Here is a 279672-nt window from a genome sequence, read left to right on the forward strand (position 1 = left end):
CTGCTGCTCATTCATTCATCTTCTCAATAGTGCCTGGCTTCTTAAGAGTACCAGACAGGAATAAGAAAGTTCCTGCTACTTATTTCTCTTTCCTGCTCCTATTGGAAGCCAAACACTGCCAAAAGGAAAGTAAGGAAGTGAGCACGCAGCAGTGCTGTGCGAGAGCTGGAAGGAGGCTCTCCATGGGTCGCTTAGTAGCTGTCAGAATTTATAGCTGCTACAGTCACCTTTCCTAGAGGCTTCTGATGGCGTGGAGACATGTTTGCAGGCTCCTGTATGAGCCAGCCCATGTAAAGGAACCCCCATTTGGAGGAAACTAGCAACAGAGTCAGCCCTAAAAGCAGATTAAGGAGAGTGAAGCACCCAAGTTTCTTGGTTGCTTTGTTCACAGTATTTCTTGTTGTGTTTGTCCTCGGTTCACATGAGCTGTTGCTTCTGAAATGGGGATCAGTGGTGGAGCACATACATACATGCTGCATCCCTGTCTCGGTCCCTGCCATCTCCCTTTATAGAAGGATCATGTAGCAGCAGGAGGTGGGTTTGGCCTTCTGCCCGAGTTGCTGGTATAAGGCCACTTCTATTCCTGTGATCTAAAATAGGATAGTTTTTTGGGGGGTAGGGTAGCGTGTGCCCCACTGTCTTTCTCCAGCGTAGTGCAAAAATGAATGTTCCCTGCGTTTGCAGGTACGAGCTCCACCACAGTCTTGAGGGGGCTGCTTTTGGATGTGTCTTAATCATCCATATGAGGGCCTGGCTAAGCCACAGGACAAGAAGATATTTTAGAAAATGAGCTATGTTCTATATCCCCTTGAAGACTGGATCTCATTGAGTTTAGCAGAGCATAGGGGTGCCAAGAATCAGTGGTGTGACATCTGCCTAGAAGAGCCCAAATCCAAGTGTCTGAGAGGGATGGTGGTTGTCAAGGGACATCTGTGGCTCCTGGGTCAGCTTGTTTTTTTAGATGTGTCTTTGTGATGATGGGGCAAAGCATGGTAGTAGAGAGCCAGATTCTGTTTCAAGGAGGTAGCCTTCCAAGGGGACGAGGTTCATTCCCAGTTGGGGTTGGGGAAAAGCACTGAGGCTCTGATTTCATCATAATTCTCCATAGTTCATTTTCTTCTCTCTTGGTTGTGCAATATTCTCTCATTTTTAAATTATACTGCAACTCCCTGGACTGTTTTCTAGCTGGGGTGAAGAAGTGACTCTAACAGCTGTTTAGTTTTGTAATGATGACTTTCTCCTGAACCTTTTACAGACTTGCCGTTAACAGCAATTAAAAGAGTTCTACAGAAATGGCCTGGTGATATTGGTTTCTTGACTCCCCCCTCCCCCAGCCAACCCTGTTGTGCAAGTAGGTGTGGCAGCCATAGTTTGGGAAATGTGTGTTTTTTCAAATTCAGTTCAGATTCAAAGTCTTAGGAAGAACTTTCTGACGCTGATAACTGTTTGACAGTGGAATCGACAACTTCGGAAGGTAGTGGTTTTTCAACCGAGGTTGGCTGCCCACCTGCCAGAGATTCGTTAGCTTTGATTCCTGCATTGTAGGGGGTTGGACTAGATGACCCTTGGGGTCTCTTCCAACTCTGCCATTCTATGATTCTCTTCCTTTCAGAGATGCCAAATAACACACTGCTGTCTTAGAGGGGATGAGCAACAAGACAGGCTGCATTGCCAGAATAGGGGTTACAACTAGCCACTATCCTCTTGGAAGATATGGTGGAATAGGAGGGTGAAGGAGCTGTACCCTCTAGTCTGAAGGGCAAGGTGTTTAGGGGTGGCTGAAGAGGAGAGAGAATGTGGGAGTGGCAGTGGGATTCCCCCCCCCCCAGCTCTAGGTCCACCATGACAAAAATAAAAGCAGCTACTTCCTTCAGCTTCTGTTTGGAAAGTTCCTTCTTTGTGGCCTTCATGAGAAGGGAGAAAGAGCGCTCTTGGGAGCAAGTCATCCACAGCCCCTGCTTGGCTTCTGGCTGCAAGGGCTCTAGGGTGTCTTTCCTGCCCTATTAGTGGCCTCAATTTGCTCTTTCCCCACTCGTAGCCAAAGAGATTACAGAAGCTTGTTAGATATATCTATCAGCTATGGAAGGACGGGCTGTCACTCAGCAGACCCTGTGCTCTACATGCCTGAGGCCTCCAGTTAAAATGCTCTTGAGGTACCAGCCTGGGAAAAACCTCCCTATCAGAGCAGACCAGTCTCTGCCAACCTGCTGCCCTGCATTTGTTTAGTCTAAAACATCTTCACAGCACCAGGTTGGTGTAGGCTGGAGCTTTTTACCTCTTCTTTTAGGCTGGAGCTAAAAATGCTGAGCTAGATGGATTTATGGGTCAGTACAAGACAGCTTCTTAGGGTTTTATATTTGACATGGGGGAATATTTTTTGCAAAGTAGCAACTACTCCTGTGGGATGCCCACTGAAAACAGTGCCTTTAAGAGGCAGCTGGGGAGGAGCCAATCACCCTCCTTAAGAGTCATCACACATGCCCTTAGTCTGTATTGGAATGCTTCTTAGAGGCAGCTTTGGATGGCAGAGAGAGAGACTGGCAAGGGAAGACACACCTCTCTGCTCTTGTTCATATATCTCTGGAGGCCGGGGCCACTTCAAATTTGCCCAGTGAGAGGGGGAAGTGTGCAAAGAATTGGGCAAGGATAGACCAGAAACTGAGCATAACGTTAAAATATATGTGAGCATTTTGGAAACAGCCTGTCCCCTTTTATTTGGGGAGAGTTTTTGACATGGTCCTTTTCTCAGGAGCTTGCTAACCACGGGTGCCAACTCACTTCTTCGATGGAAGGTCTCAGGATCATGTCCGGTTCCAACAGGCTTTTGAGGAGGTCCTGGCATTCCTCAGAAATCCCCAAGTGGCCAGGAATGGAGACCCCCTTCTGCTGATGGCACAGCATCTTGGGGATATCCGTGTCGTCAAAGGGCAGGTTTGCACAGAGCATGACGTAGAGAACCACGCCCATGCTCCAAATGTCACCTTTCCGGCTGTCGTGGGGCACGCCCTGCAGCACCTCGGGGGCTGCGTAGGCTGTGCTGCCACAGAATGTCTGGCTCAGCTCCTTCCGGTTTTTGGGGAGCAGCTTGGCAAATCCGAAATCGGTCAGTTTCAGGTTGAAACCCTGCAGGAGCGCATTCTCGCACTTGAGGTCACGGTGTGCCACCCCACAGCTGTGGCAGTAGCGGATTGCTTCCACCAGCTGGCGGAAGAGCGATTTGGCCCGGCTCTCAGGCAGGGGCCCCCCTTGCAGGACACAGTCAAACACGTCTCCATCCTCTGCTAGTTCCATCACCAGGTAGATCTTCCCGTCCGTTGACTCCAGCATCTCGTACACTCGGATGATGTTCTTGTGGTCCAAGCGCTTGACGATCTGGAGCTCTCTGGGCAGGAATCTCTCGATAAACTCTGCAGAGGGAAATGGCAGACCAAGCAAAGATGCTTCAGGGGCTAACTAGCAACTAAGCTGGCTGGAGAAGAGCTTATTTACATATTCCTGGTAAAATTAAAGCAGGAGTCCCTCCAGGGAAATTATGTGTTTCTGTTAATGACCATGATGGTACCAGGGAAGTTCTCAAACAAGACATGATGACAATATACATAGTCCACCACCAATTACAGCTCACTGTCAAACAAAGACATAAAATAAAGCCATAATAAATGAACCACAGGTATGTGAATGTGTGGGAGGTAGTGACTGGAACTATTTACAGCATAGATGTAATGGTTAAAAAAAAGAGAGTTACAAAACATATGCCCTTTTATACAAGGGAAAGTTACTACATTTGATTCAGGACATTTGAATACTTTATAAGTCATATTAGTTCATAGGCCGAGGGGGATTCCTTGGCCATGTTCCTCTTTGCTTACAAATGAAATAAAGTCACACCAAACAGGCATGAAATCCATTTTTCTTTGGCCCCTAAGGACTCATAGCTTATTAGTATTTCCAGCAGGCAATAAGAAACTTCAGTGTACCAAGTAGTAAGATTGGCCCTGTCCCAATTTTTTGAAAACGGTGCCATGGTCATTCTAGCTACTATAAGCAGGTGTACTAGCAAGTCTTTATTATGCAAATTTTTATCACCCCCGACAAATATAAATAAAAGGGCTAATTGAGAAGTTGGGATAAAGTGGTAGTTTAAAATCTTATCAATTTCTCTGAATACCATTGCCCAAAATTCTTGCACTCTAGTACAATCCCACCATGGGTGGAGGTATGATTCCATTAAAAGCATTTATATGCTGACTTTCAGTATGCTAAAACAGTACACTAGAAACGAATGTGAAAAACTATCTAGTTTTAAAAAGGTTGAGAAAATAAATAGGGGTTTGCCTGGTGCCTAAAAGACCTCTAAGCAGGTCCTGGGCAAGCTTCCCTGGGAAAATGTCCTCTTCCTAATTGCCACTCAGCACCCCTCCAACAAGGGAGTGAGGAAGACCTTCAAAGATTTTGGGGCTTGGACTGGTCAATGTTGGAATGTTCCACCAGGTGCCCAGATCATAAGCCATGGATTGAAAACTTAGCACCTAGAATTGCACTTGAAAACACGCCAGGAGCAAGTGGAGACCATTATTGGTGAAATGTGTTTCCAATACCTGATCCTAGTGAGGAAGCTTGCATCTGTGTCTGGAACTAGCTATCCTTCCCAAGCAATCTTCAAAGCTGGTCCCCACACAACCCATTGTACTAACTAGGAGAATGCCAGACCATGGATAACTATGGCCAGGCTCTATGTGTCAATAAAAAGCCACAGCTAGTGTACCAGTTTTAGCTGGTTGGAAGCTGCTCTGTGCCACTTGGCCCTCCAGCAAAAAGCTGGAGCTGTGACACACACACCCTTCCCAACTGTCCACAACAGGCTGAATAGCAATGCCACTTCCATGGGCAAGGACTAACCTCAGACGTCTTCCCATGGGGAGCTTCCTTTGTTGGTTGCTGCATAATCAGCCCTGCTGTTTTGTTGGTTCCTTTTACCACTTGCATTAAAGCAATTTGGACAAAACTAGAGTAATGTTTAAAGGGGCCCCGTATTTCCAGACAAGATAGAGGAGTAGGCTGTTGCTGCTTGCTCTTAGGGATCTTTAGTTCACTGTCCTTACCTCCTCTTCTCCCCACCCCACCCCAAATAGTCTGGTGAAGCACCTGCAGAAAGGACAAATCCTGCAAAGTAGTATGCAGTTTGCTACATGTTGTAGTAGAACAATCTAGTCAGCCACATCGGCAAAGACAGCCCAGTCTCCATTCAGAGGAATGGCAATGCTTTTGCAGAGTGTTTCAATGACAATTGCAGGCAATTGTGCCAGAGGATCCCAACTCCCTGGAGGAAAATACAACCTACTGGGCCTATTCGTTCCTCGATTTAGGTGTGTGAACTGGCAGAACCTTATCTGTCTTGTGCTTAATGCTTTTTCCTGGCTCTTACCTTCTGGTCCTCCCATTTTGTCTATAATTTTCACGGCCACTTTTCGTTGGTGTTTTTTTGAAAAAGCTTCCTTGACCTTTGAATATGTCCCTTCTCCAATGGTTTTACCCATCTGGTAACCATGGGAGAGAAGAAACTCCTCCATTGTGTCTTGAACGTGCTCATCTGTCATTCTCAGGACATCATGTCATCACAAAGTATATACATCGCCGTCCTTCGCCTCCCAGACCAGGGTCTGCATTGGTTGCAGCCCAGGATGCTAGATCATTTTTCCTGCCCAGACAAGGTCCTTTGATGAGGGGTGAAACTGAGGTTGGACATCCTGAAACTTTGAGCCCCCATTGTGATGCAACCTTGTGTTACCTGAGGACCCCGGGCTGGAGGTAGTAGTTTTGCACCAATGGGAGGAAAGCAGTCATGCTTCCTTGGAGAGCCTGCATTGCCCAAACCCTCAGCTTCCTCCAGTGCCCTCCAGGGGGGTGATGGGTTAACCTGCCAAGAGGCCTACAGCTTTGAGGCCTTGGGTAAGAGATGAATATAGTCCATACTGTAGTGTAGTGAACCTCTTTATTTGTCCAGGGTGAACATGGACAATTAAGTTAGTCTCCTTTTCCCCATCATGGAAGTCTGCTGGCTTGAGGCTACTTGGCAGGATTTGGGTCTAACTACGTCAGGCAACTCTTAAGAGTAAGTATTCTAATTCCCTCAACCATTTTCTTATTCAGTGAGATGATTTCCTTAAGATAAGAGTTTGTCATTGGACACATCTGCAAACCAGATAATCTGTTGTGGGTGCCACACACAACGCAACATGTTCATTCAAACCAAATTTCAAGTACAGAGAAGGGAACCTGTGGGCACTGCGGGAGGGGGGCTTTGTATGTGCTTCTATATCTGTGAACACCACAGTTGCACCTGTGGCTGCTGGAATTGCTGGGGATCAGTCCGTGGTCTACTTCAAATCACTCATCTATGATATATAATGGGACTTATCAGCACAGAGAGAGCCAGTGTGGTACAGTAGCCTCGTGGGTTGCGTCTGGGCACAGGGAGAGATGCCCTAGAGGCATTTGCAGCCAGAAGCCAAGCAGGGGCTTTGCTCCAAATAACTTGCTCTCTCACTCATCAAGACCCCCAAGGAAGAACTATCCAAACAGAAACTGAAGGATGCAGCTGCTTTTATTCCTGTCCTTGAAGACCTACAGCAGGCTGGTGGGCCTCCAATGCCATTCCCACTGCCTCTCCTCTATTCCCTCACTCCTCAGTATCCTACCCTTCTGGCCAGATAGCATGCCCTCCAACATTTCTTAGAAAATAGGGACATTCTATTCTACACCAATAGAATGTCCCTATTTGCTGAGGAATGTTGGAGCGTATGGCATCTCCTTCACCCTCCCACTCACTGTATTCTCCAAGAGGATAGTGGCTAGTGCTAGCCCCTATTTTGGCAATGTATCCAGTCTCATTGCCCATCCCCTCTAAGACAGCAGTGTTTCATCTGGAACCTCTGAAAGGAAGAGAACACACACACTTCCCAAACTTATGACTGCACACCTATTTGTGTGCACAACAGAGAGCTTCTAGAATTTGCAAAAATATTCTGTCAAAATGAACCCCAAAACTAATTTTAACCCCAGTAGGGCACCTAACTGAGCATTATGCCTTCTGAAGGGCCATTCAGGTTTATCAGAGAAATTTAACAGCAGGGTCTGATGGGGTTTTTTCCTTCTTGTTTTTCTCCATCATCTGTTAACTAGAGAACCTCTCACAATTACCATTTTTTTATAAGCTAAAAGGTCCCAGCAGTTCAAGCAGATCTTTATAAAGAAGATGATCAGATTCTGAAAGAAAATGCAACAGTAATTTTGTTCTTTGGACTTCTGTAATAATGGCTGCCTGATAGCACTTTGGGCTTTGATGTTGGTGCTTTTGGGGAAACTGAAGACCACCATCTTGTATGTTGGTAGCAAGACCTGGAACTATGCAGCTATGATGTTAAATGTATGAATAACTCAAGAGCTGAGGGGTTGAGATGACATAACTTGGAGTTTGGAAACAAATATATCCATTGTAAGTGGTTTTTCAAAAGAAATCTTCAAGGCCCATGTTGTACACTAGAAAGTTAGAAACCAAAATTAAGCTGATCCCTCCCTTACCCATTAGGTAAAGACTGGTGTTTCTCTTTCTAAACCAGAGATGGGGAACTTGTGGTCCAACAGACGTTGGTAGACTCCAGCTCCCCTTAGCTCCAGTTAGCATGGACAAAGGGAACTGTAGCCCAAGGACATCTAGAGAGCCACAGGTTCCTCATCCCTGCTCTAAACAGACCCATGGTGGTGGAGTCCCAACTTCTGCTTGGCATCTTTAAGGCACTGTGGGCATTTTCATTCTGTGCCACACATTAAGGAAGACAAGAGAGACAGGTTTTCTAGCATCACCTTTGTGCCTCAGGAGGACCTGAACGCCACATCACTAGAGAGGCTGGAGGAGGAGGAGGGTTTGTTAAAGGGAAAATTCCTAGGAGCTGAGCAACACTGAATCCTTGGAGGTATCATATAAACCTGTCAGCTGATATGAATAAAGAAGCTCTTACCTGGGGTAATAGAAGACACTGGTGCTACAATAGGGGCAAAGCATATAGGGTTGGCTGGTTTGCGAATGTAAATGAGATTGTCCTCTCACAAACGTCCCAAATTTGGATGCCATTATGGATGGATATTGTCAGAGAGCAAGAAGTGACTCTTGAGTTCCTTGTCTGCAAGGCTAGGAAGGGAATGGGCCAGGCTGGCTTGGGCTGAGCTTTCAGCCTAGGATTCCCTGCCCTGGAGACCATCAGCAGAGAGAAGGCCAGGATGCATTGTGATGCAAGCGTAGCCCTTCTGAGTCACAATGCCACTGAGCCGCTGCCTCCCTCTGGGCTCCGTCCCAGCCTGCCCTTTGCAATAGGCGCTTCAACCTGCCCAGTGGACTCTTAGGGAGCACTCCTCCGCCTTTGATAGGTAAGGCTGGGATGGAGGAGCCAAGGGCAAGGCAGAAGAATGGGCCGGCCCAGGATGCCAGACTCCAGGCATCCCATGGTGGGGCCACCCAAACAATACTCAACCAAAGCAGGAGTGGAACCAGTCGGCCCTGTCATGAGGCAGAGTGGAGCGACCACCTCAGGTGGTAGATTCTGGGGGGCAGTGGCAATAGCAGTGGTCCCTCAGCTGCTGCTCCTTAACACCCCAAGCTGTTCCCCTTGGTTGGAGTTGTTCATGCTATGTGGTCTGCCCTGCCCCCCAAAAAACTAACCTGGAGCCTTGAGTGCAGCAGAGGACACCACCCTGTTGCTTGTGATTCACTTGCAAGCCCAGCAACTTTCCTCTGCAGGATGGGTAGCGGCTGTCCTCTTGCCCTTTGCCTTGGGAACAGTGAAATGTATTGGGCTGGGCTGGCCTGGAGTCCGTTTAGAGGGCCTGGGCCGAACTTTTCTCCACACCAAGAAAAGGCCTCCCCTGCGCAATTTCTGTGTCAGGTTTCGGTTGAAGGTACAAGGTGAAGTTGTTTTAAATAATGTTGCAGCCATACTGTAGTGTGGGGGGGGGGCGGGGGGACAGGAACAGGAAGACAGATACTTACCTTCCTAGCAGCTGAAGTATGGGGTTGGCTGGGGCTTCCAGGCAGCTTCTGGCACCCCTCTGAGTTCTTTCATACATGGTCAGAAATGTAGAACTATGGGATGTTTAGCGATGCACAAATACATGGGATCCACTCCCCCTTGTGAACACACTATTGCTGCATTTCCAATCCCATAAACCAGATTCTCTCTTGCTCCCCTCTCTTTCTGTGACTTGCATATCAATGTATTATCTAAGCAGGCAGCATATACAAAAACACTGTAGACATTAAGAATATTTTTCAAAAGATCACAACCCTAAAACGAACCATTGGAGTAAATAATTCATTGGTATTGGCAGATATGTCTTCTGAACAGCCACTTGTGAGGCCTGAGAGTGGGGCAGGGGACCCTCAGAAGAACCAGGAGCATCCGAGGCTGGTGTGTGATGCTCCTTGAGTTGCTTACCCAGCTGGCATTTTGGAGTAGGTGGATGGGCCTGGGGCAGGGGCAGGGGCAGAGGCAGAGGGATGTCCCACTGAACCCTTCTCTTCCATAGACAGGTCTGGGGCTCGGACATGAGCTCCCAAGAGACCCCACAAGCTCGGAGATTTCCAATAGAGGCAGGAGATTCTCCCAGCCTGGCGACTGCCCCCGAAACACAGGAGCCAGTTGCCCCTGAGCGCACTGCAACAAGGTAAGGAAACGTTTCACAGCGGGACAGGCAGGATTCAGCCCTGGCACCACAGCTGAAGGAGAAGGGCCATGGTGGCTCAGTTGGCAGAGCATTTCCTTTGCACACAGAAGGTCCGAGGTTTAGTCTCTGCTATAGCCAAGCAGGCCTGGAAACTGCTCTTGCCTCAGTCCCCGGAGAGCCACTGCCAGTCAGCATAGATGATAATGGGCTAGATGGACTTCAAAAAAGGCAGGTTCCTGTTTCCCTAAACTGCCACGACTCTTCTTTCTGTGGAGAGCAGGTGCTAACCCGTCTTCTATTGCATTGAGCAGCCAAGTGTATGAGGGAATCTGCCTCTGAAAATATGGGTGGACAGAACTAGTTACAGTGGTACCTCAGGTTACATACGCTTCAGGTTATAGATGCTTCAGGTTACAGACTCCGCTAACCCAGAAACAGTACCTCAGGTTAAGAACTTTGCTTCAGGATATGAATAGAAATTGTGCTCCAGCGGTGCGGCGGCAGCGGGAGACCCCATTAGCTAAAGTGGTGCTTCAGGTTAAGAACAGTTTCAGGTTAAGAACAGACTTCCAGAACGAATTAAGTACTTAACCTGAGGTACCACTGTACACCCAAACCATCAGGCAGCGCGGAAGAAATGACACCAAACTTGCTCTGGATCATCTTTTGGTAATTTAGCAGCAAATTACTTCTAGTCATAGGCAAACCTCACAGGGCTCAGTCAACAGTTGTCAGTTGCTAGTCTGACTGCAGCTTATGCAGAGACCAGATGAAAGGCTGTTAGACTAAATTAGCTGATGAGGGATAGAAATGGTCAAGAAAATATGTGTGGAGTGGATAAAATATATTATTTTCCTGGTGGTAGGGAGACTAACAGGCAATAGATGTCTACAGAAAGTATAAGACTATGACCAGGGAGACCAGGGGTCAAATCCCCTCTCGGCCATAAAGCTCACTAGGTGACCTTGGGCCAGTCACTCACTTTCAGCCTAACCTAACTCACAGGGTTGTTGTGAGGATAAAATGGGAGTGGAGAACCATGTAAGCCACCTTGATCTCTTGGGAGGAAACGTGGGATACAAATATAAATAGTAATGATTAAGAACAACAACTGTACTGTGCTTTGTCACGCTCTCTGTGCAGCATTTTGAAGGTAGATGGGAAAATCTGGAATTGACGTTCCCCTGGCCCACAATGTTTTGATGCCTGAAGTGGCAAATCCAGATCTCCCCCCACCCTGCCATGTGCTAATTAATATAATTAATATATTTCATTTAGTCCAGTGGGGCTTGTGCAGGCAAATATCCAGCTGTCCTCAACTTGGTTCCCTCCTGATGTTTTGGACTACAACTCAAATCAGAGGTTGATGGGAGCTGTAGTCCAAAACATCAAGGGGGGGTGTCCCCAAAGGTAAGACTTGGTACAACAATGTTAACTAGAGGAATCTGTCCTTGTCTTGAGCACCTCCCATCATGGGTCCTGGTGAGTTGCACCCACTTACTAGCTCCACACATGGAAATGATTGCCTGTGTTAGTAAAGTGGAGCACCTAAGGTCTGTTTGAAATTGGAACTTGGATTTTATTTTATTTTAAATAGAATGACATTCTGAGACACATTCCATTTTGCACAGTGCATATGAATATGCAGCTCCTAACAAATGCAGGGATCAACTCTCTCTGTCTTTTGGGCAGGCAGCTGCGAAGATGTCCAGGGTGCCACTGCCTGACCCTGCCCAACGTCCCCATTGACGTCTACATTGCCATGGGTGGGAGCCACAGGCCACGAACCACCTGAAGGCTCCCCTAGGTCGGGCTCGAGTGCTGAGGCCACAGCGGCTGTCCCAGGAAACACACTGACAGCCGGACAACAGCAAAGCAAGCCACACAGAACAGTGACGCACATTTTAATAAAAGGACACCTTAAAATGTTTCTGTGGGTGTCCTTCCTGGAGTTCTGCTTCGTTTCTCTCTGTTGCTGCTCCCCTCCCCTCCCCGTATCCACCCTGCAGTGGGGAGTGGAATCAGCCCCGGGACATGCAGGTAATAAAAGGGTGCAACTGGACCTTTCCCTCCCTGATGCGTAAGCCCAGCCAGCTGCCATGACCACCCTGTCCCCAAACCCTTACTGGAATTTGGAGGGATAGCTTCTCTGTCAGAGAGCTTTATTTGCATGGAAGCTCAAACACTTATTCTCTCTTAAAAATTAATTCTGCCCATGCTGCTAACACTCAGTTCTGCTATGCCTCAGAGGCTGTGAAAGCAATAGAGCAGTGTCCGGGGTCAGTAATGGATGACGGCTAATAAACAGGCTCCACGCTAAGAGGATGGCAGTGTTGTTGGTGGATGGCTCATTTGAGTGGAAAAGTTTGCGTTGGATGAGATTGTGCATACAAACACACCTGAGGCAGGTTCACAGCCTGAGTGGCCCAATGGGTCAATGGGTGTGGTTGTTAACCAGAAGGTTGGTGGTTTGAGCCCTCCCAGGGATAGCTGCAAGCAGGATTTTTGCATTGTGGGGCAGAAGGGGGGGGATTGAACTGGATGACCCTCAGGGGGTCCCTTCTAAACCTACAATTCTTTAGTTCCTTTAAAAGCTCTTTGTGCATCCAATATTGCTACTGGATTTTTAATTTACTGGATAAAGTTCTACTTCATTAAAGACAATCCAGGTAGCACATCTGACATAAAATGATCCCCATCTAACCTGCCCCACTCTGCAACAGAAATAATCTGAGCCATGTTTGTCTACACTATTAACCTCCAGGCTAGACTACTGCAGTGTGTTACATAACGGGCTGTCTTTGCAGACTTCTGAGAAACTTCCGCCAGTTCAAAATACAGTAGTGAGGTTAATAACTTGGCCCAGCTGAAATGAACTTTAAAAACTTGTTCTCAAGCAGCTCTACTGGGTGCCAGTTTGTTGTGAGCACTATTTAATTGGTACCTAAAAGGCCACACAGGAGACTGCCTAAATGCTACAACCATTGCTGAGACCCCCCTGGTGGGTGGCAGGTGGCTTTGCATTCATAGCCTTTCACATGTGCAACACCCCCCACCCCATTTTTAAATAGATGCTCTGTTTTGTATTGTTTTTGGGTACCAAAGGTGGGCACAAAATATTCTAATAAAGGAAGGAGCTAGGGCCCAACTGAATACTGCACTCTTTAGCTGTTTTTTACTTCATTTCGAAAGAGGCACTTCAAAAAAGTTGTGGGTTTTTTATTTTTAGATTCTATGTGTGCAGTCTTCACCTTAGAAGAGATGGTCCCTCCTACACAGGAGGAGGAGGAGGAATGTCTCTTCTTAGGTGACAAAGAGTGGTAACTTGAAAGGGTAAATGATTTGTTGTGGGACAAGATTTCATGACCTACGGTCAACTTCATCTGATGCATAATGTTCTGACCTATAATTCAGAGTAACACAAAAGGTTATACCATAATAAATGTGTTAGCCTTTAGGTGCCACAAGACTCTTTGTGCTGCAAGAGGATAACATATTGCTGGAAATAATTTTGTGATGGTGCTTAAAGTTCTTGTATTTTTAAAGCACTGATTAACTAGTGGGGGGAGGAGGCCCCTTTCCGAAACCGTCAAAATATCTGAAATCGACTAATTTAACGGACTGACTCTCATCAAATACAAACACACACACCCCGCCTTATCACTTTACGCAGCGGAGGAAGCGGGCTCTCCTCGCCTAAGGAAATTCAGGCCACAACAAAAACTGCCTCCTTCGGAGCGGCCACCAGATGCCCGTCTCCTTTCGCTGCCACAGCCTGCCCGGCCGGGATTTCACCCGCTCCTGCATCCCGCCCGAAGCGCTCTGTCTCTGTCCGGGTCTCAAGCCGGCCTCTTCCTCCTCGCCCCGCCCTCAGCTCCGCCCAACTGTCTCTTTAAAAAAGGGGCGTGCTCAGGAAAGGGGCCGGTCTCGGGCGCTCGGTGCCACCGAGGCTTTCTGTCCCGCTTCGGCCGCCGTCGGCTTCCCTTTCGGCCCCGTCCTCCGCCTCCCGGCGCGTCCGCTTGGCCCACCGCTCCGGCCCCGCCCGCCATATAGCCGCCGCCGCTGCCGCCGCCTTTGGAGGGAAGAGAGAGCGACGGACGCACGCAGGCATGGGTGAGGCTAAGCGCTCGGCGGGGAGGGCCTGCGCCGGGCATGGGGCGCCTCCTCGGGCGCCTCTTTCTCCCCCTCTCTGGGCTCCCGGGGTGGGCGGCGAGGGGGTCTCCTCCCTTCCTTGAGGGCCTCTTCGGCCCTTCTCTCCCGGGTCTCCTCCGCACCCCAGTCCGGCCTCTGGCGTCGCTGCTCCAGCGAGGCCTTCGCGCTCAGTCCCTTGAACGTGGGGCGGGGGCTCCGCTGAGGCTGTATTCTGCTGCCCTTCTGGGCCGCCTCTAAGCAGGAGGAGAAGGAAGAGGAGGGAGTCTCCCTCCGCGGCTGAGTTTGAGGCCGGAGAGAAGTGCCAGCCCTTCACAATACGTCTGCAAGTGAGGGGAGATATATAAATAACCCAACGGGAGGGCGGGTCGTCGGGCGATTCTCCCTCCTCGGCTTCTTCCTCCCTTTCCGGCAGCCCTCACTGTTTCTCTCCGGCGCCCACGCCCCTGGCTCCAGGTATTCCGACCGTGCCGGCGTGGCTTCGGCCCCAGTTCTAGCCCTTCCTTCCCTTGGGGCGGGTGGGTGAGGTGTCCCCAGTTCTCCTCCCTACGGGCGAGGTGCTCGCATCTCGCGCCAAGAGGCAGAGCTTGTTAGGTGTCCGTCTCCTTCCCTCTCTGTGGGCTAGGAAGGCCCGCCGTCGGTGTCCCTGTCGGCATTCGGGGCTTTGCTTTCTGCGCCCAGGAGTCGTGCCTTCTCCCCCCGCAACCCAAAAGTCCCTGATATTCTGTGGTATTGACGGGTTTGGTTCAGGTAGTTCTTTCCCGCTTCTCTGGCTTCCAGATATATTTATTTAGTAATTGATTACATTTATATACCACCTTTCCTTCCAAGGAGCTAAAAGTGGCACACATTAGGGTCTCTCCCTACTACTTTAATTCACACAACAACCCTGTGAGGTAGATAAGGCTGAGAGTAAGTGACTGGCTCAAGTTCACCCAGTAAGCTTCCTGGCTGAGTGGGGGATTCAGACCTTGGTATTCCAAGCCATAGTCCAGCATGCTAACCATTATACCAAATTTGTTCTTATGTTGATAAGTACATCAGAAGGTGGATATTGGGAGTATTTTGAGGGCCTGTGTGGCTCTAAATTTACATTCCCGCCCTTGATAAACTTCTACTTGGCTTTTATTGAGGTCTTCCTGGGCGTGCAAGCCTCTTTTTGAGTCTGTTCACACAGCATGACAAGTGCACTCCTGGGCTAATTTTGCAGAGTAACAATTGTTGTTGTTGCTGTTTAGTTGTTTAGTCATGTCCGACTCTTCGTGACCCCATGGACCAGAGCATGCCAGGGTACCAGAGTAACAATATGAAACAGTAAAGAATGTTTGCATGGGCAGTCACTCTGACATATTGATGGTTTCTGAAATTATTTTACTTTCTTCTGAATGTGTAGTAAGATACAAGTTGTTGCCTTATACCAGGGATGGGAAATGTGGCAGTCACTTGTTGCTGGATTCCCAGTTCCATAATCCCTGAGTTTTGGCCATGGAGCTGAGGGTGATGTGACTTGTACTCCAACATTATCTGGAGGGCCACAGCTTCTCTATCTCTTCCTTATACCAGCTACCTTAGTGGACCTTCTGGCCCTGGGCAGAGGGTTTTCCCAGCCCTGATACCTGAAACCCAATGTGTTTAAATTCTGGGGATTTAACCTGGGATCTTCTGCATGGGAAGATCATCCCTGTTACAGCCTTTCAGAGCTTTGCTGCTTTCTCTAAACCCCAAAACCATCTTTGGCTTTTATTTTGGATTATTTCTTTTTATTACCTCTGCATTGATATCAAAGTGGTATTAATAGCTACTCTTGATAGTCTTCATACATTAGATGAAACTCTATGTGTGTTTGCAGAGGAGGACTGAAGTTGTGCATCTCTCTACCCCCACAAACATTTGTCCTGCAAAAATTACTTACCCACCTGTTCTCGCACACTGGTGGTCATTGCAGGCACAGTGAGAACATTAACTGTTGCAGTTAACAATTTCCCTGAGTAGAGGCGATCTGAACTCTCTACAAGTGACTATTACAAGTTGGCAAAATAATTAGAGTAGGCAGCAACATCTGGTTTCTGAGGCCCAGTAGCAGAAGAGGTGAGGAGGTTTCTGTTATGCAGATCCACTGACAGGAGCGCCATATCAGCTCAGCCAGCACATTTGCCCAGCAATGATCTCCCCATTCTTCCTTGTAAGCAACAGCAGCAGCTCTGCTGCCAGGAGGTCAGATAAACGCTCCTCAGGTTCATCACTCATTCAAAACTCATTCAGGCAGCTGAAGGAAAAGAAATGGTGGAAGAATTGTAGTGTTATGTAGTTAAATTTGTCTGGAGTACTTTAGGAGTACATTTGGTATACAGTCATACCTCGAGTTGAATGTGCTTCGGGTTTCACCGCATGCGCGGTAGCGGCGAAACACGGCATGCGCCGTCGCGTCTTGCGTTCCATTCGGAATGCGAATGGGGCTCCGGAACAGATCCTGTTCGCATCTCGTGGTACCACTGTACTGTACTGGCAATACAGTGGTGCGTCGCAAGACGAAATTAATTCGTTCCGTGAATTTTTTCGTCTAGCGAATTTTTCGTCTTGCGAAGCACGAAATCCCATAGGAATGCATTGAAAATCAATTAATGCGTTCCTATGGTCAAAAAAAGTCCAAACAAAGCCAAATTTGGTACAACAAGAGTTTATTAAGTGCTCTTTAAAGTCACACATACTGTAAAGAGCATTTCAAAAATCAAACCCACAATTTTTTTTTAAAAACAGCAGAGCGGCCCAATGGTCACAAAAAATCATAAAAATGCAGGAAAAAGAAAAACAAGCTTCCAGATTCTTGCAAACCCCTCCCCAACACCAAGTCCTTGAATTCCAAACACCCCAACCCAAAATCCAAAACCCCCCAAAAAAGTTTTAAAAGCTTAACTTACCAAATGGCTGCAAAAGAAGTTTTGGAAAAGCTTCAAAAATCACCAAAGTCTTTAAAAACCTCAAAAAAGGCTACTATGTAGACTGCGTTCTATGAGTTGCTCCTCGAAGTCAAGTCGCAACTGTATTAACGGTGTTAAGAAAAAGGAAACAAACTTGCAAGACGTTTTCGTCTTGCGAAGCAGCTCAAAAAATGGAAAACCCTTTCGTCTAGCGAGTTTTCCGTCTTGCGAGGCATTCGTCTTGCGGGGCACCACTGTAGTCTATTCCTTGGTTGCTGCAGTATTTCAGTTGGTCTTTGTAACACTGTATCAGTTGCTGGAAGAGCACCTAATGCACATAGCAAGGGTTGAACAGGGCTGAGCCAGGGTCCTGCCTGTAGTTGAGAGACTGAGAACATCAAATCAGCACTGAGCCAGGAAGTCACCAGTTCAAAGTTCACCTCATCAGGTTGTCTTAGGTAGGATGTTGTTCTCATAGGCTTCCTGCTTCGCCTCATTGTGCTGAGAAAGTTAGCCTACCTTGTGGAGAATTTTTGTGGGTGTGTAAATGCTAAGTTTTTATTGTTGCTCGATAGTTGTTGCTGTTGATTCCCATAAATTTGAAATTGGGGACAAATAATTTATATCACTTCCAAAGCTGTGTTAAGTAAACCCTAATCTGTTTAAGTGCCGCTAGGAAGGCAGGGCAGATGAATGCCTGGACACTTGCAAAGTGGCAGTTAGTAGCAGTGGATGACGCAGCTCCTAAAATGTGGGTTCAGCTGTAGGCTGTTTGGCAGATGCACTGAAGATGCACCTTCAGCTACTTGTCATACTTAAGGATTCCTTGCTGCTAGCAAGCAAGATACTTTGAGTGTACAAAGCAATTCATACATTATCTCAGTGATCCCTAAGCAGCCCTAAAGCAGCCCTATAGTACCTTAAAAATGGATTTATTGTGGCATATGTTTTTGTAATGTGACATGAACTACACAATCTTAGTCTTCAGATGTTGCAAAACTTTGCTTCAACACACTAACATGGCTACTTCTCTGGAATTCACAGCAGTCACTGCAGATCAATATTATTCCCATATTGCAGGTGCTTGTACATGTAGGAGTGAGGCTGAGAGAATAGTGGCTTGCACACCTTTTCGCCGCACCAGCTCTGCAATTGGGGCATGGAAGGGAGTACTCCAGGAACACCCTGAAGGAGCCTGCAATGATGCTTAAAAGGGAAAAAATCATATACCCTCAACTTTTGTCCATAACAACTCAAGGTGGCTAACAATAAATCAATTAAACCAACTAAATGTAATAAAAAATTGCCACACACTATGGCTGATGGTCCAGCCATAGTGTAGACCAGGGGTGTCAAACGCAAATTCATCGGGGGCCGCATCAGCAGTTTGGTCACCCTCAAAGGGCCGGTTGTATCTATAGGACTCAATATGCGCTCAATATAAAAAAAAGTGGAGGTTTCCTGAATGCATGTAAAGTGGAGGTTTCCTGTGTGGAACGGCCGGCGCCGCTAGAGGGCAGACGTTCTCTGGCTTGTAGGCTGCCGCGCATGCGCTGAAGAGGCGGCTTTCTTGTGTCAAAAAAAAAAGGGGGGGGAGAATAAAAGGTGAAGGCTGGCAGCCGCTGGTGGCTACACGGGCCACATGACGAGGTCTGGCGGGCCGGATTCGGCCTGCGGGCCTTGTGTTTGACACCCGTGGTGTAGACCTAGTGACATGTGGCCCTGACTTCCTGCTCCTACTTTAGTGACAAGACCATGAGACAGAGTAGGATGGTTGCACATCCACGAACTAAACCCTGTTGTTTGGTAATTGATCACCACCCACATAACTGCACTAGTCATTTTGTTTGGTCTGGGTCTCCTTGGATTTAGCTACCTTGGTTGTAACTTCTGCCATTATAATGCAGTTGTCAAAACTCAGATAATGTGTGATCTGATTAGGTGGACTGTATCTGTCTAATCCCCACCGATATTGTGTGACACAGAGCTGGAAACATTTCAGACACCCAGATGTTGAGACATTTGGATATTGCCACCTCTAGGTGTGATGATGGCCTCCATCACCGTCTTTTATAGTATATCTACATCAGGAGAGGGGAGCTTCTGATTTGTGGGCTAATCTTGGCCAGCCAGGGGATCCAATTTGGCCAACAAGGCCATTTCCCCCAAAGCAAGCCCACCCACCTATCAGCTTATGTCACAGATGATGTTAGCTGAATGGGGCAGGAGAAAAGGGTTCAATCCTGTGTTAGCTGGACTATCCTGTTCCCAGCAATGAACAAGATTGTGCAACCAATGTAGCAGGATTCAAGCCTGTTCATTAGCTGAGCAGGGATTTAAGCCCTGTGCAAAAGTGCCCCATTGAAGCAGCTCTCGTGTGCAAGCTGGTTCAAAAAAAGCTTTTGCAAAGGCTCCTGCACTCCTGTCTGATCCTCTGGAAGCTCAAATGGGAGTGCAAAGTCTCCCTCCTACCCCTTTAAGTTCCTGATATTGAAAGCTTAAGCCTCTGAGATCAAGACCTTAAAAGTGGGGAACAGGAAGACATGCAAAGCGCAAGGTATATTGACAGGTGGACAGCCCTGAGAGGCAGATTCTGATAAAGATCTGGCCTGTGGAGCCAAAAAGTCTCCCTACTTCTGATCTACATCTCTTACACAAGTGTGGTGGAGGTGTCCAACTGTTGATTGCTTGGCCATCATTATGTCCTAGATCTCAAAATGTTTTATTTTCCTCCCTTGTGTGGGAGCCAGCTTGGTCAGCAAAGTAGTGCATTCCACAGATGCTCATGTGCTGCTGGCTTTTGTGAGCTCACTGGGTGGGTGGGATTGAGTAAGCCAGCCGTGACCACAGCACCAGGCGAGCTGAAAGAATTGCTGGGATGAAGATGATGTTGTTGTCAGCACAGAGGACGCTGTGCCCAAAACTCTTGGCTTTGGTGATCAATCTTACCATTGGGATCGGTCCTAGTTTGCAGTGTGCGCATTTCTTTCTTTCTTTCTTTATTTCTTTCTTTCTTTCTTTCTTTCTTTTCTTAAATTTGTCAGTCACTTTATCTTGCCCAGGGCAGTCTAAAGCAAAGTTGCAACCAAACAAACAGCAAATCCCACATAGATACATTAAGACCAAGAGGAAAGAGAAATGCATTAAACACAACCCACCTACTTCTAAAAGGCCACAGAAATAGTAACAGAAGACTGTGAGACATGGAAGACATGCTTCCCTTCCTTGTAGCCTTTTTTCTACCTGGCCTGGGAGGGGAGGGCCCTGACTGACTCCCACTATAAAAGCTGAGGTTGCTGAAGATGCCAGGGACCATCTTGGTTGTCTCTTAGTGCAGACCCAGATCATCAAGTGTGAGCATCTACAGCTGCCAGCCGCCATGAATGAACATTGCCAGGTTGGCAGCAATAACAGCAGAACATGTTCTATGCTTATGATAATATTTTGTTTTCTTGCTAATTATGCTGTTTTAAATATGTGTTTGATATTTGACTTCCTTTAGTAATGTTTTCTTTTGAAATGTTTAAGAATTTTTTAAAAATTAACTTTGCTGTGTTAATGTTTTATTTAGGAAAACTTTAAGGTAATTTAATTTCCAGTTAATTATACTACTTTTAATGTATACTTTATATTTGACTTTCTTCTGTATTGTTTTCTTCTGTATTGTTTTTATTTGATGTTTTAATGTAGGTTGTAAACTTCTTTGAGATTCCCCCCTCCCCCTCCCCCATGCCCAGCTATCAAGTCTTGCCTACACACTTCCTTATGTGCTCATGGCTGTCCTGCCTTCTAATGCCTTAAGATATTTTGGGCAATCCAGACAGAAAGGCATGTGAGGAGTGGGAATGGGTTTGATTTCAGGGCCATTGCTTGCTGAGGCCTTAAAATGACATTTACCGTAGATTCTGGCGTATTAGGCGACTGGGCGTATAAGACGACTCCCCAAATTGGCAGTGCCAATTTAGGGGGGTCTTATACACTTTGGCAGGTTCGCTGGGCAGTGGCAGTGGGCGGCAGGCTGTGCGCTGGGAGGAAGCTGCCCGGCGAAGCTGCCCAGCAATGCTAAGCTGGCTTTGCTGGGCGGCTTCCTCCCGGCGCGGAGCCCACCGCCCACTGCTGCTTAAGAAGCTGCCGCCGCCGCAGTGGGCGGCAGGCTCCTCTGCGCCAGGAGGAAGCCGCCCAGCAAAGCCGGCTTGGCATTGCTGGGCGGCTTCCTCCCGATGCGGAGCGCGCCGCCCACTGTTGCTGCGGCGGCAGCTTCGGAAGCAGCAATGGGCGGTGGGCTCGGTGCCAGGAGGAAGCCATACCCGGCGTATAAGACGACCCCCGGCTTTTAAACCTCTTTTCTGGGGTTAAAAAGTCGTCTTATACGCCGGAATCTACGGTACTAGCTTTGCCTACACACATGTTCCTAAAGCAGATTGTATGTTGGGTCTGCTAAACTGGTTGCAAATAGCAAGTGGCTTAGGTATTGTTTGAATTTTGAGTTCAGCCCCTTGTGTCCCAGTACATTGAAAACAGGTTCCTAGCTGTACAGGAGCCCAGTTGTTCCTGACAGGAGTCAGTATTACCAGAGTTCTAATTACTATACATGAGCCCTTTGGAGAGGTGGTAACTTTTAGGGGAGGACAATTTAAATGTGTCTGTGGCTGTATGTAGAGAGTGGAGTCTTTTTGTTTCTACTGTATGGACAAAGCAGGGCTCTGCTTTCCCTTCCTGTCCTCCCTTTTCTCTTACTGGCTGTAGGTACACATCTGGTAGTGGTTTTGTGTTTGGCGGTGAAATTCACTATGAGCCCTGTTGGAAAGAGAATCTCTGTAAAGCAGGAGGTTGGCTCTGTTTCTGACTTGGGGGAGCAGACAGAAGGCTTGACAGTTCCAAAACCACATTGGACTGCTGGGCCACAGCTTCTCACCTTGGGCAAAAATTTATTCCCCGCCCCAGCTGCGGATATCTGCCCGAAGCGCGGGGCGCTCTGCTTCAGCGCGGCCCGCGCTCCGTGCAGCAGGCTGCTATCCGCAGCCTAGGGAGCCCGGCGGGAACTCCCGCAGGGCTCCCTAGGCTGCGGATATCTGCCTGAAGCGCGGGGCGCTTTGCTTTGGCGCGCCCCGCGCTCCGGGCAGCAGGCTGCCCGCGGGCTCCCCAGGCTTGCTGATAGCTTCCTGAAGCCTGGAGAGCGAGAGGGGTTGGTGTGCACTGACGCCTCTCGCTCTCCACGCTTCAGCGAAAGCCTGCATTCGCCCCATAGGACGCACACAGATTTCCCCTTCATTTTTGGAGGGGAAAAAGTGCGTCCTATAGGGCAAAAAATAGGGTAACTGGTTTATTTAAGTGGTATTTTTATTTTACCATTTAAATTTTGCATTCTGCATTTTTTATTGATGGGTAAAAACCATCCAGAGAATACAGATATATGCATGGCAAACAGATGTAATAAAACAAATAATTGAATGACATGATTCAGATCTTCCCATTGCACATTATCTAAATGTATGGAGGGTAGTCTGAGAGGGGTTTCTGTGCCCTTATTTATTTTAGAAAAGCATTTATCAACAGCTTAGTATTTGAAAACGATCTAAGTGGTGAAAAGAAACAATGCTGTTAAAACAAAATACAGCCTAAAACCAATTAAACAACAGCATGAAAGCATCTAAAAATAAATAAAACATGGATTTGTGGGATTCAGACATATGAAACGGGATCTAAACTGGGCATGTGTCTTCTGAAGGTATGATGGTCTTTGCATATTGAGTATGTCAGGAGAAGGCAGGCTTGAACAGAGCTGAGAGTTTCTCTCAATCCAGAGAAATGAGCAAGGGGGAAATCTAGTTAGTCATTCCCTAGTGACTGCCGCATGCTTGGCACAGAGTGAGACCATCACAAAATACTCCTGCTGAATCCTGGACTTAGTTTGCATGGAGGAGCCTGCATTTTAAGCCAATGATGTCTGCAGGTGGTGTCTGCTGCCAAACTGCTCACTGGCTCCTCATACTTCCCTTGGCACCAGGAGCCAAAGATGACAAGCACTCTGTCGTACTCTGCCGTCAGCTTGCCAAATTTAACTTGTGAGCCAGTCTCTTAATGGGTGATGGGAGCTCTGTATTGGATAGTACAGGATTTTGTTAGAGAGGTCCCTTAAAGACACCTGCTGGGTATATAATTAAGAAAACTGGAGATCTGTGTGTTTATTCTCCCTTCCTTTGCAGTGCCTTAGGAATTCTCCACTGTCCCCCTCAACAGTAGGCTTAGGATATCACTAGTCAAGATGGAAGCAAAGACTGCAAGCAAGGAGATTGCTGGATGAATTTGGGCCCAGTTTCTAGACTGGTGTGCACATCTGATTCCAAGTTGGGAGGGAATGCCAGTGTAGGAGACATGTGGGGAAAGTAGACAGTGTGTTTTGCCATCAAACTACAATGTATACTCCAGCCCTTGACTAAGTTCTTGAGCTCTAAGTGTGTACTTTGCAACCTCTGAGCTGTAGGCACAGGATGTTACTGTGTCATGAAGGAGCAGAATCTATTCCATGCACTTTTTGCAAGGAATGGATCCTGAGAGTGAACCTACTGCTGCTTTGTTTGCTCTCCGTGACCTCTGCACATAGTCCAGTTGTGTTGCATACTGCCTTGATGCTTGCTGGGCTATGATGATCAATTGGGCCATGATGGTCAATTGGCTGGCATCACCGGTATGACTGATCTAAAGAAAGAGACCCATTTAAAAAACAGTGGTTCCATCAAAATACACCTGATATCTGCAGACAGGTGCCAAAAAGGTGAATGTTCTCAGCATTAGGGTGGTTGGGGAAGAAATCCCCCTCCCCCCCCAAAAAAACCCCCAGGTAAACATCTGATGCAGCCTTGATTCTTTCACATTTGGCATAATAATATTTTTTTAAGTGATGTGGGCTGTTTCTAACATTTTGTATAGTTCTGTACAGATGAATTTCTCTGTCCTGCTGACCCCCAGCACACCCACATTTCTTTTCCCACAAGTCCTGCTGCTTGGGCTTCCCTTTATTGGTATGTGAGTTGGGATAAAAACACTGCTGCATTTGTCTAATCCATATACACATTAGCTCCTCCCCCTTCTGTCTGCTATTGAGTCTGACTCAGCAATGCAAGGCCGAGTTTTAGACATCTGGGTTTCAGCAATTACTCAGCGGAGATGATTAGTGAGGTAGGAAGCACAAAGCGGCGACATAGTTAACAGGAGACTGGAAAGCCATAGCTGAAGTTTGGACCCGGCTCTGCTGTGCTTCCTGAGTCAATTTTGGTAAAGCCTTGAGCAGCCAAGGCTACTGACCTTCAGTGAGAATGATTAGATAGGTTTATAGCTCTCCGTGTCTTCAAGGACTTAGGGTGGGTGTTGGCCTTTCTAAAAACACCAGACTTAAGTTTTGATAGGAGACAGAAGCAGGAGGGTGACGAGGGGTGAGAAAATGCAGTTGTACATAGCACTTAGATGGGTGTGGTTGGGAGTGGAGGACTAGCTTGAGCTCAAACAGTTTAGGGAAATCTGGGTTTGGGGGAGTTTTGAAGAAAGAAAGATGAGTGGTACTTCGTAGACAATTCCCAGGCAGAGGCGGCACCAAGGGAGAACAGGAAGAATTCAGGAGCAAATGATCTTAAAGCTGTAGAGAGTAGTGGAATAAGAGATTCAAGAGCAGGGAAAAGTAACTAGGAGGATTGAGAGGGAAGTGGATCTGGGCTAGATTGTTAAAGATTTGCAGCCATTCCTTAGACATTATGTAAGTTTGTGGTGGGAACGATAGTTGAAATTTTCCAGGAAGAGCTTTGCAGTCATCCTGAGTGAAGCAGAGCTGTCTTAGCTGCTTTATTGGTAGTTCCCCACTATAGCCCATTTGACAAGCTTCTTTTGCTGCCCAGCTTTGCAGTGGAGTTGAAAATCTTCTTTTGTGACATGTGATGTTGCTATGGAAATGGGGTGCCATTATCATGCTTACCTCGTTATGACTTCATTGGTGGGGTTAAGGCCTGGGCAAAGCCTGGACCCAAAGGCTGGCTGAAAGTGGGATTGGAAGTTAAGAATTGGGTAAACAGGTGCTAGATCCTACTTGTATCATATAAAAATTCCTTTTCAGTCTCATCCTTCCCTCATTTTTCTTCAACTGCTACCTGCAGTAGCATAAAATTGAAGAAACTATCTGGCGCACTCTGCGGGTTCTGTACCTGGCCAAAGGTGGAATGTTTGATCAACTTGGGTTTTGAGAGCATTCCTGTTTGGTGTTGGAGAAGTTCTCCTGGACTTATACTCTAAGAGCAGAGCTTCTAGGGTGTTCTCTGCAGGGAGGTTGGCTTTGGAACAGAGGTGGACTTTTAGACAGCTGAGCAGCTAATCATTTTAACCATTTATGTCAGATACCTTATAATCCTTTTAGATTGCAATGAACTGCTACTCAAACTATTAAAAGAATTGAGTCAGCAGAAGGCAAAAATTATTTTTAATGGAGAGTTTGGAGAAGAAATTAGTATATTCAAAGGTACAAGACAAGGATGCCCCCTATCCCCAATGTTATTTATAATAGTATTAGAGGTTCTATTAAAGAAAATAAGACAGGACAACCAAATAAGAGGAATAGCAGTTGGTGAAAAAAAGATATAAGTTAAGAGCTTTCGCAGACGATGTCATGATCACAACAGAAAATGCCCTACAATGCACACCCAGAATATTGGAATGTATAAACGAATATGGCAGATTAGCACAATTCAAATTAAATTATGGGAAAACAAAAATATTAGTGAAAAATATGGAAGAAAAAGATAAAGTGAAATTACAAGAAATTGGACTGGAAATTAAAAAGAAAATAAGGTATATTGGAATTAATTTAACAACAAATACTATGGATTTAAGTAATGAGAATTATGGGAAAACATGGAAAGAAATAAAAAATGATTTGCAAGTATGGGGAAAACTAAGTTTATCCTTATTAGGAAAAATATCGGTAATAAAAATGAACATATTACCAAGGATGATGTTTTTATTTCAAAGTATCCCAATACTAGGAGGAGAAAAATGCTTTAATAATTAGAAAAGAGATTTGGCCAAATTCGTGTGGTCAGGAAAAAAACCCGAGAATAAAACATAAAATAATGATAGATAAGAAGGAAAGAGGAGGTTTTGGCCTCCCTGACTTGGAGTTATACCATGATGCAGTGGGTTTGACCTGGTTAAAAGAATGGATTAAACTAGACGATTCGGATGTATTGGATTTAGAAGGAGTAGAGACGAGATTTGGATGGCATGCCTATCTAATAGATGAGAAAGTTAAAGTACATAAAGGCTTCCTAGGGCATATAATCAGAAAGTTTATATATAAAATATGGGAGAAATATAAAAGACTCCTAGAGCCAAAAACTCCATGGTGGGCATCGCCGGCAGAAATTGTCGCAGTGAAAAAATGAAATATGAAAGAGAACTGGGCCACTTATAAAACTGTATTAATGGAAGAAAATGGAGAATTGGAATTAAAGGACTTTACAGAAATTAAAGTTCATATTAGTGATTGGTTCCAATATATTCAAATTAAGTATAGATTAGTGAAAGGCAAAAAGATAGGATTTGAAAAAGAAATTTCTAAATTCGATAAAGATTTAATACAAGAAAAAAAAATTAAATTATACAATTTGAACTTAGAGTGGGAAACAAAGGGTGAACTGGTTAAAGCATCCATGATTAAATGGGCGCAAGATATTGGGAAAAATATTATGCTTGAACAATGGGGAAAATTGTGGAAAGAAGATATGAAATTCACTACGTGTTGCATATTGAAAGAAAATTACCTTAAAATACAACATAGATGGTATTTAACACCTGAAAGAATAGCCAAATGAATAAAAACTGTGGCAATGTCTGCTGGCGATGCAGCACAGAAAAAGGCACTAAAATGCATAAATGGTGGACTTGTTTAAATATCAAACAATTTTGGGAAACTATATATAACGAAATGAAAAAAATGTTTAGATATTCATTTAGGAAAACATCAGAAGGTTTTCTATTGGGAATAGTGCCAGGAAGTTTAAAGGAAGAGGACAAGACATTATATTTATATGCAACAGTAGCTGCAAGGCTATTGATTGCGCAAAATTGGAAAAGTAGTATAATGCTGACAAAAACAGAGTGGCTTGCCAAATTATTAGAGTATTACAATATATCCAAAACAATGGGAGAAATTGGAAGGATCTCAAAAGAGAAGATAGACAAGGACTGGAAGGTGTTTAAAGGATACTTGCAAAATCATATTGAAAAATCAGAACTCCTATTAGAATAAACAAGTTCCGTTATAAATACTGAAATACTAAATAAGATGGATAACAATGTGTAACAGAAAAAGAAGTAGAAAGTTGGTTTATAAAATAAAATAAAATAAAATAAAACATTTTAAAAAAGAAATCTGAATCCTAGCTGATTCAGTTCCATCAACCCCAGCTCCACCATCAAAGAGAAAGAGTCCTTGAAGCTGTATGTCATCTTGACATTATCTGGCACTTAATTAAATGGACAGTAGTGGGGTGGATTACATGCTGAGAACATCACCTAATCTTCATTCACCCACACATACCATCTGCTAGAAAATAAAATCTGCAGGTTTATATGGCAAAAAAAGAAAGAAAAATAAAAAGAAATGAACTGCTACTCATTTTCTCTTCTGGGCTCATTGCCCTTAGATATTGTGTGTGTGTGTGTGTGTGTGTGTGTGTGTGTGTGTGTGTACACCTTCCTATAGGAGAAATTTTAAAAAAGCTAGAGTTTTGTGGGTGTTTAAGGCATAGGCAGCTGCATATCCTGATTCAGTCCATTGGTCCATCTAGCCCAGTATTGTCTACACTGATTGGCAGCAGTGGTCCAGGGTTTCAATAAGGAGTCTTTCCCAGCCATACTTTGGGATAGAGCATAGGGAGCCTTATCCATGCAATGTCCCGACTCACTTCATGATATATTCCTCATCTGCAAATAGATTGTTGGTACCATTTGGCAAGTGTTGAAAACAGTGCCTACGTTTGAGGACTATGCCTATTTTCTTTTGGTTGCCCAAAGAAATGGAGTAAAAATGACCTCTTCTTTTCTTCCGCTGTTAGAAACCATGGCGAGCCCAGCAAAAGAGAACAATTACAGAATGAAGAGCTACAAAAACAAGGCACTGAACCCCGAGGAGATGCGCCGGAGGAGAGAAGAAGAAGGGATACAGCTACGCAAACAGAAGCGGGAGCAGCAGGTAACTCCTGTGTGGATGGTGAGCAGGGCATGTAGGTTGACCAGAAATATGGCCCAGGCTGATAGTTTCTACTTCTGGCTGTGCTCTGTGTTTCTAGAGTGTAGGAGACAGATGAGTTTCAACTTCTTGTGTAAATGGTTCTTTGGTCATTGCCATCACTGGCTATGCGGTTCCTAGGCAGCTGGCAGAACAACAAAATGGATAATAAAACATTGGGGTCTGAATTGACCTAACCACTTGACGGCTTAAAGTTGTAGGTAGGTGGGTGGGTTCCAGTTTTAATTAGTGGACACATGCATTACCTGAGGCTGTCTTTGATCTGGTATGCTACCATAAGCTAACTGCAGCTGAAGTAAACAGTGCTTTGGATGATTGAAGAGGGTTGTTTATTGTTGTTTATTGCCAGCAGTGCACACACTCTTCTTCTCTTCATTCATACTGCACTATTATAGAATTTGTGTCCTACAACTCTGATTTCTTAGAAGTGAAGAATCCTCACAAGAGGATTTCATGACTGATGAATCTTAAATGCTGATGGGAACAAATAGAACCCTGCTTTCAAAGAGTGAATGCTTATGCCCAACATTTGGCATTTTTGTTTGCCATTGATTTGATACATATCCATTTTCTATTTCAGCTCTTTAAACGAAGAAATGTGGAGCTAATTAATGAAGATGCTGCTATGTCTGACAGTCCTCATGTAGACTCATTTGTCAGTTCCACCACAGGTGGGGTAAGTATTCTCAGAAGCTGTGTCATATTCCCATCTAATGGCATTTATTGTGCTTTGGCTTTATACCACTATAATCTTACTAGTACAGAAATGAAGAACTGTTTTAAGTAACTTAATTTACTCTCTGCTGTTCCTTTTTAGTGTTTTTTTTTTTTTTTGCAGATCTGTAAGATGAGGACCTGGTTTATTAATTAAAAATAAAATAAAAGGGCCTTACAAGATCTAAGCCTGCATGTTCTTAGGTCCAGTTTGGTAGTTTCTCATCTGAAGAACTGTTAGATTTGGGCATTGCTTTGAAGAGCAAGCCTTAGGACTGTTATATATGGGCTTTTTTTCAGGAAGGTGTAATCACAAGGGAGATGGTGGAAATGCTGTTCTCCGAGGACCCTGATCTTCAGCTACTAACTACCCAGCGCTTCAGGAAACTGCTTTCAAAAGGTAAATATAGCTATTTAGAATTTTCTATTGTAAATAGAAATTGTAGGAATGTTGTGTGTATTTTGTTTGTTTGGTTGACCTCAAAATGCTTTAATTGCTTAAATAGTTTGCCAGAAACTTATGAAAAATTCGTAGATGAAAGTGGACTGAATAGGTGAAGTATAATAAGTTAAGAATGGGGATATACAAACCTGGGGTTGGAATATTGATAACCTTTCAACCCTGATTGTTCTTGGAATGAGAGATGGTGTTTTTAGATTTTTAAACCATTTCTTGACCCTTTCCAACAGTGCCGATGGATGTATGTGTGCCCTGTTGGCCCTAATTTGAAGAGCTTCTTATGAAGAAAGCAGATGGTTTTAAACAAACCTGAACATAGGGTTAAATCACATATATACACATAGGGCCTGAACTGGTGGCATAGTGGATCAATTGATGAAAATGTCAACCTTGTGAGTGGCAGCTGTGAAAAAGTCAAGTTCCATTTTAATGATCCTTAGGAAAGGGATTGAAAATAAAAGTGACAATGTCCTAATGCTGTTATACAAATCTTATGGTGTGACTGTACTTGGCATACTGTATACAATTCTGGTTGTCTCACCTCAGAAAGGATATTGTAGAGCTAGAAAAGTTTGCGAAAAGAGCAACCCTGATTTCCAGTGAGGAAAGGTTGCAGCATTTGTGGCTTCTTAATGTAGAGAAAAGATGAGCAAGGAGTGATATGAGAGGTCTGTAGACCTATGCATGGTGTAGAGAAAGTGGGTAGAAAAGTGAGTTTTTTGCTGTCTTTCATAACATTAAAATCTTGACCATTCAATGAAGCTGAATGTTGAATGATTAAGGGGTGTGAGTCATTGAGAGAAAGTACCTATCCACATAGTGCATAATTAAATTGTGGGATCTGTTTCATATCTTGATAGCTTTAAAAGAGGATTAGACAAATTCATGGAGGATAAAACTATGTTCTGTCTCTAGAATACCTCTGTTTATCAGTTCCTGGGAATAGCAAGTGAGGAGAGAGTGCTATTGCACCAGTGTCTTGCTTGCAAGATTCCCATAGGTTTTCCACTGCCACTTGGAGAACATGATGCTGGACTATATGGGCTCTTCTGACGTTCTTATGCTATATTCTTAATGCAACGGCCATTTTAATTTAGAATATTAGAGTCTTGAAAATACGGATGGCCTGGTGGTGGTGAGATTTCTGACCTTGAGCTCTATGTTGTCCACCACATGCAGGAGCTAGGTGCTTGTCAATACACAATCTTTCCTTGCCCCAGGTGTAGCCTTCATTGAATGCTGAGAACCTCAGCTGTCGGAACAAATATCTTGCCTTCCTGTCAGTGATGGAAACCGATAAAAAGGGCATCTGTGCTTATTGATGTTAAATTCTCGAGAATAATCTTTTGGAGAATATTCTCGAATATTCACTATTAATGAGAATATTAGAGAATTTTCATTTAAAATGGAGAATATTCATTTTAATGCATTGAAAATGATATAATACATATGACTTGCTAAAAAAATCTTCCTTAGCACATTATGCTGCTTGCTCTGCCAAAATATCTTATACATTATTTGGTACACTTGCTGATATTTTGAGATCAGTGAACTTGCTACCTTGAATTTGTTCATCTCGTGATAAATGAATGCCATTATACTTGGGATGAAGGATATTTGCAGCAAAGTGAATTGGCTGCAATGCCATTTCTTTTCTTAACTGCCACTTTCAGCTGCTTCTCTTCTTGCTGAAAGACATCACTTTTTCAAAGTGATCTTCTAGTTCTTTAAATGACTCAACCACCCTACTTAACCTTGGGGTGTCTGATTCTAATAATGTTATCCATTTCACTATTGGAGCAATAAGGTCATGAAATTTTAGTACTCTTAGCCAACATACTGCCTCATCTAGTATCAGGGACTGTATATGATTTGATAAAATATCTTCCACTTCTTCTTTTACAGCCAAAGCCTTTAAAGCATACTTTGTGTTCGACAAACTCTTAAGGCAAAACTGAAGAGAGCTGTGGAGAATATTCTCCCGAGAATTTTCTACCAGAGAATATTCTCACCTCACATCACTATCTGTGCTAACTGCTTACAAACTACGTGCCTAAGTGCTATTTTAGCATACCGTGGAGAAAAAAGTATGTGTTAACAGTAGTCTTTCCCCCTCTGTTTAGAGCCCAATCCTCCAATAGATGAAGTGATCAATACTCAGGGTGTGGTGGACAGGTTTGTGGAGTTCCTCAAAAAAAGTGAAAACTGCACATTGCAGGTAAGTGAGAATGAGATTCCTTTGCATTTGGTGTTCAGTGCTATCAACAAGGTTGTCATCTGTTTCTCTGGAAATTAAATTGGCCCCTTGTCACTCTTAGTGTTTGTGCCTTTGCATGGGGTTGTTTGTGACTGTAGCCACGACTGTGGTCTGACTTCCTTCCCACCAAACGTTAAGCGTCCGCCCACAAACCTATAACATAAAAGCTCACTTACATGATGTGATGATGTCCATAGACTTTGGTTCTGTTGTTTGACTACCTTTCATTTCCCCCACGGTCCCAGACACAGCATCAATCTGGGGCATGTTGGGGAAAAGAAAACGGAGGCTGTGCTCTCTCAGATTAAAGTTAATTAAAATTTAAAAAGTTAAGAGTGATGCTTTAGATTTTGTGGCGTGCGAATTGTAATACAATAAAATACAAAATTAGAAATAACAGAAGCAATAAAAAAGACAATTAAAAATCACTCAGCATCTCGCACAGCTCATTGCAATTTCTCTAACAGGCAGAAAAACCATTAAGTGGTCCACTATGTCCATTAATGATTTTCAAGTGTCTGGGGTGGGAAGTTTGGGGGCCACTGCTCTGTTGAACAGTGTACTTCTGTTGGAGACTTTCTTTAATTGGTTGCTTGTTACTTTTCAGTTTGAAGCTGCATGGGCATTAACAAACATTGCCTCGGGCACTTCACTACAAACCAAAATAGTAATAGAAGCTGGAGCAGTTCCGATCTTCATTGAATTGTTGAGCTCTGATTTTGAAGATGTCCAAGAGCAGGTAAGGTGTTTTCAGGGAGAGCTTTTGGCTTAGCTGTGGGAGAGCAGTTCCAAATAATTTCTTTGCTGCAAAGCTTTTATGATAGAAAAACTGGCTGTTTCCTGTTGCTTGTGAAGCCCCTACCCTGCCTCTTCAGTCATTGACAAAGCTGCAGTGATGTCACAGAAAGCTCAAGGACTGTCTTTCCCTGTATGAACTGACCCAGACCCTGCAGTCAATATCTGATATCATTCTTCATGTGCACCCTCCACGGGAAGCCCAGAGACTGGCAACACAAGAATGGGACTTTTCTGTGGTGGCTCCCCATTTGTGGAATGCTTTTTCCAGGGAGGCTTGCCAGGTGCCTTAGTTACATATCATTAGCATTCCTTTTCAACCAGGCCTTGGGCTGTTAATCAATCTATGGCCTTTTAATGCGGTGTGTGTTTGTGTGTGTGTAAACTGCCTTGTGGTCTCTTGATGAAGGGTGGTATATAAATTTAATAAATAGTAATAACAAAAGCATCCTGACTGCTCAGAGCAGTGGGCAGGGCCTGTGGTGGCATTGGTGCTTTGTAGGCATGCTCAAGAGCAGTTGGCAAGAACGGGAATGGGGCAGCAAGGGAACATAGGAGCTTGAATCACTGTGGGTCAATGATTCAAAGTAGGGAGAGCAAGATCAGAATGCTAGGGATGCATTTTACACTGATTTCAACCAAACATTTGGCAGTAGCTCCCTACAGCAGTTAACAGCTGCCCACATTGGTGTGTGCAGAAACTCTCAGGAAAAAAAGCTTTGCTACGTTTTAATTGCAAAAATGACAAATAGCTGAAAGTTGCCACAAGTTATTGGATTCTTTGAGGGGGGCCAGGGATTCCTGCTCCACCATTCCCTCTCCATTCAATGACTGAGTGCTGAAGCTCCTGTTCTTCTTCCAGGCTGTTTGGGCACTGGGGAACATTGCTGGAGACAGTTCTGCCTGCCGTGATTACGTCCTCAACTGTGGCATCCTCCCTCCCTTGTTGTTGTGAGTAGCTGTTGCATGAAACTCCGACTTCGGGTGCTCCTTGGCAATGCGTGTGTGCGTGTGTTCCTTTGTTTCCATTCTACAGCCATGGACGTAAAGATTTTGTTAGGTGGCATGAAACTGCCCTGGGAAGACCCAGTGGGATTTTTCTCTTAGAATCATAGAATCATAGAGTTGGAAGAGACCACAAGGGCCATCGAGTCCAACCCCCTGCCAAGCAGGAAACACCATCAGAGCACTCCTGACATATGGTTGTCAAGCCTCTGCTTAAAGACCTCCAAAGAAGGAGACTCCACCACACTCCTTGGCAGCAAATTCCACTGTTGAACAGCACTTACTGTCAGGAAGTTCTTCCTAATGTTTAGGTGGGATCAAATTGAGTAGGATCAAATTGAGTAGGATCTTGAGTAGGATCAAATTGATCACCATATTTGGAGTCTGGAGGAGACTTCTCCCCAGACCAGACTGGCTAGAGGTCCAGGATGGAGACTCATTTTTCTTAGTAACACGCAGCTTATCACTCCAATAACTTTAAACAAGCCTGTAGGTATTTTTGGTGTGACCCACCTTGTGAGGGCCAGATTGCAAGAAGCCCATGGTGGTTTAGCATGATGCTAGTGATGTGGCTCACCTGAGGAGGGATGCGTGGGAAAGATCTCTGCTCAGGGAAGAATGTGCAAGGCCTTCCTTCCTTCCTGATAATGAAGGAAGATGGAATGGTGGATGAAGATCAGAACGTGGATGAGAGCCAGTTTTATATTGTGAACCGCCCTGAGCTCTAAGGGTGGTATACAATTTTTTAAAATGAATGAATGAATGAATAACTAAATAGATAGGTTAAGACTAGGACCTGGGAGACAAGGTTTCAAACCCCCACTCATCCCTCAGTGACCTTGGGTCATTCACACTCTTGGCCTAACCTATCTCACAGGACTGTTATGAGACTAAAATGGGGGAGGAGGAAAACTTTATATCCCACCTTGAGCTCCTTGAAGGAAAGGTGGGATATAAATGTAATAAACAAGCATGTTTAGTTGAGCAACAGAGAGGCTAAGACATTCAGGTTTCCACTTGGTCATTTAAATTTGCTAGGTGACATAAGAGCAGTCCTACTGGATCAAGCCAAACACATCTCCAGTGTTCTGTTCTCACAATGATCATCCAGATGCTTATGGGAACCCCTCAACCAGAACAGACCATGATCCAGTTCTCTCAGCCTAAGCAATCTCTCCTAAGTCATGGTTGGGGAATCTCCAGCCCATGGGACAAATGTGGCCTGGCACAGTTTGCAGTTTGGCTCGCAAGATGGTCCTCCCTCCCCCCACTCCCAAGTCTTGCTTATTTGCCCCCCACCTGATGTCACATATGATGCTGGTGTGGGGCAGATAGAGATGTGGCTGGGTCTGCTGTGTGGTAGACTTTACTGCGGGGAACTCAATCACATAGCTGGTCCCTGCAGAAAGCAGCTTTGCCAGCCCTGTACTCAGCACTTTGCAAAGCCCCTTGCACTGCAGTTCCCAAGTGTTTGACAGCTAGCTAGCTGCAAGATAGTTGGGTGGGATAGCCCACCTGTCAGTCACAAATAGGATACCCCACATAAGCTGCCCTGAGTAGGTGGGAGAAAAGGCAGGATAAAACTTGATGTTGCGGAATAAGATGTATCTTGAAAGTGTTCATGGTGGCATCATAGGCATTTTGGGTTGAGGTAACCCAGCTTTCCTTTAAACAGACCAGAAAGGTCTGGGTGTGTTTCAGATTCTCCTTTTCTACTTTTGCAGTTCAGCTTGAATTCAAGCTGTCGCTGAAAGGAAAAGGACTTAAGGATTAGAAGAGTTTTAACTGATAAAAATGATGACTGTAAGAACAAACAATCGTAATCTCTAGATTTATATTTAGCAATGTAATATTTATATAAAGTATAATTTGCCTGTTTTCCAGACTCCTCACAAAATCCACCAGGTTGACAATGACACGAAATGCTGTCTGGGCCTTGTCAAACTTGTGCAGAGGGAAAAACCCACCCCCTGAATTTGAGAAGGTGAGATATAAAAGTGTGGCCTCTGCCCTGGCACCTTCCACAGAATGTTGTCGTAGAACTCTAGACTATACTATTTGAAGTAGATGCCCACAACCACACTCCACCCACATGCTTCATCTTTTGTAATGTGTGGGGCCAAAAAGTCTAACCCTGTAGTAGTAAGAAACTACTGCATCTGGAAGAAAGTTTCAGGGTTGGCCCTTGGCAAAAATATCCACTGCTAACCCTGGGTTGTGTATGAAGTAATGAGCATGCCAGAAATAGCCCACCATGAGCTTCTTCTACATGGACATCTCATTGTGACACTGCTGTGCTCTCCAGTAGGCAGACTGATTGTGAGCAACAGCCCCAAGCCAGGGTAAGGGAAATGGGGGGGGGGGCGGATTTGTAGCTCGGGCCATTGGTTGAAACAATCCCTCCCCGCCTTCCCAAAATGGATTTTTATGTTATGAGTCAAGTTGGACAAGAGTTTGGTCTTGCAATTGACAGGCATTCAGGCATTCTCCTTCAATGCTTGCAACTTGTCCTGGTCCCCAACCCCAATTTGTCATGGGCTTATTTGTCATTCTGCCTCTTTTGGGATCTTACTATCTTTCCCTTACACTTGTGCTTCTTGGTAGGTGTCATCGTGTTTGCCAGTCTTGTCACGCTTACTCTTCAGCAGTGACTCAGACTTGCTGGCAGATGCATGCTGGGCCCTCTCCTACCTGTCGGATGGCCCCAATGAGAAAATCCAGGCTGTAATAGATTCAGGGGTGTGTCGGCGACTGGTGGAACTGCTGATGTAAGTGTCCAGCCTCTGAAGGATGTTGGTGTGTGTGTGTGTAATGACAGAGTTGCCTCCCCTCTCTAGCTGGGATTCATAGGAGGACATATCTCTTACATGATAGGGATATGTGTGTCACAATTTTAGCCACATGTTGGCCTGAGAGAAATGTTGGCACCCTTTGGAAGTTTTACAAAAACAGCATATGGAATTAATATTGACCGTTATTATGGATAGAGTGGCTTCCATTCATCAGAAGGGGGATAATGTTAATGTACATTATAGGTACTGAGACCTTCTAACATAGGAAGCATGGAATGGCACCAGCCCCTGCATATGTGTGTGCGCACACACTGGATTTAAAATGGAATAAATAGGTGGGATAATGTGAACAGCACCATAATTTTTCTTTGGGTTTGTTGTTTTTTTACACACAATTAAGTGGCGCATAAATCTTACGAAATAAATAAAATAAAGTAGATGTCTTAAGTAGGGCAGAAGTACCACACTCAAAGTGGTAGAGCATTGCCAGTGCCAAGAGGAGTGAAGCACTGAGATAGGGACTGGGGTGTTCCTTCTGCTGGGTAATAAGGTGGGCATCTTTTCCTTTTCTTCTTCTCCTGGCAGGCACAGTGATTACAAGGTGGCCTCCCCAGCTTTGCGAGCTGTTGGCAACATTGTGACGGGGGATGATATCCAGACCCAGGTGACGTTGGGAATAAGAGTTAAATGCGGCCACCCCAAATTCAGGATACGGGAACCTACAACCACTGCAGAGGGCTGGTTCTGGAAGATGCATTTCTGTTAGGCTTTTAGGAGAAGATGTGAAAATGTCATCAAAGCAAACACTGGCTTCATTGGGGGGGAGGGCGGATTTGCAGTCATCCAGGGAAAGGCGGATTGTTTCTTGCCACTGTGAATTGTAACAAAAACAGAGACTTCAGGATAGCTAGAGAGCAAGAGCTTGGTGCTCTTCTTTTGGGTAGGAGCAGCTCTCTCTAACAAGCGCCTCTTCAACTTCCCCTTTTCAGGTGATCCTGAATTGCTCAGCTTTGCCTTGTCTCCTTCATCTACTCAGCAGCTCCAAAGAGTCTATCCGGAAAGAAGCTTGCTGGACGATCTCCAACGTAACAGCGGGGAACAGCGCTCAGATACAGGTACAGCTTCCTTTGACTCAAAGGGCAGCAGACCTTTTGGGTCTTTTACTGTGGTAATGTAATGGGAGAGATGGCATGGGAGGGGCATACATAATTGGCTATTTCTCAAGCAGTCTCCCTGTTGGGTACCTGGGTGCTGATGCAATAACAGTGCCAGCACTGCATTTGTGGTCAGCCCTTGGGGCAAGGGGATCCTCTCCTCCTTGTCGCCACTACTGCTTGTTCACCTACCTGCTTTCAGGGAGAGGGTGTGCAGGTGGCAGTGGCAAGGTGGATCAGGGCCAGAAAGCTGTAGCAGTTGACAGCAAGCCTTAGCAGGTGTCTGAGAAAGCCAGCCCTGGGTTGTGGCAGCCATACTGCTATGGTACTTTACAGTACAAGTTTGGGGATACTGCAGGGAGGGGAAAGCTGTTCGGTGGGAGATTTATATTAATCTTGCTCCTACAACTTTTACAAATTGTAAGGATGGAAATAAGTAGGCAGTTTCTTTCTGCTAAAGCAAAAATACTTTGGAATGTGAAAGCTTCTTCAAAAGAATGAAATTCTTCTGGATCATGCAGATGTACAAGCCTGCCTGCCTGCTTTTGGATTGCATCTCCTAAGTAGAAGTGTTCTGAGACTTGTTCTCCTTGAATAATACTGCAGAAATGATAGTAGTCAAAGCAAACAAAATGCTGTTGGCTGCATGGCTCGGACAATGACTGATGTTCATAAGGAATTGTAGCATTTTTTGAAGGTAGCGAATGATTTCTACAGCAATCACCTGCAGCAGGATCTGTTTTCCCCCTCAGAATATATACTCCCCAAATTGCATCTTAATTCATTTGAGATACCCGGAAACCTTCCATCACATGCTTTCCCGATCATTTGACCTGAAACCAAATGCTCCTTTTTAAAAGATGGGTTTGCAAAGCCTGTAGCAGATATTGAATAGCTACCTTCTGAGTCAAGTGTGGGGAACTTGGTGCTTTCCAGATGTTGGTGAAGTACAATTCCCATCCCTAGCCATGGGCCATGTTTACTGGGGCTGATGGGGGATGTAGTTCAGCAATATCTGGAGGTTCCCCACACACCAACTCAAAGTATTAAAGCCCCCAAAACTTAATGAAATGACATCTGAGGTTCTCCAGAATTTCTTGCTAGCTAGAATTTTTGAAAGCCTGAATCTAAAGAGGTGTGGGACTTGTTTGTTGAGTGCCAGCGAGAACCTAATTTTCTGAAACAGCCCCAGCTCCCTTTCCATCCTCCCTTCCTTTGCCATGTGGCAAACTGTTGTTGGAAACTCCTCTTACTTTCCAACAGTAGCTAGTGATAACTGCACAAAGGGCAGTGGTTTAAAGAAAGTTATCTTGACAACACTGCCAGGCTGCTATAAGGAAAGCTTTGCCTGAGCCTAAGCAAATCTAGGGAAGAGAAATCAGCCAGAATCCAGTTTGGGGAGAGTGAGCCCATAGAAAGGGAGGCTGATGGAATGATTGAACTTCCCCATCAATACGGATGGCAGGAGTTCCTTCTTGCAGGAGAAGGACTCACTGTTCTCTTTTTCACGTTCCTCCTGCAGGCAGTCATAGATGCCAACATTTTCCCAGTGCTGATCGAGATCTTGCAGAAGGCTGAATTTCGCACAAGAAAAGAAGCTGCTTGGGCAATCACAAATGCAACATCGGGAGGAACCCCAGAGCAGATCAAGTAGGTTGAGGCTGTTCTCATTTTGCAAAGTCTTTCCAGTTGGCTCCCCTCTCTCTTTGTATCACAGTGTTTTCATTCCCAGCAGTTCCAGAAGAAGAAGAAGTTCCAGAAGAACTGCTGGGAAGGGATGGGTTAGGATACATCGTGCCTAGTCTTGACCTGGCATTTATGGTCTTTGGCCAAATAAGTTGGGTAGAAAGAGGAGTTCTGCAGTTAGGTTGGGCTGCCTTTTATTTTATTTTGTGTTGTTTTATTTTTTAAAGAATATGGAAGAACTGGTTAAATTGTGGAGGAAGTCAGGAATGGATTGTTGAGAGACTTAAGAATTGGTCAGAAAGAGACACTATTTGTGGTAGGAAGAATGAGTGACATGTAACTCCCTCCCCCCACTTCTTGCTCTCATGAGAAAGAATGACCAGGTGCAGGCTAGGAGCATGGACAAGAGGAGAGCTCTCTCTCACTCCACACACCCTATTTCTTTATAGTTAACAGAAACTGATTATCACAACAATAGACAATTGGTACAAAACAGTTTGGGAAACAGCATCCTTGAGAGAGTAACAAATAAACTATAGTTAACATATGGACAGATCAAGAAAGATGGCTTTGCCCCAATGTGGTTTAATTTCACAACATATGCCAGTATTCCAGAAAATGAATGACCCTCCCCATCAGCATTTTAGCCCAATCTAGTTGATGAATTATTATCTTCACTCTCAACCCGCCTCCCATGTTCATCAATGACTATCACTCATACTTAATCTAAGCACAACTGCAAGAACTCCCGATTTGGTGTCTAGCTGTGTGATGCTGAATGTTATCTGTTAACTCTGTTCTATTCTGTTTCACCTTTGTTTTTGTTTAAACCAATTCCTGAACCGATAACTTGTACATTGACCACTAATAATGCACCATATGTTGTAGATATTACTGCAAATTTATTGTGCTACAAATCCATGAGAAGATGTGGTCTATTTATTTGTATCATTTATTATTCCTATGAGCCTTGTTTATAAAACCCAATTTAAAATTATTCAAAACAACAACAAACAAACACCAGAAACTGATGATCATCAGTATTACTGGTGAGACAAGGGCATATTTCCCACAGTGTATGCGGATTTCATTGCCTCAGACGGTTAAATTGCTACATTTTTCATTAGAACAAAGGGCTTCTTTTAAAAAAGTATTAATTCACAGCAGGTAAGTCTGATTAGTGCAGCATCCTTGTTCAGAGCACTGTAAGCTTTCTGTTGGTTTGCAAGCACTTCCCTGGGGGTTTGGAGGGAGGGGGAGGTAATAGAATGTAGATCAAAATGTACATGTCTAAAAACAGAGTAGCACAACTTGGCAACCAGGACATACTTTTTCTGTTACTTTCAGCACTTTAACTTCAGCTGAAGCTTGCGGGTTTTTAAACCCTGGAATCTTCCAAGACTTGCATCTCAAAGCTTACCTAAAGTTTCTCCTGAACGTGGGCAGAGTACCATTCTCACATCTTTTGCCATAACCCAGCCCTTTTGTATGAGAACATGGTGGGGCGGAAGGGCATGTATTCCAAGCAAGCTTGAGTTACTTACCTTCCCGCCCCCGCCCCCCACTTGAAACAGTGACATAAATTTGACCTGAACGTCAGTCAGTAACGTCTGCCTGTTTTGGTTTGGTTTCAAACATAGGTGAAGTTCTGAGCATTTGTGTTCCCTTTCTCAGGTATTTAGTCAATCTTGGCTGCATCAAGCCCCTGTGTGACCTTCTGACTGTCATGGACTCCAAGATCGTTCAAGTGGCCCTGAATGGCCTGGAGAACATTTTGCGACTGGGTGAACAGGAGGCCAAGCAGAATGGCTCTGGCATCAACCCCTATTGCAGCCTCATTGAGGAAGCTTATGGTGAGTTGGCTAGTCTGCATCTTGAAACTCTTTCCCTGAGGCAACTTAATAAGTATACCCTCATTTGCAAACACTTCCCAATAAATTGTCAGTGATTCTTCCTTCACATCCTCACACATACCTGCATGTGACCTATGCTCCTCCATCTCCACCAGCCTCAGCCACCTGCAAGTCCTTCCTCTTTCTTTCTTTCTTTCTTTCTTTCTTTCTTTCTTTCTTTCTTTCTGCTCTCTTAATGGCCAGAACCGCCTCCCAGACTCACTGGTGTGATGGAAGCTCTCAACTTCCTCAAAGGTCCACCTTTTCCTTCCACTTTTTGGCATACCTCCTTAGTCCTCCCCAAACCCTGCCACAACCTTTGCCAACCTTCAGCTGTTTGGGACTACAGCTCCCATCCGACAAACAAGATTCGAGCACAAGACCACGCTCTCCTCCTCCTGTGGTTTCCAGCAGCTAGTATTTAGAAGCATTACTGCCTCTGAGCATGAGGGCGGAATTATGGACAGCTGTCGCCTCCATAAATTTGTCCTGTCCTCTTTTAAAGCCATCCAGGTTGGTGGCCATCAGTTCCTCCTGTGGGAGTGAGTTCCATAGTTGTAGCTATAGCATAGCACCAGGTGGTGGAGCTGTGTATGCATAATAACAAGGACAATGTGTTTCTCCTCCAGGCTTGGATAAAATAGAGTTTCTCCAGAGCCATGAAAACCAAGAGATCTACCAGAAAGCCTTTGATCTGATTGAGCACTACTTTGGCATCGATGACGACGACTCCACTTTGGCTCCCCAGGTAGACGAGGCCCAGCAGCAGTTTATATTCCAGCAACCAGAGGCCCCCATGGAAGGCTTCCAGCTATAACATGTGTGCAGAGTGGGGGAAGGGGGGAGAACATCGTAACTTTGTTGGAAAGTTAACTGCAGAGAGCCTTCACACCCCCAGCCGTGTTCTCTTCTCAGCCAAACAAAAGGCTGCAAAGTGCCCACTCCACCTGTTACAAAACAGCTTTCTCCTTCACTGACACATGGCAGCAGTACTTCGCGCTCATGAAGAAGAAGAAGCAGAAGAAGAGAGATTCTTACACACAATACATTTTTTTTCTTTTTGCTGCTGCACATGTGTGTCAAAAAAGCAGGTGCTGAGGTGGATGAAAGTGGAGGTGTAAATCAGTTACACCTTCTAGTGTGTGGTTTTCCTCTGGGGTTTTTTGTGTTGGTTTTTCCTCAAATGTGTATCTTCATTTGGGTACTTGAGAGATGACTTTTTTCCAGTGGGAGAAGGCAAAATAACTTAGATCACAACCAAGGAATTTAATCCTGGATGCTTGGGTTCAACTATTTAAAAAAAAATTCTTTTTTGCACATCTTGATTTTTATTAAAGACTCTTGATTGATCTGCCAAAAGCAGCACTTTGGCCCTCATTGTTCTGTGTCCCCCCGCCCCCCGAAACCCTCTTGCCAAACAGCACCTTTTCAAGGGATTTGGGCCAAGTTACTGCTGCTCCTGCCCCCTCCGCAAAAATATTCCTGTACCCAGATGCAGGAAAAGTTGGACAGCCCCATCCCACCAGGCATCGGAAAGACTGTCCTTCATGGAGGGATTCTTTTCTGAACTGCTTCAGAATTCAAACAGTGCAGCAGTTCCCACTGTCTCCGGAAGGCCCAGTCTAAGGAAGAGGAAGAGGCCTAGGTTAAAAGGACTCAAAGCACAGCTAACCATGAAGGTGGGCTTCTCTTACATTTGCTACTGACTGAAGTGTTGAACTGGTGGAGGAAACCTCATCCTGCATCTTTACTTGAAGAAAAATTTCAAACCTTATTGAAGCCTTTTGGTTCCATGTCATTTATTTTGAAAGGAATTCTTTCCCTTTTTTGGGGTCTTGGCTGGCTGGGGTGGGGACAAACCTGACATGTTTCCTGGAGCAGGTCTTGCGCCTGCACTGCACTTGGTGCACAATCTGCTCTCAGCTCAAAGAGTCACGTGGCCTGTGTTTTCTCAGAATTACCTCCTGCTCAACTGTGTCGTATACATTCTACTTCAAAATGAAGAAGAGAAAGCTCTGTATTTTTTATATATTATATATACACGTAGATATTTGTCTAATTTGGTCTCCAGAGGGGGGGAACTATAATTCTTCTAAGGTATATATTAGGATACTGTGTGGCAGGCCTGCCTAGGAACACATGGCCATGAAAACCTCTTTGGTTATCTTGAGTTCTCCTTCTACCTACTGTAGGAAGTGCCAGATTAGTTGAACTCCCTTTACCAGGTATAGATTACTTGGCCAAGGCAAACTATCAGCTTATTTCTGCGATGGGGAATGGCCCCTTCAGATTGCTTAAATGCTTATGGTATGCACATATCCCCTCCCCCTTTTCTTCTTCTCACTCGCCGACATTTGAATTCAGGGTTCCCAAAGCATTCAAGAAGAGAAGTTCAGGCAGGTGTGAAGCTAGATAAGAAACCTTGGGCTGCATTTTGTAATAGAGATTTGCTCTTTGTTGTTTAAAAGGAAAAAAAAAGTGAAACAAATGCCAAGGAAACTAATAAACTACATCTGTGCATTCAGTGATTGCAATCCAGATAAGACTGGAGTGAAGACTGTTTTCCTTAACATAACTAGCAATATCCAGGATCCAATGTGCAAAATGGCATGCATGCTTTTATTTGTGTCTTGCAGTGACCCTGCGAGGTAGGTTAACATCATTTTACTGTTGAAGGGGAATGGAGGCAAAGTACTCCTGACTGAGGCCACAGTGTTCTCTTGATGCAGCTGAGGCTTTGAATCTACTCGGCAGTCATAGGTGGGTCGGCACTCTTAGCTGCTGGGCAGCATTGCTTTATGCAGTTGGTGGCATAGTTTTAAAAATAAATATAATAATAATAATAATTACTGATTTTAGAGATGCTTGCATAGAGAGTATTGAATTGAAGGTCCCCACCATACAGGCATAGATCAGGGAATATAAAGGGGTGGGGGATACAGTCAGTTTCACTATTTCCTTTTTTGCCTTAAACTGATGCTAGGATTTGAAATCCTGCCGGAAGAAAAACAGCCACAGTAAATATATGGGCTTCTTAGTTCTTGCTGCAAGAAATAAAAGTTAAACAAGAATTTTGCCTGTTGAAATAACCCAAAAGGTCATAAAAAGTGCCTCTCCTGGATCTAAGTCTAGGTTATACAAGTCGTGTTGCAGCATGTGGAAGGGAGTGTTTTACTGACGCACCAATCTCATCTTCCTGGTGCAGTTTTTCCTTTTTTGTTTTTGTTTCCATGTAATATAAATTGGAGTGGGGAACTTGTGGTTCTCCGGATGATGTTTGGACTACAGCTCCCATCATCCTTGACAATTGGCCATGCTTTCTTGGTTTGGTAGGAGCTTGAGTCAAATGCCTTCCAAAGGGCTGACAAGTTTCCCTTTCCTGATCTAAATGAACCAAAGGCTCGAGCACAGGCAAAGCAGTATAGACGCCTAGACATATTCCCTCAAAAGGCTTAGTACAAGTTAAAATTGAATGTGGGGAATGTGTACCATGCAGGTGCAAATTCTTGCTTAACGTGTTCTTCTAGAGTCCAGCTAAAGTGGAAAAGTTCAGGGAGAGGAGGAGCCAAAAACTGCTGCTCTCTGAGCTGTGCTAATGAAGTGGCCCTGCATCCCTTCTTTCCATTCTTTTATTTTGACCTAATGTTGTTGTGGCTGCTGTGAAGTGGCAGATGGGAAGAGGCTGGCTTGTTAACGGAACTGGTGGTGACCTTCTCTTGCTACTTAACGACATCCTCATCTCTCTGAATTTGTACCGGTCTGTTGTCATCCTGTGACCACAGGCTGAGCTGCTGGGGGACGCAAGAGGAACATGGAGTGATCTGATGCCTGGAAGCTGGCCTTTGCAGGAATCCACCTTAGAGCCCACATGGGTCACCAAGGGAGAGGGTGGTGCCACTATAATGTGCTTGGGAGGGGGAACTTCCTCCCTGCTGTTCTTGTTCCCAGCTACTGAGGGAGGCTCTTCCGGTCAGGGGTGTGAGAGAATTTGAGGTGTGTGGAGAGAGAGATTGTCCTTTTGATTGGGAAGTTTCCACGCTTCTAAGTACAACCAGATAGTGCATCTGAAGCCCTTTTAGCATTTTAAGGGTCAGTGTAAATATTAATTATGAAAGCTCTCCCTTGCGAGCCGCCGCCCTGCCATTGGGTAAGATCCCTTTCCCTTTGCCACCTTCCTTGCTTGGGGTGGGTGCGTGGAACTAGCCGGGATTTGTTCTCCAGCAAGAAGCCCGAGACCGCATTCGAGAGGATGCTGGGAGTTGTAGTTTTAACGAGGCTGCCTCTTACCCCGCCCCGTTCCCCCGGAGTGATGCATGCCGGGAGCTGTAGTGCAGCCCAGACTCCCGCCTCGCGTGCCGCTTTTTTCTTACCCCTTCGAAGTTTCCCAGCATGCTTCTCCCGGCCGCTCCCGCTGATTGGCTGGCGGCGGCTGGCGGCGCATGCGCAATTCTGAGACCCGGGGCCGGAGCTGCGTTCTCGAGCTTTTTGGAACCGCTAAATCCAGACTGGAACCGGGAGGGAGCGCTGGCGGCGGCGACTCGTTAAGAAGAGAGTGGCGGCGGAGCAGCAAAAGGGAAAAAGCAAAAGCGAGCAGAGCAGCCCCGTGGGTGCTGGGCGGTGAGTTTGGTAGGACGCGTCATACCTCTGGGCCGTGACGTCAGAGCACTAAGGGTGACGACAACTCTGAGTGAGTGACGTGGTCGTGTGGCGAGCAGGGAGGGCCGCGGTAGCGCCCTTCCCCCGGGGGAGCATGCGTAGTGGGGTCGGCAAGTTGAGGCTGGGGGGCGGGAGGAGTCCCGGGTGGGCCAGGACGGAGGCTGGGACTGGCTGGAAAGGTAGGCAGACTGAGGAGCGGGGCTGGGACTGAGTGGCAGGAGGAAGAGGAGGCCTGTGGGTTTCCATAAGGCCTTCTTTCCCCGCCCCGCAAAGTTGCAAAGGTAAACACAGCAGCAACTCAAAATACATAAAAGGAAACTTGCGGCAGCAGCCATGGGCTGGTAAAAGCAGTAAAACCCACGCCGGGTATTTGGGGTGTTTGACTGAGTGGCAAAGAAACGGGGGGCTGAGGTCAGTAGACTGCTGAGCTGTGTGCATGGATGAGGGAGAAACAGTAGTGCTGTTTTCTTGAGAGGGCCCTTTGGGGTATATTTGCCAGGGCTTGGTGTGGGAGGTGAACAGGCGAACATTTGGAGCCAAGCAGGGAGCATCTGGGGCCTGAGTTCCCAACTCATGTAATAAAAAAGGTGTTAGGGCTGAGGGAATAAAAATCATAGGTGGTGTTGAGCTAAGGGAAGGAGGGGTCCCATGAGTTGCTCATGTCCTAAGCAGTTGTAGTGGGAGCAGGGAAGGGCTGGCCCAAGACAGTTTGGCACCTGAGACAAACCACAAAATGGCACAAAGCTGCCCACAAGAGGTGTGTGAAGATCTGCATCAGGAACAAGCGGGAGTCAAGGTGGAAAGGAATAAACTTCTACATCGGGAACGAGTGGGAGGAGACCAGCAGTGCCTCCTATTCACCAAGAGGCCACTGCAGAGGCAACATTGGGGAGGGGGCAGCAATGCATTCCTTGGGGACTGGATCTGCTGTCCCTGTAGACCCTGCCGCCTGAGATGGCTGCCCCAACTTGCCTCATGGGTGGGCCAGCCCTGGAGTGGGGCTTGGCTGGTAAGACAGAGAGGTAAGTCACTTGGGGTTCATGACAGAACATCTGAGGGCATTTTGTTTTCTTGTAAGGGACTGGCAATGTTCTCTGGGACTGTGTGGAAATGTGCCACATATTTTTTTTGCATAGGAGAGGGGTATAATGGGAATGGGCTAGGAGTTTGAGGTTCCCTCAACTGATAGGGTTCACATGTTAGCTTTTAACAGGCCTCTCTTACCTTGTTTCTGATGGGGATGGGTGTGGCCAGGGCAGGAAGATAAATCAGGGGTGTTTTTAAACCTATGAGAGCAAAGCTCTCCGCTATGCTGACCATACAAATTGTCCCAAGCTGTAATGAATGATACATGATTTCAATGACTGCACCAGCAACTATCCTTTCTCTTGAATGTGGTGTTTTCTTATCTAGTAATGACTTTTGATTTCCATTGAAATTGCCAGTCATCCTCTGAACTTAATGCTAAACAGAGGGCCACATTTTTCTTTTACTAGACGCTGTTGGAAGTGGCTTGGAAGGTGACTTACAATGAAGAGCCAAGATGGGGAAAGCAAAGCTGTCCTTCTACCTGCCAGCCCTTCCAAAATGAGTAGTGTGCTGGGGTTGGAAGACTTAGCTGAGGCTCCCATAGTGACTACAGAAAGCTGTGAATGTCCACACCAGCCTGAGATGTGCAGCTTGAACTCTTTGGTTGACGGAAATGTTGAAAACCCAATGAGTGAGGAGCAGAGTAAGAAAGAGGGTATGTGTTATCATGAGGCCCGTTGCCCTTTCAAATGTTAGTTTTTATATCCCTTTACATTTTTCTTCAGCCGTAAGCTGCTAGTGGGATTAAACATTTATTTCCTTTGTCTTTGCACCACCACCGCTAAAAGGGATTGTTGTTTATATTGCATACTTTCTTAAATCTCACAATGCCCATCATTTCATCGACTGAGAACTCTAAAGCCAAAACACACCTGAGGCCATACCATGCTCTCTTCCAGGAAGCGTTGGTCTCATCTCTTCCCCTCCTCCCCCGTGCTGTAATCCTAATGTACCACCTTTATCCCCAGCCCCTTATTTACTAAACACTAGTGTCTACATGGCTAAGAAGTGCAAAAAAAAGACTTTTATATATTTTCTGTGCAATATATGCAGTGGTTTATGTAAAGTGCTTATTTGTTAACTGCTTGAACCTTACCCAGGAAGTTAGTTTTTATGTCAATTTTCTGTTATCAGTTTCCAGGCCTTATTTTACAGGAAAAAAACAGCTCATTTCTTCTGTGCTGTTAGTAAAATGTCTAGTACATTAAGAGCAGAATATTTTGAAATATTGTATGCTATTCTGGTAGACTGTATAAACTTTGCACAATGATCTGAAACACAATAACATTTGATATTATTTAGTTAGTAAAATCCTTCTCCCCAGTTTGCACATGTTCACACATTTAATATCTTGCGTATTAATGTTAAATAGTGTTGTTCATTTATTCCTTTTGCAGCACTTTTGGTGAATGAGGCTGTATCCCAACCCCACCAACCGGTTAGCTGTGATGTCTCTGAAGAGCTAAGCAGACAACTAGAGGACATTCTGAACACATATTGCCTGGATACAAACCAGGAAGGACCAGGAGATGACAATGGGCAGAGTGAACCTGTAGAGATGGATGAGGCAGAAAAGTGCCGGAGTGAGTCCCCAAGGAATGGCGAGCAGGAGCAGAGTTGCCCTGAGATGAATGGAGAGAAAGAGGGACCCAGAGGAACCAGTGATGAAGGCGGCGAGCGGGATCAGAAACGAGCCCAAGAAAAAAAGAAAGCTAAGGGGCTTGGTAGGTGGTTCCTTCCTGATAGTGCTCTGCTCTGCTGTCCCATCCTCAGTTTATGTCCTAATCCTAAACGCAGTTGCCCTTGCTAAAGAGTAATCACTTACTATTGCAATCTCTTCATGGGCCTCTGGTCTCTGCCTGCTGTGCTCTGATGTTGGAATAGACATGCCAGGGCTGTTGTGGCTGGTATTGACTCAACTTCTTTCTGTTACAGACATTCTGGACTGCCTAAGTTGAGATTGTAGAGTGCTTAAGGCAGAGATTTTTCACATTATGATGACTGAAAAAATAAAATGTGAGCTGGCTGCTCTCTGGAAGATGCCCTTTGTTAAAGAGCAGTGAGGCAGGCAGGAAAGCGTATAGCAGAGACCAGTCCACATCCTGCCTCCCCACCCTGATCTACAAGCTTATAGAAAACTGGTAGTAATTTCCACAGTCTACAGGTTTCTAGTTCCTTAGATTCTTTTGGTCTCAGACTCCTACTCTCCACCCCCTAGTTCTTTTCATTGTGATCTGAAGATGTGTCTATATTATCCTTTGTGTTCCAGGCAAGGAGATCACGTTGTTAATGCAGACCCTCAACACTCTCAGCACATCTGAGGAGAAACTGACAGCCCTCTGCAAGAAGTATGCTGAACTGGTCAGTGTCTGGCAAAGTGAGAGGGAGGGATGCTTGAGTGGGGTATTAGTGCAGGAGGCAACAGGAGAGGGCTTATTCTGAAAGTGAGAGCTTATCTCTGAGGAAACCAGATGCCAGGGGCAGGGTGTACATGCTTTGCTTTGAAACTTGTATGGTTTGTTGTGGGTCATAACAGGTTCAGAACAAGTGGGACTCCATCACCCAACTTGTCTGCTAAAGCCAAGACATATGCTATTATAGTTTGGTGCAAGTGTAGGTTAAATGTTGGGGACGTGGGTGCCATATCCAAATCCCACTTAACCGCCTGGCCCTTCATAAGGGGCAAACTTTGTCTTCAAGGGACTTGGGAGTTTTTCATAGGGACCATAGATAAAGTAGTTTGTCTATGATGAGGAATGCAAAACACCCAGGCAGCAGAGCACTCCCTCCTTTTGTACTTGGAGACTCTTTCAGAAACCTTTATGGCCAAGCAGAAGTGCTCAACAGGCTTCTAGCAGTGCCTTGCCTCTTGGGAATCCCAAACTAAACCGCAGGCAGCAGTGTGCTTATTGCCAGGTTGCTGCCAGTACTGGAAGGATGGGTGGGGAGGAGTTGTAGAGTAGGCCTTCCCAAACCACTGGTAAAGGAGGCTTTACCAGAAGATTTACCAGTTAAGGGGTTAAGAGAGCTGCCTTAGACCTGTGAAATACATAAAACACTTTAGGCACAAGTGGCTCCAGTTTTAGGATGCTCACGTTGTTCACTGACCATGAGTACTTCTGCTAATAGCTTCCAGTGGCAGTTATCTCTTACCCCTGGTAGTAATAGGGGGTTATTGTTCAGGTTCATCTCTGCCCCAGTGTGTTCATCAAACCCACAGTGTCAGGTGTAATGCATATCAATCCACTGACAATCAATTTAGACAATCTCAACTGACCTTCTTTGGAGTTTCATAGTCTTTGCAACGTCCAAACTATGGCAAAATATCTGCAATGCGATGCTTCCTACTCAATATCCTTGTTAAACTGCAGGGTCCAGAACTGGACACAGTGCTCCAGGTGGGGTCAGACCAAGTCAGAATAAAGTGGTACTATTAACTTTCCTTGATCTGGACACTATTTAACGTCGTTATGTGAATTTGACAGAAGCTTCCTCATGATGAAATGCAGGACAGCCTCAGCTTTGAACAGTAAGGTCTGAAGGGGGCTTACGAGTCTGTGCCACTTAGGCAAACACCCTTCAGATCTTGATGCCCAACACTGCATTGTGCTGCTTGCATTCTTAAGATTTTATAATAACTGAAAAGGACTGCACAGGTAGAATACATGAGAGTCCCAACAATTAGAGTTGCATCCAGGGAAGATTGGGACTTGGGTGGCTGATCTCTCTTGTGGCTCAGGGATCTGCCTATCCAAATTCATTGGCCTTTAGCCTAGCCAGAAAAAGAGTGCTGTATTTCTAGCACAGAAGGGCCACCCAGGATGATGCATCCCTCCACCATGTTGCTTCAGTACTAGTTTTCCCTCTTCTCCCCTCTCTGTCCTTATTGCTCATATGTTTGGGAACACTCATTTTACTGCTTTGTGGATACCATTACTTATGCCTGTCCTGGTCTGCTTCTCTTTGTCCTGCCAGCTGGAGGAGCACAGAAACTCTCAGAAGCAAATGAAAATTCTTCAGAAGAAGCAGACCCAGTTGGTGCAGGAGAAGGATCATTTACGGAGCGAGCACAGCAAGGCCATCTTGGCCCGCAGCAAGCTGGAGAGCCTGTGCCGGGAGCTCCAGAGGCACAACCGCACCCTCAAGGCAAGTGAGGCCCAACCTGTAGGTAGCCTCTCCCCCACCCCCATCAAAGCCCCGGGTGCTGTACCAGTGTCTGTGCAGGCCTCTCCTCCAGAGACCTGTGTGACGCTGCTGCACCTTTGGGGTCAAAAGAAAGCCTATCCAAGCATCGTAGTTCAGCCTAAGAAGGGAGATAACATTGTTGTGGGGGCAGCTCCTGGCTTGTTATACTGGATGTCTTAGGTTGCCCTCTTGGCTGATTTTAAATGATCACAGTGGAGCCCCCAGTCTGTGACTTTGTAGACAAATTGGTTGGGGGGGGGCAGGATGGGGGAAGAAGGAAGAAGATAACAGCTTCTGAAATGGATTTCAGCAGGTGTTTTCCAATAAGGGATGATAAATAATTGCTTTTCTCCAGCGAGCCAGTCCATTTTTAGCTAAGCTCTGCCTACTGTGACTTGCAGCCATTCCCTTTTCCATCGCTGCCACTGAACAGAAGCCCTTTAAGGGGGGTGCCAAGTATCCCCACCCGGAGAGCCTTCTGCCCGCAGGAGTCCTCATTCTCGCCCTTCTTCTGCCCCCTGACTTTCACTTGTTCTTTCCAACCTGTCTATCTAGGAAGAAGGTGTCCAAAGAGCCCGGGAGGAAGAAGAGAAGCGTAAGGAGGTGACATCCCACTTCCAGGTGACCCTCAACGATATCCAGCTGCAGATGGAGCAGCACAACGAGCGCAACTCCAAGCTACGCCAGGAGAATATGGAGCTAGCCGAGAGACTGAAGAAACTCATTGAGCAGTATGAGTTGCGAGAGGAGGTGTGCAGCCCACAGTGAGCGGTGGGGTGTGCATTGTGACTGGGGGGTGAGGGACGACTGGAATGTTGGGAAGGTAGGGAGGAGAAGTATCCCCAAATCTCTGCAACCTTAGTCTTATGATAAGAATTTAGTTCTACACCACCTGTTTGTTACCCAAGTGAGGGAACAGCTTTTAAGTAAAACACAGAACCAAGGGAATTACAGCAAGCTTCAGCAGATCCAGTTAGGGACCCAGAGTTTATATTGCAAATGTCCCACTTTATCACTGTTTCCTTAGCAACCAGGCCTTTGACAGAGTTGTTGACATTCCTGTCCCTATCTGTTCCTTGGAACCTTTCAAGGAGGTGCCGGATTTCACTCTAGTGCTAACTCAAAACAGACACAGCAAAACACCCTGAGTGACTGTTTATGCCACTTTCAGGGTCAGATAGGAAAGGAATGCAGCTACTAGGAGTCATAAAATGCATGCACACAGGAATCATTCATGGATGCATTCTAGCCAAAGGTTAAATGCAATTATTGAAACATTTCTAAAATCAAAAATATGCATTTGGGGTCTCTGATTTTTTACATCAGTCGCATAAGTGTGCTGGCTGGGGCTGATGGGACTTGTAATCCAAAGCATCTGAAGGCACCAGGATTGGGAAGGCTGGAATACAGAATGTTCAGCTAGATGGCCCAAGGGTCTGACTTTGTATTAGACAGTTTCCTATGCTCATTGTAGCAAGTGGCCAGTTGGCAACTGAAGAAGCACCGTTTTGATACCAGAGTCTGCACTCTGGCTTTAAACTGACCTGTCCTATGCAGGCCCCCAAATTAAAATGCTTTCACTTTCAAAAAAACCCCAAAACATTGCAGCTTTTTTCTGGTATGCCAGAGGCAACCTCCCCATGAGTGATTGCTTTCCTTTGGCTAATGTGACTTGTGAAAATAAAAGTGATATTTGTGTCTTGGTATTGTGCCTGTGACTTTCTGCTCTTGCATTTGCCAGAAGCGGCTGCTGCTGCTGCTGCTGACTGACAGCCTGTTTTGTCTTTCCATTGGCAGCACATTGACAAGGTCTTTAAACACAAGGACCTGCAGCAGCAGCTGGTGGATGCCAAGCTCCAGCAGGCCCAGGAGATGCTGAAGGAGGCTGAGGACAGGCATCAGCGGGAGAAAGACTTTGTGAGTCTTGCTCAAATGGTCCAAAGAGAAGCTCCAGTCTGGCTGCCGCAGCTGAGCATCTCTTAGGAGGAGAGCTGTGTCCAAGCTAGGGAGTCATTTCCCCTCCTCCTGGATTCTTTGATATTCCTCAAAGCTACATCAGGCCCTGCTTGCCTCTTAATTGATCCTCTAAACATGGAGTGGAGGGAAGTTCCAGGCTGAAGGGCGCTGTTCTCCTGCAGTGGTGGTGGTGGTGGTGGGGAGTTAATTTCTCTTACTCCATTACCTTCCCCCTGTTCCTTCTCTCTTGCACAGCTATTGAAGGAAGCCGTGGAGTCCCAGAGGATGTGCGAGTTGATGAAGCAACAGGAAACGCATCTCAAGGAGCAGGTGTGTGTGTGGGTGGCACTCTTCTCTCTCCGCCCCCCCCCTTGCTATAGTTCACATTTTCTATACAAAATCCACTTTCTTAGAATGAGAAAACAATTTTCCTTCTTGCGACTTGCTGGCAGGATCAGTTGGTCACAACAGGGGCATGGCTAAAGGAACAGTTGCTTCCTCCAAACCTAAATTGGGTTGGAATGTTGTTAGGCACTTAAGATGGTTTCGTTTGAGTTCCCAGTTGAGTCCTGAATAGCTCCCTCTTCCTACCCCACCTCTGCACTTGCAGTGTTTTCAGTAAATGGTGCTTGAAGAATGTGTGCCTATGCATGTGTGTGTGTGAGAGAGAGAGCACTTCCCTTTCTCTTACTCAGCCCTGATCTAAAGAAAGAGTTGTAGACACTAACTCTTCTCCTCCCCTCCTCCTTTTTTCCAGCTGGCCCTCTACACAGCAAAGTTTGAGGAATTTCAGAACACACTATCCAAAAGCAGTGAAGTCTTCACAACCTTCAAACAAGAAATGGAGAAGGTACTGTATGTTTATGCTGCTTTCATGTGCTGTGGGAGGAGAGGCTCTGACTTAAATTGTCACTCCTATTGAACAACGCTTAAATTCTGAAGTGCACCAGCCCATCCCTTTGAACTGCTGCCTTGGGAGGGGAGGACAGCCCCTGAACTGTTTCTCTGCTGGCGTCCCAGGACCGACTGACTTACACTGTTTTTTCCTTCCTTGCTGCAACCCCATAGATGACAAAGAAGATTAAGAAGCTGGAGAAAGAGACCACAATGTACAGATCCCGCTGGGAAAGCAGCAACAAGGCCCTTTTGGAAATGGCAGAAGAGGTAACGTTGCCGCTGCCTTACCCACATTGACTTCTCTAGGGGAAACAAGAGCTTCAGGGTCAAATGCATAGCCAGACAGGCCCCAGAAATTCCTATGAGGGATTGAAACTGTGCCCACCCCTTCAAATCTTTGAAATCCTCAAGGATCTAAATAGTGTTCAAAAAATCAGATTTTCTGGAAGATTATGTTCATTTCCCCCCAGACTCTGCACTCAGGAGAGAATAATAAATATTGGCAGATCCAGTACAAGATGCTGGTGCCTCTGTAGTTTTAGAGATGAGCTTGGAAACTCTGAGCAACCTTTTGCTGAAGTCTCGTCCTGTTGATGGCCTATGCGTAGTTTTTCAGTCCTTGGAAGCATCCTCCTCCTCAAAGAGTGTGCCACTCTTTGGGGGGGGGGGGAGGCATTTTGGTGAAATCACAAATCCTCTCCATTAGAAGAAAGCTCTCTTGCTCTCTCACTTCCTTAGTTTTGCTCTTGGCATTCCGTGCTCTTGAGTCAGGATTCCTTTCAACAAACCTTTGAGTTTTTGTTCTTGCTCTTTGCCTGGCGCTCAGTCCTGGCTTTGCAGTTGGGCGCTGGCCAGTTGACAGAAAGACAACCCAGGAATGGTGCCCTTGTTTTTGTTCTTCATTGCTGGCTGGGACTAGAAGCTCCAGGCCAACCTCGATGCCACAATGAGCTGGAGTGGAGTGGAAAGAAGCAGGGATATGCACTTCCCTGTCCTTGTACTTGGAAGTTTCTTCTTCCAGAGCACACATTGCACTCCTTGCTGTGGGCTTCTACGCCCAGTGGTACAAGGAGGGGAGGGTGTGGCTGAGGGTTAGTTAGTCTCTGGTCCAGAGCTGGCCTGTAAGCTGGTTAAGGACATTTCCCATCTTAATGAACAAGCAGCTTTCCTGACGTCTTAGCAGCTGAATTTAAGCAACTTATTTTTGTCCCTTTTCATGATCTCTTCTGTACCTTGGCAAGCAGGCAGAAGCTGGCCCTGACTTTGATTTTGTTTCCCCCTTGCAGAAAACTCTCCGGGACAAAGAACTGGAAGGGCTCCAAGTGAAAATCCAGCGCCTGGAGAAGCTCTGCCGGGCCCTGCAGACAGAGCGCAATGACCTGAACAAGAAGGTGCAAGACCTGTGTGCCCTTGTGCCTCCCGCTGCCAGCACGGACCTCCAGGGACCACCAAAGGACCCATCCCAAGGCAGCTCAGAGGAGCTGGCACCTCAGGGCACCACCGTGGAGGAGTGCCTTGCCCTGGCACAGGCGGTGTGCTGCACGGGACCAGCCGAGAGGTTTGGGGAGCCAAGCATAGGAGGAGCCCCTGCTCGGGAAAAGATGGATGAAGCTGCTGTCTCTCTTGAGTAAAGATGGAGGAAGGGGGAGAGGCGGGCATACCTCTCCAGAGACTGGGCCCCAGGCCTGGGGTGACAAAGCTCAGTCCCCCACCCCCCAGGCACCTAAGGGGTTCCAGTTTAAGTCTGAAGGCGTTTTTCTTTTCTTTTTCGCTTTATAAAAATTATCTCACTATATATTACACGATATGATGTGCAGGGCAACTCCCACTTTTTATATATAGGCCTAGGAACTAGATTGAACCACATCCTTGTGTGTTGTGTGAACATCTCTAAGTGTGTGGCAGTTTCACCAAAATACCTTCTGAAGTATGGGCGTGGGGGAATCTTGCCAACCATAACCCTATTCCCCTCCCCCAAATTCAGTTCGGCTGCTACATCTCACTGTGGGTGCTATGCCATGAATGCAAATTTAGGAGGTTGGCATCAGGAGGCCCCTTGGAGGATTTGTTTATTTTTCTCATATATTGACCAGACCCAGCGGCTTAAAACCAGAACAGGAGACTCAGGAGTTTGCTATCTAGTAGGTTATTTTTAGCATGTAGATTCCCCCAGGAAAGCGGAGAATAAAGTAGATGTGACTTTGCTTCACGGGGACAAGAGACTGAGAGCCCTGTTGGTTTGAGGAGAGGGTTGGTGGGGAGCATCCTCTCTGGGACTTTGCTACTTCCAGAATCTATGTTTCAACAGCCTTACGACTTCACCGTTGCCTCTATGCTTATACACGCACAAGTGTATGTATTAAAGATTTAATCCAAAGGTTTTCCTTCCTTAAGTGTTTTGCACATGATGAGCACCCGTGCACATGGTTGCGTGTGGGGAATGCTCTGGGGGTGGGGTGGGCAGGGGGAGTGAATCCCCCACATGTGTTATATACTCCTCTTTGGGATACTTTGGTACTAAACGTCCTTCACAGTCCCAGAGGCTCAGGGAGACAAACCCTAACCTCCCAGGCAGCAAAGCCCAGTAACTAGAAACAAATTTAACACACATCAGGAGCTGCCTGGAGATTGTCCTCTGTGACCGGACTCCTATTTCCTTATCTTAACAGCACTTTTCCTTGGGCCACCTTGTCTACACAGCTCCATGTCAGTAAAAAATAGGTTTCCTATTTAGTCCTCAGTGCTGCCATGGCTAGTTTAAACGCATAGAGGCTTTTTCTGTTTGTGATTTCAATTTCTGCTGCTTCTTGGGCTTAAAACCCAACTACAGACTTCTTTGCGTTTTAGTAGCTGCTGCCTTTGGTTTTAAAACTCTGCATTCCTCCTCACTGGGACCATTATTAGCCTTTATTGTAATTCCTGTCTTGCTGAGCTGCCTATTCCTCAGTTAGTTATGTTTTCAGCTGTTGAGTGTTGGTGTTTGGGAACAGCTGTGGGCAGGCACCATTCAGGCCCAGCCCTATAGACTTCAAACACTCTTGTGTTAAAGGAAGCTGGGCTTTAGGAAACAGTATTAGCAATGCATTTTGTACGATCTGACTTCTCACCCAGGTTGGCAGATTTCTTGCAGAGCTGTTTTGCTTCCTTGTTTCTCTTACTGGAGGTAGTGATTTCATCAAAGCTTTGGGTGACATCCAGCATTGCACCAGCAGATATGGCAGGACTTCACCTTTGTCACAGCCCCTCTCCCCACGTATGCCCAATCTGCTCTGGAGGGTCCCTCAACCCTTGAGCAATTTCAAGGGTGCATGGGGGGCTGGGGTGGGGAGAGGAAGTCCATGCTATGAATGGGCCGCCTCCCATTCTTTTCCTTGTACTTTGCAGGGCTTGGCCAAAAGCTGATGAATGTAAATGGGAGATAGAACTTTACTCTTTGAGAGGGACAGAACTGAACACTGAGATGTTTCAAGAAAACCTTCCAATTTTTTTTAATGCAGTGGTACAGGCAATATCTAGATCTGTTATATATATATCTTTGTATCCAATACAAATGAACATAAACTTGACTGCATGTCTGTGCTCCTTTTTTTCTCCGCTACCATCATGGATATTGAGGCAGGCTATTGAGCTTGGCACACAGCATCAATTTCCAGACGTCCATCCCAATTTGCTAAAAAGGGTATTTTGGCCCTTTTCAAGGGGCTTGGGACAGTTTTTGTATCACTTTCATGTGTACTGTAAGCGGTGAAAATGGGTCTGGGAAATATTTTTCACCTGCTTAGCTTCAAAATCATTTTTTGGTTAGGATTCAGAAATAAAACCAATGTAGTGCTTTAGAGGGAGTGTTAGACTTCTTAAGCATTAACACCAAACTTTCAGGTCCCAGTTCAAGAAGACAACTCAGATTTTTTTTATTGGTCTAGATTACTGAAGACTGAAGTTACAAGGGGTCTTCCTAATTTGTATTATAATTTAAGTGGAACTCTAGCTACATTTTAAAAAAGGAAACCATAGAGCCGTGAGGGACCTCAAAGACCATCCAATGTACTGTTACAGCAGCCTTGTGTGGGCCACCCAGCTTCTGTTTAAAACCTCTTAACCAAAAAGAGTGTCCGCCACTGTTCCAGGATTGAATATATTATGCTGTTAGCATGGCAAATTCTTCCCAATGCTTTGTTGAAACCATGTAATTTTGAATGAACTGGTGTGGATCCGACTGGAACGTGTGGTAACCTGACACCCTTCTGATTCTGACCATTGGCCAGGAGTCGGGTCCAACAAAATCTGGAGCATGGGTGTAGCAGCACCCATATCTCTAGTCATACAACTCTGCCATGAGGCATCCTAGCCCCTATTTGGCTTTTTTGGGGGGGTAGGGGGGATAGGGTGCTTTCAAGTATTGTAGGGGGAATAGGATGCTTTCAAGTATTGTACTCCTTCAGCAACACTTGTGATAAAGGAATTGTAGCTGTGTACCCTGCCCCAAAGCCTTAGGCTATGAATATGACCAAACACAGATCCACCCCCCACTGGGAGAATATCCTGGGGAGGTTCTGCACGCCATCATGTCAAGCTTAAAGCTTCTGCTTGAGGCAAGCAGTTAAACTTCTAATTTACATTTTTCAAGGGAGGGGGCTCCACCTCTCCTTTTCTTTCTTTATAAAAGTCCTGCTTCTACCCTAGAGAAATGTACCAGGTCAAGCTTTCCTGGGCGTGAAGGGAGGGAAGAAGTCTAATGTACTACTTGGGGTGAATGGAAGCTGTGGGGTCAGGGAGGGGAAGATGGGCAGAGGAAGGCCTACCTAGGTGGAATCCGATGCCTTCTGCCCACGCCCAGAGACCTTTTCCCTTCGACGTGCTCTTGGGCTACTGAACCCTATCCTCCAAAACGGGTTTAAGAATTCGGGCGTTTGCAATGGGCTGGGTCGGAGCGCGGGTGGGGAGCAAGCAAGGGCCCGGATCTGAGCGGTGGAGCAGCGGCTGCTGTCCACGAAGGCAGTAGCAGCGTCGGATCCAGCGAGAGGGCATGTCATTCTTGCCACCAAGCCTCCCTCCGCCCCAGCCCGGGGAAACCAGCTGCAGCCGACCCGAAGCGGAGTGGACCCTGAGGATCGAGCCGCCGTTTCCACAAGCCCCTTTGCGGAGGGGCCTGCCTGGCCACCGCCTCTCCGAGAGGGAGTGCGCGCGCGCGCGCTCGGCGCTTCTCTGGCGCGCAGCAGCAAGAGCAGCCGCCGCGGGAGCGTCCCCCGTGGCCCGTCTCCGCCGCAGAGGTCAGTGTCTCCGCAGCGCGTCCTCCACCCCATGCGGTGCGAAGTGGGGGCGGGGGGGCGTGGAACCTCGGCGAGGAGAACGTTCTGATTTGGAACGCGGAGCGAGGAATCAGCGTTCCAAATCGGAACATTGGCGGTGGCATCTTTTGTTGCTGGCAGATGGCGGTGGGTGGGATTAACCGGCCTTTTAAGATTGCCGGCGGAGAGCGAGACCTTTTCTTCTCTCGCCCCGGACCTCTTTACTCGGGCAGCGACCTCTTCTTAGAAGCCAGACAGGGCTGTTTGTTAAGGCGCTGCATCATCGCCGCCTCCTCTGCACGGTCTTGTTTATCGATCTATTTATGTGAGCTCCTTATGTGATGCAAGAGCGAAAATAGAAGGTCGATGAGCCAGGGAGGGTTCAAATTAGCAATTCAGCGTTTAGTGTTGTTACCTAAATGAGATGCACAGGGCATTTCTCATAGCGGGAGAACCAGTCCTCCTCACCCAAGCAGTTGACAACCCCAGCAGCTACTGCTAGAGAAGGAGCCCTTGCACCCATCACTCCCCCACCCCCGCACCGACCGACATCTGATAAATCAAGAGGTGCCCCTGATGGGACCATGTGCCATAACAGAGCAAGGGCTGGAACACCAGGGAGCAGTCAGCTTTGGAGAACTGGGCGGAGGAAGGATTACCACCCCTTCTCAAGATGTCCCTTCTGCAATATTAACACATTTATTTATGGAATCAATTTAAATTCTACCTTAGTTTTCTTACACAGAGCTTTTTGTTGTTTAGTCGTTTAGTCGTGTCCGACTCTTCATGACCCCATGGACCAGAGCACGCCAGGCACTCCTGTCTTCCACTGCCTCCCGCAGTTTAGTCAAATTCATGCTGGTAGCTTCAAGAACACTATCCAACCATCTCATCCTGTCGTCCCCTTCTCCTTGTGCCCTCCATCTTTCCCAACATCAGGGTATTTTCCAGGGAGTCTCATGAGGTGGCCAAAGTATTGGAGCCTCAGCTTCAGGATCTGTCCTTCCAGTGAGCACTCAGGGCTGATTTCCTTAAGAATGGATACGTTTGATCTTCTTGCAGTCCATGGGACTCTCAAGAGTCTCCTCCAGCACCATAATTCAAAAGCATCAATTCTTGGCGATCAGCCTTCTTTATGGTCCAGCTCTCACTACCATACATCACTACTGGGAAAACCATAGCTTTTACTATACGGAGAGCTAAGGGGTGTAAAATACTTACCCCACCCTCACATGGGCATAGCCAGGATTTTTTTTGGGGGGGGCAGGCTTCTGTGAGGAGGACAGAACCTCAGATTTGTATTGATTTGTATTGATTTGTATTGATTGGGGGAGCAGCTGCCCCCTGCCCCTCCTGGCTACGCCCATGCATCTTCATTTTATTCTCAAAACAAACCCTGAGAGCTAAGTTAGCCTAAGCAAGCAAGACATCTTCCCAACACCACCTGGTGAGCTTTGTAGCTGGGTGGGGACTGAAGCTGTCTCTCCGTAGCCCCAACGCTGATCAGCGATGCCATTTTCTGGGTTGTATATTCTGGTAGTGTGGTGAAGAAGGCCAGTGTTATTCTAGGCTGCATCAACAGTAGTGTCCAGGTCAAGGGAAGTAATAATACCACTTTATTCTGCCTTGGTCAGACCACACCTGGGATACTGTGTCCAGTTCTGGGCACCACAGTTTTAAGGAGGATATTGACAATTTGGAATGTGTGCCGAGGAGGGCAGCCAGGATGATTAGCGGTCTGGAAATCGAGTCTTAGAAGGAACAGTTGAGGAATGTTTAGCCTGGATAAAAGGAGTATGAGAGGATATATAATAGCCATTTCAAATATCTGAAGGGCTGTCACATGGAAGATGGAGCATGCTTGTTTTCACCTTGTCCAGAGGATAGGACCCAAACCAATGTATTCAAGTTACAAGAAAGGAGTTTCTGACTAAACATCAGGAATAACTTTGTGATGGTAAGAGCTGTTTGACAGTCAAACAGCCTCCCTCGGGAGGCTGTGGACTCTCCTTCCTTGGTGGTTTTTAAAGCAGAGATTGGATAGTGCTCTGTCATGGATGCTTTAACTGAGATTCCTGCATTGCAAGGGGTTGGACTAGATGACCCTTGCGTCCCTTCCAACTCTACAATTCTATGACTCTAAGAAGGGTACTTAGGTATCTCCACTGAACCAAAAACACCCAGCACCTCATTTTCTCATATTATTGTCTCCAAGTAATGAGAAACTCCAGGGGTAATACAACCCATGCACGATGTCCTTTTGAAGGGGAGGACAGTAGAGACTTAGGCCGCATCCAGATTTACTGAGCAATCACCTTGATTTGTTTGTGGGAAGGTTGTACAATCTTGCATTGAGCAAATGTTATCCCAAAATCTTCCTGTTCATTTTCTCCATCACTTTTCTTATCACCAAAACAATCTTTTCTGTGGAGGGGGGGAAAGAATCAAAACTGATGTGCTTGAACATTAAAAAAAATCTGTGCAACCTGGATTTGCCAGTGTGTGACTGAATCCTACCTGAAAATAGCAACAGTCAGAAAGTGTTCTCATGTTGTACTTACACAGTTCTCACTGTACTCAAACAACAGCAGAAATGTGAGTAAAGCAGGGCTGGAGACACGGAGGTAGAAAAATGTGGTTTTAACGATGACAGAGGCTCAAGTGAAGCAGAGATGGAGAGACACTGGGGGTTGTTATTTAAAAAAATGAAGCTGTTTTAATAAGGAGAAGTAGCAGAAGTGGGTGCATCGTAGCAGCTAACACAACAGAGCCTTCCCACCTCCTTGCTGTATTCAAACCTTTTTCTAATCTGCTGCTTCACCCCTCTTAATGTCACCTTGACTCACTCTATTCAAACCTCTGCCACTATTTAAAATAACCATCCCCTGCTCTGCTTCATTCCACCCCTGCTTTATTCAGACCTGCGCTGCTGTTTAAAACTACTATTTCCCTTCTGTGTTTCTCCCTTCTCTCTATACTCAAACTTCTCCTTCTATTCCTCACCTGACTCTTTTGTGTGAGAGAGAGGATGAGGAGCTCTCAATGATTTCATTGTATGGAAGGTTCTTTATTCAAACCTTTGCTGTTGTTTGCTAGATCCAGTTCCCCACCTCTGATTCAAAGGGTTGGAGATGGGACGTGAGGAAGAGGAAGTCTGGAAGTGCTGGAAGTCTATTTCTGGTCCTGGTTACAGAATGGGCTGCTGTCTTCAGAACGCTCCCTGGCCTTGCAACACCTGACAAAACTGCTTCCCCTCTCAGTGTGCCTCCCTTCTCACTCCCTTGCCATTGTCATGCTGTTGTACAGCCTGCCTTCTCTTTTCCTCCCCTACCCCACCACAACTTCCTGCAAATCCAGGATTGTGATGAATCCTTCAATGGGTGCTGTGCAACAGTGGCGTAGCGTGGGGGGTGCCAGGGGTGCCGGCCACACCGGGCGCAACATCTGGGGGGGGGCGCGAGTCCAGAGGGAAGGGACAAGTTCCTTCCTCCGCCGGGCTCCCCGCCGCCACCGCCAGCCTTGCGCCCTAGCGGGCGCGCCCACCCCCCCGCCACTGCCGCTGCGGCTGCGCTCCACTCACTGCTCGCAGGAGGAGCAGCCGCTGCAGCAGCGCCGACGCCGCCACCGACGCCTGGCCGGGCACCGGCAGCCTCCGCACCCCGACGCCGACGCCATCCCCTCAGCCCAGCCACAGGCGGCGGCTGCTTCTGCCGACTGGGAGGGAGGAGAGCTCCGAGGGGCCTCGACGCGCCCTGCGCTCCCCAAAACCCTCCGAGAGGAAGCCGGCGGGCGGCCGAGCGTCTCTCGGCGGAAGGGGGCGCCGCTGGCTCCGGCTCTCAGCGCAAGTCTCAGCCGCGGGGGGGGGGGGGGGCGAGGACGGAGCGCGGCTGGAAGCCCCCGGACCCAGCCGGGAGGAGGAGAGGCTCTCGCCAAGCCCGGATCTGGAGCGCCTCGGAGCGCGGGCTCCACCTACAGCCCAAGGAGAGGAGGGGGCGGGGAGGCGCCCGAGGGGAGGGGGCTTCGGCTGCCTCGGCCCGCGGGGGCTCCGCAAATAATAAATTTAATAAATTCCTGCTGAGCCTTTGGGGGGGGGTCCTTGGCTCCTTCGCTCGCCCCCAGCCCCAGTGGCGTAGCGTGGGGGTGCAGGGGGGGCCGGCCGCACCGGCCGCAACATCTGGGGGGGCGCGCTCGCACTCGAGTGCTAAAATCCACGGGTTAGGGGGCGCAAATTACTTGCCTTGCCCCGGGTGCTGACAACCCACGCTACGCCACTGCTGTGCAATGACAGGCTTACATATCTATGTATATAGGAAGACATATTTATATGTCTCTTATCGTCTTGTTTACCGTTGGGGTTATAAAAAAATATTTGCAAGCTGTGTGAAGAGTTTTATTAAAACTTTTGTACACCCTACAATTTTCTGATGAAGAAATGGTTTTTTAAAATAATAATAAAGAATATCTTTTCCAGCCTTTTATTTTCACTGAAGGCGAGCCAGATTCCTTTGGAAGGCGCAAGAGCCATAGCTCAGTGGCAGAGAATCAGCTTTGCCTGCCGAAAGTCCCAGGTTCAATGCCCTATGGCATCTCCAGGTAGGGCTGGGAGAGGCCCCTGCCGGAAACCCTGGAGAGCTGCTGCCAGTCAGTGCAGGCACTACTGAGCTGGATGGACCAAGGAATTGACTCGGTATAAGGCAGCTTCCTGTGTTTCTATGGAAGCTCTCCTGCAGAGCATGTTGGGACTGGCCACTGCCGTGTTGTTTGTCCCAGCACCTGATGTTCAGAAGTAGACTGCCTTGGAGCACTGGAGGATCCATCTAGTTACGTTCATGACTGAAAGCCACCAATATGCTGTTGCTATCTCTTTCTAGCTTATCTTTAGCTTCATTCTTGGTTCCCCTGAGCGGTTTCCGGTGTGTGATTAAGAGAGACCTGGTGCTTCCGGGATGGAGGAGAAGAAGAAGAAGAAAAGTCCCAAAGCCCACCTAGCCCAGCCAGTTCCAGCCAGTGCTCTCCGCAAGCTGCCAGTCCCTTCGAGCAAGAGCACCTCTTTCTCCCTAGGGATGCCTCATCTCCCTTCGCCAAAGCAAAGAGCCAAGTTCAAGAGGTCAGCCAAAGGTTGGGGCAGAGCTGCATGGTTTCCTCTGGGAGGGATTTGAACCCAGAGCCCAGCTGGCTAGAATTTCATGTGTCTAGCCACTGCCAAGCAGAAAGATGTGGAACTGGGGAGGAGGTGTTTTAAAGCTTATGTTTGTGTTCCTACCTTTAAATAGGACTGTTCGGAATTGGACACTCCATGCATGCTTAAGGACATTTTAACCTTATGCTGATTTATTAATTTTTTTAAACCAAGCTGCTTTCCATCAGAGAAAGGCATTTTGCCATTGCCCAGAGGCACCCTTTTCTTGTTTTTTGCTACTGCTTTGAGTTTGATGATTTGCATTTAAATGGTTGCATCATTGTTGCTTTTTTACATCTCTAAGCTGCTTTGATTGACTTTTTCCGTAGGGGGAGAGCAGGATATAATTTTTTTAAGTAAGAGAAAATTAATAGATCTGTTTTTTAAAAAAGCTGTCTGCCTTCACAAAAGGAGGGCACTCGGCACATGCTTAGAGGCACTTAGCCCCTGGAAACATTATTGAAAATGAAAAACTTGGCAACCCTGCTTTTGAATAAAACTATCTCAGCATCTCCTTGCAGTAGCAAACAGCGCACAGTCAAAAACAGGGAGTATGAAGAATTACAGTGTCTTGGTTATGCCTTGCTAAAGTCACAAGCGGTCCTTGCTCCACCCCACAGTGTCTTAAGGCAGCCTTCAGATGCTTGGGACTACAACTCCCACCAGCTCCAGCCAGGTTGGCGACAGCTTACCTAAGGTCCGTTCCCCTTAGCGAGAGCCCACCTCTTTTCCCTTTGAAATGACACCTCTCCCCAAATTATAACCCAAGGCAAAGGGGACCCAGGCTTCCAGTTTGGGGCTGCCCTTAAGGGTGGCAGTAGGGAAGATGGACACGATTGAGTGCTGTGAGCAATGTCCTCTGGAGCAGGCCTCACTGAAATGAAAGGAGACCTTTGCTAGAGCAAGCCAGATGGGTGCCTGGGTGGAATCTAGGCTGTGGCCTTGAGTCAATGGCATTTCTTTATACAGTAAACAAAGCAAAAGGATTTGACTTCCTAGTCCAGGTCTTGTGGCCTGGTGTGTGGGAGGTGGGAGGGAGTTGGAAGGAAGATGTCTCTTGAGCTGAAAGTTCTGGGCTGAGAACTTTTGCTTTAAAGTTGTGGGTAAGCAGATCAATGTCCAGTGGCCGGGGTGATGATATAGCACAATTTCTAGCAGCATTTATGGGGAAGTCAGCTGCTGAGAAGTCCGCATACAAGAAAAAGGCTCTGCTCCTATCCAGTTAGCTGTCCAACTTTCTGTCCTTCCCTGGAAAAAAATCACCCCAATGCCTCCCTGTTAATAATTTGGGGTGGGCGATCCCTAAGCTCTCCCCCACAACTTCCATAGGAGGAGGTGAGGCTGCCCTCGAAGGAGAGATTTTGGCATGTTTCCACCCCTGCATGCCCAACTGGCCATTGCGTTGGCAGAGCCCTGACTCCTTGGCAAGGAAAGTGGAAATGATGCTGAGGACAATCTTGGAGGCCGTCTCTGGCTTCCTTTGTGCTCTGAGGAAGGAAGACGGACTTCCTGCCCTTTCCCACCCCGCCCATCACCTTTTCTTATTGCTGTTGTCCGAATGCAGAGCAAACAAGGAGAAGCCCCGAGCTCCCCAGCCCGGAGGCAGCGCTGCCACAGCAGCTGTGGGGACCCCTCTGCAGCACTCGTTCCTGACCGACGTCTCGGATGTGTATGAGATGGAGGGGGGCCTCCTGAACCTCTTGAACGACTTCCATTCGGGAAAGCTGCAGGCTTTTGGTAAGCGCTTCGGTTATTCCTTGGCCCTTGAGTTCCGAGGAAGAAAAACATCTCAGAAATATCTGTTTCTGGGTGGTGTGTTGTAATATGCAGGGTGCTGGATGGGGAACGGCAAGGCCTGAATTCGAATTTTTGCTTAGCAAGTGCAATTAGCTGAATTAAACTCTCTCAGCCTCACCTACTAACTGGTCCTCCCTGCAGGGGAAATGGGGGTGGCATCTCCTAGAAGCTCCATGGAATAATGCTGGTGTTCTTTTTCTCAACTAACGCAGGGAAGGAATGTTCCTTTGAGCAGCTGGAGCACGTTCGGGAGATGCAGGAGAAGTTGGCTCGCCTGCATTTCAGCCTGGACGTCTACGTGGAGGAACTTGCCGAGGACCAGAAGAAGACGGTGGCCGACAGGAACCTGGATCAGCTGCTGACAAATGTGAGTGCTGTGAGGAATCCTGGAATCCCTTTTCTGGCTGAGAGACTCTCGCCCTCTCCCACCTCCTTGTTCAGCCCAGAACTGAAGAGCTCAGGCTGCATACACTTTGAAACACATCCAAAGCACACACTTTCCCTCAAAGAATTCTGGGCAATGTAGTTTAAAGGTTGCTGGGAATTGTTAGACTGTGAGAGGTAAACCATAGTGCCTAGAATTCTTTGAGTTGGGGGGATGTCCTTTACAATATATAGTGTGTATGTAGCCCAAGTCACAAATATTGTCCAGCACAAGACATGTTTGGGTGCATATGCCTTTGTTATGGAAACCCAGCATACTTAAAATATAATTGCCTCTGCCCCTGAGAAGTTTATGAGCATCCATGACATCCCAACTACTCAGTCCGTGTGTAGGGTGCATTTGCAGGTGATAGGTAACAATCTTTTAAAGGTAAAGGGATCCCTGACCATTAGGTCCAGTCGTGGCTGACTCTGGGGTTGCAACGCTCATCTTGCTTTATTGGCCGAGGGAGCCGGCGTACAGCTTCCGGGTCATGTGACCAGCATGACTAAGCCACTTCTGGTGAAGCAGAGCAGCGCTCGGAAACACCATTTACCTTCCCGCCGGGGCAGTACCTATTTATCTACTTGCACTTTGACGTGCTTTCGAACTGCTAGGTTGGCAGGAGCAGGTACCGAGCAACGGGAGCTCACCCGGTCATGGGGATTTGAACCACCGACCTTCTGATCGGCAAGTCCTAGGCTCTGTGGTTTAACCCACAGCGCCACCCGTGTCCCTATCAATCTTTTACTTACTGGCAAATTTACACTCATCTGCCTGCTGGGGGAGACCTTGCTCTGTGCTCCTCCAATATTTATGGCCAGTCTGGTGGTTTTGGCCAAGCCCTATACCTGATCAGGTGTTGGGCAGGTAAAGGTGTGACTGAGACAGAAGAGGTTTGCAGGTACTGGTGATCCAGCTGATCATCAGGACTTGCAGTGTTCTGTGAGCAGCACTCTGTAAGCCCCACCAATGAGCTGATCGTCTGCATGGACAAAAACTGGATCCCTGACATCGTTGTGATGTCGGCTGATTGACTGGCCTGCCTATCAAGCTTGGCCTATGGGGGAGATAAGGGTCCATCCAGCCTCCTGGCCAGATCCAGTTCCAAAACCCTGCAATAGAGCTTTCTCCATGTTGGTGCAATATCTATGGGACTTTCTTCTGCATTTTAGGAAACAAGTTAACTTTCTTAATCTTGATCCATTTTTAAAGTACCTGCAGGCTAAATAAGGGAATATGACATATTGGATATCCCCTCTCTTTAAATATTGGCAAGTGGCAGCCACAGAGGTGGCAGTGGGAGATCCCTCTGGCTTCTCCCTTAACAGAGGCATCTTTATCTGAAACATAGGGTTTTGTGCGTGTGTGTGTTAAAAACACCACCATACACATTCACTCAGCATCTGCACCCCTGTTGCTTATCACTGCCTTCTCCCAGAAGCTGCTATTTGTCAAAATCTAAAGAGGGGGATGATCCTATCACAGCGCTTCATCACCTTGCTTAGTGTGGCCCTAGTTTATTTCCACTGCAGAAGTTCCTCTTAAGAGCTCCTTGTGTTTATTTGTGGCTGACTCTCTTTTGCTTTTGCAGCTGGAAGAACTCAGCAACTCCATGTATCCTCCTTATGGTGCCCAGTGTGCGAATCCCCAAGCCATTTCCCAGGCGGACTGGGGGCAGAGGCAATGGGGGGGGGTGAAGGGTGGGGTGCTGGGGGGGGTACAGGGAGGAAGTGGTCTATCCCCCTGTGGCAGATAGGCAAGGCTGAATAGTCCAGCTACTCCTTTTTTAAATAGGAGATTCCCCCCGGCTCCCTCCTCCTCTCTCTCCCCAAGAGAAGCAGCATCAGAGTGAAAAGGTATGTCTGCAGAGAAGAAGGGGGGCGGGCACCATAGCTTAGCTGCCTTCCATTTTTCCTTAATAAGACACCTCAGACAAAAGCTCCACCTGGCAGAAAACCCTGACTTGGAGGATGCGTCCACAGTCTAGAACAAGGAGGAGGAGGAGGAGGAGGCTGCCTGGTTTTTCTCTTGACTGTTTTCATTAAGAAGCCTCAAAAAGAAAAACAAAGGAAGCAAAGAAGCAGCTGCGGAGCCGAGCAAAGAAGACCCTCGTGCAGAACTACTTCTGGACTGTACACGGAAAGGATAAGTTAGATGGAGCCTGGTGGAAAAGGATGCGACTCCTGGGCCTCAGTGCACTGGGGACACACTGCAGGTGCAGCATGGAAGCCAGCCTCCGGCAGAGACCCTGCTCCCCACGACTGACAGAGGGCAAACAGAGAGCTCCACTGCAGGGCCCTGGGGGATGTGGCAAGGGATGCTTGGCTTTGACTGGCAAAATGTCCTGTGCCAACACAGAGAGATGCAGGTTCTAGGGCTTGGCTGCCTGCAGACAGTCCTTAGAACCAGGATCCGCTGTTTTTCCCCTCCTACAGCTCCAGACCAGTTTGCACACATGCCATGTGTGTACACACACAGTTTGACAGGCACAAGGCCAGCAAATTGAATGGTGATGTATTCCATCAGTCTTGCTGCTTCTGCCAACAGTTGTCTGCCTCCAGTTTTAATATTTTTTTTCAGCATAGCATGAATGCTCATTTTCATGACTGTTTGTTTGGTGCCCCATGAACATTTTTTAAAATGCCAACTGTTTAATAGGAAACTGCCCCTGGAGGAGGAAAGTGGTCTTATGACTAGGGAAGGTCAAATTTATGAGAATTTCAGTTTAATTCCTCCTAATTATACAGAGTTTTCTTTAACCATATTTCTGCAAGCAATTTCCCTGAATGCATTTTTTGTATGTTATTTTCCTTAATGTATGCATTTTATGCACACTTTCCCCTAACATACACATTTTTAAAACATTATTTGGTTGGAGAACTGTGTTAGGCTTCAGAGGAGTGTGAATTTTGAAGAATAGCTGTATTTTTATTTACACATTGTTTTAATAAGCACAACTTATGGAGTTCTGCATTAAAATGCAAGCCAGACCCAAATTTATCCCCCAGGCCTATTTGTAGAGAGCTGGTGTAGTGTAGTGGCTTAAGAGCCTGACTATGAATCAAGAAGTATCCAGTTTGAATCTTGCCTCTGCCACAAACTGACTAGTTGTCCTTAGTCACTTTCTCTCAGCTTCAGTACCCCCCTCTGCAATATGGGGTATGATAATATCTTACAGAGCTGTTGCTAAGCTTTACAGCTAGAGAGAGTACATGTGAAGGTGCTATACAGATGTTAAGTGTTACTATTTTTATTATCCTCATCATTGGGATCATCCAATCCTTGGTCTGCATGTTTCATTTCTGCCATGAAAAGGAGGACCCAGTTCCCCCTGATACCAGATTTGAAGGACAGGTTGTGGAACAGTTCAGAGAACCACTGTCACTTGAGGAGGGGAAGTTTCCTGGCTCCACAGCCCTTCACATGCTGCCAGGTGAACTTCTGCACTCTCTCTATTCAGGATGTAGCTGCCCCTTGCAACTGCACACAAACAGCTGGTTTGCTAGAGATGTAGAAATACTATTCCTGGGCTACCTCCTTTCTCTTCCCTGGGGCTTGTCCCTCATTTCTCAACCACAACGCAGCCCTAGGAATCCCCAGACAGGCCTAACCCAAGACTATGCTAGGTTACCCCTACATCACATGCAGGGCTCTGGCGGTTGTTCCAAGGCAACAAAACGGAGATGCAAAACTTTCCCAGTGTTAACAACTTGGGGAATCTAATTAGGGTTCACATTTGCTCAATCAGAACCTAGTGAGACAGTAATGCATAACCAGTAATAAAAGACTCAAGATTATACATGAAATGAAGGTATATCATTCATTTGCTTCATTCAAGGTATATTATTCTCTTCATATAGATAACTGTGGCATTTGAAGAAATGTAATATTGCAGTATAGTACCATTAGAACTTAATATGGATATTGTCTCCAGATGGCCTCTACATTGAGCATTCATCCTGATTTGTCTACACAATGCTTATGTGGAGGTGATACGGTGTCTGGTTTTTATTGAGCAAACATTCTGATTTGTTTTCAGGGACGTTATACGACAATGGACATTCATTGTGATTGAATTGCTTGTGTGATGGTGTTATGCCTTCCTTTTAATCAGTCGTTTATCTCACACTTTTAGTGCATCGTTTTCTTGACTGCAGAAAGCTTGTTTTTTCTTTTTCTTTTAAGTGGCTTTGTTGTGCCGAGCAAACCTAGGTTTCCAGAAAATTTAGCCTCCTGACTTGGAGCCATCTAGTTGTGAAAATGAATTTCTAAGTTTGATGGCACATGTAGCATTTTGGAATAAAATACTTAACCATCAATATTTGTGGGCTAGGATCCTGTGGCCTTTAGCTGGGTCAGAGGATGTAAAAAAAGAGTTAGACCCCAAGCAGGCAGGTAGAAAGAGAGAGATTCTCGGAACACCTTTTATATACCAGAAAGATTGTGTTTTCTACCTTTTCTATCAGTTTCATTACTTGCTTGGCAAGCCCATATAAGATGTAGATTCTGGGTGCCTGTAATCTGTGAGCCCCTTCCTTTTCCAGCACCCCTTTGCTCAGGTCACTTTGACACTCCGTTGTCAATCATGTTATTGATTCCACATTTGCTGAGGCACTGTGGCTGTTGTTCTCATTGCGCTTTTTAGTATCTTATTTATGCTGATGGGATGTTTCCTGTGACGACCTCATCAGGTTGCCAGGGCGCCTCATGACGGTCCCTGAGGGTCAGCAGAAAGTTCCAAGCGGCCTGCGCAATGTGGCAGAATTGATCTTGTCGTCCACTTTAGCCCATGACAGCTGCTCTACTGCCTGCTGGCGTTTGCTGCAGCTGATGGCTCCGCAGGCCTAGCTAACTCCAGATCAACATCCAGATTCTCCATGCGGATTAATGCATATGGGAGCCACCTCTGCCTTCCTGCAGGAGAAATTAGTGCTGAGGAGTATCAGGGGCAGGAATCTTGAGGACCATATTTCTTGAGGTTTTTCTGACCCTCAGTTCCACCTTCCCCAGTTCTGGTGCTGCTGCAAGTGCTCCCAACTGCCTCCTTCTCCTGATCACCCTTAGCCTTGAACCCGGAGTCACTGCCAGAGCCATTTGGATAGCTGGACCTGTAGTGCACTGCCCGTCCCTTGAGGCTTGGAGAGGATCTCACATGGCCCAGTTAGTGTTTGTTTAGTAACTGCCTGATGGTGTAAGGATATGGATTGAGTGCTTAATGAGTTGAAGTCCCACGGAAGAATTCTTTGTTAATTCATAGGACTGCTGAAGGCAGGGGTTAGTGCAGCCTTCACCAACATGGTGCCCTCTAGTTGTTTTTGGCTACGTCTGGAGTTGTAGCCAAAAGCATCTGAAGGGCACAAATTTGGCAAAGACTGGATAGTGTGTACCCTCCAAAAGCTGCACTTAAAATCAAACTTTAATTTGTATTACTAGCCCACTTCCTTGTGTTCTCTTTCCCTCCCAAGCTCTTCTAAACCTTTGTGAAAATTGTAGTCTACTGAACAAATGAATGTGGTTTGTAATTTTTTTAATGTTGTTATGCTTGTTAACACATGAAACGTTCATCGTGGAAGGGGGTGGAGTCCAATTTTTGTAAAATCAGCTCATAAATAGTTATTAAACTTTCTATAGGACAAAAGTTTTGTGTGTATATTTGGTAGGTAAGTTTATTTTGTGTCTTTGGTTTTGACATCTAACTTGGCAACACTGCAATTTAGCAGCATCCAGTCGCTGATGTGCTTTACGCTGCAAATGGTATCACAACTCGGTTTCCAGACTTCTGGAGTCCAAATCACATCCTGTAGCCAAGTGGGCGGTAGGGTTTAATTAGGATGATAGTCAAAATACTTGACCCCCCCCTCCAGATTCCTAATCATGATTGCCCTACCCCCACCAGTTTAGAAGGCAGGGGAAGAAAATAAACAGATAGAAAGGCAATAATATTGGGAAAGGCTGAGATTTGTAGTGTATGAAACAAAGTAGGCTCCCAGCAATCCCACAAAAAGCTTGGATTATCCCAGACTTATGCACCCAGTACTCCAGAGGAGTGTCGTCTGCCTAGTACCGAACCATCACTTCTGCCCCAATGCTACTTTCTGTGGGTACAAGCAAGATGCTGTGCAACAAGTGGGCCTGCTGTGGTCAGATTTACCCACATCCTTTGCAAGGTTTATGGCTATGCTTTTCCCCCTGAGAAAAGTTAAGATGCTGGAGAATCTGGATTCTGCCCCTTGTGCCACTATCTGCATTTTTTCTGTTCTTGTACTGAATTGCAGAATACAAACCTTCCGTGATCATCAGAGGTGGCAGCACATTTCCTACCTGGCTGGACAGCAATGCCCGATGCAGGGAGATGGTTATGGAGCACCAGGTTCTGTGAATAGTCACAGAATATTCTCCAAGAGACAATCTGCTCTGCATCACACGGCTGTTTGGGACTGTAGTACTTAGTCCTGCCAGGGTCTACACAGCTTGCTTTGACAAATAAGCAGCCCAGGGGCAAGTCCTGTGGCTTCAGTGGGTAGGCAACATATTCAACCTCTTTTTTCCCATCTGTAAATTGGAATTAACAATGGACTACCTTGCAGAGTTGTTAAGTAGGCAAGCACAGGAAGGATTGCAAATTCCTTTGCAAAATAAATGTATTGCCTATAGTGTGAAAATATATGTTCCCAAGCTGTGTCCACCAGTGGCACCACTTCTCAACATAAGTGAGAAGCGCCTGGAAGCCTCGCTTATAATCCTAGGTGGGAGGAACTCTGCATATGCTCAAGTGTTCCCCATGTTGCGGGCCTGAGAACTGGATAGGTTCTGAAGTCAAAGGAAGGAACCTGGACTGTGAATGTTGTTCAAGGGAGGATCGGTGTCCATGGCAAGCCAAAAGTGACTCACTCTCTTCCTCCCTCCCTCTCGCTCTTGATGTGGCTCAGCTTCCTGGCCTGACAAGGATATTTCCTCCTCCCCTGCTGAGCTGGCAGCTATGGAAACGGCAAGCCTTGCTCTCTCAGAACAGACCTTGGCAAAGAGGCCCTGCTCAGACTGGAACGGTTTGCAGTGGTGGGAGCTCACTAGGATTGCCCCCCGCCCCCATTGCTCCGCTTTCCAACTTTGGCCAAGGGGATTTGCTAGATAAGCAACCTGCTGGTACCCGCAGGCCAGAGGGACATGAGCTCAGGGACAGTGGCAGTGGCCCCTGTGGCCAAGAACGTGATGGTGTATCGCAACGGGGACCCCTTCTTTCATGGCAGGAAGTTCGTGGTGAGCCACCGGCGGTTCCTGACCTTTGAGGCCTTTTTGAACGAGGTGACCAGCACAATCCATGCCCCCATGGCCATCAGAAGCATCTACACCCCCCGGCATGGGCATCGGGTCTCCGACCTGGGCGAGCTGCAGAATGGGTGCCAGTACGTTGCAGGAGGCTTTGAGAGATTCAAGAGACTGGAGTGAGTAGGCACTTGGAGGCTGGCTGTGTTGCCTGCCATACTGATGGCAGCAGAATATCTGCCCCCCTCCCCAACCCCAAATAATCCCAGGCTCTCTGCAGAAAATAAGCTCCACCGACTCTGAATCTGTTAGCTATGTTGACTGGCAGAGAGGGATGAAGTCAGGTATGAGGGCATTGATTTCCTACCCCAAATGAGGGTGTCTTCTCACCTGGGGCACCGCAGGATGCCAGATTTTTTCTTCAAAGGAGCTGCCTGCCGGGGTGGGTGGGTGGGACTGCATAGAGGGAAGTTAGGCTTTCAACCCAGCTGTCCTGCACCATTTCTGCAGATAAAAATTGTCCTCCCAAGCTGCAGTTCGCTCTGTAGGGAAACATGTGCCGGTTCAATGTGCATGTTTTTCTCCTGTGGAGCAAATAACAGGATTGGGGGGTGGGAAGGTCATTTAAACCCAAAAGACCATGCCAAACAGAGTTAACGCTTTCTCCCGTATGATGTCCCTGATCCAATCCAGAGCCTTCAATGTTTTTGTTTTCACATACAGCCGCCTCGTGGCTGTGAGCGTTTTAGGAATATGTTTGGGAGGTGACTAGAAATAGACACTGAATCTCGCTGTGTTTGGCAAGTCGTCTTATAAGAAAACTCCCTCGGAGAGCTCCCTCTGCTGGCACGTGGTATTTTATTTGTTTATTTATTAAATTTCCATGCTGCCCTATCCCCGTAGATGTCAGGGCGGTTCACATCGTAAAATTCTCATATAAAACACACACAAAATACATAAGAAGCATAAGAACAAAGACAACCCAATAATCCCCGCTCCCACCACACATTTAAAAGGGCATCAGATGTCATTCCGCCCAAGGCCTGGTTGAAGAGGAACGTTTTCTCTGGGCACCTAAGTGTATAATGAAGGCACCAACTGAACCTCTCTGGGGAGAGCATTCCACAAACAGGGAGCCACTGCAGAAAAGGCCCGTTTTTGTGTTGCCAACCTCCGGCCTCCTTGCGGTAGGATCTCCTACATGAGTCCTGATGGGATGAGTGGAAGTTAAGAGCATAAGCAGAGCCCACCTGCTGGATCAGGCCAGTGGCAATCTAGCCCATCACCCTTTACCCCCCAACATTTCTCTGATGAAAATAGGGACGTCCTATTCAGTGGTAGTAATAGTAATACCCCACCCATCTGATTGGGTTGCCCCAGCCACTCTGGGTGGCTTCCAATGTATATAAAAACCATAATAAAATATTAAACATTTAAAAACTTCCCTATTCAGGGGTGCCTTCAGATGTCTTCTGAAGTAGGGTTGCCATATGTCTGGGTTTTCCTGAACACGTCTGGGAATCATTGTCAAAATGTTGTCCGGGCAACTAGGGTGATTTTTAAAATAAAAATGCTTTTAAAAATCCCCCCAAAGGCCCAAAGACTTACTTGTTTTTTGGTCAACAACTTTGTCCAGATTTTCGCTCTTGGGAATATAGCAACCCCATTCTAAAGGTTGTAATTACTTATCTCCTTAGCTCAAGGGTCGCATAACTGCATCCCCTCCCACATTTCTCTGATGAAAGGAGGAAAAGCAGCACATTCTGGGATCAAATCAGAAACTGGAACAGCTTCTGTAAATCCAGGACTGTCCCTGGAAAATAGGGGCACTTGGAGGGTCTCTCATCCTGTTCTTACTCTGGCGCTCTGGGAAACGCACAAGGAGGACCTGAGTGCCACAGCAACACCCTTCCCATTTGGGATTCCCGTACCCATACAGGAAGCCCCACAATGGGCTGTTGTGTCCTAGGAAGACTGCCCTCCTGGATTGTGACAGCAGCAAGTCTGTGATGTCAGCCCACAAACATCACAGGCATTATCCTCAGCAAGTATTGTGTATGCGTGGGCTCCTGACATACAAAGCTGATGTGCAAGGTAACGGAACAGTCTGAATTTCAGTGCCTCTTATCCCACAGTCCGCTGGGAATAAAGCCAATCTACTGGCAGGCAACAAAGGCTGCTTTAAGGAGCGGTGTATCTGGTGGTCAATGTTTAGTGCAGCCTTCCTTAACCTGGTGCCCTTCAGATGCTTTGGACTACAGCTCCCATCGGCCCCAGCTAACATGGCCCAAAACAGGGGTGGGTGTCCAAAGTCTAGTGGCTTTTGGAGGGTCCCAGAGAGAAGAGGTGACTCAGCCCTTTGCCTGAGACTTGTGGAGAGTGGCTGAGGTGAATAATTATGATTATTATTAGGAGAGAACTAGAACCTTTCTGCAAGTGCTTTTGACTTTGGAGGTCATGGCTGAGGTTTCGGAGGGCCAGGGCACACAAGTCTAATGAGGCTGCTATTGAGGAGCTATATTTTGCTAGAAATAATGGGGGGGCATGTTGGACTTAATAAATATTTCTAGAAGTGTTTCTCATTTTTTAAGAGAAGTGGTTCTTCTTGTCTGTACACTCTTCTAGGAGCTGTGTGTGGAGGGTTGGTGAAGTCACCTGTAAGTAATCTTGCTTGGGGAGGCTTTTCCTCTTGTGATTTGGCTGCCTTTGCTTGCTGATTTGATGGTAGCATTTATTGTACTCCATGAAATAAGGACACCAGCTTGATCACTGCCATTAACCAGAGGAGGGCATGTCGACAGGCCTGTTCAGTTGTTTAAATTTTTAAAAAGACAAGCCAGTCTTTTTTATGATTGTTTTGTACTGTTGTGTGGCACTTTACGGGTGTGTGGGTGTATGCGTGCATTGTTGTACATTGCCTTAATATATTTTATGGGAGTAGGCAGTTTATAAATATTTTAAAGAAATATTTTGTTTTAACATGCCGTTTCCCACTTTCGGGGCCTTTGGGCCAAAAAGTGTATAATTTGTAGAAGTAGTCATAATCATATATTAGAGACTGGATTAGGACCCGTCTTCACTTGCTCCTCAAGAGCGTTGGGGGATTTTAATCGCCATTGACAGTTAGGGATGTTGGCAGAAGAGAAAGGTCAGTGGGAGACAGACAGAGAGGCAGCTGTTTGGCAGGTTGCATTTTGGGGGGCTGTTACAGTACGAAGCTGGGGGTCGTTTCTGGCTTTTGTAAACCATAGTGTCTCTGGCTTTGTTTGGTCACCTCCAAAGAGTCACTATTTTCTGGGAGAGGGGCGGGATTCAAGGGAACACCATAACTTTAGGTTTGTACAACCATTAACGTTGTTCACCACTCCTGCTCAGGCTGCACAGAAAAAAAAACTGGTTCTAGAAATTTGTTCTGATTGTGCAGATAAAATATAATGGATAGCATTCTACAGGATGTGATATTAGTGTGTGAAAACAATCAAGATCCAATGATCCCCAGGCATGTACCTTCAGATGATGGAGATGTCAGGCGCTATCCTGGCTCCCTGCATCTTCATTTGTTCGCAAGTGGCCGATAGTCAGGTTCAAAATGCACCTGGCTCCTGGCTAATTTCGAACACTGGGAATAAAGCAGCAGCAGCAGCAGCAGCAGCAGCAGCAATGACCATGGTGCTGCTGGTGCCTGCCTGCTTGCTCACCCCTGCAAATCCTGGAGGGCACCCCTGCTATACCACAGCACTTTGTTGCAGATCCAACTAGTTTTTTTAATTAATCACCCAAATGTTGCTGTTTGTAAAGATCACATTGGTTTTGTCAAGGGACATTAATTCCACCAAACAAGAAGCTGTAAAGCTAAATTACATGTCCAATCCATAGCAGGGGAGAGTGAGACTTGGCAACAGTAGACTTAACCAGACCCAATCAGTGAGCCAGACTTGAGTTGGGATTTGACCTCTGCTTGCTCACCCTGTTCATTTTCTTCCCTCATTGCTTTGACAGCTATCTAAACCCTGGAATGAAGCAGCTCAATGGGAACCAGAAGAAAGACAGAGTGCAGGTGAGTTCCAGAGTGGGGCAGGGAAAGGCCTCGGCTGTTTGTAAGAACCTGATGCTGCTTTAAAGGATGAGCAGTTTAAAGCGGTTTTCACAAAAACAAACAAACAAAAAGAACTTTTAAAAATATTTATTGGCACATTAGGCACTGTGGAAGCAAAAGAATAAGCTTTGCCTTCAGGCTTACAGTCTGGAAAAGTTTCTCTCTCTGCTTGGCCCACCCACTCCAATATAGTCCAGTCTCTGAGAAGCCTGCAATGCAGTGAAGCAAACCTGCAAGAGGGCTCTGAACTGCTCTGTTTCTGTGTTTTTAGGCTCAGTAGAAAGCAGCTGTGATTTTAAATGTTTGGTGTTTTATTATGCTTTTATATTTGTTGGAAGCCACCCAGAATGGCTGGGGCAACCGGTCAGATGGGTGGGGGTACTACTACTAATGTGTTTGTACACAAATTGCAATGCCTGGTGGCTGATGCAAGTAAGTTATCCACCCACCCACTGATTTTTCTCTTAAATATAGCAACAAGACCTTGAACTATCTATCACTGTTGTGATTCTACTTAGGTCGAAAGGCAAGCAGTGGCGGGGTACAGAATGGTCCACTCATTGAAGATGGTGATATGAATTATATAGGTTAACCTCTGAAGAGTAAATCTGCGGAGGAAGGTCTGAATCTTCCTCAGGCTGAGTGGAACCCCTTGAGTTAGTCCCATCCACCTTACAAGACTAAAAATCATACAATTGTAAGAGATGGAAGGGAACCACGTGGGTCATCTAGTCCAACCCCCTTTAATGCAGGAATCTTTGGCCCAACTTGGGGCTCAAACCCATTACCCTGAGATCAAGAGTTTCATGCTCTACCAACTGAGCTGTGTAAAGCTTTAGTCACTATAGCAGCAGGATGTGCACTCAGCAAGCCATTGTGAAGGAGGCTTCTTTCTGTGTTGGTGACAACAGAAAGACCTTGTCTTAGCAGTGCCTCTTAGGAACAGGCCTGCCAAGGCCACAATGATTCACTGTTGTGTGCTGTGTGCCATAGTTCTGGGCTTAGCGGGGAGGGCAGCAGCCCATTTAACCTGTTGTTGGCTGTCTGGTTTCAAATTCTGAGTTTGAACTTTAGAATGCATAAACCGGTCAGGCTTTCCTGGGCTGCCTCTGTCTTCTGAGTCACCCCATGCCTGTCGCTTGTCAGACTTGGTCCTCCCTCCCCTCTTCTGGTCTTCCAAAAATCAGATTGTAAGGTTGCTGGGGTAGAGACCCCTGTTGGTCTCTCTTTTCTGTTTATGCTTATCTGCAGAGCACCAAGAGCACGGCTGGAGATCTCTTGTTGTCAATAACAATTTTGGTGTTTCTGGTCTTCAGAGCTACCCAGTTATTCCCCAGAAGATGCCTGTTTCGACACAGTGGAGGAAGCAGGCAAACTTGCCCTGCATTATACAGTGAGTGACTCCCTGGCTGCTTCTGACAATTTCCCCTTTGGAGCAGTAGAGAACTAAAACAAATGTTCTTTGGACAGTGGTGGTGGGGGGAGTACAGGGATCATTAGGAAAGGGTGCTGAAGGCAGAACATGCCCCATCCCTCACTCCAGGCCTGGTTCAAGCCATGTTTCTTGACTGTCATAGGGGTAAACTTCTTGGCACAAGGGCTTCGTGCTTTTAGCTGGTGTGTGGTTAGCAAAAATGTATAAATCTGAATTGAATACCTGTTGGATACAAGGCGGCTTGGAGGTTCCTGAAGCAACAGTGGCATTAAGTGTCTTGTTGTATGTAGTTGGTGGATTTGGTGGTCATCATTGTATACCATCAGTGTATACCATTCATACACTGGTTCATCTTGGTCAGCATTGTTCTCCAGAGTTTCAGGCCAGGTTCTCTCCCAGCCCTACCAGGTGCCACTGGGGTTTCAACTGGGACCTTCCATATGCAACCCTGCCACAGAGCCACGCCCCTTCCCAAAGGAAGGGAGAGCTTACACATACAGGTGACTATGGAAATCATGCCCCATGCAGCCTGTCCCTTTGCTTCTCTGTTGAAGTGTTTTCCGCAACGGGGACCTGCTAAGCCCCCCCTTCCGCCTGATCCTCAACAAGAGCACCCTGCAGGAGTGGAGTGCCGTCCTGTCCATCTTGTCAATCAAGGCGAACCTGCGGACTGGGGCTGTTAGAAGGTGAGTACTTTGAACAAGCTCCACCCCTTTGCCTGCCTTTCACTTTCCAGCAACGAGATTCTTTGGGAAATGGACCCAAAGGTTTTTGTCTCCTAGGAGGCACCTCTATGGGGAATTTATTGAATTCTGGAACACTGGCTATTTATATGTTGTTTAATGCCAAAATAGACTTTTAAGTAGTTTACAAGGAGAAAAACCAGCTGGGAATGATATGTTTGCAGTATGGGGCTGCCTTTCCAAAGGTGTAGTGGTTAGAGCATTGGATGATGACCTGGGAAACCAAGGTTCGAACCCCTACTCAGTCATGAAGCTCACTGGGCGGCCTTCGGCCAGTCACTCTCTGACCAACCCACCTCACAGGGTTGTTATAAGGATAAAATGGGGAAGAATCCCGCCTTGAGCTTGAAGGAGAGGTGGGATATAAATGCCATAAATAAATAAAAGTAATTGGCATTTGCTAGATTCTTCCTCTGAAAGTGCCCATTCCTAGGAATATGTGCAACAAGGTTTGTTGACTAGGGATTACAAGCAACCACGTGGTCTGTAGGACGAGATCTGCACTCTGTTTTATATAGGCATCACATCACTGTCATGGTTTTCCTCCCAAGGAATTCAGGGAACTGTAATTTGGCAATTCTGCTCAAAGTCCCAGGCTGTCAACACAGTTCCCAAGGGAAGACAGTGACATTTAAACCCACATTGTTTTGTGCTGTAGGTTTAATGTTTGAATAGAATACTAATTCATCATTATTATTATTATTATTATTATTATTATTATTATTATTTTATAGAAATGCAGAAAGGTGCAAAGTCCGTTCTCAAGGCTTTGTAAGCATTTTGGTTTGCTAGTTTCACTTCAAATTTATAGTGAAGTTTCAGAAACTACTTTATACTGAGGCAGGCCATTAGCCCATCTAGCTCAGTATTGCCCACACTGACTGGCAGTGGCTTTCTAGGGTTCTCTCCCATGCAAAGGTTGTTTTCTGCATGCGAAGCAGGTGCTGCACCACTGACCTATGGTCCTTCTCCATTCAAATATAGAACTTTCTCTCCATCCTCAATCTCATTCCCCGTTTAGATTTCCCTGCCTGTTATAGATATTTGCTTTTCTGTCTCTGGCCAGGCTCTGCAAGCTCAATGGCGATGCCGTCTCCACTGGTGAAGATCTGGTGAGCGGCAACTACTACGTGGCGGTGGGCCTGGAGAAGTACAAAGACCTGCCCTACTTCGAATTGCTGGTGCCCCCAAAGATAACACACCAGCCAATTCGGTAGGTGGCTGAAGTCACTGGGGGCCAATTCAAGTGCCACTCCTTAGATGGCTACAAGTCTGTAAACACCAGCCCCTCCCCATTCCTTCGTGGTTGTGTTCATGCTGCTAAAACTTGTTCAGTACCTCTTCTTCAAAATAAAAATCATTCATAATTGTATTTGTAGGCCACTTTTCTACAAAATAAATAATGCTCTTACAACCAAGGAAACAGGAATGCATTTCAAAATCAAACAGTGCAAAAACAATGTCCTAATTACATAGTAAAACAACACAATAGCAGATATAACAATGTACCAAAGGCAACTTTTTAGCACTATAAGAATTATTATTTTAAAATAAATCTTACCTGTCCAGACCCTCTTTCCCTAACTAAACTTATCCCTGTGTGGGCCGCAGTGAATTTCCTGCTTCTATGATTACAGGGACCACTCAAATAGCAGAAGAATGAGCCACAATCGAGGGGTAAGTTTTGGTGACTTCTCCAGGGATGGTGCTGACCAGGGATTCTGCTGGTTGAAGGGGGAAGGGCAGGGACAAGACTTCCAGATGGGTCGGTGTGTCATATGGTGTGTTTGGTGGTGCTCATGCAGAATGGGCAGCCCATGTTTTTTCTCAGATATTTTATGAGAAAAATATTTTATTCTAGATTTTCCCTTTCTGGAAAAATCCATTTTTTGAAAAAGGGTTTCCAGTGATCATCAGGTAGTACCCAAGGAGATGTTAGATTCTTCAAAAATAGTGTGATTTCTGCAAAACGCTTGCTTCCCTGTGTGATGTATTGGGCTGGTCCACCCCCATTTCATCAAGTAAAAGAGATCCCAGGGAAGCCGAAATCTCACATTGCTAAATATCAGTGCATAGGATTTCCTGACGTCGTGCCACGGCTCAAAACCCAGTTGAAATGTAGAGATAGACTTTGGTTCCTCTACTTGGAATTCCAGCCCTCTGGGTCTGCCTGTCTTTTTAAAATGAAGCAGCCTTGGGTTAAGTTAACAATAAATTTGATTTATTCACAATTACCCTGGTGGGAATTTTATATCTTCTTTTTTTCCAGTTAGCTAAGCTCCACCTGGCTCCGCTAGAGGGGTCCAGTGACTCAGCACTCCTTGAACCGCCACAACAGGTAGAGAAACATAAACAGCAGCTCTGGGGAAATGGGGGCTTCTCCTCACGCTTCTCTTTCGTGTTGACTGAAAAAGGGAGCTTGTGATTACATGGTCAGCAGTAAAAGTGCACAAATAATATTACTGCAAAGAACTTAACAAAGACCCCTAAGGTTTGTACAGCCTTAAAAATTCATTGATGTCATATTTTTAAAAACAAGTTTTTATTGTATGTATCTCTCCCTTCCATTATTAAATACTTCTATCCGCCCCCCAAGAAAAGCAAATGGTGGCTCTTGATATGCCATTTGGGACATAAATGTTTGAACCATTTAAGATAGGGGTGAGCAATCTCCAGACTTCAGGCCAGATTTGGCCCTGTGTGGGTTCCAGTTTGGCCTGTGAGACTGTTTTCCCCAAACCACACCCATCTTCCCCATACCTGATGTCATACAGAATAATAGATTCATAGAACTGCAGAGTTGGAAGGTACCCCAAATGTGTTATAGTCCAGTCCCCTGCAATGCAGGAATCTCAACACATGGTCTTTCATCCAGTTTTAAACCATACTGGATCCTGCTTAGCTCTGCAAATGTAACATCAGGTATAGACATAGGTAGATCATCTGCATGACCAAATTCCCTGTGGGGCACTTGATCATGGTTCATTGCCCATCAGCAGGTGAACTCAACCCATGGTTGCACAGCCAATCCCTCCAGAATGCAGCTTTGCCAAGCATAGGCCTGCCCAAGCTCCTCTTGCTGCAGCCCCCAATCAGCTAGCATCGTAATGACCCTGTGAGGGTGGGAACAGAAGGTGATCAGGCCCACTGGGCCAGGAAGACTCCACACCCCAATTTGAGATGGTGTGTTTTCAAAGTGGAGAAATCTCCATGAGGTTGCCATCGAGTCCACCCTCTAGAGCTAGAGAGTGATGACAAATGATGGATGTGCTGAAAGCACTTGTTCTCTGGCTATCCAAGTCTGCCATTTTATTTTGTGGGGACCCTTTCCCCAAGTTTGCTTCAGCATGAGAATATGGAGTGGGAAAAGTCATCCTGTGGTGTGTCTTCCACCTTAGCAATTATTGTGTGGAAACAGCCCTGCTTCTCCCTCAAACCTGATGGTCAGCTCAAAAGTGACAAGGTAGCACACATGGTTCTCTTCCCCATTGTTGTCCTCACAACTCTGGGAGGTAGGGTAGCCTGGGAAGCTATGACTGGCTCAAGGTCACCCAGCGGCCGAGTGGGGATTTGAGCCCTAGTCTCCTGGGTCCTAGTCCCATGTTCTAATAACTACACCACACTAGCTTTCTTTTTTTTGGTGGAAAGAACCTAGTTGTGTCAGCAGTGAAATGTGAGTGTAGGAGCTCACAAGTGACAGCCATGGCAACTTGTGCGATTGTGAAGAAACACCTGACCTGAGCATCAGCACTCATAAATGTGGAGATGATGGGGCTCCCAGCTCAAATAAGGCACCACTCCTAAAAATAAATTTCTCCTGAGAATGATAAAATTGTCTCACACTTGCAGCTGAACCTTCGGAGAGTGCAGTCCACAGGGATTGTGCAGAAGGAGAGCAGCCAGAATCTTTCCGCGGTGACGCGGAAAGGCAGGAAGCACATGCGCAAGGAGGCAGACTCCATCTTCCACGCCAAGCCAGGCCAGGTCGGGCGTATCAGGAGGAACTCAAACCAGAATTCTGACCAAGGTAAAAAGGAAAAGGAGGTTTTCTTGCTTGGAAACTCTGTCAGCTAAGCCAGCCCCACCAGACCTCCTCCTCTCCCTCCCCTCAACTGTCATCCTGGGGGCAGCCATTCTCTCAGGCTGCCTCAGGGGGAGAGATGCGAAGCAACAGGGCTAATGTAATCAGCTTTGCTGGAGGATCATTTCCATCAGGCCCCACCTGCCCCTGAACTGTGCCAGCTGGTCAATATAGGAACAGCTGTGCAGTGCCTGAGTTTTTGATTTTCCTCTCCCCTCCCTGTTCTTTTTCCCTTGTGTGTTGTGTGAATTTTTAGATGATAAGCCTGTCTTGTTTTGATTGCATGTAAGCCACTCTGGGAGCCTTTTGGGCTGAAGAGCAGAGTACAAATGTTATAAATGAATGAATGAATGTTGCACATAACACAAAGGTAGCCTCATTGGTCATTAAAAAACAAAACTCAAATCACTATGAGGGGCAGTGTATTCATTCAGGCCAACCAAATGTCTTTATTGGTTGGTTTAATATGGATTGTAGTATCCTTAATACAGTAGTAATAAAGATGGTAGAATTCACATAAAGCCCAACCGCATGTAGTATGACCGGTGTGTGTGCAGTGAAGGTTGTGGAAGGTCTCGGGTTGAGCCATCTTGATTTAAATTTAGGCTGTGCCCCCTGAAGGTTCTGTCTTCCTGTCTTCCATGAATTTGTCCTTAGCTGGTGGCAAGAACTGTGTTTTGGCGTAGTGAATCCCATCCATCATGTGTGAGAGATGTTGAAAACTTCTCTGGAATATGTCGTAGCTGTGTTATTCAGAAGTACCTCTTGGGTGAAATGAAAGGGTGCTCCTAATTTTAAGGGGAAAGGTCATAGGATTCCCCCAAAGTGAGGAAGACTTTAGAGCTGCAGGCCATTTGGGTAGGCTGCCTTCGCAATCCCATTTCCTCTGGTAAGGATGCCCCAGGATACAAAAGAATGTTTTCTCAAAATGTTTTATTTTCCTTCAGATGAAGGAAGTGTTTACAAAATAAAAGGTGTAAGGGAAGAGATACAGAATGCCCAGGAAATCAGAGATGATGAAAACACGCAGGTGGAATTGCCTCTTGACCAGGTATGAGGGGGTTGTTACGAAAAAGGAGCAATGCAGAAGCGAGCTCCAGGTGGCTGGGATGCAAAACAGGATGTTGACGTAATGGGACTGTACCGTGGGAACAAGGGACAGTCTATTCTGTGCACTGAGCGCCGGATGTTAGCTCAGAGTGTCACATGACCCTGTACTGGAAGTACATGGGTGGAGTTATTCTCTCTCTGCAGTTGTGATGAGAGGGTACAGACATGTTTTCTCTGTACTGCTGGAAAGACAGGAATAAAGGCATGTAAATATATTTCTGTCTGTCTCTTTGCCCTCCCTGGGAATGGAGGGGGGGGGAGGAGTGGTGTGTTCTTCTTCACGTTGGGAAGAATCGCCGAGTAAGACCTCGCCTTGATCTTGCCGGGAGTCGCAGACAGGGAGGTCAACAAGGATTCAAGCCGGGCACCTGAAGGGTGGCCAATTCCTCTGAACTTCGCTGGCTTTTGGTGGCTTGAATCAACAGGGGTTATGTGGGCCTCTCTTTAGGTCAACATCTTCTGGATTGATTTTATGAATGGAAACTGTCACCACCACAAAGAATCCCAGTGGGTGTCGAAACGTCAGCAGGAAGAATTCACTCTCAAAATGTGTCTGGGGGAGGAGTTATGGAGAACTCTGAATATTGGGTTGGAGTCTCTTTGCTTTTACATTGACTTGAAAGCTGCAAGCTTTTTTAGATCTCCATCTTCACACAAGGTGCCTGTTGTTAAATTTTACATTCCAATTGTGGCCACGATTCTAAAAAGCAGCTGGCTTTGTGGCTGTGGCCAACTTACTGTACAGCCCTCTACACAGAAGCAAGTCCCATTTTCTTCACTGGGACTTACTGCTGTATGGAGCAACAAAGCACTTCTCCAGCTGTGTGTGTTGTGAATCCTCCTGGGCCTCTTCAATTCCATCTCCTCTTTTTTCCAGAAAGCTGCAGAGACTGTAGAAGAGGAAGTTGTGCCCAAAAGTGAAGCTTTGCAACGCAGGAAGGTAAAGTAGCTGTCTCAGAGAAATGTGCATATTGTCTGCAGCACATTTCACAGAAAAAAAATGTATCCATAGTTTAACCCCGTCACCTTAGAAAAGGTGGTTAATCACTTGAGCACAAAAATACCATTTATTCTTGCACGTGTTACTTTTTTCTAAGACAGGGATGGGGTACATATTGCAGGACTCCCAAGTCTCATTGTCCCCTGCAGGCAGCATGGCCCAATGGTCAGGGATGATGGGAGTTGTAGTCCAGCAACACCTGGGACACCACAAGTCCCCCACCCGTTATCTTCCTTCAGCCCTCCTACTCCAGCAGTTGCACCCCAGTTCAACCTTCCTTCCAAAGCCCTCTAGATGCTTATTTCAGTATTTTTTGGAGACAGAACTAGCCTTGTTCTTTAATTTCTAATTCTTTATGCATCAAGTAGGTTGAGAATACTGACAAACTACAGAAGGCCCACACAATTCAGTGTTCTGCTGGTGACTCACAGGAAGAAGTGACAAGAAAGCCTCCTTTCCATCCGGCTTGAAGAAACTTTGTTTCACCTGAGAAAAGACTGTGGTAACACAAAGACCCGGCAAGGCTTTTCCTAGATATGCGTGTGTGTGAGATCCTTAAACAACCACATGCTGGTTTTGTGCAATCTTCGTCTCAAATGCTTATCTTATGGATGTTCTTACAATAAAGATGTAGCATTGGAATGCTCTCTACTTTGGAATGTACATCTGAGGATCACATCACAGAGGTGGGCTGTGGTGGTGGGATCCAGGAGGTGGAAAGGGGCGCAGACCTCAATGGGACTGTGTATGTGAGACAACTGATACTTGCTAGTTTAATACAGTGACACACACACAAATATGGGAATGGGTAAACAGGTCAGTTAACAAAATAAAAAAATTCCTTCCAGTAGAGACCAACTAAGTTTGTTATTGGTATGAGCTTTCATGCGCATGCACACTTCTTGATACACTGAAACAGAAGTCACCAGACCCTTATATATAGTGAGAGGGGTATTACTCAGAAGGGTGGTGGGAATGGGTGATTAGCTGATAGGTGTGGTAAACCTGTTGACGACTGTTAACAACTGCAATTCCCACCACCCTTCTGAGTAATACCCCTCTCCACCCTCTCACTATATATAAGGGTCTGGTGACTTCTGTTTCAGTGTATCTCAAGAAGTGTGCATGCACACGGAAGCTCATACCAATAACTTAGTTGGTCTCTAAGGTGCTACTGGAAGGAATTTATTATTATTATTTTTTTTGACTATGGCAGACCAACACGGCTACCTACCGGTAACTACGACAGTTAACATCATAGATACCAGGGGTGTGCAAGAGAAAGTGTGCATGCACTCACTTCACTTTTCCAAGGGATTTGTGCAAAAGTTGGGTCCAGTAGAATTAATCTGAGCCTTGAGAGCACATCGTGAGGAAAACGGGTGTCCAACTGCCTCCTTCCGTTCTAAGTACTTTTTCAAGGGAGAAGGTGGTAAGGAACCTCATCATCTCATGATCAAGGGGGCAGTGAGCCAGGAGTTCAGGGGCTTTATGTGGGCTGGGAGACATCATTGTGGCAGTGTAAGTCAGACTGGCAAACTGTCTTAAAATAATTTTTTCTCAATTCTTGTTCATACTATAACCACATTTGCTATAAAATTTATTCTGACCCAGATTTGGTATTGAAAATGTCGATGGTCCTGCTAGATGGTCTACACCAGTGGAGGGTGCGTGCGAGTATATTGGCTCTTCTATAGCTTTTCAGCTTTTAATACTAATATGTTTTGAAGGGAGGGAACTGGCACTACACTTTAGTGACTTATCTGGCTGATAGCAATCCTAGGGGACTGCTGCTCTGCCCCAAGGCTCCTCTTGGCTGTGTCACCCACCTGTGCCCTCCCCATTCATTTGCTCAGGGGCCCTTTCATTTCTTGGATGAATTTTTAAATGTCATTGTAAGCTGCCTTGGGAACTAAGGCTGAGAGATGGGGCACAAATACATAATTGCAAGGCTTGATTTAAATATGAGGCAGAGTGGGGAGACAGACTGTTTAATAATGCATCTCTGTCTTCAAGCAAACTTATACATTAGCATTCACCATACACTGTCAGTACAAAACATTTATTTAGTGTCAACAGTGCATAACACCCCTCTCAGTTCCAGACTAAGGTTGCCATATTTTGAAGAACAAAAAAGAGGACACATTTGCTAACTTCTACTTTTAATTGCCTCATGGAATGTCACTTTCAAATGCACTTTGTTCTTCTTTCTGATGTTGTCTGGCCCAAGCATATTTCTCTGTAGATCTTATCTTACTCAACAACTGCTTATTGCTTAAGAGATAAGCATGAAATTCCTTGCAAGTAAAGTGCTTATAATTATATTGTACTAGCAGTATACTCCGCAGCGATTCCAAGGATAAGTGGCCTCTTTCTTTGCTCCACCAACTCTGCATCAAAGAGAAAATGTGTTCCATATTTGCATTATCATGTGATGCAACAGCAAAAAAAAACTGTGCAATCTTCAAAAGTTCTGAGTGGCACATGTTTTGGGAAGTCTCAAAGTACTTGGTCCACTTCTGATGTGCCTGAAGATTAATGAACCCATCATCACCTTTGTATTGATCCACAAACTTCTTGAGGTTGCAGAATTGATCAAAGCACTTCACATCATCTATGGACACATCCCTGTCCAGGAGAAATTTTATGGAAAGTTCTATCTTATCCCACTCAAGTGACTCACTAAGAGACATCCACATGAAACATGAAAACTCTTTCATGGACTCCATCCATTTTCCCAGATATTCTATGCAGCTGTCATATAAGCTATTTACTTCTGCATAGAATTTGTTACACTCTGCACCAAGACCCTCCTTACGCTTTTCTTCTAGAAGGCTCTTAACTTTGAGGGACATAAAGTTGTTGCTTTTATGTTCATTGAGCACATTCTGAACACAAAGCAGAACTTTCAGAACCTCTACAACTGAATTATTTTCCCTTTCGAGTTCTAAAATATATGAGTGAAACATACTCATGAGAGACTGCAAGTGCAATAAATAAACCTCACTAAACGCGTGCTCAAAAAACCTTTTTAACACTGTTGGTGGATTATTCTGCGAGAGAATAAATGCCTTGACAGCTGGAAACACGCGAATGAGTCTATTGACGCCTGGAAATAATGACAACCACCTTGTCTTGCTATGAGATAGCAGCTTTTTGTATTCAGTATCTACAAATTCACAGTACTCCTTTAACTGCTCCGTTTGGACTGTATAGATGTGAAAGTACTGGTATATCTTGAAAATGATGCTCTCAACATCAATGTCCAAAGTTTCTGCTGCCTGATGAACACAATTATTCAAAATGTGTCCTGGACATCCCACACCAATTAAAGTTTTGTTATCTAGCTCATTGTTCAACTTTGCGAACACATTTCTTCCTTCTGAATCCCATCGTATCCCTCCAAACATTGTGTTGCAGTTGTCACCTATGAATGCTATGCATTTCTTTAGCAGTCCTTTACTTTCAAGAGTTTCCTTCACGTATGACAAGATTGTATCTGCAGTCTCATTGGGTTGGCTTCGCATTTCAATTATTTTGGACTGCAAACCACCACTTTTCCAGTCAAAATACTGAATAACTATTGGAAACACCTTTACTGAACCATGGTTACTCCCATCAGTAGAAACTCCACAATAACATATGTCATTTTCTTCAATGCTTTTCAAAACATTTTCCAAACAATCGGGTGCCAAGACAGAATTTACAATTGCTTCTGTCTTGGTTTTTGCACTTGAAAACTTCCTTGCGATATTGGAATCTGGGAATGTTGTCTTCAGTAGGCCTGATGTGCACGTCATCACGTTATAACTGTTGTGGTGCTTAACAGTGTGAAAAGCAAAAGTTCCTTCAGCTGCGGTTACTTCATCTTCCAATTTGCTACATGGTTTTATGAAAAAGTCTGTTAATTGTGCTGAAGAAGCTTCGCCTCGAATTGCTTTTTTGTGTTTTTCGGACTTCACGTGTGATTGCAAGTCACGTCCTCCTTTATTTGCCACAGAGACAAATGTACCCGGTTTGCATATCATGCATTCGCCTTCAAAATCATCTCTACCTCTTCTAAAACAGGTATACTTCTTCTGTAGCCCAACAGAAAATTTACATTTTCTTTTCGGCATTTTGTTGCGTGGAAGCACTAAATCTCAGTTTTGCCTGAAATGTTTGAACCAGAAAGCAAAAACAGCTCTAGAAAGTAGTATGCAGAAGTTAAGAAGTTTATACAATTATCCATTCCATGTGGGAAAATAGTAGTCCAAGGTGTTATCCTGAATTTAAGGAGAATTTCAAAAGTTCATGAGGTGGGTTCTGCAGACTTCAGAAGTGTTTGAAGTGGAAAAGTGACTGAGCTGGTTTTAATCCCAATTCCCTTTTTAGTCAACGTTTTCCCTTTCAACCGAAGCAGACTCTGCAGGTCAACATCCAGCTACCTTTTTTGCCCCACAAGCTGAGGCAACAGGTTGCAAAATATCCAGGCCTCATGTTCAGAATCCAGATCACCTAGAAGGCCAGGCTGGGAAAAAGAGACAAGACACATGCAATCAATGTTCCCTTCTCCAGACGTGAACACCATGTACTTGTGAACAAGCAAGCCTTAAAATAAGAACATGCAACGAAATCCACGCCGATTGCGCTGGAAGCATACGCTAAAGTCGGCAGCAAAAAGGGGAGGTGAGAATGTCTTACTGCAGGGTGAAACGGCGATACTATCATGGGAGGTAGGTGCGAAGGAAACCGAGGAATTAAAACTATCACCAAGCACGCTCCTTGGCCCAACGAACTAGCAGAAGAGAAGGCAGTCCTCGGTGAAAGGAGGAGTTGCAGTTGCAACCCCAAGGCATAAGAGTTACTTGGGAAAAGTCCCCGTTACGCACCGTGTGGCTTACTTCTGAGTAAACACGCAACAGGACGGCGCTGCAAACCACCAGAAGTGGCAAGCTCAGATCCGGGACCCAAGGAAAGAAAGAAGGGGCGGAGGAGGAAAAGCGCCCGTGGATCTCAGCGCCTAACCTGCGGGAGTGCGCGCGAGTTTCCTGCCCTCCATAGCTGTCAACCTTCCCTTTTTTGCGGGAAATTCCCTTATTCCAGCGCCGTTTCCCGCGGTTATCCCGGATTGTTAGATATCCTGTAGACTGTCCCCGGGACAGATGAGGTTGCTGATCCCTTACAGTGGTACCTGTAATTCGTTCCGCGAGTTTTTTCTTCTTGCGAGTTTTTTGTCTTGCGAAGCACGGTTTCCCATAGGAATGCATTGAAAATCAATTAATGCGTTCCTATGGAAACCGCTTGCCGGGCTGGCGGTGCGGAGAAGGGCTTTTCTCCCCACCGCAAGCCTTCAGGACAGGTCCAGGAACAGAGGGGAAGGCGCGCTGCGCTTCTCCTCTGTTCCCGGAGCTTGCGGGCCTTGCGGTGAGGAGAAGGGCTTTCCTCCCCACCGCCAACATTAAGAACAGCATTCTGAATGTTGGCGGTGGGAAGGAAAACCCTCCTCCCACCGCAAGTCTTCAGGACAGGTCCGGGAACAGAGGGGAAGGCGTGCAGCGCTTCTCCTCTGTTCCCGGGGCTTGTGGTGGGAGGAGGGTTTTTCCTCCCCACCGCCAACATTAAGAACAGCATTCTGAATGTTGGCGGTGGGAAGGAAAACCCTCCTCCCACCGCAAGTCTTCAGAACAGGTCCGGGAACAGAGGGGAAGGCGCGTTGTGCTTCTCCTCTGTCCCCGGACCTGTTCTGAAGGCTGGCGGTCCACCGCCAGCCTTCAGAACAGCCATCCGAAGGCTGGCGCGGGGAGAAGGGCTCTCCGCCCCACCGCCAGCCTTCAGAACAGCCACCCGAAGGCTGGCGCGGGGAGAAGGGCTCTCCGCCCCACCACCAGCCTTCAGAACAGCCATCCGAAGGCTGGCGGGGGGAGGAGGTCTCTCCGCCCCACCGCCAGCCTTCGGAGCAGCCTTCCGAAGGCTGGCGGCAGGAGGAGGTCTCTCCGCCCCACCGCCAGCCTTCGGAGGAGCCTTCCGAAGCCTGGCGGGGGGAGAAGGTCTCTCCGCCCCACCGCCAGCCTTCGGTGGAGGTCCGAGGACAGTGGGGAAGACGCGCTGCGCTTCCCCGCTGTCCCCGGAGATTTCCCTATGGGCTTTCGTCTTGCGAAGGAAGCCCATAGGGAAATTCGTCTGGCGAAGCACCTCGAAAAACGGAAAACTCTTTCTTCTTGCGAGTTTTCCGTCTTGCGAGGTACCACTGTATTTTCGAATCTGAAAGTTGACAGCTATGCTCCCCTCCCATTTCATAGCCAGGTAAAGTCGGGTACGACTCCCGCCCCCCGTCCCAGGTTGCCCTATCTACATTCTCCCTCCCTCCCTCGCAATCCGCCTCCAACTGCCGCCCCTCGACCAAGCTGGACCCCAACGGAACTTCAGTCCCATTATTTTTTCCCCTTGGAAGAAGAAAGGAGACGGGGGAAGGACGGAGAGGCCACATGCTCGAGGCAGGGGACGAAAGACCGAACTATGGGAGCCTCAGAGCCCGGCTTCTCCTCCCTCTTCCGCCCCCCCGCCACGGACGAGCCCCGCCCCCCACACGCAAACATTGTTTCCTCCGCCTCCTTTTCCCTCAGGCCGGTCGGCGGTGTGGCAGGAGAAGGAGGAAGCGTTGTCGCCGCCGCGACTCTCACCTGCTAGCCCAGTTCCGGCAAAGCACAGCAGCTCCAGTCGGGATCCCGGATTTTGAACGCTCCTCTTTGCCGCCGTTTCTCCCCCGCCGCGCCCACAAGGCCTCGCTCCAGTCTGCCAGCCAGTTCCAAAATGGCGCGGCTCAAAGGCGCATGCGCGATGCCTTGCGAACAAGCCTCGCGAGAGCTCGCCGCCAACAGTTGCCAACAAGACTTGGCTGCGGGCAGTGGGGGGGCAGGTGTGTTGGGGGGAGATTATATTACATTAAATATATCATATCATACTGGTATATCAACCTGCATCTTTCCGTTATAAGGGATTAGTGTATAGGATGAGCCCTAAAATAAGGGGCAGTTATTTGGAGAAACAAGAGACTAAAAATGCAGTGGACGATATTATAGACGCCTGCTGAGAAATCCTCGACCGATGGTGCTTAATGTAATTGTACCAACAATTAATTTGGAAGCAAATGACGAAAGACATTCACCTCCGTCATCCAGCCCGGAGAACGAAGAGAGCGCCTGGACAGCGCCACTTAGCGGCCGCTCTGAGGAACTTAAGGAAAAAGGAAGAAGAAAAGAGCCTGCGCTTGTCGCGCTTCGCTGACGTCATCGAGAGACGCGGTTGCCAGGGCAGCCAACGCTGAGGAAGATGATGGAGGAGAGCGAGGAAGAGCGGCAACGACTGATGCTGAGGAGGAGAGTGGTGACTCTTCAGGTGCCGGAAGCAGGATAGTGGGTGGCATCGGTTGGCATGGTGGACCTGTCACTCAAGGCAGACCTAGGGGTGCTCGTCCTCATGGTTTGGCTTGCTATCGTGGCCTCATCCCCCTGGGGACCCTGAAAAGGAGCAGCAGCCCTGGGAGGGCGGGAGGCTTGGTGTGGGTGCAAAGCAGACAAGAGGAGCTTCAGCATGCAAAGCAGATACTCTCTCTTCCCAACATGGCCTGCTTTGCGTAAATACACATTTCACCCATCCCACCCCTTTCCTCAGTGATTCCCTCGCAGCAAATAAAGTGCTCTGCTTAAAGCATTTTGTTCTGCTGCTGCTGTTTTTAAATGGAAATTGTGGCTTCTGTTAAAGAATGCCCATAGGGAAAAGTTCTCAAAGTGGTGGTGGTAGCATGTAATATATAAATACGCACACATACATATGCCTTTAGCTCCTCTTTCTTTCCTTTCCTGCCTCCAGCATCTCCTCTCTTCGGATTGGGGTCAGGAGTGCAGTATACTAGGACTGCCAACTTCCTAACTGGCCTTTCTCCTGCATCTTCTACAGCAGCCTGGCAAAGGTGGAGATAGAAAACCCACACTATATAATTCCTGCTTGTTGGGCTGCTTTTTAAAGCCACAAGACCAGGAAGTGGGGGGACTCCTGGCAACCTTAGAAGGCTGGCCTGTGTGGACTTGTCTTATTAAACCAGGCTTGAGCTAATGGCCTTTAATTCCTTCCTAATTTGTGATTGTTATTTTTTTATGATTCATTTACTTCCTAGGCTCATGTCAGGGGTTACCTGGTCAGGAAGAGATTTCAAAGCTTAAAGGGGGAATATGAGAGCATCGTCAAGGAGATTGAAGGGGATCTGGATTGGCTGAAGTGGGACAGTCATTCCATGCCTGTGCCGGTGTTTCTTCCAAAGGTACGGTTACTGGTTCTTTCTGCTCTTGGTAGAAGCTGGCAGTGCTTATAATTTTGCTGGCTTTTAATTGCACGAGGAGGAAAGAGAAGAGGGAAATGAAAACTGACATCAGTAAAAGTGTTGCAGCCATGCATTCAAAATGGTGCTCTTCTTCCTCTGTCTTAAATATAGTCTGTCCAGAAACCAATAAAAGCCAAGGAATTAAGTGTCCAAGAGCCAGGGGCCAACAAGTTGCATGAAAAGGAGGCAGTGCTTTGTCGTCAAGATGAGCTACTCTCCAAAAAAGACCTTGATTACAAGATGCAATCACCAGCTGAAGTGGTGGCAGAAACTGAGGCTGAGGAGCATCTTGTGGGCAGGCCCCCTGGGAATGCTTGCAGCTTGCCAGGAGAGAGTGAGGAAGGCAAGCACCACAGTAGCATGTCGTCTGAATGGAGCAGCATGATCCTCAACATGGAGTCTCCGAGGGTGAGCCAAGGTAAGGCATGTGGAACAATTTGAGACTCCAAGCTCCCACCCACTGTCTTCCTTTGCTTTGCAGTACAGTTGCTGTTTTTCTCTGTTCTTCAGCATCATCACCCAACATAGTGCTTTTTGCTTATGCTGAAAAGGCAAGTCCCTGCCCCAATAAACTTACCTGGTAGTGGGGGGCAGGGAAGAGGAGCCAACCGGAGGGGAGAGACAAGGGGGGGCAGACTAAGAGTGGTTTCTTGACCTTTTGTGCACCTCTTGTTGTGCAGAGCTTCATTTCCAAAGAGTACCAGAGATGCCCCAAGCTGTGCCTGACCTCCAGTGCTACTGAAAGCACTTGGCCATGGAGCTGCTGTGGCTGCAACAAGCGATTGCCAGCCGTAAGAACGTAAGAGCTGGTCCTCAAGGAGCCATGGGGTGTCTCCTGTGCATGGGGAGCAGATGCTAGGAGAGCCAGTGCTGTGGTGCGGAGCTGTGACTTCTTGTTCACACCTTTGTAAGATGATGCCTACAGCACCCTCCCACCATTGAGAAAAGAGCTGGTGGGTCTGGGATGATTCTTCAGCTTTTGTTTCTTTTAATCTCAGTGGGTGGGTAAAAGGTAAAGGTAAAGGGACCCCTGACAAGTCCAGTCATGAACGACTCTGGGGTTTCGGCACTCATCTCACTTTACAGGCCGAGGGAGCTGGCATTTGTCCGCTTCCGCAGACAGTTCAGCACCAAATAGCTAAAACTGCCAAAGGCACTATCCATTGGAGTCTAATGGGGGTACTGGTGCTTATTACAATTTAATATTCATTTCAGAACCAATGGTGCCCTAGGTGCTGTGCAAAGGACAAGACTTCATCTGCAACTCATTTCCTTATTTCTTCCTTTCCTCTCTCTCTCTTTTTTCCCTCCCTCCCTCTTCATAGTATTTGATCCTGAAACAGAAGTTGGGGAGCCCAGAGTGACTGCCGACTTGGAGGTCTCCAGCCTATGTTCCCAGTCAAACAGAAACAGATGTAACTGCTCTTACCAGCCATCAGGGGGAAGAAAGCATTGGGGGAGCAGCTCCCACCATGACTGCAGGGAAAAGCTTGTAGTTCCCTGGAGCTGGCTACTCTACATGCCCCCAGCTTTGATGTTTGTGAAAGCAACAGTGAAGACTCTCTTCCGATTTATCTGTTGTGAGTGAGGCTCAGAGCCCATTTCTACAGACTGATAGCTGGTCTACATTGGATGAAATCTGAACTTTACACGAGCTATTAGCACCCTTTATGGTCTCTGTATTGGCTTGTTCTGCAGTCTGTTGGTTGTTGACCTTGGCTGCATGTGGATGATTTAACAGAAGGAGGTAAGTCCCAAATTGGAGGCGGAGCTTTGTGGCTTCGTAGAGTTCAGCTCCCATAACTGTACTCCAGTGCTTACAAATATCACTGTGAAGTGACAGACATGGCTCTTAACCTTTGTAGAATAGGCTGCATTCAAGCCACACAGTGTTTAGATGTGCATCAGCACACCCACAACCACCTCTCCATCCTCCATGGACAATATCTAAAAAGGTTTAAATGCACACCTGTGACAGCGGGTGTAGTGCAGAGACTTTTAAGGGAAGATGGATGAAGAAAAAGCCGATACTGTGGAGAACACACAAGAGGATAACAACTGGGTGGCATCATCATGTAGGTGTCCCATAAAAAATGAGGGAACAATGTGTTAGCTCTCTGCTAAATGTGCAAAACAAGTGCTGTTGGACTCTAGGGGAACTGTAAGTGTCTAGTGTAGACAACTCCTGGATGTCTCTATTCCATTACTTATTTTGTTGTCCTTGTTCTCATGTTGCACTAGGCCAAACCATGGCTTACTGAGACCAAAGAGGAACTCAGGTCCTCCTGCTTTTGATGAGATGCTCTTTAGAAGGTGCCCCATGCAAAAAGGACCTCTCTGCAGCTAGAAACTTGGATTTTCAAAGGGATAAAATGGCTATCAAGAGCACTGGCCAGGCACCCAATATCCTGGTCCCAGGCTTCTTTGGGGAGAGGAGAGATACGGTCGTGACTACTTGAAACTAAACAAGCACATGCACAAGCCTGGCTAAGAACCAGTTTCCTTCAGAACCTCCAGGCTCCCAGTTTGGCAGAGCTCCAGGCAGTCCGTTCTGGCCAGAAAGAAGAGACTCTGCCTGAAGTTTTGGCTTCCTGTTTCCTTCAAGGGGTTGAAGGGAGTTTCCGAACCTGTATTTTTTTTGGCAGTTTGTGTATCATGGTTCCCTCCTAAAGAATAGATGTCGCTTGATAAGTGGTATGTTCTATGGCACGTGCCTTTGTTTGTCGTGCTCGTAACCCTAAAGGGACTCAAGGAGGCAGGTGAGTAGAGAGAGAATGTTTAACACTGTTTGGGGTCTCATCACCCACACTTGTAGGGATCAAGACATTTGCCCCCTTTTAAGGGAACAGGAAGAAATTCACTTAGCCAGGACCTTTCGACCCTTAGCTCTGGCAGAAGCAGAACCTCTTAGACCAGGCTTCCTCAACCTCGGCCCTCCAGATGTTTTTGGCCTACAACTCCCATGATCCCTAGCTAGCCGGACCAGTGGTTAGGGATGATGGGAATTGTAGTCTCAAAACATCTGGAGGGCTGAGGTTTAGGAAGCCTATCTTAGACTCTTGCAGACATACATTTTTTTTGTGGTGCCCTCCTTTCTACTCCCCCACCTAAACTGAATTGGGTAGGTCAGGTTTTAATTTCAACAGTAATTGCCAGCTAAATGATGTTTGTTTTGGTGGGGTGGTCATAAGCATCACTCATTAACTTCCCCCCTACACCAGATAATATAAGGAAAATGATATTAAGCCTCACTTAAGAAGCTGGCATAATAACCTTCCCATGCACAGACAGAAAGAAGTGGCACACAAGCCTTGAAAAAATGTGGGGCAGGATAGGACCCAGAAGGATTTCAGGGTGACTGGAGACAGTGGCCTTGGAGATGCTGTGTGCATGAAATCCCAACACAGTTGATGATGTGGATACAAAAAACAGATGTCACATTCCTAACTTTCAACAGATGGGAACAGGGAAGACCCTGGGCTGGCACAGGCTCTCTTTGGGGCATCTGGACCCAGAAGCCTTGCCTTCTTTCCCCACTCCCTAGATGCAGGATGGCTTCCTTCCCCCAACACCCTTTCTCATCCCCTCATCCACTGCATTCCAGGCAACTTCCTGCCCAGCCCCCCCCCCGCCTGCAGGAAAACATCTGGCTCCAATTAGAGCAGCAGCAGGAGGAGAGGACGGGCTATTTTTATCAAGCCAAACTAGGGAGGAGTGGGATAAAGAGCAAAAGGAGCAGGGAGGAAGGGGTGTGTGCCTTGAGCCCTTTTTGTCCCAGGACCAATGACCCCAAATGTCCTACCAGCGGCCATATGCTGTCAGGGGTGGGGTTTGTTTTCTTGGATGGAATAATTGGTTGCTTTCCCTAACTGCAAAATAAACTCTTTAAGCATCTGATTTTCAGCTGTGCTTGTCCCTGCTCCACACTGACCATTCCCAGCCCAGACACATTTACTCTGCTCTCACTCTCCACCCCTCCCACATCACCAGTGCTGTGTCTCTGGGGGAAAGCATGCGGCTACTGGACAGAGGCTGTGACCCTGGGAAGCCAACCCCAACCTGACCCCCCCCCCGCCCGTCCCACCAGCCTGTTACTGTTTTCCAAGATTGAGTCAAGGTGGGGAGGAGGTTTGTGGGAACCAAGCAGAGGGCTCCCAAACAAGGAAGGTCAGTAAGAGCCTTCAAGTAGCATGGGCACAAAAAGCTCTTCTTCCAACACAGGGAAGGTCTGGTGCAGAGGAGAACCAGCCTTTTTCAGGAAAAGACTAGACATCCTTCATGTTGGCTGGTCTGTGTGTGTGTGGATGGGGACAGAGAGAAAGTTAAAGGAATTTATACTACCAAAATATGCTTGGAACATGGCCAAGAGTCTCTCAGACTCCCCCGCCCTCTCAAACCTCCCATCTGGCTCCTTCCTGTGCATTAGGGGGCTTAGAGAGAGAGGCATTGGCAAAGCATCTCAACCAAAGGAGGTTCCACCAGGGGCAGGGGAACGCTAGCCTTCCCGCCTGCTTCCCCCATTTTCCTTGTTACCCAGGTAAAATTAGGCAGAGGACCAGAGGTGAGACCACAAGGCAAGTTGTGGAAAACTGGAATGATGTTTATGAAAGATAAGGCACATTTTTACATAAAAGTTTACCGGCCTGTTAAAAACCAAGGTTGTCCTGTATATAACATGGGTCTGTGCAAAGTTGAAAAGGTCCCCCTCTGGGGTACATGGGCACCAGGCACAAAGCCCCACAGGACCAGTGGGAGGGTTGCTAATCCTCCCCTTTTTCCATCGGGGAAAGAGCCATAAAGGCTGCTTGATAATACTTAGCCAAACCACACCCTGTTTGTGGGATGAGAGGAGTCAGGCAGCAAAGGAAGTGCTGGGGTCATCCCCAAGCTGCCTCCCTGCAGGATGCGCCCCAGTTGTGCATCAACGTGGCTGAAGGTGGGATGAGATGAAGTGCTGCACCCTGAGAATTCACTGGGAGTTTCCTGGTAGTGTGGAAAAATACTGAAGTTGGTACTTACCTGTTCCCTATGCAACTCCTTGAAATAATAAGCACCATTTGGGAGGGGTAGGAGAAAAACAGGCTTCCAACACAGCCAGGAAAAAAGGGAGATACAGAACTTTGTCACGGTTAATCTGTCTCCCTTGGTATGTGGTTGTGTGTAAGCACAGGTGGGTTGAAGGTCCTTGCAGTCTATTCCCTCCAACCCATCCCTTTAGAGGTACCTGGACAGGTGCAATAAGACACCACCACCCCTGCTGCCACCACAGTCCTCCCCAAGAGCACCATATTCCTTTTTTGCCTACTAAATCAGTTAAGCACAATGCAAGCCGGAGTCCTGCATGCAAGTACTGGCTTTGGTCTGTTCAGGCTGGTGAACTGCAACCCCCGTACCTTTCTGTTACTGCAGTGGGCACTGCTACACCACTTTCCATGTTCCCTACACATGTCCATTGTGAAAATCAGGAATAGTCCTCACACGTAAACAAAAGAACTGGCATTAGTTCTGTGTGCTGCTCCTTTACTTTGCCTGCATTGCCTTCCATCTCAAGTTCCCAGGAGGAAAAGGAGCAGAGTCCTTGAATTTGCTGTCCAACAGTTTAACTAACTCATCTTGGTCCTTCTTGCCATTTTATCACTGTCACTTGATCCTCTCTCACCCCTGTGCGAAACGCTGCCTCTTATCTGGCATCAGGGCAGGTCTCGCAATGTTTGAGATACTGGCTGGGTGAAGTGATTAACCATAAATCCCTTGGGGTGAGACAAGGGGGTTCAAGAGTTCAGTAGCAGTCCACCCTGCCCAGGTGAGGAATGTGACCATGGCCAACCACGGGTCAATAGTAATGGACTCTGCCAATGGTGCCAGTGCCTGTGCCCAGGATGTCAGGCTGCCCGTTGCGCCAGATCTCCCGGAGGATGCGTTCCCGCTCCTCCAGCCGCTGGGCACGCTCTAGCTCTTCCGCCGAGGCAAAGACGTTGACGGTGAGGGTCCCATCAGGGGTGGAGTGGGCCTCCAGCGGCAGCTCCGTCATAGCCAAGGGGGGCTCAGAAGCAGCTTGGTCAATGGTGTCTTCTTCCTCCTCATCGTCATCATCCTCCTCGTCCTCATCTTCACTGAAGTCGCGTAGGCTTTTTCGGGGCTTGCGGGGGATGGCTTGAGGCTGCCATGAGATGTGGATGACCAGCAGGCAGAGGGTCAAGACAAGGCCAAAGCAGACCCCCAGCACGAAATAAAGGCCAAAACTCTCAGGGTGATCTAGATGAGAGAGACATGGAGGAGAGGGTCAGATAGGCTAGGAAGACCACCGAGGAGATAGGCTTTTGAGATTCATATGGTAGTGAATGGGACAGAAATGGTTAAGAGCTGGGGCTCCCACATACTCTGTAGACATTAGGCGGTAAGAAACTGAGTTGATTTGCCATTTCTTTGTGGATGCTGGAATTTTAGTAGCCAAACACTGAAAGACACCAGAGATTTAAACTATTGTGCAGCTGGAGGTGAAGGGCTGTTCAGTAGTAAATGCGTAAAACTTAGATAAATACTATGGTGGAGGGAAAGTAGTATGACGTATATAGAAAATATAGGGATACAGTTTGTTCTGTGTGAAATAAAGAAATGGCCTTTGAATAGCTGGGATGTAATGAGGGAATACGGAAGTGGGTACAGGAAGAAGGCAATTAATTTGACATGGTAGTCTTTCGCTGAGGTTTCTTAAATGGTTACCAGAGTATTATTTATTTATTTCACATTGTAAATGCTCACTTTCAGGTATTTGTGAATTGTACATCAAGGGATGGATAGCCTTCATCCTCAATGACACAGCGGTATATGAATTAGTTTATGAATGAATGAATGAATGAATGAATGAGCACAGTGTTGAATGCCTCCCACTGTTTTCCATTATGAAGTCAAGGAGGTATCCTAAATCACACTGCACTGTATGGAGCAATATAACTTTTATAATGAAGTTGACCAAGAGGGCTCCTGAACTTGAAATGCAGTGGACTATATTGGCTTCTGAGAGAAGAAATCCAAAGGCTGGTGGCTAAATTGGCCAGTCAGTTCATAAATGCAGTTAAACCAGACTCCATTCTGGGGATGGGAAGGAAGGAGGTTGGCCTGCCATTTTGAAACAGGAGGAAGAAGATCCTCCATCCACATCCCAAGATAGTGTGCTGAGGACGGATAGTGGGAACAAGATGCCACCTCTGGCCAAGTGCCAGAGACTGCCATTGCTCACATATATGTCTGCCCCTGCCCCCATTTCCTGACCCACCTCGGATGTGTGCATAGGCTGCCATGCTGTTGCTCAGCAGCTCCATCTCCCGCTTGTGGGTCTCCATGGTGGCTCCTCAGTGGCACCTGGGAGGACAGGGAGGAGGGGTCGTTATTTGCACATTACTCCTGCCCAATTCCTTAGGAGACATGGTTCGTTCAGACATCGTTCAGACAGGAGGCACCTGGACTGGAAAGAGGACTAAATGACAGAGGGTGTCCATGAAGAATTGCAGAGGACATCAGGCTAAGGGCCTTCAGAAGGAACACAGAGGACCTTCTATCAATATCCCTGCTGAGGAGCAAGGACAGAATTGTTTGTGGTCTGAGATAGGACAGTGTCACCAATGGTCTTCAGAATCGTATTCACAAACATTGGCATCTCAAGATAGCGTTCTATGTTTAGAGAGCAAACCTTTAATCACAAAAGAACAAGGAACTTAAAGGACTGGTTGGTTCACAGCGACTCTAATGTAAAATCCACCACAGTCCATTATTTTGGGAATATCTAAGCTCTCTGGCCACCATCCCTGCAGACACTGCATTCACTGTAATCATACAAGTAAATTTTACATGTTCACAAATCCAACAGTTTATACCAGCCAACATTTCTCCATGTGCAGTAGCATTTATGTAGTATATGCCACTTGGTGTGCATGCAGGAAACTGTATGTGGGTCAAACACAAAGACCACTACAAATGAGCACCTCAGTAACATGTGGGATAAAAGCAAGGTACACTGCCCCCACTGTGAATCATTTCTTAGAACCAGGTCACATAAAGCTGAATGCACGCAAGTTAAATGCATGTGGGTTGCAGGTCTACTAAGATGCCTCCAACAAAGGAATTTCTCTAAAATGTGTCAGGCTTTTAATAAATTGATTGTGGCACTCCTGAGAACTCCTCTCTCGGTTTTGCTCGCACTGTGGGGTGCACAGCCCCAGAACTCTTAAGCTTAAAGGGCAAACAGCTGAGATAGTTTTAAATTGCCAAATAAAAGAAACCTTGGGGGCTTGACTGTGCCAAACAACTGCCCCCCCCGTTAATTAACAAAACAGCTGCCTTGCTTTCCTCAGGCCCCCAGGCCAGTCATGGGGTTGCTGGACAGGACAGCCTCTCAGGCTACAAAGTCCTGTGACAGTCATCCCTCCCAGGGGGCCTCTTCTGACATGCGTCACACACCACACCCCGGGCAAGCTTGGATGGAGGCATCTGTCAGTGACTCTGCAAGCTGAAAAGAGGGGCGCCAAAGGATACAAAGAATTTCCTGTGGCATTTAATCCTCTCAATGACCCAGGCCTTTGAGTTTCATGCCCAAACAGGGTTTGAACCCAAGTTTCTCCATACCCAAACCCAAATGCATTATTCACACTGCCTTGTCATCCCCCGAGGCCCAATGTTTAATTTACGGTTGTGCATGACCCTGGGAACAGAGTCCCAGCAAATGTTTACTCTCTTCCCCCATCCCTTAAGCCCCCCACCCCCAGGGCACTTCCTGCCACTGTCACAGGAAAAGATGCATCCTCAGTGGTGGGAAGATGGCTTGTTGTTTGGAGACCGGATGTTGCCTCTTCCTCTGCCCCCACCCAGCACCAGCCACACTCAGGAGTCTTCCAGGTCAAGGCTATTTCTGGCAGGTTGAAAGGATGTTGCAGAGGGTCCAGAGGACACACTTCAGGGTGGACAGAACAAGGGCCAGGGAAGAAGCTGATAGTCATTGAATTGTAGGTGCTGCAAGGAACCCTGAGTATCATCTAGTCCAACCCCTTGCAATGCAGGATTATGTGGCTGTCCCATACGGGGATCAAACCTGCAATCAGAGCAAAAAGGTCTTGGGGACAGAAGGACAGGTTGGGTCTGAGACTCTCAGGTTCAAACCAGATCTGAGTCAAAAGCTTTGAAGATTCTCAAGCTGCATGTGAACACAAATTTTCACCAGTATTACTACCCACAGCACTGACTCCTCAAACAGGGCCTTGGGCAAATAATTATTCCTGGCCCCCACTTATTCTGCTGAATAATAGGTAGAAAGCACCCCCCATTCAAGACAACATGCTGGATTGGATGCCCCCTTGAGCAAGGAGCAGCTCACAGCCCCCCATTTCCAGGAGCCATCCAGGCAGATGCCAGCCTCATCTGCAAACAGAACTCTCCCCCCTCACCCCACAAGTTTTTAATGAGTCCAAGATTTCCTAAAGCTCTGAGCGACCCTTTGATGCGAGCCAGGCAGCTGGGCTGGGCAGCAGGCCAGAGAAGAAAGAGGGGGTTGTTTTTGGGGAAAAAATTACCTCCTCTTCTGAACATGCTAAGGATAAACCATGCAAAGTTATGGGCCCCTGCGGGATCAGGCCCATGGCCCATCTAGTCCAGCATCCTGTTCTCAGGGGTCTGTTCAGCTCCTACCAGGCTGTATTTCCACATAAGTCAGGGATAACAAGAAAGTTGTAAGGGAGGAAACAAGGGGGTGTTGCTGCTAACTTTCATCAAAGGTAAGAACTGCCTCTTCTCATTTGTCTGTGATGTTGGAAAATATGCACACACCCCTCGACCAACCCCCATGGCAGTACAGCAGGGAAGGAATGGGAAAGGGAGTCTAAAAACCACTTGCAAAAATATTTGTAAAACTCGGAAATGAAAATGAGACATTTGGGCACAGAGGATAAAACCCTTAAAAAAAAAACCCGCAGAAAAACAGACTTGTGCCACTGATCACTAACTGGAGTGCAACACACACATATTGGGGTGTGGGTAGGAAAGGGGTCCCCCATGACCTGTTTTTCATCTGTTTTAGCTAATAAGCATAGAGATAAATGCTTCCATAATCTGATCAAAATAATTTGAGATAATGGAATAATTTTAAAAATAGAGATTTATGTTATGAAACCAATCTCACCAACAAAACCCAGCTTTCTCCTATTTTTTTCAAATATCAAGCAGAGGAGAATAAAGAAAAAAGAAAGTAAAAGATTGCAGAGGAACCTTTTGTGAGTAGGGAAAGCAATTTAGAAGCTGCCTCAGATTCTTTCCCACCCCCACTGGTACTTTCTGGGGAACTCTCCTAGATGCCTTTTTTTGGGGGGGGTGAATGAATTTCAAAGAGGGACCAGGCAGTTCCTCCTCCAGTTGAGCCTGAAATTAAAATGGAAACTGGCTTGGCTTGGTTGGAGTCTCTCCTGTGCTGAGCAAATTGCCCAATGATGCCTGGCCTGTTGCAGCAGGAAGCCAAGAGTGCAGGAATGCAGGGGAGGGAGGGAGGGGGCGCGGAGGGGGGGAAACCAGCAGAAGCCAGACACAGATGCAGCTTCAGGCACAGTCCTGGTGCTCAATGTTGTTTTAAGCGCATCTCCGGGAATGTGCTAGCTAATAACAAAGGCAAGAATAACCAAAAGCATGCACAGAGCGCATCCCTCACATTGAGGAAACATTGCCTGTTATTTGGGGGAGGGGTGGGTGAGAGCAAATCTAGAAAGTTAATTTTTCCATTTCAACCCTTGGGCTGTTTATGGGTTCTATATAACATCAAATTTTTAAAAAGGGAAGTGGAGTTTGGGTGTTTTTTTTGGGGTGGGGGGAGACTTTGTGAATACGTTACGGTGAACTGCAGCTTTGGCTGAAGACATCATGTTAGCAGGGACTGGGAAAGGCTCCGTGAAATGGGATTTTCCACAGAGCGTTAAAGATGTAGAAACTGATCTCACCCAGTAACAACAGGATATTAAGATGTCACTGGGGGACTTGACTGGACGTACAAGTTGTTGGCAAGACTCGGCTTAGAATTTAATAATAAATTCTGTCTCTGAGCATGGGCAGAGTGCTCGTGCATCCACAGCAAGCCCCCTCCCCCAATTTGGGATAAGAGAGGACCCTCCAAGGGCAGAGGTGATAGCTAGCCAGGTCTGCTTTGTGAAATTAAGAGCAGTTACCCCATCCATTGGTGAAAGTGAGCCATGAAGGTTCAGGAGCTACACCTGAGTAGGTTATTCATGCCGCTACAGTAAAGGATGCGAGGAAGAGGCCAGAGATAGAACCAACAGGTCTGTCCCTAGAGGTGGACTCTCCTTCACTGGAAGTTTTAAAGCAGAGGTTGGATGGCCATCTGCCAGAGATTCTTTAGCTGTGATTCCCGCATTGCAAGGGGTTGGACTAGATGACTCTTAGAGTCCCTTCCAACTCTACAATTCTTTGATTCTAGGAACAAGCACGACTTCTTCTAAAGGAACAGTTGCCCAGAGTAGAATCGGACTGGAATCCCAAGGCTTGTTCACCCACTATTTCCACCAAGAAGCTCCTTCCACGAAGCGCCTTCTATCAGCCCATCCTTCCCAAATGGCACAGGGACAGGATCCCCACTCAGGCATCACCCAAAAAGGATGAGATGCAACACCAAAAGAGGGGCAAAGAGGATGCAATTGAACAAAATTTGGATGCACTAATTCACGAAAGCTTGCGAGTATTTACTGTGCTTTCGATGGAAATACAGTACATCTCACCCTGGCAGGGAAGTTTGTGGGTCAGGCAACCTGTGGCCCTGTGCTTGGTCTGCTATCCAAGTGCATAGATGTGGATGGGCAACTTCCAGCTCTCCTTTCTGAAAAGTTTGCTATCTTCAAAGCAGATTTGAATGGGACCGTTACAAAGCGGTTCATGCAATTAGCAGCCACAGAATCCAGCTATCAGACCAACATTGAGAAAGGGTGCCAGGCTTACCGAGCGCAGGGTCTATCCGAATTCAAGGCTGCTGCTCTGCCTCCATTGCAGTCCCTGTCAGAAGAAAGGAGCCTCTGAGAAGGAGGGGAGAAAGGGAGCCCCCCTCTCTGCTTGAGCGGGATCTTACAGAGCAGCAGCAGACTGGCCTCTGGACTGAGCGGCTAATGGAAACTGCCGCTCACTTCCGTGCAGCTGGAAGCGCACAAATGTCAGGACCGGCCTGGCTCCCTTTGGACAGTGAACCCGCCCCCTCCCCTGGAGCAGGAAGCCTGGGCTGGACACACGGACGGACACACACACACCCAGGGACACACAGAGGGAGGAGAAGAGAAGGCCTCCTGTTTCTCTGCCTTCCGGGAGGAGCAGCCCCCGGGCAGCAGAGGGCCAGGCAGCAAGGAGGAGAGGCTTGCAAGGGCCAATGGACTGCAAAATCCTTTGCGAAAGGAGCTGTCCCTGTGCCTGCCCGCCTGCCGTGGTGGTCGAAGGGGCCCAGAGTCCACGGAAGGAAGTCAGGATCAAAAGAGGTCCACACAAAGGACCCTCTCTCTCTGCACCAGGGAGGCCTCCAAGGTTGGGCTTGGGTTGGCATCAAGACCCGCTGGGTGTGTTTGCACAGCCAGAGCAAGAGCAACACCCTCCTGTCAGCAGAGGCAGAAAACAGCTCCTTTGGGCCTCTCAGATTTGGTCCCGGGCTTCATCAGCAGAGCTTGGTTTAAAAAAGGGGGGGTGCTGGATGGGCCCCCAAGGCTGCCTCCTTCTGGATGGGAAACTAGTCAGTAAGCTTAACTATACCGGAGCAGCAATTTCTTAGTTTGAGAGGGGAAAGTCTCTCTCTGCACATGGCACAGAGAAACTCTGTTCCTGTTTCTCCAAGCTAAGCGGTTCTTGGATTAAGCTCCCAAAACGGCACCCTGGCAGCATGCCTCCAATGGGAGGGGTGCTCATTAGATGTGGCATGTTAAGTTTAACTCAGCCCCACAGAAGAGAAAACAAGCAGTGACGCCAAGGCACTGGTCCCAGGAGGCCATGCTGGTTGGCACACCCCACAAGGGAAGGGTTTTTTGGTGCACGTCAAAATAGCCTCTCCTGCTGTTGCCAAGACTTCTCCCCCAAAATGTCAAAACCGCACACAGGCCACAAATGCAGCATCCAGTTCCAGCAGGTTTTGCAAACCCTGTTATCAAAAAGACAAACGCCAGGTGTCCTGTCTTAGGGAGAAACACTGCATTCAGACAACCAAACTTTCAGTGCAGGAACCCTTCCAAGAATGTGGGCGGCTGCCCACCCCCACCTCCCCAAATACATTAGAAATACTGGTCAGCCTGAGAAGCAAAAGGATCCGGCCGTCTGCTCCAGAAATATATAGTGACTGCTCCCCTCCGCCATTGGTTCAGATTTGGCACACATGTTTTCCTGGCACACGAAAGTGCTCTCATACCTCTGGGCACTCCAGCCTTTAAGTCCCTCAGCCTTTTAGTCACTAACCTCAGAACTCCAGCAGTGGCAATGGGGCTAGGAAGGATCAGGCCTCCTCTAGCATCCTCTCTCTTTCTCCGCTTCACAACACTGAGCTCAAAAGCAGCTGTCCCGTCTCCTTGGCTGCAGCAAGTTTGGCAGCTGGAGTTTTCCTGGGACTGAGAGCAATGGCTGCTGAGTTTAGCCCAAGTGGGGCAGCGGACACAGGGGCAGCCAGATCCTGTTTTTCCCAGAAATATCCGGATGGATGGAGGATGAAGAGAAAAATCCAAAAAATGTGACACATCAGCAGAGATGAGTCAAGCCAGGCCAGCAATAGAAAACACAGACCCCCTTCGGTGGGGTGTGGGGGCTTCTGGCAAGGAGCAGGAGGAGGGATGCCAAGTATTCAGCCACAGGAAATGGGGGGTGCTGGGGCCCCTCTCTTGTTTGTGGTGGCGGTGGAGGGGGGGCAGTCACTGCCTCAAGTAGTGGAGCTGTTCCCCCAGCCAATTCAGTGGCTTCTCCCAATCTGTACTGATATGTCTGGCTGTATCTGTCTGACAAAGGGCTGGTTGGCTTATCTGTTGGTTGACAAGTCAATGAAGTGGCCAGGCTTGAGTGACAGTTGACACTTAACTACCACAAAGAGGAGTGATTAAGTTGAAGCTGCCAGCCTTGAGGGGACCCTGCCATAGGCACATTATGAGTCCAGACTAGGGCCACTAAAATAATGTGAAGTGGTCCTAGATTGACCCTTGCAACCTCTTCCACAATCTTCCCCTCCTCCCCTCAATGCAGCAGCTCAGTTCCTATAAGCTCCCACCATCCAGAGGGCGCCCCCTCCCATTCCCTGGTTTCCGCACAGCTCAAACATCTGGTTAATGATTAAAGCAAAGTCAAGAGGCTTGAAGTGCAGGGAGAGAGCAGTGGAGGGGGTGACTCAGGGTGCCAACTGTTCAGCTGCAAAGTGTAACTGTGCCTTTGTAACAGCGCATTGGGCCGCAGACTTTAGCAGGTGAAAGGACAAATGGTCTCAGTGCTGTTGGAGGCACAAGAGCAAGGAAGTCCTGCGTCTTCATAGTCAGCTGGCAAGCTGGAGAGCTAGAGGAGGAAGCAGTTACAGGTGGAAAGAGAAATGGAGTCCCAAGACAAAGGGGATATGCTTGCAATAAGGCCACCGGCTGACAGTCATCATGGGGTGCCCTTGGCTCACTCGTTCATCTCTGCAGTATTCTCAACTGGATCCTTAGGTTGAGACCGAGTCCCGACTGCTTAGGGGAGTCTGCAGCACTCTTGCAGTACCTCAGGTTAAGTACTTAATTCATTCCGGAGGTCTGTTCTTAACCTGAAACTGTTCTTAACCTGAAGCACCACTTTAGCTAATGGGGCCTCCTGCTGCTGCTGTGCTGCCGCCGCCCAATTTCTGTTCTTATCCTGAAGCAAAGTTCTTAACCTGAGGTAATATTTCTGGGTTAGTGGAGTCTGTAACCTGAAGCATATGTAACCTGAAGCGTATGTAACCCGAGGTACCACTGTATATGCATTATTGCAACTGCTGAAGAGCACCCAACTGGGGCAGCTAAGTCCATTTGGCCCCAGCCAGAGCCATGAACAAGAATGTTGCCCGGACTTTTCAGCAGCAATTCCTGGGCCTGCTGGGAATGTGCTAACAGGAATGGGCATTGCCATCATGCTCCAGTCCTTATTGCTGAGCCATGTGCTGCCAAGATGGCAGGAGAAAGCTTTCATGGCCCAAACCCAGGAGGCAACACTGAGCTTTGAAGAAGCCTAGCGCCCTGTGGATTTTATCTCATCTCTTTGACCCTAGCAGGCTTTAAAAGCAGAGCAAGGTGGAAGAAGGGTGTGGATTTGGACCTGGAGCCCCTTCTCAAGGCCTTCATCAGAGCCAGCTTCAGGTTTGCCTTGGGCAACAATGTCCTCTGATGGGCTTAGCTGACTGATGGGCAGTGAAATCTATGTACTTTTTAAATTTCACACAGTACCCCAAAGCAACACTAGGCCAGGGGCATTGTTGGGAAATTTAAAATAGACCCCATTGCCGTGCTCAGAGTGCTCCCCCACCCCATCAAAATTATAGGAGGTCCAGGGCAGGCATCAGCAGTGGACCATGCCAAGGTACTGCAATTCTGGAAGCTGCCCAAGGATGCTAGATGCTGACACAGAGTCTAGCATTCAGCGCTGGGACACATGGAGTCAGCAGCCCCACTGTTGAGTCAGCACTGGGATGGGGTGTCTACAAAGGCTAGTGAAATTCTAGGTTGCATCAGCACGATAGCATCCAGATCACAAGGAACGGTGCTGTTCCATTCTGCTGTGACCAGGCCTCATATGGAGAACAGTGTTAACTTCTGGGCACTGGAGCTTAAAAAGGCTATTGACACATTGGAATGTGTCCAGAGGTTGGGGTTGGGGTAGGCAAGCAAGCAAACTAACAAGGGGAGGGACAAGAGGACCCCTTTCTTCCTAGGTCTTTAGGTTGAAGCAGCTGAGTATATTTAGCCTGAACAAGATACAATGACGACTACTTTCAAATATCTGAAGGGCTGTCACAGAGATGGGGCAAATCTGTAGGACTCCTGAAACAACAGATTCAAATCACATGAAAAAGGATTTTGCCTTATTAGAAAGAACTTCCTGATAACGTGAACTATTTGGAACAGGCTGTTTCAGAAGGTGGTGGACTCTCCTTTGTTAGAGGTTTTTAAGCAGAGGTTGGATGGGATGCTGAAGCAATGGGCGTCTTTGCACCGAGCAGGGGTTTGAAGTGGACGAGCTTCAAGGTCTCTTCCAACTCTATGGTTCTGTGAAATAGCTATGGCGTCATTGAACACATGCAGAGGGACACTGCTGAGTAACTACAGTCAACTGCTACACATTTGAAAACAATGGCTCCCTAATTCCAAGGGTTAGAAGGGTTGCAGAAGTTAAGTAGGATCGGAGAGGAGGAAGGTGGCTAGCTTGTTCTCCGGCTGAATTCTAGCATCTGAGAGAACTCAAGTCTGTGCCCAAGACGCAAATTTGAGCATGCTTGCACTGAGCTAACAGGCCCAGATCGGTTCCTCTCCCTACATACAAGCAAACACATGAACACACACACAGAGAGAGAGCAGAATCGGGGTGGGGGGAGATTTCTCCGCTACCTTCCTTGTGAAACATGGTGGAGAACCTCAAGCTAAGTAGCTTCCAAGCCAGACGCAGAAGCCGTTCCTCTTTCTCCAGTGAGCAAAGAACTGGGTCGCCTGGATCCCTGGGTGGGAAGACACAGGGGATAGGGGTGGGGTGGGGGAAGGCTGCTCGGCATGGCATACTCACCGGGCACACGGAGAAGAGGGACGCGGGAGCACCAGGGGTGCCAGGAGGGAAAAATGGAGCCCCTCTGCCACGGAAGGACCCCCCTGCTCCGTCCTCTTGCTTGGGAATGAAAAGAGTCAGAGAGGCAAAGATGGGGTCTGTTTTCCATTAACGCTGCTGAGCAACAGGAAGTGGTTGAGAGGGGGCTGGCGGGTCAGAGCTCCCCCCCTTCCACCCACACAGAGGGAGCGAGAGCAGGGATGGCTGGATTATTTTGATGGCTAACCTGCTTCAGGTAGAACAAGCAAGGGAAGGCAGGTGCCGTCCCTTAAACAAAAATGGCCACTGGAGTACACAATGACAATAATGTGTATTGAAATTCCATGTGGATGGGAGGGAAGGAGGATTAAATATTCCAGCTGGAATAGTTGGCATTTTAATTTATTTAAAGATATGCAGATTTGAGGAGCCTGTTGGTTTAACCTTAAAAAATAGAATAGGCTGAGAGGCAGGAGAACAAGAGACATGATCCCTACCAGGACAGAACAACAAGTCCTTCATGGGCACAAACTGCAGCTCCCTTTAGCTACAAGGATCCAGCTCTTGAAGGTGTAAATCCAGAGACCCCATGGCTTTCACACATTCCCATATCTCCTGCTCTGGTGTTCATGGGCAGGCCTGCAAAAAGCCCGTGTGTCCTGTGGAGTTTAAGGGTGGATCTGTGCCAGGGAATGACTCAAAATGGGGGACCCCTTTAGACCAGCTGACTCTCTGTTATCAGGGGTGGAGAACCTCAAACCTGGGTCTGAATGTGGCTGGGAGTCTTTTGCAGGGCACACCCCTTCTTCCCAAGGCCACAGCCCTCATCTGCCTGGCTCATCACCCTCCTCAACTGCTTTTGCCTGGCTAGAACGTGTCCACGAGCTGTGCGATTATGCCTCATGCTTGCTTGGACAGAGGGAAAAGCGTGGGTGTGCAGGCATGCACCCACTCTGACCTGTGTGGCTAGAACGCAGGGAGTAGGAGTCACCTCTGCTGCTCCGTCCACCACTGGCAGGTGACTCCCAGAAGACATGCTATGACTGAACTTAGCATGTTGGACTGAAAATTCTCCCCTTTCATTCTTTCCGCTTCTCAACCATTTGCAGGTCCTGCCCAAGTGTTGCAGCCCCCTCCCCTACCTCATTTATAATCAGCTGCTCTCCCAACAAATTTAACCCAAATTTCTAGATCTAGCCATTCCCTTCCCTTCTCACCAGTATCCTGCTGCTGCTGCTGCTGCTCTCTCTTTCTGAGGCTGTTTTCTCCACAAGACTCTTATGCATTCAATCACGTGCAGCTTCTACTTGGGTCGAGGGAGAAGATTTTGTAGGCATTAGTCCAACCAGGGTTTAGAAGGTGCTCCTTAGTCCACTTCTATTACCTCAAAGGGCATCTGTGCCAGCAGCACAGCCCATTTCTGTCCACCCAGTCCCACAGGGAAATGGGGCTGGAACTTAACCCTGCCTCCTTGCCTAGATGCCTTGTCCCCCAAATCCAGGGGGCAGGAGAGTGGGGCTGGGCTTATTGAGCTGTGAGAGAAAAGCATGCACTCAGGAGGGGATGTGGACACTGGCACTGGGAAGCAATGGCAAGTAGCGAGGAAGGGGCAATGCTGCGTCCTCAAGGGCTACCCCCAACCTCTGGAGAGCTCTCCCTAGCCACCCCTTGTGGGCTCCATCTCAATCACCTTCACTCCTATACAAAGGGATTTCCAATTATGCTAAAATAGGTCCCCAATTCCTCAGTTTGGCACAAAGTTGCACAAGCAGTTTGCCAACCCCAAAACAAGTTTGGGGCCAACCTGTTGGGTACGCAGCCCCCCATCTCTCATTCTTTTGGGGTGGGGGTGCAAGAGACCCTCAGGGAAGCTGCTCAAAGAAGATGGGAAGCCCCAATAGAAAAGCTCCTTTCTCCTTCCAGGTCTTGAACTGGGAAGTTGGGGAGAAAGCGCTGGCAGAGACTTTCCCACCCCAAATCTTCCTTTGCAGGAAGGGAAGGCTGCTGCTGCAGTTGCAAAGGGTGGAGCTTCCAGGAGGAACTGAGGCCCAGTCAGGGCTGCATCCAGTGCCCAACCCTCAGGCGCCCTCTTGTGCCAAAAAGAGGGCCAGGCATTAACTCAGTAGTGGAAGAGTCCAGCCTGAGGCCCTTGCTTGCCCTCATATCCCTTTCAGGGCAGCAAGTGAAGGTGCCACACTGGGAGCCCCAGTCCTTTCACTGACTTCTCTTCAGGCCCTTGTTGCAGCACCCAATGCAAGAAGAGCCTGCTGTATCAGGCCAGTGGCCCATCTAGTCCAGCATCCCTCTTTTCCCAGTGGTCAACCAATGCCTGTGGTAAACCTGCAAGCAGGACCCAAGCACAAGAGTATTCTCCCCTCCTGTGGTTTCCAGCAACTGGTATTCAGAAGCATTGCTGCCTCTGACGGTGGAGACAGGGCGTAGCCTTCTTGGCTAGTAGCCTTCTCCTCCGTGAGGTTGTCCAATCCTCGTTTAAAGCTATCCAGGTCAGTGGTCACCCCTTCCTCCTGTGGGAGAGAGTTCCACAGTTTACCTATGTGCTGCATAAAGATTCTTTTATCTGTCCTGAATCCTCCACAGCTTTCGGCTTCGAATGTGTTATGGGAGAAGGAGATAAACTTTCCCCTATCCACTTCCTCCATGCCACACATTTTGTAATCTTCTATCACATCACCTCTTAACTAATTTCTTGCCACGCCAGCAGTGACCGGGGGGCTTGGGCTTGGGCAACTGACCTAGCCCTGGTAGCAGGCCTCCAAATCACCATCACTTGCAGGGTACACCTCAGCAGTGCCCCTTTGTACCAGATCACTGCAGAGGATCCTCTGGGGCCCAGAGAACATGGAGAGGGCCTGCACCTGATTGGCTGGAAACCCCAAGTTCAAGCACGGGGGGGGGGGGCTATACCAGGTGGTAGAGTTGTGCCCAATACCCTGAAGCAGGCGACACCAGGTGAGAGGAACAAATTAATAGTCAGACTGATTCTACATGGCAGCTGCGTGCAAAAGAGGGAGCATCCAGCCTAGCATAGGGGTGTCTGCAGCGTGCTGTTGGTTTTAGACTGGGGTCAATTTCAAATCCACCCACCTCCCTGAGCCAGAGCACTCTCTGAACTAGTCATCCTTTTGGGTTAGCCTACCTCACAGGGCTGGTGCAGGAGATGTCCCGCCTAATGAGCTTGCTGCAATGTGGACCAACCAGTGTGTTACCAAGGCAGAGGTGGGTTAACGGTGCCTTGTTGGACTGGAAACTCTAGCTCACTTTACCTTCAAGCCCTGCTGCGAAGGTTCCTGGATTTTCTATGCCAGGCCATTTTTCACTGTGAAGGTAAAGGTAACCCCTGACCATTAGGTTCAGTCGCAGACGACTCTGGGGTTGCGGCGCTCATCTCGCTTTATTGGCTGAGGGAGCCGGCATACAGCTTCCGGGTTATGTGGCCAGCATGACCAAGCCGCTTCTGGCGAAACTAGAGCAGCGCACGGAAACGCCGTTTCACCGTAGGGCTGCCTAAATGTCTGTGTGCATGGGAAATACAAAACTATTCCTGCAGCCCTCCTGCAACTCTGTAGAGTCAGAAGCGGGTGGCAAGGGAGAGATCTGAGAGTGTCTTCCCCTTCCCCAGTTGAGTACCAGCTTGTGCCCTCTTGGGTTTCGCTTCCTCAATGGTGGAATGGTGCTTCAGAGGAATTTTGAGTGTGTTAGATAAGACAGACCAGTGGAATTCTCTCTCAGCTGGGGCTCAACACATTCCTAAGTAGAAGAATTTTAACTACCACAAGCACCCATACCACCAGGGCAGAAAGGACATACCTGACTGCCAGTGATAACACAGGTGTAGAACATTGGTGTTTGACAAATGAGTTGCACAAACAACTCAAGGGATGCTCCTCAGGCAGCGGCGAGAAGCCCTTCACTCTGACTCACTGCAAGGCTTGCTTATTTGAGACACATTATATTCTGTCTCCTTGGACAACTCAGATTTTGCACCCAAACTGCAGGCCTTTCATAAGTTACACAAAGTGATCCCATGTGCTCAACCTCCCCATGTGCAATTCGTTCTAACCTGTCGTCTCATGTGCAGCCTTCCTTCCCTCCAGCTCCCAAGATTTCTGCAGATACTGCCTACCTCATTCCAAGCACATCTTCAGATGCATGAGAACTAGGAGTTTCTGTAAAAATGTTTAAAAGCTAGCAAAATAATTTTCTTGAAACAGAATTCTGTTTTCACATGCTTCTCTCTCTCTCTCTCTCTCTCTCTCTCTCTCTCTCTCTCTCTCACACACACACACACACACACACACACACACACACACAGCTTGGCTCCAGACAAAAGTCGCCAGGACCTTCCAACACAATACAGATTTAGTTCTACATTATGAAATTTTATTGCTGACATGCAGGAATAGTTGGATGTAATACAAAAATAGGTCTCTATACAAATTATCTTTGCAATTTTTTTACAATAGGATCTTTTGTCTCTGGTGTCTCATCCGGCTTGTAATCCACAAAAACACAACCCAGACAGCTCACCCCAATTTCCACACACCCTCACTCCCCATTTCCTTTCAGTTTGCTTTTCATCACCATGTCCAGAGTTGGGCGGAGCACACAGCTTGACAGCCTGTCGAGTATTGCTATGTTTTTTGAGGATGGAGAGAGTCCCAATGCAAAACACACAGCCAGCTCTGCTGGGGAAGATGGTCAGTACTGGTGAAGGGGAGATGAGAGAGAGAAAGGAAGCAGAGGGAGCAGAGTCTGCCCTGCCTGAATTCCGAGAGGGGAAGGAAGAGCCGGCCCTGCCCAGGGGGCTTCTATTGCTACTGACACAGGAAATATTCCAGGCAGAGGAGAAGTCCACAGAAACCACCTGCTTGGGAAGTGGACTAGAAAGTTGTTGTGAAAGCAGGCCCACACCTCGCCTGTCATCCTACACTTCTTCTCCCACCTTCCAATACTATTAAGAAAACATGTCAGCTGGGACTGCAACCCCATAGAAAGCTGTAGGTAGGACTGAGGGGAACTGCTATGGGTCTGTCTTCAGCAGAATAGTTCATTTTGGAGGTGTGCAGGCCCCGCTCAAGCAGGACACCTCGCATGTGCTTCCAGATGACAAGATGGGCAACTCAGTTTTTTGGAGTTGGGGAAATATCTTACCCCCCAACTGAGGGATTCCTCCATCTTGTGGGCTATGATGGTGCTGCAAGCATCAGTCCCAAAAACCACCAGAGAGGCTGGGGCCCAGGAAACAAGATCCAAGGGCCTACAGCAACTGGCTCACCTGGAGAGGTTTGGCCCACAGAAGGGGCTGTGAAATGGGAGCCCAAATTTACTGCCCCCACCTGGGCCAAGCAAGGGGTGCCATTAAGCTTGTTAGCGTTCACCAATCCAGTTTTGGCTTGATCCACAGAGCTAATGCCTTATAGACAGGTTTATGCTGTGTTTCTTGGTGAGACTGCATGGGGGGGGGCTGGTGACCTTTGAGGGGTTGGTTACCATCCATTCCTAGTGAGAGAGCAAAATGTGGGTTTCCCTAACTCCATCCCTGTTTCCCAACTTAGCAACGATGAGAAAGCCAGAGAACAACCAAAGCAGAGTCTGCCCCACAGAGGGGAGGGGAGTGTAGATCAGGCACAGAGGTTCTGCAAGGAAGTTTCAACGTGGTTGGTTTTCTTCTTTTCTCTTTTTAAAGAGATTTGCAGAATTCTTTTGCAGTTCTCGTCAGTAGAAAATAATTCCTTGTGCTGAAGTCAGATTTCAGGATCTACAACCTTCGCTAGTCCTCCTCTTTGCACCATGCAAACACATTCACACTAAGGGAGGCCGTTGTCCTCGGCTGGTTCATTCATCTCAGGGCCATCCAACAGCCCCACTCCAGCCAGACTGCAGAGCCAACTTCCTTCAGGTCAGTGTCGCTTCCTGGATACCGCAATGCTGCTTCTGCAGGCATCCAGTGGTTCAAGAGGGTGGGTGGGGAGGGGACACCACACATTTTGAGACAATTTTTGAAAGGGTGATGAAGGCTGACCGGAAATGGGAAGGGAGTGGAAATGGGGCAGCACAGCCTAGGGAGGGTTGCTTGAGAACAGCTTATCTGGCAAGAGAGGCATCCAGTTCCAACAAACGAGGCTCAGAAATGATCCAGCCCAGTCCCAGCAAGACCTGCCGTTTGCACAGCATCAGGGGAACCACTTCCGCCCACCCCCGCAAAAAATAATAATAAATGTCATGGTGGGGGAATTGTCTGTGACAAGATGGCAATGGCAAGACAAAGCAAAGAGCACATAAAGGAGTGGAGACCAGCAGGCATTTCTGAACCTGAGACAGCCTGGGGGGTAGGGGACAAAACAAAAACGAAGCAAGCAAACCCTTTTCACATTTTTCACAGATTTATCCCTTCAGCCGTACCAGTGTGGGTGAGGAGGAGGCAGGGAGAAATGTCAACAGAATTAATGCAACGTTACTGCGCCTTTCAAAAGCTACCATTTAAAAAAAGAAAGGAAGACAGAACAAAACAAAAACCCTCCCAGGATATCCCCAAATAATTAAAGTGATTGGAAAAGGGAGGTTTGGGCCCTCGGAAAAGCTACATTTTTTAAAACAGCCCCTGGTTTGGAACTCTTTCCCCAGGTCAGAATCTGCAGAGCGAGGCTTTCTCACGTGGAGAGCAGCTCGTAGTGGAGGCAACCCATTTGCTAAGCCTGTGGTCACGCAGAGGGCCCGAAACCAACGTTTACACAAAATATATTCAAACTAGGTGTTAAATTAAAAATAGAACAAAGGGGATGGGGGAGAGGGTTTAAGAAATAGTTACTTTCATGAAACCCACCAGGGGGGAGGGAAGAAAGGAGGGGGAAATGATTAAGCTTATTCAAACCAGACAGAGCGAAGCACGGCCCACGTGGTCTCCGCAGCAGTCCAACGTCTGCGTCAGAAAAGAAGCCTGCGGGGGCAAACTTTGCCAAAAAACGCTCCTCGTTTCAGTCCAGAGAACAGTGTGGTTAAAAAGAGGCAGAGAGGTAGATTTCAGAGTCATGATTAAAAGCAGATTAGCTGTCTAGGTGTGGAGTTAAAATCCGCCAGCCATTTCCCCAGACAGTTGGGGTCTTTCCCCTGCTGCCCCCTCCGGGGTCGGGGGGCAAAGCCCAGCAGGCAATGCCTGTTGAGCACTCAGCTCACAGGGGAAGACTGCTACATTGTGAGGGATCCTGGGACCTGGCTGTCGCTGTCGCATGCCCCCTCGGGGGCAAGAGGCCCACGGTGGGGTGGGAGGAGCTACTTCCGAAGGTAGCGCTGTGCAAGGATGGCCGCGTCCAAGGGGTTCATTGGCTGGGCGTCGTGGCCCAGGCGCCGCACCGGAGGGATGTTCCCAAACTGCCGCTTTTGGAGGAAGCTCTTGGCCCCGTGGAGCGTGTTCTTCTCCTCGGCCAGCAGCAGCTGCTGCCTCATGTAGTTCTCAAACTCATACTGCGAACACTCCTCCGTCACCTTCGCCTGCGAGGAGGAGGAGCCCCGTTAGAGACCACCAGGAAGGTGGGGGCCAGACCTGCTTGCAACAGCATCCCCCCTTCCCCCCAGCATTTGTACACAAGCTCACTGCTCCACTGCACACACCACAAAGCCTGCCAGGCTCGTTTTCTGCATTGACAAGTCGCTCCCCACCCCCTCCATGTTCATGCACCTGGGAATCCCAGATTCATTCAGAGCAGTGGGCATTTGACTTGAGAGCAAGCTCTGAGAGGCGACAGGGGTCTCTGCTGCAAGGAGCCGCCAGATTCGCAGCACTCGAACACAACCTGGGGGCTCTTAATATTTGGCAGGAATGTCCTCAAACATTCCAACTGCCAAAGGGAAAGCAGGAGGGGCCTGGAGGAAAGACAGGTGGAGCCAGCTAAGAAGGGAAGGGGCTGCCTGCAGGTGAAGAGAGAGAAAAAGAGGAAGCCAAGAGACCAGCTGAATTTCATGGACAGGCTGAGGTGGTTGACTTCAGATCCCCAGTAGCATTTAATAATACTTAAGAATCTGCATTAAAATTGCAATTCGGTTAAAAAATGTGTTGCTATCTCAGAGAGCTTTCTCAGCAAGACATTCCTTTTCCCCAGCCATCACTTCTCATCAGCTGGGAACCAACTGATGGAAAAAGCCCCCAAGGCCAGCAGAGACAGATGCTGCTGGGTATCTGCTCTGCCCTGTTCGTTTCATTTCTGACTAGCAAGTGGTCCCGCTCAGCAGGCAGGTCTTACCTCGTGTGCGCTTTCTGGATTCGCCACCTGGTCGTCTATGTCAGGCACCACTTGCAAGGGCCCGCTCAGCAGGGACATGGACTGCCTGCAGGAGAGACAGGCTGGTGGGTCAGGAGGCGGCACTTTTGTGCCAACCTCAGAGGTGGCCTAAGCCCCCAGTTGGAAGACGGCAACCCTCACACACTGCACCCAGGAGCCTTGCCAGCCCACCCACCTCACCATTTCTCAGCATGTACAAGCCAGCAGCACCTGGCTGAAGCAGCAGCACAGGACCAGGGTGGGGTGGGGGCAACATGACACACAGCTTATTATGGATGCTTCTTTATCAGTTGACCGAAGGGTTCATCACATGCTGCAGGCAGTTGTTCCATCCCCATGATGCTTTTGACTGTCCTTTGACAGCTCTACAATATCTTTTTAAGACCTGGTGGTCAGAACTGTAAGAGGTCTTCCACAGTGCCCACTGTCAAGAAAGGCAAGCCTTTTCCTGGGCAGGGCACTGAAGGACACAAATGGGGTGCTTCCATTTAGTTGAGAAGTAAAGGTGGCTGCTCATGCTTCTTTCAGTACTTGGGTCTCTGTAAAGGTAAAGGGACCCCTGACCATTAGGTCCAGTCGTGACCGACTCTGGGGTTGCGGCGCTCATCTCACTTTATTGGCTGAGGGAGCTGGCCTACAGCTTCCAGGTCATGTGGCCAGCATGACTAAGCCGCTTCTGGCGAACCAGAGTAGCGCACGGAAATGCCGTTTACCTTCCCACCAGAGTGGTACCTATTTATCTACTTGCACTTTGACGTGCTTTCGAACTGCTAGGTTGACAGGAGCAGGGACCAAAAAATGGGAACTCACCCCATTGCGGGGATTCGAACCGCCAACCTTCTGATCGGCAAGCCCTAGGCTCTGTGGTTTAACCCACAGTGCCACCCGCGTCCCTGGGTCTCTGTAGCAGGGTATAAAACTTAGCTCAAGAAGATGCTCTTCTAGCAAAGGGAGCAAGGTGAGGAGGAGGGAGAAATTATGCCACATCCACCATTAAGAAACAAGAGACATGGCCCAGGGTGTTCCTTCCCAAGAAGTTGAAACAACACTTCCTGTGTCTTTTGGCCAACGTTCAAAGCATTCACAAAAGACTCCTCCACCCAGCCTTCCCAACAAAGCTCACTTCTTCACCACAGGCCAGCTTTGGGCTGGAAGGGTGAGCAGAGGGGCTGGTGTTGCCCCCAGATCTGGTTGGTGCCTGCGAGAACAGATGCTGGGTGAGATGGGCCTTTGGCTTGATCCATCTGCAGGGCTCTTTGAAGGATTTTATCCCCTTCCCCTTCCCCCACACACTCACCAGGAAGCAATGATGGAACTGAGGGAGTCGAGCACTTCGGAGGCGGTCAGGCGCTGCTGAGGGTCCAAGACGAGCAGCTTTCGGATCAAGCACACAGTGTTTTCCGACACCCGCCCATCTCTGTCAGGAAAGAGCGAGAGTGAGGGGCAGTAGAGCTACCAAACCAGAGACACCAAGGCCCAGAACCCTGTGGCCAGGCATGCCCCCGACCCCCACTCACTCGGGGATGGTGTATTCAGCAGCCTTGATCTTGCGGAAGAGCTCCTGGGGGATGCTGTCGTAGAAGGGGAACTGCCCATACAGCATGGTGAAGAGGACCACACCCAGGGCCCACATGTCGCTGGGCTTCCCACGATACGGCCGGCCTGCAAACAGAGAGAGACGGCCCTGGAGAGTTAGCAGGGCCCATCCAGGAGGAGGAGGAGGAGGAGGAAGACAAAGGAGAGGCGCTAAGCAACCAGCCTGTGGGCTGGTCTCATGTTCCCATCTTGGACCCAACATTGGAGAGGCTCAGTGCCGCGTCACATGCCTGTGATGTCATGCTTGCAAAGCAGGGAGGAGGCCCTTTTGGGAGAAAGGTCTGGGGGCTGCCACGGGATGCTGCTGCCTACCACTGAGGACGTCAGGGCTGATGTAGGCGGGGCTCCCACGCTGGTCCTTCAGGAGGTCATCTTCACTCACCAAGTGCTTCCCCAGGCAGAAGTTTGTGATGGTGATTCGGTGGGTCCTGGAGGGGAGAAAAAGTTAGTGGCCGGGTAATGGGGGGTGGGAGTGAGGGGTGCTGGAGTAGTATGAATGCCTGGGGTGTCAACAAAGACACTGAAGGCCGCTCTGAGGAATAATGCCAAGCAGCTAACAACAGTGGTTGGACCAGATGGGGCTTTTGGGAGTTTGGTATGACATACACATCAGAATTATTCAGAGCCACCCTTCAGCTGTAAAGCTCTCTGGGTGACCTAAGACCAGTGAGTAACTCTCTCAGTCTAGTCTACCTCATGCGGTAGTTGGCAAGGGCATGTGGGTGTATGGATGCAAGACCATGTACATTGGCCTGAGCAACTTGGAGAAGCACTGTATAAATATGTCGCTGCCTATCTATCTAAATTTGTGAACTCAGGTTCAGCTTAAACTTTGATGTTCAGAGTGTCCTCAAAACCCTGATTCAGCCTTCACCAACTTGATGCCCTCCAGACGTTTTGGACTAAAACACCCTTCAGTCCTCCACAAATGCGGAGAGCACTAAGATGGCAAAAGTTGCATTAACCCCCTGGGAGTTGGGAGTCTGGAACTCCCCTGAAAGGTTTTGATCATCTGTGCCAGATTTATTGACCTTCACTCAAGAAATACGAGCGGACTTTTGAGAAGTTGGGAGTGGGAGGGAGGGACGACGGAGCAACAGGCCTGAATGCACAAGAACCAGCAGGCCTGGATGTTCTTTGGCTAAATTAACTGAGACTTGTTTAAAAGAAAGAAAGAAAGAAGTCAGCATTCCAAACAGCCAGCTCCTGATGACTCTCCTGTGAGCGAGGGGTGGAGGATGGCCTCCGCTCATAAACATCCGCCATGTCCTCCTGGCAGACGACGATGTTTTCTTGGCAAAAGCCATCAGGAGATCAGCATCCAAGGTGCTTCAGCTGTGAAATGTATGAATGGCTGTTTTCAGGCAGCCAAAAACTGATCTCATCCCACAGGGGATCAGGAAGGAGCAATAAATGGCACCACTTGCCTCACTGTGATCCTGGATGAGTGGGGGCCACCCAAAGGGCATTTCTGCACTACCAGGCCGTTGCTCAACAGATACTTGCCTACTTCACATCTCTCGCTCCACAAGGCCATTTGATGCGCTTTTAATGCAGCGGTGGCAACAGAAACAAGAACATGCCTGCAAGAACATGGCCTTGTGGCCACCTTGTATGCAAAACACTGCTGGATCCCTGGGATAAGGCCTACTCAGGAAGGGTTCATTCTTGGTAAAAGAGCCAAAGTCAATGAAAGGCACTTTGAGCCATGAATATCACTTCAGACAATCAACTGCAGGGCTGGAACTCAGAGAACCTTCAGGTGCGAACCAGATCCTTTTTCAGGGTTGTTCATCTCCAACTCCCTAGAACACCTTTCCCCATCCTGGCTGCTCTAGAAAACTGTTGCATTTCGTTTTTAGGAGTGTAAGAGTGGCCCTAGTGGGTGATATCAGAAGGTTCATCTAACCCAGTATCCTTTTTCCAAATGCAGCAGCTTAAGTATCTCCAAGAAGCTCAAAAGCCAGACATGAAGCCACATGTATGCCTTGTATGTTTCAGAACAGATATAACTTGTGCTTGTGGGTGGCAGGGGCTTGAACAGGCAAAGTCTTGCCAGAAACGTGAGTCACATTATGCGGAGCATGTGAGTGTGTGCAAGCAATGGATACAAAACCTACTGATGTGACATAACATCTTGTTTAAAGGGGTGCATGGAGCTGTCAGCGGCATTCCTCACTGTGACGCTGAGTTGTCTGGGAGCAAAGGAAGGGAGAGGGCAGTGGCAGCTATTGGAAGTTACACTCTGATGATAAAACTAGTTGGCCTCGTCTCACTTGAGGCTCTTATGAGGTCAACCCTGAACTGGTGCACAAATGACAAGGCTGCAACACATGTTCCTGCATCAGATGTCTAGGGGGATGAGACTGACACGGCCTCCCTCCTCCAGTTTCATTCTCCTGTGACCTCGCTCAACTCCTAAGGAAGGCCAAAGTGCTTTCTCCAGGGAAAAACAAGCAAACAAGACACCGCCTTCTAAGGTTGCTGTTTGATTTGTGTGTGGATGCACAGACTGAAAAGCGGGAGCTTTCTTGGCAGGTGTTTCCCAGCACACACAGGAGCTTAACTTTCTTTGGCGTGCCACCTCAATCCGCAGAAATCCCACCAGCTGCAAATAATGTTCCAGAGTGAAAGTTGCAAAAGGGGCTCACCTTTTGTTCAGCACCATGTTCCCCAACTTCAAGTCTCTGTGCACAATGTTCTTCTAGAAAGACAAGAGGGAATTTATACTATTACAGTGGTACCTCGGGTTACTAACACTTCAGGTTACAGACTCTGCTAACCTGGAAGTAGTACCTCGGGTTAAGAACTTTACCTCAGGATGAGAACAGAAATCACGCAGCAGTGGTGCGGTGGTGGCAGTGGGAGGCCCCAATAGCTAAAGTGGTACCTCAGGTTAAGAACGGTTTCAGGTTAAGAATGGATCTCTCGAACGAATTAAGTTCATAAGCAGAGGTACCACTGTAGAACAAAGTAGATTATTTGGTAAGATAAGAAACTTAAATGCTTAATTCAATCCCCCCAACCTAAAGTTGTGCTTGCAGAAAATGGAGTGGATCAAGATCCCTTGTTCATTTCACCTGGCCATTTATGACCTGAAGACTTTTGCACCAACTAAGTTGGATATAAGAAGATGCTTTGCCCAGAACTCTTTCTAGCTCAGCATCGGCAGACGCCATGCCCCCCACCAAAGAACCAAGCCTCCCTCACAGTCACGTGGCTGCCAAAACCCCACATCTTCCTCACAGCTCCCTGAGACAAGCAGAGACACCCTACCTTGTGCAAGGCTTCCACTACCCGCACAACGTCGTAGAAAATCACGACGGTCTCCCGTTCGCTGAGGCGCTTCTCCTTGATGACATAGTGCTGCAGGTTGATGAGGTCGGCTGTCTTGTCGCTGAAGTCATGGGCACAGAGGCAGTCCAGCACCAGACAGATGCGCTTCTTCATCTTACGCACCATCCGGTTGGATTCCAGGTCTTCCACATGCTCACAGGCTCGGTCCTGCAGCCCCAACAAGGATGGAGGAAGGTGTCATTTTAATCTGGGAGAGATGGTGCCAAACTGGCCTTTCCATCCATCAGTGGCTGACCCCCATACTTGCTGCTTGTGTGGCTCCCAAAAGTCAAAACCCCTATCTCTACACCTGCATAATCACAGACATGCAATAAAGAGCCCAGTTATGGTTTTGGGGTTGGAGGAAACTAAGGTATACTCAGAGTTGACCACCTGAAATTAATGGGCCTAAGTCAGTCATGTCGATTAACTTCAATGGGTATATTCCAAGTATGACTAATACTGATGCAACCCTTCTATTTCAAAAGTCTCCTTTCCAAAAAGGTCTCTTTCCACCAGCACAGCAGCAGCATGTGTGGCAGGTCTGGCCCATTCACCTTCTCCAGTCATGTGCTGAATTTACATGGATGGATGTGTGTGTTTGGTGGGGGGCCTGAGAAAAGGCCTTATTGCTGGAAGTGTGCTGGAATTCTTCCCACTAATGTGCCACAGACTCAAAAGGTTGAACTGCTAAATGTTCCACTGAAGAGCTTCCTAAACACTTCAGTTTGGGTCACCCGCAGTCTGTATTATGAACTGCAATTTCTTACCTTCACCATAAAGTCCAAGGGTGGGTTACAACCATGTAAAAATATTAAAACTGGGTAAAACAAGTTACAGTCAGAAGAACTTGAAGACTGTAGCAAAGCCTGAACAGAGTGATATTTCATTGTTGCAGTATGATTGCAAAACATGGAGTCACTGTGGCACTGGCAGCCTCAGCAAGCAGCTTTAAAATATATTTGATCTGATCTGATTTGATACTTCTTATTCCACTTTTCAGATAACAGATGCTGAGCTCAAAGCGGCTCATAATAATCATAATAGCATTTGGAGGGTGGATCATGTTGCATACACTATAATATCAATAGAGTGACATATAAGTGAAGCAAATATGGGGGCAATCATAGTCACAAGAGTGGCTGGATAGGTGTGCAGTGTCTTTTGAGGAACAGGGGCCCACATCTCTCTAAAGGGCAAAAGCTGATAGAACATGCAACCGGCTGGGCTGGGCAGGGATACAGAACTCCAGTGTGCCCAGGATGGCTGTGCTTACCTGGAAAAGGCCGTGGTGGTGGACCACCCCGTCCTGGCTGTGCAGGAGGGAGAGAAGCGAGTACTCTGTGTGGAGTAGCATCTTGCCCTGGCGCTCCTCCTGGGTTTCTGTGCCTTTATCATTCCTATCCTCCAAGGTAAGGATCTTTGGGGAAAGCAGGCAAAGAAAAGAAAACACACACACACATATTGCATTTCTTTCTTGAAAGTCAACAAGCTCCAACATCAAAACTCTGTGCTTGGAATATTTACAGCTGGACCAAGGAAACCCTGGGGACTTGAGCAGAGCTGCAGCACCCTGGCAGCACTTTGTCCTGTGGTGTCAGCGGTTTAAAGGCTGACCATCACAGAAGGAACAAGGCCACAGATTGCAGCAGCTGCCGATGCTTCCGCAACCTGGCCAGCTCTTCTCCAGAAAAAAGGATTCCACCTGCTGTTTACCTTGAGCTGGTAAAAGTCATCTGTCCCATCCTTCCTTGCCAAACACTGGACGATGCTCGGCACTGGGGAGTTGCCCAAGCGAGGCCCTGAGAAGGCAAAAGCAGAACAATGGACTTTGCTTCTTCTGACTCATCACCTACACTGCTCACTGCTGGCAGTTCAGCTGCCGACCCTGATTATCAGGAAGTTCCCTTTCCCTGCCCGAAATGGATTACATGTCTTTCCGTAAGTCACACAGAGCTTCAGAGCATTGAGGCCCAAATGCTTTGCAGCCCCAAGTGAGGGTTGATGAAGAGAAACAGAAAACAGCGGCCACATAAATGATGTTTGTGTGACTGCTGTTTAGGAAGTATGGGATACAGTTTTTTTTAATTAAAAAAAAGTCCAGGATTATCTTTACTGTTTCCCTTTGTGTTAGTGAAGTGAGTGGAACAGATATGCTTGAAAAATTAGGAAACCGCTCTTTTGGCTCCAATATTTACATCTCAACAGTTGTACAGTGTATTTCTAAAAATAGTTAGTAAGAGTTTGAAGTACTGTCATACTAATCCAGTAGTTCAAATAATCTGGTGTCAAAAATTCATGGTAAGAAGTAAAAAAAATGTACAGTATATGATTAAAATTTGCATGGTACTTGTAATAGCTTTTAAGAAGCCTAGGGAGAAATGAATGGCTCAGATATATCATATCAGATATGGCACTTTATATTTGCAAGAGATCCACCTCAAACCATCTGTTGGAAAAGGAGAGAATCATTAAACTATGTAAGTGGTATCTGACCCCAGACAGGCAGTTTAGAATATTTAAAAAGCCACAGATCATGGCTGGTGCTGTACTCAAAATATGGCTAATTTCTACCACAGATGGTGAGCTTGCTTGTAAATTAAACCCTTTTCCAAAACAAGCTAACTACACATTATGCCTAACATGAGGTTACACAATGCCACTAGATCCTCTCTTGAGGTCAGTAGGTTATGTGAATGACACAGTAAAGAAAGAAAATTAGGGGCTAGTGTGAAAACTATTGTCAGCTGCAAAAATGGTGATTACAACAAAGCAGAGAGTCAATCGTTTTTGTCACATCAACAAAAATGTGATTGCTCGAGATTTGGACTATTGTGGAAATTGCCAAGATTACCGAGAACATTCAGTTAAGAGATGGCAGGCTGGGGGACAGATGGACAAAGTTTTCATCACCACTGAACATTATTTCTAAACTTTATGAGGAACAGATATGGATTAGATATTAACTGCTATAATCCATTCAAACTAATTTAAGTGATTATGGTTAATGACTGCATTTATAATCCTGGACCATACTGCAGCTTATTATATTAGCATTGTAGTGGGTTTAAGTGTATTTGGTGCTATTGACTGGCATTTTAGTATGTACCAACCTGAAATTAATCTGAATAAGGAAATATAAAGACGGAATGGTATCAGGTAACTTAGAACTAAATTACTATTCTTCTTGATTGCACATCTAAACAGAGATAAAGCATACCTACATTTTAATAGCATTTTAGGTCTTTTTAAGGAGATACAAGAAAGGACACCTCCTCCAGAATTGGAGCACGGCAGAAACGTCACACATGCCAGAAGAGCCTGGCTGTTTTTTACTTTTGGCGCAAGCCCTCCTGCTGCTCAGTGGTTGCCAGCCATCTAGTCTAAACCATCACAGGACCTTTGGAGGCTGCACTTGGGCTATATCACAAGGAAACAAAGTGGCCAGGATTGGGCACTGGACACAGCAAACCACCAAAAGGCGAAAGATAGTGCTCTAAGTCAGGGCCAGATCTGTGGAGCAGTGCTTGAAAGACGACAGCCGAGTCTCTGCTGCTTACCAGGAGGGAGAGTGGGAAGGGCAAGGAGGTCGCCAGGAGCAGAGACAATACAGCATCCCTGCCGGTGTGTTTGCACAGCACTGACCTCCCCACTACCTCACCCCTCCTACTTTCCCAGTAAGCAGCAGTGACTTAGCTGTAAGGTGAGCAACACTGTGTGCCACCGAGGAGCACCAATGTGGTACCAGGGACAGAGCTCTCCTTCAGAACCTTGCCAATCCCCCCTTTCCCCAAATTTAGAAAAAAAACAAGCTCCTAAGCCACCTGGCTGTGAAAATAAGCTTGAATATGGAGGGATCTCAGATGCCAGAGGGGTGGGCAGAATATGACCATGTTGCCAGAGAATTAATTGTGCCCAATGCAAGCTCTATGCACATTTGATTAACTTGCATTCTGCACGCCAGCTGCAGAGTAAGCACAGGGTAGGTTGCAGTCTGCCTTTGCCAGGTGCAATGCAGCAGATCACAGGCTCTGTTCCTGCTTACCGAGAATGAAAGGTCCTGCCCGCTTGGTGTTGCTGCTGGAAATTCCCGGGCAGAAAGCCTTGGTGGACGTTTCCCCGCCCCCTCTGTCGGACACTCGCTGGTTCATTCTGAGTTCTGGGGAAAGAGAGCAGACACTTATTGTGAGGCCCTGAGGGAGCCCCCTGACCTTCAAGTCTTTCCCTCTGTAATGCTCCTACATATCCTAGGCTACCTTGAGAGAGAGAGAGAGAGAGAAAGTAGTATTGCATGATCTCCAAACTCAGGACCCACAAAACATAGCTGACTTCCCATAGTAAGCATAAGGTTGGTATGTCTCTCTAATTTTGTGCCTCCCTGCCAACAGCTATTTTCTGAATGGCACCTACAGTACTCACTCAAAATTCAAAATGGTCCTAAAACAGTGACCCCAGCTCTAGGAGCGAAGGTGATTCCTCGAGCAGTGTTAGAAACTCAGATATATAAGCTAGGCGCCAAATGGCTGGCTCCTTAAACCAAGGTTACAGTCGCCAAAACGGAACGTCTAGTTGCCGTTTTGGGGTAAAATGTCTTAATTTTCAAACAATGGACTGACTGCGATTGATTCTCATTTAAACATTTGGCTAGTTCAGATGACAACCTTGAGCTAGGTTAAGAACTTTGAGAACTTAAAGAAGAAAAGCCACTTGATCCAGAGACAGTCCATGTATATATTGGCCTATTCCAACCTTTTTCTTAATAGCGACTGCTCCTGATCAAGCTGCACAGAAAAAGCATTTTGGTTCCAGAAATTCATTCTAATTGTGCCTATAAAAATAAGTGATAGAATTCTACAGGATGGGGTATTAGTGTGTGAAAATAGTCCAGATACAATGATCCCCAGATGATGGAGATGTCAGGCACCATCCTGGCATCTTCACTTTATCGCAAGTGCTCCATAGCCGGGTGCAAAGTGCGACTGGTGCCTGGCTAATTCTGAACACTGTCCTCAAGTCAATAAATGCAACTCTCACCCACTTTATTCCATCCCTGCCAGGGACAGCCCCTGGGAAAAGATGGCTGTGCAACCCTCTTAATCCCTTGTGCCTTTGCCATGCACTCACAGCCTGGGCAAAGGTCGCAGATGAAACATACAGACAAACCAAAGGCTAAGAGAAATTAACTGTGCCCCTGCCCAATGCCCAGGATCAGACACCAGATTGGCCTCAAGTGATCCACAGATAAAAGAAGCTCAGCTGCAGCAGCAGCAGCTGTCACAGCCTTGTTATGTAGGACTGTTGCTTTGTCAATCACAGCCAAAATCCAAGCACATTTACACTTTTCATACAAGAACAGAAAAGCACCAATAATGTGAACACTGCCTCTAAGGTTGAGTCAAGTAGGATGAGATGTAATAAGGCCCAGGTGCTCCCATTATGAACCAGCAGTGGCCACAAACTGAAGCAGTGGCAGTGAAGCTGCCCACGTTGCAGCTTCTGGAGCCAAGAGCCTAAGGAATGGTGGCTGAATTGAAAGCACATTCACCTTCCTTAAGGGGCATCACCCTACACACATCCAGGAAAATAGGGCTGAGGGTGGCCTTTGGAAACACAAGAGGGATTTCAAAATGGGGATTGTGAGCCTGCTCAGCCCCTGGCACACAGGACCACCCACCCAAGGCTGAAGCAACTGAGCATAATGTGACACGATGGGGAAATACGAGAGAGGTTCCCACGCTGCTGAAGTTGACAGGCATGCAGAGGAGATGAGTCACTTCTCCCTGGAGACTCCTGGCGGGCACCATTTGTCATCAAACTTGAAATGTCAGCTGTTGCTGCAGCCTTGCCAGGACAGAGAGCCGCCCAGGTGGCAAGGGGCCAAGGGGATCTCCCAGCAGTGGCTGATGTTTTGTCAAAAGAGGAACAAAGGGAGCCCATGGGGGAATCTGGCCGGGATCTCCCTCGGGCTTCTCACCCTGTGAAAGTTCACTGATAAAACAAATACACAGAAGCTATGGTGAAACTGTGGGCTCAGCCAACCCTCCAAGAGCTGCTGTCACCTGCCTTCAGCTGATACTTGGTGGAGGATTATGGGAGAAGAAGATCTGTTTGTTCTTGCGGAGAATAGGCAGAGGGGCACTGCCTTATTACGGTCAAAGGGGAGAATGTGTGATACCAAAAGAGCCATCCAAAATCTCACAACACATTCCCATTCGCCTCTCTGAGTTTACTGGTACACAAGAACAGGTCTCCCTGGCCAGCTTTGCCTGCCCTTCTCTTCCAGTCTGAGAATCATAAACTCAACAGCAAAGACTACATAGAGCACCAGTCAATGCAGGAGGGCTGAGAGCAGAAACGTATGTCAGATCACCCAAACACAGCACAGAATTCAGCAACCTGGAAAATCTCAACTTTTTTTTTTAATATAAAGGTATTTTTTGCACTCACAATAATCCATGAGGAAATCTATGCCCAGTAAAGACATTCAAAGTTTTTTTGGGGGGGTTTAGAGCTAAGCATCCACTGCTACTGCCTGGGGTTTGAGCTGCAACCATCAGCAGAGACAGAGGAAAATATGTAACTGGCAGAATTTATCCAGGTTGCAGGACACAGCTTTTCTAGGTGCCAAAATGCAGGTATTGTGATGCCAAAAGCACAAGCACGTGGCTGGGAAAGGCAGCAACGCTGCAGCCTGATTCAAAGCCAGCTGTTCCCTGCACTTTGGCCCCCAGCTTTGGATCTGGCTGCCTCCGAAGAGCAAAAGTAAACATCTGCTTCATTCCACTATGCGTGGCCTGCAAGGAGCAGCCAGCCAAGTGCAGTGCCTTCTGTTACTGAACCATAGCCCAACCTCTGGCCGCCTCCTCTTGGCTTCCAAAATCTGCAACACAACTGGCCTGCAAGTTCTGCGCAAGGAAACCCCGTTTCAGAGATGCTGAAGATGCCGCAAAGCCCAGCTATTCAGGATGACGGCAAAGCCACACAAGGAGAACTGCGTTTTTAGCCCTCCAAGCTCTCAGGGTGTCTGTGGTTGCTGTTAGGGAGGAGAGAGGCAGCACAGCAGATAAAGCACTGCAGGGAGAGAGTCCTCCTAATCATTGGCTGAGGCTGATGTGGGCAGGAGTACAACAACAACTGGAGGTCCACAGGTTCCCCAACCCTAAACAATTCCTGGAGAAAAAAATGTGCCTAGGAATGAGGAGACAAGCCTGCAGTCCCACCCAATAAATATTGATGCATCCTTAGAAGGAAATCTTTCCTAATAAAGAGAGGAGCATGGCAAGAGTGGTTCTTGATGACAATGCCATCTGCTGCAGGGGAAGTAAGCAAACGGATATGGGATACAGAAGATGACCTGGTGCAGATGTAAATCTAAACCAAAGTTTTGCATTATGAGCAGGCATTGCAGCCAGCCCCTCCTCTCCCCTGCCTTTGGTACAGAGAAGTGGCAGGGAGTTTGGCTTGCGTTTTCGGTTAAGCATAGCTTGCTGTGCTGCCTGAGCCCCAACAAACAACCGTCAATGGGGAAAAGGCAGCTTAAAGCCACAGTTTATGAAACTGGCTTGTTTCAACTAACTATGGAGTTCAGAAGATTAAAATGGAAGTGGAAATTTCCAATATCCTTCTGGCAGCTGTACTAGAGACGCGGTGCATGCTGGTGAGCACCCTGACATGCTAGGGATTGCGCATGGGACCGTCAACATACAGAAGATGCACAAAGCGGTAAGCTTAAAAATAAGTAAGTAAGTAAGTAAGTAAGTAAGTAGGTATTTTTAAAAAGCTCTCTTGGATAGGCAGTGCGCCAATGTGAATCTGCCCTGGACCAGGGAACTCTATCTAACAGCCTTCACCATCCAGATGACCAAAGGTGCGCAAGTTATTTAAAAGACTTAACCAGGCTTCACCAAGCCCACTCTGGGACCATAAAAGAGGTTGGGGCTAAGTAAAAGTTGTAGCCCAAAACATTTGGAGGGCACCAGGTGGGTGAAGGTTGGTCTTAGGTGACATCATCTGGCTTTTTGGTGCCAGCAGTATGTTTTTAGGCCTATTTCAGTATTTGGCTTTCTAAGCATCAGAATCAAATACCTATCATCAGGCGTCTGGATTTTTTTCAGCCCTGAACAAAGGCTGATGTGGCTGGAAAACAGAAGAACCAGGGACTTTGGAAAACTAGAGATTAGAGCCCTACTCAGGTATTGTTTAAGCATGCAGGTTACCGCATGACAAACACAGTAGCTGTGCCCCCAGCTTGTTTTCATCACCTTCCACAAACTGAAGGGAAGCTGTCTGTAGCAGGAAGCCTCTTGTCTCTGTACATTTTGGAATACTAGCGGAAAGCATTGAAAATGGGGGTGGGGAGAGCTAGCACCCTCCCCACAAACTTCTCACGTGATAAGTTACATGCTTAAACAGCATCTGAACAGGGCTCAAGATGCACCACACCAATCAATTCATATAACCAGCCCAGTAGGAACCAGAAGCAGAGGGGAGGGGAGGGGTAAGAGGAAAGGCAGGGCCCAACGCAAACGAGGCTGGCCTTACCCAAGTGCCGCCTTGCTATACATCACACAACTACCTCTCCGGCGCTTAGGAAGTCATGTCTCTTCTCTGGTGCTCCAGAAATAGTGGGGACGGACTGGCAGGACCAGAAGGTCTGCTTTGGATTTAAAGTTCTATCCAAGGTGGCCTTGCGGAATGATACAATTGTAGAGTTGGGAGAAACTCTAAGGGTCATCTAAGTCCAGCCCCCTGCAATGAAGGAATCACAGCTAAAGAATCCCTGACAGATGGCCACACAAGCTCTGCTTAAAAAAACTCCACCAACTTCTGTGGGAGTCTGTTCCACAGCTCTTACCATCAGAAAGTTCTTCCTGATGCTAATCGGAATCTCCTTTCTTGTAATTTGAATCTATTGATGCAGGTCATAACCTCTGGAGCAGCAGGAAACAAGTTTGCTCCATCTTCCATTTGACAGCCCTTCAGATATTTGGAGATGGATATCTCCATGTATGATAGGAAATCTCTGGTGAGACCTTCTCTTTACTAGCTGGGCAGGTGCAGTAGCTTGTAGATTTTGGAGTATTCATGTTCACAAGATAGGACCTGGAAGATTTCAGGGCTGTGATGAAACTCTCTCATTGTCACCAGTCAGGACAGACCGGTGAAGGCCTGGTTTGCTTACCACTGTGCACAGACATCTTACGAAGGACGAGTATCAAGAGGTGGAAATGACAGGGAAGAAGATTTCAGCTAAACATCAGGAGGAACGCCCTAGTGGTAATATTACCTTGGGCAGAAATGGGCACCTCTGTTGGAGTTGTTTAAGCAGAGACTGCCAGTTGTCTGCCAGGTATGCTGTATCTGCTGTAAAGGGGATTGGGCTAAGTGACCCTCTAGTCCCCTTCTAATCCTCTGCAAGAGAACCCTGAGCAGCATGCAAGAGAATATCCTCTCCACTACACACACAAACAAACAAACAAACAAACAAACAAACAAACACACATACAGGTATATCTTGTTCAGTTCTCTACATCTCATCAGTCTAACCTGTACCTACAGCTGGGAGATACTCTGGTACCTAAAAGTATCACAACATTCCAATGCCTCTGCAGTGCAATGATACTTTCCTAGCCCTGATAATCACTGCATGCTGCCACAGAGCACACAAAACACAGAACAGGATTATCTACAACTGTGTATATGTTTCTTAGCAAAGTTCTGCTCACTGTTTGGTAGCTCTCACCGCCAACGGAACTCCAGCTTGACGCCCCATTATGCCACTGAAAATACACCCCCAAAGTGTTCTTTGGTGACTAATAAAAAATGGGATTAGCAAACAGGTCTCACTTTCAGCCTTTTGCCACACTGACACTTCCAACCATAACTCAGCTGCAGTAACGTGCAGTTTTTGCATGTTGCGCTGCTACATAACTGATGACCCCAAAGGTGATAAAGATATTTAAACAAGAGGTTTGATCCATGATGACACAAATATTAAACACCTTACTGGTGAACCCATGCAAGGAAAGTACCAACCTCTGGTTGTCCCTGTCTGACCAATCCAATACAGTGGTACCTCAGGTTACATATGCTTCAGGTTACATACGCTTCAGGTTACAGACTCCGCTAACCCAGAAATAGTACCTCGGGTTAAGAACTTTGCTTCAGGATGACAACAGAAATTGTGCTCCGGCGGCACGGCGGCAGCAGGAGGCCCCATTAGCTAAAGTGGTGCTTCAGGTTAAGAACAGTTTCAGGTTAAGAACGGACCTCTGGAATGAATTAAGTACTTAACCCAAGATACCACTGTATGTACTTTGATCAGATCCCATTCACTGATAGGCTAAAGGCTGTGATAAGAAGGTTCGTCAGAGGGCAAAGACTTTTCCATCAGTCAAAATCTCAAAGGAGCTCACCTTGGTAAAAAGCAAAAAAGTTCTATGTATGCTGACATACTCATTACACAGAGACACAAAAAAACTCAGTGCAAAGTTCTTCTACTCAGTAGTAATGTTGGGTAGGAAATTCCCCACCGTTACTTTTTTCAAAGGAAAATGTTCCACTTTTAGAAATGCACTGCTTCATAAGATTGGTAATATAATGAACAGACACAACTCAGATTGGGCAACTGGGACAGATACAATACCATTCAAACCTACAATCAATGTTTTAATTGTATGATATTTAGGTGACTATACTTAGGAAGCAAATATATTTATGCACAGAGCTCTTCAGACATTCTAAAATGAGTATGTTAACAGTCTTCGGATCCTTCATTTTCCCTTCATGCTGCAATCCTAAACACACTTTATAAAAAGTAAATTCCACTGTGTTCAATGGGACTCACTTCTGCGGAAGCAGACATAGGACTGTGCTGTTAAAATCCAATGATTTGTGGGAAGCATATGTTACTGAGCTGTCAGGTCTTAATGTATTTCTGCATATGTCAATAAAAATATTTTCCAAGTAAAGTTTTGATTTTTTCCCCAACTATGACACTTAAGCCACACTAACAGCACTTTATTGGTCTCCCCCAACCCAAAATTTCAGCTCACCGACTTGGGCTACAGGGGCTGGGGAGGAAACTTACAGCTCAAAAAAGGAACATGATAGGTTAATAAACAAGACAAACAAACAAAACTGTAAGACTGTAATTCTAACCCCACTTACCTGGGAGTAAGCCCCAGCAGACATTGTTAGAATTGCACTATTAGGCAAACAAACATGCTAAATCAGATTTCCATAGATTTAGAGCAGCTGGAGTGGGGGGGGGGGAGAGAAATAAATTTAAATGTTTCCAGAAAATTTGCAGAATGTCTCCCCAAAATAATATTTACACATGCCCCAGTTGTTGCTCAAAGGCAAAAACCTCTGTTTTCCTTGGGACATCAGCAACCCAGTGGGCTGTTCGCTGGTCAAACTTATTTTAGCGCCGTTCACTGGCCGAAGGTATGCCAGCTATGTGGGTTTGGCAAGTTTAGCTCAGAGCAAGCCACAAGGCTTGCCCACATTTGGTCATACGGATAAGGAGATTGGGGCGAGTGGAGGAAGGCCATGGCACTCCAGAATAGTAAGCCAGCCTGGTCATGATACCTAACAGCTGCACTCTTCCAAAACCTTCATCCCCTGAGCCAGAAGCCAGTTTTAAATGGGCACTTCAACCAATGGAGTTTGAAAGGGAGGGAAGGCCTTCTTCTCAGAAGTCTCTTGCTGTTTTATTTATAACTTGCCTTTTGATTGAATTAGTCTCAAGACAACTTACAAAAGATTCCAACAGCAAGCACAAACCCCCAAACAGCCCTTGGCCTCTTGGTTGAAGGATGGGGCCAGGACACTTTTCCTTTCTGCTCTGTAGCCTCATGTGGAACTTTAGAGGAGAAACTCACTGAAAACCCAATCCTCAGGGGAAAACATGGTCTCTGTGGGCTAGATGACAGGCAGAAAGCAATATGGAAGACACAGGCATATTGAGCAAATAGACCTTTCCAAGCACGAGTGAGGGGACACAACTGCTTGTCCATGACAAAGGACCCCAGGCTTGGAAAAAAGGGGTCTGAAGTTATGTGAAGTTAAATTGTTCTGGGCCCGACTAGTGAACCTAGATTTCCTTAGCTTTGCCACTTGGGGATTCCTGAAGAACAGATACATGAAGGGTTCCCAAACTGTGGTCTGTGCACCACCAGCAATCTCTGAGCCCTGTCAGGTGGTCTGAGGTGTGGCTGTGGATTTGTGGCTGAAGACAGGACAGCTGCAATCCATCACATTCAACATTCATACTTGTTTATAATCGTATTTTTATTGCTTCTCTTATTTCTTACATTGTATTTTACCATCTTACAATTTGATTTCAAATTGCAATGCAATAAAACCCAAATATGAGAAGTAAAAGAAGCAATGCAAAAAAACCCAAAAACCCTGTGTCTAGCACAGCGTATTACAATTACTACAACAGGCAGAAACATCACGTGGTTCGCCAAGACCTGCATCACTTTTCAAGTGGTCTGTGGGGTGGGGATTGGGAACCACAGGGGGCAATGATTAATCTGGTTGCTGCCTCTTCTAGAGCAAATTAATAGCAGCCCAAACAGAACCACTGACCTGTGCACACCCGTCCTGGGTCAGGCACCTGTTTCAAGAAGGACAGGTTTCTGTGCTATCAGTCACCAAAGTTTCTCATTGAGGAGCTATAATTATTGTTATTATTAAGAAAATGTATTTGTCCCTTTTTCTTGCTACAAGAAACTCAAAGTGATTTACAAAAACAAAACAAAAAAGCACATGCATACAATTAAAATAAAGGAGAAAATATATTAACACACATAGCATTAAGAGGCCATAGATCATTAACAGAGGAATGTTTTTGAGTGGCACCTAAAGATATGTAACCATGGTGTGCCAGGTGAGCCTCCCTGGGGAGAGCATTCCACAAACGGAGCCAACACAGAAAAGTCTTGTTCTTATGTTGCCACCCTCTGGACCCCGTGTGGAGCTAATGCACTGAAACAGAAGTACATGAGCATCTTGCTCAGTATCTGCACCTGCAATCTGCACACGCTATGCTTGCCATGTCCGTAGAGGAGATCCATAGCTCAAGGCCAGAGTCCATTCCATGCTTTGCATGTAATTTTTTTAAAAAAATAATATTTATTACTTTTATAGATTACAAAAAGGGAAAAGAAAAAAAGAAAAGAAGACAAAGGAGAAAAAGCAAAAGAGGAAAAAAACACAATACAATACAGTATATAGACAATGCAAAACGCAACCTAAACCCAAAACTAAACACATTAAACTAAACTAAACAACCCACTCCCTAACCTTAACCCTAAATAAAACAAAACAAAAACAATTTAAAAACATACATCATCCCTTTTCCGTACTCTATCTTTCATTCCCTTGTTTCCTCGACCTCCTCTCACCTCCCTTTTTGTGTTCCACTTCTATTAATTGTTTCAGCAAATCCTTTCCATCTTTCTCCATTTTCTATCATATTGTAAATAACATATTTTTAACCTTATTTTCCATTAAAACTAAAATACTTATATATGCTTAACTCCTTACAACATTTCTGCTAAGCCCATAAAAAATCATTCCACCATTTTTCTATCACTCATTAGTTTTATCATATGTCTATATATAAACTTTAAATTTTCCCATCTTCTTCCACCAGCTCCTCTCCCTGGTTTCGGATTCTGCCAGTCCTTTCAGTCAACTCCATAAAGTCCATCAACCTGGTGATCTTATGTCCGAGGCTCTTAACTCTTTTCCAAGTCCCTTCTGCAGGTCTTCTTCATTTTCTTTAATGCTAAAGAGCAAATCTCGGGGAAACTCCAACCTATCAATACTTTTCTTCCTTCTGGACAGGTCAGCCAAATTTCCATAGTTGAAGCTAAAGTCCATAAAGTATTTCAGGGCATATTTCAAAATTCCTCCAAATCCAAAGGCCCCCAAAACTTCAATCTCCTCCAAGCCCAAGTCCATATCCCAGAAGTCAGTTAATCCCTGCATAGAGGGATCTTTCCAACTTTCCTTCTTCAGTCCAAGCCGGGATCCAATCCTCAAAGTCTGACTTTTCCTAGATTCAATCATAAAAGGCCTCAACTTATAGTCCTCAATTTGCTTCTGTAAAACCACGGATCCCGCTTGTATTACTTTATGTTCAACAACAGCAGCTTTCTCCTTCTCCTCCTTCTCCTCCACCATTTGTCCTGCCAAAATGGATTCCTGTACCAAGTCCTGTATTATTTCTGTGTTGGTGTTCACTTTTTGACTCAAATTAGTCACTTTCTGTTCCAAGTTATCAACTTTAAAAGTCATGTCATCCATCTTCCAAATTATCAACTTTAAAAGTCATGTCATCCATCTTCTTGTGAAGCTGTCCCAGTGAACAGCTTATCTTACATAAAACAGTCACGATGGCCTCTCCTGTCAACATTTTTAAATGGTCCAAGGTCAATCTCTGGTTCTCAGAATCCTTATCTACAGCTGGAAATCCCCCAGTTACACTCCTGTAACAGTTTCAAAAGCTCCCTCTAGAGGGAAACAGTCTCCACTTGTATCAGTTCTTTCAGGCACAACTCAAGCATTAAAGATAGTTTCAATTTTCAGTTACTTTTCCTCCTTTTTAAACGCAGATGAGGACAATGGAAACAGTATCTTACTCTTATTTAGCTAGCTGTCAAATCCGTTCTGTCAATGCTCTCTCTCCAAACGTCATCTGGCAGCCCGTTCCCAGGTTCAGAGCAGTGGTAATTTGATTTTTCACTCTCTCCTGCAGGCTCACTAGGTCCAAAATTTCCCCCCTCTTCTCCTGCTTCCAAGGGGGGTTTTGTATTTTAAACCGATGGAAATTTAATCCTTTGCCAAAAGCTTTCAAAGACTAGCTTGTAATGTCTTTGCTTCAGTCTATTTACAAAAGTGGAAGGCGGACTTCCTGTTTATGACCTTCCCGCTTCAGTGCCAAATTGAGGTATTTAAAAATCCAATTTTCCGTTCTACTCACGAGTAGTTGTTTAAAATCCAATTGTCCACAGGAAAAAGTCAGCGCTCTCCGGCAACAGCAATGCGGCTTCACTCCGTGAAAGAAGCAGTCGATTCAAAGCACCGCGCCACTCACCCCACGTCGCTCCGGATCCCCAAAACAGGGTTTCCCCGCGAGTAGGGGAGGCGCAAAAGGTGCCAGCCGAATCCCAGGTTCACAAGCTTCTCCCGCTTGTGATTTCAATGGGTCTCCACCTTCGCCGTGGCGGTCAGACCCTGTTTTTCACGGAGCAAGTTCCTCCCGAACGGAGGAGCTCCGCCATTGCTGGAGGCGCCAACCCGGAAGTCCATGCTTTGCATGTAAGTCCCAGGTCCAATCTTTAGTTAGCACCTTCGATTAGAAGGCTAGGAAGGGAAGAAACCATAGAGCTGCATGCTAGACGGAACAGCAAACATGGTGCCCTCCAGATATTGTGGGACTATAACCCCCATCATACTGGACTACTGGCTGTGCTAGCTGGGGCCGATACGAGCTTGAGCCCAACACCATCTGGAGGTCTCCACATTCCTTGCCATCAGAATAGACAGTAGTAGGCTTGATGAGCCAGCATAAAGCAGCTTCATCTATCCAAACAGATCAGAAGACCAACAACCATTGGCAAAAACACTGCATTTATTTGGAAAATGATACCCATGACAAATGTGAACCAGCCTTGGAAAAATATCTTGCTATATGGATTTAGAGATCAAACCCGAATATATGTGCATGTGTGCAAACGCACACTTTGACTCTGTTACTTTGGGCTCTGATTGATTGTATTTTACAGAGGCTTGCCTGGTGCCATCACTACATATCTTCCTGTGCCAGGCAAAAGAATTTCCTTTTTATCCAGGCCTTTGGCTTCTAATTATCTGTGGCTTTTTTGCACGGAAGGAGCGTTTTAATGTAGAGATTTTTCTTTGCTGGTTTTAACCTGTGTTTTTGTTTAAAATGTTCTAAGTCGTTTTGAGTTGCTGCGGCAAAAAAGAAAGCAACTAATAAATTTAATAAACAATAATGCTTCTACAGTATTGCTTTTTACTTCTGGGGTGTAGCGCTGCAATCAGAGCTAGAATCATGTTTAAAAGGAAGACCAGAATGCTCAGAATGCCAAATAGACCCCACAAAAGCACACCAGGTTAAGTGCTATGCAGCTTGCCCGTGAACTAACACATAACCAGAAGCAAACCACAGGATGTATTTACATGGCCTTCCTTTCATTTTCTCACTCTCATTCATGCACATGAAGACACAGGAAGCCAGGTTTTTCATCTCTGACAGCTAAGATTTTAACTCTATACCTGACTAACTCCCCCGTAAAGACCTCAAGCACAAGGTATCAGGTGTATTCATTATGCCCATAAATCAGCTCCTCTCACTGCCCGCCCCCCAGCTTCCCATCAGAGCATATCCAAGTGTCATAGAAGCTATCAGAAATCAAAGAGAGGGTTTTTTTTTAAAAAAAAAAGTTGTCAAGATTTGCAAGCTACGCAGATTCTGTGTAAGGTGACTGGAATGCCAATGATTTCTATGGATCACCATCATGGGTATCATTACCTGACTTTCCTACGAGGCTATAGCTGGGGCTGCAAGCCAGCAGACACAACTGTGCTACTACCTGCAGAGAGGACTGTAAAATGAAGCCTAGTCTCTCAACCTTTCTCTCCACCTGAAGTGGTGGACTGCACCTTACTATAAAACCACACCTCAAGTTGCAGCATTATCAACGTGACAAGAAAAAGGAAGAACTGAGCAGAGAAGCAGCCCAGAGAAACTTCAGGTTGAAAAGGGAAGAGTGTGGTCCACACATGAAAGGAGAGCAAGCTCTGAACTCTGGGCCTGTTTTATAAGGCAAGCTTGCCAAAATCACACAATGGAATCAGAGGCAAACTATGCCTACAGAGGAGAAAGGCTTACTCTATTTGTGCTCAATATGTATATTTGCAATTAAAAACAAATGTTACGAGGAGAGAGAGAGAGAGAGAGAGAGAGAGAGAGAGAGAGAGAAGGGCTTAGATCAGAAGACCTAAGAAGACACATAGTTCTCCAGATGCTGAAGACCTGTAAAACAGCTACACAGTGACCCTCTCAGGCTGGAAAGCTTTTTCAATTCCTAGGTCAAAGATATCTCAAGTTCTGGGACACGAGCATCAAATTGCCATATATATTTTTTTCCAAATCTTATTCGAGTAGCTGCTAGTAGAATTTCTATAGCTTTCTCTCATTAAGGAAACTTGCTTCCATAGACTTCTGGAGACAGAGCAGAGGCGAGGGTTACACCCCTGCTCCAGCTACTGGTGATACCAGAGTCAGAGGACTGGGAAACCTTTGTCCCACCTCAACATTTTAGCCAGCAGCAGACCTGTGAACTTCCCCCACAGCTGTCAAGTGGAGCCACAGCAGAAAGCAAGGAGCTGTTAAGGTGCAAAAGTGCTGCACAATCTTTTTCTGCATCATGGAACACAAGTGCCATCATTCTCATTTGAGAGGAGCAAGTATAGTGGCTAAGAGCCAGAAATGTGGAAGCTCCCTCTCCCCCCCATATCTCATCTTCTACAATGGCCACTGTCAATCTTTTTTTCCTTCAGACTCAGCTCCCACATTAGCCACATTGAGATAGTAGCTGTAGCTAATCATGTTTAGATAATGGTGGTGAAGTGCTTCAAAAAATCTACAGTGCTGTAGCCTTGCTTACTAATAAGCAGAGATAATGGTTTGCCATGGCAGAGCTGGGCATAGCCAGGTTCCCACCACATCCAACGATAGTGGTCCCTGAACACTGACCACATTGAGTGGGGCCGATGGGAGCTGTAATCCAATAGCATCCAGAAGGTACCACAAAGACTATCTTGATCTGTAGGACCACACTTTCTCAGAGGGCAAAAAGCAAATTCTTGTGATATAACTTTTATACATAAAATGAGTTGCCTGTTACTTGCAGGGTGAAGGCTGAGCCCTCATATTTGTCTTAGCTCTGCAAAGGAGCCCACCTGTCATTCCCGAACAAGGACTGTTTTCATCCCCACTTCATCCCCCTGAAAAAGTGCTCTTCTGACTGCATGTGGGCTCCCAGCCTCTCTTAGGCCAAGAGTCCTTCCTCTCACCTTCCTTCCTGCCCAGCACTCAGCACCACCACGGGGAAACCCTCATGGGTTGCAGCATTTCCTTGATATATCATCCAAATCCAGAGAAATGAGCAAAGCCAAGCACAGATCTCTTGAGCAGGAAGGGATGCCAGTGTGGGGAATTATGGCATGCTGCAGCAGCCCTGAAAGGGACCAGGTAGAGGAGCTGAAGCAGCGGACATGCCGGAAACAAAGCAACTGGCCGGTGGGGGGTACTGGTGGGTGGGGGGAAGATGGAAGTAGGCGTGGTCACGGAAGGGAGAGGAAGGAGTCTCAGCTGGGGGCAGGCAGGGAAAGAGAGAAAAGAGGGATTGAACGTCGGCCCCCCCCCATATTTTTCTGATTGCAACAGCATTAAATGGACATGAGACCAAAGTGGCCAGCAGGGTGTGTATGAAGAGAAATGCAAGAGAACAAGATGAAAGGATCAAAGTAGAGGGGCAACATCAGGGAGCAGGGGGCCGATTTCTGAAAGGAAGGAGTAGGCCAGACTGCAGACGAGGGCAAACCTGAGGGTGAGAAGCAGCCATGGCCAAAGCAACTGTGTCCTCGCTCTGCAAGGAACAGAGGGGGAGTCTTCAACCGTTTCTTTTCGTGGGGGGGAGACTCTATGCCGGTGATGAACGACTGATTTCCGCAACGGAGGTGTTCAGGGGGTTGTCTCCACAAACCCGTATCCCAGTGAGAGGCCGGAGATGGGGAAGGAGGGGCGTGGTGGCTTACGACCAAAAAGCTCGCAAAGGGGCACGTTGGTCCCCGCTCCCCGATTCCCCGTCCCTCTCTCCACCGCCCCAAACATCGTATGCCAGGTCTACTAACCCCCTCGGCTCCGCGCCGCCTGCAGTCCTACGTGCCCTAAGAAGCCTTCTTGGGAAGGCCACCCCGTGGAGCTCAGCGAGGCTTACTCCCAAGAAAGCCAGTGCACCAGCTGCAACGGGAGTCCAAGGAGTACGTAGAGGGCTGGGCAGCCGCGGCTGGCCCTTGAACGACGGGCGGGAAGGAGGACGGCGAGCGCTCCTGTACAGGACGCTGATTTGCCAGCCAGACCCTCTGTCAGGAGACTCCATTCCATTCCCTGCTGGGCTGCCGCGGCTGAGCCATTCATGAAAGCCAAAGCTGCTGCCAGGAGGAGGAGGAGAGGCGGTGGGAAGGGCTCCTGCTCAGGACACCAGCTGGTCAGCCGGCCAGCCATGCCCTCTGCCAGGAGACTCCATTCCAGCCCTACCTACCCTTCTCCGCCCCCGCCCCGGGAAAGAGAAGGTTTCGCGCGCACCGCGGCGGGGGTAGGTGGGCGGGCAGGGGGCGGCCTGCCCCTTCTTACCCATCGCCGCCGCCTCCGGGCCCGGCCCCGCCGGCCACCGTCCGCTTCTCGCCTGTCCCAGCCAACTCGGGCTCTTCGACTCCGCCACCTGACAACGGACGTGACGCGAGGCTGCCGTCATCGCCAACGCCGGCCACGCCCCCGCAGGCTGCCGCCGCCGCCGCCATCTTCTTCCCCGGAGCCTCGGCCTGTGTCAAAGATGGCGCCGACAGAAGCAAGGCCGGGCGGAAGAGAGGAAGGGGGGAAGTAGGCGGGGAGTGCCGGTGCAGGATTGGTGAACTCGAGAGTCCCCCACCCCTCCCTTCGGTGCGAAATCAGCCCTGCCCCTCACCTACTCGAGGGCGAATGAAAGACTTGCGCAGGGTATGATTGTCAGGCTCCGACTGACGTCATTTTAAATACCATAGGTAGACTATATTAATCTTTCTGTATTATTTCTCTTTCGGAGCAACGTGTTTAAATATAATTAATTATTAAAAAAGCAAAACACATGAGAAACCTGGCCTGGCCGTTTCCACCAGATCTGCTCCTGGAACTGGCCTAGGGGGAAAGGGGGCTTTATTATTTATTTATTTATTTTTATAACTCCTATCTTTCCCACCTTTTCCTCTAAGACGCTCAAGGCGGCGCACATGTTTCATGGCCGAGTAGGGATTTGAACCCTGGTCTCCCTGATCCTAGTCTGGTACAACACCCTGGTAGATCAGGATTCACATCCCTACTTAACCATGAAGCTTATTGTGTGACCTTGAGCAAAGCACTACCTCTCGGCCTCACCTACCTCACAGGGTTGTTGTGGGGATTAAATGAGGAGACCCATGTCTGTACACCACCTTCAGCTCCTTGGAGAAAAAAAGGTGGGCTATAAATGCAGTAAAAAAATATATTGATCGGGCCTTCCCATGCTCCTTATTTGACAGCCTCAAATTGCCCTATCTCTTAACTAGAGTTTTTTTGTTTTTTTTTTGAGTGAAATGCAAGTAACCCAGAGCAACCCTCAGCCACTTTTGTAACTGGTGAGTCATGCTTGGGTGGTGGGGGCAGGAGGGAGAAGGACAAACAGCAGCTCGCTTTCTCTCTCTCAGTTGAGCACTTGCATCATGCAGGCATGACTCACTCTATGGGAGCCTCAACTGCCACTTGTGCAAACAACAGACTCCAGGGAGGTAACAAAAGAGTGTTAGCCTTCCTTAGTACTGCTGGCATTAGGGGAAGTGGGGCTGCAGTCACCAAACCTGACTTGAGCACTCTGCCAGATTTGGAGACTCTTTCTGCAAACAGCTCTGTGTTCTGGGTGTGCAACTCCCTCCTGCTATCATTGGCAGGGGTGCTCAGCACTGTTTGGAAATAAAACCAGGCTCTTCCCACGCTTTGTCTAGTGCCAACTGAAGTGGATAGAAACCACTTTTTCTAGCAGTTGTTGCAGCAGCCAAGAATCCTGAATTATGAGCCAGTGGTGGTGTGCTGGTTAGCTTTGGACTAGGACCTGAGAAACCAGGGTTCGAATCCCCACTCAGCCATGAAGCTCACTGGGTGACCTTGGGCCAGTCACTTACTCTCAATCTAACCTACCTCACAGGGTTGTTGTGGGGATTAAATGAGGAAAGGGAGAATCATGTAAACACTTTGAGTTCCATAGAGGAAAAGGTGCAATATAAATGCAATAAAAACAAATGCCACGTGTGCAGTCTGAGTAGAGACCCACAAAATACATGTAGCTGCAAGCAAAAAGTTGGGAGATGGTTCAGCATGTCCAAACTAGTTAGCATAGCAAATATGGAGCACACAGAATTCCATGGCCCTCATTGGCTCCATAATGTGATGTGGCCAAGATGCCACTTTTTTGTTACCAGACAGACACACCAACATGTGCCAGGCAGCCTCTGCACAGCCTTTGATTCACTTTGTAAACTTGTACCTGCTCCATCAGGTGAAGGGGATGTGTTAACATTTCCTGCAGTACAGATGAGTCACGTGCATGCGATGGGGTGAAAGGGTAGCTGCGGGGCCCACATTGCTGCAATATTCAGCAAACATTAAGATGGATCCACACAAACATTAACTCTTTTGGGCTGTAGATTTTGGGAAGAAAAGCAAAGCTGGTGCAGACAGGCAGGCTGTCTGCTGTGTCCTCAGTGGCCCTGGAAAGCTCTGAATCATCAGCCCAAAGGCATTTAAGTCCAGCTCCTCTCCTGTGCCAGTTACCCCTCAACATGTGCTAGGCAAGTCAGCAGACTTGGCAGGAAGAGCAGCTTTCAATGCCTGCTGGAGGAAGGAGGGGATGCTGCTCTTTCATCTGCCTAGAGAGTAGCTGAACTAAATGGTGCAAAATAACAGGTGGCCTGTTGCCAACACAGTACCTATTTTGTGGGGAAGATGGTGAAGCTGCAGAACTGCAAGTGTTCCTGGATGACACTGGTTATCAGGATCCAGGTTTAGGCCTGGTTTCGGGAATGAATTGGCCTTGGTCACCTTGATGGATGACCTGTAATGGGAGAAATATGGCGATACATGGCCGTGTTACAATTGCTTGGTATCTCGGCAGCTTTAGATAGCATTGGCCAGGGTAACCTACTGGATCACCTGAGTGGGATGGGTAATGAAGACACTATATTAGTGGTTCCACTCATACTTGCTTGGTTGTGTCCAGACAGTAACACTGGGTGGGGGACTGCTCTTTGACATTGTTCTGGCATTGATATACAAAGCCCTGAGCAACTTAGGCCTAACATACCTGAACTGTTATATTCCAGCTTGACCACTGAAATCCAGAGGGATGATGTTATTTGTCCCCCCATGTTACAGACCGACATTTAGAAACTAGACATTTAGCACCACTGGTCACATAGCCTCTGATGTACCTGCTTACTCTGCGCCTTGGAACCTGACTTCTGTACCAAACTGACTTATGCATTAAAACCTTTGGAAGAAATGGTGTTGAGAGTTCTAGTTCCTCATCCAGCTGAGAGCCAGGACAATCCCCAAGCATTGCTTATCCATGGTGCAAACCATTCTCTCATAACAAAAGAGCCATAGTTAGCAGCAACCTGCCTCATAGTACCTGTTGCCCACTTTGGAGTGGGGCTGCCAGTTCAACTAAGTAATGCCCATGGGTGAAACGCAAGGGGGAACTGAGCAACAGTTATGGGATGTTAGTAAGGTTGCAGCTGCCCTCCTCCATTATTTTCAGAAGAGAAGGCATTACAGTCTACACATGTGCTTCTGGCACAAAGAGACGATGCCCAGCAGCTGTATTATGAACTGAATGCACTCTGTCAGATGCAACTTCAGATCAAACAAGAGGATGAGTGAGAGAAGGGCTCAATGACAGGTTTATGCTTTGCAATCCTTAGGCATCTCCTACTGGAAAGATGTAATGCAGCAGAACTAAGAAAGCTCTCTCTGCCCATGGCTTTGGAAAAACACCACCATTAGTCAGCACTGGGCTAAATCAGACTCCTACAACTCCCATTAGTCCCACCCAGCATGAGCAATAGCCAGGGATGATGTGAAGTGTAGTCTAGCCTCTGGAGGGCACCAGGGTGGAAAAGGCTAGGCAAGATTGACCAAGTTCCTGATACTACTACTACATGTTCCTATTGCATTATTGAGGTTCTAGAGCCAGCGTGGTGTAGCAATTAGTGTTGGGCTAAGACCTGGGGGACCAGGGTGCAAATCCTCACTTAGCCATGACATTGGGCCAGTCACTTATTTAGCCTAACCTACCTCACAGGGCTGTTGTGGGGATGAAATGGGGGAAGAGAACTGTATATGCCACCTTGTGCTCCTTGGAGGAAAGGTGAGATATAAATGTAAGTAAGTAAGTAAGTAAGTAAGTAAGTAAGTAAGTAAAGAGTCAAACTCTGTACAAGGACTGAGTGCTCTCTCATTTGTAATTTAACCTTGGCTCAGCTGCTACTTTTCTCAGCCTGCAAATCCTTGTTAAAGAGGGATGATACGAGGATTTTCAATGTACAAAAAGCTGCTGGTTGGTCTGGTGAGAAACAGTTTGTAAAAGGAAAGTGGATCTTAAAATTTTGTAAACAATTTATTTGGAAAAAAGAGGCTGAAGAGGGTGAAGCGAGTATTAGTCCACAGAAAGCAAGACTCCTATTTGTTGCTAAGGTCAGTTGTATTCGAACTTATTCTTACAAAGAGACCTAATGCCCACTCTTCCCCTTTCTATAGAAAAGTTTGGTGAACTCGAACTCAGGAAGTGCAGCCAGGTAAGGCAACTAGAAAAATCAGGGAGGGTTGTCTACAGGTCACTTCTAATCTCAGTCCAGAAAAATGTGCTTCTTCATCAGAAGTACAAGCAATGTCAGGCTGAGTTTGGGGCACATGGCAAATCCAGGGCACTAGCCTGCTCATTTGTAGCTCTGCTTAAGGAACTCCTTCCTGCCCCTGTCTCGGCCACCAAAAGTGCGAACTCTGTGAATGAGCTGCAGCTGTTTCTCAATGGTGGTCGTGATGTCCATGTCGTCAGGGATGTGGACGTAGCGGACGTTCCTTCCCGTTACAAACAGATCATCCAGCCAGGTGGAATGGCCACACCGGTCAGTGAACGTCGCCTCGGCCAGGCGGATGTTCATGAAGGCGTCAACATTGGTGATGCGGCCCACAGCCATGCTCTCGTCCCGCAGCTCCACAGTGGTGACGTGTCCGTGGAGGCCCTGCAGCAGGATGACAAGGCTGTTCTCCGAGATGGTGCGCTCCTTCACGGAGTGGCTGATCTCCATGGCTTGGCACCACCTGATGGCAGGAACAGAAATAGGAGGAAGACGAGAGTTCAGTGAGTTAGCCCCATTGATCGCTTTCTCGTGCTATATAGAGAACAGGTCTGTGCTTGTTCTGTGCCAACCACGGAATTCAGCTCATGATTTTAAAATCACAGTTCTTGTTCGTTTTGCTTGGAGAGTACACAGGTGAAACCTCAAAACCCAAACTGAGGCTCTGCAGGATCTCTAAAGCCACCTAAGCAAGCTTCAGTACAGAACTCTGTGTGCTGGTTGGCCTCTCCTTAGCAGCCAGGCAGTAAGAATCAAAAGGGGCTGAGCCCATGATCTATCATCTGCCCCAAAGAGTCTGCACATGCCCAGAGGCCAACTGCTCAGCAACCAAACATTCTCACTTGGAAGGAGCAGCAGTAAAATAGTGAGAAAGCTGAATTTCTTCTCTTTCCCATAATGTATCTATGTATACTGTGTGTGCTTCAGTGTAAGTTGCTGCAAGACCTGTTTGGTGACAAGCAACTAGTAAGTTTAGTGCATAAATGAAAATAAATAAATGGCAGACCTGGTGCCAGGGCCACTGAGAGAGGAACACTGTTATACTGGGTCCAGACTCTTGAGCTTTCTTTCTGTGTGTTTTTTAAATTGAATTTAACACTTGTTGAAGGAAAGTGTGGAAGCAAAATGTGTGGGCATTTGAAGCAATTGCTATTTGAAGCAATTGCTTTGTGATATGAGCCTATTCCTGCCTATCTGTTTTTAGCCAATGAGTACAGTCACAGCTGTGACCCATAAGTGCTGTGGGCAAATACATACACAGAGAAGAACTCTCAAACTTGGAAGCCTTTAAGAAAAAGGATTGGGCAAATCCACAGAGAAGGCTGTTGATGCTTCTTAGCCATGATGGAGGCCAGGCTCTGCCTCCACAGCCTGAGGCAGAAGTGTTTCTTAACGCCAGCTGCTGGAAACAGCAGGAGGGTGTGTGTGCTGCTATTGCCCTCCGGTCCTGCTCTGGGGTTTTCCCATTGGGGGTATCTGTTTGGCCACTGTGAGATGAGGACACTGGGCTAGATTGGCCCCCTGTGTCTCAATCTAGCTGCAGCCGGGCTGTTCTGATGTTCTTCTGTAAAACAACTTCCAAGTGGCCAAAAGAGTCCCTCTCACCAAGGAGGTGGCCTTCTAGTGGGGAAGAGGGCCCGATCCACTCATGGGGCCTGCTGGGCCGCAGGAAATCATGTGGGCGCAGAAAGCAAGCAGGCAGGCAGACAGGCAGGAGAAGCAGACCCAGGGGCTCATGAGAGGGGTTCCCAGCATGAGCTGCCCTGGCATGGGTGTAGCCAAGGGGGGCAGGTAGGGGCAGCTGCCCCCTTCAATAAAAATAAATAAAAATACATGGAGGGGGCAGAACCTCTGTTAGCTAACAAATGGCCATGCCCCCTAGGCCTGCTCCTGGCTGCCTAACTCTCGCTCTGTCTCGCTCTCCGGCCTTTCGCTCCGCGAGCAAAGCCAGGAAAGGGGAAAGGGCAGCTCGTGGCGGCTCCTGATCCGAATCGGGTCCCGTGCAGAGGAGGCGCGCACAGCGGAGACTCCGCTCGCCTACCTGTCTTGGATCTCCCGCCTCCTCGCCCAGCGCAAAAGCAGAAGCACGCGTGCGCAATCGACAGGCGGCTTAATCAAAGAGACTTCGCTCCTCATTCGCCGGTTCTAAGCCCAACCGGAAGAAAGTGGAGCAGCCCCATTGGCCATAATGGAAGAAAAGGCGGGGCTCGAGGTGGGGGAGGAGAAAGCTGGCTTGTGATTGCTCCGTTGCTTCCGCCCGTAGCTGGTGCGCTCGGAGATTCGCTTTCCGCCCTGAAAGTGACGGGAAGAAGCCACCTAAAAGCTGGAGAGGTTGTAGTTTCGGCGGTGTCGATGGGCTCCTTTGCTCCAGCTCAAAGCCGCCTTAACTCTCAACTAAGCATGCTCAAAATTGCCGGTATCCGGGTGTGATTTTACGAATCACAGTAACATCAGGCTGCAATCCAGTATTTTGGAGCAACCCTTGTTGAGCAGGGTAATGCTTCCTGCCCGGTAAACATGGATAAGATTTATTTAACTACACACGACCAGCTGTGTGTTAAGCTGCATTTTTCAAATATAAAATGTTTTAAATAAACACATATAGTTTTTATACACTATTCTTTAATGGTGGTAATGGATTTATAATTAGCTGATAATGAAAGTAGAACTATCTTCTCTAATAAGCAGCTTTTGTTCTGTGCAAATAGGCTAGATCTAGTTCACTAGAAGCTGCTTAGTCATGCTGGCCACATGACCCGGAAGCTGTCTGCGGACAAACGCCGGCTCCCTTGGCCTTTAGAGCAAGATGACTGGACCTAACGGTCAGAGGTAACTTTACCTTAGTTAGAATCTATTTGGGAGTCCTATGTAAACTCACTTAATATGAATGCATCGGCTCCACAGAGACTCGGTCAACCATTCTACCAAACCTGCAGGCAGTTCCATCAGCCTGATGACGAACATCCTGGGTCAGGACGTCACCAGCACTCCATGCATTAGCACTGGTGATCACACGCTTAAGATGGTAGACTGTTTTGTCTATCCAAATTTCTCCATAACCAGCAGCCTCCATCAATGCTGAGCTGGACAAGCATACTGGCAATGCAGCTACAACAATGTGAGGCTAACATCCCATACCAAGATAAAGGTCTACAATACTTGTGTGTTAAGCACGCTGCTTATGGAAGTGAGTCACGGGCAACTTAGAATTGTCAGGAGCGACTCCTCAACACCTTACATGTGTGCTGTGTCAGGAAGCTTTAGGGTATCATCAGGGACGTGCTCTATGGGAAAATGGCTTCAGGCACCAGGCCTGTTGGCCAACCAACTCTGTGTTACAAAAGATGTCTGCAAACGTGACATGAAGGCTGGCAGCATTAACCCCACTGTGTGGGAATACCTTGCAGAACACTGGAGTGCCTGGAGAAAGACAGTCAGGTTGTGTATCCAAGGCAGTGACCAGAGGAGGAAAGACCACTGGGAAGAGTGTAGAGAGAAGAAACGCCATAGTGTATCTGCACCAGCACCACCAGATGCTTTCATCTGACCCAGCTGCAACAAAATGACTCTCTTGTATTAGTCTCAACAGCCACGGCAGGTGCTGCAACCATCCAATAGATTAGCTTCACCCCCAAAGGGACACTCCTTCACTTTCTCCTGAGACAGATGGATGCCAACAACAATACTTAAACCATGCTGTCCCACAATCAGAATTGTTAAGGTTTTTGCCAATAGGGCTGCTGGGCCTTTAACAGCTGCAAAAGCAGCAGAAATTCATCAGTGGGAGAGGCATCTAGGGCAGCCTTCACAAACTTGGTGCCCTTCAGATGCTGTGGGACTACAACTTCCACCAGCCCCAGTTGTAGTCTGGCAACACCTGGAGGGCACCAGGCTGATATAGGGAAATAAACAGTGGCAACTCTAGTAAGAGTGTTGTTTCTTTCCTCTGTCAATGTACGTCTATGGGGATTTTCAGAGCTTGCAATCCTCTGCACACTTACTGGGAGGAAACCCTACTGAACAGAGGGGGATTTGCTTATGAGTAAACTTCTGGACTTGGCATGTGAGGCGGTGGGTTATCACAGGACAGGTGGGGTGGAGAGAGCCTTAAAAGGTAAGTGATAAAAAAGGCAAAAGGACATCTTGTTTCTGGTCTTTATTGCTGCAACTAAAAAGACCTTGGTTGCAACACCATTAAAAACTTGGTCCCCATAAACAAAATGAAGGAACTGGTCTTTCTGCTCGTGTTATAACACACTCACAAACTTAACTAGTGATATAACACAGTTTGGACCTTTAATTAGGAAGCCTATAGAGGGAATCTGTGTATGCACACAGGACATAAATGCCCACTTTCTTTCCAGATGCTCCAGCTTCTAACTCTGGGAGGCACAATCTAGGTCCTTATTAGCACAGGGATGAAGCTGCTATTTGACCATGACCCCATTTCACCAAAGCCAGAGACAGAATTGGTCAAACACATCTAAGCAACATCCAGTCTTAGTGACCCAACAAAAATGGATGACCTTGGTAACTGCTCTGTTCTACAGGAGGCTGACAGCCAGGTGCTCTCCTCCTCAAGATGGGAGAGACTTGCATTCATGCTCAGCATCCAGCTCATCCATCATTGCCAGCAAGTCAGCACCCTTGCTGATCCTTTCCTTTGGTTCTTCTGCGACCTCGAACTCTCCCATGATGCGAGCCAGCTCCTCATTCCGTTGAGGATCCTATTTAAAAGAGTCCAATTGGTTTTACTTATGGGAGAACATAAATCATAAATTTGACAATTCAATACTTTATTTTCAGTAACCAGCTTTAAAAAATCAATTTAACCTCAGTTGCCAGAAGCAACAAAACACCGTAGTTTTGATTTTAAGAGCATCAAAATGTTCCTCTGAAAATCAAAAGGAGCTTTGACTGCTGTGAGGGCAGCAAAAAGCATTCTTGGTTTTCAAACACCAAGTTCCAGGTACATAACACACACCTCATATGAAACTCACTTCCACAAGATGTGGCACTAGCTACTGGTCAATTTGGCTTCAAGGGGACTAGACAGTTTTTATGATTATCGATAATAAATATTAAAAGCAAAAAGAAGGAAAGTAGACAAATTAATCAAAAAGCGCAAGTTATCACTGACTCTATGGAACTTCTGTTTTCAAAGGCAGCACACCATCTAAGATGCAGGGAACAAATATCACTGGAGTGCTTTTGTTCTGCCAGGTTCTGACCAGACATTGTTCGAAACAGTATGCTAGGATAGAGAGGCTCATGTTCAGATTCAGCAAGGTTTTTCTCAATTATGTTCACAGAATGTGGTGGCTTCTCTCCCCCACACTCCCCATGTGTTATCTTCTTTTGATCTTTTATGCAGGCTGATCAGGCAGAAGAGAGATTCTGCTGTGCAGTCAAGAGTTCTGTGAAACTCAAATGCTTGCATGCCCAACTAAAATTACCCCTCCCCAAGTTTCTCACCTATTTTGTTATTTTCTGGAAGTAACATAGCAGTAAACATCAATAACAATACACTTCACCAAATGCACATTCCTTTAGTTCGAAAACTATTCAGCTTACTCTCGACATGAAAGGCTAGGGGGCAATGACTGCATACCTTGTCTGCTTGTATGTTGATAACTTGATACAATAATTCCTCTGGGCGGGTCAGTGCAGCATGTCTTGAGGAAAATAATAAAGAGCTGTCACAGAATTGTAGAGTTGGAAGGTGAGATGAGAGTCATCTAGTCCAACCCCCTGTGATGAAGGAATCTCAACTAAACCAGCCATGATTAAATGCTATTCATTTGCAGACAGAATGCTACAAATGCAATCTGTTTGGTAAGCTGTAATGCCTCTAGCAGCTTTTCACATATCTCACTTGTTTGAATTTTTAATGAATATCAATTCCCTGACAATTGCTCCCTGTTGCTGCATCTGATGAGCCTTTTCTGCAATAATGGTACTAATTAAAGAAGGTTCTGCAGCAAAGGTTCCCAAAAGGAAGGGGGGGGTGTCATGCAAGGGCTTCAGTACGTGCCTCTCACCCACGGATTGATTCAACTAGATGGCTGAACAGCCAGCTCTCACCCACACCACCAATAAAGCAAGTGAGACTAATCATACTCTTCCTCCTCATCTGTGGTGAAGAGATTCAGCCGGAAACCAGCCTCGTTGCCAAGGGGCTTCTTGATGTCCAGGCTTCCCATCAGTCTGGCCAAGAAGTTCAGCTCTTCTTTAGCGAGAGGGTTTGGAGCAGTATTCTCCTACATGGAACAAGGGTGGGTCTGTTACACGGAGAGGCAACCAATGGCAGTATTGGAAGAGCTTTGTTTACAAGGGTTGTGGCCTCCTAGCACTATAAAGGCTGCAACAAAGCGGTCTGCTGGGGCTCTGGCATCTTGGTTGAAAGCAGCTTTGCAACTGACATCTTTGAAATTGGGACATAAAAGAGCATACTGTATATGGTTGTAGCCAAGTATGTTCTGGCATGGAAATTAATGTGCCTGAGATAGGCATGATTGTTGATTTCAACGAGCCTTCTTTGAGTATGATTAGCATTGGATACAACTTATGCAAATATCATAAAATAACATCTAGAATAATCTATAAAGCCAGATCATTGCTCCAGAGGTTATTCAGTTATCTCCACAGAATTAATGGCAGCAACATGCAACTTACAGAATATGAATTACTGGGAGATATTTTGGTGTGAAATTCATAATTAAGTGGACATGTAAATCTCTCTCTCTCTCGCACTGGAGATCACTGGGACGAGATGTTTATGTGTAGCCTTGGCTCAAAGTACTCTCTGCCCCCAATAGTCTCTCAGCCCTCAAAGCTCTTAAGTAAACACCAACACTGGATTATAGAAGTTGCATTCAGCAACAGACACAACCTGATCAAAAGAAAAGACCAGAAAAAAACAAACTCCAAGTTGAAAAGATATGATTAAGGATGCTCTGTCTGAGCAAAATGGTATCTAGAGAGAAGGACTGATTATATTACTGAAGGATACAGGATCCTAATCTGAAACAGAAAACATTTAGGTAGTAAAGTGGTTTTCTGCACAGCACTACTTAAGAGCAGCCCTCTCCAACATGGCATCCTCCTGATATTTTGGACTACAGATCTCACAACCCCTAATCACTGGCTGTTTGCAGCTGTTGGGAATTGTAATCCAAGAACATCTGGAGGCACCAAGTTGGGAAAGGTTGATTAGGAAGATAGACTAAAGATACTGACCTTTACACGAGATGCCAAAGTTTTGGCTGCCCCCGACATGTCTGTCTCTACAGGCCGACTGATGCTGTATCTAGAGGCAATTGGTAAAGGCTTATAGTAGACACAAAGGAAAACTGCAGAGAGCCCCCAACTGAAATGTGGCTTTGCATTCCATGGCTTACATGTTTGTTCCCAATTTGATTACTCTGTCTCCATAGAGGTCAAATGAGCCTTCTCGATATGGAAGCTGGTAATTTCCACCACTGACGAACTCAGTCCTCTTAATTTCATCCCCTTTACTGTTGAAAAGTCTGAAAAATGCAATATTGACGCACTGTGGTGACTTCTAGTCCTTTTGTGAACAAGAATAACCCTCTATCTCACAGAACAGCTGGGAGAGTTAATAAAGGGGAATTTGCTGGCCTAAGGTAGTGCACATACACTCTTTCCTCTACCCGCAGCAGGTTTGTCTCAGTCAGATGACCCATGCAGCCTGGCACTAGGGATTCTCCTTAAGATTGGGATAGATGGTTAACTAGGTGCAGCTAATCTATCTAGTGGCTACATGGAAAAAGCAGGGTGCAAGGTAGAGAGGTCTAAGATTCACCTGATGAGCCCTGGAACCTCTGTTCCCCAAGGAACTGGACCAGAGGTTGGCAGTACAAAATGGCCATTTGAGTTCTGTACTTTATCTTTGAGGAGGATGGAAACCTGTGGAGGAAGCACAAAACTTTTGTTGGTAAAGTGGTCTTGCTTAGAAAGAATTTCTGCGCAACACCTCCTTATTTCTGTATCATATCATGCAACTTCACCCAGGGATCCTTGCTCTACTATCACAAGCTCCTGGACTGATGTGTAAAAATGAAAAAGCCACCCACCCTGATGTGTATGTCCTGGAAGAAGATGAGCAATGTCTGTCGGATGAGCTGAAGTTCGCCAGCAGAGAGAGAGCCGTATGTCTGCAGAAGAAAATCAGAATAAATCCTTGCTGCTGCTTGAGCATTATTCAAGTGTATGATTCACATGGATGTTTAAGTGCTTCATGCATCCTCATAACTGTGGGCAGAAGATTATTTCCATTTTGGTCACAGGCAACTGAGAAAGAGCAACTTTCCCTGAGGACACCCCAGTGGTTATGTAGTTGCTGCTGGGATTTTAAACCAGGTCTCCCAGATTCAAGTAAACTTAAATAGAAATCTAACCCCCAGTAAAACATGCTTGTTTTATGAAATCACGAATCCATTTCAAAACCTTTGTTACTTTTTGAATGTTATTAATATCAGTACTGCAACACTGATATAACCCTGGTAACAAGACATGCTTGCATTGTATTTTACTCAGTTGTCTTATTTCTGCTTTTACTGGTGAAATCTCCAGACTTACAGTGAAGCAGCTTGAAGGGGGAGCACACTACACAGTAGAAAACCAATATGAGGGCATGCTCCAATATGTTTTGCCTTCGTATCATTTTCCCCCATAGTTGTACATACATTTGAATGGAATCTAAAAGGTATGGTGTGCTCTTACATCAATGAGTTTCCTAAAGGTTGCATCAACCTGGGCCAGAGTTTTGGGTGCTTCATAAATGAAATCTTTGATAGCATCCAGGTGGTTGAAAGTGATGAGTAAAATGTCTTTGGGCCGAGGGCAGAGTAGAACTTGGTACTTGAATGCCATGGTCATTAGATCGTAGAGCTACAAAGTAAGGAAACTGGAATTAGTTAAATCACAGAGCCCAGGCTGAGCCTTATTAGATATTAATCAGCTGTCTTCTTGTGCAGTTGGCTGGATTTTATTCTGTGAGCCACCCTAATAGGAGCCTGTGCTTGGTTAGACCTGTCTTGATCTTGCTATAGTTGTCACTGCTGTTTCATCGCCTTCAGCTCCCTTGTCTACCTAAGCTGCCATTCTCCCCTGATTCAGCTGTCACTTTCCTTTATCCCCCAATTTTTCCTGAATGTTAAGTGTGAGAATCCTAGTTCCATTTAATGACAGCACTTGTTGACAAAGAGTTACCTGAATTCCCCATAAGACATTGGGGGAAACAGAAAGGTTCATCCTCACCTTATCCATACTGGGTGCATTCAGTCTCATGATTGAGGCATGAACCAGACGCTCAAAAACTGTCCTCAGGGCCTTTCTTGAATAGAGCTCCTGCGGCTTAAACAGCTCGTCCATAAACTTTTTATTGAATATACCCCCTATGATGTCATTCATAACTGAAAAGACAAAAGATTCAAATGTATCACAAATGGATCGGCTTTGCTTTTGTTTCACAGGAAGAAAAAGACAGTTATAGCTGAGGAGGGACTTGCAAAAGCCACTCTCCAATTGAAACACACCATGCCCCACAAATGTCTTCTGTGCAAAGCTGTGATCCTCTCCAAATCCCCTTCAGTTCAAGGAAACTTGCACAGAAGCCATTCCCAGCCTTTGTTACCAGTGACTTCTCCAGTGCTGGTAGAGATACAGGATCTGGAAACGGTTTCTTTTCTTAGTAATAAGACACGGTTGCCCTCCTTGAAACTACTGTTTCCAAATTCAATAAATTCCAAGAGTAGAACAGCAGATTATGGTAATCTGAAACAATTCGTCTTCTTTTGCATTTGCAAACTGCATCCATTCTTTTTCTTCTGCAAACATTTTATAGAGGCTCCCGAATCCATGGTAAGTAATTTGAGGTAGAAGAGAATCACAACACCCTGTCCCCCATTGTTTAATCATTTGCAGTTGGGCTGATAACCACAACCAAATACTGAGAAGTACATAAAATGATTGAAACAATATTCAGATGTAGTGGTCAGGGTTACTATTGCCAGAGGTACTACACCAGTAATATTCAAGCACTAGATGTTATTTCTTTTACATTCAATACCCAGTAGTGTGCAAGCAGAGTTGGCTACAAAGAATCTCTCATGTACCATAGTAGGTATCCCTACTGCTAAGAAAATGATATTTGGCCATGTAGATGAGCCAAGTTTTGAACACTGGAGAGAATCACTGTAAAAACCAGTCTTAGAAATGACTGTGTACCTGTGTACAGAGAAAAGGTTAAAATATTTCACCAAAATGTCAAAATTCTCCATTTATCAACTCCAGATCTTAGGTGCCTGGGATCTTCCTAGTCAAGCTGAAATTAAATACAGTTTCCTGTATGGGTCCTAGCTGCTACAGAAACCATATTCATGTGGACACCAATAAAGTCTGAGTTTAAAAGGTTTCGATCCTGATCTGTTACCTAGTACTGTCCCTTCCACACACACCCTGGTGGAAGTGGACAAAGGCAAACTCTTCTGGTTGCCTATGCCTTCACTGGAAGTTTTTAAACAGAGGTTGGATGGGCCATCTGCCAGGGACTTTTAGCAGTGATTCCTGCATTGCAGGGGGCTGGACTAAATGACCCTTGGGGTCCTTTCCAACTCTACGATTCTGAGATTTTATGCCCAGTCACAAAGTCTTTTCTAGCTCCCATTTTCATTCTCCATTGTGCTAAGTAACATCAGTTGTTCAATCTAGTATCCAGCAGGTGTTGCTAAGCACAGAGAGACTAGGATGGATAAGCAGAGCTTTTAGTGATGCAATTCTCTCTTGACCCGCTCCGATGCAATCCTTAACAAAGCTGTAGTAAACTCTCCCTCAGTGTATGCTTCTAAAGAGATTTGACAGAGTTCTGCTTCTGTGCTTCTCTGTCAGCCCCAGCCAGGAAAATTCTCTAGTAGTTTGGAATTGGACAGAAACATGATCACACCAAATAGTGACCTCTGACATTTTGCACTGTATTTGTGTAACTGAATGAGATAGTACATTGCATCACTGTCCCAAAATATAAGTCACTAGGGGTGGTAGAAGATTAGGATGCTTACCAGCCAGTTTTCCTCTCAACCCTCAGGGTGGCATAGGGTGTTTAGTGCCAGCTGAGTGACTAAAGTTTGGGTTGGTAAATGAAAGTGGAGAAATCCTGCATTGTTCTATGATCCACACCAGAATCCTGTGGTGGAATTGCTTTTTTTCTTTTCTTTTTCACTCCTAAACAGTTTTGTTTATTAAGCCACCACCAATTAAGACTACCTAGTACAGTCGCTATACACAGCATTTAGGATAGCCATTAGCCATAGGTGGTTAACAATTCCTCCATACCAAACCCACTGGTCTGGCCTCCTGTGACACACAGGCAAATGCAGGTGGGCTAAAATTCAGCCACTAAACAGCATTTTAAAAAACCACGGACTCCCTCGTTCCCTCATTTACCTACAGACTGCTATGCATCTGAGCAATAGAAACAGAGATCTTGTAGCATTTGGGGATTATGTTTGGTTACACAGTATACTTGGGGGGGGGGGAACATACCTGGTGGTTTCTTCAGCTCAACCCACTCCAGGTATTAAGCATGATGCAGAACAGCATGATGCAATCTAAAGATATGCAATAATGCCATACTAAAGCAGCAGTAAATTTTGGGATTTAATGAGGAAAGTTGTGGATTAAAAGACATAGTTCAAGGCAGAGAACTGGTGACTAATTCTGCAGTACAGCAGGAAGAGAGTAAGAACCACGGGATACACTCTGCCTGCATACTGCTCATAGTACGCTTGTACAGCTGCTCCTTTGCCAACAGAGATGTTGAGCTATTACCTAAGATGAATTTTCCAATAAGTTTTTATCCAAGGCACTAGTGAATTGTTTTTATGTTTCAGGATCATTCCTGCCTGTTTTTAAAATGCAGAAAGCCCTAGTCAAGCATTCACTTGTTTGTCAATTACACCTGCTACTGAAGTGTTGAAGCAGCTGGGAACACTATGCAGCTCTGTGTATGTACAACATGCCACTAAAAATGCTGTCAGTCAAAATTTTAGTCATTAATCAGTCAAGTTTTTACAGGAGTTCACCATCATTAGAGGTTCCGCATAGAGGTTTCATTTACAATCGGTATATAAATTTTGTTAGAGAAATAAAATAAAACCACTGCAATCAACACACAGAAGGCCTGTAGGCAGTTCATAGGTTTTAAAAGCACATCCTAATACATATGTGCCCTTTGACAGTCTACTGCATTTATGGTTTGTTCTTGGTTCCTGTTCAGCTATAGCAAAATCTTTCAACTCTGTATGTTGCCTGTTAGACAGAAGGCAGTTGAGGGTTGTGGCTGTTGATGGATTTTAAAAAAAACTTGGTCAATTGACTAATCTAATATTGCCAAATAATGGTCAAGTATTTTCAAAGCAAGAAGACAGTTATCAACCGATTTGAGACTCATACTAATTACAACAAAATTGGAAAACTTTTACTTTAAAAAGGGGAATGAATGATTTATCTTTAATACGTATTTATTTTGGCTTCTTCTCCAGAAACTGAGGGCAGTCCGCCCATCCCTCAGTGTGTTCTCACAACAGACCTACGTGTGACTTAACCACAATCACCTAATGACTTTCTTGGCTGAGTGAGGATCTGAATCTGCGTCTTCCTAGTGCTAGTTTGACACTTTACTTATCAATGACTGCTTCTGCTTCTGTTTGCAACTGCCTGTTAAAGAAGGTAGCCTGTTTTGATGTGGAGTTTGTCACTAGCAAGCAACCCTCGTGCCTGCCCCTAACAAATGATAACCTAATCAAATATTTAAAAAAATGACAAGTTGCCATATTCACAATGGTATTCTTGAAATATTTGATAATATGTGACCAGAGTCAAATAACAGGCAATCTATCTTGCAAGCAGAAGGTCCCAGGTTCAATCCCCCATCTCCATGTAGGGCTAGGAGAGACTCCTGCCTGAAATTCTGGAGAGCTGCTGCCAGTCAGTGAGGACAATACTGAGCTAGATGAACCAATAGTCTGACTCCGTAATAAGGCAGCTTCCCAGGTTCCTAACAGTTGCCTAGCATGCCAACACTACTATAAGTTACTTAAACTAAAGTCATAAGAATTGACCAACGCGGGTTCAATGAATTTCTTCCAGGATTTGCTATAGATGTGGTACATAATGTTGTCAGTCACCAGAGCTCCAGAAATATAATGCTGCTGGTCTGAAGGGATCTTCCAATAGCATGCCAGAAGATACTGTGTATGCATAGTTTGGAATCTCAGTGAGAGAAAAAAAACTCTTTGTGCAGGGGGCTAAAAATGTTACAGTACCTCGTCTCCTGTCCACATCAGTCCATTCATCTACACGAAGCATAAAACAGAAAAAATGACGGGTCAAGTACTAAGAACAACAAACTGACAAGCAGGATGAAAGAGGGGAAATAAGTAAAAAAGAATCCAACAGTATTTAGTACCCTGCTGCATTAGAGCTGCAAAGCAAAGGAGAGCTTTCAACTAATATTTTAAAGTGGCAAAAAAAAAAAAGCCATAATGTGTGGAGGGTAGGGGTGATATACAGGCATTATAAAAATGGAGCTATGACACTTCTGTAATCTCACTCCACACATTGTGGGGGAAAGAGGCTTATTTTCCCAGCATAAAATCTGGTGAAAAGGCAAAGTATTGCAACAGCTGCACAGCCTTGATGTGGAGCATTCACTTCAAACAAATGAGATACAACAGAATTAATTGCACTAACTGCTCAAAATGACTGTGCTGACTGCCGAGGATTGTCAGATCCACATAGATGAGTTACTGTGCTAGAGCAACTCCAATACTTCTGAGCAAATGTAATCTGTACAAAGCCATTGTCCCATACTTAAGTCTGCAGGGTAGAAAAAATATGATACATGCATGCTGGATCACCAAGAACGTAACAAGATTTGTTTCCCACCTTTCCTCTTGAGTTCAGCCACTTGTCCAGTAAGCTGTATGACGAATTGAACTCATGCTATTTACCAGCCCAAGATTTAAACACATGCATATCAGTAGCTTGGAATTTTAAGCATTTCTGCAGTAGAATTAGTATACTATAGGATGTGATGCTGGTGCCTAGAGAATGGAAATCTTTTTCTAGTTCTGTTCACCTGCATCTGAATGTCAACCATGACTTACATTATTATTTTTTCTTTTACATTTCCTTTCAATGGTCTGTTTCTAGTACAGCATGCCCTCAACTTATATGAGGGTTATGTTCCAGGGATCACACCTAAAGTCAAAATCAATGTGTGTAACCCCCCGCCCAAGTGTGTAAAGCTGAATGTGCATAAGTTAAATTTGTGTAAGTTGCGGGTACCTTGTACATCAGGAGCAACATTCACCTTTCAATGCTAGCCCTATATGCTCATGCCCAAGAAGCAGCAAAGCTATTCTTCAAGTATCTAGGAAGCAGATCAGACAAACCTTCCCCCCAACCTTGAAATGGCGGGGGGATTGTCCATAAAATATGCTGTTCTTCCAAAATGCTCTGAGGGACTCCAAAGTGTAGCATGACTGCAGTTCCAAGTGGGAGGGAAGGGTCTCGACATGTTCACTAATGGGTAGTGGCATACTATGGCAAAAGAAATTGTGGAATCCTGCATAGGACTTATTTCTAGAGAATTCCATTAGAATGCTAAACATTTCCAGCATTCAGCATTCCACCATGTGGAAATATTCTCCCCTCTCAATGTTCCCAAGTACTACTAATGTGGCAATGTCTTCAGAAATGTTGATCCTAACAAGGTTACCAGTCACTTTAAGACATAGAACTTAAAACTGTCTGCACAAGTTGTCATTCAGATATGGTGGCAGAACTTTATAAAGGCTGTTTCACATTCAACATCATTTTATTATTGTACAAAGTTGCCTGGTCAGAATATTGTAAGTCACCCAGGAGGTTGTAATCTGTGACAGGGGGGAAGTACATTCCTCTGAAAAGCTGCTCTAGGTAGCACACCTTGGCTGGCCAGAAAATTTACTTGCAACTAAAGGTATGTAGAGGTAAAGGTAAAGGGATCCCTGACCGTTAGGTCCAGTCGTGGACAACTGGGGTTGTGACGCTCATCTCACTTTATTGGCCGAAGGGAGCCAGCGTACAGCTTTTGGGTCATGTGGCCAGCATGACTAAGCTGCTTCTGGCAAACCAGAGCAGCGCACGGAAACACCGTTTACCTTCCCGCCGGAGCAGTACCTATTTATCTACTTGCACTTTGATATGCTTTCGAACTGCTAGGTGGGCAGGAGCTGGGACTGAGCAATGGGAGCTCACCCCGTGGCGGGGATTCGAACCGCTGACCTTCTGATCGGCAAGCCCTAGGCTCTGTGGTTTAGACCACAACGCCACCTGCGTTGAAAGCATGTAAGAGCCATCAAATAAATGATTTTGAAATGATGTTCAAAATTAAAGCTACAAGGAATTTGTCTGATATGGTGATTCAAGAGAGTGTGGTATTAACAGTTGCCAGGCTCTGGAAATTGAGAAAGTTAGTTTGTGCAATGAAGCAATTTCTTGAATGGCTCATGGATTGTGTAGAGAATGATCTCTAGTTACAGAGCCCCCACACCCATATTTTGGGTTTTTTTTAAGGTAAGACCTTCTCCCAGCTCTTGGAACAAGACTGGAGAGATGTTTTATACAGTGAATAGGAAAGAAGGGACTCCCTACACACTCACAATAAAAGCTTGGCTTTGCACTGGGAGATGGAGAACAGCCACCTTTCAACTCCCTCTGACTCATGGCTGGAGAACCTGTGGCCCTCCAGATGTTGCAGGACTACAACTCCCATCATCCCAGACCAATGGGCATGTTGGCGGGAGCTAATGGGGATTGCAGTCTGAAAACAAGTGGAGGGCCACCCCTGCTCTAACCACACATGATCAGGTGACTTGATTTGCCTACCTCAACAGGTATTCGGAAATGTCCACCCCTCCTCGAGAGGTCTGGAGGGTGGCAACACGAAAACTGTCCCTTTCTGCAGTGGTTCCCTGCCTGTGGAATGCTCTCCCCAGGGAAGTGCACATGGCGCCTTCATTATACACCTTTAGGCGCCAGGCAAAAACGCTCCTTTTTAAACAGGCCTTTGGTTGATCTGATTTGACATCCTTTGCCCTTTTAAAATGTGGCACTTTTTTGGGGGGGGGGGTTGTTTTTATTTTGATTATATATATTGTGGTTTTTATGTTGCTCTTTTGTGTGAACCGCCGTGAGACCTCCGGGTATAGAGTGGTATATAAATTCAATTAATAATAATAATGATAATGATAATAAAGACCCAAGACGTAAGTGGGCGAGATACTATGTCACACTAAGGTGTGCAGAGCCTTCCCTAATTTGGTGCCCTCCAGATGTTTGGGGCTACAACTCTCATTGGGCCCAGCACCATTCGGTCGTAAGTCCAAAACATCTGGACGAGACGCATGTTCGGAATGGCAGCAGATGCGCGTTGCCAAAAAATGGTCCTCACAGCTTCGGGCAGGGTGTCTTTCACCCTCGTAGTGGCACTCGCCCCTCCCAACCCGAATAGTCGTTATGAGGAACTCAATCACACCAGCCCCCTCCCCCACCCCGTTAAATGACACCCCCGCCCCGCGTTGTAGCCGGAGAGGAAAGGGGTGTGTGGGGGTGAGAGAGAGAGAGCGGTATAGGCGGGGCCCCTCCAGACCTTGGCGCGCCTTGTCTCCCGGGATGCTTTGCGCGCGCAGCCGCTGGTCCACGATGTAGAGCATCTCCCCGCCCAGGTTGAGGACGAGCAACGGCAGCGTCCTCAGCGACATGGCCGCGGGACCCGCACTCGGCCGGGCTTCCGTCCAGGAGACAAGCTGTGGCTGCGACTCTGATGGCGGCGGCGGCGGCTGCTACGACGGCAGCGACCCCGTTGCCTGGACAACGCCACCGCCAATCGGAAGGCTGCTTGCTGGCAGGTCTCGACTCCTTTTGAAGGCGGATCTTAGGTCTCCGCCCACAACTTCCCTAGATGCGTTTACGGCCCGCCCTCTCATCCTCTTTCCCGCCCTCTCATCCTCTGGCGTATAAACGAGACGGAGTGGGATGTTAATAGGATGAGCTTTTTATTGGCGCATGCGCAGCTCAGGATGCAGTGTCCAGTTCTTGCCCCGCAGGTCTGAAACACACAAAGAAAGTGGGGAAGATTTAGTAATAATAATAATAATTAATAATAATTGTTTATTTATACCCCGCCCATTTAGAAGCTTCATGCGAATTTATAAATATAAATATAACCTCGGAGGGATGGTCAGGACAGGGAGAAAGATAATAATACAGTTTGCTGGGGATAGTATGGAGGCTAATGGGTCTATAGCTCGCTGGATCTGCCATAGGACCCTTTTTATAGATTGGAATAATTACTGCCTCTGTCCAGCAACCAGGTATTATACCTGTTGAATCGATGTATGTAAATATTGACGCCATTATAGGAGCCCACCAACTGATATTGTTCTTCATGAGCTCTGCTGGAATGTGGTCTATGCCCGGGGCTTTGTTGTTTTTCAGTTGGGCAAAAATGACCATGAAAATCAGAGATCAAGGGGACCATAAATTTACTAAAGAATGGGGAATTTTTAAAAGTTACTTGAAAGAGCACTGTAAACAATTGAAAACCTTGGCAGGTTTTTAAAAACACTGCAATGAAGCGAGAATTATAAAAAGTGAGTTTTAAGAAATATGGAGAATATGATACAATTCAGTTTGAAAAGAATTATCTGGGGAAACCATGGAGAGGTGGAGGGAAGTTCGGGAATTCTGAGAATCCTATTTGTAAACTGATTATGATTTCTGTATGATGTCAAATGCTAAAAGTGAAAATGAATAAAAAACTTTTTAAAATAAAAAAACAGAAGTGTCATGTGAGGGAAAGGGCGAGGCTAGGCATTAACGCTCTTGGTTCTAGTGACAGCCCTAAGGCTCCTGGGAAGGAGAACGTCGTTGCCATTTGCAGCCCGATCCCCACACGCGTTCTTCAGGCAGTTTCATATGCTAAACACATTTAGTGACACAAACACACAACTGACAAGGTGCAAAAGTCAGGCCTGGCTCCGCCTTCTTGCCTCAATCAGTGAAGTTCCCTTCCAAATGCATAGCCGCCTGCATCCCTTGTTCTTTTACTCAAATTGCGGGCTATCACTGAAGAGACCCTGTCTCTAATGCCCACCAGCGAAATTGATCTGGCAGGTGAAGACATGAACACGGCCCCTGAGGCAGATTCTTGATGTCCAGGCAGGCTCTTGGAGCTTAGGCTACAAATGTGTAAATGTGAAAGAGAGAGAGAAACTTCTATCCACTTTCTCCACAGTGTGGATAATTTTATAAACCTATCATGTGTCTCTCCTCCTTTCTCCCTCCTAAATGGCAAAAGTCAAAGTTTCACAATTTAAGCAACTATCAGAATTTAAACAGTGTGATTTCCCTGCTTCAGCACTAACCAATTGCAAGTTGTACCATGGATCTCAAACGCCTTGGCTCCCGAACAAATCAGCTCCGGAATGATTGAAACCCAGAAGTGAGTGTTCTGATTTTTGAATGTTCTTTTGGAACCTGAACGTCTGATGCGGGTTCTGTGGAGTTTCCTGCAGCCAATCAGAAGCCACGCTTTGGTTTCTGAAAATTTTGGAAGTCTAACGGACTTCCGGAATGGATTCTGTTCGACTTCCAAGGTACGACTGTACAGTGGTACCTCGGGTTACATACGCTTCAGGTTACATACGCTTAAGGTTACAGACTCCGCTAACCCAGAAATAGTACCTCGGGTTAAGAACTTTGCTTCAGGATGAGAACAGAAATCGTGCTCCGGCGGCACAGCGGCAGCAGCAGCAGCAGGCCCCATTAGCTAAAGTGGTGCTTCGGGTTAAGAACAGTTTCAGGTTAAGAACGGACCTCCGGAACAAATTAAGTATGTAACCAGAGGTATTCCCTTTAGGCATCTGACTGAAATCTGTGCTTAGAGATCGTTGGATTCCGACAGAATTTTTGTCCTGGAGGGGAAAAAATGCCAGTGCTCCTTTTCCATCAAGACCCACCTTTGCCCCTTCATTTCCTTATTTATTCAGAGAGCGGGTGTGCACTTCACGGCCCATGCGGCACAACTCACACAGGCCACAAAGACACATTGACATGGCATCCCTAAAAACAGTGCCCTGTATGATTCAAACAAAGAAAAGAGATTTAATGAGACATAGCACCTCAAATCTGGAATACATTTTTGCTCCACATACACTCCTTCAAGCCTTGCACACAGGCAGGTCTTTAGAAACATACAATGAGCCGGTGGACAGGATCAGCTTAATGTGGGCATGAGGAGCATGCAGGTGTCATATTCTGGCTAAGATGCTGAGGTATGAACCAGGCAGTCCCTTGGAATCTCATCTCTCAGAATCAGAATCAGATATGATAATACTTTCCAGCCTCACATGACTGTTGTAAGGATCACAAGCAAATGTACATGAAGCCCTTTGGATGCTCCGAAGCATTACAATACTAAATATTAATAATATGAAAATCAGATCATGCACAGGAGAAATATATACCCAATACATTTGTTTAAAAATGGTATCCTCCCTTCTTCCAAGAAATTCACATTGACATTTTGATGCACAACCTTCCTATGAGGTAGGCTAGGATGAAAAATAGCAATTTTCCCATAGCTACCCATAAAGCTTCATAGCCAAGCAGGGATTTGAAAGAGGGCAACATGCTACAGTACTTGAGTGTGTTCGCAGTGACCATTGACTGCTAGACAAGCCACTATTTCTATAGGGTTTGCACTTAACTAGTGGAAGTTTGGGGTTCTAGCAACACTTTACTTCTGTTTCCCCTGAAAGAGGCAGTTCATATGGTTCAGGAGTAGCATGGGCTGTCTGGTGAAAACAGTTACCTAGTGTGTTGTGGGCCCCTAAGGGAGGAAGAGTGAGATAGCAGATAAAGAAATGTTTTCCTCTGCCTTCAGTCAAAACAGAGACGGGGATCACTATTTTCAATAAACCCTGCTGAAGCGCCTATATGGAAAAAAAAATCAAAGATGACATACTTCACAGTTTATACTACAGCTTTTGAAAAAGAGTCCAAACATCTATAAACGTCAGGCGAGCATTGAACCAAATTTGCTCATACTATACAGTGGAAGAATGAATTGTTCAGCAAAAGAGAGAAGAGGTGACAATGCTTTGTAGGTGGCAAGGAGAAGTCCAACCCAATGAAAAATCAATATTGTCCTCCTTGCCAATTTCCACCACCACTGAGATATGAAGCTATTTAACCAGGACCTGTTTTTCTGTTCTGCTTGTTGCACTCACCACAGCACTTCTAACTTCCTCTGCAACACGACAAAGGCTTTTGTAATGCTACCCTTTGGATGGAATGAAAGACAACCTGGGCTGTTGAGAAAAAGCTGGAAATAGTTATCTGTGGTGTTGCAAAAGCAACAGAAATAATGTCTGCTCTGTTTTGTAATGAAACAAGGCAGTTCCAGGCCTCGGAACAAACTGTTCCCTGCTGTTTGTGTTCAAATTGCTAGAGAAGATATGGTGCAATTTATCACCTAGAATTATTATAGAGTTGGAAGGGACCATGAGGGTCATCTAGTCCAACCCCATGCAATGCAGGAATCTCAACTAAAGCATCCATGACAGATGGCCATCCAACCTCTGCTTAAAAACATCTGTTGAAGCAGCCTAGAATAGCATCAGCATTAGCTTTTCCCCCTCATTGACACCTTGCTCCATAAGATTATTCATTCCTCTCCCAGCCAACTCTGATAAAGGTAGAGGATTTGGGGAGAGGAGAAGCAGTGAAACCTAGTGGTTGAGCATCTTCTTTGCATGCAAAAGTCCCAGGTTCAATCCCCAGCAACTCCAGGTAGGGCTGGAAATGTCTTCAGCCTGAAGCTCTGTACAGCAGCTGCCAGTCAGTGTAGACAGTACTAAGCTAGAGGGACCCAATGGTCAAACTCAGAATAAGGCAGCTTCCTATGTCCCTAAGAGACAGAGAGTTTGCAAAACAGAGGAGTAATCCCTCATTTGCATGATGCCTCTTTGCTGCTATCTGCCCTTGACAGAGGTTATTAAGGGGTGGCCCCTCCCTGAGTCCCAGGTCTTTTCTCTTTGGCCTCCCCCCTCCCGCTTATTTAAATCTTTCATTTTTAAAGAAAGCATTTTTTACCACAAGGGCGGGAACACGTTGCCCTCCATAAGTCGTTGCACAACAACTCTCATCATCTCTAACCACTAGCCATGCTGACTGGGTCTGAAGGGAGTTGGAGTCCAACAACATCTGGAGAGCCACAGCCAGGGCCGTCTTAAGCATATCCGGCTCCGTGGTGCAAAAATCCCTCTGCCGCCCCCATTTCCCAGAGTTGTCAACCTTTTTTAAGGGGGGGGCGGCGCCCTGCTGAATCTATTAGGACCTTAAAACCCGCCCCCGTCTTTAAAGGACTTTTTGTTGGTGTTTGTTTGTTTTTAACCACTAACTGCATGGAGAGCACACTCTCGAGTCCATCATTACCTCTGAACTGAGTCCTAATGGTAGTGCGCCCCCCCCTCAGCTTTCCCCTCCCACCGCCCCAAATCTGAATGAATCCTTCCTCCACCCTTTTCCTCAATGGAAGGGGTGGCGGGTGATGTTCTCGGCACCCCTCCCCCTCCCCCCGCCCCCTGCACTGGTCAGCTCGAGGCTTGCTTGCCGTGCAGGCTTTCTCAGCAGTCCCACTACTGCCGCGGGGCGGGCAGGAGCGAGGAGGGTGCTGCGTAGCTTTGCGCGCCACCACCGCTGCCTCCTCTCCCAGGCAGGAAGCGAGAGAGCGCAGCTGACCGTAGGAAGAGCCGCCGCTGCCCAGCATGCCCTCGCAGCTGTTCCTGGTCGGTCTCGAACTCCCACTGCTGGGTGCCCCTGATGGGCTGGCGCCATGGCGCAGGGCGCCACTAACCCTAATGGGTAAGACGGCCCTGGCTGCAGCTGCCCCACCTCTGGCTTAAAGGGTAGTTCGGCACACTGCTAAGTGCAGTGTGGTTTAAACCCACCCACCTACCCACCATCTCAATTTGCCCAAATTTGTGCCCTGAGTCTTTTAAGAACCCAGTAATGCCCTTGCATCCAAGGGAACATAGGGAAGGTGACAGCAAAGGCCAGCAAGCAACTAATTGTCCCAAGCATCACTCTGTCGCGTAGAGTGCTGCATTTATCTCAGGAACTCACCACTCCCCTGCTGTAGAGGACTACAAACAAGTTGTGTAGAAATAAATCATTTCTTGGATGATGCACATTTCATCTGTTTCTTTCACACTCCAGACCCCTGCTGATCAATGAGTAAGAGCACATCTACTGGGGGAACAGAGTGTACAACAACACAAAATGTGATGGAGGAAAGTGTTACCGGAATGCCATAGGAGAGCCGCATGTGAGTCCGCAGTGCTGTCAAGCCGCCAGGCACCAGTCCGAGGCAACAGTTCTCCCCGTATTTGCGTGACACGTAACAGGCTAGGATTGCCGGGCAGAGAAGCCCAACACAACCTGCCCAAATGAAACACACAGGTGAGGAGGCAAACTTCAGTGAAAGGGAATCAGTAACCCTAACTCTGCCCTTCTTAAAATATAATTCCTGCTAACTGTGCTTTTTGCACCCTGTGCGGTTCCTTCATGGTTAAGGATTAGACAGCAGGTGTGCACACAAACACTCAGACCAGTTCACAAACATAAACTTTAATAGTCTTTAAAATTAAGGACATAATAACTGTCTGTCAAAGCCAAGTGAAGGAAGAAAAGAGCAAGCTGAACCTCTCTTGATTTTAAAATAATATCACACATTTTTATGCTGTTAGATTTGGATACAGGAAGCGAACATCCCACACTCCTGCAAACCAAAACAGCCTCATAAATAAAGGGTCACTCTAAGACCTACACTGAGGTTGCCCTGGATCCAAAGACCCATGGAACTAGATCTGAGCACTAAGGGGGCACTGGTCTTGCACTTCTTGAGAACCCCCTCCCTCCATGCCATAAGGCAAAGGCTTCCAAAGGCAGTTGTCAGGTATAGTAGGGATTCTGCCACTCAAAGAAAATGGTAAAAGTTCCCTTGGGCACAGCGTAAGGAACTGGGCATCTCAACATCTGCAAGCAAAATGTTTTCTGTATTTTGCAATTGCTTCATGAATCCCCTCAATTGTTAATTTTTTTATTGCATTTCTATTCCACCTTTTTCTCCAAAGAACTCAAGGTGATGGGAATGGCTTTCCATGCATTCCGAATCTAAAGAACCCCACAAGTTAGCTTCTCTTCACAAAGAGCCTTGAGGTGCAACAGCTGCAGGTCTACATTGCAACAGGTGGCAAGTTTTAAACACATTAACCTGGAAGCAACATGGGAATCATTGGACAAATATCTGGGAAATGTGTTAAGGAGGGGAGTCAGTCTACAATAACCCACAGCAGCTTTCCTCCATCTTATATAAAATTGATCTCCACAGGTTAAAATACAGCCAGATGTTTACTTACACATGGGGCAGTCTGAACAGCAGTCATACCTCCCACTGCTCCAGCTGCCGTCTGAGGACAGGGTCAAAGGTGAGACTGTGGCAACTGGCTGGCAGGTCACAGGCTGGGACATAGCTAGAGCTAAGGCCACTGGCGGCTCAGAAACCACCTCAAAAAGGCAAATCGGAATGGCAGTGACAAATGTTTTGCAAGGCAAACTCAAGTCTTCAGTTCCTTGTGGTCAGGCCACATGTGTATTTGAGCAATGGGGAAATGGTAAGCAGGAAGCAGAGGACTGCAAGGCCTGGTGAAGTTAGAGTAGAAATGTACCCCCCCCCTTTTTAGTGGCGAGACTTTGTTCAGGAGGTTGTTCACTCTGTCATGGTGTCTTCACCCCCCTTGTCAGGTAAAAAGGCTGCAAGATTGGCTTACAGAAATCAGTAATAAGATTGTCAGTTGAGGGCAATCTGGGACATGACACAAAATGGAAAAGAAATTGGAGGAAGGAGGAGAAACACAAACTCAGGCACTTCTTAGTTACAAAGGCCAGCAGACATGGAAATAGTTCAAGGCAAGGAGGCACCCAAAGTTGCTGGTTTCTCAGCTGACCCTATTTGTTCATAGCATTAAATAATCTTAGAATTGTAGAGTTGGAAGAAACTCTGAGGGTCATCTAGTCCAAACCCCTGGAATGCAGGAATCGCAACTAAAACATCAATGACAGATGGCTATCCAACCTCTGCTTAAAGACTACCAATGAAGGAGTCCGTTCCACTGCAGGTCTCCCCAGTCTTATATCCGCGTAGCTGGTTCTTCCTGCTTAAGTGTAGAACCTGACATTTGTCCCTATTAAAATTCATTGTTAGTTTGTTCCAGTTCTCCAATCTGTTAAGGTCATATTGAATCTTGATTGTATCTTCTGCTGCATCAGCTACCCCTCCCGGTTTGATGTCATCTGCAAATTTGACAAGCATCCTCTCAATTCCTTCATCCAAGTACATCACTGGTAGATGGGAGGCCAGACCCTTGGTCTTTGCTACAAAGACTGGGAGTGATATTGATAGTGTGGGTTATGATTGGTGCTTTAGGGTGGTGACGGCTAGTCAACTGTAGGGTTGGTAGCCCCTGGAGACCTACAGAATTTGCTCAGGTTCCTCAGTGCTCTGGTTGGAAGGCTGTGGAATGGTGAGATGGAAAGTGTTGTCACAGTCGCTGCTCATGGCCTTCTATGGCACTGCAGGAAGCCCAGACTGCACCTTGTTTGCAGGGGAGCTCCAGGCAATGGAACAGGCAGAACAGCAGCTTGAGCACAAGTAGTGTGTCTCACAGCAACAGCCATGACAGGAATGAAAGCGTATGGTTGTGCTACCAAAGGAATCACTCCAGCACCCTCTTCTTCTTCTTTGGCGATCACTCGCAGCCAGGTAAGATTGTCTTCCATAAACACGGTTTTAACAGTAAGTGACTGTGGAGGCCAATTCTGGATCCGCACGTCATTCCACAGTGGGGACATTGGTTTCCTGGGAGGAGTTTACCATGACACCTTTGGTAAAAGCTGTCCCCAAGTAGCCATTTGGAGTCATTCTGAGTGGTGAAATAGGCTAACTAAACCTACCCTGAAGGGAAAAGTGGCTGGACTCATAGGCCTGCTGTGACAGGCTTGCAAGGCATTCCCAGGATAAAGTTGCTCACATTTGTTCTAACTAGACACTAGTAGAATCCCAATGGAGGCATCCAGAGCACCGTCTGTTCTGGTTGGGATTAGTTACAATTGTTGCAGCCCTGATGTGGACAAGATGCTTGAGGGCACCTGGTCAACTACCTGCACTCTGAACCCTCATCCATCATGGCTTCTGAGAGTTAGCAAGAGGGAACTGACTGGGTGGGGCTGGAGTGGATGCAGGAAGGAGTGGCACTGGTCATCTTGAAAGGAGTAGTGGTGTGTAGCCCACCCTGAATCCCTTTCTGGACCTGAGGTGGTGGTCATTCAGCTTCAGACCTGCTTGAAAGATGGTTGTTCAAGGGTAGTGTAATTCCATCCAGGACAGGCTTTACACCAGTATCCAACACCAGCATCCCAACCCACAAAACCTTTCTTTCCTGGTTTAAGTTTCACCTAGTTCCCTTATCAATCTCAGTACTGCGTCCAGGCATCTGATGGTTAATGCTGCTGCCTCCCTGAGATTCTTAGGCAGAAGAGAGACAGAGATGCAAGTCATCTGTGCATTGGTGAAATTACACCCCAAACCTCCAAACGACTGATCCCAGCTACATCATACGGATTGAAGAGCATCAGTGATAAGACACAGCTCTGTGACACCCACAAGCCAGAGGCTATGAGACGGAACAACAGTGAAAAATCATCCAGCGCTGCTTTCAAATAATGACCACCAGGAAAGGACTTGAGCCACTGTAATACTGTGTCTCTGAAGCAAAGCTCAGATAGGCAGGGTGGAAGGATGCCATAGCTGATGGCACCCAATGCTACCCAAAAGCACCAAATCAAAAAGTGCTGAACTACATCTGCTGCTGGAAAAAAAGCATTGGGAGTGTACTTAAGAGTGCATTTTTGAAGCTTCCTTTTCAATTTGGCCCCATGATTTTACCTGCTGTCCTGCCTGACCTCATGTGACATCCATTGATGGACAAGAAGGCATGGTTTGCAAAGCAAACAGGCCTAATTAGGTCACTCATGGGCCAGAGGTTCCTCACCACTAGTTTCAAATAGGACTTGCACTACTACATCTTTTTGAGAAGTAGGAGCAAAACCCGCCCTAAATATAGCATTCCTTTCTCTCCAGAAGTGCTGCAGGCTTTGTTTTTGCTGCAAAAAACTAACATGATTAACCATGATTAAATTCGTATTTCTGGTTTCTGGGAAGCATCAGAAACCAGGAAGATCAAGTATTTCTAAAAGACTGAAATAACTTTTCAACTTACTTAAAAGACCACTGTAAACAGTGAAAATCATTGGCAGGGATACAATGATACTTGTAATGTGAAAAGAATTTTGGTAACTATGAATATATAACAGATAGATAATGGTAAAAGATGCAGAAAAAAGAAAATATTTTCTCTGAAAATGGAACCCATGGAGGGAGGGAAGGAGGTCTGAAGGTTCAAAAGAACCTTTTTATTTTAATGTTTTGAAATGGTTCAAGTTACAATGTATAAAATTATGTAAAACCAACAAAAATATTTAAAAATGAGAAGTGATTAAATTAACCCAGTGATGATGGCCTCTGAACCATATGAATGGCCATCATCATTGGGCAGGAGGACTCTATATACACAGACTTTCATATGCACCCAAGGCAGAGGAAACAGTGGTGGTTCAACTATTTATTGTCTACCAGCTTCAGAAGATGTTGCTCAGTATGAGCCCCCTCCCAAACATAGGGCAGGTTTTGCTTAGACTGGGCTGCCTTCAGTTGGCGATGCTTGCTTCTCTGCTTCTCTGGCCCTGGTTCTCTCTAGCCACTCTTGTCGCTGCTTCAGTCTCTGCGGGGCTTTCAGCTTCTGTACCTCTTGGTAGACCTAGAGGGTTAATGGGAAGAAGGGAGGCGGGAGGCAGTTAGGCAGTCAGTAGCACAGACCAAGACTACAAAATCCCAGAGTTCTATTGGGAGTGGTCTAATCCCCATACCAGCTGACAATGGGCATTTACTATGTTTATATTTATTACTCCATGGGAAAAGCCATGGCTCAGTGACACAGCACTTGCTTTACACATAGGTTCAATCTGTGGAACCTCCAGATAGGGCTGGCAAAGTCTCCTGCTGAAACCCTGGAAAGCTGCTGCCAGTCAGTGACTGGAGACAATACTTAGCTAGATGGCCCAAGAGTCTGACTTGGCACAAGGCAGAATCTCCTATTTCTTACAGAATTCTAGCACTGCACTCCTGCTATTTGGTGCTGCTCAGGGTGGCTGCTTACACCCTCAGTCCTACCCAGTATGTGCCCCCAACACTACTGGTCATGCGAAATACAAAACAAAGGTAAGCTCCATTGAGGAGGGTGGAGGTTTCGCTGGCCTGCCTGGCAATTTAACAAGAGTAATATTGCTTTAAGAAAGCCTTCCCAAACCCAGTGCCCTCCAGATGTCTCCCAGTTGATGGGAGCACAAAGAGCACAAAGCAGCACCAGGCCCCTCTGAAGGTCATCTTTTACAGAAGAGGAGCTCTGCTTCCAAATGCCTGGGCAGCAACATGCCATGGTGGCTGTACCTTGTTGCACAAGGCTTTCTTGGCGATCCAGCGCCGGGTGGCTCTCCGGCAGTACAATGGGGGAAACTCGTACTTGATGTCCAGCACTTTGCACGTCTTCTCAAAGACGTCGTACTTGGTGTTGCGCAGGTACTTCAGCAGCATCTTCCGCCGGTCTATGGCTATCAGCATCTGGCGACGGTTGACTGTGTCCTGGGGACAAGGGTTACTTGTTGCTAGTTACCACTACTACTATTAATTGTTTATATCCCAGATCTCAGGACATCTTTCCAAGGTGGCTGATCACACAAAGTATCAGCATATAAGAAATTGTGAGGATCCAGCTGGTGGTATATACAACAGTCTAAATGGACGCAACAGTCCAAATGGAGCAGCCTCTCTTGCTCTCTTGCTGGCATATAAAGCCCTAAACTACTTGGGACCAGGATACCTTGCAGACTATCTTCTTTTATACATTTGTACATCTCCAACCAATCATAAGATCTTAAGGAGGCCTTGCTAGGTCTACCGAGTTCAGTCAAATGAATCTATGCATCTAAGGCACCTATGAAGCGGGCCTTCTTAGTGATGGCACCCAATCTCTGGAACACCCTCTGCAATTTAGGAGGTGGGAAAAGGAGCACCTTTTATGCAGGCTTTCCCTGGACTATAAAGTTTTGCCGCACTGTTTTGTATTTACCGCTACGGATATTAACTGTTTTATTTTGTAAAATGCATTTATATTTTGGTTCTGACATCTTATGTAATCAGTGCTGCGCAAGATCCAACTTTGAAAGAAATACTGACATTGCTTTGTATCTGAACAATGGCTGTAGCAGTTGGCACTCAACAGTAGCTCCACCCTGAAATACAAATTATCAGCTGGCTCCGAATACAGCATATATTGTGCTTGCATCAAAGACAGTTACCTTGGTGTGCATATGCAGATGTTCCTGGAGCGTGCGGATCTTGGCTGTCAAGAAGGCAACTGCAAGAGCAAAAGAAAGTCACTGCAGAAAGGCCAGAGACAAAGTGCCTATTCCAATGTTGAATGTTTCTGAATTCCTGCTTTAAAAACTGCGCATAGACATTGCCAACCAGCAAGCAAACACAGGGAACTGACCACTTAGCTGGCTGCTGGATGTGCTTCCATTATTCTAGAGCTTGCACTTGACTAATGACAGTTTGATGTTATATAGCTGGGTCTTCCCTCTGGCTACTTCAAAATCCTTGCATGGACTTTGGTAGTAGATATATGACAGAGGTTGAGAACACTGTTGGCCTTACAGGTGTTGTTGGACTGCAACTCTCATCAGTCCCAGCCAGCCTGGTCAATGGTCCAAGAACATTTCAGTGTCTGTAGGTTCTCCACCTTGGTATAGGGCAAAAAGAGAATCATGACCACTCCACCTGCTCTGCTGAGAGACCAGCTCCATTTGGCTCCAGCTCTTTTATACAGGAAGGGAAAGCACATAAGCAAATCTGTCATGTTCTCTATATAGAAGGAAATGTCTCTCAACATTAAGAGATTATCCTGCCGCAACTCTGTCCAACACTGGCCTTTGCCAAGTAGGATCCAGTTGGATCTCTGTTTCCAGATGTACCCTTTCATAGCTCCATTTTCTGCTATGTATCCCTTGAAGTACCTGCTGGGGCACAGACAGGATGACAGCGAAGGAAGCAGGAGGCAGCAGCTTTTCTCTTGGGACATATTTTTCTCCTGGTATGCCCCACAGAGAAACCTACGGTCTGCAAATAAAAACATCCTGAAGGTCCCAGGCCTCAGAGAGGTTAGGCTGGCCTCAACTAGAGCCAGGGCCTTCTCGGCTGCGGCTCCAATCTGGTGGAACGCTCTGTCACAAGAGACTAGGGCCCTGCGGGACCTGACATCTTTCCGCAGGGCCTGCAAGACAGAGTTGTTCCACCAGGCCTTTGGTCAGGGCGCAGCCTGACTCCCTCCTCTGGCAACCTGCACAGAATTTTGCTTAATGGTTGCCATCAACTTGATTTTAATTAATTTTTATAATGAAATATTTTTAGAATGTTGGATTATTTGATTGTTTGATTATTTGATTGTTGTTAGCCACCCTGAGCCCGGCTTCGGCTGGGGAGGGCGGGATATAAATAAAATTTATTATTATTATTATTATTACCTTGGACCTCTAAGGAGCTAGTGTCAGTTGGGGACTTCCGGACCTGGTCTGCTAGCTGCTGTTTCTTGATTTTCACTTTCTCCTTCTGCATGCAGAAGGGGAAGACAAAATTAATACAACTAGATACTCATACAACTAGATGACTAATAGTCACTCAACCCTACTCCACTATGCAGGAATGGCAGGCCATTGTTTGCTTACAATGCCAACAGCAAACCTGCCTGCCTACAGCAAAGGCAGAAATTCTGTTTTTATGGCTTTTTTAATGGTAAAGCATGGAAGAGTGGGGGAATGAAGGAAGACTTGCCCCCAGTCCTAATTTACCCATGTAGGAGAACACTGACCTGGCTTGCCATTTCCAGAGACAGCAACCTTCTCACAACATCATCTACCCTGCAGGAAAACAGAGAGTCCTTTGATTACTTGTCCCCGAATTGCTTAACATTTGGGGAACAGCTTTGAGAGATTAGAAATCAAGGGAGCCATGTTAGATATTCAGAATTAAATGTAAGTTACAGGAGCACTAATTTAGGACCTCCCCCATCATCTGAAGACCCCAGTCAATAAAATGAGGCTTAAGTGGTTGCATTTTGGGGGCCCCTAAAGGGCAGCCCAATGTGGCAGACTTGCTGTTTCCTCCATGAAGCCCCTTTTCATGAAACTCACAGTCCTTCCCTGGTCCTCGCAAACCTTACTTGTCTATAACTGGGATGTTGGCATAAGGTTTCTTCAGCATTGTGGGAGGCAGATCATCCAAATGGCTGGGGATTTCTGCAACAACAGCAACACAGCAATAAGAGCACAGCAGCTGCCTTGCTAGTTCACTCTAGTACAGAATACTTTTTTCTAACAGTAGTCAGCCAAGTATTGGTGGGAACACATGAGCTGATGTCTAAAAGAGAAGCTCTTGGCATCTCTCAGTAGGTAAAGAGAGGGAAGTACATTGTGGAAGCTAAAGAGGGACTCCAGTTGCAAAACATGGTGACCCACAAGCCAGCAGGAAGTTGGTTCACCTGAGCCAACAGAACATGTAGCAAGTGGTGTATCTTAACATGTCCAATCACCCTTTTTTATTTAACAGAACTTGTGTGCTGCTTAATTGTAAAAAAAACCCCTCTAAGCAATTTTATTTTCCATTTCAATGGATTAGGAAATGGGGTAAGAGACAGAGACTCAGACCCATAATATCCAGTACAGTCATGAAACTCCCTCAAAACTGGAATCTCAAACAGTTCAGGTGACAGCCTTAGCAGACCAACTGCTTACAACAATGAGAATGTAATACAAACCTTGCTTTTTTCTACGGACAGGCCTGGCATAATCCCTGGCTGTTTGAAGGAGGGGGCTCTTATCTAAAAGGACAGAAAAGCAGCAGGGGTTACACTTGAGCCACATCAGTGCAATACAATAACACAACAGCACATTAGCATTTTGCTCCTTGGAAGTAATTAGGCACATCACTTCTCTCTCTTGGTTTTTGGGGAGATAAAACAGCTCTTCCAGTCTAGAGAACAACCTGTGGAGAAGCAATTTTTAGGCTCCTAAGTAGACGGAACATTTCATATTTGAAGAAAGCATTCTGTTTTCTGCCCCACGGCCAATAAATGTGGGCAATGCATGAGCAGAGAAAGAGTAAGCTGCTCTGCCTTCACCCCCAACAAGGCTCCTGCAATTGCTCAGGTTGCTAGATGTGACCAAAAGTCACATTTGGGGCATCGGGCAAGGGAAGATCTCTAACAGCAAAATCCTTTGCATATTCTTTTCTATTCTAAGTTCAGTAGTGTCATGCAGTTTCCAGTTCAAGTAGAGGTTCCACTACAGGGAAAGAGGAAATGGCTTCCAATGCAAGGGACATGTAAACAAGTTCTTTTGACATACAACAGAAACTTCTTAGTCACCATATTCTTTTCACAATCCATGGCCGTAATCAAGATCGTTTAGTGCATTAAGACCAGGAACGGAGGAAACAGCCCACTCTACTGCCTCCTTGGTTGTGAGCTTGATGTTGCATTTAATAGGTGGGGAGAGAGATGGAGTGAGAGGGCTTGGCACATGGAAGATGACAAGTGATGCAAGAACATGGGAGAGAGCCACAGAGACACCAAAGCAGCCCTCACTGCTGGGAAGCTCCATCTCCATCCACCAGATGCCAGTGTGGCACAGTGGTTAGTGTCAGACTAGGACCTGGGAGACCAGTGTTTAAATCCCCACTTAGTCATGAAGCCCACTAGTCATGACTAGTCATGAAGACTGACCTTGGGCCAGTCATTTTGTCTACTTCACAGGGTTGTTATGAGGATAAAATGGAGAGGGGCAAAAGGTGGGTACAGTGGTACCTCGGGTTACATACGCTTTAGGTTACAGACGCTCCAGGTTACAGACTCCGCTAACCTAGGAATAGTACCTCAGGTTAAGAACTTTGCTTCAGGATGAGAATAAAAATCGTGCTCCGGCGCTGCGGCAGCAGCAGCAGGCCCCATTAGCTAAAGTGGTGCTTCGGGTTAAGAACAGTTTCAGGTTAAGAATGGACCTCCAGAACGAATTAAGTACTTAACCCGAGGTACCACTGTACAGCACCTTTAGCTCCTTAGGAAAAGGTGGAATATAAATGTAATAATAAAATAAATAAATAAGTGGAATGGTTGAAGGTGTCTGCCACACTGCAAGGTAATTACCAGAATGGTCAACCCCCTCCCCATGTCCTGCCTTCTGCTCCTATTACACCAACAAAGAACATGCATAGATGTGTTCGTCTATGGGTCTTCAGTGCATTTTAGCCACCTCCCCCAGGTGCCTTAAAGCAGATTGACTCCCAATCATATTCACGCTCTTGGACAATGAGGCCACCCGGGTCCCCCTTTAATTCTATTTTGATGAGATGCTGGTGACTTTTGCAAGCAGTTTGGAAGGCACCCTGTGGAAAGGGGCCTTTCTGTCACTTGCAGAGACGGGGACGGTGTGAATCCATTTCCCCCAACCTGGTGCCTTCCCGGTGTTCTGCACTGAAATTCCCGCTAACCCCCCAAACAGCGTGGCCGCGTTCCCTTGAGCTCCGCTCGGCTGTGCTGTCTGGGACTGAATGGGAGCTGCAACCCAAGGTGCCAGGTAGGGGGAGGCCCGTATCTAATCCGAAGCAGAGGCAGTGTACACAGGACCGACTGCGCGCGCGCACCGAATTACTCAACCCCGAGCTCCTTACGCAGTGATCCCCGACCCGCCGCCGCCGCTGCCACGTGCGAGCCGAGGCAGCTCCATCCGCGCAGCGCGGCAGCCCCCGCCGCCGAGACTCCCCTGAACAACACCAGCGACATTCTCTCCCGGCTTAGTTCGTGGGCGCCGCCATCTTGGTGCGTCACAGGCCAGGTCCCCGCGGGAGCACCGAGAGCATCGATTGATACCCTGCGCGCCGGAGCCAATGGAAGGTAAAAGAAGAGGGTGAAGCCCGCCCCTCAGGTGATGAATGGCAGCCCCCGCTCCCAGCCTGCTTTTGTTCTGATGCCGAGCGCGGGCTGCCGGCGAGGTGGCTCAGTGGGAGCGACTTCAGTGCTTGGCAGAGCTTGCTCACTTGGGCTGCCTAGGCCAGCGTTGCCTGCTCTGGCTGGCAGCAGCTCTTGGAGATGCCTGCTGGGGCTGGAGCTGGCGCTGGGACTTTCTGCATGATGCAAAAAGGGCTCCACCACCACCTTCTTCTCCTTCTTCTTATTCGGCGATCACTCATAGCCGAGTAAGATTGTCTTCCATGAACACGGTCTTAACAGTGAGTCTGTAAGTGACCATGGAGGCCAATTCTGGATCCACACGGCCTTCCACAGTGAGGTCATAGGTTTCTGGTGAACCTCCTTCGGCTCCTCCATGATAATATGACAGCAACAATTGCAGATAACAACGGCTCTCAAAGTGAACCATTCACAGTGGGATCAAGTGTTAAACAGGGTTGTGTTATCGCCCCAACTCTTTATTATTTTCATTGCCATGATCCTACACTTTGTTGAAGGGAAACTCCCCACCCGAGTAGAAATCATATATTGAACAGATGGAAAGCTCTTTAATCTGAGTAGGCTGAAAAAGAGTAAGGTTCCCATAACTTCCATCATAGAGCTTCAGTATGCTCCACCACCACCAAGCTGTGGGTCCTCCCTAGCAGCTGGGAGCGGCCAGTTGGCCCAGGATTCTCTGCAGACATCAACCTCTCCCAAATTGGTGCCTGTCAGATGTTTTGGACTACAACTCCCATCAGCCTGAGACAGCTACACCAAAAACATTTGCAGATTGGTGTACTTGGCTGGGATTGTGTCCATCAACCATTATTTTGTAGCAGATGTGACATATGCATTGCTTTTTAAATCCAAAATGATTTTAATCAGAGATGGTGTAGGCTGAACCAGGAATCTTAGGTGCCCCCAAGAGGTGCTGCACCAGCAAAGCTAAGGGTCTCCCTTTAATTGTGGGAATAATATTTTTGTGACCTGTTCAGTGGCTGGTTGGTGAGGGACCCTTGACCTACCTTTAAAGGAACTCTGGGGTTGTTTCCACACTAAAATCCTTTAGCACTGCCAATACACTTATTTACAGGTAGTGAAAGGGGAATTAAAACAGAGGTGTCATATAGTCTTGGTGCAGTAATGCCCTTCCCTGTATGCAAGCTCTATTTATAGTGAGCTAGTTCAGTTCTAATGTTAATTAAAGCTCCAATGACTTTTAAATGCCTTTTAAAATGTATGTGTCTGGCCAAGCTATCCTGGATTTTGACTTACATTTTTCATATTTATTTTGTGCTGTTGTGTTTTCAACCACTTTTAAAAGTAATTTTTTGAATACTAATATATTGATTTTTATGCTCAATTTCCCCCTAATATATGCACTTTTGTAATCCTTGCTTGGTTGGAGAACTGCATTTAAAAATTTGGATAAGTGTGAATTCGGAAGGATAGCTGTATTTCAAATTGCATGTTGTTTGAGGAAGTACAAATATGGCAGTGTCACCTTTAAACGCAAACCAAATTTCTCCCCCATCCCTTCTGGAGGACTGCAACTGCCTTAAAGGTTTGCATGTGATCTGAGCAAGAGGGTTCACACTCTCCCACCAGCACCTTCTGTGCCCTTGCAAAGTGGCCTGACGTGGAGCATGCTTTGATTCCACTCTTCTTCATTGGGGCCCTGAAAAATGCAACTGCCCCATAGCAACTGCTTGGGTTGGTTTGCAGATGCACTGGCAGAATATGAAGGGAAAAGCTAGAAAATAATAGATGATGCTCCCCCTGCTCCCTACCCCCTGGTGCACCACCAAAGATTGCAACAGAACTATGAGACCCGCATCTTCCAAAGTTCCTAGGAAGTTCTTTAGGGATCATGTGCTGAGTTTCCACCCAACAAAGATGGGGTAGGGGCTGCAGCCAATTCTTGTCTGCAATCTCTGCGTGACGGGTGTTGTGGGAGGGGGAGAGTGCAAGAATTACAACGATGACAAACACAAGGAGAATTGTGGAGCACTTTTAATTTGCAATGTTCCATATACATGATAAATAAACAGCAGCAGTGGGTGTAAACACGTTGAAGAAAACTGGCGTTCCCAACCCTACTTCTGGGAACATTCATCCCCTTTGACTTCCTGCTCAGGCTGTGCTAAACAGGGAAAAACCCGTTTCCCCTTCTCAGTTCTCCAAGCTGCTCCTTGGTTTCCCCTCCAAACCCTTTCAGGCAAAAAATGACATTTTGTGGGCACCCTTGTTTCCTGCTACAGAAGGAGCAACACAGTATTTCCTTTGCACAATACGACTTTATGCTAGCATGTACCCTGGCCTGACCTCTTTCATTTTTGTGACGACTGCGATGGCTTTTAGCAAACAAAGCTGACTGATGAAATGAGAAAGGAGCAACTTCATGATGATTCTGAGTTTCTCGGGCTGCTCTTTTTCTCATGCCTCTTCCTTTCCCTCCTCCCCACCTTGGGAGGTTCTGGATTGTGGCTCTCATCAGCTGGCACTGTGCTTTCTGCAGCTTCTCCACGGCTGCTCCTTCTTTCCCCAACACCTTTGCACAGCAGAGGCAGATGTCCCCAGAAATGGGGCCAGCCCAGGGAGTTTGCCTTTAGGTATGGGCTGCCCCTGTTTTTCTGAGCCGCAGAGACCATGCCACATGGGGAAGAGAAGGGAGTCTCCATTTGCAGGTGCTTGGTAGACTTGAGGTGGGAGGTGGGTTGTCCATGCAGGTCCAGGGTCACAGCAGCAGGGGACAGCACGAGGTCATCAGCAGGGGTTGAATAGGGGGCCACAGTTATGGAAAGGGAAAGAACCCAAGTCAGGGCTCCTTGCAGTTCTGTCTCTTCTTGGTTCGAAATGGAGGAAGCTGCCTTATACTGACCTTCTGCATGGAAAGCAGATGTTCTTCCACTGAGATACACCCCTTCCCCTAAAGGGGAGCAAAAGGCATCACTCAGGAGACACCACCCCAACACCCGCTCCACTTTCTTAGTCTCTCTAGGGTGACACAAAATCTAGGTGGCTGAATGTTTGGCTGGAATAATTCAGTGCTTCCTCCAGTGAAGGAGGAGAAGAAGAATGCAAGAAGCCACAAGCAGCTCCAGTTTGATGCTCCCCCTGTCAACCAGGTTCTACAGTTTTCGGAAGTTGCTCAGGTCTTCATCCCCATCAATTTTGAGGCCCTGGAGCAACGGGAAATCTAACAGGGCCCTGTCCAGGAAAACGGCATCCTCCTGACAACTGTAGTCAAGCTCTCTGTTTGGATGGTCGCTGTGAAACCACAGGTTCTCGTAGGGCTTTGGGCTTGGTGTCCTGTCGCTTAGGAGGGGCTGCGTGGAGTTGGAGCGCGTGTAGAAACTGGGCGAGGCCTTCTGTTGGCTGCAGTAGCTGTCCACAAACACCTTTGCGTACTGGACAGACTCTGGGCTGTTCATGTAAGAGGCTGGTGCTGGGTCACCAGTTGGCAAAGTGGTCTCAGCATTAGCCATATAAGATTCCAAGGAAGCTGTCATTGACCCATCCTCCAGGGCCTTAGCAGGCTCCCCCTTCCCACAGGAAAGGCATTTCTTCTCATCCGCTTCAATCACCAAGATGGCCGAAACAACAACAGGGCTGAGCTCGCACGACTTTGGAGCCTGGAGGATCTCCTGGGAAAGAAGGCAGTAGGTCAAGTTAACAGCTAATGGCCACAGTACAGGTCACCCCGCTGTTGGGTGAGAGGAAAGGCCCATCATCCCTTGAGGTGGAATAACCATCCCCGGTGAGGCCTCAGCATCAGATGGTCTCTGAACATGAAGGCTTTGTAGTGTTCTTCCTCATAGCTAGAAAACTCCAATAATCTTGGATTCATCCATGTATTCATCTGGACCAGTTGTCTCCAACCTGGTGCCCTCTGGACACTTTGGACCTCCACTGCCATCAGCATAGCCATAAGATGCTGGTGCCAGTGCTGGCTGCAGCTGATGGAAGTTGTGGTCGAATTAGGCTTGAAGACAGGAGGGTGGCAAAGGCTGACCTGAGCCAACAAAGCACAGCTGAGGCCCATGTCCTTAAACATTCCTGGTCTGTGGCTGCTGACCTTTGGGGTCAGTATGTGCTGATACCTTGCTGTGGCTACTATGCGATGTGGGGCTCGTGATGTGCAGAACTCAGGGTGGGTCAGGACAGAGGGGCTGCCCATGTTCCCAGCCGTGCCACCTGCCCATGACTCACACTGCAGCTGAGATGTGTGTAAAATGTGGGTCAGTATTCCAAAAGGCCTGCGCAGGTAGGGGAGGAATAGGAGGGGCAGCAGGCCAAGCCCAAGCGACTCTACCCCCCACACTACATTTACCTCTTGCAGAATGGCTGGTGCCCATTTGCCAAGGCTGCTGTTGGCTGGGTCAGGGACGCTGGGCCAGAACTGGGTTTTCATCCTGTGGGTCACATGAGAGAGAGAGATCTGGTGAGACTCAACATCCCAGGAGGCAGGATGGACATCCCACGAAAGGCAGGATGTTATTGCTTTCGCTGTGTCAGCCTGATTCCCATTCAACCACTAAGAGCCCAGCTTATTGCTCCTCCTTTCATTCCCCATTGTCCCACCCCGTCCAACTACTGTTGTCCCACACTTTCCCCTCCTGATAGTCATATGCTTTGAAATCCAAATAGGAGAGCAACATCAATTGCATAGGAAATCTCCATCCTTTGAAATCCACACTTATCTGAATTTTGTGATGTAGTTATCCACTCAAACAATGTTCACAAAAGTGCGTAAAAAGCTCGCACAAAAATGAATATATTAGTGAAATTAACATACACAAGTGCATTATATTCTTGCACAAATGTGTATGTCAGTCAAAAGAGTACAGTATATAAAATATGTTTGTTAGGAGAAATTCATATTAAAATGCTGATGAATTTTAATGAGGATTTTTTTAAAATTGCAAATTGCTGCAAAATGTGGAGAACTGAACTTAAGATTGGGAAAATGAGAAACCTAAATAACTGAAATTGACTGTTCCTTCCCTCCCTACTCTGAGTCCCGACTCATTCTTTCTCCTTGTCCTTTGCTTTCATGCTCATTCCCTGCTTCTTCCCTACTTACATGCCAAGCCCTGGTCTCTTCCTTTCCTCCTCCTGCAAATATCTCACTTCCTATCTGAGGCCCTCTGGGCAGCAACTCTGTTTCCTCATCTGCTCTCAGAGATGACAAGCAGGATGAGTTCTGCAGCTCCTCCCAACACTCACCTCTTGCTCTTCTGAAAACAGATGACCAGGACAATAATTGCCAGCAAGAGGAGTCCAATCAGCATGTAGACAAAGGGGAGGTCCATGTCATCTGGAAGAGAGAGATCACAGAGGAGTAAGCCCAGGTGATAGTGGTGGCATGTTAAGAGGACCTTCCGCATTTGGGGCTGGAGGAGAGAGAGGAGGATGGGGTGCACTTGGACTTGTTCAGCCTGGCATGGGCATCATTAGCTGGCTGCAGCCTCAAGCCATCATTTCCAGAGGTATCTGCTGCCCCACTCTGAGCATGTGTGCAGTGATGGTGGCAGAAGTGGCCTCCTCATTGCACAGAGAGGCCATTATCTGCAGAAAAGACAAATCTTTTTTTCTTTTTCTTTTTAAAGGACAGTCCAGAAAACTGCAAGTTTTTAAAGAAACCCTTACTTTGCCCCACCTACCTGGACATCTGCATCCACCTCCCAAACTTTTTGAGGTGTTTGCTCACCCCAAATGCAGCTGAAAACATAATAACTTAACAAGAGCCACTGGATCAGGCCCCTCTAGTCCAGCATCCTGTTCTCACAGTGGCTCCCCAGATCCCCTAATGGGGAACCCCCAAGCAGGACCTGAGCACAAGAGCCCTCTCCCCTCCTGGGGTTTCCAGCAACTGGTATTCAGAAACACTGCTACCCCCAAGTGCAGAGTCAGAGCACGGGGACAGCCCACCACCCCCATGAACCCAGCCCCACCCTCCGTCCTATGGTTCTCCTTACCAATCGCCTTGGTATAGAACGTGAGGATGGTACCGTTGGTGCTCCCACCCACTGTTGAGGCCATGATGTGCACCCTGTACATTCTGGAAGGCCAGAGGCCCACAATGGTGAAGGTGTCGACTGAAGAGTTCACGACAGCACCTAGGAAAAAGGTAGCCATGTTTAGCCCCCGCAGGGTGAAAGTGTAGCTGAGGCAGGGGGCTCTGAGGCCAGAGGGTGGGTGGATTTGACAAAAGGCCACCTGGCAACACTTCGGACAATGTGGCCCTTAGTCTAACCTATGAAAGCTGGACTCATGTTGTTCTGGCCCAGTAGGTTTTAGAAACTATATGAAACCCTATGCAGTAGAAGTTATAGCACTGTATATGCTTTGATAGGTAGCCTACATGTGAAGGGATATAGAAAGGCATAGAAGAGATTGTGAAAGGATGTAGTGAGGAGAATCTGCTTACTCGGACTGTATAATGTGTCGAGATTGTGCGGGAAAATCTCACCCTTGAGGTACGTAGCCCAATAGTAAGTAGGCACCCTGTCCTTCACTAAATCAGACATCCAGCTTTCCCTCCAAGAACTGGTTCACCCACACTTCTGTTTCCCCCGCAATTTCTTCCAATTTTCTAGCCATGGGTCCAAGAGCTTTCTTTTTTTGTCTCACTGCTTTCTTCATGAAAACCTGCAGTTTATTGCTGAATCAGAACGAACGCCAATCTGCAGCAAACCCAATCGACGTTTGTTCCAACTGAGCAGTAAAAAGTGGGCTTTTCTGAGGAAAGTGGCAGGACAACAAAACAAAACAAAAACAGAACCTATCAAATACCTGACTAGAAACAAACAGAAGTGTGCATGAGCCCTATGTGATTTAATTTCTACACATGCGTAAAACTAAGGTAAGGGAAAGCCTCAGTATAAGCCTGGGTGATTTATAGGCTGGTGGACTCCACTTCTGTGGGCTTTCCAGAGGCTATTGCTACAACCAAGGAATTATCCACACTTATCTCTTGCCCCACTCATTCCAGGCACAGGCCTGTGTTTAAAAGCTCTGTGTCTGAGCATCCCCTGACCCCCAGAGCTTTCCCACAACACCTGCTCTTTAGCACTCAATCTGAGCAAACAGTAGTAGCTCCAGAGCAAAAACAAAAAACGGGCCTTTGGACATGGAGCTTTAAAATGCGGAGCATGCCTAGAAAGAGCAGAGGACAGGTAAGTGTGGATAAGCCCCAGGTAAAGTTGTCTTAAACATCATAATGGTGGGGCTGTTGAAGAAATCCACTACACCTCCAGGCCTGTTGACCAGAGGTGAAGTTAGACACCCAGCCATCTGTGCAGCAACGCAGATCCCTTCTTCCAGCCCAACTTGAGCTCTCCTTGTACAATGGCTGGGCAATTCTGGGTCCTCCCACCCATTGCTGGGGGGATATGAAGTGACACAACTGGGAGGGGCTGAATGTATGGGTGTGACTCACTTTTCAGGTCCTCGTTGGTGCCGTTCCAGAAAATGGTGTAGTTGGTGATGAAGCCATGCCGCTTTTCAACTGGGATGGGTTCCCAGTGAAGCTGAGCTGTGGACTTACTGATACTCCCCGGGTGGAGTTTGGGGGTGTCAGATGGAGCTGCAGAGGGGAAAAAGGGGGGTTATTACTATTGCCACCAGCAGACCAGGGTCACCAGGAGGCTGCAGGGGGACTGATGGGTTTTATTAGGGCAGATGCACAGCATAGTTTTGAAGCACATGGCTTTCCCCAAAGAATCCTGGGAATGGTAGTTTGAGTCCCAGCTCTGTGAGGGAGGGGAAGACTACAGTTCCCAGGATTTTGGGGGGAGAAGTTAGGCACTTTAAAGGCACATTGGGTGCGCTTTAATCACATGGTGTGAATCCAACCTGAGAAAGGCAATCTGGACCAAGGCTTGCTAGGAGTCATCCCTGGAAGCTGCTCTTAGCTCTACATCTCAGAAAGATAGTCCCTGAACATGTGCAGAGTATCTTTCCAGCACCACTGTACATCCACAGGCACCCCCTAACTCAATCAGAGGAATTGGCATCCAAAAAGGTTCAGAGTTAACTCAAATAATAGCATGGGAATTTATAATTTTGGAAATTAAGTTGTGGGGCGCGAATATCGGGGGGGGGGGATCCTCCAAGTCTAAGGGGACCATCCAGAGATGTCTTTGCTATGATTCATTTGTGTGTTCTCATGATGGTATCAGGGCAGTTATAAGCGATTCCAATACTCTTTGGGGCAGACATACTGCTTCGTTTCCAATCAGTGCATATCAGGGGGTGGGGCTTGTCTGGCTTTTGTTGCACAATAGCGCAAGAGTTTCCCTCTGCCTCCAGACGGCAATAATATGGTAACACTGGTCAAGCTCTGCAGAACAACTAATAAAGCAGAATGGCGTGTGGATGGTCAAACATAAATCCACAACTAATGCACTATTATTGTATCAATTACAAGCTGCAGAAAAGAACCTTCCCCCTGCAACTACCCACATCAGTCTGGATGGTTCCCAAGATGCTGAGCGATCCAACAGTTTTGTTGGAAGGAAGATAGTTTTATGCATCTAAATAAGACTGCAGATCCCCAGATGATGGCAGCTGAGCAGAAGCAGGGGGAGGCCATACCTTTCTGCCTGGTGTAAACTTCCAAACACTGGGGCATCCCCACTCTGTCCCTGTAGAGTGGGTAGATGGAGATGTTGTAGCGTTGAAAAGGTTTCACGTTTTCTGAAAGAGAGAAGGGGAAGGTTGTCCGTGGATGTGAGAATGGGAGCCAGAACATCAGAAGGTGAGCTGGTGACTGGGCCTGAAGAACAATCTGGGATGATATGTACCCATTTCACAGAAAAGAGTGTGGAGGGACTCTCAGCTCTCCTACCCCACTAACGGGCATCCCTCCTCTGTCTCCCAAGTGGCTCTTCCAATGGATGAAAGGGCTCCAGCCCTCTCTCCCCCTCTCACCTTGGATCAGAGCATGTGTGACGGTACCACTCTGCACTTTGGTCCATCGCATGTTGTTGTGACCGTGGTTGCCGTCGGATGGGTCTTCCGCCGAGGTCATGCTGCGCCACTCGATGATGTAGCCCCTGGCTGGTGTCGCTGGGGGATCCCAGTGCACCCAGATGCTTGTCTCGTTGTGAGGGGAGGCCTGGAACTTGGGCACGGGTTGACCTACGGACAGTATCAGAAGATGCAGGGGAGATGGTTAGAATTATAGGCAAGAGAGCATAGGAAGGCAAACTGGTGATGGGGTGGGGGGAATCATAGAGTGATGAAAATGACCCCAAGGGTCAGAATCACAGCTTAAGAACCTCAGACAGATGGCCACCCAACCTCTGCTTAAAAGCCTCCAGCGAAAGAAGACTCCCTCGGAAGGTGGTGGACTCTCCTTCACTGGAGGATTTTAAGCAGAGGTTGGACGTCAGGGATTCCTCAGCTGTGATTCCTGAAATGGCAGGGGGTTGGACCAGATGATTATCAGATCCCATTTGACTTTACAATTCTACGATTCTGTGATTCTAACTCTTGAGGTAGCTTGTTCCACTTTCAAACGGCTCTCATGGTCAGAAAGGCAGCGGACTGTCCTTTGTTGGAGGTTTTAAGCAGCGGTTGGATGGCTATCTGTCAGTTGTGACTCCTGCGTTACAGAAGGTTAGACTAAATGACCCTTTGGCTCCCTTCCAACTCTACAATTCTACAATTCTATACGATCTCCACAGTACATACGTGTGCTTGGAGATGGCAATTGGCCTCTTTATCATTGCTGTGCCTTAGTCGTGAAAGACCTATGCAAGACCTCAGTATACGCTTTTTTAAAATTCTAAAAATCCAAAGCACAACCCCCTTTTGCCCATTTCTCCCATCCTGTACCTATCTTTGGAAAATCTTTGGATACGTACAGAAATACCTGTGTGTGTTCTCCAAAGAGAAGATAACGAATGGAGAGAGAGAGAGAGAGAGAGAGAGAGAGAGAGAGAGAGGGAGGGAGGGGAGTAATTGAGGTGAGGGGCTTGCTCACCCACCCTGATACCCTCGGTCAAGTTGCATCCATTAGTGTGGATGGCAAGCAGTAGAACAGAGATGAATATCCAAGATGGGAAAAAACCCAGAAAACTGTGGCACACAGAAAAACCAAGCCCCAAGACTTGTAGAGAGGGAAACCCAAAAATCCTGCAGCTGGCAGGGAATACGCTCATATTCTTGAGACAGTGAATGTATTGAAAAAGGTGTGTAAAAGTGACTCTTTGCAGGAGAGCTGTCCCCAGGTTGAGGAGGCTCCTACCTTTCTTCTCAGACAAGTAGACTTCAGTGGGCTGAGATGAGCCTTTAGCGTTGTAGGCCATGAGATAAATCTTCTGGGTTCCAAGTGGAAGTGAGAAAGTGCAGCATGTCTCAGAGGTGTTGCACAGTGGCGATGGCTCCCCGCTGTGCCGCCGGGTGCTGAGGGTGGCCATGTAACCCAAGATTTTCCCATGGGCCTCATTGGGTTTCATTGGCTGCACAATAAGAACAGAAGAACATAAGAAGAGCCTGCTGGATCAGGCCCATGGGCCATCTAGTCCAGAATCCTTTTCTCACAGTGGCCAGCCAGATGCCCCAATGGGAAACCCGCAAGCAGGATTCAAGCACAAGAGCCCTCTCCACTCTTGTGGTTTCCAGTATTCAGAAGCATTGCTGCCTCCAACTGTGGAGGCAGAGCAGAGTCATCATGGCCAATAGCCCTTGACAGCCCCCTCCTCCATGAATTTGTCTAATCCTCTTTTAAAGCCATTACATTTGGTGGCCATCACTGCATCCTGTGGCAGCGAGTTGCATAGTTTAACTATGTTTAGCTGCGTGACAAAGTCCTTTCATTTATCTGACCTGACCTGAATCTCCCAACATTTCTTGATTGCCCACTTTACTGTAAGGGGTTGCTTGCTTAATGAGTGAATCAAAAGTGCACATTATATCCAACATGGGAGGGAGCAGAAGACCCTGGATTAGCCTCTTGCACCTTATGACGATGCCTCCTAAGACTGCAAGACACAGATCTCATGAGGGCTTCTTCCCTTGCACAAGCTGGTGCCCTCCAGATGTTTTGGAATGGTCAGATTGGAGCTGATGTGAGTTGTAGTCCAAAACATCTGGAAGGCACCAGGTTGCGGGAGGTTGGTTGGCCTTGAGTTCTGCAATGTAGTCCCCCGCCCCTCACCTTCCACAACAGCTGCACTTCCGTTCTTGCCTCTGCCTCCCTGGTCTTCACTTTCCACCAGGCATCAAGCTCTCCTGAAGGCGCTGGAAGAGAAAAAGAGGCTTTGGGTCCATCTACACTGGAGTTTAATGTGAATTTGAAGTTGCTTGTGTCTCTCTTGTTTTTGTTGTGGTAGGGTCCACACCGTATCCTTATTAAAGTGGCAGCCCACACTCCCACCACCGCTAAATTTGGACTTTCCCATCCATGGGAAGAAAATTCAGTATAGGCCCAGGCTGTCTGAAGGACCATATTCTCCCATACAAACCTTCCCTGGGTTCTGAGATCTTTGGGGGAGACCTTTCTCTTAGTCCCAACACCATCATAGGCACACTTGGTGGGGATGTGGGAGAGGGGCTTCTTGGTGGCTGCTCCCAGACTCTCAAACTCCTTCCCTAGAGATGCTAGACTGGCTTCTTGTAGTCCTTCTACCGGCAGCTAAATACCTTTTTATTCCTATAGGCCTTTGGGAACTGACTCTTTTTCAATAGCTTTTAATACTGCTGTGCTGTTTTATTATCTGTATTTTAACAGAGCTGGTTTTTTATATTGTCTTAATTCTATTAATTATTGTTATTATTAATAATAATATCCTGCCCTTCTGTCAGATCAGTACTCAAGGCACAAATTATAACAATACAGATAAATTAGGAAGTCTAAAAACATATGGAAGATAATTGTTCGAAAGTAATTAAACTCTTATCTTTTGTATGTTTTTAGCCTTCCGTATTTTATCTGTGTTGTTTTAATTTGTCTCTTGAGTACTGATCTGAAAAAAGGAGATTATTATCAATAATAACAATAATAATACAAAATTGCAAGTTACCTGACTGTGGGTACACTAAACTGCCTTGTGTGGGTGGCTGGTTTTTTTTTTACATGTGTGGTGGAAAGTGATCCTTTCCTGGGTGCTGCCTTTCATGACACCCCTGACTTCCATTTTGTTTCTGTCAGCCCAAAGGAAAAGAGGTAGCCTGTTGTTTTTCAATGGTTGTTGCTGGAGGTACCTTGGCGGTCCTTTTATTTTTGAAACTGCTCTTGAACAGAACAGCTGTACGAAAGCATGAGCAGATAAACTCTTTCCCTCCATGGTTTGAGGCCGGAGTGGTTCTGAGGCTGCCTCCCAGCAACTCCTCCTGGCTCACTCAAAACCCTTCAACAGCACAGGGAACGGAGGAACCCCTGGTTTCTTATTTGGATGAGCTTCTCAGTTAAGAGCTTAGGAGGGGCTCTGGACTAGCCCCCTGCCCTGCTTCCCCCTTGACAACAGGGCCACAGGATTTCGGAAGAAACTGCCCCTCCGTTCTGCCCACCTTTCTCGTGGGTGGTGAAGTTCACCATTGGACTCCAGTCACTCCAGTAGCCGGCTCCACCAAATCTCTGGCAGCGCATCTGGAAGTGGTAGAGGGTCCCAAAGAGGAAGCCGCAGTGCCGCACACGCCACACTTCCTGCCTTTCCCAGGTGGGGTTGGTGATATTGTGGACCTGGGGGGTGAAAAGCGAGAATGAGAATGAGCTGTGATTCCTGTATTGCAGGGGCTTGGACTGGATGGGCCCCTTCCACCTCTACAATTCTACAAAGAATAACAGCCAATCGTCCAAGGCTGCTGTGCCATTGGCTCCTTGGGTGTAGGGATGGAAGGATCTGCCAGGTTCACTTCTCTCCCTTTCTCATTTTCCCAATCTGAATGCAGCTCTCCAGCAATCTGTGCCTTAACAAAAATCCTTTTTGGAAATCCTTAAGTGTTAGAGTAAGGTTACCAGATGTCCCCGTTTCCCAGGGACTGTCCCCAGATTTACAAATCAGTCCCCTGACAAAATCCATCCCTTGCAACTGAAGTTGAAAAGTGTTCCTGGATTCATTGAAAAAAATCTGATAACCTTCTGTTAGAATTAGAGTGAAAATTTATCCTACTAAACAAACTTTCTGTCTGCAGTTTTGAGTAAAGTACACACTTTGTAAGCACTTTCCCCTAAAATAAAGCATTTTTCTTTGTGGTTTTCTCTAATATATTCTTTGTAATTAACACTTTCCCCTAATAAATGCATTTTGGTAAACAATGGTCAGTCGGAGAACTGCATCACAAAATCCGGATATGTGCAAATTTCAAGGTTCTCATATCGTTTCAGAAAGTGCAAATTTAATAGATTTGGCTTTCAAAGTGAATGGAATAGAATTTCTCCTTGACCCCTGTGTTCAGAGCCCAGCCTTCACCAACTCTGTGCCCTTGGCCAGCACAGCCATGCTGGCTGGGCTGATGGGAATTATAGTCCATAAAGGCTCCATTGGCTTGGGCTGGTGATGGCTGCAGTCCAGAATGGCTGCCTTGGCTAGTGTTGATGAGAGTTGTAGTCTGGAACATCTGGAGGGCATCTGATTGGCAAAGGCTGCCTCAGACATCACTGGTAAGGTATGGTAAGAGAGCACGAGCAAAGAGGAGTGACTTGCACCCTTGATGTGCCAGTAACAGGGGAACTAGACCACTGCAAGCCCCCAACCAGGCTGTGCTTGGCAGGGTGACAAATCGTAGCTAATTGTGGGTGAGCTGATCTGGAGGAAAAATAGCTCAGTAGCACATTTGCTTATTTGAACAGCAGGGCTACAACTGGAGCAAAAGAAAAAGCAGCAATAGAAGCTGGCAGGGCCAATACGAAGCTGATGAGCCCCTGGCTTGCCGGTTGCCAGGAAACAGCCTGGGAAAGAAGTGTGAAGATAAGGGACCAGGTGCTGTGTGTGTGTTTTAGGGATGATGGATGTGACACAGGACAGGAGCGAAGGAGAACAGGTATTCTTCCATCTTGTCATTATTCTGGTCTCAGGCGTATCAAGAAATACCTAAAATTATTAAACCTTCTGTTCACACTATCATTACTGAATATGTGGATAGACAACATGAAAACTTGCTGCACTAAAGAACTTTTGACATGGATGCTACCAGCAGCTAGGATCCAAGCACCCAGCAATGGAAAACCCTGAGAAATCTATATTTGTCTTTTTGGTAGAAGAACTTATGGACTTCATATATTTGCATGTCTCCAGGGGGCTGGAGGATTCAGAACACCTGGTGGGACTTTATTTCCTGTGCTTCTTAGAAGCTCAGCATCCACCATCCACGTCAGCTTGGGAAATATGCCTTGATTTATATTGATGTGCCAGCATTTCTTCCTCTGATTATTTATGGTTTGTTTGCTTTGCATACTGTATGAAGTAATACCCTGTTATTGCACTTTCAGGTTGGTAAATATGGGAATAAATGAGTAAATAAAACAGTCATCAAGGGGTTAACAGCAAAGCCAAGGATGTCCTGGGAGTTGGGGGTGCGCTTTCTCTTGCATCAAAAAGCTGCCCTTGAATGAGAGCTAAACCCCTTCAGCAATGGAACTGGGTGTGTGTGCAGCAGGAGGAGGCCTGCTTTGATCTCCTGGCTCTCTGTTTGGAAGAGATACTTGAAGTGTAGGTGAGTTCCCATGAGGCAAGACACAGCAATAACAGCAAGAACCTTTACTGAACTACATAACTGGGAAACAGGGGCAAAGCAACTGCTTATATACATTCCTGAAAGCCTGGGCCACTCCCACTCCCAACGTGATTGGCTGTCCAGACTTCCAAGCTGCGAATCACGACTCAGAGTTCAAGGGCCAATGGCAGAGGCCCAAATCCTGAAATGTTCCGTGACTGGACATCATGTATCGAATCAGAACACAGGGGCTCAGAATCCTTAGTCCAGACTGAAGCTCAGGCAAACACAGATCACTGAATACTCACCAGCTTCCACTCCTGGTCACCCTCTGCCTGGTAGCTTAGGTCACATAACTGGTGCATGTGCTCGCTGTCTCTCCCTGCTTCCCACATGACAGATATGCAGTCAGTCTCCTCGGGGATGGACTGCATGGCGTGGATGGTTGGGGGGTCCAGCTTGGCTGAAATGAGAAGTGCAGGGCAAAAAGCTAAGGCAAGGGCAGTGGTGTGTGTGTTAAAGTCTGATCTTGAAGGTCTGATCCAGCCAGGCTTTTCTTCTATGGCAAGCCTCAGCTAGCATTTGCATCTTTCATTTCCAAACTCCCCACCTCAGGCAGAAGTGCTGCAAAAAGATGCAAAGTCAGGGCAGACTCCGCTGCCTCTGCCTCCACACACCTAAATCGATGGGGTCTGCACACAGCGGCTCAGAGCCCACTTCTCCCAGGGCGTTGTTCACCGACAGCCAGAAAATCATGGGGTGGTAGAGCAGGAGGTTCTCTCGGCCAATGGTGCAGGAGTTCTGCCCAGGCAGTGGGGTGCAGCTTGTGGGGACGGCCTCTGTGGGGACTTCACACACACCCTGGTTCCTGGAACACCAAAAGAGCAGTCAGTCAGTGGCTGCCAGAGGAGGAAGTACCTTTGACTTCTCTGTGGTCCCACCATGCGCAGGGGTGGGTGAAATGGAGCACTGAACTCCACAAATCAGTGCCTTAATGTGCTCGTGCTGGGTGACTCAGTTCAAGGAGGTACAAAACTGCCAAATTTTACAGACCCTCTAAGTATCCCTATTTTCCAGGGATGTCCCTGATTTAGAGAAGCCACCCTGGTTTCTGATTTGATCCCGGAATGTCCTGTTTTTGCTTAGGATGTCCCTATTTTCATTGGATAAAAGTTGGAGGGCATGGAGTTACTTGACCCCTGAGCTGTCTGAAGGCAATCCTGTATAGGGAAGGTTTACTTTTTAAAAAAAGTTTAATGTTTTATTATGTTTTTATATACAAGGTTTGACCATGTGAATGGTCACAGAAATCAGCGAGAAATATTTGAACATACAATCAGCATCGGAAACCCATGAAATGCTTACAAATGTGTACGGCGATGAAGCTGTAACTCGAAAGACAGTGGTTTAAGTGTTTTCGTGAAGGGTGGCAAACCATCGAAGATGACCCTCCGTCTGGCAGACCATCAACGAGCAGAACGGCGGCAAATGTTGACAGAGTTCGTGAGTTATTGATGTGGGATCTGTGTTTGTCCCGGAAGAATTGCATATTCCGTGTGAAATAGTTACTGAGGTTACTGAGTTGTCCCACCCTCCATATTCTCCTGATCTGGCCCCACTGGATTTCTTTCTTTTTGCGAAACTGAAATCTGCACTGAAAGGCCACAGATTTTCCAACATTTCACATGTCCAAGTTGCTGTGACGAGGGAACTGAAAGCAGTACGAAAAGAGGACTTCTCCAGAACTTTCCAACAGTTCTATGAACGTTGTCAGCAGTGTATTGTATCAGAGGGGGCCTACTGTGAAGTATGTTCAAATATTTCTCGCTGTCCGATTTCTGTGACCATTCACCAAACTTTCTGGTCACACCTTGTATGTTGGAAGCTGCCCAGAGTGGTTGGGGCAGCCCAATAAGATGTGTGAGGTATAAATAGTAAAATTATCATTATGGAATGAGACGTCCCTATTTTCATCAGAGAAATGTTGGAGGGTATGATTTTACAATCTTCATTCTCATTGTCTGGCCACCAGCCCAAACTTTTGGCATTTCCCATAAGATGATCTGCCAACTGGCCTAGAGGTTCAAAGCCAGGGTCAGAATGTGGGAGACAAAGTTCCCCCACTGCCCCCACTCCACACTATTAAAAAAATTACATTTCCTTACCGGTATCCCTTCAGGGCCACACTGACTGGGAGGAAGCTGTCTTGCCCAGGGTCCCACTGGCACGTGAGGTTCTTCGTGGTGACATTCATAACGCAGGTGAGGTTTTGGGGTTGTGCTGGAGGATCTGAATGGCGGGAAAGGGGGACAGAAGAAGAGAAGGAGATGAATTGCATCCCTGCTTTCAGTGGGGCTGAACTGAGATCTGCATCTGCCACCCAATGAAATTTGAATTCTGTGTTTGAGATTTGTCTCTGATATTACACAGTGGACATACAATGGAATTTCAGACAAGCACTTCTTTTCCCAGTAGCAGCACTTGAGATGAGGCAGTTTATAAAATTACATATTTGATACCTACCTAAAACATAGCAATCAACAGATGCCAATAAATCTAAAGCACTGGAATGCTATGGGGAAAAATAAAATGCAAAACTTGGCTAGTAAAAGATAAGAAATGTTCCCCATTTTTAAAATATTCATTCTGGTTCTGTCAGAAAGGAATTATCATCCAGGGCAGATCAGTTAGGGACCCTGGTAATTTCTCCCTTCACCTGAAGAATACAGCTTGGCTCATTTACTAAAATCCTCTGGAACTATCTGCTTGGGATATGCTGCAGTCTCATTTGCAATGGTTTCCACAATAAGAATATGGTTGCTTTCCAGAGTTTTGACTAGAGAGATGGTAGAGTGGATCACATCACAGTAGACCCTTTCCTAACTTTACAGGCTACCAGTCAGGCTCAGCCCAAGATCTTTTGCTGCCTGAGGCAAAGGGGCCTGATCCACATGTTGAAGCTGACCTGACAGGCAGCCAAGTCTTCCTTCAACACTAGCAATGGGACAATGCCTGCCACCCCACCTGTGGACAGCAAACTGTAGGGGCACATACCACTTTAATCTCTGATGCCTCACCGCCACTGTCCACTCACCAGGGTTTGCCACCTCACTCTGCCTCTTGGTAGGGCCGGGCTTGTTACCAATTGGCTTCTGGGTTCAATTAAAGGTGCTGGTTTTGACTTTTTAAATCTTAAATACTCTGGGACTAGAATAGCTCAAGAAATGTCCCTACCTCCTGACAATGAACACTTAGTTCTCCTTCAAAAGACTCACCACCAGAGAAGACGCAGGCTCTTTGGGGGGTTGTGCTGCTCCTAATCTAGGGTCAGCTTCCTAAGAGAGGTACTCTTGGCCCCCATTGCTTCTTTTTAAATAATTTTTGTTAAATTTTCTGTTTTACAATTTAAAGTAAAGTAAAGGGTAAAGGGACCCCTGACCATTAGGTCCAGTCGTGGCCGACTCTGGGGTTGCGGCTCTCATCTTGCTTTATTGGCCGAGGGAGCTGGCGTACAGCTTCCGGGTCATGTGGCCAGCAGGACTAAGCCGCTTCTGGCGAACCAGAGCAGCGCACAGAAACGCTGCTTCTCTTCCCGCCGGAGTGGTACCTATTTATCTACTTGCACTTTGACGTGCTTTTGAACTGCTAGGTTGGCAGGAGCAGGGACTGAGCAACGGGAGCTCCCCCCGTCGCGGGGATTTGAACCGTCGACCTTCTGATTGGCAAGTCCTAGGCTTTGTGGTTTAACCCACAGCGCGACCCGCGTCCCTATGACAATTTAAAGTGCCGGTACTCATTTTTACATCCTTAAGATATCAATGACTTCTCTTTCCATGGTTCATTCTACATATCATAAATCCCTGCATATTTTACAAAAACTATACCATTCAGTATTCCATTATTACATCCATCAAAACTTAATTACACTGTTGAATTTATCTTAATGTTGCTAGCGTTTTCAGCTGTACACAGTTATTTCCCATAAATTCAATAAACATTTTCCAATTTTCTCTAAACATATGTTGTTCTTGTTTGCTTATTCTACATGTTAAGTCTGCAAGCTGCGCATATTCTGTCAACTTAAGTTGCCATTCTTTTTTGGTTGGGACCTCGCTTGTTTTCCATTTTGGGGCTAACAGAGCAGGGGCCGCAGGAGTGGCATACATAAACAACCTTTTATGACACCTGGGAATTTAAGTCTGAATTATTCCCAACAGGAAGGATTCTGGGGTTTTTTTGGGGGAAAGTACTTTTACATATTTTTTCCAATTTATTATGGATCATTTCCCAACACTCTTTTACCCTTCTACAAGCCCACCACATATGAAAGAACTTTCCCTCTATATCTTTGCATCTCCAGCACATCTGATTCAGTCCTATACATCTTAGCAAGCCTACTTGGAGCTAAATACCATCTGTAATAATAATAATAATAATAATAATTTATTATTTATACCCCGCCCATCTGGCTGGGCCTCCCCAGCCACTCTGGGCGGCTTCCATAAAAACCAAAAATACATGTAAATCATTTTCAAGTAGTTCTCCCTTTAGTGTAGACGTTTTACCCCAGTGGACTTTTCCGGGATTCCCTTGTTAATGAGGATTTATTTTTGCTGTGGCTTTTTGGAAGTTTTGCACCGATCATGATTTTACTGCTTTTATCATTGTAAACCACCTTGATTCTTTTGTTAAAATGAATGCCCATATATATCAAAGATGCCTCCTGCTCCACATCCCTTGCTCTGCAGCACCAGGGTGCACTTACATCCTGCATGAATCTGGATGACCTTCATCATCTGTGGCTTCTGTTTCCTCTTTACATAGCAGCTCAAAGTGGTCACGGTCTCATTGATGGGCCCGATGGTGATGTTGGAGACTTCTACCCCATTGTGTAAACTGTACTGGGTCCCTGTCAGGAACTCTTCGTCCAGTTTCCACATCATCTGGATTTCTTCATCGTCTCGGATGAGGCAGGAGCTTCTCCATATGGTACAAGAAGCTCTTGCTGTGGCTCCCAAGAGAACCACTGGGGAGTCTGTGGTGATGCTGCTGCAGGCCAAGGATCCTGCTGGGCAAGGAGAGAAAGACTTATTGATTTATTATTGATTTATCCTATCTGTATCCCACCTTTCCTCCAAGGAATCTCAAGGTGGCTTATGTAGTTCTCCTCCCTGGTTTATCCTCACAACAACCCCATGAGGTAGGTTAGGCTGAGAGAGGCAGTGACCAGCCCAAGGCCACCAAGTAAGGTTCATGGCCAAATGGGGACTCGAACCCTGGTCTCCTAAGTCCTAGTCTGATGCTCTAACCACTATGCAACACATAGGCTTGGGAGAGCAACATGGCTCTCACCAAACCTCAGGGAAGGAGGCCTCACAAATCCACCTGTTGCCACAGCTGTGGCAAAATGCACTACTACAGCTGTTTGTGGTTGGTGGCACATGCAATTGTGAATACTTTGACACAGCTGTTTATTCTATACTGTTAAGTATTATGATGAATTGTATTTAAGTACCCCTTTTTAATCTTTTGTACGACTCCTTTGGAAAGTGGTGGACTCTCTTGCCTTGGAGGTTTTCAATGAGAGGTTGGATTATTTATGTGTGATTCCTGCATTACAGGAACTTGGGGGTCCCTTCCAACTCTACAATTTTATAATTCTGTGCTTATGTAGTACAGTGGTACCTCAGGTTACATACGCTTCAGGTTACATACGCTTCAGGTTACAGACTCCGCTAACCCAGAAATAGTGCTTCAGGTTAAGAACTTTGTTTCAGGATGAGAACAGAAATCGTGCTCCGGTGGCGCGGCAGCAGCAGGAGGCCCCATTAGGTAAAGTGGTGCTTTAGGTTAAGAACAGTTTCAGGTTAAGTACAGTGGTGTAGTGTGGGTTGTCAGCACCCGGGGCAAGGCAAGTAATTTGCGCCCCCTAACCCGTGGATTTTAGCACTCAAGTCTCTTCCGCGCCCCCCCCCCAGATGTTGTGCCCGGTGCGGCTGGCCCCCCTGCACCCCCCACGCTACGCCACTGGTTAAGTACGGACCTCCGGAACGAATTAAGTACTTAACCCGAGGTACCACTGTATATTGTTTATTATATTGCTGTGTTGTCAAGCAGCCTGTGGCCTTTTAAAAAAAGTTAAACTTTTTTTGTACTTTGTTGTAAGAAAAAATCTATGATTGTATTAAATGAAAAGAAAAAAAAGTAATCAGCTGCAGATCACCTGTCGTTTGATTATGCCCCACATTGGCCCCATCTAGACAGCAGAATGACAACCTACCTCCTGGGAGCAGAAAGAAGCAGGCAGAGCATCCCAGAAGCAGCATCATTTGCCCCCTGGACCAGGGCTTCTTAGGGCTTGCCATGTTGGTGCTCAGGGTTCTGTCATCACCTTGAATCCAGAGAGAAACACTTTCAGGCACTTAGAACTTCGAAATCCCTTCGTGACACTATGGCGGGGGAGGGGGATGTTTTCACCTCACGTGATTGGCAATAAATGCTGCCAGTCCTAAACCTAGGTGGGATTTACCTTGGAGGAAGGGGACACATCTAATAAGAAGGTGTGCAGTTAGAATTTCACCGCCTTTTGTATTGCACAAAGAGGATTATCACGAGGCATTAGCACCAGCTAGGCAATGTTCTGGGCTGCTCTGTGCCCTCTGCGTTTGGTTTCAGGCATGCCAAAAATATCCATGACTTGGCTTTAGAAGTTCTGTGTCCCATCTTTGGGACACAGGAAGAACAGAAGACGCAGAGGCTGTGATGAGACAATGCAGTTGCAAAGTTTTGTTAATCCTTAAGACTGACATAAGCAGTGTGACATTTATCCAGCTGTGTTAGAAAAGTTGTTGTTTCTGTGTGCTAGCAACTCTCATGATCAATAGTTTACAATTATAGAGAGCCAGATTTAGCCAAACAGGTTTTTGTGTATGTGTCGTTAGGAAAGTGCTGGATGAACAAATTAATAACAAGAAGGCTTATGAACACCCCACAAGCAAATAAATATAGATGCAGTTCTCCAGCCAATGTGTATAAAAATACATATTTTAGGTTAAACTTCAAAATTTTCACTTATCCAGATTTTGTGAAGCAGTTCTTCAACTGGCCAATGTTTACCAAAATACATTTATTAGGGAAAAGTGTGCAAAAAGATGCATGCATTAGTGAAAACAGTATTAGCTTGCATTATTTTTGGAGAAAGTCTTGCAAATGTGTAAATTAGTCAAGACTACATACAAAAATGTGCATATCAGGATAAATTTGCACTAAAATGCTGACAGAGGGTTGTAGCCAATGTCAGTTCTACTCTGAGTAGAGCCTTTGAAATTTAGGAATGTGATAAATGTCGGGTGCATTGATTTCAGTGGGTCTCCTCTGAGTGGGACTCAGGGCTTATCCATGCATTCTTTTGTCCCTCTTTTTTAAAAACAACAACAGCAGCAGCAACAACATAAAATCAGAATGGACCATGAGGATCATCTAGTCCAATGCAGGAATCTTCTTTCCAGAATTGTCAGAAGGTCAATCAGACAATAAAAACCTCTTAGTATTTGGAGATTGGGGTGGCATGTAACAACAGGGATTGCAGCTAACATCATGTTCATGTATTTTAAATTTTAATGTATTTTTAATCATTGTTGGAAGCTGCCCAGAGTGGCTGGGGAAACCCATTCAGATGGGTGGGGTATAGATAAATAATAATAATAATAATAATAATAATAATAATAATAATAATAATAATAATTTGTACACAGCCTTATTTTGGATGCTATCCAATTAATCTCTGCTAGAGCTGCCCCCAGATAGCTGTACTATACAACAAGAAGGATACAGTTTGAGCAGCAGAAACTGTTAATATTGATTCGAATGAATGGTGGTCTGAAGTATAATAAAGTGTCTTTCTAGCCCTGCAATGACCAGGCAGGTGAATTTTTAACCGCCTCAAAATAAATGCACCACAGAGAGTTTTTGCAAAGATAAAGCCAAAGTATTTAAATGGGCAACACTGTTCAATTATACAACCGCTTATGCTGTGTATGCCTTTTGATGCACACCAATTTAGTCAACATAATGAGCAAATTAACCTCCCTGATTGCCATAAATTCCAGATTTGGAAAATAATAATCTCACACCTACTTGGGGGAATGAAACAGGAGCCACACCATCTGCAGAAATCGAGCTGCGTGTGCGGAAAGGGAGAAGAGAGCTCCTGAACGATGTCATTTATGTAGAGATTAAGTAAGAGTGGGGCTAAAATGCAGCCTTGTTTTACGCCACCCTTGATATCAGTACTGAATCTGAAAGGCAGTTTGCAAGTCCAGTTCAGATGTCGGCATCAGCACCGGAGGAGATCTGTTGTGTAAGAAGGGGCAGGTGTTGATTCGCTGTTGGTCAAGTGAATCAAAGGCAGGTGTTACATAACCAGTGCAACACACACACACCTTCCTGGTGGGGAGCTAATGTTCTCCACTAACCATTCCACTTTCTTTTGGAGATTGCCTCTATTTTACATTCACATCTGCACCACACATTTATAGCACCTTCATACCACTTTAACAGTCATGGCTTACTTCAAAGAATCCTGGGAAATGCCATTTATTAAGGGTGCTAAGAGTTGTTAGGGGACCCCTTACCATAGCTGTCGACTTTTCCCTTTTCTTATGAGGAATCCTATTCGGAATAAGGGAATTTCCCTTAAAAAAAGGGAAACGTTGACAGCTATGCCCCTTACAGAGGTACAATTCCCAGCCCCATTAAATACTTCCGCTCTCAGGTTTCTTTGAGGATGGGGAAAGTAATGACTGTGAAAGTAGTATAAGTGTGCTATAAATGTATGGCATGGATGTGACCTTTGTCTCTCAATCCCAGGTGTGGGAGGGTTGTGTCTGGTTAGGAAGGGAAAGGCACTCTTCACATTCTCAGAGGAATTCCCTGTTGCTGCTGCAGAGCTGAGCCTGGGATGGAAAGCAGGGCACTAATGCCTTTGTTGAAGAAGGCCTTGTAGATTTGTAACCCCCCATATGTCAGAGAGAAGGGCTTCTGGGCTAGGCTTCTTCCTGACCTGCTAGTTTACTATATGCAGAACTTTGTGTGTGTGGCATTTAATTGTGTGGGTCCCCAGTGATGTTTCTGGGGTGGTGAGGGAGGCCAGACACATGCTCACCTTCTTGGGGAGAACTAAGAAAAAAAAAGGCTAGACGAAAACAATGAGTGAATCACTGATACTGGGATAGTTCTGAAGGCCTTCCCTGGTGAGCTGACAGGTAAATTAGGGATTGTCATGCTATGCCTCAAGTCTACAACTCTCTGCTCCATTTCTCTTTTTTACATTAGTTATAGCAGAAAAACAACTGCTCTGAGCTCTTCACTACTTTGAGTGGAGAAAAGTTCCAGGCACTGTGCTGCTGGATTTAATTAGCTGAAGATAAGAAAAAGCATCAGGTGCTTTGCACAATTTAGCTTATTTGCAGATATGTAGTTTGAACATTTTGGAAGAAAACTAAGGACACTTCTACAACAACCCCACCAATCCTGCATCACATTCTGAGCCTTGCACCTGAAGAAGAATCTAAAGTGCCCCAAGCTCAGCTGCTGTGATGGGTCCATCAGAATGGCTAGTTCTTCCAGCAACAGATGCATGTCTGAATGCCAAGGATAAGGCACAGGGTTGTGGCAACTTCACAGGCATAAGGCTAGCTCACAGCTAGGGGAGGCTGATAGAAATTTGAGTTGTGACTTGGTGCGTGGGTTAGGGCCCTATACTTAGTAGTTCTGTGGGTCGGTAGGCTAGGATCACCACTCTTAAATAACAACTCTTGCATACTTCAAAAGAGGCAAAACCCACAGGCCACCACTCATTCTTTAATGCCAGGTCTGATTGGCCTAATTGCTTGGGTACCCCACAACCATGACAAGTGGCTGGTTTCTGGAATGGTGGCTGATGTTGTGAGCAGTCATTGGCTCCCTTCATGGGTGGGTGGGATCTACAGAGGGACAAGTCAGTCAGTTTCGGTTCATCTCAGTGTCTTGTTTTCCCAGTCTTAAGTTCAGTTCTCTAAATTTTCCATGCATCAGCTTGCGATTTGGGTTTTTTTAATACAAAATGTCCTCGTGGAAATACGCCAGCGCTTTAGTGTGAATTTCTCCTAATGTGCACATGGTTTTCCCCAATCCACACATTCTTGCAAAAAAATTCTTATTATAGCATGCATTTCTGTCTGTTATTTTCACTGATATATACATTTCAATGTATTTTATCCCAGAATATGCATTTTTGCACACATTACTTGGCTGGAGAATGACATTGCAAGATTTGGAGAAGTGCCCATTTCAAAGGGCAGCTTCATTTCGTAAAGGGTGAATTAGGGAGCTTCACCTTTAAGTGAGAACGGAATCAGATTCCTCCCTCATCCCATTGGCAAAATCCTTCACTGGTGGGAATAAGTGATCTGTCCAGGGCATGCCTGCTGCTTTCCTGCCATTTTTGTCTTTCCTAGTTGTGTGTTTTCCTCTTCTTCTTTTCCCAAGCAAGCGCTAGATACAGCACTGGCCTCTCTCTGTTCCCAACATAATGCAAGCATAGGATTTAACAGCAATCAAACTCCTGTTTGGGGGCAAAGGAGGTACAGCCCAACATTTGGTTGGAGGTCCCACTTTTGTTCCCTATTAGCCATGGAGTCTAAATGGAACCTCCATGTGCTGGGGCACTCTGCCTTAATGCCAGACAATGGGGACAAAGGGGGAAATGGTCATCCCCTCAAAGTTGATGGACTACATGGAACTGGCGGAAATGACCGGCAGAATCCGAGACCAGGGAGAAGAGTCGGTGGAAGAAGATTGGAAAAGATTTAAAGATTATTTACAGAAACACTGTAAAATTAATGAATGTTAGAAGGATGCTGGAATGAAGTTATATGGCTTCAGCAGAAATGTTATAAAGAATTAAGTAAAAATAGATTGTTAATGGGCCAAAGGGGAAAAAAGTAAGGTTAGATTGTGTTAAGATAAATTATAGGACAAAAATTGAGAAAGATGGAAAGGATTTGCTGAAATAGCTAACTGAACTAGAACACAAAAAAGGGAGGTGTGAGGAGGTCGTTGAAACAAGTAAATGAAAGATAAGATATGGAAATATTGGATGTGTTTTTAATTGTTTCTGTTTTTTGTTTCTGTTTTGTCAAGATAAGTAGTGTTTTTTGTTTTTCATGTATTGTATTGTTTTGCTTTGTTTAACTTTTTTTCCTTCTTTTTGTAATCTTGAAACTCTTAATAAATATTACTTAAAAAAAAAAGAATTCTGGGAAACGTAGTTTACCCCCTGGCAAAGCTACAGTTCCCAGAATGCTTAACAAACTACAGTTTCCAAGGCAAAAAAAGAAAAAAAAAGAAATGGTCATCCCCTCAAGCCTTACTTGTGGGTGCTGAGGGGTCTGGACTAGACAGTTCTGTGACCTAGCAAGACCATTCTTCTGATCTCTACCCCACAACTTCATTCTGGAGACGTTTCCATCACAAGCAGAGCTGTCCTGTGTCCCACATATCTGGAGCAGAGTTCCAACTATCTCCTGGTACAATGTTTAGCTCTACATGTCAGCATTACCCAGCACCAAAATGCCAGCTGGCCATTCTTCTTTGGCTGGGCATTCCCACCCACAACTGGCACACACAACTACCACCTAACAGAGGAAGAAGGGGTAATAATGCCCCGTGAGCCCCAGAACATATTTAGGATGACATTTTCTAACACAGCAGACCCTGGACAGGGCAAAACACAGTCATAATCTGACGACACAACTGAGCACATGGCCCCATGTATTGAGTGGCAAGCAATTAAAAAATAAAAAATATCTGGGATCCCCAGAACTTACCTCTGCTTATTTTCCACTGACTCTCTGTTCATTCTGGGAAATGGCGACGCTGGAGATTGGAGTGGAATCACCTGCCAATGTGCTGCCTCCCCTCAATAAGTTTGTAAAGAGAGAGTGGGGGAAACACACAAAATTCTGCTTCCCAGCTCAAGGACTGCCGTTACTCCGCTCCTCTCTCTCGCCCTCTCAGCAAGGTAATTGCAAAATGCTTCTCCAAAGGCGTTATCTGCCCAACAGTGTCTCTCAGGAAGGAAGGAACTGTGTGGCTGGCACACTCACACACACATGCCACGCAGGGCTGGGAGAGGCAGCCCCTGCCTCAACTTCCCCAACCTTCACAGCTTTATAGGGGCTTTGCAATGTGCAGGTGGTGTGGCAATCTCTATCACCTTTGCTGTCAGGCAGAGACGGCTCAGAAACCCTCAGAACAGAGACAGCCGCATGGGTGATCTTCGGGAGGTGGGGGGCAGAAAGGTGTGACTGGGCCTGACTGTGCAGCCCAGTAAGGTCTATTAGGATTTAGACCAGTGGTCCCCAAACTTTTTTGGGCCACTGCCCTCTTAGTTCCATAAACTCATCCCCAGTGCCCCTTACCATACACTATTAAAAAACATAATTCATAATAGTTTGCATGACCCACAGAGGAAGATAACAGCACAATAAAATTCAAAGCAGTCACAATTAATTGCACATTTATTCAAAATCCAATTAAAACCATTTTGTTTAATTCAGCCAACAGATCCAGTGATAGTCTGATAGTCATTTACACCTCCAGGAGCCCCCTGCTACCCTTTTGGCTCTTAGTGTCCCCCCCAGATAATCCCACAGCCCCCAAGGGGGAGGTACTGCCCACTGACCCTGCTCTGTTAGCAAGGGGGATCAGGAGTAGTTTATAAAATAAAATAAAACTGAAGTGTGCAGATGATGATTAAAAATTGTCAAGAGACTCACTTGATAAAATTGATTCGGAACTGTGTGTTGGGCTCCCTGCAATCTCTCCTTAGCCTCAGAGCTGTTGTTGTGCCGCCCCAGAAAGCTCCCAAATTGCAACTTGCTTGGGGGAAGGAGTCGGCCACAGAATGCTGAACAGCAGGGCAGCTTCTGCCAAAATAAGAGGGACATCAGTTTGGCATGGAGGACTTGTTAAAGAGCCACGAGTCCCGGGAGGGGTGGGGGGTGATGAAAGTTGGAACGTATTCTGGGTCCCTGTCTTTGGTATCCTTCAGTGCTTGCAACAGGTCAAAGAATAACTCCCTGGAGAAGACCCTGATGTTGGGAAAGATGGAGGGCAGAAGGAGAAGGGGGCGACAGAGGACGAGATGGTTGGATAGTGTTTTTGAGGTTACCAGCATGAGTTTGACCAAACTGCGGGAGGCAGTGGAGGACAGAGGTGCCTGGCGTTCTCTGGTCCATGGGGTCACGAAGAGTCGGACACGACTAAACGACTAAACGACTAAACAACAAAATTAAAATGATAGAATCATGGAAATGTAGAGTTGGAAGAGACTCCCAGAGTCATCTAGTCCAACCCCTGCAATGCAGGAATATGCAGGTGGCCCATATGGGGATCGAACCCATGACCTTGGCATTATCAGCACCATGCTCGAAGCAGCTGAGCTGAGCAGTAGAAAAAAGTATCTAGGCTTCATTACAATATGACAACACCTTACATCCCTTTAACTAGAGGGATTTCAACCTTATGTGATTGAAGGCTGGCTGGTTGAAATTATGCAAGTTAAATGCAAACAATCTTGAAAGCTCTTTTTGACTGGTATTTCCCAGCATGGAAAGATATTTTCAGCTCTTCCTTGCTGGGGGGCGGGTGCTCAGCACATGGGTTCTGGGATGCTCCTTGAGATTTTGCAGGGCCATCCAAGTTCCTGCGAAATCTCACATGAGCATCCCTAGGCTTCCAGACCAAGCACATTGAGAAGGCCATGCTGCCCACCCCAGCAAGGGGGGGGGGGGAGCTTAAAAGCTCAAAAATGGTACCTGCTCAAAGTTCAGATCCAAGGATGCTCCAGTGGACAGAATGGAGGGAATTTGGAGCTTGGTAGGTTCTACATGCACGGGGCTTTGGAAGCTTCACTGTCACTATTTCTGTGTGGGTTTCAATCACATGCTGGCAAATTCTTGTTGTGCAGTTAAAGCTAATTTGGTGCTCATGGGCAGCCAACTTGCTCCCTCCCCTGCTCCAAAAAAACAAAACCAAAACCAACAACAAACCAAAACCCTGAGGTTTTTGCCATACAGAAAGTGACAGGAAAGTGTGGGATACCAAATGCTTGATGAGACGTTGTATAACCTCCCCACAAACAAATCAGAATTTAGTTTTATAAATAAGCCAATGTTGTTTAACCTGCCACATACGTTGTGCAAAAAAGGGGAACAAAATTCTCAATAAATAAAAGTAAACCCAGTTGCCTCCCTTCACCAAAGTATTCCATGTTTTTAAATTTTTAAAATTGATTTATTAAATTGTATACTGCTGTCGGGGCAGATCTCAGGAGAGTTCACAGAAACACCCCCCATACAAAGTACATAATAAAAACAAGAGCAAAGATGAAACAGATCAATAACCCTCCCTCCCACAAGGATGTGAGGATGAAGTAGACTAATTTATGGAGGAAAAGGCTATTGATAGCTACTAGCCATGATGATTATATGATATGACTCCATTGTTTGAGGTGGTAAATGCCTCCAAATGCCAGATGCTGGAAACCACAGCGGGGAAGAGGGCTCTTGTGCTCAAATCCTGCTTGCAGGTTTCCCATTGGGGCATCTGGTTGGCCACTGTGAGAACAGAGTGCTGGGCTGGATGGGCCATTGGCCTGATCCTGCAGGCTCTTCTTATGTTCTTCAAAAATTGGAATTGCCTGAACAAGTCATATTGTTGGGGATCGATTTGACCAAAGTACTATATTCAAGGAGTGTTTTGATGACATAGGCAGAGATATCCACGCTTGGAAGGTGGAAGTGGGAGAACGGCTTCCAGGTGTGTAGACTCTCTTCCCAGCTTTAGAAGGGACACTGGGATGGTGAGGGGTGGGGTTGGAAGGGAGGGGGGCTTGAGTTTTCTTCTCCACTGATAGCTCCACACCTCACATCTGAAATGGGCTCAGGTCTTGCCAGCTTGCACTCCTTTTCAGGGCTCCACAAAGAGGCAACTGAGCTCTATGTTTACTTCATTGGAGCGGAGTGTGATTGTGAAAAACAGGCAAATTGCACAATTCCTCACCACTTTTTTGACACATTAGGATGGTGTCACTTCCTGCACAAAGGAGTTGTTTGTTACGGAATGATGTCCTGTCATGTGCCTACTGAAGGCAGAGAATATTTCCACTAGGCTGGGCTTCTGGAAGCTAGTCCTCATGGTTATCTTCACCATAACTGCTTTCCCCCTCCCTGCTTTGCAAGCTGATATTTCTTCTTTTATTGCCTGTTTATTAAAAAACAACTTATCTCATGCCACTATGTTGGAGAGCTTGTGGCCATAAGGGCACTTTTCCCCATATGTGGGGGGCAGGGAGAGGGTGTGAAAAACTAACATCTTATTGGTGATCTATATTTGCGGATCTCTCCACAATAACAAACCAAACCTTCACTCCTGATCCAGTCTTGGCACTCCTAGCCACTGAAAGTGAGTTAACCCCCCCTTTTGTGCACAAAGAGTTGGTAGTGCTGCTGTCAGCTGCAGACCGAACTGAGATTGCTAAGCCATGGAAAGTGTCTCAGATTCCACCCATATAAAACAAGGAGTTGCTTGCTTTGCTGCCGCCTGCAGCCAGATTCAAAATCTCCCAATGCTGGGATTCTGCATGGCGTCCCTATTGATTTGAGAAGGTGCAGGACATGGCCTTGTCTGAGCGTTTAACCCAACAGAGGAGGGTTCTAAGAGGGGTTAGGGAACGAGACCATTTTGAGGATGCATGGTTTCCGATTAGATGCTTTATAAATGCAACGAGTGCACTGACAGCTTAGGCCCCCAACAACAAGTGGCGCTGTGTGGTGAGGCTGCCTTATTGATATGTTACTCTGACTTCTAAAATGTCCCTTCATAGAATCATAGCATCATATAATCATAGGGCTGGAAGGGATCCCAAGGATCATCTAGTCTAACCCTATGCAATGCAGGAAACACAGCTAAAGAATCCAACCTCTGTTTAAAAAACCCTGGTGAATAAGAATCTACCTTTGTAGCATCCAAGACTTCCCCCCCAGCATCTATTGTTTTATTATGATGCAACTGTAAGCCTTCTGTTCATTCCAACTGAAACTATGTGCTCCACACAGTCATCATTCTTTGTTTCTTTATTGTTTGTCTCATTTATACACTGTAGTTTTTTAAAACTCAATAAACGTGTCAAAGGAAAGCAAAAGAAAAGGGATTCTAGAAGTCTCCTACCTGCTCATCTTGTGAAAGGTGGCTTAAGAAAGTGTGGGATATTGCGTCGTCCACTTAACCCATCCAGAGAGGATGCTGAAGGGGTAATGAAACATGGCCACTTCAGTGTTACATGGCTCCCTTTCATATGTTTCATCAGCAAGAATCGTGCACTGCAAACCCTCCACCTCCAGCAACACATGCCTCAATGTGGTGAGGCTGCCTGGTTGCGATTTCCTGCTTCTACAGCTGTATTAGACACTCTGGTTATTGGTCCCTTCCTTTGACTAAAATGTGCAAAATCAAGTCTGGATCTGCCTACTTGCATTACCATAATTGTAACACAGTTGCTGGTTGTTTTCTACATGGTTTATTTCATTTTTATAATGCTACAGTTGTACCTTGGAAGACACATGGAATCCGTTCCAGAAGTCCATTTGAATTCCAAAACACTAGAAAACCAAAGTGCGGCTTCTGATTTTCAGCTTCTGCAGCCAATCAGAAGCCGCGGAAGCCCCGTCGGATGTTCAGCTTCCAAAAATAGTTCGCAAACCAGAACAGTCACTTCTGGGTTTGTGCCGTTCGGGAGCCAAAACATTCAAGAACTAAGCTGTTCAAAAACCAAGGTATGACTGTATTTCTGAGAAAATGTAATAAACCTTAAAAAAGAAAGCAGCAAACTTATATCCCACCGTTTGTTGCAAGACCCCAGGGTAGGTAACAACAAGGACAAAGATAAAGCAAAATATTAAAATGCCACATTGCAGACACTAATTTTCTACACAACAGCCCAATGTATTTATTATTTATCTCATTGCATTTATAGCTCACCTTTTTCTCCTAGGCACTTAAGGTGGTGTACATGGCTCTCCTCCCTCCTCATTTAATCCCCACAACAACCTAGAGAGGTAGGTTAGGCTGAGAGGCAGTGACTGGCCCAAGGTCCACCCAGTGAGCTTCAGGGCTGAGTGGGGATTTGAACCCTGGTCTCCCAGGTCTTAGTTCAATGCTCTAACCACTACACCACACTGCATCTCAATGCATTGTTACACACCACCCTAACCTCCATGTGCTGAGAGACTCTGGGAGTTCCATGTGCTTTTCCCAGGCTTCATTTACTTTGGAATACGGGTCAATGGAGGCTGTGGTATCTTCAGGATATGTGGTTTTATTTACACATATATACAACCTGAGCTTAGGATGGAAGGGCTGGGGTTCACGCAGGAGACAAGAGGATGCATGACTCACCAGGCAGGTCTTACGGCGGCATTTGCTGAGAACAGTCTGATCCCCAAGCAAGTGCTAGTTAACAAGATAAACCAACCGGCATAGAGTTAAAACACCGCTGCCCAAGGAAACACAATCAATTGGGAAGTGTCAGAAAGCCAGAAAATAGAGGACAATCAAATTATCCCCAACTGAGTTGTTTCTGCTGAAGGGATGGAACATGTTTCTCTACTGATTTCCAGGCATAAAATAGCCAGGTGTACCTGATGCTCAAAGGAGTAAACGTTGCTTCGTAACTCCAAAGGTTTGAACAATTCCACACTTGAGGTTTTATCAAGATTTATATTTACGGTGAAAATGCAAAAAGTAAAAGTTGACGCCCACCAGCACTTATTGTAATCACCCTTCAGAAGAAGCTGGACTGCCCCCAATCCCCCCCCCCAAGTGCATTTTGCTCTGATCTAGCAACAATATCGCTACAGAAATCAGCGATATGAAAATTCAGAAGCTGCTGGACTGCCCCCCCAAACCCCCAAATGTATTCTGCTCTGATCCAGCAAGCTCAGCAGCCAGGCTGGCGACTGTAATAACAATATTGCTATATAGCACTGGTGAAAACGAGGATGATGAAGTCAGGCACTGAGTGAGTCTGCTTAAATAGGCCAAATGGTCCTCTGAGAGGATGTTCCACTTGCCTTTGGGGCGCCACATGAGATCATGGAACTGGAAAACCACTTTTTCTGGGGCAAGATCTCGGCCCAAAATCACGTGACAGCAAGGCACTCAAAATGGCCACCGTGGTCTCTTAAGAAAAAATGGGATGTCCCAGGTTTTCCAGGGCAATTGATGGGTATGCTAAACCCAAGAAATGAATGAATGTCTGAATATAGCTAATATTTGGGACACTGAAGGGATAAATACAGGCTGCAGCAGTTTTCCTGAACTGTGCCTACGGAAGTTCCTGGGTTTAGCTTGTGCAAATTTGTCTGGCTGGGGTGGTTGAATGTAGGCCATTATGAAATGATGGTCAGGTACCCATAACACCAAAGAAGTTGCCCAGGTTAGTACCAAACAGATGTTGCCAAGGCAATGAGTGTGTGAGAGGTGACTGAAAAGGAGTGTTGTTTTGCAGGAGTGCTGGGTTTTTGGTGAAGGATGTGTTGGGAGGAAGAAGGAGAACAAACCCAGACTTCCATGAGCTGCTGGGCAGGTCAAAACCATCTTGGCTCTGGCTAGAGGAGACTGCACTGAGAGACTAGCAGCCATGTCTGGCAGCTGCTTTAAACCTCAGCTGCTGAACTATGAGAGGGGCAAGGAGAGACACTATTGGGGTATAATGTTCTGCACCCCATCCTTGAAAGACTTTAGGCATATATAGGTGTAAAATAAACCATATATTTTAAAGTGCTACAGACTCCACTGTGCCCTGAATTCGCAATGGAAACACGACCCTGAACACGACCTGGAACTCCCAGAATCTTGCACGACTCGTGGAGATTGGGATGCCATGTAACAAAAAGCAAACCCCTGGAAGATAACTCCATCCTGTCTCTCAAGGCTGATCATTCAACTGAATTTGTCAGCATCGTGCTCCCTTTATACATTTTAATTGAATCAGCACGTCTCTTGCTCACAAAGGATTTAAGGGTACTCCAAGGGCTGCATGGGAGACTTTGGGCTTGAAAGGAACTGCTTTTAAACAAATTGAAGTTGGAGGAGCAGATGTTTTTTAGTAACTCTGGTTCTGGAACACCCTTATTTCATTTATAATCCACCCAAAGGATCCTCAAAATTATAACAAGAAGACCATTAAACGTATAATAAAACTATGGCTGGGTGTCAAGGGCGTTGTCCCCTCTGTGATTTCCAGCAACTGGAAACACTGAACCCAAAGTATGATATCACAAACAAGCGAAACCAACAGGAAACAAGCAACTCCAGAGCAAGGACAGGTCTCACGTATGCCAGTTGCCCAAAGCTGATCCTCCTATTCTCCACTGGATGTTCAAGATCCCAGATAGCCATTTTTAAGCTGTCAATTTCACCTTGCTGCTCTGGGCTAAATTCATGACTACGTTCACCATCTTCACTCTTTCCTTAATTTTTGTTGAAACAGACTCTGTTTTGGGACTACCCACAGGCATTCAACTGTCAGGGAGCCAGCCAGCAACAAATCACACGCAGTATGTGATGTTAACTCTTTATTAGCAGAAACCAGGTCAGCTCAGGAAAGCCAGGCCTAATGAGCACAACAACTCTTCTCAGTAGGTCTTGCTCCTATGAAGCCATTGTGGAGCCTGAAGATCCCCGCCTTCCCACAGCTGCCTAAATCTCCTCCTCCTGTGGGTCCTTCCCATGCAATCTGGAACTCTGCTGACACAGCTGTCTCTGCTCCACCCTCTTCAGACCTCTTCTCATCCTGGAAGATCAGTGGGGAGGGGATATATCAGAAAACTAATATTAAGATCTTAGTTGGGAGTCTTCCCAGGATTTTCTTGGCAGCTGAACCTAGGACCTTCTGCATGCAACGTGTGATGCTCTTACCACCGAGCTTCTTTGACTTAGTCCCACAAAAGCAATAAAACAACAAAATGGAAAGTTAATCAGTTAAGACCCCCAATGACAGCATTAAAACAGCAGCCACATTAAAAGTGGAAGAGATTGACTATGTTTTCAGCCTCTTTCTGGAAGTCATCAGGAATGTGGCCAGGGGAACATCTTTCCAGAGGTAACACTTCTTTTTGCCATCCACCTTAGTTCAAAAAACATGTGTGCGAGTCCTCTGAGAAAGGCAAGTCTTTGTGGGACCTAGTCACTCTATTCTCAAGCCATTTAGGGGCTTTAAAGATTAAGGCCAGCAAACTGGTGGCCCACATCGTTTTTTAAGAGCTAACAAAACTATGTTCCGTAACACTTGAATCAGTTTCCTTTCAGTTTCTTTAGAATGAAGATCAGTGGGGACTGTGGTGTCTTTGTAATATTGGTTTTATTTACACATCTATTCATATGGAGCATATCTTCCTCCCCCATTAGGTTTCTAGGAGGGAACATAGAAAGCCACAGCTTTCTATCGACTCAGCACAGAGAGCAAGACAGGTTTCTGAGCCTTCCATGCCCCAGATCCAGACCAAGGCTGGCCTAGGCCTATTGTTCTGTCATAGTCACCAATGATGTCACCTTCAGTTCAGGGAAGGAGGGGGAGCCTGCGTTCCGGAAGTGAATGTTGTTGGAGTTTTAAAATCTAAACCAGGCATATCTTCAGAATCTGTCATGAATGAAATAGTTGGGGAAAAACAAATGGAATCTGAAGTGTAAACAGAGCAACATTGGGGTGCGAATGAACAATTTGAATGCAGCTTTTTTGTTTGAGTTAAGAAACCTAGGATATTCTGACAAGGGATCATAATATATCCCATATACGTAGCACATGTTAAATGATGAAACACAGCAATGTGCATGAATTTCACTGGAATGAGATTCTTTCAAATGCAAACAGGCAGCAGCTGTTCCATTCCTGATGCATTAAAACCAACTGCATTTGCAAACCACGTGGACCAAGCATTCCAACGCAACATCTGGAAGAATTTTCTAAGAGTAAGATCTATTCAGCAATGGAACAAACCCCCTCAAAATGTGATGGACTTGGAGGTTTTTAAATGGAGGTTGGATGGCCATCTGTCAGGGATTCTTTAGCGAAGATTCTTGCATTGCAGGGGGTTGGAGTAGATGACCCTTTGGGTCTCTTCCAACTCTACAGTTCTATGATTATATTAAAAGATTAGCTCCCGCCATCTTTCCTCTTATAGCTTTCTATCACCATCCCCTGTTTTATAGCAAAACTAGGGAACAACAATTTAATGACTGGAAACATTTTTTAATACCATTAGGGACCTGTATAAAGACCTTACTGATAGGCACTCAGCTAACAGAAAAACTAGGATACAGACTGGCTGGCTATTCAAGTAAAACACTTTACTTCCAACCCTATAGGGATGTCTCAAGCCATCAGACCACTCAAACCCATAGAACAGCTTCTCCTAAATACTACACATCTAAAAATTACTGTCACACAGTAATCTAGGTTCCTTAAAATCTCTGTAGGAATCAGATTTGATCTGTAATATTGAGCCAAGTGAGTGGCATAAATTTTGGGGAAAACAACCATTTACGTCTATATCAGCAAGGACAGAAATAAATGCTACGTAGGTCTCAGATGCTATAAAACAAACTCACAAGCAAAGGTTGCTAAGAATTGGGACCTTATTGCCACATGTGGTGGAGGTGCAAGAAGATTCAAGGTTTTCATAGCTTAAGAATAGATGAAGTGGAACAGTTCCCTGTGATCCCAAACTACCATTATTAAACTTGTTTACTGAAGGCTTAAAAGACTTTTTGTTTAAATAACTATTAATTCTTTTTATGGTGGCTGCTGGACAGGTTTTAGTTCAAAATTGGAAATCAGCTGCTAATTTTACATAGGATGCATGCAATGAGAAGAGTTGCGCTCATAGAAAACTAAGATTTTGCACTCATAGAGTTGCACTCATAGAAAAGCTATCTAATATTTTGATGACATATGGTACATTCCCCGCCCCCCCATGTCAGAAACAACAGGACGAAGACACTGCCATTGACTCTCTGGGGCAATCTGCTTGGAGAATGAACATTACCCAATATTTACAATTGTTCTCAATATTTACACATGATTCTATGCAAATTCTATGAATTATATGGGATGACTGGGAAGGAGGGGGAGGGGAAATGGGGGTGCTTTCGAGTTAGACATTTTAACTGTATTTACTACTGAAAATGCATAAATAAAGCATACTTTTCGAAAAACCAAAAACCTGGGATATTGTGGAAGGGAGAATACAGATTAACAACTCTCTGTAAGCTGGTTGAAAGAACAGAACATTATACTCATGACCTTTCTGATGACTGTGTGTGGGATGTTTCTTATTCGGCTCCATCAGAGTAGGAAAGTGAGGCAGGTGAGCTGTGCTGTGCTGGATGATTTCACTGTGTCATCAGCACTACAGACGACACCAGAACCTGCCTTGAATCATAGAATCACATAATTGTAGAGATGGAAGTGACCCCAACGGTCATTTAGTTCATCCCCTTCAATTCAGGTATCACAGCTAAAGAATCCCCGACAGATGGCCATCCAAACTCTGTTAAAAAACCTCCAAGGAAGGAGAGTCCACTGCCTTCCAAGGGAGCCCATTCCACTGTCAAACAGCTCTTACTGTCCGAAGGTTCTTCCTAATGCTTAGCTATAACCTCCTCTATTGCAATTTGAATCCATTAGTTGTAGTCCTACCCTCCGGAGCAGCAGGGTGACAGCCCTTCAGATATTTGAAGATGGCTATCATATCACCTCTCCATCTTCTCTTCTCCAGGCTAAACATACCCAACTCCCTCAACCATTCAGACAGAGAGTGAACCAGAGAGATGGCCTGTCCAAGCTAAATAACTACCTGCATGGACTAAGGATTATCTTTCGTAGTGCTGGGTTGTGGGAGTATGGAGAGGGAGAAATATGGTGATTTAACATGCAGTTTCCCCCTAAGTCTTCTTTTAAGGCAGCTGGAAGGAATAGCCAACTGAAAGGATTCAGCCTATTACAAGAGATGGGAAGTAACAATGGGGACTCGCTAAGCTGGGGCACACTTGTTGAGTTTTGCAATGACAGTTACTTTTTAATCTTAGAACAATGCCCTTGTTATTTACTTCTGCCTTGATTCTTGGACACAGCACTGGCGTAGCTGGAACATCCCTTATTCACCCATCAAGGATCACTGCCTGACTCTCCCCTCTTGCACACATTACACAATCTCTTCTCTGCCTGCAGTGCATTGTATTCATTTACTCTGTAACAGCCTGTCCCATCCTGACTTCCGGAGCACAGTGTCTTAGTAAACTGCCCGTACCGTAACAGTTCCTCTTTCTTGAAAAGAATGTTTGATGTCACAATGGATCTGGCTGTACTTCTAGAATAGCTGCAACGGGAATCTATGCAGCGACTTTGAGCATGACAGGCATTGGATACTAAGGAGTACACGTCATTGCATGTCAAATATATATTAAGGATGATATACCATTGCATGCTATGTTAAATACAGACTAAGGATTACCTACTATTGCATATTAAATAGCAGGAATGGGAGGGAAGCTGGTGCAAAATTTTGGCTAGATGTTTGCAATTACAAGATCCCCCACTCCCTATGTCCTCCAAAACTGAACTGCTAGATGTTCAGGTGGAGTGGGGGGAGGCTGAAAATGGAGAGCCAGTGTGGCGTAGTGGTTAGCGTGCTGGACTAGGTCCTTGGAGACCAGGATTCAACTCCCTACTCAGCCATGAAGCTCACTGGGTGACCAAGTCACTGCCTCTCAGCCTAGCCTACCTTGTTGTTGCAGGATTGAGGAGGGGTGGTGGTGGACCATGTATGCCACTTTGGAGAGAAAGGTGGTCTTTGAATGCAATAAATATAAATGAATGAATAGAAGAATGGCAATGAATGTACAAGAACATTTTACAGCATGGGCATTGATGCCAGAACATTGGGACTGTGCCTTGTAAATAGGGGCTGCTTGAGGGTTTGCCTTATGTTCAGTGATATGCCACAGACAACACGCAGCATTATGTTTGATAGCATAGCATACTGATAACATGCGGACAGAACAATCAAGAGACACCATGGAGGTGGTTGATGGTTCATGGAGGGATGTTGGGTGAGAGACTGGGGAATGTTGGTCTCCCAGGGTGAGAGGCTGGGAGAAGCTGCTACTTTCTGTGGGTAGCAAGGGCTAAGAACTACCTTTAAGGGGAGGGAGGGGGGAAGCAGCCCTGGGCTGGTGGTGGTGGTAGGAGGAGAAGCAGGCTGAGCGCCATAGAGGAGGAGCTGCCAGTCATTGAAGGTGCACTGCTGCTGTGTTCTGCTCCTCCCCTTGGCACAATATGTGCATCATCGGCTCCCCCAATCTTCTGTTCAAGTTGGTGCCTCTGGCTGTACACATAATTCCTGGACATGGGGACCACACACCCATGCACTTCCATCTTGGGACACCTCCCACTCACAGCACTTCCATCTTATCAGCATTCAGCCTCAGTTATTAGCCCCCATGCAGTCCATTACTGCTTCCAGACACCTGTTCAACACCTCCACATCCCCTCCTAATTTGGATGGAATGGAGTTATATATGGCTGCATGTCAGGAGCTGGATTAAAAATCAGTCCAGCTCTTGGATCTCATATCCTCTTATTCCCTTCTGGGCTCCTCAACCGCTCCTTGTTAATATCAAATAATCCACCAGTGGCTGGGTAGAGATGAGTCACTGCTGTAACCACCCACCTTGGCCTGGAAAGGTGATGCAATTTCTCGCAGCTTGTTACAGGAAAAACAAGCTTCTTTTGTAACTATGGTGACGTGCATCACCCATCTCTGCGGGAAGAAGCTTCGAGGGACCAGCCGGCAGAAAAGTGTCAGACGGAAAACATTGCTTGCTCCTTCCTCTTCCTTGGTTGTGGACCATGGAGACAAACACAGTCTTTTGGAGCAGAGCCAACAAACCAGGGGGAAAAACCAGAAAAAGAGGAGGGGGGACCGAATAGGGAGGGGAATGCAATGGAGTGGCTGGGGAAAGGCAAATGGAGGAAGAGACACACAGATTGAAAAAGGGCGGAATGAACCATCTCATAAGAACATAAGCAAAGCCTGCTGGATCAGGCTAATGGCCCGTCTAGTCCAGCATCCTCTTCTCACAGTGGCCAACCAGATGCCTGTGGGAAACCCACAAGAAGGATCCGAGCACAACAGCCCCCCCCCCACGGTTTCCAGCCACTGATTTTCAGAAGCATTGCTGCTTCGCCCGTGGAGGCAGAGCATAGCCACAGGGCTAGTAGCCATTGATCGTCTTCTCCTACATGAATTTGTCCAATAATCTTTTAAAGCCATCCAGGTCTGTCAGTACCTCTTGTGGGAGCAAGTTCCATAGTTTAACTGTGCACTGTCTGAAGAAGTCCTTTCTTTTGTCCTCCCTGAATCTTCAAACATTCAGCTTCATTGGATATCCACAAGTTCTAGTGTTATGAGGGAGAGAGGAAAACTTTTCTCTCTCCACTTTCTTAAAGGTAAAGGTAAAGGGACCCCTGACCATTAGGTCCAGTTGTGGACGACTCTGGGGTTGTGGCGCTCATCTCACTTTATTGGCCGAGGGAGCCGGCGTGTCATGCCTAATTTTATAAACTTCTACCGTGTCACCTCTTACTTGCATCTTATCTAAGTCACAAAGTCCCATGCACTGTAATCTTTCTTCATAGGGGAATCTCTACATCCCCTCGATCATTCTGGTTGCCCTTTTCTGAATCTTCTCCAATGCTACAACATCCTTTTCGAGGTGAGGGGACCAAAACAGTACACAGGATTCCAAATGTGTTCATGCCTGAGATGTGTATCACAGCATGATGATAGCAGCAGCTTTATTTTCAACGCTATCCCTAATTATCCATTATCATGGCATTTGCCCTTTTCGAGGCCACTGCACAACCAGTTGACAGCTCACTGATTGTCTGGACAGAGCATTTTGTGATTCACACAGAGAAGTTTCTTCCCACCTGCTCTTTAAAATTTGGGAGAAGTTATTTGGAGATTTGATCTCCGTGTTGAGTCACAGGTATGCAAATGGTGTACAACTCGACCTCCCTTTCCCACCCACCCCTGTCCCAAGGATCTGTGCTTTTCTTGGACAGGTGTATGGAAGCTGTTTGGAAGTGCAAGCTGAAATTTAAACCAGATGAAATGGGAGGTAATGTGTGCTGGGGAGCTGGCTGATGAGGTCGCATACCCCCCGGAGGACGGGATGGGGACAGGGAGATGACTTTCACTGACTTGTGCTGCTATGCTAGCTGTGAGCCATAAGCACGACTGTATCCAGAGTGGCTGGACCTGACTTCAATTGCTCATTCACTAGTGCTAACCAAGTTCAACTACTGTAATGTGCTTCATGTATGGCTACTTTTGAAGATGGTTCAGAAACTTCACTTGGTGCAAAAAATGGATGCTCTTCTGTTGATGAGGGCTTGAAACTGGAACACATAATGCCGGTTGTGCACCTGTTGCACTGGCTACTAGAATCCACACAATGCGCTCCAGTGTATTCACAGTCAGGTAACAAGTGGTTTATATTCCCAGATCAATGGAAGATATAGGGCAGATCCCATTAGACCTTTGCAGGGGGATTTCTGGCTTGGCAGCAAGGAATCAGGCCAGCCCTCCTTTGTTTGTGAAACAAGTAGGATGACGACATAGAGGTGTTTGTTGGCTGGGAAGGCTTAGCTGAGATGCGAGGTTTCTTTTTATCATAAATGCAAGTGGGAACCTCCAAAGAAGAAGTGAGGCTTTCCCATCATTGCAGCAGAGTAAAAGTCTACGTGGCTTCTGGTAGCAAGTCAGATGTGGATGAATCATCTCCCAAGCTTAGCGGGGACACCAGTGCCTCACCAGAAACAATGAAATGCATCACAAACAAAGGACAAATATTTGCATAGAACTCACGTATCCTCATTTATATGCATAGGCACAAATTTAGAAATGATTACTGTAATGTACATAGAAATAGAATGCCTCTCACCATAGGGGGACCTGGTGACCCATGTTCAGTCTATTCACCAGATGCTTACAGGAAACTTCAAGCTCCTTCCCCAGCTCTCCCTTCTCCCTTAAACTGGGCAGCCCTTTGAGGACTTTTCCAAACTGAGCCTGATGGATCAGGCCAATGGCTCATCTAGACCAGCATCTTGTTCTCACAGTGGCCAACCAGATGCCTGCGGGAAACCTGTAAGCCGAACCAAGCACAAGAGGACTTTCTGTGGTTTCCCAGCATTGCTGCCTCTGACTGTGGTGGCAGAGCAAAGACACCATGGCTAGTAGCCATTGATAGCCTAACTTGCCTAATCCTTTTTTAAAGCCATCCATGTTGGTGGCCGTCACAACCTCCTGTGGCAGTGAGTTCCTAAGTTTAAGTGTGTGCTGTGTGAAGAAGTCCTGTCCCAAATCTTCCAGCTTCATTGGATGTCCATGAGTCCTAGCGTTAGGAGAGAAGGAGAAAAAAATCTTTCTCTATCCACTTGTACAATAGATTTGTATAATGGTATTATGATACCAGCAGTTTTGTTTTCAATTTCTTTTTCACAGTTGCTGCACACTGGGTGGGCATCTTCATTGAACTGTCCTCTATGACCTCAAGGTCTCATTCCTGGTCAGTCACCACCCATTCAGACCTCATGAGTTTATATGTGAAATTAAGATTTATTTTGCCCTGACACGCATCACTTGTTTACATTGAATTGCATTTGCCATTTTACCACCCATTTGTTCAGTTTGGAGGGGTCCTATGGGAGCTCTTCACAATCCCTTTTTGTTTTAATGACCCCGAACAAGTCACTACTCACTCCTGTTTCTAGATTGTTTAGGAACAAGTTAAAAATCACAGGTCCCAAGACCAATCCTTGGGGGACTCCATTTTCTACATCCTGCTTCCTGCAACTTAACCAATTCATCATCCATAGGAGGACCCCTCCCCTTATTCCATGACTGTTAAGCTTACTCAGGAGTCTTTGGTGAGGCACTTTGCTGAAAGTTTTTTCCAAGTCCAAGTATACTATGTCAACTGGATCACCTCTATAAGCTTGTTGACACTCTCAAAGAACTCTAAAAGGGTTGAAAGACAGGACTTTCCCTTACAGAAGCCATGCTGGCTTGTCCTTCTATATACTTGGTTATTTTAACTTTAACAATACTTTTCACCAGTTTTCTTGGGACAGCTAACCAGCCTGTGATTTCCAGGATCCCCCATGAATCCATCCCTGCCATGTGTTCTGGAAAAAATGGGACATCCTGTTTTTTCACATGAGATCATGGTGGCCATTCTTGCGCTATGGTCTCAGCCCCCCAAAAGTGCTTTTAGGGGGCTGCAATCTTGTGGTGTCCCAAAACACATGAGATCACAATCCTGGAAAAAAAAACACTTTTTAGGGGGGGAGGGGGAGGTTGAGAGCATGGTGCAGGTCATGTGACTTGCCTGGGAGCGTGTCCTGGAAGAAGCCCGTTCCAGGTTTTGACCTGAAAAAGTTGGACAGTACGTGAACCCCTCTTAAAAATTGGTGTTACACTTACTACCTTTCAGGTATGGAGGCTGATCTGAGGGACAAGTTACACATTTTTATTAGAAGATCAGCAATTTCACATTTGAGTTCTTTGAGAACTTTCAGGTTGGTGCTATCTGGACCTGGTGATTTGTCAGTTTTTACTTTGACCACTAGGTCTAGAACTTCATCTCTCATCACCACTATCTGTCTTAGTTTCTCAGATTCGCCTCCAAAAGTTACCGGTAACTCAGACACTGGGATCTGCCCCATATCTTCCATTGAGAAGACAGATGGAAAGAAATCATTCAGCTTCTCAGCAATCTCTTTATTCTCCTTTAGCACACCTTTGAATCCCTTGTCATCTAAGAATCCAACTGCCTGCCTAGACAGTCTCCTGCTACTAATATATTTAAAGAAGTTGTTGCTGTTAGCAATGTGTTCCTCCGATTCTTTTTTAAGCATCCTTTACTGTCTGCCTGCCAAAGTTTGTGTTTTTGCCAAAGTTTGTGTTTCATTTAGTTCTCTTTATCTGCAAAAGACTTCCATTTTCAAAAGGAAGCCTTCTTGCCTCTAATAGCTTATTTGCTTGTTAACCATGCCAGTGTCTTCATGGTACCTTTCTTGATCTGCAATATACAGTTGAGTTTCTAATATTGTGTTTTTAAACAACTTTCAAGCATCTTGGAATGACTGACCCTCTTGGTTTTTCCTTTTAACTTCATTTTTACCAATCTCCTCATTTTGTGGAAGCTTCCTCTTTTGAGGTCAAATGGTACTGTACAAAGGCAATATTTACAATGGTTGTTCCACTCATGTTGACCTCTGGCACTGCTCACCATTAGCCTATTGTGCTGGAAGAGTTGGGATGCAATGCAGCTTGCACTGGAGGCTGATGTGAAAGAGAGTCTGCATGTGAAAAAGATGACAGATGGACTAATAATAATAGTAATAATAATTTATTATTTATACCCCACCCATCTTCTGGGTTTCCCCAGCCACTCTGGGCAGCTCCCAACGGAATATTAAAAACACGATAAAACATCAAACATTAAAAACTTCCTGAAACAGGGCTGCCTTCAGATGTCTTCTAAAAGTCAGATAGTTGCTTATTTCCTTGACATCTGATGGGAGGGCGTTCCACAGGGTGGGCACCACTACCGAGAAGACCCTCTGCCTGGTTCCGTGTAACCTCACTTCTTGCAGTGAGGGAACCGCCAGAACGCCCTTGGCACTGGACCTCAGTGTCCAGGCTGAACGATGGGAATGGAGATGCTCCTTCAGGTATACTGGGCCGAGGCCATTCAGGGCTTTAAAGGTCGGCACCAACACTTTGAATTGTGCTCAGAAGTGTACTAGGAGCCAATAAAGGTCTCTCAGGACTGGTGTTATATGGTCTCGGCGGCCACTCCCAGTCACCAGTCTAGCTGCCGCATTCTGGATTAGCTGTCGTTTCCGAGTCACCTTCAAAGGTAGCCCCACATAGAGCACATGGCAGTAGTCCAAGCGGGAGATAACCAGAGCATGCACCACTCTGGCGATACAGTCTGCAGGCAGGTAGGGTCTCAGCCTGCGTACCAGATGGAGCTGGTAGACAGCTACTTCTATGTTTCCTCAACTGTCATTTCTGACCTAACCTGTGTTGACCTTACCACAGTTGCTGAGGGTTGTTGACCCCTTCCTCTTCCTTCTTCTTTGCCCTCACCTGAGGAGAGAAGCCACCTTTACATGTGTCTCCAGCTGAGATGCAAGAGCAGGCATGGCTCAGGACATCTCTACCTTAGAGATCTCACTCTTGCCTGTCCTTCCTGGACTCGTTCACTAGATGGCAGTGGTCCCCCACTCTTTCAAGGAGGCGCTGCAGCTTACACCAGCCAGTCCTAGGAAGAGTGTACCAGGTGGGATTGGGAGAATGTGCTGTTGCGCTTGCAGCCTTCCATTCCTCTTATGCCAGAGGTTTCACATAGTAAGGCGGGAAGCATATGTTTGTCACCTAACAAGGAATTCCCCAACCTGGGCTGTGCAAAATGGCATTGCACGAGAGGTGGCTGGTCTGTGTTCCTGTGTCTGTGTGCCTAATTCAGCCTTCTCCAACCAAGTGCCCTGTAGATGTTTTGGTCTACAACTCCCATCAGCCTCAGCCAGGCTTATGGGAGCTGTAGTCCAAAGTATCTACAGGGAATCAGGTTGGAGAAGGCCCACTTAATCTGATAAAAACAAACATGATGCTAATTGGTGGGTTTTGGGTTGTTGTTGTTTTTTAATTATCCAGTGCAAGGCAAAGAAGTTTAGATAGAGAAAGAAAGAAAGAAAGAAAGAAAGATTTTAATAAGGAATGGGGAACATTTATAATTTATCTTAAAAACCATTGTAAACAGTTAAAATTGTTAGTAGGATTGGAATATCACTTATAGTCTAACAGTGAATTTTGGACACAATGGAGTGGTAAAAGATCTGGATTATCATAAAAGATGCAGGAGGAAGTGATTAACAATAGGACTCACAAAGGGAAGAAGGGAAGTCCAAGAGATTCCTTGGAGTCTTGTTTTTATGTTGTAAGTTGGATAATGTGACTGTAAAATTTTAATTTGAACAACCAAATAAATAATTTAAAGAAAGAAGGAAAGGAAAGGAAAGGAAAGGAAGGAAGGAAGGAAGGAAGGAAGGAAGATAGGAAGGAAGAACGCCCAAATGCCCAAATTCCTGTTTTGATCCCGGAATGTCCCGTATTTCGGTCAGGCAGGCACTCTGGTACAAGCACCAGACCAAAAGATGCTCACTCTGGCATTGGTTAGCAGTGTGGCACCAAAGTGCCTTCTGGTTCAGCACTCTGACGCAACTCTGTTGACAATCGTCAGAGCACCTGTCGTTCTTGCTTTTCAGAGTCTGACAGTTGTTTACACCCCCAATGCCCCTTTGCCACCCTCTTGCTTCTTATTGCCCCCTAGGTAATCCCACCGCCCCGCAGGGGGTGCTGCCACCCACTTTAGTCTAAAATAACCTGCCCCCCAGTGGCACAGTTAAGTATTACTTCCTCCCACCCCTACTGTGGAGTCAAACAGGCACAGAAATGCCTATTTTGATGCTGAGTCGCTACATGTTGCTCATGCATGTATTTGGCTCTTGCACGCTTTTTCCTGTTCCTTTCAGGGAGGCCTGTGCAGGAGAACGTCCCAGGAGATTGGTGCCTCTCGTGTGTTAATGTGTGCATGATGTGATCAGCCGATGCAGGCAGGGGAGAGAATGACGTCCGTCCTTTTGATTTCCTGCCTCAGGCACCAGTCTTTTGAGGCCTTGCTGTTTCTTATTCTGCCACCTGGAATAAAGAGCTGCTCAGGGCTGAAAGCCGAAGTCAAGCCTTGGCCGGTGTTTTGATGGCAGGAAAAGGAACAATGTACCAGGTGCGCCCCTGTTATCAGTCTAAAGTGAGGTGTCACCAGCAATTTCTCCTACCTGCTGGGTAATGAGAGCTGGCAGGCTGCTGAGGCAGGCACTTTGGCAAGGCTGCCGCAAATGAGAAATTGCAAAAAGGCAGGGCAGGGAATTTGGGGGGCAGGGCGGGAGAGAGCAAGGGGGGCACTTTGTGCCTTGAAATGCTGTGTGCTTAACCCTTCGGTACCACTTGGGTGGCTCTTATTCTGCGCCCTGCTCCCCGGGGGGGGGGGGGTTCTGAAGCGAGTTCTCATTTGGAATGTAAGAACACCCTCACATGCTCAGTCGTTGAATTGTTGGAAGACTCTGTTAGTCCTGTTTGTTAACATTCAATAAAATTATACACACACGCCTCTAAGCCTGTGTGTGGCCCTCCTCAGCACCACATCATTTTTGTAGCTGTAGGATTCCTTCCTAAGAGAGGTTAGTCTGGATTCCTCCTTGTTATCTCTCTGCTGGCAGGCTAAGACCTTCCTGTTGAGACAGGCCTTTGAAATCTAGGTACAGATGAGGCTGACCATGGGGCTTCTGCCAGAGCCATAGGTATTTTAATGCTGATTCTAAAAGCGTTCTGATGTATTTGAGCTATTGTTTTTAACTAGTTTGTCTTTATCATTTTGTATTTTATAATGATTTTTTAAAAAAATGCTGTAAATTTTTTAAAATACCAACTTGGGAGAAAGATGGGCTATAAATACATTAAATAGATAAGCTAAATTATATAAGACAATTATGCATAAGCCAAAGTGCAGGGAATACACTTTGTTTTAGCCAGAATATACTGCCTGCCAGTTTCATAGGATGATCCTGTGTTCTAGTATTGTCAGAGGAGGAATCATAGAATTGTAGAGTTGGCCGGGGACCCCAGGGGTCATCTAGTCCAACCTCCTGGAATGCAGGAATCTGAGTGAAGGAATTCTCTTCTTCCTTTCCATGTACGTGGCTCAACTTCTGCTTCTTCATTATGCAAATGATGTGGCTCTTATTTCATTCTCCCAAGCTGGTTTGAGAAGATTATTTTCCAAATCTGCGAAAGAATCCCTGGCAGATGGCCATCCAACCTCTGTTTAAAAACCTCCAAGGAAGGAGAGTTCATCATATTCGGAGGTAGTTTGTTTCACTGGGGAATGGCTCTTACTGTCTGAAGGTTCTTCCTAATGTTTAGTCGGAATCTTCTTTCTTGTCATTTGAATCTATTGCTTTGGGTCCTACTCTTTGGAGAAAACAAGCTTGCTCCATCTTCCATGTGACAGACCTTCAGATATTGGAAGGTGGATATGATACCACTCCTTCTCCAGACTTCTCTTCTCCAAGCTAAACATCCCCAACTCCAAATTCCCTCAAGTAGTAGTAACCTTGTACCACACACTCTTTCCGACACCTGATGGATTAGACTTTCCCCTGCCAACAAAACATACCTTTCCCACAGATGTTGCACAAGCCTCCCCTTTGGCATCTGGCATTTTTGATGCCATCGCAGGAAATTCAAGCAACGGCCTTGTGAGTGCACTTATTGCTGGCAAATGTTGATCTGTCTCAGATGGAAGCAAGCTCACTGCCAGGATTCAATCCACAATTCTTGTTTTGCTGCACCTGGTGCCAAATTCCAGCCAGTCAACTCTCACTCTGACTTGTTAGTTGTTCTTTCAAATCCCAGACTCGATGTGGCCACCTGTTCCTTCTTGGTGGTAAGGGACAGGCACTCTGCATATGTTCAACAACACTCTCCATTATCAGCTTATATGTCGCTAAGCTGAGTCCTGGCGCCGAGAGCCGCTTCTTGAGCCAGCCACAGATGCACCTGTCAAAAATGAAAATAATGGCTTTATAAAAAGGCAACACAGATTTCCCCCTCTCTTTTCCTTGCAGCTCATGAAGCAGTACTTGTGTATCCCAGTACTTGCCCTCTTCCCACAATGCATCCTTCTTGGTCCCTAATGGGTTTTCCAAGCCAAAAGGATTATGGGTGAGAAAGCCTTTAATATTGTCTCATGCTGAAAGCAGGTTGCAAAATTTTCTGAGGCTGAGAATTACCCTGATGGTGGGGCAGCCTTGGAAGCATCAGCCTGGGGAATGCTGAATGAATGAGCCAGAGGGCCATCTCACTGGGGTAAGAGATGTAGGCTTCTGCCAGCTGGTCACTGTAAACAGGAAAAGTTGCCTAAATGTTGCTTTGATGTCTCCAAGATGTGAAAGGAAAAAAGAGCATATCTGTGCTGTGCTTAAACACCTTTTGCAATTAGCTAAGTTGCGAGTTTGGTGCTGACAACACCAAGGTTGCAGGTTTGATATGGGACAGCTGCATATTCCCGCACTGCAGGGGGTTGGATTAGATGATCCTCAGCTCTGCAATTTTATGATTTTAATACAACTTTAGCTGTCTAGGCATCCCCAGAGAATCCTGGGAATCGTTCAAGAGCTGCCTGCTAGGTCCCCTTTGGGCCAAATGGAAGTTGCAACCCCAGAAATCTGTGATTGCCCCTGGTCACACACTGTTACAGGCAGGGTCAATTTGAGATTGTGACCTGTGCGCAGGGCGAGGGAGTTCTAATCCTTCACACCAGCTCTGCAACTTGCTCTAAAATGCTCTGTTCTCAAGAATGGATGCCATTAGAAATGTGATATTTCTAATTAGTTGCAGGTCCCTTCTAGATTCTACCCAGAAGAGCCAGTTTCTTAGTTGACACTTATTCAAGGTCAAAGCAGAGCTCAGTTTTGGAAAATAATAATAGTCTAAAACATCTTGACAAGCTGCTTTCCAGAGCTGGTTGTCATTCATTTCTGTATAGCAAAAAGCAGGAAAACGGCCAATAGGCATACAGTGGTACCTTGGTTGTTAAACTTAATCCATTCTGGGAGTCCGTTTGACTCCTGGAACCGTTCGAAAACCAAGGCGCAGCTTCTGATTAGCTGCAGGACCTTCCTGCACTCAATTGGAAGCTGCAGAAGCAGTGTTGGAAGTTCGGCTTCCAAAATAGTTTGTAAACCAGAACACTTACTTCTGGGTTTGTGGCATTCGGGAGCTGATTTGTTCGGGAGCCAAGCCGTTCTACAACCAAGGAACCACTATAGTTGGATTTTTTAAAATATACTTTAACTCAGTGCAGTCCGCTCTTGCCTTAAATGTTGGCCACCCGGATTCTGTACAAAGAAGAGCTGCTGATATTCCTGATGGTAGAGTATAGCTTCTGATTTTTAAAAAAGTTCTGCACAGTTTCCAAAACTTTAATGGACTTAGAATCAGAGTCCCAGATTTCAATGCCACAGAGCATTTGAGTAAGTACTTTATTACCAAATATCTTTAGGGCAGGTTCAATCAGCTGCCCTCCCTTATTATAACATAAATTCATCAGTGCCCCAATAGTTTTGTGTGCTTTGACTTTCACTGCCTCCATATAGCACTTCCAAGTGAGGCTTTCATTTAAGAGTATACCCAGGAAGTGCTTTTTTTTGGGGGGGGGACAACGACGCAGGGATACGCATACCCCTAAAAATTTTGTGAATCTAAGTTTGGCCTCATTGAGGGGCAGTATTTCAATATGAGTAGGAAAATGAGAGTACCCCTAAACATTTTTTTTTAAAAAGAAAAAAGCACTGTGCAACCCAGGTATCAAAGTGAGTGAGTTTGTTCTATAGCTAGGATTGTGTTGCGAAAAATCACACTCTTGGTCTTAGAGTAATTTATAGATATGCATTTCTGTTTTCAGTAAGTGCTGGAAACCTCCAAGAGATTTTTGAGGCCCAGTCGGGACCACAAATAAGAATAAGAATAATAAAATTATTCTTAATGTTCTTAGTATATTTCCTTATAATACAGTTAAGGTTCAAACATTGATCACTGTTATTGTGTCATCCTCTGTATTTTGCTTGTTCTTCATGGATAATATTACTTTGCAAACAGTCTGATAATTTTTGAGGGAAATGCCATGCGTATAGTTTCGAGGAGATGCCTAACAAACTAATTGGCCAGTAGTTTTGTGGACCCTTCCTATCTCCTTTCTTATAAATCAGGAAAATCATACTCATTTTTCATCCAGAGGGCATTTGGCCTGTGTTGTTTACGGTAGTAAGTGAGCCAGCTAGGATAGACACCCATCATTCTATGTATTCCTTATAGAGCTCAGGTGGAAACATATCTTGCTCTACCTTGGGATTGAACCTGGAACCTCCCTGGGGCTAAACAGGTGTCCTGCCCCTGGGCCCTGGCCCTTCCATCTACAGCATCATACCACCACACCTTTGGGAGAGGGCTGCCTGGTATGTATTGCTGCTCATTTTCTGTCCAGGTCCTTCAACTGCTAATGGGGCGTCCGTTTTCCACTCTGCTTCTAATCTGCACCTGGCAGGTTGTCAACCTTTCGAGGAAACTAGGCCACAAGTGCCAGGAGAGCAATTATTTTTATCCTGTTCAAAGAAGCATCCTCAAACACATGGCAAAGTGCCAGCAGTGTTTACTGGGCTGGGTGAAAATATCCGGTGGTTATTGACTCACATTCAGAAGTTGCAAAAGGAGGCCTGTTAGCTTTGAAAGAGCAGCAGGCAGATGTTCCTGGAAGCTTGAGCAGACGTTATTTTCCTTCTCCAATAAGCCTCCTCCCTTCATAACACTGCAAAGAACCCCTGCAGACCTTTAATAATATCTGACCCCAGTCTAGGAAACCTAACCCAGCTGATACAGACATAAATGCTGGCATTTGTGGCAAATGTTAGCTGCTTTCAAAGCTATTCCATCCCTGGCAAAGGTTCAGAGTCGGGAGCCATCAATTCCTCCCTCCCTTGCACGAGGTCATAAAAAGAACTGGTTGGATCAGCCCAATGGTCCATCTAGTTCAGCATCCTCTTCTCACAATGACCAATCAGATTCCTCTTCCAGAAGACCTGCAAGCAGGACCCGAGCACAAGATCACTTTCACCTTCTGTGGTTTCCAGCAACTGATATTCAGAAGCATTAGAGCCAAGTCACCAAGGCTATCAGCCCTTGAGAGCCCTCTCCTCGATGAATTTGTCTAATACTCTTTTGAAGCCGTCTAGGTTGGTGCCCACTGCTGCCTCCTGTGGGAGGGAGTTCCATAGTTTAACTATGTACAGTGTGGAGAAGGACTTTATTTTATCTGTTTTGAATCTTCCAATGTTCAGCTTCATCGGATGTCCACAAATTCTCGTGTTATGAGCAAGGGAGAAAAACTTTTCTCTACCCACTCTCACCATGCCATGCATAATTTTACAAAGTTTTATCATGTCACCTCTTCCTTGCCTTTTCTGTAAACTAAAAAGCCCCGTACGCTGCATCCTTTCTTCACAGGGCAGTAGCTCCAACCCCTTGATCATTTTTGCTTGCCCTTTTCTGAATCTCCAACTCTAAAGTATCCTTTTTGAGCTGAGGCGACCAGAACAGTAGACAGGATTCCAAATGTGTTTTCACCATAAAGTTGTATAATGGCACTATGATACTGGCAGTTTTACCTCCTCCCACATTTCCTTGTTACTTTGTCCCTGGGAACTTAGCATCAGCTGCCCCTTGAGAGAGCTGACCGCTGCAGGCTGCGTCGCTAGAACTGCCTGCCTTTCTTACCAAAACCATGAGGCAGTTGGCAGTTGGCACCTTACCCCAGCCCCTTCTGCTGTTTCTGAGTTGGCCACATTTGCCTTCTAAATACACACAATCGGCTATTTGGGTGGGCAGAATGTCGTGTTTTAGTTTGTAGGCATCTGAACATAAGAAGAACCTGGATGCTGGACCAGACTAAGGTCCATCTAGTCATAGACTCATTTGTTGTTGTTGTTTAGTCATTTAGTCATTTAGTCATGTCCAACTCTTTGTGACCCCATGGACCAGAGCATGCCAGGTCCTGGAAGACTCCTGTCTTCCACTGCCTCCCACAGTTTAGTCAAACTCATGCTGGTAGCTTTGAGAACACTGTCCAGCCATCTCTTCCTCTGTCGTCCCCTTCTCCTTGTGCCCTCCATCTTTCCCAACATCAGGGTCTTTTCCAGGGAGTCTTCTCTTCTCATGAGGTGGCCAAAGTCTTGGAGCCTCAGCTTCAGGATCTGTCCTTCCAGTGAGCACTCAGGGCTGATTTCCTTCAGAATGGATAGGTTTGATCTTCTTGCAGTCCATGGGACTCTCAAGAGTCTCCTCCAGCACCATAATTCAAAAGCATCAATTCTTCGGCGATCAGCCTTCCTGGTGGTCCAGCTCTCACTTCCGTACATCACTACTGGGAAGACCATAGCTTTAACTATACGGACCTTTGTCATAGGACTGTAGAATTGGAAGGAACCCTGAGGGTCATCTAGTCCAACCCCCTGCAATGCAGTCTGCTCTTACAATGGCCAGCCAGATAGCTGTGGGAAACCTACAAGCAGGAGCCAAGTGCAATAACACTCTTCTTGTCATAAGTCCCTGCAAATGGAATATCACTGACACCGGAGGTAATATATTTATATAAATCCATTAATATGTTTGCATACGCACACATAGGCACAACAAGAGATAGTGAAGGTCTCTCTGGGAGTTTGTGGCAGGACCCGAGGGATTTTTTGCAAAGCAAGATAAACCGTGTACATGTGCTTGCTTGGTATAATTTATACAGATTGCAGAATCCCACTTTTGTTGTATAAGGAAGAGGGACATCTGGCTGCAGGTTTGCGACTTTCTTTTGGTACAGGCAGCCTAAGTCGCACCGTCCTGCTTACTATCCAAGCCAAAGCTGGAGCTTCTTGGCAAGTCTTCTCTGTCCTTTGCTGAGCACGTCTCTATAAATATTTCACTGTGGTGACACCAAACAGGAATCCCAAAGGCAGCTGTAATCGATGCTTTGTAAAACGGTGAATTGTTCCTGACAAAACATTGGAAACCATTTAGGAAAGGATGAATAAAACATGCTGGAGTCACGTGCCAGTTAGACATTTGCCGATGTTCGAGATCTTGAAAGCTATTCATCCCACAAAGTCTGCTCCCGGTTCTTGTCAAAAAATTTTGCTCTCAGAAACTGAGTGGAGAATTTCACATCTACCCCCCCCCACATGCCTGGCACTTGCCCAGAAGGAGTTTCTCCACATTGGACAGCCTGGCAATAGCAGCACTGAAATGAGAGGAGGCAGAATCTCCTGACCCCTCAGGTAAGAGGCAGGCAAGCTCCAAGCCAAGAGGGGAACTTGGTTCAACTGCACCTTGAAATATCCCTTGAACTGCACCCAAGGGGCACTGGAGCACCCCTTCTTTGTGCCTACCCTCTAGCATCCTCAAACCCAGCAATTGACTCTGTTTAGGGCCATCTGCCTGCCTCGTCTCGTCCTGACCTATATCATAATGCCATTATAGAAATCTATGGCGCGGCTGCATTTGGAATCCTGTGTGCAGTTCTGGTCACCTGAAAAAGGATATTGTAAAGCTGGAGAAGGTTCAGAAAAGGGCAAGCAAAATTATCAGCCGGGTGAAGCCACTCGCCAGTGAGGAATAGTTGCAGCATATGGGACTTTTTAGCTTAGAGTCCAGGAAGAGGTGACATGAAAATGTAAAATAATGCATGGCAATGCAGAAAGTGGCTAGAGAAAGGCTCTCATAACACCAGAACTCATGACATCTACTGAAGGCGAATGTTGGAAGATTCAGAACACATAAAAGGAAGTCCTTCCTTGCATGGCACATCGTTAAACTGTGGAACTCACTCCTGCAGGAAGCAGTGGTGGCTACCAGCCTGGATGGCTTTTAAAAAGGATGAGACAAGTTCATGGGAGGAGTGAGCGATCAATGGCTACCAGTCATGATGGCTGTGCTCTGCCTCCATGGTTTGAGGCTGCCATGCTTCTGAATGCTGGTTGCTAGAAACCACAGGAAGGGAGAGGGCTCTTGTGCCTGCTTCCTGGTTTCCCACTTAGGCATCTGTTTGGCCACTATGAAAACAGGATGCTGGACAAGATGGACTATTGGCCTGATCCAGCAGGCTTTTCTTACACTCTTATGACCTAGCACTCACCATAGCACCATCACCAGGCTCTTCCCCACGATGCTTCTTCTCTCCTGATTGTACAGAGTTGAACCAGCGGCACAAGAAGCTGCCTGGAAGGTTTTTTAAAAATACAGTTAAGGAAGGTTTCCTGGACCAGCCATGTCTGGTTAGCAGGAAGCCTTGCAGCCGCAAGGCTTCAGTCAATGCTCTGAAAAGTTCACAAGGACAACCGCGTTACTGTGAGGTTTGCTGATTTCATGGCTTCGCGGTGCAAAATATATTGAGAGAGGACTGTCAACACTGCCCAGATCTCTGCTGAAGTCCCTCAGCAGCCATCTCTCTTATTAGTTTAAGTGTAACTCAATTTGTCCATTGATCAAAGCCAGAGTTCAGTGGAAAAGGGGACCAGGGAGAAATCATCAAACTTACTGCAAGTGTCACTCTGGGGTTGCAAAGCGAGCACAGTTGCACTGCCACTTTCCCAGCAGTTTATGATTTAAAAAAGGAGGCATGCTGGGCTTAAGTCAGTGTGGATGGCAGGGGGCCATTCAGGAAGTAATGGGCAACCAGCCCCCTATATGCCTGGACTTCATGAATTATGATAGCTAGGCTGTACCTCCGCAGGTGGAGGCAGCAATGCTTCTGAATACAGTAGGATCACAGCTTAAATGGATTTTACTTACATGATTGTAGTTTTATGCACATGGACATTTTTTTAAGGGGTGGAAGGAGTGTGTGTGGGGGGGGAAGCGTCAGAAGGGGCTGCCTGAGATCTTGCAAGCACCCAGAGCCTGTGGCAGCATTTCCCAGAGCCAGGCAAGCAAGGCAGGGAGCTTAAAAAACGCTTTCCGTGCAGGGTTTTTCCACTGTGGAAAGGGTTTTAAAGCCTACCGCCTTGCTTTTTGGGCTCTGGGAAGGTCACGTGTGGTTTCTGTTGGCCTTCATGAGATCTTGCGCTGATGCCAGAAGGTAGGATTGGTACCAGGGAGTCATTCTGACTTTACATGACTTTGCCTTTACACCCACCCACCCCGAACGTAGCCCTCATGTGAGGCACAATCCTCCTGCTGGAAACCAAGGAGGGGAGAGTCCTTTGTGCTCAGGTCCCAGGCTTCCCACAGGCATCTGGGCAGCCACTATGGGAACAGGATGCTGGACTGGATGGGCCATTGCCCTGATCTGGCAGGCTTTTCTTATGTTCTCTTGTGAAACTGCCTCCAATGCCCATTCAGGTGATAGATAATTTATTATGGTCAAAGAGCAGCTCACATAACATAACACAATAAAAACAGTGTTCATAAAGATAAAATACACAATCGGAGCAGATTGCAGCAATAGCTCATGAGTTAAAATTGAGATATGTACATACACCCGTACAGCTGAGATTTGGGCTACCATAAAAAATTGACCCTGAGGCTCCCCAAAGGGCGACTTCAGCATTTCCCTAGTAAGCTATTTTATTCTAGAGGATGTCTACAAATCTGGGCGCAGAAACGGGCTACCAGCCAGGTCGTCTTGTGATCTTTGCCTAAGAGGAGAGAATTAAGTTTAGACTTGTCTGAAAGATCGGCGAGCCTCTTCAGCAAAGGATCAATGGTGTCTCTACGAATCTCAACATAAAAAGGATATCTAAAAAAATATATGTTCGGGGCTTGCCCAGTCAGGTGTTTCTTCTTGCCACACGGTGGCGGCAGCAGCCTCCTCCTCCTCCTCTTTTTCTGACCCAGCAGGAGAGAGCGAAATAGCTGTGATTTTCATAGCGGGGACTAAATCATGCTGTGAAATTTCCAGTTCCAAAGCATAAGCAGTGGGGGAAGGAAAGGGAGGTCTCCCCCCTGCCCCACTTTCCTGTGCTCCATGGGGAATTATTGCGCCCGGCTAATGTGTGAGATGCGGCAGGTGAGTGAGGTGGAAAAGGGGGCTTAGGGGGTAAGGAGACATGATCCTCAGAAGAGGGCAATAGCCAAGAAAAGTCTGCAGGGCCCCAAAGCCATGGTTCTGCTTTCAGGTCAAAAGCAGGCATCTCCTCAGAGACAGACCATTCCTTAATCAGGAGGAATCAACTACCCAAACATGGCAGCTTCCAAAGTCTCTCCTTCTGCTCCCCACCTGGAAGGAAAGATTCTCCACACCACATCTACTCACTTAAAGAAAAAGGAGAGTGCCAAATGAGGTAGTTTTGTTCATAGCTGTCAACTTTCAGATTTGAAAATAAGGGATCAGCAGCCTCGAAAATAAAGGATCAGCAGCCTCACCTGTCCCAGGAACAGTCTACGGGATATCTTAACAATCCGGGATAACAGTGGGAAGCAGCGGGAAACGGTGCTGGAATAAAGGAATTTCCCACAAAAAAAGGGATGGTTGACAGCTATGGTTTTGTTTGCCCCGCGATTCCTCCTCCCTCCTCAGTCTCAGAAGTGTTACTTGCACTTGCTCAAAAAGGAACTGTGCACATGGTCACAATTATTATTACTGCACAGATTTTCAGGGTAGAACCATTATATTGGCAGATCAACATGATAAAGCTGTAGCTCATTTGACAGTTGCACCAAGGCATGGTGTAGAGGAAGAAGTTTTCCTTCCTCTCTAGAGCCCAGCAGGGCTGTCCAGTGAAGCTGAACACTGAAAGAGCCAAGATGGACAAAATGAAGGCTGCCTTCTCACAGCACGTAGTTAAACTGTGGAACTTGCTAGCACAAGATGCAGCAATGCGGTGGGGCAGGGAGGTGTTTTGGCAAGCGGGAATGGAAACCACAGTTGCACATACACAGGAAGCAACTCTTTGATCTCCCCAAGAGCTCACTGGGGAAGAGGGTTGAGATGGGAAACAGGAAGTGGGGGGCTTGAGTTTTGTTGGGATGAGGAATGGACATTTGTCAACCCCTTTTCAGTAACCCAGGCCATGTGCACAGAGACTGATGGAGCTGCAGGTTAAGGCACAAGTGCAGGATGCGTGAGGTTTCTAACCTGTAGGCTCTCATGTGACCAACCTGTGACCCTGCAGGGTAGAAAGGGTGACCAGTGGGCCAGACCTGTGGTGGGGATTTCCTGGTGTCCATCTGTGCTGCCAGTGCACGGTGGAAACTTACCCACATGTTGGAATCTCAATATCAAAAACCTCAGCGCTTTCTGCACAATGCAAGCTTCCCCTCTCGCCGCTCTGTGGGGGATGCTGTGGCAACCAGTTGAGGGAAGGCAGGTCAGTTAGCCAATGCACACTTTCCACATTTGTGGGTTTGGCAGATGCCTGCAGGGCTGGGAGCTGCAATCTGAGGCATAACCTCCCTGCTTACCTGGCATTGCAGAACTTTTGTGAGCCGTTTTCTCACGGAAACCTTGTGGAAACCTTGGGAGTGGGAGAACCTTCTGGAAATGACAAAACATATAGTATGATTTTAGTACTGCTACTTGCCAGTCCAATCTGTGAGTGGTAAGAGACCCCAAGGCTTCCTGCACTTACCCAGCGTTTGGTTCCCTTGGGATGAAGGCCAGTGGAGATAGTGTCTTTAGGATAGATGGTGCTATTTACACATGTATACAACCCAAGCATAGGGGAGAGAGGCTCACAGCATTAACAGATCTTGCTTTTCCATTAGTCACAGCTTCTGATTTGGCACAGAGCAAGCAAGTCTCTGTGTATCCAGCTTCCAGCTCAGCTCTCTCACACTGCTCTGGCTGTTGTTCTCCTCCCTAGCAGCTAGGTGAGGGTGGAGGCAGAAGCAGATTTAGGGCAGCCTGACTGGTTTCCCTGCACTGGGTGCTGAGTGGAGGGGGTGCCTTCTCAAAGCCCAGTAAGCGCTTGACCCAGCTTCAGGAAGGAGGCGTGAACTGCTCTGACAGGGTCCTAGAGTCCTTCCGCCTCCCTGCCAGAGTCCTTTTACCTGGCTCTGGGAAGGCAGCACGAGGGCTGGGGGTGTCTGTCAAATTTCCACCTCATACAAGGTGCCATATTACCAAGGTCTGCCCCTGGTGGAGCAAAGGTCCACTCATTTGTTCTATGGAACAGAACAACTTCTTTGGTTATGTTAATTGTGGTGCTTAAATAGTAGTCAATACAGTGGTACCTCTGGATATGAATGGGATCCGTTCCGGAGCCCCGTTCGCACCCAGAAGCAAACGTAACTAGCGACGGCACGTCTTCGCATGTGTGCATCGCTTTCCGCCGCTTCTGCGCATGCGCGTGATGTCATTTTGAGCGTCTGCATATGCACAAGGGGCGAAATCCGGAAGTAACGCGCTCCGTTACTTCCGGGTTGCCGCGGAGCGCAACTCGAACGCGCTCAACCCGAAGTGCATTCAACCTGAGGTATGACTGTACCATTACTGAGACCAGGGTTTCCCAAACTTGGGTCTCTAGCTGTTTTTGGACTACAAACCCCATCATCTCTTAACACTGGTTATGCTAGCTAGGGATGATGGGAGTTGTGGTCCAAAAACGGCTGGAGAACCAAGTTTGACAAACCCTGACCTAGACAAAGGGACTTGTTTGGCTCTCATACATTCTACCCTAATAATACAGTATCCCAAGAATTGGATGGGACTCAAAAATAAAAATATAATATAATATAATATAATATAATATAATATAATATAATATAATATAATATAATAATTTATTTGTACCCCGCCCATTTGGCTGGGTTTCCCCAGTCACTCTGGGCGCCTTCCAAAAAAGATTAAAAATACATCAAAATGTCACACATTAAAAAACTCCTTCAGATGTTTTCTAAATGTCAGGTAGTTGTTTATCTCAAGGCATCATCTAGACTGACCCTTCAAACCCACAACAGTACTTTTAGCGAGAAGTACTGGAAATCCATTTTTGAAAGAATTCATACCTGAAAACCAAAGCATCTTGAACACTTAAAAAGTGATTTCTAAAACAATTGAAAATATTTGCTTCTGTTTCTTATGAAATACAGACTGCTTTGCCCATAGGTAAGTGTAATGCCAGCTGCCGACCTTGTGTCTTTTCTGTTATCAGTGTTTCAGGAAAGTGATGCTGCCCAAACAAAGTGGCTGTAGAAATTTCTCACCTCCCCTTCCCAAGCTGCTAAACAAGAAGTATGAATTGCCTTCTTCAGACATGTCACCCTAAGGTAATTCAGATAATAACAAAATGGCCCATAATTGACCTTAATGAGCATCCTGCTGTCAAATTAAAGCCATTTGGCCCCCTGAGGAAGGGGAGATGGAGACGGCGAGGGGAGCGAGGCTTGGCTATTATGATACTTGATTATGGAAAGTGGCTTCCTGGGGCGGCTGTCCATCTTGGGGACGCACGCAGATGTCATATGAATAGCGCAGATCGCATGTGGCATTGCTGATCGTCTGCCTGGTGAGAGCGAGGCCTCCCAGCTGGTGGAAACAAAGGTTGCGATGCTTCTCCAGAGCTCTTCCACAGGGGCCTGGGCCACTGAACCCAGCAAATGGGGGCAGGGGAGAGAAAAGGAAAGCAATGATTTAATTTCAAAAGGGGGAAAAGCCCAGAGCATCCTTTTTTAACACCACCCACCCAAATATCAGCCTGGCAAGTTGCTGAATGTAGTGTTAGCCTTGATGTAAGGAATGATATTTCAAAGCTTGCCAGTTCTTTCTTCATCATATACATGAAAAGGTTGTCCAGATTTTTGTCTCTTGGCCACATTGGAAATCCAGATTGTCACCAGCCCATCTTGTAGGGTACCCAATCTAGTGAGAGCTGAGGAGCTGTGTTGCCCCCTCTAGTGGCTGGTGACTGCTGTGCATGTGTGTGTCAGGATGAGGTCTGAAAGAAAGCCCTGACCAAGATAGGAAAGTTTGGATTGTGTTCAGCTGAGTCCTATTCAGAGTAAACCTATTAACTTCAATGGGTCTTGAGTAGGGCTAGTGTTGAATACCACCGAAGTGTAAGTGGGTTCCCACGAGGCAAGATACAGTGATAACAGCAAGAACCTTTATTGACCTAACAGAACTGGACAACAGGGACAAAGCAACTGCTTACAGTGGTACCTTGGGTTACAGACACTTTGGGTTACAAACTCTGCTAACCCGGGAGTAGTACCTCGGGTTGAGAACTTTGCCCCAGGATGAGAACGGAAATCACGCTCCAGTGGTGCAGCAACAGCGGGAGGCCCCATTAGCGAAAGCGTGCCTCAGGTTAAGAACGGTTTTGGGTTAAGAATGGGCCTCTGGAATGAATGAAGTTTGTAACCAGAGGTACTACTGTACATTTCTGAAGGTCTGGGCCACTCCCACTCCCAACGTGATTGGCTGTCTAAACTTCCAAGCTGCGAATTATGACTCAGAGTTTAAGGGCCAATGGCAGAGGCCCAAATTCTGAAATGTTCTGTGACTGGATATCATGTATTGAATCAGAACACAGGGGCTCAGAATCCTTAGTCCAGACTCAAGCTCAGGCAGACACAGACCACTGAATACATAACACCCACCACCTTTTGTTTCCTTGGGTGGTATTCAGCTAAATTCTACTCAAAGCAGACCCCCCTGAAAGGAATGGACCTAACTTGGTCATGTTCATAAACTTCAGTGGGTTTTCTGAGTAATGCTCAGTGGATTACCACCCTTTGATAGCTCCCAACCCTTCCTGGAACTAAAAGCAGGCAGCATCCACAGGGTTTCTTCTGAGCTTGCGTTGGGTGTGTGTGTGTTTTGTGCCAGAGTCTCTTGCTTCCATTGGGTAGGAGGCCCTTTTATGGTGGCTTGGGCCCTGATTGGGGACAGCCGACCCATTAGCCTCAATGAGTCTCAATGCGTCTGAATATGGCAGGCTAGGGACAGCTGAGAGGGGGAGTTGATCCAGCCCCCAAAGAACACGGCACCCAAAAATGTGCATTTTGGGGCACCCTTTGAGATCACCACCCCAAAGAAAGTGCTTTTTAAGGGCAAGATCTCAGCATGAAATCGTGTGAGAACACAGCACCCAAAATGGCTGCTGTGCCTCATTTTCCCTGGGACATTTGTGGGGCATGGCAGCTATTCTAAATATGCTTTTGAAAGGCAAATTGAAGCTGCCTCTAAATTATAATTATTATTTTTTTGAGGGGGGAATTTAAGTAGATTATTGTCACAGTTAGCCGTGGTACCTCTGAATCACCTGCACAAAAAACTGCGAGCCTTCAAAAACCTGTTTCTCTGCTGTCTAATCCTGAACATTTAAATGAACACATTTATTGTGACATAAAATTTATTTAGTTATTAACTGCATTTATATCCTGTTTCCCCCCCTCCAAGGAGCTCAAGGTGGTTCTCCTCCCTCCTCATTTAATCCCCACAACAAACCTGTGAGGAGGTTGGTTAGGCTGAGAGGCAGTGACTGGCCCAGAGCTCGCACAGTGGCTGAGGGGGGATTCGCACCCTGGTCTCCCAGGACTAGCCACTATATAATACTGTCACGCATACCAAAGATCTGAGCTTCATTCTGGTCTAGAAGGAATGGTGTTTCCCAGACACCTGTCAGAAAAATGCATGCCACAAAGGGTATCTGCCACCATCCCACCTTCACAGACCATTTTGGGATGAGCCATTGGCCTCTGCAGGTATATCACCAGTCCTGGGGATGAGAAAGAGAGGCGGGTGCCTGTCTCTGCCTGGCCAAAATGCCAGTGCCTTCCACAGCGAGCTCCTGGCAGAGGCTGGGATGAAGGGAAGACTCCTTAATTTGTCTTGTCAGCAGACTCTGGTGAAATTAATTGGAATTTGCTGACAACAAACCATCCTCGTCGGGCAACAATAGAAGCAGTGATAAGTGTGCTTAGCATCCAGTTACCAGCGGTGTAGGGCCTGCCACGGTTCTGTCGGCAAAATGGATTAGGTGTCTCTGCAGCTGATTTATTGCCTCTCAGCTGTTCAAAGGAAAGTGGCTGGACCTGCACATGGTGATCAGCCAGGGCTTTCAAGGGGCATCTTTGGCCCCGAAACAGGGGCAGAAGAAGAGACTGTTGCTGGCAAGCAGGAAAACGGGTCCTCAGCAGCCCCGGCAGATCAGCTGCAGCTCAAAGCTGCACGTGCAAATGATGCCACGGCCCAGACCAGCGCTGGTGGCCAAAGATTTGTGCCACCAAGAATGACTGGAAACAGAATGCGTGCCCTTCACACTTCTGGGATTAGGAAGGAGGCTTTCTAGAGAGTTAATGAAAGCTGCTTTGAAGATACATCAACTCTCATTTCTAAAATTCAGCACTCCTTTGGTGGAATTGTAGGGGGGGGGCCTGAGGGCTCCTATTTCTCTGGGAAGATATAGAATTGTAAAGGTGGAAGAAACTTGAAAGGGCACCTCAGAGGACATCTAGTCCAACCCCTGCTGATGCAGCACCCCTGATAGGTCACCACCTGGCCTTGGAAGCTCGTCTGACAAAATAGAGAACGAGGAAAGCTGAAACCCAGTGCCACAAACAAGGAAGATAAATTCCTCTCTGCTTGTTTTACTTCTTCAAGAATGATGCCTCATAGCGCATTACTTTGGGGCCTGTTTTCACAACCCAAGATGTCTGACCTCCTGCTGTTGCCACTGTCAATGTTGCTGCTTCAGCAACTGTACGGGATTCAGCTTGCGCGTGGGGAGGGAAAGAAATGGAAAAGAGGATTCCCAGATTTGGCCTGCTGTTATATCTGAAGGGAAGATCGTGTATTCGGTGTGATGCTATTATAGGGACGAGGGGGGCATGTGGAGAATGTGCTTAATCCTGTTAAAGGAGAGCAAAGAAATGATACAGATAAAGGCCAGCTGGAACAGCTCGCTGCAACCAAAGAGAACACCTTGTGGAAAACACTTCAGTCTGTTAAGATTAATGTGTATCTATTTCAATTGGGCCCTATTATCTTCCTGTTTGTGTGGGTCGAAAAGCAGGGAAACATTGCCTGAGAGGGAAACATAATCTGCAGAAAACTGAATATATAGTTCATAGCTGTGGAGCGTGGGGGGAAGCAGGGGAAAGTACCAGTGGGGATTTCCCCTGGCACCGGAAACTTTCAGAGTGTGATGTAGAGGCACTTGCTGCTTTCTGATTCTCAGCTGAGTCGGGACTGAAACACTACAAGTGTTACTTCAATAGACAGAATCCTTGCCCATACCAGGAGGTAGGAATCAGCGAGGCAGGCAGAATGCTACTGGAGAGCTGGGAGGCATGAGAACCCATTGCTGACCAGTGGGAACCCGCAAGCCATGACTGGGGACTCTGGGATTTGGTTACTGGGAAAGCAACAAGGCCAGCCTCAGGATAAAAAGGCATATTATAGAAACAGGAAAAAAGCTGATGCTATTCTAGGCTGCATCCACAGAAATCTAGTGTCCAGATCAAGGGAAGTACTAGGGCCACACTATTCCACCTGTGCCCTACTCTGGGCACCACAGTTGAAACAAAAAGATGGACAGAGGAGGGCAACCAAGATGATCAAGGGTCTAGAATCCAAGCCATATGAGGAATGTTTGAGGGAGATGGGTATGTTTATCTGGAGGAGAAAAGACTGAGAGGTGATATTAGAGTTTCTTCAAATATCTGGTGGGCTGTCACATGGAAGATGGAGCAAGCTTGCTTATTGCTGCTCCAGAGGGGAGGAACTGAAACAATAGATTCAAATGACAAGTTTGGGTTGCCATATTTCTACACCAATATATAATACAGCAGCACTTTAGCGCTCATTTTTCCTAGTATATTCAATTGGGTACACAATTTTCCTAATATACACATACCTGCAAGCAACTCTTCCTAATATAATGCATTTTATGTTATTCTCGCTACTAAGTGCATTTCTATGCACAGTTCCCCCCCTTTTGTATTTTTTTATAATGATACTTATTAAAATTTCAAAAAAATACAAAAGTAATAAAGAAATAAAAAAAGAAAACAAAAGATACAAAATACAGAGAAAATAAAAACAATTAAAAATAAATCCATCTTTCCATGTCTTGCCTTTCATTTACTTGTTTCCCTGACCTCCTCACACCTCCCTTTTTTGTATTCCAGTTCAAATGGTTAATTCAGCAAATCCTTTCCCTCTTTATTTTTATCTTAATTCTTTATCTTAACATATTATAACTTTATATTTTCATCTATTAACAATCCATTTTTACATACTCCTTTTTAAGATTGTTGCTAAAACCGCTTCATTTCATTCCGACATCATTTTAGCATTCCTTAATTTTACAATGTTTCTGTAGATAATCTTTAAATTTCTTCCAATCTTCTTCCACCGACTCTTCTCCCTGGTCTCGGATTCTGCCAGTCATTTCCGCCAATTCCATATAGTCTATCACTTTCATCTGCCATTCTTCCAAGGTGGGTAGATCTTGTGTCTTCCAGTACTTTGCAATGAGTATTCTTGCTGCTGCTGTAGCGTACATAAAAAAAGTTCTGTCCTTCTTTAACACCAATTGGCCGACCATGCCCAGGAGAAAGGCCTCTGGTTTCTTCAAGAAGGTATATTTAAATACCTTTTTCATTTCATTATATATCATCTCCCAGAAAGCCTTAATCCTTGGGCACGTCCACCAAAGGTGAAAGAATGTGCCTTCATTATCTTTACATTTCCAACATTTATTATCGGGCAAATGGTAGATTTTTGCAAGCTTGACTGGTGTCATGTACCACCTGTATATCATTTTCATAATATTCTCTCTTAAGGCATTACATGCCGTAAATTTCATACCTGTGGTCCACAACTGTTCCCAGTCAGCAAACATAATGTTATGTCCAACATCTTGTGCCCATTTAATCATAGCAGATTTAACCGTTTCATCCTGAGTATTCCATTTCAACAGCAAGTTATACATTCTTGATAGTATCTTAGTTTTGGGGTCTAACAGTTCTGTTTCCAATTTTGATTTTTCCACCTGGAAGCCAATTTTTTTATCCAGATTGTAAGCCTCCCTTATTTGATAGTAATGAAGCCAGTCTCGCACTTTATCTTTTAGTTTCTCAAAACTCTGCAATTTCAATTTGTCTCCTTCTTGTTCCAAAATCTCCCAATATTTCGGCCATTTGGCCTCCATATTGAGCTTTTTCTGAGCCTTCGCTTCCATCGGTGATAACCACCTTGGGGTTTTGTTTTCAAGTAAATCTTTATATCTTATCCAGACATTAAACAATGCTTTCCTGACAATATGGTTTTTAAATGCTTTGTGTGCTTTAACCTTGTCATACCACAGATACGCATGCAACCCAAAAACGTTATTAAAGCCTTCTAAATCCAAAATGTCTGTGTTCTCAAGAAGCAGCCATTCTTTCAGCCAGCAAAATGCTGCTGATTCATAATAGAGTTTAAGGTCTGGCAGGGCAAATCCACCTCTTTCCTTTACATCGGTTAGTATTTTAAATTTATTCTGGGCTTCTTGCCCTGCCAGACAAATCTAGAAATGTCTCTCTGCCACTTCTTGAAACAGTCCATTTTGTCCAAAATTTGCAATGATTGAAACAAAAATAACATTCTTGGCAATACATTCATCTTTATAACAGCAATTCGACCTAGCAAGGAAAGCTTCAGATTTGACCATATTTCTAGATCCTTTTTCACTTCTGACCAACATTTCTCATAATTATCTTTAAATAAATTTAAGTTCTTAGCGGTCATATTAACCCCCAGGTATTTTACTTTCTTAACCAGTGTCAAACCTGTCTCCTTCTGAAACCTCTCTTTCTCAATCGGTGTTAAAATTTTTTCGAGAACCTTAGTTTTTAACTTGTTCAACTTAAATCCTGCCACTTGACCAAATTCTTGAATCAGTTCCAATACTCTTTTAGTACTAGATTCTGGCTCCTGTAGTGTCAGTACTAAGTCATCTGCAAAAGCTTTCAATTTGTACCGTTTGGCTCCGACATGTATACCTTTAATCAGATGGTCCCTTCTAATCATATTTAGCAAAACCTCCAGGACCGAAATAAAGAGCAATGGGGAAATTGGGCAGCCTTGTCGTGTCCCTTTCTCTATCTTAAATTCCTCTGTCACCACATTGTTAACAATTAGTTTAGCCTTTTGTTCTGAATAAATTGCACCTATACCATTTTCAAAGCCTTGACCAACCCCCATCCCTGAAGATTTTTCTTCATAAAACTCCAAGAGATATTATCAAAAGCTTTCTCCGCATCTACAAATATTAAGACTACTTTAGTATTAATATTCACTTGCAGTTTTTCCAAAATGTTAATTATATTTCTCATGTTATCAGACAAGTGTCTGCCCGGGCAGTTCCCCCCCTTTTGTACCACATTTTTTGGCTGGTGAACTTCATCCCAAAACTTGGACAGCTGTGCTTTGGTTCATGTATCGTTATAGAAGGTGCTAATTAGGTTGGCATTAAAACGTGAGCTGAACTGAATTCCTGTCCCATCGCTTGCCCTTAGGCTGTGTTCAGATGTGCCTTCAAAGAGGAGGACACTCTGTGCACTCCCACCCAGAAAGAGGCCAGCTTCCTGCTCCACTTGCATAACACTCTGTACTGAGGTGCCTAGCAATGATTTGAATGCCTCTGCTCTCCCCACCATTTCAGGCAGGCTGTCTGCCTTTTTTAAAATAAAAATAAAAATGCTCTTTGCCCTTTTTCTTTTAGCAGTAGAGACACTCCTCTTTGCACTGTCGGAATGAGTCCTCCTTTGCAGACCTCCCTGCGGCAAAAAGGTTCCATTTGGATCTTCACATGGCTCCCCAATTGCCTGTATTTTGCAGGGTGGGGGTCCTTCCCCACTTTTTTCTTTTTTTGGTTTTGTTCTGCAGGTGCTCTGATTTCTCTGTTTCTCCTTTGAAAAGTTTCCTCCAGGACCGTGAAAGTCATTCTCTCCTCATTTCATACCTGACCCCAGCAGAGAAACTGTTCTTCTGTACATGACATGAATACCCTTCAATGACAGCTGGAGTGCTTGGATCATGACTTTCTGCCTGCGCCTTCTGCTTTGCAAAACCCAGGTCTCCTCCATCCTCTGCCAAGTTCCCAGCAGCTCTGAACAGCCCTGAGAGACTTTGGCAGCTACTTAAAACTCTGAAGTTCGGATCCAACTTGGGGGAAAATGAATGTGAAGCACTGGGTGACCTTAAGAGTATAGCCAGTAAAGTGCCGGCGAACCTCAGTGAGCAAACAATTCAGCTGAGCTCAGAACTGGTGCAGAAAGCTCTTGGGAAGCAATTTGAACTGACAGAGTGAAGATGCCTGATGGATCTCTTCTAGCAGCTGAATATGTGTGCTGTTGAGAAGGGGTTTCTTTAAGCAGGATGGGGAAATGGCCAGTCCATTTTAGTCTGGAACATGCCTATTTGAATAACAGGAGGTGCAGAAAGTGGGTGGCCAATCAGGCACACACAGGCATCCTATAATACTCCCAGTGCTCAAGTATGTTCAGATTATGCTCTGGATATTAACAGTGGAAGATGGATCACACCCAGATAGCGGCAAATTCTGCAAAGAAATTGATTCTAATGAATTACACTTCCCCGTCTATTTCCTCCAGCGGCAGTTGCAGATGTACTCAGAATGCAAGTTTCCCTCCTGCAGTGGGTGGGAGGGAGAGGCAGCCATTTGCAGACTGATTGACCCAGTTGTATTTTTGGGTAACAGCCTTGAAAACAGGGCTCCTAGGGCAGACCCCAACACCCCTGAGGAAGAGATGGGAGACCCTCATAGCCCAGAGGAACCAAGGTCCAGGAGGAACAGAAGGGGAAGGAAGGGAGAGAGAGGGGATGTCCTACCTGGCCCAATCTGTTAACCACAGACCCCTGGGGACATGCTCCAGAGGCCACCCACTCAGAAATGCCCAAAGGCCTGCCAAGTGTGGCTGGAGTGCAAGCAAGGGAGCTCAATTTGTCCTGGCATGATTGCCCAAGAAAGAGCTCAGTCTGGCAAGGTTGACTGTTGTTAGATCTGTCCATGGTCCTGGGACTCATGCTCCAACAAAGCCCTGAGCTGCTCCACAGGCAGACTGACCAGGCCTCAATATATTGTTGAATTCCCTGTGACTAGGCCAGGAGAAGTTCATAAAGGATGCATTTGAGGGCCAGCATAGTGTGGTGGTTAGGAGAGTGTCAGATTAGGACTGGGAAGAACCAGATTCAAATCCTCGCTCAGCCATGAAGCTCACTGGGTGATCTTGAGCCAGTAATTTCTTCTCTGTTTAACTTTCCTCACATGCAGGTATGTGGAGCCATATATGGCATCCTTAGCTCCTTGGAGGGAAGGTAAGATAAAAATGTCATGAATAAATAACATTTATCTGAAAAGCTTTTTAAAAATGTAGTTAAAGTGGCAGATAAAATGGGAAGCCCTTTGAAAGTCAAGTAAATCCTAAAAAGCGATAAAAAGACTAGTGTCACATTGTGGTATTTCTAAGCACCGAAAAAAGTCAACAGCTGCCCACACACCATCCAGGCTGCACTGTTTGCAAGGGCTCCCATTGTCTCTGGCTGAATGAAGCTGCCTGCAAGATGCCTGAGAGCCAGAAAACTCCCTGCGTGGACCATCCCTTTGGTGTGTTGGCATCTTGAAGGGAACTTGGCTGTGGCTACACACAGCAGGCCTCTGTGGTTGTGTGCTGAAAAGCGTCTCCATCCTTGCACAGCCTCTTGGCAGGAGCTTCAATGCAGGCGGCACATGGGTGCAGCACAAAGAGGATGTTGGCCACAGGACTAAAGACTCGAAGCTGGGCTATGCGATGAGATGCAGGTGGGCAGAGTGGTGTGTAAGGCGGGGGCGGGGGAAAGCTGGTTCTTTCTGGGAACTTAGATAAGGCCCAAGCCACCAGGCATGGAGGGAAAGGCACAAGCATGTTCTGCCGTTTTGAAGATTTTGTGGGAAAAGGCAGGGGCATGAAGAGGCTTATTATGAGACAGGGGGCCACTGGGCTGTGAGCCGCAGAACCTGCTCGTGATGCAAGGGCTCAGCCATGGGAAATGAGAAGCAACAGCAGCAAGTGTCTTCATTGCTGGAAACAATGACCCCTATAAGCAGAGGTGAATGTCCATTTGCACTGAGCTGAAAAGGCAGTGTGTGTTCAGCAAATGGCAGATGCTGGACAGCTCCATTCCACCCACCTTGACAAGATGCCCCTTTTCTTCCGCATGGCTTGGGCTCACTCATGGCCTTGGCTTTCTGCTCCTTGTTCACTGAGCCAAGGAGAGAATCTATTATTATTATTGGCCGCACGGATGTTACTAGCCCAGAGATGGAAAGAAGACAAAGTCCCGAGAGCCAGTGTGGTGTAGTGGTTAAGAGCGGTAGACTCGTAATCTGGGGAACCGGGTTCGTGTCTCCGCTCCTCCACATGCAGCTGCTGGGTGACCTTGGGCTAGTCACACTTCTCTGAAGTCTCTCAGCCCCACACACCTCACAGAGTGTTTGTTGTGGGGGAAGAAGGGAAAGGAGAATGTTAGCCGCTTTGAGACTCCTTCGGGTAGTGATAAAGCGGGATATCAAATCCAAACTCCTCTTCTTCTATAAAAAAGAAAAAAGAAAAAAAAGAAAGAAGACAAAGTCCCTACCAGAGATGAATGGCAACTAAACTGTTGGATTATGCCAAAATGGCAAGACTGACCAGAGGGCGCAGGAAAAAAGAAGACCAAAACTTCAATAAAGAATGGGAAAATTTTATAATTTACTTAAGAGACCACTATAAGCAGATGAAAATATTAGCAGGATTGCAATAACACTTGTAATGTAGAAGATATTATGGACAAAATGGAGAGACATAAAATTTGGATGATGAAATAATATGCAGTTGAAAAGGTTTATAATAGGCCCCATGGAGGTGGGAAGTCTAGAGATTCAGAGAAATCTCTAAATATGGATATGTAATTACATATGGATATGTAATTGTTATAACTCTACACTTGTAAAATCAAATAAAAATTATTTTCAAAAAGAAAGAAAAAGAGAATCTATTATTATTATTATTTTAAAAATTGTATACCGTCCTTCATTTGAAGATCACAGGGCAGTTCACAACACAAAATACAAAAAGAGAGCACAAAATACACAATAAAACAGAATAAGAAGAAAAACAAACCTATAACCCTGCTCCCACTAACACATTTAAAAGGCCATGGAATGTTAATCAGCCAAAGGCCTGCCTATAAAGAAAAGTTTTCACCTGGTGCCTAAAGATATGTAATGAAGCTACCAGGCGAGCCTTCCTGAGGAGAGGAAGGAGCCACCTCAGAAAAAGCCCATTCTTGTGTTTCTACTCTCTTTACCTCTCATGAGGAAGGGCCTCAGATGAAGATCACAGGGTCTGGGTTGGTTTGTATGCAGAGAAATGGCCCTTGAGGTATTGTGGTCCTAAGACATTTAAGGCTTTATAGGTCAAAACCAGCACTTTGACTTGGGCCTGGAAACTAAGTGGCAGCCAGTGCAGTTGGGCCAAGATTGGTGTAATATGCTCAAACTGTCTTGCCCCAGTGAGCAAGCAACCTGGCTGCTGAATTCTGCACCAGCTGAAGTTTCTGAACTGTCTTCAGAGGCAGCCCTACATCGAGTGCATCACAATAATTTAACCTAGAGATTACCAGAGCATAGATGGCAGAAGTTAGGCTATCCCAGATAGGGGTGCAGCTGGGCCACCAGCTGAAGCTGATGGAAGGCTCTCTGAGCCAGTGAGACCACCTGAGCCTCAAGCCACAATCTTGTTACGGCAGATATTGCTGCAGAACTGGGACTAGCTCTGACTTCCTGTCATTGCTCCCACACAATACCTGCTCAATGTGTACATTTGCAAACAAACAGATGATCTGAGAAGGACCTGAGTCTTCAGGGCTTCTTTCTACTGTGGAAAATGGCTGCCACTCAGGTAGGAGAAGAGGAAGAAGATGCAACAACCGTACTGTGGGCAGCCGGAGAGCCTCGTGGGTTTTTGATTGGCAGAAAGATTGCTTTCTCAGAATCTACTCTGTACCTAAGTGGAGAAAGTAGCTTTTTCGATTCTCTCCCCTATTGCACTCATTCTGGCTGGTGGTTTATCACTGTGATTAGACAGTAATAGCTTGTGCCTTTGTGCTTGTGATTGCAGCTGAGAGTTACAGCCTGACCTGGACTATCTCACAGAGCGTGTTGGGAGAAGGAAATTGGGGAGGGGAGGACATTAGAACAGATGCCCATCTCCCTTTCCCCTCCTAAAAGGGAACTCAGCTTCCTTTCCTTCCTTCCTTCCTTTTAAGCCAGCAAAATTGTGGGGGCCTGACGGCAGCTCAGTGGGTAGTGGGGTGTGTGGAATGTCTGATGTTATTGCCTGTTCACACATCTGAAGACTAGAGGGTTCATCCCTATGACAATTTAAGGTGAAATTTGACCTGAAGGTATGTCTGGAAAAAGTAGGTCTCCTGAACCTGATTTTTTATTTGAAATTGTGAATTCATATTATTTTATTTGCAACATTTATAATCATGGATATTTGGTACCACATAACCACTTGGGTTATTTCCCTTCTAAAATCAAAAAGTGAACTTAACATTATTGATTTAACTTTGATTATTAATTTGGAAATATTGGTTGAAATCAAAATTTGGACATTCAAATACAAGTTTCGACCATTTTGTTTGGTTTTGGTGAAAATTTGTTTCTGCTTTAGAAGTAACTCCACATGCCACATAGATATAGCACGTGGATCTTGTACATGACCACTTCCCTCATCTTTCTCTTTAGCAGTTTTGGGAGTCAAGAGACACTTGTGCACCTTTTACGGAGATGCCTCCAGAATTATTGATGGAACATCTGGAAGGATGAAGCAAAAGAGACTCTGTCCAGAACAGAACATTTTAATCCTCTCAGTTGTTATTTCTAAACTGGTTTGTGCAAGGTAGAAAAGGTCCGAAGGACCAAACCCCACTTGACAGGGGCATCTCTCCTATGCCCTGCCCCAGACGAATACAAACCTACCCCAGGTAAACACAACACTATTTTGATTTCTGGGCAATCTGCTATCGTGTTGGGCTCCTTGGAGATCAATTGGCATGATGGAAAAAAATATAGCATTGCTTCTCTACCCCCCTCCCACCTCACCTGATTCCACAAGCTAAAGCAGCCACCTCATTTCCATCAGGGTTTTTGCACCTGTTGCACAGCTGTGGGCAGGCACCCCATTGAAATTCTGCAGGCATCCACCTGAGCAAAGCTGGTTAATTCAGCTGTAAGCTGGATTTCGGAAGGTCGCAGCCTCAGAAGCTTAGTGCCAGAGTCCCTCAGCACCCCTCCAAAGACAAGGCATTACGAGTGGGAAGCCATTAGAAAATATTCTGCAGTCGTTTTGCTGCTGCGCACACGGTCCAGAGATGAAGGAGCAGCCAGGCCTTTTCACAGAGCCTTCCAAATTTGTCGGGAGCAGACAAGGCTGCTCATTAACGGAGTCACGGAGGCAGAGCTGGGCGAGGATTCACGAGCCTGTGGCAGGAGGATGTGCCCAGTCCTAGGTGTCCTCTGCCACTTAGACTAGTGCAGCCTGTCTAATTACTCCACGCCTCTTCAAATATGGGTGGAGAAATCAAGACGATCAGGCTGGCAGCAGAATAATTTGGAGGAGGAAAGCAGAGTCTGGGAAGACACTTCCTGGATGTATTTTTGTGTGTGTGTGTGAGTGTGTGTGTGGAGGGGGGACAGCTGTTGGCAAAACTTGTGCTGGATTTCAAAAAGAAGCATAAAGTAGAAACCTTTCACCAGGTCACCCAGAAAGGGACAGGCAGGCTGTGGATTGCTTAGTGGATATGGAATCACACTCAGCATATGTTCTGGGGGAAATATCCCTTGTTACTGTAACTGAAACTATGTCCTGGTGCTGCAATTAGGTTTGGGAGTCTGAGTTAGTTTTGGCTCCTATTTAACCGAGCAACCAGTTAACTGGACCATCATTCTCCTATAAAGACCCACATCATCAACATCCTCTCTGCCATACATTATGGGCTATAGAGACTAGCATTCCCCAACTTGCTGCTTTATAGATGTTACAATTCCAATCTGCCCCTGCATCAAATGGCTGGGCTGAGGCTGATGAGAGTCAAAAACACCTGGAGGGCACCAGGTTGGGGAAGGACACCCGCTTTCCTCCGCCCTCCCAGCACACAAAATGACACCTTTTGACCTCTCCTCTGAAACAAAGAAGGAAAAACAACAATCCCCCCTCAGTTCTTTCTCCCAGGGGCTCACCAAAGTGCTAATTGTCCATTGTGAGAGTCTTTCCCTGCAATACATGCATCACCCCTAATTATACCTCTGCTCTAATTAAGCATAATGATAGAGATGTTCTCTTGTCCCACTACATCCCTGTGGCAGAGGCCACTAGGGTGCCTTTCGGTGGGCTCACCCTACCTGTGGTTCTGGAGACAAACCCTTTGCCCCTATAATTTGCAAGGCTCTTTTATCCTCTCCCCACGTATTTGTTCAGGCAGAACAAAGGATGGAGCAGCAGCTCCACCTTTGCTCTTCATTCTGCCTCCCCTGCCCCCGGCAAAATCTGATTTCCCAAAGCCGGCATGGTCAAGCAGTTCACATGAAATAATATTTCGTCTGGGGTGAGTGGGTGTGTAGGTTTACAGGGAAGAAGCAGAAGCTGAAAGTGTATGCCATTTTCCAATAATCTGTAGCACTCCCGGTGCATAATAAATAAAAAATATCCCTTGAAACTGAATGTGCGGTGGGAAGAGATGTTTTACTGGCCATCTTCGTGCTCTGCTCCCCTAGCAGCTTTAAAAGGTGTTCACCAACACTGTGTCTTTGCTGGTATAAGAGCTCAAGCAAAGGTCAGTCCAGAGGTACCTTTTCAAAACGTTCAAGAAGATGATGTTACTCCTCCTGCTTCTCTCTCTATGGGGCAGCACTAAAGTTCCCATTGCTTGCAGAGCATCCTCATCTCATCATTTATTTATTTATTACATTTATATCCCACCTTTTCACCCAAGGAACGCAAGGGGGCAAACGTAGTTCTTCTCCCAATTTTATGCTCACAACAACCCTGTGAGGTAGGTTAGGCTGAGGGTGAGTGACTGGCCCAAGGTCACCCAGTGAGCTTCATGGCTGAGTGGGGATTTGACCCCTGGTCTCCCACATCCTAGTCTGACACTCTTACCACTAGACCACTCACCCACAAAATTGTGTCCAGGTTGGCCTACAACGTATCAGATGAATAAGTATAACAACTCAAAGCTTGTTAGAAACAATTATAAATAATCACAACATCACTAAATGCAAGGAATAAAAATATCAAGCCATACAACATTGGGTAAAACAATGCAAATAAGTTAACTTAAGCACTTACCCTCAAGGGCATAGTATAAAGCGGTGCAAATAAGCTCATATAATTAAAGAACTAAAACCAAACAGACAAGTAAGTGATACCAATGGACTAAAACATCACCCATCATCCTGGTCCTGATGTTGCACTACAGATGGATTCAGAACAGCCCCCCTTCTTCAGTATTCAGTTCCCTGCAATGCAGGAATCACAGTGAAAGAATCCCTGGTGGATGGTCATCCAATCTCTGCTTAAAAACCTCAAAAGACGGAGAGCCCACCACCTTCCAGCGGAGTCTGTTCCACTGTCGAACAGCTCTTACCACCAGAAAGTTCTTCCTGAAGTTTAGTCAGAATCTCCTTTCTTGTAACTTGGAGCCATTGCTTCAGATCCTGCCCTCCAGAGCAGGAGAAAACAAGCTCACTCCATCTTCCACGAGACAGCCCTTGAGATATTGGAAGATAGCTATCCTCTCCTCTCCTCCAGGCTAAACATACGTACTCAGCTCCCTCACAAGGCTTCCTCACAAGGCTTGATTTCCAGACCCATGATCATCTTGGTCACCGTCCTCTGCACACATTCCAGCATGTCAATATAAGGCTAATATTGTGCAATCCTCACAATGACTCACCGCTTTACCTTTGCAAGATCTCTGAGCCTGGCTAATGTGGTGGAATCTCTTGTCTGGAACTCTGACCTCCTTGACTGCTTGTCCCTTGGCTGCCACCCTCACCTTCTCCCTTTCATGTCTCACCTGGCACCTCCTGTCTGCTGACTCCCAGACCTTGGACTTTGGCTCACAAGCCTACGCAGCGGCACACCTAAAAACCTTACATTTACCAGCAATGAAACACCCCATTTGTTGTGCTGGAACCCAACAAATGCAGGGGAAAACGGTTAGCCACAACTGCAGAATGTTTTCCTCTCTTTGTTTTGTCAATTTTAACTGTGAGGGCTGAGCTACATGGCCAGGGTGAGGGTAATGTCATCTTCACTCAAGACAGAGAAGTTGGGTGAAAAAGCCCTCTGAGCCCCATGTGTCACCTTATAAGTGATGCAGTAGCAGCAGCAGCTAATAGGAAGCAGGGCTCATTTCATCAATTTTGCTGGAGGCCCAGCTCCATCAGGCACCTCCAGCCCCTGAACTATGCCAGCTGGTCAGTGCAGAAACAACTGTTTAGAAACTGATGCCTCAGTGTTGACTGTTGATCTTTCCTCTTTCCACTCCTTTCCCCTTGTGTGCTGTGTTTTTGCTTTTGTTTTAGATTGTAAGCTTGTGGGTAGGGACTGTCTTGTTTTGATTGTATGTAAGCTACTTGGGGAGCCTTTTTGTCTGAAGAGAGGGGTGCAAGCGCTATAATCAATCAATCTATCAAGCAAGCAAGCCAACTGCAGTGTCCTTTTTGCACCATGGTGGCACAGAGAAAAGAAATGGGGAGAGGTTGTTTAGTCACTGGCAGGGGACTCCTGAGGCCTGACATCCATCCACTGATGTCACAGATAGATTCTAACAGGAGATGCCCACAAGGAACTAAGCAAGAGTTTAGCTACAGTTGGCACCAATAATACCAAGTCCAGCCCATTCCCTTACACATCACTGTGTCATGCTCTGATTATCACAGATTGGCACAGGCTCATTCTCAGCCCCATCAGTTCACAACAGCTTCTTCTGCAAAGACATCCCTCTTGTCACTTGGGCAAGGTGAAGGCAGGAGGAAGGGAAGAGACCAGTGGGCGAGTGGGTGGGCGGGTGGGGGAGGCAGGAGACAGAAGCAAGTACCTCTTCATCATACTTTGCCAAGAGACTGAGTGACACCACGAGGAAATAAATGCAGCAACAAAGAAAGATTGCACTGGGATTGTTTAAGACACTCTGTCAAACACCAGACGGCAGCTTGTAGGTGATGGAGAGGAGATGTTCTCCCCAAAAGGGAAATAGTTGTCACAGCAGTTCCAAGAATCAGGCCTTGAGATGTCCAAGAGGGACCAGCTGAAGCTTCACATACATTTGGGAGCTCCCAGGCTGCCACTGTCTGCAGGGTGGGGTGGGGGTGGGTGGGGTTCAATTCATGAAAGCCAGTGCAGGGTAGTATCAGACTAGGACCTGGGAGACCAGGGTTCAAATCCCCACTCAGTCATGAAGTACACTGGGTGACCTTGGGGCAGCCACCTTGGGTGATCCTTCATGTCCATTCTTGGGGGCAGTGGTTTCAATACCCAAAGTGAAGGTGGTCACCATGCCATGCCCCATGGAAGCCAAGAGAGGCCTTTTCGTAGATTGACACAATAAGCGAAAATGGTTATGCAACTGCCAGTCTCCCTGAAATCTTATCAAGAGAGGCGACTTTCATTGATGATGTGGTGTGGTGGATTTGCTCTCCATGGTTCTGAAGGTGAAAAATATTATAGCTAACAATGTCCTTACCTTCTGATCTACAGATGATGAGATGGGAAGGAGAGGGAGGAAGAGCATAGCTGTCAACTTTTCCCTTTTCTTGCGTGGAATGCTATTCGGAATAAGGGAATTTCCCTTAAAAAAAGGAAACATTGACAGCTATGGAGCAAGGGACCTTCAAAAACGGGATCTCTGGGGAAGCAGAGGGGAGACCCTGGGGTCTTGGCACCATCAACCACCTTGCACTGTGTGCTTTGGCAGCCAGACAATGCCTCTGTGTGCAGCCTGGGATGCTGGCTACCAGTATCTTTTTTTTCTTTCCAAGTGAGAAGATTGCCATGGCAACTTCCATAGCAGCCAAACACCTGAGAACACGAGCTCCAAGTGAAACTTGTCACTCATCATCCAACAATGTTAATCTGTTGGATTTACATAGTAATTAATGTCAAGAGGCAATCTACAATTTAAGCAATCAGCGCCTGGATTCCCAGTGCCCTGCAGCCTGAGCTGTGAAACAGTCGCTGACTTAACCCTTCAGTTCTTGCTCATTCTTCAGCTGAAAGAGAGAAAGAGAGAGACAGTGAGCACGTATTTCAAGCTAGCAATTTGGGTGGTGAGCCCAGCACATTGGAAATTGGGGTGGGCGTGGGGGGGACCATAGATGATGAACACTTTGAATATCTCAGTCAGACATCAGAGGCTTGACAACCATATGTCAGGAGTGCTCTGATGGTGTTTCCTGCTTGGCAGGGGGTTGGACTTGATGGCCCTTGTGGTCTCTTCCAACTCTATGATTCTATGATCATTGTTAGCAAGCTTCATGTAAGCGTTTTGCATAATTCTCCCCGATATTCACCTTGAAAGCATAGATAGAAAGATGCTTTGAAGCTGGGGCAGGTGCCTGTAACCTTAAAGGAGGTGCTAGTGTGACCTTTCCTCAAGAGGGCCTGAACCTGGATGTATTGGATAACTATTGCCCTGTCACGCATACCTCCTTTTTGGGCTAAAGATTCTCAAGAACTTCAGACATGCTTGGAAGAAGCAGAGTTTCTGCTCTCATTTCGACTTGGCTCCATGTCCTGCTTTTGGACTGATACTGCCTAATCACCTTGATCAATGACCTTTGTTGGGCACATGGTATCCTACTGGCATTCTGCAGGGTCTCAGGTAGAGAGAGGTCTTTACCTTCCCCTGAAACCTGAGCCTTTCAGCTGGACATTGAAACTGGGATCTTCTGAATGCAATGCCTCCTCCCCTTTTCCTAGATAAGAGGACCAAACCACCATGGCAACAAAAAGAGAGGCTGAGATACTAACCCTCCACCCACCTGTTTTCCTGTGGATGTAGGAACCCCGGTGTGTGGCTGTTACCTCTCAGCACTCTCGGAAAAGCTATTATAAATACAGAGACCATTGCAGCAAATTTAAACAGAAGTGTTGAATATTTTATTTATTTATTTATCAAATTTGTATATTGCCCTTCATACTTAGATTTCAGGGTGGTTCACAACATAAAATACAATATAAAAACACAAAATACATGATAAAAGTAAGAACAAAGCCCTCAAACCAATAAACTTCCATCCCCGCACCCCTCCTTTCTCCCACAAACACATTTAAAAGTGTTAATCAGCCAAAGGCTTGGTTGATGAGGAACATTTTTGCCTGGCACCTAAAGGTGTATAATGACGGCATCTATAATCTGTCAATAATCTTAACAGGTGAGGTCCCTGCAAGCTGGAGGTGGGCAAATGTTGTCCCCCCCATCTTCAAAAAGGAGAAAAAAAGAAGACTCAGGTAACTACTGACTTGACATCAATAGGTGGAAAGGTCTTAAAACAGATCATTAAATGGTTGATGTAGAAAGGGAGAGTGTGATTACTAAAATCCAGGACAGGTTTATTAAAAACAAGTCATGCCAGACCAATCTCATTTCTTTTTAAAATACAGTTATAAGCTTGGTGGATCAGGGGAATGCTGTAGACATAGTGTATCTTGATTTCCTTAAGGCTATTGACAAAGTCCCCTATGATATTATTGCAGGGAAGGTGGTAAAATATGTACTGGACAAGGTTATTGTCAGGTGGATTTGTAGCTGGTTGACTAACTGAACTCAAGGAGTACTCACTAATGATCTCTCATCATCCTGGGAAAAAGTGACAAGTGCCTCAGGGTTCTGTTCTGAGCCCGTTGTTATTCAATATCTTTATAAATGACTTGGATGAAGGAAGGGTCACACTGGCACCCACTGTAAGTTGCCTTCAGCTGGGCTAATTATATAGATGAGATGTGGGGCTTCTGTGTCAGAATGAAAGTACGGAAGAAGGTGGTCATTCTGAACCTAAGCAATTGAGGGCTTTGAAGGGCATTATCACCAAGAGTATGTATTGTGCCTGGTAGCAAAAGGGTAGCCAGTGCAGCCCTTGTAGACCCTTTAGATGAGCACCCATCAATATTCACATGGACCAGCTGCAATTTCCGAAGACTCTTCAAAGGTAGCCTTGCGAGAATCTAGGGCATGGCCTTTGTCAACTGGCACACCAGTCTACTTTGAAGGATGAGGAATGAAGACAACCTGCCCTTCGGTCCAGGAGGTAAGGACCAGCAGCCCACAGCAGCCCAGTCCCCTTCTTGCCATCTCGGTTGCCAAGACGCACAGCTGCTGTGCAAACAGACCCAAGCGGCATCTCATCTCATTTGCAAACCTCTCAGGGACAGAACATGCAAACAGTCCTAAACAAGCTTCTTCAGAGTAGGGAAAGCAATTCATGTGAGCAAACAGATGGCAAGTACTTAAGCGGATGTCTTGCAGAGAGATGTGCATGTTTTCCAAGCGGTTTGCTTCCAAGGTTAAGAGAGATCATTCCGAGGGGTGTCCATCACACCTCTCCCTTGTCCATTTTCACCAGCCACCTTCTCAACCCATGCAGCCTATGGAGGAAGCACCCAGTGTCTCTGGCAATGGTGGCAATTATTCTTACTTTTCTTTCTAACAAAGCTGCAAACTCCCAGAGCCGGGCTAAACTGTGTGGCTTTGTCATGTCACTCGGCAGCTGCTTCAGACGGTTTGTGTCATTCTCAGCTTTGATGTATTAAATCGGCAGGGAAGTCTCATCTATCTTCCATTCATGCACCTGCTATGCCGTGTGGTGCCAAGTATTATGTGTTAAAACCAGGATAAATCATGTCACAGCTCTATGGGAGATCAAACACGGGCTTTTGAAGCAGAAATTATTTGGTAGGGGAAATTCTGGAAAGCAGATTTCCACGATTCGGATTTGTTTGCTAGGTGAACTTTCAACGTGCTAGACGACTTTGGGATTGCAGGATTGTCACCTCCTGTGCCATTCGGCTTGCATATGAATGAGGGCAGCAGGGGCTCTTCTGGCTGACCTGCATCCAAGGGAGATGTGCTATGCCACAACCAGGGAAAAGGTGTGCTCTGCAGTGGCCCCCTGACTATGGAATGCCCCCAGCTTTGAAAAATGGACGACCTTTAGGCACGAGCTCAAAACCTGCATTCCCCAGCAGGCTTATCTGAGACTCTCTCTCTCTCTCTTCCCCCTCTCCCCTTCTCCCTCCCTCCCCCCCTCTATTGCTCTTGCTTTTGGGTTGTTTTGGCTTGCAACTGGGAACTGTTTTATGATTTTCAATTTCTGGTTGTACCCAGCTCTGGTATCCCTATGTGATGAAGGGTGGGCTAAACATATTTTAAATAAGTATATAAGGTATGATGTGTGTGTGTGTATACTAGCTAACTATTGTTTCTTTATTTATCTATAAACATAGACAACTGGGAAACACTGGCCTGCGAGCTCTCCAATTGGAGACCAGCCTTTACCAAAGGTGTCAGGGTCTTTGAAGACGCTTGAACTTGGGACGAAAAGGAGAAATGTGCTAAGAGGAAGGCACGCTTGGCAAACGCTCCCCATGATCAACTCCCACCCAGAAACCTATGTCCCTACTGTGGAAGGATGTGTGGATCCAAAATTGGCCTCCACAGTCACTTACATTGTTAAAACCCTGTTTTGGAAGACAATCTTACTCAGCTACGAATGATCACCAAAGAATAAGAATAAGAATAAGAAATAATAATAATAATTATTTATCTATTTATTTATTTATTTATTTATTGTTAAAGAGTAGTTAATCTATGCCTAGGAATTTCCCCTAAATGTAAAAATGTTTCACAAAACCCTGAAGCTTTTTCTCCCATGATCCCAAGCGGGTAGCATCAACAATGGACCCCATCAGGTTACGAAGCCATGAGTCTTTGCTGGTCTCCATCAGACTCACACAGCTGCCGCAAATGAAGTGGTGGTGGTGCACGAGCCCCATATCAGAGATCTGCTGAGCAAGGGCGCCAATCTATCCAGAGGCTGCCTTCATTCTAAACCTGCAACTTCTTTTCCTCTTCCTTCTAAACTGGGGGGGGAGGGGGGAGGAAGGAGTCTTAGTGAGAAAGGTGTGCGTATGCAGGAGGAGACACACTAATTGATTTCTTACATATTAATATGTCAATCACTAGGGCTTTTAAAATGACTCATAAGTAAGCTTGACATTCCTGTTAATTAAATAGCCATCCTGATTCTAATCCACTGAAAATTAATCATTTGGGGAATTAAAAGGCATCAGCAGAAGATACTTCATTACCGGGAGTGCTTTGCTTTCCCCTCCTGCACATGGTGACAAGGAGCTCCTTCGCCAGAGCCGGGATGCAAACAGGACTTAACCTATACCAGTTATAGGTTGCTACTGTTAAGTCCGTTCAAAGGTGACTATGGGGTTGTGGTGCTCATCTCGCTTTCAGGCCGATGGAGCCGGCGTTTGTCCACACAGCTTTCTAGGTAATGTGGTCAGCGTCACTATACCGCTTCTGGTGCAACGGAACACTGTAACAGAAGCCAGAGCGCATGGAAACGCCATTTACCTTCTCGCCACAGTGGTACCTATTTATCTACTTGCACTGGCATGCTTTCGAACTGCTAGGTTGGCAAGAGCTGGGACAGAGCAACAGGAGCTCACCCCATCACGGGGATTTGAACCGTTGACCTTCTGATCAGCAAGCCAAGAGCCTAAGTGGTTTAGACCACAGCGCCACCCGCGTCCCTTAGGTTCCTACTACCAGTAATCCAACAAACTCAAATTCCTAAGTGGACTCACCTGATTTGAACTGGGCAGATCAGGACTCAGGCCAGATCATGAACCCACCAGATTCCAGACAGTGGTAGATTCCTTTACAAGGAATCTGGGGGCTGCCCCTCTGTTCCTGTAAATGAGGTTTCTATCTTTTAAACTTAAACAAAAATAAAATAAAATGATAATTCAACCACAAAGAGCATTTTTGAGTATGAGGTCCAAGTATTGGCGGGGTATAAATAATAAATTTATATTATATTATTAAGAAGAGGCACCACAAGATCCAAAGCAGAAATTCAAAGTAGGTTTCTACTATCTTAGACATGGAAGAGATATTCCAACAGCTATAACAATATAATTCACAATTTGGCTTCCTGTATGATATATGCAGCATCAGCAAAATAATCTGCTGAAGGTGTACTTAAGGCCAGTACAAATTTTTGAAAAAATCATTGATGCACAATGGAAACTTTTTAGTTTAAAGAAAAGGCAATAAGAGGCAACATGAAAGAAGTTTATAAAAGTATGCATTTAGCTTTTACACAATTTAATGCAGATTTGTTTTAAATTAATTTCATTTGTATTTTAGTCTTTTATTTTAATATTTGTTAAAAGAGGGACATGTTTTTTTAAAGGTGCATTGGTGAGGTCTGCCAGGATGAAAAAAAGCCAGCGCTTCAAATTTATTTTGTTGTATACTGCTTTATTTGAGTCTGAGCTAATATCTATTGATGCTATCTTGTTTTACACCAGTGCTATTGTTTTGTGATGGTCTGATGACTAGATACAAATAAATGAATCCGATGAATGAACTACCCTCAGGCCCTGAACTAACTCCATCCAAGGAGGCTGAAAATATAACTGCAGATATCACAAAGCTGTTATACAAATCTATGGTGCAACCACATTTGGAATATGGGGTAGAGTTCCAGTTGCCTCACCTCAAAAAGGATATTGTAGAGCAGGAAAAGTTTCAGAAAGGGGCAACCAAAATGAGGCAGGGGATGGAGCACCTCTCCCATGAAGAAAGATCTCAGTGTGTGAGATTTATAGTTTAGAGCAGGGTTTCCCAAACTTTAGTCCCTAGCTGTTTTTGGACTACAATTCCCATCATCCTTGACCACTGGTCCTGCAAGCTAGGGAGGATGGGCGTTGTAGTTCAAAAACAGCTGGAGGAGACCCAAGTTTGGGAAACCCTGGTTTAAAGAAAAGGCCGAGTAAAAGGTGAACGAAGTTTATAAAATTTTGCTTGGCCTTCAGAAAGTTGTTAGAGAAGCCAATCTCTCTCTCTCTCTCTCTCTCTCTCTCTCTGGACTGGCCCTTGCAGAGAACTGAGACAGGGGCCACCCACACTTCCACTTTCCCCACCCCTTCTCCCTGGGAAAACCTGATCTTTACTGCTGAATCGGAGCAAATGTCCATTGGGTTTTCTCTGGATTGACATTTGCTCCAATGGAGTGCTGAATAATGGGTTTCCTTGGGGAAAGCATTGGGGAAAGCATCACCACTCAAACCCATGCCTCAAAAACATGGGACGAGTGGAAAAGTGCTTGGACCTGTGCTTTCTAGGCACAGGGAAAACCCAAGTGTGGACAAGCCCATTGACATGGTTTCAGAGTTCTGAGGCTTTTTACAGGATTTCCCAGGCAACAGGGGTTACCCAGGTCTCCACGCAATGTCGTTTTGCAACCCCCATGTAAATCTATTAGCAGTGGTGGCAGCCAAGGCAAAGCAAAACTAAAGACACAAAACAGGCAGAAAGGCAAAGTGCCCCTTGTAATCAGAGTCAATTCGAAAAGCCCTCCAGGGTCCCCTTCTGGGAGCGCAGGGCTGACAACTTGTCAGCTGATTGATGATCCAAGGGGCTAATTAGAGCCAGGGGGGTGGGGCGGTAAATTAGCTGGGCCAGCCAGTAGGTGGCAGCATCGGACCATTTTCTCGGGACCCCAAGCGGCATCTTTTGCTCCTGACTTACCTCGCAAGGCCCCCGAGACCACAGCCAGAGAGACGCAGAGAGGCATCGGCTTCTGTTTATGGAGCATCCATCCTGATTTGCTTGCACAGAGCTTGCATGGAGGGGAGACCATGTCTGGCCTTTGTCAAGCATTTGCATTCCACTTCCTGATTTGTTTGCAGGCTGTTTATTTTATTCTTCAAGGAGCTCAAGGTGGTGGTACGTAGTTCTCTTCCTTCCCATTTTAACCCTGTGAGGTAGGTTAGGCTGAGAGGCAGCAACTGACCCAAGGTTACCCCTTCAGCTTTATGGCTAAATGGAAATTCGAACCCTGGCTTCCCAGGTCCTAGTTTGACATGCTGACCACTACACCACACTGTCTCTCAATAAGGTTATGCTTCCCCCTGTTAATTGTTCATTCATTCCACACTTTTTCTTAACTGCAAAAAGTGTTGGTAGTACCCACTTAAGTTCCACTCTTAGGACTAACATTGTGTACAGCTCTCTGCTTTTTTAAAAATTGATTTGCTGGGCCAGAGTGACCAAATGCTTCAATTCACTTTAATTGTGCAAACCTAAATTTCCAGTATGCAGCAAAATCCCTCCCAAAAAATACTGACGCCCAGCACCAAATTAAGGAAATATTAGTCAACGAATCTTGTGAGTTGTAAATCAATTCATAGATTGTTTGTGTCTGCACATATCTGTACAGAAAGAACACAAGTTCTGAAATATATATATATATATATATAAACACTTTTTTCGTGTTTTTAAGAGACACAACCTCCGAATAAAGTGTCAAATAAACTCAAATAAAGTGTCTCCCCCTCAAGGGATATTTCTTAATTTTGGAAGGGTGAAGGATTGGTTTTCTGGAGTGTGTGTCTGCTATGTGCACACCTTAAAATTTGTGTAAAAGAGAGAGGCATTGAAAAGTGTGTGATGAGCAAATGATGAATGGGAAGGTACAGAAATAGATGAAAACTCATTGTCCGAGAACTGCCCTGCAAATAAATCAGAATGAATGGTCCCTAAAGCTTTGTCCAAGCGAACCAGGATGAGTGTTCAAAAAACTAGAGGGTGGCCAAGTGTGCCCTTACAGCTGCCCTCCTCCTGTTCCTTCTGCCAGCACCCTGCTGTGGTAGGAGGGTCAGAAGGGTCTGCAATGGGTTGGTTTCTTTCTAGGAAAACCCTTTCTTCTCTGCCCTTCTGTTGCCATGCAGGCGTAGGGATATTTGTGTGTGTGTGTGTGCAGTTTCTCAGTCTGCTCAGCCAGCCAGCCTGGGCACTGCACAGTATGAGTGGTTTTTCTCTGTGTTGGCTGTCACGTCGCTCGCAGGAGGAGGAGATGTTTATTACCTTGATTCCAGTCCCAGCCCAGTGGGACAAGCATTTCAGGTTCAGTGACCCTTTCTTCTATTTCTCTCTCTCTGCCTCCCCACGTTTCCTTCCCGGTTTCATTCCTCAGTGACAGAGTTGATGCTGGCGCCCTCCACGTGCTAGTAGCAGGGCAGAAAGGGATTCTGGGAAATACAGAAGAGGACCTGGGATTGGCTCAAACACGTTTGGGTCTCTGTACCATACACTTGCGATTGATTAATCCAGAGGGAGTCTCGCGAATCGCACTGCGAGTCATGGGACGGGGCACCAGCTATGGCCCCCACCCCAGTCCCTTCTGCTCAAACAGATGTTGCAGGTCTACAAATCAATATTTGCAAGAAGTACCTTGCCTATGCTGTTTGCTTATTTAATGCATCTATACCTTTCCTTTCCATAAAAAAGAACGCCCAAGGTGGCTAACAACAATAAAATCCGCAATAAAAACACACACCACAGCAACCAATTCACAAACAAGTAAGCAATATGAAGATAAAATCATATAAGAGCAGATAAAAATGGCAGCTTGTTAAAAAGCATAATTAAAAGAGAAATACAGAATAAAACACCAAGCAGCAGAGCTGAACAAAGCAGGCCAGCAGCCCAAACACCTGTGTAAATAAAAAAGGGCTTTGCCTGTCGGCATCAGTGAGCCTTGGAAAGAAGGTCCAGATTCAACTCCTTTAAATGCAAAGAGCAGCAGGCTGCCTCTGGTCCAGGAATCATGGAGCCAAGAGCTAGCCTTCTGGGGAGGAGGGTGCCTCTTCCAGGATGGTGCTGGAAGCCTCCTCCATCACCTGCTTTGAATGAGCCTCCCCTCTCTTTCCGCAGGCAAGAACACATTGATAACCTTTCCCTGACTTTCCTTCCCCCACAGACAGACCCAATTGCTGCCCTGTTGATGACTTCTCAGGCTGCGGAGGTAAATGTCTCTCTGCAAGGTGCCCAGAGATGGAATTAATCCTGCAAGGACTTAGGCTGGAAGGTCAGCCTCTACCTGGCAGCTTTGGGCAAGCTCACAATTAGGCAAGGGAAGCAGCCGCAGGGGCTGGCAGCCTTTATCCATCTTGGGTTTCCCCGCTGTTCTCCCAACACTTTCCCTGTTTTGTTTTGAAACAAAATTGCAGTTTAATCCCTCCCGCTTTGAATGGCAGGGAAGAGTTTCACTGACCTTCTTCCTCCTATCTCCCAGCTGCACTTTGTGGGTTCCAATAAACAAGGACGCCTCAATTTTTCACCATTTGGTCCTTCGGCAAAGGAAACACCAGCAAGTGACAGGAAGGCAGCATTGCCTGTCTGTCTGTCTGTCTGTCTGTCTGTCTGTCTGCTGAAGTGGAGATCTGAATTTCAGGGCTGTGTGTTTTGTGTGTTAGACAATTTTGTTGTTGTTTTAATTCAAGTTCACAAGCTTATTGTGCTGGTCCCGGGGGCTAACCGAGAGGCGAGGTCCGAGTCCAGTCCGAGGTCAAAGGTGCAGTATGGAGGCTGTCCGTCAAAGCTGTAGCTGGGTCCAAAGCGGGGAGTCGGGTGGGGTCAGGAACTCTGGCAGAAGAACAGGACAGGGTGCCGTCAGGAACAGGCTAGCAACAACGTTGCTCCCACAACCTGGGACTGGGGCTGACTGGCTTTTATCTGCCCCGAGGCATAGGGCGGCCCCGGTCCACAGGTGACTCGCCTCTCCTGGCCTGGAGGCGAGCACTCCTCCTGCAGGAACTCAGTTCCCTCCGCCTCTCTGCCCTGAGCCTCTGCAGCTCAGGAGAGGCTAGAGGGTTACAGGACCCAGAGGCAACCTCCTTTTCCCCTGATGGGGCTGAGAGTGGAGCCCCTGCAGGCAATGGGTCCTCCATCACCTCAGGGGCCAAAGCAGACTCAGCTGGTGCCTGCACCTGAGGATCCAGCACAGGCTTAGGCCCCAGCCCCGGCTCAGCTGGTTCCGGAGGCGGGGACTCCTGTGCAGGCTGGGATTCCTCAGGTTCAGCCTCTGAGTCTGAATCCCAGGCCATCACACTTATTTTTTTTTAGCCAAAGGCCATGACAAACTCGTACCAGGCAATAGTATTAATAAAATAATACAGAACTTGCAGAGACAAAGTATATATGAAGAAAGTAAAATAATATTCTGCACCAAGGATGGGCAGTGCCTGCTGGAAGTGCAACAGCAGGGATCATCCAGTTTGTAATTTAAGGGTTAATTCTAAAGTCAACTAGGCAAGAGCAGGGTGGGTAGAGGTGTTGCTTAGCAATCAGGCAGAGGGGCATGATGTTTGCTGGAGTAGCATGTGCCCTGAATGGGTGTGCAATTCTGAGGGAGTTTGACCTTTTTTGATTGAATGTTTTCCTGCTGCACATAAGGCCTGAAGCAAGAAAGACAAAGGCCACACCCTCACCTTCATTTTAAAGCCCTATTATGCCACTCTTAACAGCCATGGATTTCCTCAAATAATTCTGGGAACTGTGATTTGTTAAGGATGCTGAGATTTATTAGGAGACACCTGTTCCCCCTCTCAGAGCTACAGTTCCCAGCGAGGTTCAACAATTAGCCCACCTTTCAAAGGAACTTTGGGAACTGCAGCTTTAAACAGTAATGACTAGAAAACATACTGGCCCTGGAGTTTTGCAGCCATAAGGACTAGTAGCTTGCTTAAAACAGATTCTGAGGTTCTTGCTTATGTTCTGCGCCTGTGTAGAATTGCAGCTGTCCCTGCCTGCTATCTCAGATCTACCTGCCTAAAATTCACCTTCCCCTCCTAGGAGATAATTCTTTGAGTGTCACTACATGGTCCTTTTGCCTGATTGCAGTATTTGGCTCACACAAAGATGATTTGAGGTGTCTTTTATTCTAGAAACACGTTCAAGAATTCATATCTGTGAGAGGTCTAATGGAGAGGAATGTGGTTTTTTTTGTTTTTTGTTTACCTCTTTCATAAAAGTAGGTCCTGAGATCACTGAATGAAAGTGCCAGACTGGTGAAAGTACCTCTCAGTATAATATGAAAGTTATGTAGCAGCAAGATGTGGTGACTCTCAATAGCTTGCTTAGCTTTAGAAAAGGACCAGAGAAGCTCACGGAGGAGAGCTCTAGCAACACTTCTTTCTTTTCCTTTTGGCTCATGACTTTTTTATTGAATTTTTAAAAATTGAATTATGTTGCATACACAAACAATTAGAACAAAATTTACAGTCATCAAACAGATTAAGTAGATAAAAAAGAATCAAAAATTAATACAGAAAAGTAAAATTATAATTACCGTATTTTTCGCTCTATAACACGCACCTGACCATAACACGCACATCGTTTTTAGAGGAGGAAAACAAGGGAAAAAACATTCTGAATGAAACAGTGGATGTATCATTTTTGTGCTTCATGCTGTGGCCACAGACATGTGATCTGATGGTGAATTTGGGGTGACCCAATGCAAAAATCCTGAGAATTCCTGTGGATCCATGCTTTGTAACCACGTTTTTGCACCATTGCAGCCCCAGGCAACAGTGGGTGCGTGATTTTTCTGGTGCAGGCTGTAGCCATGGACATGCTATGTAATCTGATGGTGAATTTGGGGTGACCCAATGCAAAAATCCTGAGAATTCCTGTGGATCCATGCTTTGTAACCACGTTTTTGCACCATTGCAGCCCCAGGCAACAGTGGGTGCGTGATTTTTCTGGTGCAGGCTGTAGCCATGGATATGCTATGTGATCTGATGGTGAATTTGGGGTGATCCAATGCAAAGATCCTGAGAATCCCTGTAGATCCATGCTTTGTAACCACATTTTTGCACCATTGCAGCCCCAGGCAACAGTGGGTGCGTGATTTTTTTGGTGCAGGCTGTAGCCATGGACATGCTATGTGATCTGATGGTGAATTTGGGGTGACCCAATGCAAAGATCCTGAGAATCCCTATGGATCCATGCTTTGTAACCACATTTTTGCACCATTGCAGCCCCAGGCAACAGTGGGTGTGTGATTTTTTTTGGTGCAGGCTGTAGCCATGGACATGCTATGTGATCTGATGGTGAATTTGGGGTGACCCAATGCAAAGATCCTGAGGATCCATGTGGATCCATGCTTTTTAACCACGTTTTTGCACCATTGCAGCCCCAGGCAACAGTGGGTGCGTGATTTTTGGGGGGCAGGCTGTAGCCATGGACATGCTATGTGATCTGATGGTGAATTTGGGGTGACCCAATGCAAAGATCCTGAGGATCCATGTGGATCTATGCTTTGTAACCACATTTTAAGTGGGGAGCGAAGGAAAAACAAAGAAGGGACATGAGGGGGTGTGCAGAGAAGCAGCTGGCTAAGAATGCAGGAGAGGGATTTAACGGGAGGGAGAAAAGAAAGGCAAAAGTTTTCCCCCACCCAAGCCAGCCATCTCTCTCTCTCTCTCTCTCTCTCTCTCTCTCTCTCTCTCTCCCCCTCTCTCTCCCTCCCCCCCTCTCTCTCCCTCCCCCCTCTCTCTCCCTCCCCCTCTCTCTCTCCCTCTCCCCCAGCAGCACCGGAGCACAGAGAGGAATTAGAAGGAACACACTCTGCTTTCCCCTCTGCTTGCCTGGAGGGGAGGGGCTTTCCCTGCTCTTTGTTCCGTTTCAGCAAACACAGCAAGGAAACAGAGATGGGTGGGCAGTAAGACCCTGAGGCAGAATGCAGGAAAGCAGCCACTTCCTCTTTTCAGGTTTCCCTTCTCCGTGAAGCGCGATTTGATTTTTGCCTGATTTTTCGGCTCCAGGGACCACACATTCGCTCAATAACACGCACAGACATTTCCCCTTCCTTTTTAGGAGAAAAAATCTGCGTGTTATAGAGGGAAAAATACGGTATATTAAATTATAATATAGAAGAAAAAGAAAGAAAGGAGTCTAGCAACACTTCTTAGGCTGCCACCTTCCATGCCCTTACCTAGGATTAGGTCTCACTGAACTCACACTTACCTCTCCTCCGCTCTTTCCAGGCATGGCCTGCGCTTTAAAGCTCTGTGTTCGAGTGCCTCTGTTTTTGCTCTAGAGTTTTCCCTGTGGAAACCCACTCTTTAAAGCTCAATCAGAGCAAATGGCAATCCATGGGAAACCCAAACAGACTGAGCGCTAAAGAGAGGATTTTTGCAGGCAAAGCTCTGGGGCAAAAACACACACTCAGGTATGGAGCTTTTAAGTGTGGACCAGTGCCTGGAAAGAGTGGGGTAAAAGGTGAGTGTGAATAAGCCCTTAGTGGGCAGGCGCCCTTCTGAGTACACCTGTGTATGACTGCACTGTCAGCCGTGGGGTTGGCCAATCATGGGATACCACAGTGGTTCCCAAAGTGGGTTGTATGGCCCCCGTTAGGCGGATGAGATTACATGAGGATGTTCTCAGAGGCAAGAGGATGGCAGGAGGCATTATGGATGTGTAAATGACTGTCAGGCTTCCAAAAGCTGGTATCAGTGGATGAAGTTCATCAGTTTTGTTGAATTAATCAAACTGCATAGTTTTAATTGGATTTTGAATAAACGTGCATGGTGGCACTATGGGTTAAACCACAGAGCCTAGGACTTGCTGATCAGAAGGTCGGCGGTTCGAATCCCTGCAACGGGGTGAGCTCCCGTTGCTCGGTCCCTGCTCCTGCCAACCTAGCAGTTCAAAAGCACGTCAAAGTGCAAGTAGATAAATAGGTACCGCTGCGGCGGGAAGGTAAACGGCGTTTCTGTGCGCTGCTCTGGTTCACCAGAAGCGGCTCAGTCATGCTGGCCACATGACCCAAAAGCTGTATGCCGGCTTCCTCGGCCAATAAAGCAAGATGAGCGCCACAACCCCAGAGTCGGCCATGACTGGACCTAATGGTCAGGGGTCCCTTTAACTTTACCTATGCCATGTACAGCACCTTGAGCTCCTTGGAAAGAATGGTGGAATAGCAATGCAATGAATGAATGAATGAATGAATGAATGAATAAATAAATAAATAAATAAATAAATAAATAAATGTGCCTCGGGGTGATTTGGGGAAAGACAGAATGAGAAGAAAGGTTTAAGCACCTTTCCTCCCCACCTGCTCCTGACTTAAAGCTTCTTTTCATAAAAGGAAGAGGAGAAGACTCAGAGGGGAGAAGAGATGCAAAACTCTAGACAAAGTGTTGTTTGCCCTCCCCCGCCCTCGCACAAAGCGGAAACAGAGTTTGATTTGCATCCCTCATATATATTCTAATCAGCTTCCCTGTATGATTCCATATGGCAGCCAAGTTCAGAATGGAGCCGTACCTCTCGGTTGGGAAGGTGCCAGCCGGTGATGGATCAAAAATGCAGGCGCATATTCACCTCCAGGCAGCAGGTAGGTGCTGTTAATTCTCATGTGAGATATAAAAAAAGACAGAGCTGCATTATTGAGCATGCTGTAAGTTACAATTTTAGACTGCCCACCCCTGGGAATAAGGTAGGATGGAGCCATTTGGAAGGACTCCCCTGCTGTGCTGGAGATCTCTGGGAACATCTGCCTGGGTGAACCGCCCTGGTGGTCATCTTTCATTGACTTTGCATCTGTTCCTTTTGTTGGCACTGATTCATGGAAGATGGAAGAAGCTTGTTTTCTGCTGCTGCAGAGGGGAGGACATGAAGCAATGGATTCAAAAGACAAGAAAGGAGATTCTGACTAAACCTCACAAAGAACTTTCCGATGGTAAGAGCTGACCGACAGAGGCTCCCTTGGGAAGTGGTGGACTCTCCTTCATTGGAGGTTTTTAAGGAGAGGTTAGATGGCCATCTGCCTGGAATTCTTGAGCTGTGATTCCTGCATTCCCCAGGGTAGGACTAGATGACCCCTGAGGTCCCTCCCAACTCTAAATTTCTATGATTCTACCCTTCTGGGACTTGCGCTCTGGCAGGCTAAGCTGAGTGAGGCTGGGAGGCTGAGCTGCATTTGCCCAGAATCACCCTTTTAGGGTGAAGGACTTGCAGGCCAGAGGGAATGGGGAAGAACAGGTGTGCCCACCCCCTCCACAGCACCCCTCTTTCTAGAGATGAAGTAAGAAGGAAAAGATACCAATTATTTCCTGCTACATATTCCCAACTCTGCTGGGAAGAAATTGTACTGAAGTTTTCTCTTGCATTCCCCACCCTCTAAAAAAGAAATAAGGAGGAGGAACAGATTAAATGAAGTTCAAGAGAAGAGCAATAATTTTAATCAGAGGAGAACAACTGGGGGGGGGGGGCTGTGCAAGTGAAGCACGCTTTCCCCGTGCATTATATTCCACCAATTAATTATTTAGTTACATGCTGTCTGTTATGATGAGAGATAATTAGAGGTAATTAGCTGAAAGAAAAATTAAAGGTGGGGAAAACTGGCAGTTGGTTATGAAAGGAGAGGCTCTTTAGATGACTTCGAAGATCTCAATGTTTGGCTTTTGGGGATATATATTCCCCTTAAAAGAGGCTACCTAGTGGGGCTTGGTTGATGATGAAGCTCCTTCAGGATTAACCTGAGAAGCTGTTCGCCTTTCCATAGAAGATAGTCTTCTAGAAACATTTTCCCGACTCCCAACCTCTAGGCACAATTCTCCAAGAAGTCCCAACTTCTCCACGAATGACTCCTGGTGGATCTTCCAGATGCCCCAGATTTGTTAATTAAGAGCTCCAGAAGATGCTGGCTGCTGGATCAGTCCAAAGGACCATGTTATCCCGGTGGTCAACCAGTTGTCCATGGGAAGCTTGAAAGCAGAACCTGAGCACAGCTGCACTCTCCTCACTTGCATCTGGAATTCAGGTGCATACCACCTCCGACACTTGAGGTGGAGCACCATCACGAGGGCTTGCACCTTTAGTAGAATCTGCCAGGAAATTTGGTAAGAGTCACAGAAATGCAGAGTTGGAAGGGACCCAAAGCGCCATCTAGTCTAGTGCAATGCAGGAATCATAGCTAAAGAATCCCTGACAGATGGCCACCCAACCTCTGCTGAAAAACTTCCAATGAAGGAAAGTCCACCATCTTCCAAGGGAGCTCACTCCACTGTTGAACAGCTCTGACCATCAGAAAATTCTTCCTAATGTTTAGTCAAAACCTCCTTTCTTGCCATTTGAATCCGTTGATTTGAGTTTCTGCCCTGCAGAAAACAAGCTTGCTCCGCATTTCATTTGCAAGCTGCTCTGTCTCTGCCTCACCTGCAGCCCTGATTTTTTGGGAGAGGCTAAACCTGGAGAGCTGCTTTTACTGTGAGCTCCTCGGGAAAAGGAAGGGGAAATTCACACGGGATAAATGAAAGGGTGTAGAACAAGAGATATTCTCCCCCCTTTCCCCATGTGGCATTCCCACCAGGATCCTCAATGTCTCCCATTCCTCTGCGAAAACAGAGAGAGAGAGAGAAAAAAAAGCCACAGCTGCAAGGATAATGGATCTGCCATGTGCTTGTAGATACAATTGATATATGTAGAAAATATCAACTGCCACTGAGAGAGGGGCTGCAGAGGCCAACTCCATTAAATCTGCCGGAATTGGTACATTTGACACACAAAAATGGTTGTAACTCAAAGGCACCGCATGAATAACACAGCCTTTCAAGCCAGGGCCCACCAGTGAAATATACGGCGGCCGCCTCACCTCCAGCCCCGCCAAGCAATCCGAAATCAATGCCTGCTGTTAGCTGGAGGATGGGAAGAGCCGCCCAGGAGAACATCAAGGCGGAATCCGTCTCCCCTTTAAACAAAGCTCAGAGGCTGCCCAGCACCCCCTGGGAAGCTCCCGCCTCTGGAAAGCAAACGGCAGCCCTCCCCACCAGAAGCCTTTTGAACTTGCCATTGATTCCTCCTCCCCAGCCACGGCTGCACATCATTAAAAATAATCGAAACGCCAGCCTCCACAAAAGGCCCAGCGGATTTTCATACTGTGGCTAAGTGGCGGCTCCTGTGGAGTGGTGCTCTGGGTGGGCAGGAGGGAGGGAGCCTGGGTTTCCCGAAAGGGAGCTCAATTAAGGGTCGGCAAGAGACAACCCCACTCCCTCCCACCCAAAAAGGAAAGGATGTATCCTCCATTCAGGGCCTCTTGCCAGGATGCCCAGGACTTTAACGTAGACCCTTCCTCTCCTTTCCAGACAGAGATTTCCCCAGCCCACAACAAAATACTTCTATGAAGGCTTGCCGCCCATTCTCCTTACTAGTGTACATCTCAGAAGAGGAGGAAAAGATTCCTGGAGGTTGGATTAGATGATCCTTGGGATCCCTTCCAACCCTAGAATTCTGTGAAAAGCGTGTTTATTGTTTATTTATTTAATGCATTTCAACCCCACTTTTTTCTCCAAGGACCTGCATGATAGTGTGGCAGCCAATATGTTGTGCCAGCGTGGTGTAGTGGTTAAGAGCGGTGGACTTGTAATCTGGTGAACCGGGTTCGCTTCCCCGCTCCTCCACATGCAGCTGCTGGGTGATCTTGGGCTAGTCACACTTCTCTGAAGTCTCTAAGCCTCACTCACCTCACCAAGTGTTTGTTGTGGGGGAAGAAGAGAAAGGAGATTATGAGCCGCTTTGATACTCCTTAAGGGGAGTGAAAGGCAGGATATCAAGTCCAAACTCCTCCTCCTCCTCCTCTTCTTTTTCTTCTTTTGTTTTTTTGGTTGTATAATCTCTTTGACCTGAGATTTATCTTGCACTTGGAAGTAACACCCTTGAAATAAAGGAGGCCCCCCCTCCCAGTTGTCCACGCCCCCCCAAACAACCACGACTGGTCTGCTTACCACCACTGGGATGTTGTTTCTTAATATACAGAAGCCATCTTTCCCCTGGCCTTTGACATCTGGGGTATGTGTACTTATAGGACTCACACTATTCCTGTGATTTGCTATAGCTGTTTTTAACACTGAATTAAAAATGGTTACAAATGCACCTTTGGACCTGTCAGTGAAGGGCGGGGAATAGGTTTAATAATGACAACAATAATGATGCAATTGTGTGTGTGTATGTGTGTGTGCATTGGACTTGTGCCGCTTGGGAAATGATCAGCTCGTTAAGTGCACTTTAACGAGACCTTTCCAAAATTAGCAGTTTTGGACACAGTCTGCAAGTGGCAATTTTATCAATCTGTCAATGGGATAAGAAGGTGGGAGGTGCACCCTGATTAAGGTTGTTGGATTGGGGTCATGTCCCCCCCACCCCCACCCCAGCATTAGCTATTATGCTTTGAGTAGCAAAGGAGCATTGCTCTAATCCAATCATTACAAGGGTTCTTAAAAAGAGATTACAGGATTTAGTTTTGTCAATGGATTTCATAGCTGCTCAACCTAATTGGGACGCGCTCTCTGGGTAAGAGCCTTATTGTCTTTGAAAGCGGTTTAACTCCTCTTGCGCCGAAGCGCTGTTATGGAGCCAAAGGGGAACAGACAAGCCTAGATTCGGGGAAGTTGAAGCACAGCTGATGCGTCTCTCATAACTGTGTTTTTCTCCCTCTCTCATAACAGTAGAACTTGTGGATGTTCAGTGAAGCTGAATGTTGGAAGATCAGGACAGAGGAAAAACAAGTCATTTGAGCAGCACATACCGTATTTTTCGCTCTATAAGACGCATCAGACCATAAGACGCACCCAGTTTTTGGAGGAGGAAACCAAGAAAAAAAATATTCTGAATCCCAGAAGCCAGAACAGCAAGAGGGATTGCAGCGATCCCTCTTGCTGTTCTGGCTTCTGGGATAGCTGCGCAGCCTGCATTCGCCCCATAAGACGCACACACATTTCCCCTTACTTTTTAGGAGGGAAAAAGTGGGTCTTATAGAGCAAAAAATATGGTAGTTAAACTATGGAATTCCCTCCAGCAGGAGGCAGCAATGGCTTTAAAAGAGGACTGGACAAATTAATGGAGGAGAGGACTATTGATGGCTCCTGCCATGATGGCTATGCTCTGCCTCCACAGCTGGAGAGAGCAGTGCTTCTGAGTACCAGTTGCTAGAAGCCACAGGAGGACTTCTGTTCAAATCCCGCTTGCATGTTTCCCACTGGGGCATCTGGTTGGCCACTGTGAGAGGAGGATGCTGGAGTAGATGGGCCATGAGCCTGATCCAGCAGGCTCTCCTCATGTTCATCATCCCACTTGGGGAGAGTCTTGGTGCAAGACAGTCAGGCCCAAATCCAGAGCATCAGGTTTTGAGGGATCTCTTCTAGGCAAGAGGCTGTCAGGGGGCAGCTGCTCCATTTTGATCCCAGACAAACACAGCAGTGTTCTTGAGATTGAACAATGGGCTTTTCCATAGAGCCAGATGCAAAGTATTCGAATGGGTAGGGTGGGTGGGGAGTTCTAAGGTATAGGCAGGTACATTTCCTGGCAGTTGTGCTTGATCCCTATATTTATGTCCCCAGGCCAGGAAAGATGGCTGCTGGAATGAAGGGTGCTTTCCTCAGCACTCTCTTAGCACTCTCTCAGCACTGGGAAGTGCCAGACCTCAAACCTCTAGATGCCAGCCAGGCCCAGAGACAAGCCTACAAGCTGTGTTTCCTACATTGCTGAGGGTTGGACTAGATGACCCTTCCAACTCTACAATTCCACCTGAAACACGTTAAATGCATTCACACACATTTATAATGTCCCCTCTAGTTGGGCTCTCAATATATGTGTAGAGTTGTGGGCACAGCCTCAAAGAACACTTGCATTATTTTTTTAAAAAGGCAAGTTTCTAGTCCTCAAGCTCAGGACTGTGAGGAAGGAAGAAGGTAACAGGCAATCTATAGGCTAGTTGAAGATTTATTCACGCGAGCTGCTTACTCTCGTCATAGGCAAACTGCCTACAAGGAACCCACAGTACAGTTCTTTCTTCTGAGAGAGAGTTTTGTTCGACGTCACACCTTCTGTCCACTGGTGTGGCCCGTCCATCATATTCATTGCCCACCTTCCTTCTTATAGCCAGGCACCAAATGTATATCCATCTTGCAAAATGCTTTTGTCAGAAGACCCGGAAAATGCATTAAGAAGGGAGAGCGAATGGAATTGGTGAGGGTCAGGCTGAGATAAAGAAACACTAGACTTTTATTAACCATAGAGGGGAGTTAAGGTCTGAGACTTATCCCGTCCGCTTATTATTATGGGTTTTGTATTCTCTAAAGAGCAGAGAAAATGGCATCTTTCCAGGAAAGGAGCCAGAGCAGAAAATGCCTGCCTGCCTTCTGATTTAATCCCCCTCCCTTTAAATATTGATTCTTCTTTTTTAATCAAGGAGGGGAAAGAAAAAGAGAAAGGGGGTGGGTGGAGAGGGGGGAGGAGGGGTGGGGAGGGGCCCTTGTCTCTGAAAAAGTATAAGCCAGCATGGAGGAAAGAGTTGAATTTCTAATCAAGGTGAAGTTAAATCTATCCGCACTAGAGAGGAGCATTTGAGCTGTTTTCTCCTGGGTTCAAAAAGACAATCTGACAAAGTGGAAAGGAAGAGACCTTTGCTGCTGGGTGAGAAACAAGGCAATGAAATTAAAGCTTCTTCTGGGTG

General features: G+C 46.4%; 15 protein-coding genes and 2 long non-coding RNA genes across 34 annotated transcripts; 7 read left to right on the plus strand and 10 right to left on the minus strand.

The window, feature by feature from the left end:
* Positions 1–2678: 2678 nt before the first annotated feature.
* On the minus strand, positions 2679–5729 carry TSSK3 (testis specific serine kinase 3). The gene is made up of 2 exons (XM_053399112.1): positions 5426–5729; positions 2679–3407 (listed from the first exon to the last, which is right to left on the minus strand). Exons 1-2 carry the CDS (start codon positions 5595–5597, stop codon positions 2746–2748), a joined length of 834 nt encoding a protein of 277 aa, XP_053255087.1. The 5' UTR covers positions 5598–5729; the 3' UTR covers positions 2679–2745.
* A 151-nt stretch (positions 5730–5880) lies between these two features.
* On the plus strand, positions 5881–11647 carry FAM229A (family with sequence similarity 229 member A). The gene is made up of 5 exons (XM_053399113.1): positions 5881–6112; positions 7183–8424; positions 8795–8959; positions 9580–9717; positions 11410–11647. Exons 3-5 carry the CDS (start codon positions 8796–8798, stop codon positions 11510–11512), a joined length of 405 nt encoding a protein of 134 aa, XP_053255088.1. The 5' UTR covers positions 5881–6112; positions 7183–8424; position 8795; the 3' UTR covers positions 11513–11647.
* A 1987-nt stretch (positions 11648–13634) lies between these two features.
* Positions 13635–43375, plus strand: KPNA6 (karyopherin subunit alpha 6). Its single transcript, XM_053399115.1, has 14 exons — positions 13635–13830; positions 27884–28020; positions 28658–28753; positions 29092–29191; positions 31375–31469; positions 32116–32247; positions 33166–33254; positions 35193–35292; positions 35913–36076; positions 36686–36764; positions 37090–37215; positions 38777–38904; positions 40615–40793; positions 41462–43375. The coding sequence occupies exons 1-14, from the start codon at positions 13827–13829 to the stop codon at positions 41647–41649; spliced, it is 1617 nt and encodes a 538-aa protein (XP_053255090.1). The 5' UTR covers positions 13635–13826; the 3' UTR covers positions 41650–43375.
* A 1879-nt stretch (positions 43376–45254) lies between these two features.
* Positions 45255–57181, plus strand: LOC128418925 (alpha-taxilin-like). Of its 4 annotated transcripts, none has more exons than XM_053399117.1 (11): positions 45359–45449; positions 46985–47232; positions 47975–48301; positions 48847–48938; positions 50553–50727; positions 51322–51512; positions 52560–52679; positions 52974–53048; positions 53476–53568; positions 53787–53882; positions 54902–57181. In XM_053399117.1, exons 2-11 carry the CDS (start codon positions 47019–47021, stop codon positions 55244–55246), a joined length of 1728 nt encoding a protein of 575 aa, XP_053255092.1. In that variant the 5' UTR covers positions 45359–45449; positions 46985–47018; the 3' UTR covers positions 55247–57181. The 4 variants fall into 4 exon arrangements, with proteins under 4 accessions (XP_053255094.1, XP_053255092.1, XP_053255091.1 ...); XM_053399116.1 differs by lacking the exon at positions 45359–45449 and adding an exon at positions 45587–45667; XM_053399118.1 differs by lacking the exon at positions 45359–45449 and adding an exon at positions 45750–45769.
* Positions 57182–58609: 1428 nt separating this feature from the next.
* Positions 58610–70681, plus strand: CCDC28B (coiled-coil domain containing 28B). 2 transcript variants are annotated; one of them, XM_053399121.1, is made up of 6 exons: positions 58610–58921; positions 63775–64010; positions 65647–65819; positions 66092–66246; positions 67898–67920; positions 68239–70681. In XM_053399121.1, the coding sequence occupies exons 2-6, from the start codon at positions 63850–63852 to the stop codon at positions 68291–68293; spliced, it is 567 nt and encodes a 188-aa protein (XP_053255096.1). In that variant the 5' UTR covers positions 58610–58921; positions 63775–63849; the 3' UTR covers positions 68294–70681. The 2 variants fall into 2 exon arrangements, with proteins under 2 accessions (XP_053255096.1, XP_053255095.1); XM_053399120.1 differs by having other exon boundaries at positions 58611–58885.
* Positions 70682–71722: 1041 nt separating this feature from the next.
* Positions 71723–86676, plus strand: DCDC2B (doublecortin domain containing 2B). 3 transcript variants are annotated; one of them, XM_053399123.1, is made up of 11 exons: positions 71723–73748; positions 77569–77626; positions 78982–79058; positions 79655–79786; positions 80910–81056; positions 81481–81520; positions 82113–82181; positions 83693–83870; positions 84872–84975; positions 85912–85974; positions 86403–86676. In XM_053399123.1, exons 1-11 carry the CDS (start codon positions 73471–73473, stop codon positions 86502–86504), a joined length of 1248 nt encoding a protein of 415 aa, XP_053255098.1. In that variant the 5' UTR covers positions 71723–73470; the 3' UTR covers positions 86505–86676. The 3 variants fall into 3 exon arrangements, with proteins under 3 accessions (XP_053255098.1, XP_053255099.1, XP_053255100.1); XM_053399124.1 differs by having other exon boundaries at positions 86400–86493; XM_053399125.1 differs by lacking the exon at positions 71723–73748 and adding an exon at positions 75571–75663 and having other exon boundaries at positions 78917–79058.
* Positions 86677–87973: 1297 nt separating this feature from the next.
* On the minus strand, positions 87974–92847 carry LOC128418927 (uncharacterized). Its single transcript, XM_053399122.1, has 2 exons — positions 92697–92847; positions 87974–90544 (listed from the first exon to the last, which is right to left on the minus strand). The coding sequence occupies exon 2, from the start codon at positions 90150–90152 to the stop codon at positions 88206–88208; it is 1947 nt and encodes a 648-aa protein (XP_053255097.1). The 5' UTR covers positions 90153–90544; positions 92697–92847; the 3' UTR covers positions 87974–88205.
* Positions 92848–92946: 99 nt separating this feature from the next.
* LOC128418930 (IQ domain-containing protein C-like) lies at positions 92947–96503 on the plus strand. 3 transcript variants are annotated; one of them, XM_053399127.1, is made up of 5 exons: positions 92947–93480; positions 94190–94333; positions 94505–94811; positions 95074–95192; positions 95719–96503. In XM_053399127.1, exons 1-4 carry the CDS (start codon positions 93448–93450, stop codon positions 95133–95135), a joined length of 546 nt encoding a protein of 181 aa, XP_053255102.1. In that variant the 5' UTR covers positions 92947–93447; the 3' UTR covers positions 95136–95192; positions 95719–96503. The 3 variants fall into 3 exon arrangements, 2 of the variants coding, with proteins under 2 accessions (XP_053255102.1, XP_053255101.1); XM_053399126.1 differs by having other exon boundaries at positions 92947–93411; XR_008331784.1 differs by lacking the exon at positions 92947–93480 and adding an exon at positions 93513–93985.
* A 3376-nt stretch (positions 96504–99879) lies between these two features.
* Positions 99880–111428, minus strand: EVA1B (eva-1 homolog B). 4 transcript variants are annotated; one of them, XM_053399129.1, is made up of 5 exons: positions 111167–111425; positions 107861–108414; positions 106376–106429; positions 101670–101755; positions 99880–100648 (listed from the first exon to the last, which is right to left on the minus strand). In XM_053399129.1, the coding sequence occupies exons 4-5, from the start codon at positions 101734–101736 to the stop codon at positions 100227–100229; spliced, it is 489 nt and encodes a 162-aa protein (XP_053255104.1). In that variant the 5' UTR covers positions 101737–101755; positions 106376–106429; positions 107861–108414; positions 111167–111425; the 3' UTR covers positions 99880–100226. The 4 variants fall into 4 exon arrangements, with proteins under 4 accessions (XP_053255104.1, XP_053255107.1, XP_053255105.1 ...); XM_053399132.1 differs by lacking the exon at positions 106376–106429 and having other exon boundaries at positions 111167–111428; XM_053399130.1 differs by lacking the exon at positions 107861–108414.
* Positions 111429–115563: 4135 nt separating this feature from the next.
* Positions 115564–144002, minus strand: STK40 (serine/threonine kinase 40). Of its 2 annotated transcripts, none has more exons than XM_053399133.1 (11): positions 143876–144002; positions 128459–128572; positions 126130–126215; positions 125690–125833; positions 124354–124581; positions 123729–123781; positions 121390–121505; positions 120999–121143; positions 120779–120898; positions 119443–119527; positions 115564–118693 (listed from the first exon to the last, which is right to left on the minus strand). In XM_053399133.1, exons 1-11 carry the CDS (start codon positions 143994–143996, stop codon positions 118475–118477), a joined length of 1431 nt encoding a protein of 476 aa, XP_053255108.1. In that variant the 5' UTR covers positions 143997–144002; the 3' UTR covers positions 115564–118474. The 2 variants fall into 2 exon arrangements, with proteins under 2 accessions (XP_053255108.1, XP_053255109.1); XM_053399134.1 differs by lacking the exon at positions 143876–144002 and adding an exon at positions 143374–143488.
* Positions 144003–147898: 3896 nt separating this feature from the next.
* Positions 147899–148667, minus strand: LSM10 (LSM10, U7 small nuclear RNA associated). The gene has a single exon (XM_053399138.1). The coding sequence runs from the start codon at positions 148612–148614 to the stop codon at positions 148243–148245; it is 372 nt and encodes a 123-aa protein (XP_053255113.1). The 5' UTR covers positions 148615–148667; the 3' UTR covers positions 147899–148242.
* A 1702-nt stretch (positions 148668–150369) lies between these two features.
* Positions 150370–170820, plus strand: LOC128418937 (uncharacterized). Of its 2 annotated transcripts, XR_008331785.1 has the most exons (4): positions 150370–150675; positions 151101–151351; positions 160728–160914; positions 170515–170820. It is a non-coding gene; the product is annotated as an uncharacterized LOC128418937 (long non-coding RNA). The 2 variants fall into 2 exon arrangements; XR_008331786.1 differs by lacking the exon at positions 170515–170820 and having other exon boundaries at positions 150382–150675; positions 160728–160917.
* On the minus strand, positions 152306–165125 carry OSCP1 (organic solute carrier partner 1). Of its 3 annotated transcripts, none has more exons than XM_053399135.1 (11): positions 164882–165124; positions 161511–161540; positions 157447–157601; positions 156910–157077; positions 156261–156341; positions 155990–156093; positions 155565–155693; positions 155404–155473; positions 154285–154424; positions 153776–153839; positions 152306–152891 (listed from the first exon to the last, which is right to left on the minus strand). In XM_053399135.1, the coding sequence occupies exons 1-11, from the start codon at positions 164991–164993 to the stop codon at positions 152742–152744; spliced, it is 1203 nt and encodes a 400-aa protein (XP_053255110.1). In that variant the 5' UTR covers positions 164994–165124; the 3' UTR covers positions 152306–152741. The 3 variants fall into 3 exon arrangements, with proteins under 3 accessions (XP_053255110.1, XP_053255111.1, XP_053255112.1); XM_053399137.1 differs by having other exon boundaries at positions 152877–152915; positions 164882–165125; XM_053399136.1 differs by lacking the exon at positions 161511–161540 and having other exon boundaries at positions 164882–165122.
* On the minus strand, positions 167285–172713 carry LOC128418936 (cornifelin-like). Its single transcript, XM_053399139.1, has 4 exons — positions 171717–172713; positions 170600–170736; positions 168107–168227; positions 167285–167369 (listed from the first exon to the last, which is right to left on the minus strand). The coding sequence occupies exons 1-4, from the start codon at positions 171826–171828 to the stop codon at positions 167356–167358; spliced, it is 384 nt and encodes a 127-aa protein (XP_053255114.1). The 5' UTR covers positions 171829–172713; the 3' UTR covers positions 167285–167355.
* A 2309-nt stretch (positions 172714–175022) lies between these two features.
* On the minus strand, positions 175023–181436 carry MRPS15 (mitochondrial ribosomal protein S15). The gene is made up of 8 exons (XM_053399145.1): positions 181253–181436; positions 179343–179405; positions 178749–178824; positions 178398–178446; positions 178054–178138; positions 176830–176888; positions 175922–176113; positions 175023–175232 (listed from the first exon to the last, which is right to left on the minus strand). The coding sequence occupies exons 1-8, from the start codon at positions 181362–181364 to the stop codon at positions 175107–175109; spliced, it is 762 nt and encodes a 253-aa protein (XP_053255120.1). The 5' UTR covers positions 181365–181436; the 3' UTR covers positions 175023–175106.
* Positions 181437–183527: 2091 nt separating this feature from the next.
* CSF3R (colony stimulating factor 3 receptor) lies at positions 183528–209225 on the minus strand. Of its 3 annotated transcripts, none has more exons than XM_053399144.1 (17): positions 209018–209225; positions 208067–208157; positions 202480–202590; positions 200965–201264; positions 198365–198488; positions 196877–197067; positions 196508–196662; positions 194055–194226; positions 192703–192785; positions 191791–192004; positions 190470–190679; positions 190134–190235; positions 188977–189123; positions 187514–187654; positions 186762–186852; positions 185866–185947; positions 183528–185179 (listed from the first exon to the last, which is right to left on the minus strand). In XM_053399144.1, exons 3-17 carry the CDS (start codon positions 202562–202564, stop codon positions 184664–184666), a joined length of 2613 nt encoding a protein of 870 aa, XP_053255119.1. In that variant the 5' UTR covers positions 202565–202590; positions 208067–208157; positions 209018–209225; the 3' UTR covers positions 183528–184663. The 3 variants fall into 3 exon arrangements, with proteins under 3 accessions (XP_053255119.1, XP_053255117.1, XP_053255118.1); XM_053399142.1 differs by having other exon boundaries at positions 200965–201267; XM_053399143.1 differs by lacking the exon at positions 209018–209225 and having other exon boundaries at positions 200965–201267; positions 208067–208950.
* Positions 209226–215865: 6640 nt separating this feature from the next.
* On the minus strand, positions 215866–219601 carry LOC128418941 (uncharacterized). The gene is made up of 2 exons (XR_008331787.1): positions 219411–219601; positions 215866–216096 (listed from the first exon to the last, which is right to left on the minus strand). It is a non-coding gene; the product is annotated as an uncharacterized LOC128418941 (long non-coding RNA).
* Positions 219602–279672: the final 60071 nt, after the last annotated feature.

The sequence above is a fragment of the Podarcis raffonei genome, chromosome 8 (assembly GCF_027172205.1).
Source record: "Podarcis raffonei isolate rPodRaf1 chromosome 8, rPodRaf1.pri, whole genome shotgun sequence".
NCBI classification, from domain to species: domain Eukaryota; kingdom Metazoa; phylum Chordata; class Lepidosauria; order Squamata; family Lacertidae; genus Podarcis; species Podarcis raffonei.

Coding starts and splice junctions, on each gene's coding strand:
- CCDC28B (XM_053399121.1), top strand. CDS start 63,850: ATGGAGGAGAAGAAGAAGAAGAAAAGTCCCAAAGCCCACCTAGCCCAG. Junction 65,820..66,091: donor GGGAAAGCTGCAGGCTTTTG/GTAAGCGCTTCG, acceptor CAACTAACGCAG/GGAAGGAATGTTCCTTTGAG. Junction 67,921..68,238: donor GAAGAACTCAGCAACTCCAT/GTATCCTCCTTA, acceptor AAGACACCTCAG/ACAAAAGCTCCACCTGGCAG.
- LSM10 (XM_053399138.1), bottom strand. CDS start 148,614: ATGGAGATCAGCCACTCCGTGAAGGAGCGCACCATCTCGGAGAACAGC.
- FAM229A (XM_053399113.1), top strand. CDS start 8,796: ATGGGTAGCGGCTGTCCTCTTGCCCTTTGCCTTGGGAACAGTGAAATG. Junction 8,960..9,579: donor GTTTCGGTTGAAGGTACAAG/GTGAAGTTGTTT, acceptor TCTCTTCCATAG/ACAGGTCTGGGGCTCGGACA. Junction 9,718..11,409: donor CCTGAGCGCACTGCAACAAG/GTAAGGAAACGT, acceptor TCTTTTGGGCAG/GCAGCTGCGAAGATGTCCAG.
- MRPS15 (XM_053399145.1), bottom strand. CDS start 181,364: ATGTCGCTGGTGTTGTTCAGGGGAGTCTCGGCGGCGGGGGCTGCCGCG. Junction 176,889..178,053: donor TAGCTCCTTAGAGGTCCAAG/GTAATAATAATA, acceptor TTGCTCTTGCAG/TTGCCTTCTTGACAGCCAAG. Junction 175,233..175,921: donor AGAAAGCCTTGTGCAACAAG/GTACAGCCACCA, acceptor TTAACCCTCTAG/GTCTACCAAGAGGTACAGAA.
- STK40 (XM_053399133.1), bottom strand. CDS start 143,996: ATGACGGCAGCCTCGCGTCACGTCCGTTGTCAGGTGGCGGAGTCGAAG. Junction 124,582..125,689: donor ACCACCACGGCCTTTTCCAG/GTAAGCACAGCC, acceptor TTGGGGCTGCAG/GACCGAGCCTGTGAGCATGT. Junction 121,506..123,728: donor AACATGGTGCTGAACAAAAG/GTGAGCCCCTTT, acceptor TCTCCCCTCCAG/GACCCACCGAATCACCATCA.
- EVA1B (XM_053399131.1), bottom strand. CDS start 101,736: ATGGAGACCCACAAGCGGGAGATGGAGCTGCTGAGCAACAGCATGGCA. Junction 100,649..101,669: donor AGCCTATGCACACATCCGAG/GTGGGTCAGGAA, acceptor TCTCTCATCTAG/ATCACCCTGAGAGTTTTGGC.
- CSF3R (XM_053399142.1), bottom strand. CDS start 202,564: ATGGCAAGCCCTAAGAAGCCCTGGTCCAGGGGGCAAATGATGCTGCTT. Junction 190,680..191,790: donor CTACTTGTCTGAGAAGAAAG/GTAGGAGCCTCC, acceptor TACTGTCCGTAG/GTCAACCCGTGCCCAAGTTC. Junction 185,948..186,761: donor TGTTTTCAGAAGAGCAAGAG/GTGAGTGTTGGG, acceptor TGTGACCCACAG/GATGAAAACCCAGTTCTGGC.
- LOC128418930 (XM_053399126.1), top strand. CDS start 93,346: ATGATGGAGGAGAGCGAGGAAGAGCGGCAACGACTGATGCTGAGGAGG. Junction 94,334..94,504: donor TGCCGGTGTTTCTTCCAAAG/GTACGGTTACTG, acceptor TCTTAAATATAG/TCTGTCCAGAAACCAATAAA. Junction 94,812..95,073: donor GTCTCCGAGGGTGAGCCAAG/GTAAGGCATGTG, acceptor CTTGTTGTGCAG/AGCTTCATTTCCAAAGAGTA.
- TSSK3 (XM_053399112.1), bottom strand. CDS start 5,597: ATGACAGATGAGCACGTTCAAGACACAATGGAGGAGTTTCTTCTCTCC. Junction 3,408..5,425: donor CAAAATGGGAGGACCAGAAG/GTAAGAGCCAGG, acceptor TTCCCTCTGCAG/AGTTTATCGAGAGATTCCTG.
- LOC128418927 (XM_053399122.1), bottom strand. CDS start 90,152: ATGCCGAAAAGAAAATGTAAATTTTCTGTTGGGCTACAGAAGAAGTAT.
- LOC128418936 (XM_053399139.1), bottom strand. CDS start 171,828: ATGTCCCAGCCTGTGACCTGCCAGCCAGTTGCCACAGTCTCACCTTTG. Junction 170,737..171,716: donor CTGTTCAGACTGCCCCATGT/GTAAGTAAACAT, acceptor TCATTTGGGCAG/GTTGTGTTGGGCTTCTCTGC. Junction 168,228..170,599: donor GGCTCTCCTATGGCATTCCG/GTAACACTTTCC, acceptor TTTTCCATATAG/GCGCTTCAGCAGGGTTTATT.
- LOC128418925 (XM_053399117.1), top strand. CDS start 47,019: ATGAAGAGCCAAGATGGGGAAAGCAAAGCTGTCCTTCTACCTGCCAGC. Junction 50,728..51,321: donor CAACCGCACCCTCAAGGCAA/GTGAGGCCCAAC, acceptor CTATCTAGGAAG/AAGGTGTCCAAAGAGCCCGG. Junction 53,569..53,786: donor TCAAACAAGAAATGGAGAAG/GTACTGTATGTT, acceptor GCAACCCCATAG/ATGACAAAGAAGATTAAGAA.
- OSCP1 (XM_053399135.1), bottom strand. CDS start 164,993: ATGTCGCTGAGGACGCTGCCGTTGCTCGTCCTCAACCTGGGCGGGGAG. Junction 155,474..155,564: donor ATCAAATTGGGAACAAACAT/GTAAGCCATGGA, acceptor AATTGCCTCTAG/ATACAGCATCAGTCGGCCTG. Junction 153,840..154,284: donor ACCACAGATGAGGAGGAAGA/GTATGATTAGTC, acceptor ATTTTCCTCAAG/ACATGCTGCACTGACCCGCC.
- KPNA6 (XM_053399115.1), top strand. Junction 29,192..31,374: donor CAGGAAACTGCTTTCAAAAG/GTAAATATAGCT, acceptor CCCTCTGTTTAG/AGCCCAATCCTCCAATAGAT. Junction 40,794..41,461: donor CCTCATTGAGGAAGCTTATG/GTGAGTTGGCTA, acceptor TTTCTCCTCCAG/GCTTGGATAAAATAGAGTTT.
- DCDC2B (XM_053399123.1), top strand. CDS start 73,471: ATGAGCTCAGGGACAGTGGCAGTGGCCCCTGTGGCCAAGAACGTGATG. Junction 79,059..79,654: donor AACTTGCCCTGCATTATACA/GTGAGTGACTCC, acceptor TCTCTGTTGAAG/TGTTTTCCGCAACGGGGACC. Junction 83,871..84,871: donor AAACCAGAATTCTGACCAAG/GTAAAAAGGAAA, acceptor ATTTTCCTTCAG/ATGAAGGAAGTGTTTACAAA.